This window comes from Tyto alba, unplaced genomic scaffold (assembly GCF_018691265.1).
Source record: "Tyto alba isolate M040663 unplaced genomic scaffold, T.alba_DEE_v4.0 Super-Scaffold_2, whole genome shotgun sequence".
NCBI lineage: Eukaryota > Metazoa > Chordata > Aves > Strigiformes > Tytonidae > Tyto > Tyto alba.
In genome coordinates, this window is record NW_024881282.1 from 44,007,524 (window position 1) to 44,269,654 (window position 262,131).

The window sequence follows — 262,131 nt, forward strand, 5'->3', positions numbered from 1 at the left end:
GAGCATTGACATATACTCCTTTTCTCATTAAGATTAAAGATTTACATTCTGAATTCATCTTTTGCACTTGACCAATATTAATAAAGCTGTGGGGTACCACTAACTGTAGGTCTCTAGTTCTCTTTTTAAACAGTCCTTTTCACTAAAAGAAGTGGCCCACACAAGCTACCCTCATTGTCCTGTTCCCTGTCCTATTGAATAACAAAAGCATTTATTTGTGGTCAGCTGAACCAGAAACCAGTCTGTGTTGACACTACTTTTCTTCTACTTACAAACTAGATCTATTCCCCAGTCTGATTTATTGCTCTGTTACACTAGGGCTTGTGACACTGCAAGAGACCGAGGCAGTAAGGGAAGGAAATGATGGTGTGAATAGAAGATGGGAATGCTCCTTTCACTAGCAGTCACCTTACACCAGTTTAAAGTGTACATGAACCACTCTTTCAGTCAAGACTAAGGAATGTCAAAATCAACTCTGTGAGGGTAAAGATCAGAGATCTACCACCACCTATTTGCTTTGCTCTATTGTCAAATACTACTTGTAAATATTGGGGAAAAAGTTATTAGAGAGGTGGCTTAATTACCACTTCTGAAAATTTTCATTAAGTTACATTATAGCAGGCCCAAATAAGGATATCATTATGTCATGTGTGTGAACTCTTTTTCATCCAAATGAGTTTAAACAGCATCTGTACAATGAAAAAAAAACAAAAAAAAAAACAAAAAAAAAAAAAAAAGAACACACACAAAAAAAAAAAAAAAAACAAAAAAAACCAACAGAACTACAGCTAAAAATCCCACACCTCAACTGAGAAGATGTAATGCCTCTCTAGCCAAAGCACTGAAATTATGGAGGTGACTTTATGACTGTGGAGCAACAGGGTTTTCATTCACAATATCATTAGCTTTTTTAATGAGGGATGGTGGAAGGGACAGAGAGAATAGATTGCAGAATCTCATTGCTACCTTAATTTAAATGAATATTTTCATTTTTGCATTGTCCATTACCCAAACACTGAAAGTAACAGATTCAGTTTATTGCCAATGTATTTTAATATGTCACAATCTTACCTAGAATTAATACAAAATGTCAATAGTCTTTTCATTAGGGATAATACCCGACTTTACAAAGAGAGAGAGAAAGCCAAGAGAGTGAATTTTTCTGAAGTTTCAGAGAAGTTTATCTTCTTTTCAGCTTACCTGCAATTTCTTTTTTCACATACAAAAAAGCACAATTCTAAACAACTTTTGTGTAGGTTTACTGAATATAAATGTGGAAGAATTGTTTTTTTAACACATGGCACAAAGGTCAGCTGTAGTCCATTACCTGTTTTCTACAGATGCTTGATTACTACTTGATTTCTTTAACCTTGAACCACATAAATCAGTAAATCTTTTCTAGGAGCTGAACCGTTTAGTAATGCAATGTTGAACATCTGTATTTAGAAAAACTGTAAATTTATTTTATAAAGAGGCAATTCAGCATAGCTAATAAATATGATTTCATGCTTTTTACTTCCCAGCTGGTTCTAGGTTCTAGAGTGTAATGGATTAATAACTTCTGAAATCTGTTGTAAGAGAATAAGCTACTAAATGCAAAAGAGAAAATATCTGAATAATAGTCCTATACTTTACAGAAGTATTAAGGTGTACATTTCTCATGGGGACCACAAATTTTTGAGGCTCTGAGTTGTGGTGTACATCATCCTGACTGTTTCTTAGCTGATGTAAATATAAGTGTCCAGAGTAACTACACTGAAGCATGTTTTCATAGCTGAACATTTATCTCTACAGCTGTGTTTTGAATATCAGCTCTCTCTATACCCTCATATCATTATTTACATACCAGATTTCATAAGGAAACCTGATAATAGATGTGAACTAAATAGCAAGTGAGAGACCACAACTGAAAGAGTTGTCCAGATTTTTATATTCAGTGGAGACGAACAACGTTATCCAAGGTGTGGAACATCTTGTTTTAGGGGAGGTACTTGAAATAATCTGATAAATCATGCTGTGAAATATTTTTTCATTGTTCAGATGATAAGAGACAACCATGACTAGTCCAGATCTACCCCAGAGCCTGAAATGTTGGCACCTACAGTTGAACAAGATGAATTTCTGTCTGTGTTGAGAATGCACTACCCTCAACTCAGTGTTGAAGGAGAGGTGTTACTCTTCAGTGGAGGCAGCTAAAGTAACAAGAACCACTTATCTTTGCTTCAATCCTCTTGCCTTAACCTTTGGTTCTTTACTTAGACTTCTTCCATAAAATGCATTTATTTTCATTTTACAAGTAAATACTCTTTGAACATAAGAAAAGTAATTCCAAACATCATTCTTCATTTATTCTGATACTATTTGGAGACTACTTTTGATGTATGGTGGTATTCCTAAGGGATCTTGCGATTTCTCCTCGTATTATTGTAGGTGTCAGTGTTTTGGGCTTGGCTGGGTTGATATACTTAGCCATGCCTCCCAATCTTCAGGAGAATTAACGTGAATTTGCTGTCTTTGTTTTCCCAGAGGTGAATCATCAATTAGATGCATACTAACCAGAATAAGAGAAGGACTGGAGGCATTAGCACTTCCTTTCTAAAACGAGAGCACCTGCTGAGTGCTCAGTGGTAAATGTGAAATGGAGGAAAATGTCAAAATATTTGCTAGATAGATGTTTTGGGTAAGCATCTATCCTGGGCTGCCCATTAGGCTTAACTGCAATTAGAGGGTGAGTGGCTATCACTATCCTTAATTCGCTAAGAAAACATGAATTCTAATTAGCTTCAGACAAAGGTAGAAATCTCCCCAGAGGGGTTCTAGGTCCATGTGGAAGCTCCCAGTGGGATACAGGCTGAACATCCTCCAGCCTTGTAGCAGGCTGGGGACAGAGCTTTATTAGAAACATCTCCTTTACCCCATTGCTGTGTCTTCAGTACCACATGGAGTCCATTTTTTATAAATCCTAGTTTCAGTTTGTAAAAACTCCAAAGGATATTTTATGCTAATAGCAACATCATGCACTCTGTCTTCTCAAGCTTTACTGAGGGCTTACACAGGTGAAATTCCCATAGACTTGAATAGGTGATTTGCCTTTGAAAACTGGACAAAGTAATTACACAAATAGCTAATTTAAATTTTCAGATTATCTATAAAGGCATTATCTCTTCATTATTCTAAGCTGTTTTAAGGGGTGGTTATGAACTACTGATTTTTTTTTTAAGCTATTCACCCTTTATTTTTTGGTTTGAATTACACAAAAGCACTATCTGAAGTTGTGTGATTGGATATCCAATGCTAAGAGCATCTCTGTTCCTTTTTGAGTGAGTCTCTACCCAGATTGCCTGTGCAAAATGCTTTAACAAACAGTTCTGCACCTAACACTCAAGGAATGGCATACCACTCAGATTACTGAAACACTCTCTGTTCCTCACAGTCCTTTTAACACAAGACTACCAATTTAACTTTCTAGAAACTTGAATTGCTCTCAATTTCCAAATGGATTTGTATATTTTAATTCTGTGAGCTGAAACATTCTACAAAGTCTTTTCTCTAGTTTTGAGTTTGAGTCTAGGTGTGTCTTTATCAAAAAACATTGGTCTGTCACTGCCTGTGATTTTACCTCTAGTGATTAGTGATTTAATGGTTCTTAAGACTTCATGATTCAGATAGTGTGGTGTTTAATCCTGATTTTGGAATGAAACTGTTTCCCCTTCTTCAGCAAGGCCCAGAACTCTTGTTTTAACTTTTTATCTTGAATAATCAGTGTATTGACTTCAATGCTGGTGGATCCACAGTGGATTCCATGTGTGTATCTGACTGCCTGGAAGTACAGAGATGGCACAAGACACTTGCACTCACAATCCTGGATCACTCCTGCCCTGGAAGAACAAACATAAAGCATGACAAAGAGGCCCCAATGTCATCAGGACACTGGAAGCAAAATAAAGAGTGAAGGAGAAGGTGTGACAGGCAGGGAGTTGGCAGGGGAACATGTCTTCTGTAAAGGTTACTCTTTGTGTCATGACCATTCAATATTTAATTTATCATCTCCAAAAGAAGTTTTTACACAATGCTTGCACTCTTCTAAAATGTCAGTGATTGCAAGTTTAGTGAAGACTTTAAATCTTCAGCTACTCTTCTTAGCAATCCTATTAAACTTGTCCTGTTCTTCAGTTTCCACGGTAAACTGCTGTCTTTTCTATTCCTCCCAGTTTTGCAGACATGGGAGGATCTGATGCTCACATGGAGAAACGACCTGCTGGATTTCTACATTCCTCCCATTTTAGTTAGGATCTTTGTTTTGGCTCTCTTCAAAATTCAGACAAGATGATTCTATTAATGTAATACATCTTCTAACCTAAGCCAATCACTCACATAATAATCAACATCTTTTTTCTTCATGTAGGACCTCAGCTGAAGTCTTTCTTATGCTCCAGAGGTTTTAGATCACTGAAACTTTAATCTGATAATAGAAATTGGGAGGTATTTATGAATCCTGTACCACTTTTACACCATTATTCAGATAGGAAGGAAGCAAACGAGGAAATGGAAGGGAAGGCAAAGCAAGTCAAGACAAGGGAGGAGAGATTGTTTCCAACATAAAAAGTATCTGATAACAAACTGAACTTGCTGTTAAAAAGTAAATAAAGACAGGAAGCTAAGAATCAATGATCTGCAGATTTTCAGGACTATTGTTGGTCTGTAGTTTTTTATCCTAGTTCATGTAAAATTTTTAGAAATCTTTAATCTGTGAAGATTATGCTTTGCTGCTGCCCATCTCAAAACTGACCAGCAACAAGTGTCAGTATTTTGTAGGAAAAGATTAATGTTGTACCAGCTGAGGGGGAGGTGAAATTAATTGTTTTCTTACTATTCCTTCTTTTCTTCTTACTTTGGACAGAGACTTTGATGCAGCTCAGTACTTGGAATGCTTAAGGTAGTCCAGGCAGAGATGGATGAATGAGGCAAGCAAAGGTGGATGATAAATATAATTTATTTCTTGACCACATATGTGGTACATACTTCTTAAGGAACAGTCTGGCAGGGTCCCAGGTATATACTATTCATCAGTATAGTACACTGTTGCATGAATGTACTTTTGTTTTCATGCTTCTGTTGGTAAATTTAGACTAGGCAAAACTGTAAGCAGTCTTCCAGCCTTCTGTATAATTTAACAATTGTGCTATGGCAAAAAAAAATGCTTTTGTAAAGCTGTTATTAACATACAACAAGCAATTTTTTAGCTTGGTGAATAATATCTCTTGTTTCAAAATGAATAAAGAAACACTCAGTTATGTTCTGCTGTTGTGTAGAAAGCACTGATGAAATTGGCTTGATCACAATTCAGAAAAAAGTGCATCATGTAACGCTGAGCCCAACCTTTTTCTGTTCCAAGCCATTTACATTCCTTATTTAGGATGCACACATAGCACAGCCTGCCTTTTTCACAGGATGCTCTTACTGTCAGGGATGGATATACAAGTCCCATGTTGGTTCTTTGAGGAACTGAAGAACTCAAGGTAAAATGAACAGTAAGCTGTAAAGTGACAGGTATTCTTTAAATGCTGTGGGAAAACACCAGGATTATGTGCATGAACAGCTCCAGAAATTAGTTTTTCATGGATGGAAAATACTTCCCCAGAGGCAACAGAAACTAAACAAAATAAAACAAAATATAGTAATTCTGGAATCAGAGGGCATAACCAAATTGTTTCCTTACATGTATTTTTTCTTCAAACTTTATTTCCATTTTGAAGGACTGCCAAAATAGTCCAACTTCTCCCTCTATAAAGTTATGTGTGATTCCCTCTGAAGTGGGTGTGGAAAGGGGAGTCAAATGAGGCATGTTATCAGGTAACATAAATAGTTTACAGTGTTTTGAAATCATGGTGCCTTTATCTGACTAAGGGAATTCTGCCAAGTATTGACATTAAAAGCAGGAGGAATTTAAATACAATTGACTTCTAGTCTGCCAGAGGATGGCTCTTTATGATTTCACCCCAAACCTGCAGACCCACTATTTTTCTTAAAAACATATTTTGGCTTCTCTCCATATAAAACTTTGCTGATCCACTGTACTTGGCACATTAATTTTCTTTGATGATTTTGGCAGCCATTAGACATTGCCTAGTCTAGCATGGGAAAAAAAGAAAGGAAACATGGATATGTTTGACATAGGGCAATTTTTTCTTTATATTGCATTACTGATAGCAAGTATCATTTCATTTACCATTGATAAAATGTAAGAAAAATTAATAGAAAATAGATTATGATCTTCCTTTTTTTTCTTTTTATTTTTTTCTTTTTTTAATCAAATCTGATCATTTATGTGCTACTGGATGCTAAGTAAGAGCTGTTGTTACAAGCTATAGTACTCACACTACTAGTAGTTCACTCAAGCTTAACAAAAGGTCTTTTACCAATATGGATGAAGCAAAAATTTCATAAGGCCTAAGTGACTTCATTATCTATCTTGGAAGTTCACTGTCCGTACTAACAACTGAAGAACTCATTTATCATTCAACACAACAAATCTAGAGTTATAATAGATAGAATCTTCTGCTTGGGTCCTATCAGCTATCTGCTGGTCTTCCACACATTTCCATTTCTTTCTGTCTTATCTATTTCTTCCTTTTTGTTGTTGCAGTTGGTGGATAAAACTATGACATAAGGTCCAAAGACTAGAGAGAGAAATAGATGCATCTTACTCATTCAAAACTTGGTTGCTAGTGTAGAGTACCCCAGAAGACTATGTTGTTCACAAGTCTCACATTTTTCATATGCCAAAATCACACACTGAAAATTTTAGATTAAAGGAAGGAGTAAATGGAAAGTGTCTCAAAGGGGACATGAAGTATATTTGTGGTGTCTCAAAATGCAGTAAACCAAATTATTAGCTCTTTAACATAATTTACCACCAGAAGTATAAAATCCTAGCATGGGAGCACTGGGTTTGAGAGCACAGCACATGCTTATTGCACTTATCAGTTTGTGAAGAAACAAGGAAATTGATGTAACACACAAAAAAGAAAAGGAGAAATTGAAGAGGCAATTGGAGTATATCTAAAGTCCAGCACTGAAATATCATCCTTATTTTCTGTGTTCAGATGTCTCTTAACTCTGAAACTACAAATCAGATTCTGATCACTGTTGCAGTCTGCAAATACAGATTTATTCTCAAGTACGTCTGAAGTTTCACTGGCGTTGGAACATGAACATGAGCCTGAAAGCCCTCAGGAAACATAAAGATATTTGGCTCTTAGTCTTCACATTTGTTGCACAGGAAGAGACCTCTCGTGGCAGGCATGGGAATCACCATGTAGATACAATCTTACACCTAGAAAAAAAATTATTTTACCCAAGCCATATATGTAAAGAAAGTAGTTCCAAGTAAGGAAAATAGTTCCCCCCCCAAAATCACAATGTTTTTAAAATATATCTTATTTTAATAACAGAATGCATTGTAATCAAAATAAACCATAATTAGGTGAAAATCTGGGGGGGTGGGGGGGTGGGGGGGAAATGAGCAAATTTGGTGAAAAATATCTATAGTTTCAGTTGCAAGATTCCATAACAAGATTTAACAATTTTGCTTTGCTAGCCAAATCCCAATTTCCTTGTCATTGGCAGTGGTTTGTGACTATAGTGTTGCAATCAGCAAATATTAAAAGAGGTTTTATGCCAGAGTTGGGCTGGTAATCCCTCCACAGCAGCTAGTCTGAATTTGTATAGTATGTGGCATCTGTCATGTATCCTGCTGATGATACAGGATGCATAAAGCAAGATAAGATCAAGCAAGTAAAAAGTATACTAACTTTAAAAAACCCAATCTGTTACTTGTGGTCTGATTTCAAACTGCCTTATTCAGACTGCTTCAATTTAACAAACAAAACACCTTTTAAACATTATCAGTGGGGGAAACAATCAAATATATCCTGAAACATGGTGAAAATTAAAATATGATACATCATGCACAATTGTTTTGAAACCCATCATTTTCATCTAGTAGAAGATAGAATATTGTATATATGTGTGTCTAAAATCAGTGTTGATGATACACATCTTATGTTATTCACTGAGAAAATAACTACCTTGGCCAATTTCTATTAAAACAAATTCCTCCATCTTTAAAACAATACTCTTGCCAGCAATTCTGAGTAACTAGGAATTATACAATTTAGCCAAGAAGAGTTTTTCTTAGAGAAACTGTGGCTTGTAATTCACTTCTCAGCAATGTCTTTTGTAAATTTAGATGGAAGCCAGAAAGTGTGAATGAGATGTCAGAATAGCCAGTAATGAAGGTTAGAGAAATTTTCATGAAGAGCCAGTTTTGTACATTTTTTGAAGCTTAATATTCTAGAGAAAAACACGGGCTAAATGGTGACTTTGATGTGAAGCCTTTCCCTCTTCCCTATTATATTGCTTCATCCTGGCTTAGCAAGTGAGTTTCTCAGTCTTTAAAGTATTCCCATTGAACTATTTTGCTCTCATTAAATGTTCATCAACAGCTGGTTTCTGGAAAACTCCATACCACACAACAGACATTCAAGAACTTGCTCTGAATCATAGTGTTAGGCCATGAACCTTAATGGATGTGCTACAACTCAGGTAGGTGTTTACTGGCATTCTCCCCCTCCTTCCTTGTCTTGCAAATTCTCTTTTTTGAGATGTCTTCAGGTAGAACAAAAACAATGGTTAAAAGCTCAGAATATTTCAGTCACGTTTCCAGCCAGCCCCACCAAATGCAAACAAGATTTGTTCTATGACTGTAGAAGCAGCACAGAGAAGACGTGCAGAAAAAGTGTACTATTCCATCCTGTTGATATTTCATAGGCTTCTGTTATTCAAATTATTCTCAGATAAAGACTGATGATAATGGCTGATTAATGCATAATAGTTAGTTTCCTGATTTTTGCATATTTTTCATGATTTTAGGGAGATGCAGAGGTATTTTGCAGCTCTCAAAGAAGTGTGGATAAGGATATTGTTTTCTCAGTCTTGTTTCTAGTCAGTCCAAATTTGATAGGAGTGCTCTTATTTGATAAGAACTATCTTCTAGAGCAGTCTCAGAAGGACATATAGGTTGTAGAAAATCCATATCATGAGTCCTGGTGTGCATTATCACCTCTGTGTTGGCAAGACTGGGAAAGTTCTGCAAACATCCAGCAGCAGAAATACAGGAAACCAAGGTTTTCCGGGGCAACAAAACATCTGAACTAGACTTCAAGTACCTGAAATTTGGATTTATGGGCCTAGAATGTGAAATTGTTGCTTTTATTCTTTTATGATTGTAGATGCTGCATTACTTACTCACTTTAGAAAATATTGCCCTGATTCTCTGATCAGGTCCTCCAGACATTACTGAAATATAAATAAAACCAAATTATTTTGGCTTATTATAATTCTCAAAGAGAGTAGCCAAAATGCAGTCATTTTTATTAGTGCTCTGCCACTTCTGTGTTTTTTTAGTGGTTTGGGTTTTTTCTCTCTCTTGTGTCTGACAAGCTTCATATAGGCAGCATATAGAAAAGTTATGTGACTGTGATAAGCACTAATATGCTCCGACTGTGGACTCAGAAGTGCCTCTCACCAGATTTCCATAGCAAAGAGCAAAGAACTAACCTTTTAAAAAAGAGATTATAAGTGGTGTCTTGCACTGTAAAAATAAACGTTAAACAAAGCTTTTGGGGATATTTTCCATTAAGTTATTGTGTATAATTATCAGCACCCTAAAGAGAGCCAAAATATAAAATCCTGGAAAGGTGCATATATTTCATTTTACCAAATGTACTTTGATGTTTCAGTAGGAAATACAATTAACATAACTCAACTTATGAATCATCTTTCAAGTTGTTTATACTTATTTCCTCTTACTCTTTTTTTTTTTTCCCTTTAATTATTTATTCAATATTCCCACAGAGAAATAGATGAGAGGGAAAGAATTATTTATATAATGGAGACCACATACTGTATAATGAAACATTTCATAAGTAGCACACTCACTCTTGTCCTTCATAATTGTTCACAAAGAATGTTTTTATCCTTCATACGGCAGGTTTATCCAAAGTAAACAATGTCCTCCTTGAGGAGTGTATGTTGACATGTTTGTGAAAAATGCACACAGTCTGCAAGAGAGACATTGCTCTGGATTACAGCTAAAAGCCAATAAAGATAGATATTTTTGCAAGAGATGGGGAAAATGGTTGCATTGAGGATATATTTCACAGTAAGCTTATTAAATGGAAATCCTTATATTTAGGAACAAATGCAACATGTTGCTATTAATCTTCATTTAGAAGGGGGTACTATAATAGCATTATGATAAGTGAACTGTTTGACTTCATTGTAGAACCAGTTGTGAATTTTTCAAAGAAACATTTTTTCATCTCCCTGCTTCTCATTGAGAACTAAATCACATATGTCTATACAGCACTGCACTGTGTCATATAGGTAAATCTATAATGTATCTTCATCTCATTTAAGTTATTAACCCTTTTTTCAATACTGACTCATTTGCTCATCATTTGTGTTCTGTCTGTTGGGAAACAAATTTTTATTTAAGAGGCAAATTTTGGTCAGGATAAAGATTACTCCATAATTATAAATTGTAAGATCTTTGAGAAAAATACTATTACTAACTGAAAAGCCATAAATTAAGAATGGATTTTTTAAAATCTTGATCTCTTTACATAAAAAAAAAAAAAAAAAAAAAAAAAAAAAAAACGTTCACAGAATTTTGTTTTGTAGGAAATGCATATAAAAATGAAAAAAATAAATTTTTGAAGTTTTATCAAAATATTCTACACTGTTATTTCAGGAACTTTTTTTTTCTGTTTGAATGATCTTCATGTTGAAACTTTTCATGCTATGCTGGAACATACAAGACAAATTCAAATAAAATGTTTTGACTGAATGAAAACATAACTTACCCACTCCTAACCATTTTGTTTGTGGAGTATATAGAAGTGCAGAGACTTTGTTTTTAGCCAGAGCAATCTCAAAACATCATTTGCCAGATGGCTTTTTCACTCTCCTGTCAGCTTTTGGTAAGGTCCAAAAAAAATATAATCAGGTATTCACATTCACAAAAAATGATGGAGTTTTTTCCATATGCATTTCTGTTATTATACATCTACTCATAACCATTTGATTTTTTTTTTTTTTTCAAAAATGGAAATTTGTTGTAAATTATACAAAGAAACTAGATGAGGTTATAATTGATTTTTATCTCATGACTTAAATACAACTTCAATAAAATTATTGTGTTTTCATATTCAGTTCGCAAATGGAGGTAATCACATTAAAGAAATAATATTAAGAAATTACTGAGTTTTGGTCAACCCTTGGAGAAATAATTCTCTGGTTTCAACTTTTTGCTTTCCATACTCTTTTTTGAAAGGGTTACCTTTTCACCACCTCCAAAATTATCTAGTTTTGGATAGATAGATGTATATGAGGGACTTTTTGATCAGAAACCTAGACATAAATAAGACATTTAAGCACCTCCAGAATACAATGGATTTCAAATATCTATATCTAGTTTTCTGCTATTACATGTAGGCAGTGAAAAAGCATTTACAATTCCTTGATCCTGGTGCAGTTCTCAGCTAACAACACTCCATATAAGGGCAACTGTCATTTGTGAAGCTGCTGCCCTCACTTATTCCTTAGATCCCCTGAAATGCACTCTCTGGACTTGCTGTCTACAAAACAGTCACGAGGTACTCCGAAATATGAGTGATCTGGAATATCAGGCATTCTGGGATGTAATTTGTATGCCACACTGTTTAAATTTATTTGTAGCCTAGGGTTCTAGTCAGACACCTCAATTCCTTAAGACTAGCATGCAAAAATTTTGTCACCAATTCTCTCTTCCTTAGAATTGATGTTTAGTCTATTATTTAAGTACTTTGCCCCTCTTTAAGAAAATCTAGAAGTCTGGAGAAGACAAGACTTCTATTAGATAGTATTTTGTTCATACACAGGGCATCTTGCCTACTATTTTTTCCTGGAATGGTGAATATTTAGAATGCTTATGGTGGGAGATCTCTTGAGACATGTAAAATATACACTTCATGAGATGAATTGGCATAGATCACTTGAAGAGAAACAAATGTTCTGAGAAGCAACTTTTGGGATGGGATCAGAAGCTAGACACAGACTGTTTAGAAGAAAACTTTTAACTAGGATGTGATTTATGATCACAGTACAGATTATTATAATTTACGATCAGTGGATCTAAAGTGCCAACTTGAGCAAAAACCAGTAAATATATGTTACTCTAAAATTAGAAAATATGATGCTAAATGCCCAAAGGGATAGTTTGAAAGAGATTTTTTTTTTTAACATGGACTCTTCACTGTATACAGCATCAGATTTGTTCCCTGGTGCAGCTCACAATAGAAAAGGATTGCACAGAAAGACCTTCACAACAGTTTCTTGTTCTTTGTTACATACACAACAAAGCTAAGGTTTCCAAAATGAATTAAAAGCGTGAGAAGCCCATCTGTTAGGCAGAAATCCTTATGGTGCCCTCCACATGGGAATTAATTTTACTTGATACAAATAACCATAAAGCTGTTGTAATTAACAAAATCTTTAGTCAGATAAAATAACAAATTAAGAAGTTCACTTATTAGTTTATTTTACTAGCTGCAGTTTAGAATATTTTTATGTGACATGGCATAAGTCTCTGTGACTTCAATAATGCTTCTGATCTTAACTCTTTGTATTGAAAACTAACATCACCAGGTTTATGTCAAAAAATAAAGACTTCAGTCACTCAGTTTAAGGTGAATTTGTTGAATTATTTTTTTGTAAATAGCTTCTTCAAACCGTCCTTTGGAAATATATGAAATAATGCTAACTATCCAATAAATGACCATTGAGTGTACCATGCTGGATGTACCACCTCATGGACATCAGTTTTCATATTTTGTTATTTCAAGACGTAAGGGCTTTTACAAGAACCAACTCTTAACAATGGTATGTATCCTTAATATCTTTGTGTAGTCACCTGAGAGAGAAAGACACAAAATTAAGTTTTAGTTCTTTTCTTTTTCTAATTGAAAGTCTACCAAACCTAAAAAATAAAAATAAAATAAAAAAAAATAAATAAAGTGAAGTACTGTGTTATGAAGTGTTGTCATAATGGTTTTCATTTACAGCCAAATGCCCTTTCAAGGTTTGTTTATTACTTTTAAAATCTCCCAAATTGATTGTTTGCTTGTGTGCATACACAGGAATTTCTGTATGTAGTTTGGAGGTGTTTTCTGCAGGGGAAGGTTAAATATTTCCAACATTTTCATGAACTACAATCAGATGTCTTCCAGATCACTACTGGTTCCCAGAGCACAGATTGAGGAATACTACATTAAAGGAGACATTTCCTTTTTCCATTGACTGTGGAGGGATTCTAAGGGGATTTGGCACCCCAGGCTAAGGTTAACCTTTGTGAACACCATCTGTAGTTTAATTTTAGACACAGATTTTGGGGGAGGGTGTTATGTGATCACAAATAGTTAATGTTCATGGGTAGCCAGTCCTCAAGCAAACAGAGCTTATACTAAGAAAGAAATGCAGCACAGTGGGCCAGTAAAAGCTGCTATACAATATTCATACCATTGTTAAGATCTTATTGAGGTCTTCATGAGACCATAGATAAAAGTGGCAGAGATAATTGAGAAAGGCAGGGAAATTACCGCAGTTTCTATATGGGCACAAGAAACACCGTTTGGTCTGCATGCTTGAATCTCTTATATTTAGCTTTTGAGGACTACCTAGGCAGCTCCAGACCTTTAGGAGAGTCTAAACCAGGGACTTTGGCTGTGATCTGGACAACATATTAGCGTATGAATTGCCATGCTTCTGATAAAGAAAGTGGCATCATATTCTCTGTGTCACAGTAGCTGTGTCTGGTATTTGCCACAGCTAGAGATATTGTAAGGCTGTAATTATGGCTTTTAGGAGTTTACAATCATTTTCCAGAAAACTTCCATCTACAGTGTCAGTTTTAGCTTTCAAACCAGAAGAATAAGGAATTAAACCAAACACATCCAAATAAATAGTAGCCACTACCCTAAAGCTTCACATTCTGTTCACAGGATGAGCTAAGGAAGATATGAAAGCAGAATAGCAGAGCTGGAACAGTATTCAGCTCAGTATGAGTGTCACAGGCAGCCAACAACTGTATTTAAATTCAATATTATTTGAAGAAGAAAGGAAGAATTTGAAATTAAGTCTGGGAAGAGGTAAAATTTATTATACATTAAATGGAAGATTATACTCCTTTTCACGAGTGGTTTTATTGTCTAACCAAAAGGGAGAACCACTTAAAAACACAGCATGATATGAATGAGTGGCCAGTAGTTGACATGTATACCCTATTTAATTTTTCTTTCAACATCTCCTCATTCCCCCCACTCCAGTTTTTTATGCTAAATTCTGAAGTACTGAGACAGTTACCCTGCTGCTTCAAATTTCCGCTTCATGACAGGAACTGCCAATATGAAGATTTCCGATAAAACAATGGGTTTGCTTGGTGTTTCCATCTCTATCAGAGTACTAGAGGGTAAACGCATTTTCATAAATATTTGTGCCAGAGAAGCTTACGTTTGCCTAGACAGTGAAGTCTGCCGTGTGCAAAGATCTATATATCATCTAGGTCACAAAGTATTTAAAAAATTAATACTTCCTGTGTATGCATAAACAAATTATACTAATCCTTCTTAATCAACTATATACATATGTGCATGTGTGAGCATATAGACCACATACAGTATAATATAATGAATAACATAAAGTATAGTACACAAATCAGATAATTTTTATATTAATGGGCTTGACATTTTCAAAGCTGTTTACAAGAAAAATGAAGGGAGAAAACTTTTATTAATTGTAGGAGAATTCATCCTAAAGATATATCAGAAAGATAGGTATGAAGTGTTGAAGTAGTGTAACTGTACCAGAGCTGATCAGGGTTCAAGTCCTAAGCTACAAAAATGGGAGAAGGAAAAGATATTTGGTTTACCAAATGGGCTCCAAGAATCTTAACCACAACACTGCACTGATGAAGGATAGAGAGACTGAGTCATCCTCTATAACTCACTAAGGAAATACCATGTTTGCTGTGATAATGGACATTAAAGCAGGTAAAAGAAGAAAAAAAATATGATCTCTTGAACTTTTCAACAAAATACCTGATTGCTGCTGGGCTGCTGTTTCTTCTCATGACTCCTGTTTTTAGAGGCTGTCCCACCTCTCCCCTGTCCAGCTAACATGTCAGAGGCAAGACAGATGGAGCAGGTTATCAGTGGCCAATACGGTCAAGCTAGCACTATAACATACTCTTTGTAGCTCCATCATCTGACACTACATTTTTGGATTTCTCTGAAATCTGCACATGTGCTACACCATAGTTTCAAGACACATCATCTAGGAAAAGTCAATAAATAACCAGAAACCAAATTGCTATTATTTAAAATATCCCAGCCTATCTACAGTTTCTAAGGAAAAAAAAAAAAAAAAAATCAGAGACAAATTGTAAAATCTTAGCTAATGGAAATGTTTCTCATATAAATACCAATGACACATCTGAAGGACTTCTGGGCCATTAAAAGAATGGAAAGTTTTATTGTGAGATGATGACAAGAATGAAAGTGCTATCATTCCGACTTGGGTTAGAGCTATTAGGGAGACCGAAACCCTGAAACCAACGGAAAAAGGCAAGTCAGGCTCTAATATTACTTCCATAATTGCTTTTATATGTACCAAAGCCACATGCTGTTCCATTGACATAACATCATACACAAAGGTGTTTCATTAGAGCGTAAGAGCTTCCATCTATGAGGCACCATTCTCCTAGACTTTAACACGTGTGTAATGTTTACTTGCATGAGTAGGCTTACCAGTCTTCTTGGTGAAATTCATACAGGCCAGGATGGGGTCCTGAGTGGGGATGTTTTCTCCCATGGTCCCCTTTTAAGTGTATTTTATCCCATTTCCACAGCCTTTTCTTCCTGTATTTATAGCAAGGGTCCAAAGATGCTATTGGTTTTGTTAGCTTCAGCTAGGAGAAAAGATTTTATTTGAATGATGGGAAAAAATCGGATTTCTACCCAACATTTCCTCAGGTAATGTCACTTTGGTTCATATGTACATATTTAAACTCTATCAATGAATAGATGAAGAAAAGTAATGATTAAGTATTTCTGAAACATAAAGCAGACATTTAAGGAAAGTCATTAAAAACAAAGACAATTAGTCAGACTAAAAAAACAAAACACTGAGATATGTATGTCTAGCCTAGATACACACAGTAGCTGCAGTCTGGAAGCATTTATCCTTGGATTACATTTTATCTATTAATAACATTTGAAAAATGATTCTTACCCCAAGTTATTTTCATGAGGCAAGTATAACGTAAAAACTTGTAGAGAGTCTCAAATGTAAAAAAGAGCTATGGATGGTACTTGAAGAACACTCCATATGTTTCAGTCTCTTGACAAAAGTTGTTCCTACATAATTTTATTTCTTAAAATTAATGTAAAAATCAATCTTATCCATTCTGAGCAATAGAGAAACTGTGGATTTATTTTATGTGCCTTGATGAGCTTTATATAGAGATGAAGCGCACTTGAAAAGAACAATTAGGTGCACAAGGAATAACTTAAAATTATATGTCCTGAAAAAGCATGGTATTCATAACCTAATCCAAAGCCCATTAAAAACAACTATATTTGTATCACTCATCTGACTGCATTTTGAATCAGAGCCCTAGCCACAAAATAGTATGAAATCATGCATAGTTGACTGCTAGTAGCTGATTTTGTTTTTCCTGAATCATATAAAATTGCATGATCAGATCATCAGTGAGAGTATAATAATGAGTGCTGAGGGAGAAAATCCCAGAAGAATATATAATGTGGCAAGTCACATTCATTAAAAGATCAAAACCAAAGGAGACTGCATAAATCATGAGGCAGCCTCAGTTGGAGCTCTGGCTGTTAATGCAGGTTTTATTGCAACTCTTTTCTGTAACTTTCAATAAAAAAAGCATCTGCTGAACTATCAGCAGTATTTGATACGTACACTGCCCCCAAGATATAGAGCACCTTCTGAAAGAAATGCGATCACCCCTGAGCAATTCGAAATGTTAAATCTTTTACTGCATTTTAAAAGAAAAATATGTTCTATGTAATTCAGTCATTTTCCCACTTCTTTCTTTTTTCATTTTTCTTTTTTTCTCCTTTTAATGTTAGAGTTTAAAATATTATTAGTTCTTAAATCAAAAACATACATACTGTTCATAAGACTGGACACATAAGAGGAAGCCTGCAGATGCAGAACAGTAGCAATATGAAATATATAGCTTTAGCATTAATATTGAGATTATAGCTTCTTAACTAGTATCTCTGTAAGCCTTTTCTCACTATAACAAGGGAAATTAAGTAGAGATGTGTGCCTTTCAACATCTTTGAAGGAGAAAGAATATTCTGTTAACCCAAGTATGTTTCCAATCTACTTTTCTGTCAAAGTAAGTCTGCTCTGCTTTTGTATCTGTAGTCTTCATAGAAAGATTCTTTCTTTCTCCTACATGAGCAACTTGAATAGAGCAAAATATCATTGCTATGCAAAATGTTTGGTGCTTCTTCATAAACAGACAAGGGGAACACTTATCATAAAGAGTGTTAACCTCCCAGCTCTACAGGAAACATAGAAATGCACTGTCAGTCCTCAAGCAGCCCTTTACCTTTTGCTATGTGGTTAGATACCAACTTTTCAACAGTGTGCCAGTTGTGGAACAGGAACATCAGCAGCATGAATTTGTTTGGCAAGTCCAGTGAAATGAAGGGTAAAAATTACTCTCACCTTCAGGCAATATAAGAGAGATAACATTACTAAATCCTGAGGGAGCAAGTAGTTGTGTGAATAGGCCTGTTTACACGAGTAATTCTCTCCAAATACACATGATTATCACAGTACTTTACATCTCTAGCTGTAACCCATAACCATCATCAAAACACTTCAAAATAAGTTCCTCTTCTGGCAACTTTGAGTTTTTTGTGTGTAGATTGTGTGTAGATTGGAAAACTAAAGACAATGCTAGGACACTAAAAAGTAAAGAGAGGGTTGAGGGCCAGCAAGGCTGTTTTGCTCATTTATCAAGAGGATCATAACAGCTAACAACAGCCAGCAGGAAAATAAATGTACAAAACAATTCGGTAGTGAGAGCTACCTCAGATGTAACTGTTTTTCTTCAATGAGCAGGATGGGTTTAATACAACTTTTACAAACCAGAAGGCTAGGGTTTACAGCTGTAGTAAATGACACTTTGAAATAATATGTACTGGTGAGACAAACATGAGGTTGTCCAGTAACTCTGCCTTCACTACTACAGCCCAAATTAAATTGTGTTATTGTTACAAGATGATTTAGTCTCCCTGAGCTGTTAAGTTTCACTGTTTTTCATTTAAAGAAGTTGCTAGGAGAAAGACACGAGTGAAAGATTGCTCAAGAGAAGTGAATGGTGTGAACCAAGTGTTTAGCAGCAAATAGTGCATACACTGTTTATGAGCTGGGTTCTGAACTCAGGTGGAAAATCATACACTGACATAAAGACTGAGAAAAAATGTTGCAAATCTTAAACGACTAGTTTTTGATTTGAAAAAGGACAACAGTCATCTTTTTGCAATAGGAGAGCTGGCTGAAAGAGATTTGGGTAGGGAAAACACTTGATTATATGATACCCATTTTGTTTAAGAAAGTTGACATTTATTTTTCTTGTTAATAAACAGAAAAAAAAATCAAAGGTAATTCACTGTGTAATTCTCCTTTCTACAGATGGAATAAAAACATCCATTTGTCTAGTCTTTTAACTTAAAAGAAGTTAAAATAATATAGTATGTATTATCTATAATGGTAGCAAACCTATCATGTTGCAAACAAATCTTCAAGACTTACTTGCTATAAAGTGATAATAAAAATACTAATACATCTCTAAACCAGTGTGAAATCAAATTTTATTCAGAATGAGAGACATTAAATAAGGCATAGAAGTAGTGCTCTTATAACTGTGACAATCTCAAAATAAAGAATTTTGTACCTGAATTGTCCAATATTTTCCAAATTTATCAGTTAATCCAATAACAGAAAATGCTTTGCCTCACATTTATGTTTCACAATTACATTGGAAGTAACTACACATAGAAAAAGTGACAGGATTTTTCTGACATCAAAATATTATCATAAAAACACTTTTAGTCATGATATAGAAACTCAGATAGTGATGTCACATCTATCCCTGTGTTTTTTTCTTTAATGATTAAAATCACACATTTAAAGTTTACCTACATTCCAGAAAATGTTTGGAAATGTCAGAAAATCCTATATACAGTCCCAGAATGTTTGGCAGGCAGAAACCTGATGGAACAAATTCTAGGGACATTTCAGACCACTTTGAAATAAGAGGAAGAGTGCTTTAGGCTTTGGTGACATCAAGATTTCATCTTCTATATCCCCATCCAATGAATACATAAAATGCTTTGTTTCATTTAAAATACAATTGTTATACAACCATAACTGACATTTCTCTCTTTTAAGCTATTTGGATGTCGTTGCGTAAGTTGACTTACTGAAATGAGGCTCAATAATTGAATAATTACAGTTGAAATTCAAGAAAAGAGTTAGCTCACATAATTACTTTGTAAAGCTCCTTTAGAATGCAATGATGACAAATAGCTAGAATTGCTGGTGTTAAAGTAAAAAAAGCATTCAAAATACAGTCTTGCCAGAATGTAAATAACTATGTTCAGTTTCTAAAAAAAGGCAATTTGTTTGTGACTCCAGTGAACTCATAAAAAGCTTTTGTAGAAAATGTAGTACCTTACATTTGCTCAGAGATTCAGTTGTACTTAAGTTCCAGTTTTATTGTTTAATCAAAAACTGTTTTATGAGGTGATTATTTTTTCAGCACAGGATAAAACCGTTACCAAGCATTAACATAAAGGATTAAGAAAAACAGCATTTGACTTAATATGTTCATTTTAGTCCAAATACCTGAGTAATGATGGTTATTAATTTATGACCAGCCCCCTACTACAATAAAAAAAGATACCACACATGATTAAACTATTAATTATTTTATTTCCTCCCAATTTACTTGCACACTCCTGCATCACTCAGATGCATAACAAATGCATTTGGTGCTTCCACTGGTTATAAATGGGAAGCCTTAGCTTTTTTAATTCATTTGTTTAAAATAAAACAAACCTGTTTAACTTGATTGAAAATATATAGTTCTGTTACTTCTCATGACATTTGAATTGCTGGAGACATTCTGCTTTCCTGTCCTAATGAGGTGCATTAGTCAAGAGCTAAAAGACCTTTGACCTTAGGATCAAGTGCCTACCCTGCATGGACAGAGCTCAATATACTGGATTATGGGCTGACAGGAGACAGCTGGAAGAAATAACTGAGAATTCACACTTAAAGTAATCCCTGAAAATTGAATGTAGGTATGTGGAAATAACAATTATGTTCTCTAGTGATGTTCTCTAGTGAAAAGCCTTATAAAAACTTAACTGGGGTTTTGGGACCCCATCAATGGCTGTACAATTGAATGAAGCAGTCAGGCATGTTTAACACTACGCTCAACAGGGACTGAAGTTTTGTGAAAGAGCTTAATCTCCAGTTGATTTTATTGCTGACTCCTTTCCTCTGCTAATGATGCCCTGTGTTGTATACTAGTATAATACCACAGGATTTACCCATTATCAAATAACAAAAAAAAAAAAAAAACAAAAAAAAAACAACAAATGGTTTATTTGTAAAGGTTTTTCAGAGGGAAGTGATGACAAATACTTATAAATACTTGAGAAACATGGATTGATGAGTATGTAGAAGTGGCAGAATAGGAACATTGCTCATGTTTTCCATACAGAAGAGAGATCAATTATTAAAAACAAAATGCTTGGTATATTTCAATTTAAAATTTAAAAAATCTAGCTACTCTTTTAGAACTGTTTCTCCCCTTTGTTCTCTCATTTGTACTTCATGACAAGAAATGTACCTTTTAAAAACATTTTAAATCATGTCAGAATAGATTACAGCAAGAACTTAGTTTCATATTAACTGACAGAGTAAAAATACAGCAAAATGAATATTTTCAACACAATCTAAGAAATATCAATGGCAAACAATTATTTTGAAGCGTTTTGAACTTCCTAAGAGTTTCATTAAAATGGGTATGCTTTCTTTATTAAAATGTACAGGTAACAAAAATATTGAAATTTAAAATCTGCTTAAATTTACTTGAGATTTGTCTTTTTTCCATGAAAATATTTGCTGAAGTCAAAAGGAGTTTGTCAGTTCTATCAACCCTGTTCTTGATTTTGTCTGTAGGAAACTAATTAACTGAAAATATTTCTAAGTTTTAAGTAAATAAATTTCTCTGGGGCAAGACATGATTAACAACTCTTATCTTTACATAAATTGAAATAAGGTGCTTCTGTCTGCATCTTAAAACTATAGTAGAACCTTCCCTATTCAATTTTTTTTCATTTCTTGGGCTTCGACAAACCACCACCATGACATGACACGTTTCTGTTTCCAGTGAACTGATCTGAGGCTTTTGTCCCTATTCTGTATTTGAAAATCCTTATACTGCTTCAGATTACATTCATTACTAAAAGTATCAGGAAGACCTGTAGCCGGGACTGACATAAGATGTGAACACTTCTTTGCTGTCACTCTACTAAACCAAAAAGACAGAGGTGATCAGGAGACAGCTGTCTTTCTCTTTTTCTTGCTGTGTTAAGGGACTATTGTGCACTGAGACAATTTTCCAGTAGTACCATAGGATCTGCTGATGCTGTAGCATTAAGCAACAAAAAATCCCACCTGAGAAACTACTACCTAAAGAACTGACCACAAAATGAATGTACCTCTATATTAATGATACTTTTAGACATAGGTTAATTCAAATTTGAATCAGACTCTTAGAAAAACAAAATTATGTTGCTGATATCCAGCAGCTACCAATGGTCCTGGGGATGTCCTTCAAGCATCATCAGGCTTTAATCTTATCTCCAATTTCTAGGAAAAGAGGTGGTACAAAATCAATTTGGCTGAGTCAGGGCAAGGAAAATTTACTTTCTTGTCAGCACATTTTGGTCTTTTGTGTTCAGTTGCTGAATGGATGATCTGAGCATGAGTTTATCTTGATAGTCTAAGTGTTCAGACATGATTAGCATGGACTAGTGCTGTTTCTCATGGAAAAGTACATCATTTTTCATATATTGTATGTACTTTGGAGTTGCCATTTTTAAAATGCAATGTGTTTTAAAAACACAATCAGGACTTTGTCTCAAATGATAAATTACAATCTAAAGCTAAGTGAACTTGTTTTGTGATAATCCTTTAAGATCAACAGCTGCCTGACTGTCTGGCTTATATTGGCTAAAGAAACCTAAATAAAAACATATATTGCCCATTATTCTACTTGCAGGGAAAGGAAGCAAATCTGTCATTCTTTCTGGAAAAAAAATATAAATTTGTGACAAGGACCATATTTATTTACAATTGCAGCAATCACAAAGATAGTAATAAAATAAATCCTGTAAACAGTACAATTATTCTGTTTATTGTAAACTTGGCATTGTATTTGGAAGGAACTCCTGGGAGACTTCCCTTCCCTTCTACAACTAGCAAGATGGATGTTTCTGCACATAAAATGAAAGCTTCTGTCTTTGTGTAGTATACGCATGTTTGGGTGTGGGTGGATGTACCTAAATTCTTGGTACAGAAACAAGTGAGTTAAAATGCAATAAACTAAAATTAAATAAAATGTTCCACAGAAGAAACTCCTTGAATAGCTATATGTATTCTGGAAACTAAGACCATTTCAGGTAATTTTTTTTTTATTAGAAACAAGCATCACAAACATGGTATATCTAGGTCATTGACTGTATCAATATTAAGGCTATCCATTTTTTTTTTGGTGCACCTGTACAAATACTAACATAAAAAAATAACCCAAGTCAGAGTGATAAAAAAAGGAATGTGTGATCTTAATTACGAATTATCTTTATTGTCCTATTTGTGACACACAAATGGACCAACTGTTCACAATAAAAAGAGTTGATAAATATTTCATACTGAAAAAAAAATTAAACTGATTTTGCATCCACCCTTCAAGCATTCTCTTCTGCAATATAATACATCTTTCCTAGGCTTTTGGAGCTACACATGAGCTACATGATGATAATCAGTGGAAAGGGAATATAGTTGTTGTACTGTTTAACAGAAAAATAACTGAGGATTATTATGGATTTCATTAGTTTAAAGCAGGCAACAGCAGCCCAGAGGAAGCCAACACAAATCAGTCTTGCTGTCACAAACTCAGTTCAACCCAGAAGCAGAAGGGTGTGAGCTTTTCTACAACACATTAGTATGTTCTAATCTTTACAAAGGGCCAAAACACTATGAACACAGTGAGACAAATTGTGTGGGGATTTCTGAGTTATTTTTCTGTTTGACTGGCCAAGTATCTTGGGCAATTAGAAATATATAATAAAAAACGGTGTTTCATCCCTGGCATCAACTCAATGACAAGGATCATTAGAGAAAATATTAAGATATCAAATGATTTATTTATTTTGTCTGATATCTTTGAAAATTATGCTTCCAAATATTTAGAAATACATACAAAATTATTAATTAATTAAACTTTGGAAATACCACTTCTCCTTTCATTTCTTCTTTTAGTAAAAAAAAATGTGTGTATCTTAAAGTCAGATATCACCTATGCTGATTGGCATGATTGCAAAAATACTGGCACTGGAAACTCATTTGCTAGCTTGTCCTAAACCTGTAACCTCTCAGTTATAGCAGCTTTCAGGAGTGCACTCTCAATCTATCACATCTCTAAGAAAATTGTTCCAGTTGATATTTGTCTTTTGTTAAAAACATTTTAATTTCCAGGTAGTGAAATAGAATATGTGGAGTAGTGATGGATGCAGTTATAAATGTGCTTGAAGCAATTACATTTTATGAGTGCCAGTTAAATAAACGGGTTATTTGAGATTGTGATACTATCATCAACAGTTACATCTCTTTGCTTGTGCATTACTAGTTGCAAGATGGAGCTCTCTGAGTGTAAAAGCTTTAGAACAAGAACTCTCCTCTTCCACATGGGGCCAAGGAGAAAAGTATCCTGACCACAGCTTCACCATTCCATGAAAATCCAAATAAGAAACAGGAGTAAAGTCATAATGAGAAAGAGATATTGAGAGCCTTCAGAAATATTGCAAAAATAAAGAGAGGACTCCAACTAACTTGTGCTTTACCTTAGCACTCTGTACGTGCTTTAAAATTAAGTGTTTCCTCTGTAAATATAAATGGACCCTTTTTTCTTCAGTTTTTCATGATTTCTCCCTCCTTGGTTTGCCTTTTAGGACTCTGATGTAAGTTCAGCTGTGGTTTTTTAAGAGGTGTTTACGCCATTTCTTGCACACAGCTCATCCATCACTCTCTGCTCAGATACAGCAAGAATTCAAAAAGCAGCCTGATTGGCACAGCCTTTTGCCTTTCATGAAGTGGCTTAGCTGGACCTGAAGCATCAGCACATCACCAACAGCATGTTCCTGGACTGAAAATGGTGATTTTTCCAATGTTCTAGAATATGCCAAAGAGCTGAAATACTAATGTTTAACTATGTTGTAGTGAAACTAGAGACTCATGATGGAATAACACCACTTTGTATTCATCACAGATCTTATAGGGGCTCTGTATCAGGTGTCATCCTTGGTACAAGAAATTTTCCTTCACTCCAACTTATTGCTTTTAATTGTTCCAAATTAAACAGTTTCTGGCAACATATAATCTTTTTTTCTTTCCTATACAAGACCGTCTCTCTGGTTAAATGTTAGATTCAGATATTTCATAATAAAAAAGTATTATCCCTTTCAGACATGGGTTGATCCCTTAACTCAAGTTAGAGCTGCTCCCACCTGCTTCTCAACAGAGTCAACCAAATCTGTCCAGAATTATGTTTATGATTTTTTAACTTTTATCAACTCCTGTTTTATATTACTTGGGAGCTTATGTCTGAAATGACAATTCACAAAAGCATCCCTTCACCTTTGTGCAGTTTGAAGCGTGTATATATAGGTGATAACAAATTCTCACTATCAGTTGGAGGAGATAGAGCAAAATTCTGTTCACTTAAGTTATTGGATATGAAAATGAACCTGGTAGCAGCCCAGACTGAACACTGTATCTCATACCTGCATGACTCATACCAAGAAAAAGGCAGAATTTTGCCTGTGTTTCCTCCTCTCCCTTTCTAACCTAAATTTACATCAGTACTGAGAAAAAAATAAAGAGTAGCTAAGCAGTCTGAAAAGTTCTAAGAATATAGAATTGAAAAATATTGGTTTTCAAGATTAATTTCAGATAATTGTCAATGATAGCATAATAAAAAAGAAAATAAAAGAAAAGAAAAAAAAAGAACAGTGAAAAGAAAAAGATAAATTAGTCTTAAGTTACTTTATTATCTAATAACTAGAGGGAAGTTTAATGGGTGTACCATGCACAAGTCAAGGAAGTGCAAACTTCAGATTGTTTTTCTAGGGATGGGATTTCCAGTTTAGTTCAGGACTGGGTGTGCTTTGTTTCACCTCTGCTCACAAGGGTGACGATTTCATAAGCACTGCATTTAAGTTTTAAACTTACACACTGGGTCTTAAGTGTTCTCTCCAAAAAGGAAAATCATGGATCAAAACTTTAAATAGAATATAAAATAAAAAAAAAAAAAAAAAATCAACACTCAGAGCAGGTAAGTGTAAATTAGAGATGAATAAGTGCTTCAAAATTATCTTCTCTTTACCAAATTATTTGAGTCTGTAATAGCTCAGGCTAAGAATCCTGGACTTCTAAATCTAACTGTAAGGGCTCCAGCTTAATTCTGAACAAAATCTTCTATCTAGCTAGGACTGATTATAAACAATTACAGTATTTATGTTATAGTCACATAAATAAGTTACAAAAAAAAAAAAAAAAAAAAAAAAGAATGTGGTTTTATGATGTGTCATTTACCCTGTTGTGATCTTACCTCAGAATAAATATGGGGCGGTGTTTTGAGAGGAAGAGCCTGTATACAAACAGACAAAGTTGGTATGCTTTACATTGCTGATATAAACCACACATTACAAAGTAAACTTAACAGGTACTTGTAATGAAAAAAAAGTAGAAAAAAAATATTTTTTTTGAGCAATCAATTACATTTAAAGAAATAAACTCATTTTACATCAAAGAAATATTTTGCATTGTGGGACCATGACACTTTTGATGCAATACCAAGAACTCAAAATCTGGATTTATTATGTCATCAAACTGTAGATCTATAGAAAAGAACTATGTGAGAAGCAGGACTACCACGTCTCCTCATGACCTGTTAGCTCTGAACTCCAGCACTTCAAATAATGATAGCTAGCTATTTCACTGCTGAGCAATTAATGTCTGGTCATACCTTGAAAAACTGATTCAATGGAGTATCATGGTGAGCAGTTTGTGCATCATCTAAGTTAAGCGGTGAAATGCAATCTATGTTCTGTAGATCTTAAGGAAAAGTTAGTGGGATTTGAAAAAAAGTTCCAACCATAAAGGAAAGAGGTAACATATATTTCATAATGTTCAAAGAGAGCCCACCCATAAAAGAAGAGGCTACTACAAAGCTGATTGAGCTATAAATCTGCAGCCAATAATACCATAACGAATTTCAGGGCTTGAGAGCAAATCATCCTAAGTAGAGGAGAAATGCAAGACCTTTTGCATTTGGCCTGTGGAAAATAATGTAAGCATATTAGGAAGGTACAAGTGACACAGAACAAGAAAAAATATATTAGGATTTGGGGGAGGTTTTTCTTTGATTTCATCTAAGTCAGGATTTAATCTTCTTTGTTCTCTATGTATCTTCTAATCATATCTTCATTAAGGAACACTGAAAACTTCAAGGATACTCTATTCCATATTCTTGTATTTAAGATTTTTTTATAATTGATTTTAGGTTGCAATAGAAGAATAAATCTGTGGACTACTTACTATCTGGCACTAGCCTATGTAAGTACTTAGAAAATTTCTTCTTTAAAGAAAAAAATAACCCCAGACCAGAACATGCATACATTTTTGTGAAGTTTATTTACAAATATGAAGTTTTAATGGCTTTTGTCTCTGCTTGTTTTATGTCAGTTTCTATATAAAGTTTCAGAATATTTCTAAACTTTGAGGAAGTTCTGAGCTAGATCCAAACCTTGGTTACTCTAGGATTTGAAATGTAACAGAAATATATGTGTTTTTCTTTAGTATAGAAATGGTTCAACGTAATGAATTAAGTATACATGCCTCTTGAATTTATTACCCAACAAAAACCTTCCTTTAACCTACCCAAGATTACCAGCTTTCAGCCAATTTACCCGCGGGGGGTTTTATTTATACTGTCAATAAATCAATGTTTTCTGCCAGCAGCTCTGCAATAAGCACTACTCTATTTTCTGTTACATATATCTGGGAAACAAATATGAAATTACGTGAAGATAATCACTAGAGAATGAAGTACTGGATGTCTTTCCCAGCACTGTTAGCTGGGCATTTCACTTGCCATGCTAATAGATCAGAGTCAGAGTAGCAGAATTATCTGGAGCTCAGCTAGATGGAACCGATGTGAATACTGAAAGTAGAAATCTCACCATCATGTCCCTTTATTCCAGGCAACTCATCATACAACTAGTCTAGGAGTGCACCAGCTTGGGCAATTTTGATTCACTGTCTGCCAAAGGTATTTTTCTTCATATAGATTTGATCCTATGCAATATTGTTTTATTTTGTTTTCCCTTTTGTGTTGCTTTTACATTTGGGTGTTTGCTCAATGAAAAGATATTTTACAAAGATGGAAAGAAGCAGAGGACTCTTGTTCCCTTATCTCCTTTCTATTTACCTTTTTTCATTAAACTTTTTTCTTCTATCCAGGCTTCTTCTTTATTTCTTCTTACCCCACATGATAGTTATTAACTAGATTTTTGCTTTAAAATGAAGTACTTATTTAAGAAAAAAAAAAAGTAGGAAAATAAATCTTTCGTCTGTGATTTACTGTCCAAGCCACTATCATCTCCCTTATATCTCTTCACATGGATTGCTCATTTCACCCAATCAAATTACAAAAGTTGGATTTATTCCCTCTGTTCCAGCTGAGTTGTACTTAGCACATAGACTTAAGAAAAAAATATTGTTTCCAAGTTATTACTGCTGCTTCTGATCATCTGAGCACAACTTGGGGCTTGCCTGACTATAACATAAATTAAGAGTCTGAAGATCTGTCTGCAGCTGACAGTAGTAACCTTAAATAACTTCCTTTACTGTTGTTGCAAAGGAGAGACAGCCTCCTTGATCAGCTTTGTGTTGACTAGAGAGTCACCTTACTTCAAAGGCAAACCACCAACTTTGAGATTCTGGTAAATCACTGGAGCAGTTGAAAGGAGGTGTATGAAAAATCATGCTTGCAGTTTCTCTAAAGCTGTGTTTCCTATAATTATTGTTACACATGTATGTTACTCAATATATGTATCTGAATCACAGTTTCATGGAGAAAAACCTTACTAGTTTGCTAGTAAGGTCTAGATTGGTTGGTCTAGATTCATGGTTTATGATACTCTCACAGCATATGTCACATTATATGACTGATACTCAACTACAACTAGAATGTTTTCTGTGTAGGCAGATTTATTTTCCTTAAAGCAGACAAAGATCCTTTTTCTCCCATTTTTCTCGATTAAACTGAGATGTCTGAGCACAAAAATCAGAAATAAAAAAGCATCTGAATACCTAAGAGTATATACAGTTTTGTCATAAGGCAACATTTCTTTCTGAGGACAAGGAACTGTTGTTCTTGACCCAATACTGAAGCCCTAGCCTCTTGTCTGCTGTGCATCTTCTAAACTTTGCTCTATTAGCATCTTTTTTAACCTTTAACTAGTTTCCCCTAACTGGGAAATTGAAGAAATAAAAACAAAGACAGACTGAATAATCAAATGTATAGTTCTAATGCATAATCCTAAGTATTTAATCTACACATGTAAGGTTACATTTCACCTGCCCTTAGTTTTTGTGAGACTCCCTATTTTTCTGCAAGACACTGGCAAAAGAAGAAGTGTATAATATTGTTCATGGGAATTCTGAGAGGTAAGGAATCATAAAATGAATCTAGCAAAATAATAGTGTCATGTTCATTATTGCAAGACTCAAAGCACAGGATCAAAGGCTCAGGAAAAAACAAAGTTTGACAAAAAGGAATCAGTTGGGAGTAAGGGTCACAGCCAAACAGGAACAAAAGAATAAAGAGAGAAGAAAACATCTGCAAGCCTTGCTTGTGGGGAGGGAGAAGGAAGTAGGAAGAGGGAGGAACCTTTCCACATACTTGCCCTCAGAGGTTTGCATACATTTGTGTACTCCACATTGTTTGAACCTGATTTATAAAATAGTTGCATTTCCAAGATAATGAACATCACAGATGACCTCTCCAGAGGGGTTTCCCTTCCCCTTCAGGGATAGTGAGATGACAACTTTCTTGCCACAGGAGAAAATAAAGACTTTTTAGGAGCTTTAACCACCTAACTCTCATAACTTTAGTGAGATATATGATATATGTACAGACCTGTTTGTGTCACTTTTTTAAAATATAGTCTCCTTATTTCCTTCCTTGTTTCTCATCTCAATCTTTGTGTGTGGTTCTGCAAAATAGAGGGGGCAGCACTACAAAAGAAAGATCGAGAGGAAGCAGATTCATGTGGAGTGAGAAGAAACAGACTTTCTTTGACTCCTGGTAGAGACTCAGAGTAATGAGTCCCAACCTGAGCAACAACCAAGCACTCAGACAGAGACAGCACAAAATTCTTCCTTACTGCCCGTAATCATCTGAGGATGGGCTGCAATAAGCCACTGCAAACCTAGGAAGGCTTTAATTTTTACCAGTAGTCATTCCTGAAATCACCTTATATTCCCCTGCCTAGAAAAATATACATACCTTCTGCCTAGTAACCCAGTGGGAGGGCTTTAATAAAACCATTAATTTCACAAAGTGTTCACAAAAACTAACTGCAGACAGGCAAGGCCAGCTTTCCTAGGCTTCCTCTACAGCCAAAGAGGTGAAAAATATAGGTTAGGATTTTTCGTTACTATCTGAGGACACTATCACTTTCCATTAATATAGAAGTTTCTTGAGCAGAAGTACTCTTTTATATCACTATAGAATATTGCTGCTTCCTTATCTTGTCATTCTTATTTCCTGCAGAAGAGATTAGCAGCAGTGGACTGGTACATCTCCATGGACTAGCCATCACAGGAGTTGGAAAGCATCACGTTATTCACCTTTTACTTTTTGCACTGGGGAATGCATCAGAAAAACATCCTTTACATGTCTTCTTACACGTAAGCAGTTAGGATATACAGAAAATGTTTAGCAGGTAGAAATAGGATAGAAAAAAGCATCCATAAAAAAGAGTAGTTCTTAGTACTCCGTCTTGCATAATTGCTCTGTTTTTACAGTGCATGTTTTGCTCCTTATAATATTTACTTAGCTATTTTTTTACTCAACTGCTCCTGAGGGAATACTATATTTCTATTTATGGTAATAGGATGTTTGAAGTAGTACAGTCTAGTCATTAAAGACCTGGTTCTGCAGTATTCTTATCTTCCTCATCCCTGTAAATTTTAGAGCAGTTTAATTTCTCACTGTATGGGTCCTTTGCAATGTAAATGCTCATAACTGCTGTCAATGATTTCCAACATACTGCAAACAAAGGTAAAACAGTAAAACTGGGAGATGAGCTTTCCAAGATGCAGCATTAAATTCACAATAAGAAAAATCTTTTCTCCAGAATCTGGCTCAGACTTGTAAAACCTCTTTTCCATCCAGTGCACCATAAATGGGTATTAGATGTGGTCATCAAATTGTCCACAGAAGAGTAAACTCCCGTATCAAATTGGTGGGCATTTTTGCAAACTAGGACTGGTGAACTGTTTTGAGAAACAATATAAAAATGTTTCACAATGGGAAGGACTGACAAGTGGAACAAATTTGTCATGGGCATTGGCAGATTTTTAATCACTTGAAATCTTCAGATTGATGACTGAACAACATGTCTCCACCAGAGCCAATTTGTTGGAACCCAGAACCAATTTGGTTGTTGTGGTGCATTAACATTGGCTAAGCGCCAAACTCCCACCCTGCTGCTCAGTCACTCCCCATCCCAGCAGAAGGAGAAAACAGGATTAGAAAGCTTGCAAGTCAAGATAAAGACAGGAAGATCACTTACCAGTTACTGTGATGGGCAAAATTGCCTCTACTTGGGGAAAATTAATTTATTTTTTTGCCAGTTAAAGTAGATTAAGGTAGTGAGAAACAAAGACAAACATTAAAACAACTTTTGCTCCACCCCCTGGCTCAGCTTTACTCCTTCACTCCCAACTCCTCTACCCATGCTGAGGTTGGCACAGGATGGAGAGGTGATGGTCAGCACCTAATAGTTCCTCTCTGCCACTCCTTCCCTGTTACATTTCTACCCTGCTCCAGCATGGACTCTCCCTGCAAGCTTTAATTCCTTCAGAAAATAACTGTTCCATCATGGGTCCTTTACAGACTATAGTGGATAGCTGCTCTGGTGCCTGGAGTACCTCCAAACCCACCAGCTTCTCCTTCTCTTCTTCCTCTGACGTTGGTGTTCCCTCCAGTATTTCTCACCCTTTTTGTTACCTACCCCTCTCTCCATTCAGCATTTTCACTTTTCCTTAAATATTTTCTGAGAGACACCACCAGCTTCACTGATGGGCTCAGCTGTATCTTGCAATGGGTTCATGTCTGAAAACACCATGATGTCTACACACAACATAGCTGTCAACAAGGGAAGGTGGTAAAATCCAATGGCTAGTACTAACGTTTGAAAATCAGCATTACAACATTAGCATTTTCTCTCTGTTAATAATATGCACCAGGTGTTCTCAACTAAGAGAGAGTTGGCAAGTGCCAGCTACTGATCAGCCACTGCTTCTACCCAGCACTTGCAATTGCTTATAACAGTTATCTGTAGCCTCTTCAAAATCTGAAAAATAAAGCCCACATTTTTATGGAAGAAGAAGTCAGAAATAAAGATTAGTTTCTGAAATTGGATACAAATCCCACTTTATGGTTTGTAAATGTTGCAGGTCCATGTGGTTTTGACTGATCAACACTTTACTGTAAACATCACCTATCTTGAAAAAGCCACTTAGTTTCAGTTTCAGCATTTTAGTATCTTTCACAAAACTTTCTGCAGAGAATTTGACATACTGTTTTAAATATATGTAGACAAATTCAAACATAAACATTTTATAACAGTTAAAATATTTGCCTATATATTTGGAATATATCAGAAACATATTGTATCATGCTGTCTTTGAATATTGAAATATAAAAATGCAGCCTGGATATCCTTAATCATGATAATACTGTTTTATAAATATGGTAATAAATATTAAAACCTACGTAATGCACATATGGAAAACATAGACTTCTTGAGACATGAAGGGTCATTTCTGTTTTGCAAATCATGAACCTTAAGACAGACATCACTTAAAAGAGACAAAAGAGAGAAGAATTTGGGAGCAGAGTCAAGGATTTATGATAGGAACTTTGGAAGATTTAGGCATCTAGCTGCCATTTTATATGCCTAAATCTAGGGGTTACAACTTCAACACCCCATCTAAGATGAAGTCTAACCCAAGAGGTACCTGTGTCTTTGACTTTAAAGTATTACAGGTATGGAGAACTCTGTTCTGGGCATGTCCTTAAAGGATATCTTCTCCCTAGTCTTCAGCAACACAAAGCATACCTCACAGCTAAAACTTTCAGGATTTGCAAAATTCTTTGCAAAAGGTGGATTTGAATTTTCGGAGCATGTGAAAACTTCACACAAGTGGTATTATCACCAGGGTCTGCTTTTTATGAGACCTGGCTCAGGTCATTCCTCTACTTGAAAAGCTATAATAACTTTTATCTAAACACTATCTTTGCAACAAGCCATCGGGTATTTTAGGGACAGCTGTCCTTCTATTACCTTCTGCTGAAATCAGAAGCTTAAAAAATCACCATGCAAAGGGAAAAAGAGAGCAAACATGAGTGAGAATTATTTTTCTCATCTAATAAGTAGCCTCTCATCTCAAAATGTTCCCATCCTTTTCCAGCAATATTTGCCAGATTCTTCCATTAAGTATTCATGAGAGCAAAAACTGGAATCCTATCTTGACATACTTTATGCAGCAGAATTCCCTTTGATGGCCTGAGCTGAATGATAGCTCTGTCATGTCTCCTAATGATGCTTTCAGTTTTAAAGAGAGGTTCTTCTGCTTTGGATGTTAGTTTAAGTTTTGTGCCAGGAGCTGGAAAGCCACTTCTCACCTCCTATGGTCCAGGCAAAGTAAAACTCATTGGGTGAATTCTTAGGAAAGAAGGAACAAAAATAGGTGAAGTATAGAGAGGATGGTTTCTAATTCTACCTTAAGAAACTTTATTTGTATTATTTATTTAGAAAGGAGGGAAGATAATAAAGCTTTACGTATCTGTAGAATAAAGCAGGAGAAATGCGATAGTTGGGATCTTTATTTAAAATAAAAAAAAAAAAATACACATTATGCCTATTAAAACTAACAGGAAATTTGATGTGTTCTGTGTTGTATGCAAAATCAATCTGTTCTATATAAATTACACATTAAAAAATAAATGTCACCTGGAAGCTTATAGATCATATAGTTCTTCCCTTTCCACTAATCTCTCCATATCAGTATATGAACATTTTTCATGGGTTGCTCAGTCAAAGAGAAAGCTGCATGTAAAGAATCTCCTCATGAGATACTTCTACAGTGATGAAGGAATCAAGTAGTTTCCTCGTGCCCCCTGATCTATGCAGAAGAGCAGCTGATAACAAACTAAGCAGATCCAGGCAGATGCCTTTTGCTTCTCAGTCCTCCATAATTCACAGGGAAAAATATATAACTTGTGGTTAATCTGCTTCTACAATGACTTTCTCACTACCAATATATTTGCAACCAGACTCTGGTGCTAGTAAAAGCTAGAGGCTGACAGCACTTCTGTACTAAACTCTGGATGGAAGAAGTCTTTGAGTATAAATCACATATGAAACAGCATCATCAAGAGCAAATAATATACACATTTATGTGGAAAAAATGTGTTGGCCAATACATGGAAATTATATTAAGGCTGTAAGCAGAAAAAGTTACTGGTCTAATGAAGAGAGGGATGTAGCTGAGAAGGAGTCTGTATAATGATAAAGAGGAATAGTTTATGACAATCATGTAGGTGAATAGATGGAAGATATCCACTGGGAAGTAAATATGGAAGTTTTGTTCAGAATGAAAATTAAAAGTGACAAAACTGAGAGGAAGTCATAAATCTGGTGACCTACAACTATTATTTTAACATAGTTTTCCATGTCGATCATTCTGCGTAAAATTATGGACAGTTTCTGCTTTGAGGTGTCACAAGCTGAACATTCAAGAAAATGAATGACAGTAGACCATTTTTGTACAAATCCAAAACATTGTACAAAAACAAGGAGGACAGTTTAAAACTCATTTTTGAGTCAGCCAAACCATTGCATGGGAGGACTCAAATACTCTATCGGGGCTTTATAAAGGAAGCATATATAGGTTGCCATACAACAACTTTACAAACATTAGTGAGGCAGAGACAACAGGTGACAGACAGTGTGCATGTTAACAAAAGAAAAGCAAAGATGTGTAAAACCCTGGAGATTTACAACAAACCTGATTTTGCTTTGACAAACTAGAGAAGTGTAACAGAACTATTTCATACAAAAACAAAGAGCACTAAACTCAAACTAGAAAGTAGCAACAACACTTTATATATGCATATTGGATCCCAAAGAGGAATGGAGGTGGAGAAATTAAAATAAATAAAATGTCTTCTGTAGCAAGCTATTGCAGTTTACAGAATTCTTGCCTCTGACAACTTTGCAAGGTCCCTCAGCTGAATATTGACACACAGAATAAATGGAAAATAGCAGTTTTTATCCTGGGCTATGGTTTCCAGCAGAATCAATGAAACTGAATGACAACAAAAATGTGATTACACCCACAGGACCAGATTTAACACAGAAAAATATCATCTCTACAGGCATCCCAATGAATTTTCAGGCAGAGCAAAATGGTGAGTATTGATTTCAGGATTAATTAGTGCCTTTAGAGAAATTTTGAGACACAGCAGAATACCTTTCACTAAGTATCACCAATATTGGATGCTTCCTGCCTGGTGCAAAAGTGGAGAAAGGGACAGATATGGTTTTGTTTCATTTCAGGCAGATAATAAACCATGTTTTCTTCTTTTTTTTAAAAAAAAAAAAAAAAAAACAAAAAAAAAAAACAACAACATAAATTTCTTCCCAGAGTAATAAAAACTCTCTGTGAACTTTGATAGTCCTCTTAAAGAGTGTAAACAGATACATACTTATAAAAAATGTGAGTCAAGATAAATAAGCTACACAGTGCTACTCAATCACGTGTTCTTTGCTGCGATCTTTTCATTTTTCTATAACTTGTATATTTTCATTGTAAGTATACTGCACCCAGGGCCCACGTTCCTGACTCTGTTCTTCCTTATACCTCTGGAAATCAGAGTGAACTAAGGAAATTAACATCAGAACTGGGTCAAACATCTCCATATTTGACTCAGAAACACCTAGCACACACTGAGAGATGTTCATGAATAATGAATAATGAATAATAGCTATAAGAAGCAGGCAAGTGGCTTTTCCTCTTTTCTCAGCCTAATAGCTGAAGACCTTGAGAACTTGACCTCCTGAAGAATAAGGCATAAATCTGCTAAGCAGCGATGAATATATGCAATATAGTGCCTTCTATGGACTTGGGAAATTCTTGTCATTGTTCTGACCTCAAGAGGGTCGGTATTGTTATCTCCTGGCAATGAAACATAGTTGAGAGTGTTGTCTTTTTTTTTTGAACATTAAAGAACTTCTATGATGAAACAGGATAGACTTGGACAGCATAGATTTCTCCTGAGCTAAAATATGTATCAAGCTCTTGGCTATTCACACAAGACTCATAAATGATGGAGGCTCCATGCTTTCTGAAAGCTTTGGGAAATTTAATGGCTCAAAGGACTCCACATATAGTCTATTAAAGCTTCTAAGTATTAGAAAAAAGAGCTCCTTCTCACAGTCATCAACCCTAATTATGATTTCTAAAGCAGTATCAACAAAAGGTTTGATAAAATATTACTGCTATACACAGTCTTATTACTGTAGACTCTGAGGTAAGTAGTAACTTCATCTCTTTTGTTTGGATAGATGCCATATCTATCCAAATTGAAAATGAATAATTGAGTCTAAGAGAACATTGAATATTTTGGTAATTTTACTTCTACAAATGTTCCATGGTTCCCTTTTTGGAGACAGAGATGAGATTATAATACTATTGTCTCTGCTGGAAAAACTAAGGTTGATACAGATGGGGAGATATGTCCTGGTAGTCACAGTAAAAATTTTCTTATCAGTGATATGCAGCTTATATATCTAGTGAGTCTTCCCTTCATTTTACCATACAGCCATCCCCTGGGTTGGCACATAGTCTTCTCTTCCCACACAAGAGTGTTGTCTTTGAGCCAGTGAATATCCTTATTTCCCTACCTTTATCATGATTATTGTACAGGAGAAGAAGATATGAGCCAATGTGCTTTTGTTACCATTAAAACACTGCTTCCACTTAAAAAGCATATGTGGCACAGGCCTGGGAGGGAGTTAAAATTTCTACCTTCAATTTAAGTATCCTATTAAAGGAAGAAAAGTTATCAGTAGAAATGGGAGTATCAGCTGGTCTAAACAACTTTGTAGCAAGCCATTGACTCTTCATATTCTTTTTCTCAAACTGTAAATAAAATAGACACACACTGAATTTCTTTTGTTATTCTGATAGTGTTATGATAGGTAGATGATATTCAATTTCATTTTGGGACCCTATCTTCCATATGGGTGTTGCTTAGACAAACAGCAATATAATAATGGTAAACTGAAGTATAAATAAGTTCTTTGATACATATGCTAAAAATCAAATAGAATTTTAATTTGGGTAGTGATCAGCAGCAACTTCTTCCAAGAACAAGATAGCAAGGTGGGTGGACATATTTCTATACAGCCTCTAGGGAGGGAAGTAACCCTATGCTATCCCAGTGTTTCTAGGTACATCTGCAATATCTCTCAGCACCCTATATTTCAGGAAGTCAGCCTGTTTGTGAAGTTATTGTAAGGTAGCAGCGGGCATAAGTAAAACACTGCTAATATAGTACTTGGCCAAAAGTAGCCTCCCCTGTAGGAGTTTGTTTATAAATTGCTTTGGTCCACTTGACAAGGTCAAATCCATTCTCTTAATGATGAATCTCATCTGTTCTGGTGCAGAAAGAAATGTTTTCTTTCACTTCTACGTGTGGTAAGAGCTCATTCATCTCTGTATGTTCTAAAGGGAAATCTCGCTACATCAGAGAGAGAAGGAGTATTCAGAGGGCAACTGATGGCCAGGAAGATATATTGAATTCACTTTCCTGGGACAGACATTCAAATGGTAACAAGTGATAGAAAACAGCTCTATATTTCAGCATGATGTGTGTTCTCTTTCTTATGATTAAACCCCCTGTGGGCCATCTGCATTTAATGGGTTAGAACTACTTTGTAGCTGCAGTTTTTTCCTTCCATGGCTCTTATTTATTTGAGAGGAGACCAAACTTCACTCTTAAAAGTGCAGCATGTAGGAAACACTGCCAAAAGAATGAGAACGAAAAGTCAAATTTATGGGTCAGTGTTGTTTTAAGCATTTAGCAGTATAAATAGGAAGTGTAGATAAATGTGGACATATAATGACTCTCTTTATCTCAGTTACATTATTTGCCTAAATTCCAAAAGAGAATTATCCCAATTAGTTTATATAGGGTTAATGCTCTGACTCCTGACTAGCAATTTAGCATATGTGTAGAACTGTTTTTAAACTAAAACTAACACTCCTCCTTAGAACAGGGCTTTATAGAAAGAAAAGGCATTGCTCAGTTCATCCTTGTCTCTCTGATCCTTTAAAAAAAAAAAAAAAAAAAAAAAAAACAGACACAAATATGGGAACTACTATAGTAAATTAGATGTGAAACACTGATTTAATAAAGTTCAGTGTTTTAAAAATAGCAGAATGAGCTACCTAACAAAAAAACATTCGAATAAACTAAGTAATATTTTTCCAGAACAATTTGATTTAGCATAGTAAATCCGTTATGTATTTATTAGGGATCATATTCTGCTCCCAAGTGAAGTCACTGGCAAGATTCCTACTAACTTCAGTTAAGATTTGATCTCAGGGACATTTCTGAGTAGAATTAAGGAAATTTCATCTGTCCCTCAACATTGAGTTTTCTGGCTCTATATATTCAATAAACTCCCAGCCAATTAATATATTTTCTTCTTTTCTCATTGTATATATTACTTAAGCATTCACTAAATAATACTCACTAACTCAGATCTCTATTCCAGACCTTTTTCTAAAAGACTCCCAAAATCATTCAGTATTTTATTTACTCTATATGTTCAAGTGACAGCTAACAGATTTTTCTGTATGTAAATATGCATTTCATTATAAAATTATATATCTATAAACATTATAAAATGTTTATAAAGACTAATGAGAAAATTATTCTTAGTACTCTTAGGAGCTGAGTTGTTCCTTTAATATCACTTTGAAAGAAAAATGCAATGAACATGTTCTGTATTGTCATTTTCACAGTTAAAGATCTCAGCTGGTTTCCATTTTTAATGATTAAAACAAAAACATTTGAGTAAATACACCTAAGTAAATACAGTCTTATACATATTCAGATACTTCTGTCTCTCTTTGAGGACAATGTTTAACAAAGCTTTCATTTTAACTGTACTCTTCCTCAGAAGGGCAAAAACATTGTGAAAGTGTTAACTAGGACTTTATTTCACCTACAAGCAGTTTTTTAATCATAATCAGACTGGATTTAACAAAAAAAAAAAAAGTTTTGTCTTTTAACAAAAAAAAGCTTCAGCCTTCTTAGTCGTCCCTCTCCATATCAATAAATTGCTCACTGACAAAGCAATTTTGAGTGCAAATCTAATCTTTTGCAACTACTGGATTATAGCAGAAGACTTGGCCCAGCTGTAATGATAATAGGACTATATTAAACTGTGATTGGTATGCACATATGGATATTCTCACAGGAATACAAACCTGGGAGGATCAAGGCTATTTCAATTATTTTTAATAGTTAAAGGATGCAGAGACCATGATTGCCTCAGCTTCTGAGAGATGAAGTGGCCAGCTGTTAGGTTATGGAGAGTTGCTGTAGATAGAATTAGAGCATGGAAAAGTGCTCAAGAAACAGCATCTTGGAGCCATGAAGTTCTACTGTATAAACCAGTCAGAAAGTATGATTTTTGTCCTGATCCTATAAGCTATAGTGTTCCAAATGAACTTTCCCATGCTATTATTGACTTTAATCAATATTATTGCCTACAGATTGGGGCATTTATTAGTCTAGAGTACTGCTTATTCCTATGGGAATAATCATTGTTATGAAGGTGGGCAGCATGAGCTAAAATGAAGCTTTGACCTGTTGAGTGTGAGGCCTCTCAACAGCCCTTATTCTTTGAGAAGGTAATGGATTTTGAAGACTCATTTGTTTGTGAGGGTGGTTTTTTCATATAGTGAAAAATCATTGACATCTCCTGTGTGGACTGAATTTAAACAAACATTCAGTTAGGAACTGTGTAATCTTTATATTGTTATTTAAATAGAGTAAAAACAACTGACAGAAACAGGTCAATATCTCAAATGCATCTTATGTGAGACTGTTGTGATATTTTCCTTCATTTGCATACCACCCCGCTGCATCAGGTTTAGTAAGCTTGTGGTGCAAAGAAGAATGGTCATGCTTCGGGAATTTGGTAGATTCACTGATCCAACTGTCACTGTGTTTCAACACTGTCTTCGTGCTGCCTTAAAATTCAAGGAAAGAAAACCTGAAAATCATGGTTAGAGAATGTAGAGATTGGATGCTTCTCTCCCAAATTACTCTTTAATTTCCCAATATGTTTTTACTGTCAGTGATAATCTACCTACCAGCTCTGCTCCTTCGAGACCCCTTAAACCCATACTCTTCTTGCAAATAGAGACAGGAAAGGTGGTTCTTATGTTCACAGGTCCTGGTGAGATTTAGGTGGGGGGAATTTAGTCAAGAGAGGGAAGGAAGGGATGCCTTGGGTTTATGTTTCCTCCTTACTCCAGCACTGCAACTTGACTCTTCTCCCAGAAAATGATTCTGCCACTCCCAGCCACCATACCCCCACACTCACTGCACACTCCCTCTCTCATACCCACAGCTCACATTCAGTGTCTGCCAAGCCTGCTGCTTATTTTACGCAGTTTAAATCTAAAATATGTTCTTTCAACTACCAGAACTTTGCATTCTGGATGTTTACTTAATAAGTTTGCGTACACCACCAATATTTCATGAGATAATTCACCAGTGTACAACTGTTTCGTGTTGCACTGGCAACACAAAGCAGCTGTAAACCTAGTTAAACTAGATATATACTTCAGCTTCTTGAGGCTACTCAGAAGTGATATAAAACAAATGGGTACAGAGCTTTGGGTACCTCACAATGCCTTACTACCATTCTGATGCCAGCCAAATGTAGGAAGATCACTGTAGAGGGATAAGAAGGATGTATTCTGGAAACAAGATGAGTGGGTCACTTGTTAATTGGGTATGAAACTGCTGAGGGAAAATATCAGTGCCTTGTCATAGAAAGAACTTCCCCTAGAAACATTTTGAATTTTAGCAGTATAAGTGTTTGAAATGAGTTCTAATTATGATTAGCCTGATTTAACTCTGATTAATAATTAATCTAATTAACTTAATCAGTAAAATATTAATTCATCTTGTCATTTTGAAAATGGTGCAATATTTTATTCTTTGCAAACAAAATCATTTACTTCTATCATGCTAAATTACCTCAGTATTAAATGCATATTATTGTTTGTATCTGTTAAACTATATTCTTCAGGTCCTTACCATGAAGTTCACAGTCAAAATAAAAAGCTTTTAACATACCGAACTGGACTTTTCAACACCTGACAGTGTAAAATATTATGACAGTAAAGAAGTGAAGTGAGAAATATAGTTCATTTCAGCTTATTCTCAGCAACAAAAGATGCCTTCATTGATATGTTCCCATGGTATGTAACACTGCTGCTTAGACTGTAGGTAGAAATCACTGGTGTCAAACTTTTCTGACTATCTTTATGCTAAGGAAACTGGGTCTTTAGCTTCTAAATGCAGTGTTGTCCATCACTCACATGAGTCTGTACAAATCTTAAAGAGGACTTTTAATTTTCATAGATAAATTTACATCTGTTCAAAAAATTGTTCAAATATAAGATTAATATTTTCAAATTGTTGATGAATCAATCATAGGAGAAAAAACAGCACAATGTTATGTCGTCACAAATTCTTCACAGCAATAATTACAACAATATTTCACTTTCTCTTTTAACAGGATAGGGACTTTTTGCCCAGAAGTTCTATAAATTTACTTCTCAGCATTGCATGATGATCACATATCTCAAACATTAGTTAAAGTACTTGGCAGGAAGGCTATGTAAATCACCTCCTTTTGTTTTTAGTGCATTTGCCACATGTTGAAGAAGCAGCGAAAAGATTAGTTGCTCATGCTAAAAAATCATTAAGTGGATAAAATCAAAGCACAAGAACAGAAGTCCTGTCAAATGTGGGAGTTTAGTCTAGTGGGAAACAAAATCATTTACCTTGATTAGAAACTTACTCAAATTATTTGTATATACTGAAATGTCTCGTTTCTAGAATTTTCTTATTAAAAAAGAACCCTACAAATAGCCCTGTTGGCTCTAGTTGCACTATTTGTGGAATAAGGAGCTACTCATCTTGGTTAAAAAATCTGAGTCTGGCCCTAAGCCAGCGTGGGCCCAATTCTGCCATCCTTACCAGAGCTGAATAGTACCTTAAGCTGGACCTGATTATGAACCGATTACTCATGTTGTGCTGAGCAGCTCTTTGCATGAATGGGGCCATTGTGAATAAACATTTACAAGTGATTCACAATTTGGCCTATGTGAGTAGTCTCCCTCACATCAATGCATCTACTCATGGAGTAAAGCACTACTAAATAAAAGTGGCAGAATGTGACCCTGTTGTAGTACTTGACATCTAACATGAAGATACTTTTTCATTAGCTAAATGAAACGCTGCAACCAACAGACTATCATTCATTCTTTGAGACAAGGCTGATGCAAGAGCATGACAAGCTTAATGCAGGCCTGCAACTTATCACACTTCAGGTTTAATGAAGGGTTGAATACCTGTTTGTCTAATGCATAAAGTTATGCTAGCAACATGTAACAAATAATTTTCATTGCTAAAATTGAGGACGGAGAATTAATTAGAATTCTATCTTTTCATTTAATTAAATCAGCAGGAAAATTACATATTCTTTTATTTTCCCCTTCGATTTTGGAGGCTTCAAACATCTAAAAATGTAATGTTTTGAAAAGGATGTTTATTCTCTTCAAGAGTTCTGTCCTGCTATAAATTCCTAGGAATTGTTTAATTTTACTTAACATAAAAAGCCTTGTAAAAATTAACTTTTTTCTGGATTTCACAATAAAATAATAGAAAATTATTCTATCAAAATAAATAAGTAGATTGAAAGAGAGGCAACAATAAAGATGGCTTGAAGTTTGCCAGCTAAACTTTTGTTTCTTTATCCACTAATGATGCTCTAATAAAAATTATCTGGAAATGACTTAGACATGTTCTAAATGTTATACCTTAAATAATGATTGTGGAAACTGGGAAAGAAGAAAAAAAAAAGAAAAAAAAAAAAAAAAAAAAAAAAAAAAAACACATTTTAGAACTAGAAACACTTTGACTTGCTAAAAAAAAAATTCTTGTATTTCCACCACTTTCATCCTTCTGCATGTGGCACAAGTGTCTAGATAAAACTAGTATCTTTACCTGTACAAATAAATTTTTTCTTTACTTTAAATCATAACGCTCATTTTACTGCTGTCTAAACAGGCCATAAAAAAAGCAAGAGGTAAATTCTAGCCAGAATACTCTTTCCCAGTTCCGCAGGCCAAAGTTGAAGTTAATTTTTAGAAGCAGAATAAAATTAGGAAACCACAAATTGGAGTATACGTATGTGTTAAACTTTGAGTTTATTACTAGTGACAAAGGACAACATTCCTTTCAATCAGCTGTGCAAAACTCTGCTGTAAAATTCCCATTTTCAATTGAACCTTGTGGTTTCAAAGTTAAGATTTTTTTATTACACTGAAAGATTACAGAATGGACCCATCTCCTATTTTTGTTTTCAAGTTTAGCCTCCTGAGTGGTAGAAGAGACAATTTTGGGGTTCCTGAGAGTTTGTTTTTATGAGTACTGGTAGTTCGGCAGTTGCTGTGATGAAACGTGCTACCCTGATCTTCCCTTCTCCCCCCATCCGCCCTCCTTTCCTAACTAATGCCCAGAGAGAAAAGCAAGAAGGAGCAGGGGGTGCCCAGAAAGTGGTATCCTGTTCTAATCACAGCCATGCAAGTCCTTCTTTATTTCAATTAATTTACTTTGCCTTTATGAACCTGAGAGACTGACTGTTGCTTTCAAAGAGGCTGACATTTCACTCATCTGAAGGAGCTTGGAATGTGACAGGGGAAAGGGAGGAGAAGTAAATCAAAGCAGATAGCAATTCTCCAGATGTAAAGTATTTTTCTTCTCCTCTATTTTTTTTTCCAACAGAAATGTCAGAAAGTCTGCTGACATTTTAATTCCTTTGTGATAGGCTGGGAGCTGAGAGCCAAATCCTGCTGCCACTGCAGTCGAAAACATTTTTCCTATCGACTTTAAAGGGAGCAAACCAGTCTTACACTCTGAAAAAAAAGAAAACAAATAAGCAAAGAATCAACAAACTGTAATTAAAACTAAATGAAATGTACTCTTACGACATCTTGAGATCAGTTACAGACTGAAACTGGCATTCCTTGTTGGACTTTTTTTCTTTTCAATTTGACCATAGCATAACAAAAAACAGTAAAACTGACTGGATTGGAAGTGAGACTTTGCTGTTGTTGTGGGTTTTTTTCTAAATCTGGATTCTGTTGCAAGTGTCGCCGTACCATTCCATGATCTCTTCTAGTCACCTGTTTCAAGATACCCTATCTGCAACCTTAAAAGTTTCATTTAAACACTAATTGACTTATATAATTTGTGCACATTTTTGAAAACTCTATTAAACAGTGTGTTCCTCTTTCAGTGACATGTTTGGCAAAAAATCTCATTATCTTTAATAGGAATACATTCAGGTCCACAAAATAAAGGAGTAACTTCTATTCTCATTACATTCTTTGTGCATTAATATAACTCCAACAAGCTCACACACATTTAGCAAAACAGCAAAGCTGGATCAGAGCAGCAGCCCAGTGCTGGGAGAGTTAGGTTTACAAATTCCACCTACAACATGAACGATCATATATTTCCTTCTCTGCATGGTATGCTTAGAGATTTACTTGGTTTTAGTATAATAAATTTATTTTCCTTTACAGAGTTGTTCCCTTATGGAGTATTCATTTGTAAAACATTAATTTTGTATACAGGACTGCTAAAAACCAATGGAGTAGACATATTTGCTTAATAATTTTATTCTTTTTTTGCAATTCTATAATCATATTTCATCAACTGGTACAACAAAACATATTTCTATATAAAAACCAAAACAAAGAGGGCTTGTTGAGCTTGATGCATGGTAAATCTATTTGGTTTATTCTTGTTTTATTGTTAAATATTATATTGCATTTGTTTAAGCAGACATTGTGTATATTGAGAGTTCTAGCATTTCACACAGGGCAGCTTATTGTTGTGTCCTTTAAATATGGGAAATAAAAATGTTTTCAGTTTGCTATTAAAAAAAAAAAAAAAAAAAAAAGGAAATGAAGAAAGGGTACAGCTATATTACATGGCCCAGGAAATATTGGCAGCGTGCTCTTTGGCTTTCATCCGTAGAACTGCAATGCTGGAGGACCTCCTTTCAAACTCCGGCTTGGTTTCAAAAGCATGTCCATTAGTTGCCCCAGAAAGTAAAGAGTCAGTGAAAAAATTATTGAGGGGCACATGGCTGAACTGATTCTGGTGGTTTGAAAAGCCTGTGTAGCCAGAATCTGTCCGGGGTGAATGGGAATAAGGTGTCATACAGGAGGACGTATCTCGTGGCAGCATGCAGGAAGTAACCACAGAACCACTAGCCGCATTCCCTGCCCACAGATTGTTCTGAATCTGGAACATATAAAATGAATAAGATTAAATTTAGATAGTTCATCCTTTGTTTTTCACAATGCTTCGTTTGCTTTACTTCACACATCCATTATTAGTTCTCCTCTAAAACAGGCAACAAGTACTTAAGTAGTTCTCTGCAAACATATTAGAAAATACTATGAAGATATAACATGGGTTAAAATATTGGATTGTTCACTTAAGAGCAAGAGCTGCTGAATCATATTCCTTGCTCTGCCATCCGTTTGCTCTGTGGCTCTATCCTGAGTGTTTGCCATTGAACCTCAGGATGCCGTCAGCCTGGCCAGTCAGTAAATATAGTGGAAGCACACAACTGACTTCATAATTCTGACTTAAAGAATTCTTTCTTAGTGTAATGGTAGGAAACAGAATAAAAGGGTGAGCAAAACAAAGCAGGATTTATCAAGTGACCAAACCCAGTAAGTATTTGCAAAATTAAATATTGAGAAGCCTTGAGTAATTACTTTAAAACAAATGAATCCATAAAATACAGACATTGTTGATAATACATCCAAGAGTTTTTCCTAAAGTTATTTCAAAGATGGTTTTAAGATAAAAATTCTTTTCATGATGTTTTTATATGAAATTATACTTTAGGGCATTTCTATTTCAGCTCTCAGACTTAATTGGCTACACTGTGCATCCCTGGAAAACGTTGCATGACAGACTAGGAGACAAACTTTGTGGTTACCAGTGATGTCTGCTGAAGATCTGGAGTAACCACGTATTCAAGCTTTGATGTGTAATGCCTTCTATACTTGGCAGTCACTTAAAGCTTTATTCTGAGTCTCAGACCTTCTCCTATCATCTATGTATAGATGCTATTTATGGATAGGTATTTTTCACTTATTTGTTACTAGATGAACAGACGGAAATATTTTCAAGGTCTAGCACAAGTCAGCTCCTGTCATTATCTCAGACTGTGCATTCTTTCATTCCTCCTCTATTGACTTTGCTTTAATCAAACTTCACACTCAACAGCTGTCCTTCCATCTTTTAAAACCCTCTGTATTTCTCTATCAGTACTATATGGGTATAACTTCTGACACACTCTAACTTCCTCGGTCATTTCTCATAGACACTTACCATTATACAATATACAGCTTTATATTTCTTCTCCACTTTTACTGATATCTCTTTCCCAAATGCCAATTTTTTTAAAATGTATAAATATCATGATTCAAGACATTTCTAGACCTCATTCACAGTATAGAACTTCTCAGCCAATAACTATATCCTTTTCTTTTTGTTTTACTTTGTTAAATTTGTCTTCATCCTAAAAATCTGTTGTCTGTTCAGTATATCATTGCTCTAATGTACTGGGATTGAGCCCACATGTCTTTGTTCTCTGCTATATGTTGAAGTAATTCAATTACTCTTTGGTTAACACCATAAAGTGAATTCCCACTTCAAACTTAATTTTGCCTTCATGTTCCAAATCCATAGACAAAGGAATTTTGGCTTTGAGATATGTAGGTTATCTCTCTAGCTGAGTAATTATTTTTCTGCCAAAGTATAGGTCAGGGGAAGTAATGAATTATGACAGACACACACATACACAGAGAATGAAAACATGTTTCTAATGCTGAGTTGTTTTTTTCCCATTGTCCTATTACTTTGCAACAACACATACCCACCAAACCACCAACAAGCTAGAGATAAATTATGATTCACTGAACTCATCTAGCTGAGATCTAGCACAGATACCACGGATGAGATAGACTCTTATTTTAAAAGTTAATATTTTGAACAGTTGTATTAGTAGGGGTCATCAGGAGCTGAAAAACTAATTTGTGCTTCTTGGCAATTCCAGCAGCAAAAAAGAACCAATAAATGCTTCATTTTGGTTTCCTGCAGAAGACTGGGGTAAAGTCATGGTAGCAACACTTCTCTCCAGATTCTTGGTCTGCCCAGCTCCTTATTCACACAGACATGCATATGCACAGGCATTCATACACTTCCACACCCATTCACATGAATGCAGCTTGCCTCTCCACACACACACATACACACAGCTAGTTGGGCACACCTCAGGCCTCTGCTCCTGCATATCTTAGGTGTTCTGCTGAGAGGTAACGGAGTGAATAAGGTGCCTGGGGAAGAATATTGAGGATTTTTCCTCCTTCTTGTGGGCCTCCTGAGATCTACGGAAGGAAAGAGACTCTAGTGAGAGTTTCAGAACTTTCCACTTCCCCTGATAACCTCTTTAGCAGTTTCTAGGAGACTCTCAAACATCTGCCCATGAGAGACCCTCTACAGCTTGACATGATCCTCTGCTGCTCTATTGATCCTTAATGAAACCACCTGAGCCTGTTTTGACTTACAGTCAGAAAAAATTTGGTTTTATCTTCAGAGAACAGGTGGTTTATCTGAGGATTAAAGGACATATCTTATCTAGACCTATGTGAACCACTGTCTTGATTACAAAAGTTTGTTGCTCTCAACCACACAGAGCATTCCCAAAGAGAGCAGTAGATCTCTTATGACTCAGGATTCAGGGATTTCTGAGTGTCCTATTGCCTGGAAGATTTTTCAGATCCTAGTACAGATTTTCAGAATATGACAAGAAGGAAACAAAGAACCCTGAAAGAGCTGTAAAGTGTGGTAGTTAAATACACGGCAACTGAGACATCATGCACTAAGACTCAAAAGGCTTACTGCCTTCTCAGACTTAATGAGTTTGGAGCTACATAACATGGGATTAGAGTACAGAGAAGAATAGTAAAGATAGCAGCCAAAAGCCTGTAAATTCTAGAGACTATCTCCACTTTGCATGAAAACCCAAGCTGCACACATTCAGTCTCAATCATGGACAGAGAAAGTCAAAAACTGATTTCCCATACAAAAATCATTGTCTTTTTTGTTGTTGTTGTTCAGGAACACTATAAACTTTTAATTGTGTTTTATCATATTTCATGGTTACATATATGTTTCTTGCAGCAGCAGTGGCAGACTAAGCAACTGTTGGAGTTTTCTTTCCCTTTCTTCATACTAAACAAGTCACCTATTCCTATTTCTACCCTGTTCCATTTCAGTTTGTTTTGCTGGTAAAACTCTTCACTGAATTGAAACAGGGAGCTGATACAGCTAAAAAAGGATCCAGGAAAAAAAAAAAAAATCAGACACATGCACACAGAACCGCATTATTTTTGATGGTATTTCCAGGCCAAATGGTTAGTCTCAGAACTTTCACAAGAGGATGAATTTGTCCAGGGAGAGTCTAGTTCATCTATACAGCATCTAATACAGGAGCTAATTCTGAAGGAGCTCATCATCTCCAAAGCTAACTCACACACGACAAAGTGTCATTTATCTGACTTACTAAGATTTCTTTCTAAGAAACACTATGTCAAATGCTGCATTTACCCAGGCTGCAGAGATATAATTATGGGGAAAATTTCCAAAAAAAACCTGTTTAAATAGGAACACACATGAATTTGCTTTTAATACAGTCATGATGGGAAGACTTCAAAAGGTTCAGAGGCTCATTTTGAAAGTGCCCAATAACCTATGTGGCCTGGAGGTATCACAAAATCACTTTTTCCTTCCATATTTCTAGTATTTTGGTTTTCAGTAAACTAAGTTTAGTACCACCAATTTTCCTGATATTTTTATCCTAGACAAATCTCTTTCAATTTAGCTTCAGTGAGATTGCACAGGTGTAAACGAGAACAGAATTCAGCTGCAAATCCTAAAACATACCAATGTCTTCTTAAAGGAATATGTGAACAAGCTTATTCATTCCTAAAACTTTCAAAGGGGTGCCCTAGGTTTCTTCCTTAGAGGAAGGAATCCAAATTAGTAAACTTAACTTCAGAAACACCACAAGATGCTAAGAAAATTTTACATCTTCTCTCTTGAGACAGTTAAGCTTTTCAGAAGAATGTTTCAGCCATATCAATTTTCTATTCATTTTAGTTGGTTGAATGACTTCACTTTTGATATCAGATTTTCATTTCTTAGCAAGGATTTACAACATAAATATCTTGTAGTGAAATTTAGGTGCAGAAGGTATGCCTGTATTAAAAATAAATGCAGTAAAGTTTTACAATAAGTCAAAATTATCAGACTTTCTTCTGGTATGTTGGAAGGAAAAGGGACATTATGTACATGAATTTAAAGAAAATATTTTTCCTCTTAAACTCTTGTGTGATCCATGAACTATATAAAAGGCAATTCAGAGACTGTGAATGAGGCTATACATACAGCACATCTCTGGTTTCTGTTAACATCACAAACAACTTGAGCTTTGCTCTTGTGGTTACCATGAAATTACCAGAGCCCTTCAACATATTTACCTACTGTATGTTTTACACACACATACACACACACACACACCCTTCCTGACAGAAAAAAAAAAAAAAAAAGAAAAAAAAAAAGTAAGGTTTCATAGCTGTAACAAGAACATAGCTGGAGAGTTATGGTTGCTAACATGGATATGATGTCATTTCCTAAGCATATGACCTTCTTGCTTGACACTGTGAAGGAAAAATAGCTGAGGTAATTGGTCATCCCACTTGGTGTCATTGCTTTTTTTTCTGTTCAAATTTCAGGCTTCTGGAGCTTCAGCCTTCTTACAGAGCACATGAAGAAATCACATACTCAAATCTCCGAATTTTCTGAGAGCTACTAGTTATCACTTACCCAGCTTTGTTTCTGCCATCACCAAATGTCTTGACTCATGTTATTTGAGTCATCTGCCTATTCAGACTGGAGTCTGTTTCCCACGTATACACATATATGCACACACAGGTTCTATTTGAGTGGACATGTGTTTTAGTGCTCCAAACAAACAAAATGTTAATCCTTTTAAGATCTCTAGATGTGAAGTAACAAATTATTATTGTTGTTATTATGTGATATAATATATGTTCTGTTCTGTTATGTTATGTTATATGCTATTGTAATTACTCTAGCAATTAGAAACTACACATTGACTCTGTTTTCAGGATATTCCTGGGCATTGGAATTAAGACAACAGTACCACTAACTGACCAGTTAAGAATTTACCTAATTACAGAAAACATGTGAGTGTTAAAGAGACTGACTTGCTAAATATTTGTCACTCCTCTCTTTGTGTGAAACAACAGTCCTTGGGCTGCCAGAAAACATGAAACCTATGCTTTCAGAAGGAGCTATTTTAGGCAGATTAAATGCTGAAGCTGTTAAAGTGCTCAGAACTGTTAGTCTACAATTCATGATCTGTAGGTTGTTCCTAGTCCATCAGCACAATTAATTCAGTCTGTTACTTGACACAGTATGTTGAGGGGGATGGGAAGAAAGGCCTCTTAAGAAGATCCAAAGTATGGGCAGAGATTCGCCTGTACATCCCAAGTTTGCAGGTTCATAGATTCTCAGAATAATTTAAACTCAAAGGGACATCTGGGATTATTATTCCAAACTCTTGCTCACAGCTAACTGTGAATTTAGATCAGGTTACTCAAGTCCTATACAGTCACATTTTGAGTAGCTCCAGGTACAGAGATTCAATAACTTCTCTGAACAACTTGTTCCAAGGCTTTACCACTCTCATTGTATTTTTTCCTTTATATCTAGACAAAATACTTCTCGGTGTAATTTGTGATGATTTTATAGAAGCTGTTGGACCTAATAAACTTGTGAAGATCATCTGTACTGTATTGGGTTTAGGTACATATGAGAGAGTTGCAGCACACCATTTTCAGATATACCCATAAAATTTAAGTTTGCCCTTGGTAGTGAGAGGCTTAATGCTGCAGCTCTAAAATATGTGATAGAACCATTCAGTCCATATTTAGGCCTTACATATGGTGAACAAAACGAAATCTATTCATTTGATTCCATGCTTAACAAATTTGTTAAGGTGCATAATAATGCAGGACTTGAAAAGACATCAAGCTTTCATTCTTGTACAGCATGCCTTGTAAATAAACTGTAAATTCTCCCTACTGCAATCCCAGGGACAGCTACAATAAGAGTTATTTATATTTCACGTCTATGATACTTTAAAAACAAAACTTCATACTTTGAAAATACTGTTAAAAATAAGTTTCTATCTCAGAAGAAATGGAGTTGCCTTATAATTAAGCCCCAGCCAAAGTTGCTCACACACTTACAGAAATACATTTCACAAAAAAAAAAAAAAAAAAAAAAAAAAAAAGAGCAACATATTGAATGTTGAGACTGTGAGGAGGACCACATACGGTGATGGTTTAGAACCAAGAAAAAATAAAAGCACAGTGAACAAACTATTTTGTGTGGAACAGACACCACCCAAAAAGATTAGAAGTGTTACTCTTGTTGGAGGATCAGCCACAGCAGTGCAACAGTCAGCACATATGCAGCAGGCAACATACCATCCAGGTGGTGGCCCAGCCTGAGCTCCATGCTGTCACAGCTAGACAGCACAAGTATATGACAAAACTTCTTTGAAGCTAGCTCAGATATGTCTGCCACATCTACTCCTACTTAATCAGTGTACCCATAGCCTTAATAAACTATTGTGATTAACTGTCATTTATATGTCTACTACAGTTAAAAGAATTTTTAAGTCATATAACATGTGGTGTCTAATATATGCCATATGAAAGATTTAATTGGAGCATGTAACTTTGATTATTGTTAATGAGAATTACCCATATGTACTAAGGCTAGAGTAGAAGTGTAATGATGATCCAAGGACTTAGTACATAACACATGTATACAGATATGACTCCTACACTCTTTGATTGCCAAAACAAATCATGTGACGCCATGCTGTTCAACATATTTAATTTGATTTATCAGTCTGGTGGATGGAACGTAAACTTCAGCCTCTTCCTTCTATTTTCAAGATTTCAACATTCTCCCTTCTTTCTACACCTTCTGTATCACTCCAGTTCCCATACCTTTGAAAAGTTTTTGTTTCCTTGGGATTCCCAACTGCACTAAAAAAAAAATAAATTCAGTCCTTGTCCAACTCTTGCCTGCATTTCAAGTAAATAAGAGACACAAACAATGCATTTCACATATGATAGTAAGAGGGAAAGTACAATGGTGTGACAGGATAAATCCTTTCAAAAGAATGTAGAACAACACTGACAACAAATGAATTACACTCAAAGAACAAGCAAGAAGAAAAGATGCAAAGTACGGAAAGAGCCTGGGTAGGGAAAAAAATTTGCCCCTTATATTTTCTTTTCAAGGATATAATTTAATGTTTATTTACATACTGATGCACTTACATTTATAAAGATAACTTCTTTATAAATTTAACTCATACAGGGAAAGCTGGAGGTCTGTGTGATAACAGTGTAGGTTTTTGATCAAATTTCACTTTCATGTGTGTAAATAAGAAGGGGATAAAAATTAAATTTTGTCTCAGGCTTTTTGGTCCCTTGCTATCTCTCATACTTAAACATGAAGTCTGACAAGGTCAAATGCCCTTTGTAACATTTGCCTTCTCATCAGGCACAGGACAGCAAAAATAGTCAAGGAAACACCAATAAGATAAGAGCAAGGCTAAGCAACCTTTTAATTTTTCCTCTAAAACACATAATATATTGATCCATCTAAGATAACTATAGATGTCTGAAGCTGGACCAGGCATCAGAGAAAAAAAAAATACATTTTTAAAGATCCTCTTATCTATTTTATACCTTATACTTTAGGAAAAGAAAACTTAATTGACCAGATTTTCACCAACTTTAAAGGGAACCCATCTGTGGCATGAAAGGCTCTTTGGTTAAGTTTCCTAAACACAAATGTCTAATATTTATCTGACCACTAGCTGTCTCCCCTGAAGGGTGCATCCTTCTTGTAAATCCTGTTCATCAGCACTGTAACAGTGTCTCAGATATCCCAAGACATCTTAAATAATGCTAGACACTGTATTTAGATGACCAAATCAAGTACTGATTGTTTACTAACATTTACTCAGATGAGTCGAAGTAAACATCTCCATGAAGTGAATCTGCATTCATTTCCCCATTGAAGTTAAAATGCTGCCTCTTAGTATTCATGCCATCTGCAGAGTATAGCTAGCTAATGAGGCTCAAATTGTCTGGGATAAACGTTTTCTGAGTGCACTTAAGATGACTTAGACCACAACATGTTGCCTCTGCAAGAGAAACTTGAAGCTTAAATAACAGAAACTAATGAAACTGAAAACTTTTACTAAAATGAATTAAAAGTATTGTATATAACTTTTTTCCTAGAAAAATCTGATTTTCTTCATAATGTTTTCAAAAGTTAAATATCTAATCTGAGTGAAAACTTAAAAATGCTGTGGTATTTTTAATGTTAAAGTCTAGAAAAAACATGTGAATAACAGATGATTGTACTGGAATATTGTACTAACTGTCCTCCTCTGCAATCCAGGTGTTGCCAGTATAATTAATGGAAGATGTGTGTGTGCAGAATTTGGACAGTTTGGGAGATACTGAGCTTGTTAGCCATATGAACAACTATCTGTACAATAAGGAACACCTAAATCCAGCATGCTGTAAAAATAATTAAGGTTAGACTGAATTAGCAAAGCAAATAATTATGATCTAGTAAAAAAAAAAAAAAAGAAAATAAAAAAAAATAAACTTATTAGTATTTTGAAAATAAAGATTTGTAATTTAATAGCAAAAGTAGACGGGATTATAGAAATGGAGGTTGGACCAGACCACCTCCAGAGGTCACTTCCAACCTCAACCATTCTCTGGTTCAGCGCCAAACTTCTATCTGAAATAAGTAGAAAAGATTATTTCCTCACAGGAAAACCTTTCGGGTTTATATAGCCACACAATGCATAGCAGCATCATGTTCTTAATTTGTACTTGATTAAGATAATTGGTGAAGAGACTAAGCAGAGGTCTCCACACCCTCTCTGTTGACTGCAAAAGAGACTGATGGAATGCAAGTGGGACGTCTGTTCTGTGAACATATCTGTGGTGGGACTCAGAACAGAAATCCTCAGACTGCAAATTCATATAATGCACACCAGAAATTCACATTTGTTCCTGTTTCTTCTGCCACACAGCAGTAAATATCTCAGCTTGATTTCATCATTTTTCAACATTCATCTTGTATTTTTTGCCAGCAACAGAGAGTCTGTTTTCCCCCATGTTAATAAAGGTTTCATAATAAACTCTAGTGATCTGTGTTCCACAATCCCCAAGAAAAACTATTTACTCAAATATATGGTAAAGCCTGTCTAATATTTACTGATGTCAGTGTCACAATAAGAGTGCTTGTACACATGGAAAAAAAAAAAAAGAGGAAAAAAAAGGAAAATAAAAAAAGGATATATGATTTCTTTTCTTGCATTAACTATACTGAAATATTGAAATAATTTGGAAAATCAATCTATAACACTAAAACCAAACATGCAGATAACAATTTTAAATATCTCTTTCTGCCTGAAATGTGGGATAGATTAATGAGTTTATAGCAAGTCATGTACTGTATATTTATGTCTCATGAGTGGGGTATTTATAAATGGAAATCTGGTTCAAAAGATTTTAATGTAGTGATGTTAGTAGTCATTGTGTTTTTAATATGGATTTTCATTGTCTCAAGCATTCTCACTGGAAATGTTAGGTAGATGATACAGACATGGTTCTACTGAAGGTGAAGATTTAAGTATGTGAAACTATGAAGAATTACCACCAGCTTAGGAAGAATGTGAATTTACATTGACTGTTCTGTGATAACTGCCTGGATACCTATACATATTCCAGCATACAGCAAAGTAGCCACCTTCTTCACTGAGGATTAAGAGACCTTGTTTTATCATGTAGCCAAACAATACATGCAAGTACTCAAATGAAAAAGCCAATGTGATGTACACTCACACCTTCATTTAGCTCCTTGTTCCTGTTCATGAAGTACAGTACAGTACAGTACAATGAAACTTTCTCATGCAGGTGACCAGACTCAATTACGTGTGTGTGCCTGTCTGTTTACCTGCACTGGGTTAGATTGTGGTTGTAGGTGAGTAGTACGCATTTATGTTTATGAATGAGTATAATTTTTATATTTCTACACATTTTAGAGATGCTTTGTTTAAGATTATGATACCAACATTTCCAATTCAATATCCTGATTTTAAAGAACTTATAAATTAATGATAGAATGTTTTGCCAGGCTGAAACTTAGTTGTGTCATCAGCCTAGGAAAGATGTTTCTTAACAAATTTGTAAAGAGAAATGCATTAAATTCACTCATCTTTTTAGCAACCTGAAAGTATAGAATTGATATTTCATTGTGTTTAAATTGTTATGGATGATATTCTCATATAATTCAAAGGTGTTTCTTTTAAAAAAACCACTAATTTTAGGACAACCATTTTAAGTGCTTACCAATGACTTGCATTATTCCATTATCTTATGCTAATGAAAAATCTATCAGTTGGGAAAATCTGTAGATGAAGTCCTACTGAAAATACAAGATGAGCTTGTAGACACAATATTTACTCTAGGGAATTAGTTCAGAGATATAAAGCCAAAAGCTTAAGTACTATTCCTCATATCACCTGTTGTGATGTTATAGATAAGTCAGAAAGGCCTTCAAAAGACACTTGAACACCTTGAGTAAGACCTGTGAGTGACTGTTCATCTATCTTTATGAATCTGTGTAGGAGTGCTTACAGTCTTTTGCACACCTCCACCTAGGTAGGTCTCAAACAAATATTGTGTCCTCCTAGTTAAACAGAGAATGTTTCATGCAGTGTTTTCTGATGTAATTTGGGCTAATGCACTATTACATTATAAAATAAAACCAGGAAGACTTATAAGTGCCACCAGACCTGAAATGGTTGTGCCCATGTTCTGAGCTGCTGGAACACAAACCAGCTCTGGCCCAAGCATCAAACGTAGCAACACGCAACCTCCTCACAGGTAAAGCAGTTCAAGCTGAGTAGATGACACATGCACCCAAGGCCTCTTGTTCAAAGTTAATCACATTCAGTCCATGTAGAGCATGATCAAAGCAAACTCACATAGAAATTAATATATTCTTAAGCCTGGCAGAGACCCTGCTACCTAATGAACTAGAAGAGCACTAGGACACCAGCACTGGAAGGACTCTACCACAGGGATCCATACAGACTTTTGCTTTGTATGGTGCTTTAAAAAAAAAAAATATATACATATATATATATTATGTGGTAAAACCAATGGGAAGCTAGAGACATGAAAAACAATGGCTTCTGAATAAAAGTATTCAATGTGTTAAAACAAACAAGCAGAAAAACAATAGCAGAGAGTGAGGCAAGACAGTAAACCAAAGGACTGGAGAACAGAGACAGAAGATTATGGTCTTATTATACCGTATACCTTATTATATACTAACAGAGCACTGAAAAAGAAAGAAAAAAAAGAAAAAATTAAACAAATACTACTGTTGGAGAGAGCTTTCTTGTCTTTCTGCCTCCCTCTCCCAGCCATATGCATTCAATTCTGATTGTATGTGGCCATAATATGGTTTCATGCTAGTAGAAGACTTGTTGTATTCAATGGTTTATTGAGGTCTATAACAAAATGGTACATGATTAATACATCAGAAGATAGTTGTCTAGAGATCATATAGTTTATGCCTCATCTTACCAGAGCATAGAAGACCAGAGTTAAGATAGTTGCGTCTGTATCCCAAAAGGGAAATCCTGACTTTACCACAGTCAAAATTATATAATTCCTGTCAATCTCAATGGGTCTAGACTTCATCTAGAATTTGTGTGGGGGCCTAAAAGTGATTCAAATCCCCATATAATTTTATGTGCAGAAAAGACTTAGCAGCACAACCATACTGCCCGCCATGGAAGTCTTCATGCATCTTCTGTGCATGTGTGTACCTAAGGAAGGAAGAGAAGGTAAATGTAGAACCAAAGTACTACTTGGTCTTTACCATACCTGAGGATAGCTGTCAGTCCTTGGAAGAACAGATATATCATAGGTGGCAGCAAAATGGCTCTTAGCTTGCTGGATTTGACCATAGCGTTCTCTTTTCCTCCATTTTGCTCTTCGATTCTGGAACCAAACCTATAGTATATGAGGGAACAGTCATCAAAGTAAACTCATTTATATGCTGTGCAAAGAGTTTCAGGAAAAAAAGCCAAGAGATTTTGGGCAGTAGTTTTGAAATTTTCTGTTTATCTAAGAAAGGGAAGTTCTCTGCCTGAGGATTAATTTCTTGCATTTTCGATCTTCTTAATTTCAGACCTGATTAAGTTATTTCTGGGTTTGGGTTTGTTTGGTTTTTTTTTCTAAGTACATATTATTACCTTTCTAGTGTCTCAAAAAAAAAAAAAAAAAAAAAGCAAAAGAAAGATCAATCTGTCAGGCAGTGCTAATCTTGACAAAGTTCTGTTCTGTAGAGGAAAATTACCAAGTAGCAGCAAGTCAAATTATAAAGAAACTTTCTCTTAATTTCACATGCTCACTGACTTGATATGACTACCTATCATCTGCCTCCTAGAGGTAGACATAATCTTTATCAAGTGCAGTAATGAAAATACAGGAAAAGCTGGCACCAGGACAGTAGTCTGCACTGCAGAAAAAGTTTATATAAGGAAGGCTAACAGGGCAGGAAGATAATAAAAAATCAGATCACTGTTTTAAAACTATTGTGACATTTTTTTCATGTTTGTGTTAGGTGATACCTATTTATGACAATATAAAACTAAAGAATGGCACTTTATGTTTAGACTGTGAAAAAATTTAGAACTGAAACAATATCTTCTTGTCAATTAAAAGCTATTTTCTTTATGTTTAAATAACCTTCAGACTGTTCTGTAATATTTTGAGTGTTGGGTGTTATCTCAAAACCTATTACATGTACATTTCTTATTGTGACTGATATCTGCCATTGTCCTGTAGTCTTCAAAAAAACTTTTTCTTTCAAACAGTTTAGTTTGGACTGGCTAAGACTTGCAGAGATTGCTAAGAAAAGTAACTGTTCCTTTATAAAAGTAATACTATCTGACTAAGTCTTTATTGTTTAGCTGTGAGCTTTTCTTTTTACAGAATTCACACTACTAACAGAATATTTTTTTTTTTTTTTTTTTTTTTTATGGAAACAATGCCATTGGTTAGTCTTCCTGCTAAATGGATCATGAATCCATTTTGATAGATACATACATTAGTAGATTTCTTTTTTTGGTGGTATAGACACTGCCTGTGAATTCCATTCTGAAGGATATTTTCTGATCCTTGATGGTGGTATATTCAAAATAACACTGCTTGGTTTATAATTTATTTTTTGCCTTAATCTTTGGAGAGCTCAACTGTCTTTTGATGCTGCTTCGGCAACCAGGGCATAATTTTACTCATTTAATTCCCAAGGACTTGTTGCAAATTTAGTATTGCAATCTTTTAAAACGTACTCAGAAATCACAGCAAGACCTGTGCATGCAACAGTCAAGTATATATTGTTAGGGACCATGTTGGTAAAATTGTAATACTTATGATGTCTGAGGCTCAGCAAAAAGAAAAGAAAAAAGGAAAAAAAAAATGTCCTGTCTCCACAGGAGGCATCAAGAGCAGGTTAAGGGAATTTAGTCATGAGGCTCTTTCATTGAAAAAAGGCCTTGACAATCTCCTTAAAATGGGTGCCAATTACTTCACTGACGTGCAGCAGGAAAGAGAACAACTTAGATAAATTAGGTTCAGGTTGGCTCTCTCTGCATGTATGCAGGACAAATATTAAATTGGATGTTGATGAAATGGCGGTGAAGGGAAATGGGTAAGGTATCCAGCTGATCACTCTGCTAAACTAAATCAAACAATTTGCTTGAATTTATAGTAACTAAATGAGAAAAAAAGCACACATTTTTTTCCTTTGACAATCCCCCAAAATGTTTCTGTTTACATCACTTTACTAGAAACTGACTCTTGGCAGAGATAAAGTAACCATTTGCCCCCACAAAGCAATGTAAAAATCTGCTGCTTGTTATCCTTGAATTGCCAGATGCTTGCCTCTAATGATGTAAGGCCTTTTAAATTGCTTAATCTTGTGATGGAATACTGTTGCTACTCTGGATAAAAATGATCACCATTTCCTTTCATATTTAGCATATGTGAAATGCAAAGATCAGTTATCTTTTAAGAAAGGGGAGAATATGTCTAAATAAAATAGAAATAGATATTCTGTGAAAATCTGGTGCAGACATGCATGTTTTTACATTTACTTTCTTATTTTTAATACTTTTACCATATGGGGCTTCTAAAACTTAGAAAAAAATGTGATAACAAGTCAGTTGACACATTTTAGCCCAAATCTCCACTCCATGTTCTGACTATTGATTTATTCCTGGAGTAGTTCTCATTATTCCAGAATTATGCAGTTGTAAGAGCAGTATTTTAAGATTATGCAAGCTTTTTTTTTTTAAGTCAAGACTAAATCCCAATGAATGGAAGTCATATTTGGAAAACTATATCAAATTCAGAGGGAGGGGGATTGCACAGAGTCTGAAGAGTTAAAAGCTCCTGAACTGAATTCCATCAGTGTCACTGATAACATATCGATGTAATTGACACACGATTTTGGACTCTAATTTCCAATAACAACAGTGAATATGCTGTCTGGTTGAATAGACACGAGGATAACATTTCTTTATAAAGTTTATTAGCTGAGTTCATTTCTGAAAGTGATCCTGGTTTAATTTCAGTTGTATACATGTGCACTGACGTCTATTTCTTTATACGCATGTATGAGTATGTGTTTAATTACAAGTTGTGAAGTTGTTATCATATTCAAGTCACTAAATTAAAAAATTAATCCCAGTCTGTAAGAATCAGCAGGACTGCTATTCCCTGAATTGAAATGATGAGTATAACCAGAATTGGGAAGATCTCTAAAAACAGAATAAACTCACAAAATGCAGCTCATACCCTTTTCTAAGAGATCTCTAAATGGGTGAAAGGCTGCATTTCCTGGATATCTAGCTTCTTTTCTCACCATTACACATCCAAAACTGTAAATTTTGTTGAGATTACTGTACGAGCACATACTGAATGAATCAAGTTTGTACGCAGTTAAGATACTCAAATACTGCACAAAGTGGTCAACAGTATGCTTCGTTCCAAAAATTAGAATATTATCCATCAGCTAGGCAAGTTTAAAAAACAGCAAATGTACTTCCCAGTTTTGTGATTTTTAAACTCATTTCACGCAACAGAGATTAAAGGATTACATCCTTGCTCTACATAGACACAGACACACATATTTATATATTTATACACATTTATGTATGTGAAGTTTCACTGCATACTCTTTGGATAGAAACAAGGAATTTGGTTGCTTTTTAGATTGTATTTTTCATGCCGTAACTCACAGAGAATCCTCTACATCCGAGTTCTCCATAGTCATCAGTCTAAAGTACATGCAACACATCTCTTTAATGGGATCTTTACATGTAGCACTTTATGTATTCACTGCCTGGAATTCTGACAGCAAAACGGGACTACTAGAGATCAAGACTGCTTTACTATTGATGTTGTTTTCTCAGCCTTTAAACAAGTTTCTAGAATAACAACACAAGCTGTTTTAAAAAATAACTTATTTTAGTACTGCAGCATAACAGCTCATATCCATAAAGAAATAAAGCAAAACAAGCTATTTACTTTGGCTTTACCGGCTTTTGTACAATCCCCAAGGGTATCATCTACCAGTTCCTACAATGCACGACTTGTCATGGAAATGCAGAAGGTTCGTTCCTACCTGGACTCTGGCCTCAGTGAGCTCTGTTCTCAGAGCTAGCTGTTCTCTTACATAGACATCGGGGTAGTGAGTTTTCTGGAATACTTTCTCCAGTTCCTCCAGCTGCAAACTGGTGAAAGTTGTTCTGTGTCTCCTCTTCTTACTGCTGGAGACATTGCTGTCACACTTATCACCGAGTTCATCCAGTTCCCCCTTCTCCTGCATCCCTTTCACGGGAGACATCCTGAGATTGTTGCAATTGTCCATGGGCCTGCTCAGCTCTGTGTGAAGAGGCTGTCCTTCCACTTTAGTAATCCCATAGTTCACTGTACACAAGGTGGGGGAGGGAAATAATGGGTTAAAGGGGGGGGCTTTCGATTCAAGGGTTCATATAAAACAGTTTCACAAGGAACCAGATTCTATGTGGCTGCGTATTTATATACAAGATCGTGGAGGAGGAATCTGTAATATTAACCACAGGCAGAGTAAAAGTACTAAACCACATTTAATTTTAACTGAGAATTGTATCTGAAAATATAATCTAAAATCTATCAGTGTAAGGAGGCTGTATGAGAGTACTTGATTATTTTCACTTTGCCACTACTGTAGTTAATAATCCGTGAAATCAGCTTCAACTAGACTTGCACAGATAAGGTATCTTAGACCAAACCAGATTTTTGTATAAGATAAGTGGCATTAAACTATTGACAAACGTGCCCTTTCAACTTGGAAGCAGATGTAAAAAACTCTATTTCTATGAAAATACAAAGTAACTGTGAAGAAAACTAAATAGCTGTAAACTGACAAATCAAGAAGCAAATGAAACCGAAAATTAAATTCACTTTACAAACTCAATAGATTCCATATACCTTTTCTTGGATTTGTAAAGTGGAATTGTTTCCAATTAAGTTTGTTATGGTTACAAAATACGGAGAGTTTCTGCAAAATGTTAACTTATTAAAAGAGAATGTTTCATATACTTTGAATAAGGATTGCAGGAACTATTTGTCTTTAGGTAAAATCTGAGTGGGAGAGATAAGAAATATTTCTCTATAGCTTCTTAATAAGAAATGAAAACATTTCCTATTTTTCCTATTTTTACATATCTCACACCACTGAAAACGTCATGCGATATATTACAAAATTCAAAAAGGCGTATTTTTTTCCCTCCCTCTCAGAAACAGGCAAAAAAAGTTTAAAACTCTATTGAAATTTAAATCTACAAAGATGGCATGTAACATAAGATAAGAACCTTCTTTGGGGATTTTCTCGAATTCTGAGTGATTTCTTTTCTTTCAATCCGAGTTGATTTTAACCAAACACAATTTTTAGATACTTACCATCAACACATCCATAGATAGGAAATGCCCCAAAGCCCCCAAGGCACGCATTAAACGAGCTAATTAAGAAAAACTTCAATATATAAATCAATTTTGTGTCGGTATTTTTTAAATTGCTCTTGCAGAAATCTGTCATTGTTTCTTACAAACTGTTTCATACAAAAAAAAAAGATGGTCTCAAAAAAAAAAAAAAAAAAAGAAAAATACTTCAGTGCCTACACGAAGTTAAAAATTGTAAGACTTTGTTAGTCTCAGTATTGCAGCTGATCTTAACCAAGTTTTCCGATTCTGCTAGGAAATTAGGGAATTTTTTATTATTTTTTTTTTCTATACATGATTTACATCACGTTGGAATAATGGGGAAAATTTAAAACGTTTCAAAAATAAAATATTCCACATTCTCCTTGCCGATCAGCTAGAAAATAAACAAACAAAAAAGTATCTATATAATATTTAACAGTGTTGCTTGAATTACCTAAATCGGTTTCGGTCCGCATGAAGAATCACTATTGCGCATTCTTCAGTCACACCAAAAAAAAAAAAAAAAAAACCAAACCAAAACAAAACACCCACACTATCCTCGCAGAGCGTTCTTTGAAAGACCCGAACATGACCAAGTGCCCTTCCGTCGGCACCCCGTGGCGGCACCTCGCCGGCCGGCAGCCTCCCGTGCGCCCTGTGCCGCGGCCGCCGGCCCCGCGGTTCGCCGGCTGCGGCCTCCGCGGCGCGCAGCGGGCGCGGGCGCGGGCGCGGGGGCAGAGGCAGAGGCGGGGGGACGGGACGCCGCACGCCGGCCCCGAGCCCCGCCGCCACGGGGGGCGGCCGGGGACCGGGACGGGGGACGGGGGGACGGAACGGCGGCCGAGCCCTCCCGCACCCGCCGGGCCACGCTCCGACCCGGCGGGCGGCCCTTCCCCGCGCGTTGTCGGTCCCGCGGGGCCGGGCGGGCTGTGCCTGTGTGCTCGGCGTCCCCCACGCCCCGCCGCTCCCGTGGCCGCGGCGGGGGCAAGGCGGGGGGAGCCCGGCCGGGGCCGGCAGAGAGAGCGGCAGCCGCAGGGGCAGCGCTGAAAAGCAAAGAGCGCTTCGAAGTAGGCGATCGCCTTCTCCTGATATTATTATTATCGTCGTTATTATTATCCTTTTTTTTTTTTTTCTTTTTTTTTTTTTCTTTTTTTTTTTTTTCTTTTTTTTTTTTTTTTCCCCCACTATCTGACAGCCCCTCACATGCCAGCACCCAAAGGCTGTGCAGCTGCCTTTTGGTGTCCCCAGGCAGGAGAAGCCCTGGCCTCCCCTGTACATCTCCAGGGAGGGCAAAGCGCAGGAGCGGGACTAACCCTGGCACTGCGACTCACCGTTGTTGTCCTGGCAGGGTGATGTCCTCTCCAGCCTCACATGATGCTCAGCCCTTTGCAGAGGGTTGAAGGCCTGCACACATTTGCTGCCTGACGTTTTGCTATAAAAGGACTCATTGTCCAAAGTTTCCATAACGTGCTCCAAAGTGCCTCCTGCTCCCATGTAAAAGTCACTGTTCTTGCTCGGCTGGCTCTTCAGGGCAAACTTCTCACTCAGAAAATCCATAATCATCTAAGGCTGCTTGAGAGCCTCTTCCCTAGACAGAGGCTGGACTGTGAGCAGGGGAGGGAGGGAGAGTGAGTGAGTGAGTGGATGGGAGGGAAGCAAGAAGGGAGGGAAGGTCGTTCAGAGCTCAGGGAGCTGTTTTGACTCTGAGCCTTTGATTTGTCTTGTCTTGAAAGGGGGAACCCGAGGTTGCTCTTATATCTCGAAGCTCCGCAGGGCTCCTTATGCAACCTCCCATTTCTAATGAATATGAAAATAGGCAAGCAGTGTAACTCCACCCCAGGTCCCCCAAGACCTAATCCCAACACAGGAGGGAGTTCCAGGCCCATTTTCAACAGACAGATCCGTTTCAGACATAAAGACACACATAGGCGTGTGAGGAGGGTGAGGGAAGACAGGGAGGGAGGACGCATTTAAAAGGACGATTCCCTTCTGCAGCCTATTCGCGTTTCTCTAAGGATCTTGGAAAGACTAACCCCTCGCTTCCCTCCCTATCCCCTCCAGCTCCCGGAGGGGTTTAGAGCAAGTCAATTTCAGGGACACATACCCTCAAGTGAAGGATCTTCTTTAATCAATTTGACTGATACATTGGGAGCTGCAGTCCTGGTCTCTAAAGCTGTGAAATTAAGAACTGGTACTCCTTCTTTATTAAACAGCTCAGAAGTTTAGTCCTAGAGTTAAAGAGAAAAAGAAATATTATGGGTGGTTGTTTGTGTAGAGGGAATGGAAAATAGAGGAACTTAAAACCAGAAATCTCTCACATCAGAAACCAGCCTAAAAGAGAATTTGGCTGCTATCAAACAGACTTCCAGTCCGCCTCTCTGTGTGTGTGTGCAAAGCAGTTGAAATGAGTCCTTTATTTGAAATCTCCTGAAATATTATCACTACTCGCTTGAGAAAAAAAAAAAAAAATACAGTTTCTAAATGAAAGTATTAAAACAGAGTCTTTGGTAATGAAAATAAAAAGAAATGAGCCATATATGCATGCATTCCTATGGATATTGAAAAAGTGGGTGGTTGTCACCCAAAGTGTGAGCTTTGATGTGTTGAATTCCTTGGTCCTTTTCCACATAGACAGGATTTAAAACACAGGTAAGAGAGAGAGAAGGAACTATTTAGAAAAGGCCCAAATTATGGAAAAGAGCTGCTCCCTGCTTCCCAGTGGAAGGAGTGCTTGTGGGAATAAAGGAAGACCAAGTCTACAATCACTTCAGTATTTCAGCATCGTGGGTCCGAGCTTGTCTGTTCTAGTAAGACTATTTTAGAAATCAGTTCAGTGGGCCCTTCCCCCATGTAGGGGGAGAATAAGTGGAGTTTTAATGAGCAGCTGAAGTAGGGGTGCGGTAAAGGCCAGCCGGGACTGCTGAGCATCTTAGAGAGCTTTCCTGTGAACCCAGCCAAAGGTGAGAAGGCCAGTTCAGGTCCAGCACCCTTTCCCGGCAAGCAGCTCCCCTCCTTCTTCAGCTGGTTTGACATTTTCCCTGAGGAAGGGGTGGCTAACTGGGGGCTGCTTCACCTCAGGCGTCACCCGACACAAACACTCCCCACCCCACAGAGCCGGGCTACCACCTCCGCATCTCCGTCCCGTTTTCCAGCCCGTTTACCTGCCCCCCCTCCCCATCCCATCCCCATCCCCCGGCTGCGGGAGGCGCGGAGTCCGGGCAGGCTGCCCCGGCGGCCCCCCCGCCACCCCCCCGGGGACGGTCGGCCCTGCCACGGGGGAGCGCGGAGGTGGCGCTCGGGGACTTGGGGTGTTTTCGGTGACGGGGGGTGCTGCTTTGTCCGCCTTTGGGGAGGGAGAGGTGGAAGGGATTCCTGAAAGCTCCTGGGGGAAAGGAAAGTGGAAGGGGAAGGGGAAGGGGAAGGGGAAGGGGAAGGGGAAGGGGAAGGGGAAGGGGAAGGGGAAGGGGAAGGGGAAGGGGCGGCGAGGACGAGCGGTGCCCGCGGTGCGCGGCCAGGTGCGGCGGGGTTCGGGCGGCTGCCGGGCCGGGATGAGGGGCAGGACCCGACCCCGGGAACCGCTTCGGGGGCAGTTCTCGTCCCTAGATTTTTCTTGAAGAAGCGACACGCTTCCTCCTTGCACCTTTTGGCTCAACGCCTGCTCCAGACTCGGGGAAACAGATCCTTTCCCTGCCCCTCGCCGCCCGCATGTCCGTGTGCTGGCGTTTCGGCAGCTTGTTTAGAACTGCGCCTTGAAAGCACTAAATGCCCTGGGGGAGGGAAAAAAAAAAAAAAAGAAAAAAAAAAAAAGAAAAGAAAGAAAAAGTCTCGGTGTCTTTTAAATGAAAGACACATGCAACGTTGTTGCAGACTGCAATCTACTTTTATCCCAATAAATGTCCCTCTTTAAAGGCGACTATTAAACTCCAGGGGAGCCGAGGACAAGGAGCATCCCATAAGCCTATTTGAAAAACAAACAAAAAAAACAAAAAAAAACCAAAAAAAAAACAAAACAAAAAAAAAAAACAGAGTTTTCGGCAGCAGCAGGGCTTTTTCTAGAGAGGCTGTCGGAAGCGCGGGTGCCCGCCCGCGGGGCCACGCGTGTCCCGCTGGCGGGGAAGAGCCGCCGCGGCGGCGGGGCTCACTCCCCCACGGGCGGCTTCGGGCGGCCGCGCACTCCGACAGGGCCGGTGCACCCCCCCATTCCCCCCCCCAGACCTGCCCCCCCCGCAGCTGCGGGCAGCTCGGCCGGGGACCAGGCTCGGCACAGGCGGCCGCGTCCTCTGTGCTTTTCCCTCCCCTGCTCCTCTGAGAAAAAAAAAAACCAACCACCCTGACTCCTCCCGCAGCATCTTCACCCCCGGTGGCGACTCCACTCCCTTCTCGCCTCGTCTTTGCAAAGCGCTCCCCGGCGCTGTGATTTATATACGCGCTTACAATATCTGAGCACTAAAGATAGAGAACGACACAAAATTATAACCAGATCCTAATAGCCGTCCCTTCTCCCCCGGAAAATAAATAGATAGATAGATAGATAGATAGATAGATAGATAGATAGATAGATAGATAGATAGATAGATAGATAGATAGATAGATAGACAGACAGACAGACAGACAGACAGACAGACAGATAGATAAATATCAGAGTGGTTCCACATCACTGTTAGCTCCGGGGACCGAATTCTGCTCTCATTTACCTCTGTGCAACCCAGCTGACTTCAAAGGCAAGGAGAGATGGAACCTAGGGGAGAATCGGCGCCACTTATGGCATTCGTTCTCCTTAAAAGCTGGAAAAGAGAAAGCTGACTTCAGCGGGCTAACACCATTTAAAAGGGGTTGGACAGATCCCGGGAGAGAAGGCGGCAAAGGGGGGGGAAGAAAAAAAAATCCTGTGCTGAGGTGAGACAGCTTTGAAAGGCATCTTTCTTCAGGGACTGATTCCCTCCGCCAGGCAGCCCGGTTATTAAGAGCTGCGTGCAGATGTGCCGCTGTGTTTCCAGAGATGGAGTATCTCCTAAACCTTCTGTGAAAGGGTGTTATGTGTGATGGAGAGACGTTTCGCGGCCAGAGGTGGTGTGAAGGAGCTCGCCCCGGCAGTGCATCGCAGCTCCTCGGGGGAAGCCTGTCCCCCGGGGGCAGCCGGGCGCGCACACCGCGGGGGGCTGACCCGCCTCGGCAACCGCGGGGCAACCCACGGGGAAACCTGCGGGGCAACCCGCGGGGCAACCTGCCGGGCAACCTGCGGGGCAGGCGGGTTGCCTTCCCCACCTCCGCCCGCGCATTCCTGCCCTTCCCGAGATCAGAAGTTACAGACCCAAGCTTTGGAATGAGGATCCCGCGTAAATTGCGAGCTGCTCGCCGCCGAAAAAAATGAGCGGTCTGAGGAGGAGGCGTTTGCCAGCCCGGTGCCGGCCCCGCAGGGTGCGGGACGAGCGGCCCCGGGCAGGGCGGCCGATCCTGGGGCCCGGCGGCTGCTGCCACTGCTGCTCTGGATGGCAGTTTCCAGCCGAAACGGTGCTACTGCGTGTTTGAGGGAGCTCCTCCGCACTTCTCACATTCTCGCGTTTGTTTAAATGAAGTGAGAACGGAACTAACACGGGCGAGGATCTCCCTTCCAAATGCCCAGGAATCCCCATCCCCCCCGTCCCTCCTCCCCATTTCTAATAGCGGTTTTTAACTATAGAGGTCAGGACACAGAAAAGCTATTTTTATTTTAAAATCTATTTCACACCGACACTTCTCTTCCCTCTAGAAAAGTTACAACACGAAATTTATTTAGGGACCGAATGGGAAGATACCGGCGCTACCTGGGAGTGGGCTAAACGAATTTTGGGGCTATTATTCACTTCCTTCCACATACACACACTCCAGTTACCCGGGAAAATAGAAGGGGAGGCTATGAAGATGAGAGCTGGGTGTTCCTGCGGGGGGAATAGCCCCCCTCAGCGAAGGAGGGCCGGGGGGTGGCTGTAGGGGAAGAAGGGGAGCGCTACATTTCCTTGCATGGGATCCAGCACCCCAACAGCCGCGGGGGAAGGAGGGTCCGTGAAACACCAAGAAAACTGTCTCTCTCGAAAAACAGGTGCTCCAGTGGCTCAGTATTTCCACGGTCCTTCTGTTTTCCTTGTTGAGGCTTTGCCTAGCTGCTCATTTCACGTTCAGACCCAGAGATTTTATTGCATTAGGTCGGTTCGGGAGTGGGGTTACAGAGAGACCCTCCGAGAGGCGAACGTCCCGGTCTCAGCCGCCCGGTCCTGGGAAACGACCGACCCGACCTGCGGAGGCGAACGAAGGTGTAAAAAGAGACCCCGCCACCCTCTCCACATCTCCCTCCCAGCGGAACGTGGCAAATTGCAAATTACAGATTCAAAATCTGGCTTGGCTAAGTTATAATTTTCCAGACATCCTGTTTGTGAGAAGAATCATGTGAAGTATTCTTACTGCCAGAAAAAAAAAAAAAAAAAAAAAAAAATGCAACGCATCTCAATGAACATGGAAGAAGTTGAGTTTTGAGGGATGTTAGTATTTGGATTTTTTTTTTTTTTAATTTATTTTTTTAAACTATGTTAACTATCAATATCTCAATGCCTAAAAGTGACGGCTGTGCTTCGTCTCTCCACAGCCAGGCTGCAAAAAGGTCCCGATCCAAGCCCCGTTTTACGAACTTTCTTCCTAAAGAGCAGGTTTTGTTCACCTAAGAAAAGAAACAAAAATCGGTTCTGGAGTAGATGGGCAGCCTTCAGCTTTTCCGCTCGGAGGGGAAGTGTTTCATTGACATTGTTTGGAGTGACTTTACCAAAAACCTGAGATCTGTATTTTCAGAGATAGGTGAAGGTGTAGGAAAAAATCGACTACTCTTCTACTCAGTGATTTAATGTTAACTCTGCGTGGGCAGAGGACAAGACTGTCAAGCCCCGCTCATCTTGCACAGGGAAAGTGATGTGTCTTTTCTCATTAGGCTGGGCCCGAGCCTGGAGCCTTTCCCAGCCAGACTCGAGGTTCAGACGCTCCCAGATTTTGTCCACAAACCAGCCAAAACATAACGACAGCAATCATTTCACGGTTCCTCCAGTTTGGCGCTTTGACAATACCTCAGCTGTTTGGGAGGTTTCCTGGATGACACCTGCACAGATAAAATTAAGATTTCATGTGCCTCAAAGGCATATTCAGGGGGAAGACAAGGAAGTGGGGAATGGGAAGTTTCCCCCATCCCTCTCCACCCATCAGGAGAGCAGGATTGCTGTCAGAGCTGGACGAACCTCGACAATTTTCCTCCTGCAACACGTAATGATTCTTCTTAAACCGTCTAACGTTTCTTTCAACACAGAATGGAATGAGATAATATTTAGTGTGTGGATTTAATCTTAGACCCATAGGAAATCTCGGCAGAGATGCTCTATAAAAACATTAATCTCTTATCTTGATCTAGTTCAAATTATAATGAATCCTACTTACATATGTGCTATAAAAACAAATCCTACAAGAATTTAATCTATGCTTTATCGGGGTGGTATTGTAGCCCTTTATCAAGTTTAGAAAGGATTTGAAAGTTGGGCCGTGGGACTGAAAGCCCCGTGCAGTTTGGCACTGTCAGGAAGAAGAGATCTGCTCCGAAAGATGCTTCTCGGATCCGACTTTTTTTTGCTCCGCACTTCAAATAGGAGTCGGATCCGGCTTTCCACTTGGGACTACAGGGCACGGCCTTTCCCTGCCTGCAGCCGGAGGTGGCGTGGCCCGCAGAGGAGGCGTCTGTCTCCCCCTCCCCCCGATTTTGCGGGGGGACAAACCTGCCCGCCGAATTAGCCAAGCCGGGCTTGTGCTCCAGCAGCTGGATCAACTCTGAAATCCAAATCTTCCCCCCGCCCGCTCCGCCGTGCTTCCCAATAAATTAGAGAGATACACGCAAGGCAAAATAGAAACACCATTATATATATATATATATATATATATATATATATATATATATATATTACGCTCCCTAGGAGAAAAATCCAAAGGTGAAAAAGCTCACTAGGAGGTTATGCAGTATGTTATGAGTGAACATTTGCTTCTGCCCCCCTTCCCGGGAATTTATTTCCAAGGAGGGGGCACTCCCCCAAAGGAGCTGATTTAGAGTTTTAAGTGTAGAAAGTCTAACTAACGAAAGCTGGTTTTGGTTTGGTTTGGTTTATTTTGTTTTTTAACCAACGATCCCTCCTTGCTCTCCCATCGCGAACCGGCTGAGGTGACCGCAGAGCCCTGAGCGTTCGCGCACCTCCTCAAACAAGCGAACCGAAAAGAAAAGCTCTCCTTTGCAAGTTACGTGGTCCTCCCTGATGGCAGTTTGATTAATATTGGGACAAATCCGAAAATATACGGGCTGCATTACCGGAGCTACCCCGAGGCTCTGAATGTATCGAGGGGCCTGGAGATCCTGTGTAGGGGGGCTGCCTTGTCATCTCAGATGAATTGATTTCTTCTAAGGCATGAAATATGGGTCTACTTTCTGGTTTCTAAGCACGAAGCTAAAGGAAGGTGTGAGACAGAAGGGACAGGGGGCTAAGAAATACATCCCTGTTCAAGTTGGAGGCACTAACAAACGGATGCATTGAGCTGCTTTGACAGCGACTGCTGGGTTTCAAGGCTAGCTCCTTTGCTCCTTTGAAAGAACCGTTGCTGGCTTTTTTTTTTTTTTTTTTTTTTTTTTCCAATGCAATGTATGCTAGATCCGATTAAAAATGCGTAATTCAGCGATGCTGAAAGCCACAGAGCAATTTTATTCTGGTCTTTGAGAACCTAGCTCTGTACAGTCTCAGCCTTATTTTGTCCTTCGCTGAGAGTTGCCTATATCTTTTCAAACGCTAGGTGCATTAAGGAGCATCTATCCCCGAGTCTTTAGACTCTCTGCCCTTCTTACCAGAAACGGCTAGATGAATACAAAAAAGGACTTAGTGGTTAACCGATATGCTGCTAATATTTCATCCACAGGCCTCCTCCTCCTCCTCCCCTTTTAAAACTTCAGCTCTTGGAAAAACAACATATTTTAAGCTTTCCACACAAATATTGATATTGGCAAATAAAGTCAGCCCCCAGCCTACGGTTAGAGACAGTCTTCTTTTTGTTTCCACCCCGAGGCAATCAAAATTAATCCACTGTATTACAAATTGCCTCGGAATATTTCACTTTTCCTGACAAAACCCGTACCTGGCATATGTCACCGCGAGAGAGCTTTTCCCTGGCCCGTTTGTGTGATGCCTGTTTCTAGAGGGTATCAGGCAGCGATGGGCGGTGGGGAGGGGACACGACCCCGCAGAAAAGTCCCTTATTTGTGTCCGCATTTCTGCTGGGGTCGGGGGGGTGGGGCGGGGTGCGTGGGGATGGGTGTTATGTTAGCGAGTGATCAGGTAAAGCGGAGGTGCTGCAAGCGTGAAGCAGGGCAGGAGGTACCCGCGAAGAGCAAGCAGGTCGCCCCTCTGGACCACTTGGGAGCGCGCCCCGCGCATCCCCGCGGGCCGGGGCGCATCCTGCCCGCCCCGCACCGCCCCGGCCCCGGCCTCAACCCTGCGCAAGCCCGGGCCGCTCATTATATGAGCGCAACGACCTCCTGAGACATTACCTGTACCTAAAAGCGAATGAAAGCAGCACCAACGTTCAGGGGCTGCATGAACCACGGCTCTTTGTTACCGGCCCTTTTTTTTTTTTTTTTTTTTTTTCCTTTCCCCCAGTCTAACTCGCACAGAAATCAGTGGGGCTGAACCCTCAATGAAGAACGAAGCCGTTGCTCGTAACGTGGGAAACGACTGTGTGGAAGGATTTCAGCCCCTGCGCTCCCCCTGCGCGGGCGCGCAGCGCGGCCGCCCCTCCGGGCTGACCCCGCCGGCGGCGGCACGAAGCGCCCTCGCCCGCCCCGCCGTAATTTTCACAGAAGCCGCAAATTCCAAAGTTGCAGACGAAAGAGAAAACCTCTCGAAGTTGCCACTTCAGGAGCCGGCGTGAGCGATGTAGTCTCCTCTTCTTCCCCGTCTCTCGCCCAGCCGTGCTCTCCTTCCCGCGGCACGCCTCCTTTTCTCGCATTATTGAAATTGTCGTTTAAAGGAAAATTGCTGCGGAACTGTATGAAATGGCGCTAATGGCAACATGTTGGGCAAGCCAGAGGCAAGTTTACGGCTGCCTTGTGTTCTTGCCATGAATAACCTCTCGCACCTCCTACACGTGGTGATGGTGGCAGAAAACATGCAGTTTTGAAAGGACACCTCTCATCTAATGACCGGAATGTAGCAGGAAAATAGAGGCTATTTATTTATTTATTTACTACGTTCTCCCTTTCAGAGTGTGGCTCACAAGAGCAGAAAATTAAGCGGACTTCAAATAGCGGCAGTTATCCTTTATTAGAATTTTAGCTAGATAGTGATCTCCCCTAAAAAGCTGTCTTGTACCTCAGGACATCTGTCGCGCACCTTAGCTGTGGCTCAGCTAATTGGTGGTGCTTATTTGCGTTTAGGCTTGAAGCAACGCCTCAGGAAAAAAAAAATGCTAACCTCTGGTTTCTTTGCCTAAGAGTAATTTAACAAATGAATGCCCTAGGGATAAAGAAACCCTACCTCTCCTATTAACAAACATTTTTTTTAATCAGTTCTTACTGTGTGAAATCGGCATTGGGTGTTATCAAAATAAAACGCTCTTACCTGCTTACCGTTAAAGAGATTTCAATTGCATTTCAGGCAGAAGTAATTTTGCATCTACCTGGGCACCTGGACTGCTTTAGTGTTTGATGAAAAAGAAAAAAACCAACCAACCAACCAAACAAACAAACAAAAAACAAAAACAAAAACAAAAAAATCAAATCAAACCAAAACCAAAACCAAAAAAAAAAAAAAAACAAAAAAAAAAAAACCCAACCAACCAACCAAAAAACAAAAAACCAAAAAAACCCCAAAACAAACCAAGCCCCAAAAGTAGCCATATAAATATCAAACAATAAACTAAGAAACTAAGAAAAGCTTGCTAACTCCAAACAGACCTACTTATCATTCAAGTGAAGACCAGGAGAGGAACAAATGTAGTTCTTGGCAGCTAGGTATGTACTAACCCGTTGTGTCAGCATCCATGTCACTCAAGTGATGGGGAAGCCCATCTGGGCTCATGAAGAACAATCCATTTCTCTAACTTCTGCAGAGTGTAGTTCAGAATGTCATTCATTTGAACCTCCAGTCACTGTAAGGATAGCCAGTCTGGGGCAGTTACACAATATTTCTACTAAAAATCTCTTTGAAAACCCAGTCCCTGTCCATTTTCCATCATGGAACTTCATGAATTCCAGTAGGGATTTTAGTGTGAACAAACCCTCAGCACAGCTTGGGACTCAGACAGTGCCTTGAGGATGGATCCAAGGACATGAGGTCAGCACTTTCCTGCCCACCACCTACCTTGAAAACCAGGGAAGCAGCTCTCCACAAGACCCAACAGCTGCTTTAGGCTGATCTATATTGTTACTTGCAGGCCATACCTACGTCTCTTTCCCTACTCTAGGCACATTTTCTGCCTGTGTGTGAGAAGAAAGAGATGTCGCATTCCTACTTAAACATAGCTACATCCAGGACCAGCTGGCATCCCACTTTCATATACATATACATATACATATATATATATATATATATATCACACAAGCTCTAGCAAGTGCTGCAGTAGTTCACTGTGGGCCAAGATTTCCATTTTCTAAGACATTACACAATGATGAAATCAGCAGTGACTGTGATTTGTCTGCTTTCCACAGACTACTAGTCAAAGCTCCTACACTTTTTGCAACTCCTATAACAATAAAATTAATTTGGTTTTCACTTATGACTGTAAAATAAACAGAACAACAAAGTTTGCTGGTGTGTCTCTTTTTTTTTTTTTTTTTTTTTTTAATTTTTTTTCCAGTTAGTACAGCTAAGTGCAAACAGCTTGGATCTCAGATGTGATATCAGGCTACTCAACCTTTTATAGTATGGTTGAGTTCCTTTCCTGCCTTTTTGGGCCATGCAGTAGTAGCTACTTCTCATATGTGTTTTTCTCATTAAAGAAAACCATATTAAGACAGTGCAGTGTCCCAGAATATTACCCTGGTTTCCATTAATGTTAAGAGGAGTAATTTCAGGGTGTATCAAGGAAAGATTGCACCTCCATGAATATACATCACCATTATCATGATGTTATGACACTAAAATCAAAAGGATCTGGTATATTCCTCATAGTGTGTACAAAAGTTGTACTGGGAGACCAAGCGGCAGTTTTCCACCCCTGTGTCTGAGGCCAGATTCGGATATCACCTGTGGCATGTTTTTGACAAATGCAAACACTATGTACAGTGGATATTCCTTTAATGAATGCATGTTTGAATAACAGCATTACTAATTAGTTATAATGATTTACTAAGTCATAATATGACACCAACTGACCCTGCACCAATGCAATATCTATGCTGTAGATACAATGACTCTCTGCTATTTACAGAGCTGTTAAAACAAGAAATCTATTTGTGCAACAATCTTTTGAGTCAGCATGGTTACTCTTTAAAAGCTCTTAACAGGTAAGTAGAAAAATCTTCCCATTATTCAGTGAGAAACATTTCCTCACAGTGTTCTGTCATTCAGGTGTGGGTTACCTGAGTACCATTAACACCTCATTTTCATTCCGAGTATGCACTTTGGGGAGCATTTTTTCTGTTGCAGCAGGTAAGGATGCTCCTAATGCCACCGTTCAAACGAGAGAGGGCTTAAAGAACTATTGTGCAGACCTTCTGGTGAGCTGCACCAGAAAAGACACTCCAGGGATCTGTTCAGGAGAGCTTGCAGAAAGTTTCTCAAGGTTTGGCAAATGACACCCAAAGGATCAATGCATAAATGCACCTTGGTTGTTTCATTCTTAATTTTGGATTAATGTTTTTCTACTGTACCGAGACTTGAGCTTTATATATCCAAGGAATATTTTTTAAAGAGCTTGTAAGTCCCTCCTCCTTCATGTTCTATATGAAGGATTTACATAAAGGATCTACAGGGAACAGCAAAAAGTGCCGAGGAGATGACGTTAGTAGCTGAAAAGAGGTCTGGAGCACCACAAAGGCAGTAGTGCATCCAGAAACATGCAGTTTCGGGGATTTGTGGTGCAGGTTTTGAAGGGCTGTCACTGTGACTCACAGCCACTCCGACATCAGAACAGAGAAACTGATGTTTAAGAACAAGTTCTTGTACTAAATGAGAATTGCTGTATTGGGGGTTAGAGGTGGAAGGGAGAAAGCAAAGAAATAAAAATTAAAAATAAATTTAAAAAAGAAAACTAAAAAGAAATAAGAGAGAAAGAAAAGAAAACCCAAGAAAAACACAGTGAAAGCATGGAACAACTTTCTGCTGTGCAGAATAGGACTTGAAAAATTTGTGTCATCATAAGTATGTCGTGATGTGCAGCATTCATATTACCTCTGACCTTACAGACTGTAAAATATCACATGAACAGCAGGCATTTGCCCAGATTTAGGTTTGCTTCACCTAATTCCTGAAATCAATAAAGGTCTTTCTGCTAGCTTGAACAGAAGTTGCACTTTGCACATTTATCCATCCTTGACCAGACACACTGTTCTTTCAACAGTGCGATTCTTAAAAAAATGTGCTGGATACAATAATAAGACATCATGCTATTACACATCGCAATGTTATGTAATGAAAACAGCAATGTATTTTGGCATACTTTATAACTTAATTTCTGTTGGGCATACTACTTAACCTATGCATGATAGTATCAATTTATGGAATAGCAGACTAAGCATATTATGAACGTGAAAAGGCATGTCTGTGAATATTATCACTCCAATTTGTAATTTAATAAATTGCATGTTAAAAAGCTACTATTTTCTCTTTGCAAAATAAAATGCCTTTTAAAATGTTGCCAAAACATTTTATCTAGGCTTGGAGGTATTTGTCGTTCAGAAATACCTGGAAAGTAAAAGAGATCAGGTATGACAACTTTTATACAGCAGGTCTTTTTTAGATATAGAGGTAGATAGATATAGGCTATATAAATATAGAAAAATTTATGAAATCTGAAACACAAATATCTCTTATTTGCAGATGTGGTGATGTGCAGTATATTATGGAGACTCTAGAAAAATAGAGGGAATAATCTACAAGAAATGTTAAACTGTGAACTGCTTGATTTTGCATTTTGATTTCCAGTTAACACCTCTAACAGTGGTACATCTATTTACTGTCCACACTGCCACATATAGTGACAGATATCTCGAACTAACAAATTTTTTCCTACAAAACTTACATCCTTGATGATACAATTGAAATCATAGAAGCTCCAGTCTTTGGGGGGTGACATTTAGAAGTCATTATATAGCAGATCTGGAAATTTAGTTTAACACTCACTACATACATTGGGAAACTAACCAGACAACTTAAGCATCTAAGGATATTTTATACCTGACAACCACAGCATTTCTATAGTCAGGCTGAGCAACCTCCACTGATCATCATTCTTCAGAAAGGTAAAGAAATCTTTTTTGAAGTAGGCTGCAATGACTTTTCAAAAGTAAAATTAGAATAAAAACAGCACACTGATTCAAATGAGCAATGTTATTTACTGGAGATTTTCCATGAGATCAGCCATTTTTAAATCTGAAAATGAATCTGAGTATTCACAAAAATTGAGATAACTGCTTTCAATCCAAAGTTATATGTGTACATTAGTATAAAAAGCACCTCAGAATAATGTCATATGTAATTTAAGTACATTTTAAAAACAGCCACAACATAAGTATTTATGTTCTTTACTGACTGAAGTTTCAAGCCCCATTACTCTCCCCACCTCTCTCTCAGTCTGTAGGGGGTTGAGGCTTTGCAATATTAGACAAAAACAGATGAGGAAATACCAAAGACAGACTTTTCTAGATCCAATTAGCAACTTCTACTTTCAAAGTGGAAAACATTAAAATAATGTTAGGCTTTGAAATCAAGGAACATTTTCTATTCTGTACGTTGATGGGCAAAACATGCACTAGAAGTAATGAGTTAGATACTCATAAATAGTTGAAACAGCATTTATTCTCTTTCTCTAGATCTCCTTGCACCACAAAACTTTTACACATGGGTCTGAAGAAGTCTGGCTACATGAACAAATAAAGTTGGGTTAACATTGTCATGTAGATGTAATGTTACATTACCCCAGAACAAACTGAAAACTTACTTAGTAAATTTATTTTTTCTTTAACCCTCTAGGAAAATGTTAGAAATCTTTGAAAATATAAACCAATAACAGGTTGCTTTATCATATTATGACCATAATTTAGGATGAATGCTCTAGAGGACTTCTTATATTACTAAGAAAAGATAAGTGCATCCCCACCATTTGTAGGTTGCTCCAAATTTTTGCTGCTTCAGTAAAATATTCTAAACAGACTTCACTAAGAGAGTCATTGGTGGCTGTTATAGCTCACAACACAGTTTGCAAGCATATATTTTATTTGTGAGAAAATGAGAATTCAGTGTTTTGATATGTGACATACATCACACAAGCATGAATCTTTATTACTTTTTCACATCTCAACCATTACTTATAAGCAAGCCTAAACTTGTTCACTGTACAACAATCCTTGTAGAGTTAATCAGTTCTGCATTCTACACCACATGAACATAAAAGCAATTGAAAACACAAACTATAATAACTTACTGACAGGTATAAAATACTTTGACAAAAAAAAAAAAAAAAAAGCAAACCGAAACCACTGTAACCATGTATAATAAAATATGTCAAATGTAGTTAACTGAAACTGTTTATATTGGTAATAAATGAGAATCCAAGAATTGATATTCACAGGCTTAAAAAGAAACAGTTCTCCATATGCTCTCCATATTTGATTAAATCAACTAGTAAAATTATCTCCAATATTCAGCTAATATTTTTAAGCTTTTGCCTTTTTTTGCCTGCTCCCCATCCTCCGCTGAGCTGCACTGGATGGTCTCGAAAAGATATCCGTTCTTTAAGAGATGGACTCAAACATGATTTTTCTGGAGCAGATATATTCTTTTCTAAACAGTAAACAGACATGTGAAATTAAAAAATCAACCAAACAAAACTACCTAAATTTCATTTAGGTAATAACATACATTAATATGTCTAATTTGATAGCACACAACTTTTATAACTATGTATTTTTCACTGTTTTATAAGTAACCCAAGTGTTTTCACAAGGCAATATTTTTTTAAAACCAAACTCCTTATCAAAATAGATAGTAAAATTACTACACAAAACTATAATATTTTTTCAAGTGCCACTATCTGTTGATTTTGAGCATATTTTAAACACATAAAGAGATATGCAATGCTTTTGATACAGAAACTAGTAATGTTATTCATCTTTCAAGCAGATGAACTAGTTCAGAAGATATATCTAATTAACAAGTTATTGTTTTAGTATCTTAGACCTAGTAAGAGAGATTTCTTTCTTTCGAAGACTAAGAATACTTAAACTTTCATACTGAATGGTGCCACAGCAAGTTTAAGTACACATATAGAAATACATAACTAATCACTTTCATCATTATGCATACAGACACTTGAGTAATTTAGACAACAGTTTCTACAAAATACTTAAGACAATTATTTAAATAAAATATGACTGAAGGTATGATATTCATTTTACACCAACTAACACTTTACATATGGAAATATCTTTCTTAGACATAAGAAAGGAAGAAAGCATTTGTGGAAGACAACTCACACTTTTCAAGAGAATGATATGATGTTCACAGTACAGCAGGTTTTATATATATGTATAAAAAAAGCAGTATGCTATCTTAGTTTATTAAATAAGAATTTTACAAACATAATTTTGCCACCTGTCAATGGAAAAGATTATTAACTACATATTTTTAGTATTTTTGATATTTTAACATTTTAGTACTTTTTAATAGCAATATTAAATTTCTCACAATAAATAGTCCCAAAAAATTAAAACAAAGCTTAACTCATATGACTGAATATAAGTCTATCTACTAATATATACAACATAGCTAGAAGTTTCAAACAGTTAAAACTTCTTTGTTTTCTCATGGATGCTTTTCTGTAGCCTGCTATATCTAAATGTCAGAAACCTTTCCCAGGCTACAGTTCGCTTTTTAATGAAGCTTTAAATTATTGCGAATATGTCTTACTGGATAATTATCTCTTTTTGCAGTCAAGAGCTTCCAAGTATTCTTAACATGAACTCTGATCTCTTATGGCTCTACAGATGTTGCCAGTTGTTTGTTTGTTTGTTTGTTTGTTTTTTCTTAAAATAGATAACTTACTCTAGGTCAACCTGATAAAGGTTTAAAATACTATTGTCTTGCCTTTACAAGATTCCCAGTTTCTTTGCCTTTGGATCCTTTTAACACATCAAATGGTAGCAGATATCTCTAGTGCAGAAAGGCTTTCGTTAAAGAGCAAAGTTATTTAATCAAGCAGTAAACTTTCCATTAATTCTTTTGACTGGGATCCATAATGTATTCACTGAAGGCTGAAACCCTCAAATTAGTAAATTAAGTGGTTAATCAGTGAAACTTCAAAATAAATCTAACATGGTAATAGTGTTTAAAAAATTGCATCCTTTCTTTAATTTAAAGAGATGTTTTCTGAAGTTGCAAATGTTGTTAAACAACAAAAAGAATTAAGACCGGAATATGTTATTTGTTAAAAAAGAAAAAGAAGGGAAACAGCTATTGCATGTTTAGACTGGAAAAGAAGTTTAGGGCTAATTTATGTTTGAGACTGACTTTCCTATGCGCCCATCTTCAAGGCTGTATCAATGATAAGGGTACACTAGACATACCAGTTATCTATTTTTATATTTTGACAAAGCAAGTATTTTTTCCTTACATTATTTTTAAAACAGAATAAATACAAATGTCAGAACAAAAACATCAATTAAAAAAATTGAAAATTAGCTTAAAATTGATAGAGTCAATGTATCAAAAGAGGAAGTCAGTCACATCCTAATTGCCTAATCTGGATTATTTCTGGACTAAAACCCTCACTTGTTTATGAACCTGTCTGTACCACTAAAGATTATTTTCATGATGGACTTCAGAAATATGTAAATGTAGGTTTTCTGGTTTTCCATTTATAAATATATGTAATTCATTGGAAGGGATCTATTGCTCTTCCATTATTATGAAATGTATATTATTATTCCATAAAAAAATTTCCACAGACTTTCTGTAATTTGCTACAAGAAACTTGTGAAAAGTCTTCATAAATTACTAATATATCCTTTTATTTTGGCAGAGTAACAGCCGTATCTGTCATAGCATGAATTGTGCTTGTCTAAACTGCAGAGTCAAAAGTTCACAATTTTTTTTTTTTATATTTTTAATTGTAACTGATGTATGCGTTGTTTAGAGGGTAGCATAGTCAAATATTTTGTGAGTAAAATGTAATAACTTATTAGTCTTGAGTGCATATAAACTGTCTGACAAAACAATGTTTTAGATGTCTCTAAGAATCATAGCTCAGGATTTGTAGACCCTCAGTAACAGAGCAGGATAAATTCCTCAGCCTGAAGGTATTTTCACAAAATCCCAGATACTCTAAAGATGTAGACTCTCAGCTTGAATGCAGGTTTAACAAGTCAAAGGCTATCCCAAAGTCTGACAGCCATGGCTTCCTTTTTCTTTATCTAGCCTGAAGTGCCGGTTAGATTTCCTAGGGTCTGCTTTAAACTTTACTATACAGTGGTGACCTAGACAAACTGAATTAAATCATAAACTACTCTGTATTTGTGCTTTCCATCTTTCACACAGTTCTCAGCACTTTCAGCCAAATAAAAGAAAACCACTGTAGGGAATGTTAAATTAATTTAGAATGAAATATCTACAAGACAAGTTTGTTGTAAATCACTGTAAATCACTGACTTCATATATCCCATTTTCCTATCTTTGAAATGGGCATAATTATGCTTGTTGTGCTGATAAAGCACTTTTGATATCTACTAAATAGTACTAAGAGATGAGAGATGCATATTATTATCAACACTGCTGTTCCAGTTACAGGTCTAACTGGAGTGATGAAAGACAGAACTGTCATGGAGATCCAACAGCCTGTTCCCTGAAGAATTCTCAAACAGATATGAGTCAGACAAACATATAAGCATAGTGAAGTTTGCTTACTTCTATTCATATTATACCTAATTCTCAGACATTATACTTATAGAGTGCTAGAGGCTTAAATGTTAATAATGATTGAAAAATTGTGTCAGCAAGCGAAGAAATACCTCATTTACTATGAAAGTATTAGTCAAATATGAAAAAAGGTTTTTATTGTAGTTCTTTTTCCTAGAGTTTAATGCAAGAACAAACAGAAAGGAAAATGAAAATATAGGAATGGAATGTGTTGCAAATATAGGCCTTATTTGATTTATCACATGTGTGTCCACAAACTACTATGCTTATTTTTAATTCCTGGCTTTTGCTATTTCAGTAAAAAATGTAGGTATGAACAATCCCTTGGTAAAGTAAGAGCAGCTTTGTACTTAAGTAAGCATCTAGGTAGAGTCTTGCAAGAAGTAAAAAATATTACATACAAATTAAAACTAAAACTCAGTTATTTTGTTGTCAATGCCTCTGTTTACAACAGGTTTTCTGATTCTACATTATTCAAAAAGGCTATTTTTTCCTTCAGAATTATTCACTTAATACAGCTCCATTAGCAAGTGGTTTGAATTTTGTCTAGATTGAGGGGATAAGGGAAGACAGGAGACTCTGGTAAGGGATGACTATGCCACTTTGAATTAAGAGACTGAACCTAGAAATGTTCCTTAAAAATACAGTCTTGTTTTTCTAAAAACAAAACAAAACAAAACATCAAAAAACCCCCAAACCAAACAAAACATATAAAAACAAATAGGTAACTGAATCCTCATTATATTTGTTTCATCTATATTTGTTGTCTTTACTTATATTTATTGTGCTTTACTTCTTCTCCTTGGACATAAATACATTTATACCTGCTCAGGGGAAGTTGTGCAATTTTATCACTTTATGAGATTTTTTTTTTTATTTTAAGGAAAGGGGAGAAAATAATAAGAAGTAGGGAATATACTTAGTTCAATGTACAGAAAAAAATAAAGCAAAGATTCACCAAAACCCAATGATTGATAGCAAATGAAAATATTTTGCATTTTTAAAAATGTTCTACTAAGCACACACCTGAAGTGCTGCAATGTCAGATATTCAGGTATTATTAAAACATTAAAAATCTCCATGAGATCCTTTAACTGTTCTTCAGGTTGTAGTTTATTTTAAAGTCTTACTTTACACCTCAATTTTTTTTTTTTTGAGAGATTGTATCTTTCTCTTACAGCATCACTACTGATGTGAACAGTTTTTATAAGAAGTTTGGATTTGCAATGCCTCCATTTTTCCCTAAACTGCAATGTGTCTTGTAAATGAACATTTGACATATTAGCATATATCAGTGAATAAAATTAGTATTATCAGAACTTTTTGACTGGTAAAATAAAAGGTGACATTAACAGTCATATTTTGCTATAAAGAGATCTGTAAGGCATATATTTCATTAATATGCATACATGCACACATAGATATGCACATGTATATTTGTGATTTATGAATAATTGTAAGCATTAACATAATAGTTTCTTTTCATGTTATGTTCCATGAGTATATTTGTAGCAGGCCTTACCCAAAGGCAACAACAGAAAGATTCACACTGTTTCAAGACATATTTACTAAATATAAATTAGAACTATCACATTGGCTTTACTCTGTAAGGTACTGATAATTTTGACAACAACAATAATAATAATCATCATCATCATAATTTTTTTAATGATCACTGGTACTAGAACTAAATAGAACCTGGCAAGTATATTAAGTATAATTTAAGATTATATACAGTTATTCTAATACCCACTCATATGGGAACAAAATCTTAGCCAAGAAAAGAAATTTAATTTCTCCTATCCCAAACTAGGCTTTGGAAGACAGGATGTACAGTTATTTACTGTACTTTCATTTAATTGTAATATTTGACTGCATGAAGCTCCAGTCCAGCATAGTCTGAGAGATTTTCAGGTGCCTGTATATATCAAATAACCATTTCTTTTGAGTATGTGCTGAAAGCTTGTCTTGGGTTAAATTCACATGCTTCTATTTCTAAGCAGTCACTTTTCTGTTGTTTAATCTGTTTTCTGCTATTGATTTGTTCTGGTCTTTTTTGGTTAAAGCCTGGGTCTTTTAACAAATGTCAAGGTTTACATATCCCCTGTTTTGATAAGTAATGCAATATGAAAATGCTTTGAATGAAATTCTTGGTGTCCAAGAAGAAAAGCTTTGTTAAACAGGTTATGATAGAAATTTTATGATGTATAGTAGACGTCATAGGGCATTTATCGATCCACCTAACATTGTGTGTCTGGAGATATAATTTATTTCAAAGTCCCTACCATATTGTATTACTTAAGAGCAAATACAGCATAAGAAAGCATGGAGAAAAAACTTCAACATTTTAATGAAAGTGACCAGAACAAATCCTTAGCAGCAAAGCATTTACATCAATTTAAACTCTGTAAAGAAGCTAGGTTCAGCAGGTCTGTGAAAAAGGTAAATGGTACGATCTCAGAAAAGTTACTTTTTAATAATGTTACTTATGGCTATATTGAAGTCAAATCAAAAATATTTTAGTTGTATTGTTTACATCAAAAGTATATTTATTGTATTGCAATTTTACATTAAATTTTTGTATTTCACACATATTTGAATAGCATTGCGAAGCCTCAGTATCATTTTATACAAAATCCTATCTTCTTTCCATACAGAGATTTGAATTCTCCTTGATTTCAAGTTAGTAGGACTAGAGACTAATCTTAAAATTTTAGAGAAAAAATGAACTTTAATGTCATTGTTTATCAAACATTGATGCTATCCTAACCAGATCATGCTGACAACTACATACTGGAATAATCTGAATTCTATAATGTGACTTAGTCACATAAAAGAATTGAGATAAGCATTTACAAGAATAAGTTATAAACATTTACTAATTGTCGTTCTACATACCTAAAATAAACAACATAATAAGTATAATGCTCCAAATATGTCCCTGTAAAATATAACATTTTCCTAACTAGAAACAGGACTTTTAGCACCATTGGTTATTAAAGCCCAATATTTATTTGTTTTTTTTCAGCTCCTTATCTATTTCCCCAATTTTGACCACTTATGATGAAATTTTACATACTTAGTGTCTGCCTTTGGCTGAAGTTTTCTGAAAGGTCAATCAGTTCTAAGAAAATATGTGAAATACTTATGTTGCCCTTTGCAGAGGGGACTTAAAGTCTGCCAAGTAACAGAGACGTGATTTTAGGATCTGTCCAAATTTGGATCAAGTATATACAAATTGAAGTTTCTACATGATTGGAGGAGTTGTTCTCGATTCTTGGGGCTATATTCCCTAAAATATCAGTCAGCATGGAAATGCACTTTACCATGATGTTACATGGAGCTAAGAAAGACTATTCCTAAAAATAATGTTGAAGATCATGCTAGGTCAGGGAACTTAGGAGACTTCTTGTTTCATGCTCTCTGTGGCAGATGGAGGCTGGCTACAGGAACTATGTAGAGGATAAGAACCAAAGCTCCTACAGGAAGGAGACTGATAGAAGAGGCAGAAGTCTGGAATTAAAACCTGAGAGAGAAATAAGACTGACCTGGAGTTAAGGTGAGAGAAACTAAGGCCAGCTTTGCAAACAATACCCTGACGTAGCTGGCACAAGACACTAGAATGACTTGAGAAATAGACTGACACAGACAGCAGAGCAAAAATGTGGGGAAGAGAAAGTTGTGAATTGGCAAAGGGGAACTGAGTAAGAATAAAAAAGATGTATTAAGATGTATCAAGATCTGCCTAAATAGTACACTAAACCAGGCCAAATTTGAAGGAGACTTAAACTAGGAGATGATGAATCTGAGGAATACTGGCAAGGAATAGCTGAATACAAAAGGGAATACATAGAGAGAGGAAAAGGGTAATCAGACAAGGATCTACGGAAAGAAACACAAGAATTGATGGCAACTGAGGAAAGGAAACCTAAGAGTGGATGGGAGAGGAAGCTTATGCTAGAATAAGAAGTTGGAGGAGCAGAAGCACAAGTTGTTCATAGTAAAAGAAAGAATTATGGAACACAAGTATGGAAAATTCAGCAATGTAGAAGAGACAAATTAGGAGGAAAAAGCAAAACAAAAACAAAACAAGAAAGAAAGATTGTCCTGGGGAAAAAAAATCTATAGACACATCTTTGTCATCCAATGCAACAATTCTGTAGTAGCCCAACATTAATTACCAAGTCTTTCTGTGTATTGACTTGAGAAATACTTTTGAAGGTACTTGACAATTATCCCACAGCTAAGGAAACCTAGAATTGCTATTATTTACTCATATCATATGATGGAAATCCTTGTGGTGGGTCTAATGGTTCCAAGGTTCCGAGTTGGTATTCAAATTGCATGTACGTCAATGTCTCAGAAAGGATTTTCTCTTTTTTTTTTTAACCTGGTTTCTCTTTAAAAAAACCCCACCCCCTAAACCCTACTAAAAGACTATCAGGCTGTAAAATTAAGTGCTTAAAATTTAGGAAATGCCTCTATGTATTTGTTATACACAGTTGAATTATTTTCATTATTCAAAACACAGATGATGAAATTACATGAGAAAATGTATCATTTTTCTCCATAGCCTGCTGAATGTAATGGAAGAAAGTTCTAAGTGCATTTTAAAATCTGCATTTAAGTAATTTTTTAAATATGTAACCTCAGTGAATTAAGCAGCATCTTATAAATTATCATTCTGTAGTCTGTTCAAAAAGATTAGGCATGAGCTGTTTGATAGCTAACTAATACATAGAAAAATACATATGCATAGCCATAAGAATTTCAGATGGTTAGGTAAGCAGTATCTTTCAGCTGTGTTTAATAAATAGAAACAAGTTTAGAACCTGCAGAATATGTCAAATGTGCATGCATGAGTATTCTCATTATGCAAAACCATACACAAGTACTTTCTGGTCCAGATTTTCTTCTTCTTAATTACACTCACCACTAGTCTAATTTTTAAAACACTTGGGTATGGAAATCAGTGTAATTACACTGATAAGTCAGGCCTCCATGTGTGTTTCCTTACATTTTTTAAAAAATAGAAGTTATTAAGATTGCATGCTTCAAGAACAGGGAAATACTCATATGTTATATCTGTGAATAGGAAAAAACCCACTAAAATATTGTTTTTTGTATTGTGTATTAGATGCATGTATCATACTGAAATCTGGCTTACTGTCTTTGGTTAAGTCAGGATTTCACCTCAGAAATTCACTTTTACCTTCACAATTTTATGTTCATTTTTGAGAGGAGTATTCTTCTCAAGAGGTAATATTAAGATCAATAGCTTTCTGCACACATAAATGGTGACACTTCTGCTGATTTACTTTACTACTAAACATAGGATTTATACCTATACTGGAAAGGAATTCATGGTACATACCTGATTTTTCCTAGTTTCATCATTATAAATTGATAGTTGAATTTTTAATAATGTTTCTTGAAGGACTACTGCATTTCTATTGTTACTTAATACAATATCACTCTAGTTAAGAAAAAAAAAATCAGTGATTTTAAGAAACTCTGAAAGAATGTTAGATGTACATTGTCACCACTTATCTGTATTTTGTGAATTAGTCATTTCACCATTTGACATATCCCTTGATTTTTGTCACCATACTGTAACTAGTTTATCATTTACATGGCTGTACCTGTGTACATCCAACTGTAACATTACTCTTTCATTGACATAATAGCTTCCAAAGAGTCTATCCAATTCACAAATGAGGAGGAGGACCCTTCCCTTTCCTAGCAGTTCAACATAATGATGCTATCATCCTTTCATCAGCAGATACATAAACATTATACAAGCATGGTATATATCATGACTATTATTTCTGCAGATAGGAAAACTGATGTATATTGATTCAAAAATACATTCCTATTATCAACTAACTGGCTAGTGACAGAACTGGAAGAAGCCAAAACTCTTGAATCTGCAGTCAAACACTTTCTCTCATGTGGATAAAATGTATCCTATTAGCACTATCTCCAGAAAAGTAGGTTTTAGTATCTAAGTCTGCACATGAACAAGATCCATTGTGTTGTGTATTTTCACTTATAGGACATCAAGTAAAGTTCAGCATACTGAAGAATGTTTAAAATATAGAGTGTTGTACTGATTTATTAATTTCTAATACAGTGACTTTTCTCACTGATTATGTGAAAGAAAGCATCAGTCAGATGAAAAATTTGGATGTAATGCAATATTAAGATTTTAAGCTTTATCTACCTGCACCATAAGTTTGCAGGATATGAGAAAGCTCTTCTTTGGAAGTCATTAAAGAATTTCAAATTCATACAGAGTTTTGCCACTGTTAAATTACCTATCTTTTTGCAAGACTTTTTGCCTAGGTACCATTCTATTCTAACATGTCTAAGGATTTCCAGACTGAGGTTATTTTGCATTCTTTCAGCCTATAACATAGGTTTAATTAGTTTCCAACCATTTTCCTCTGACCATGTAAATATATGCTATGTATTAATGTATGGTGGTTTGACAGCTCTTTTGCTGAGGCATATTTCGTATTCTGGTAAAATGTACAGATGTATCTGTGTAGAAAAAAAATATTATGTCGAAAGTATTTACAAAAAATATTCATGCTTTTCTACTAGGTATCAGAGCCTGGTAAATTTTATTTACTACAGAACTGTAGAACCTTTCTTCATCAATTACATGCCTTCATTTTCCAAGCACAAAAATATTAATCCTATGGACTCATATCACTATCTTTTACTGGACAAAATGCTTGTCCACTAACATTCATGTGGTCATATAAACAGATGTGGTTATACGAAGAGACGGTTTTATTTCTAAAATTGTGACAGCCATTGTGATTTCTAAGGTAAATTGTGTTCAGCATTTTGCTGATGATAATAAGTAATTTGTATTGTAAATATCCTCTATACACTCACAGCATCTCCACACATTTCTAAGGAGCAAGCATAAATTTTACCATTATCTTCTAGGAAATCTACTAATCAGGTAAGTGCTGAGAAATTGAAAGGACTAGTAAATAAGTACCTCCATATTTGATTCCATGCTTCTAAGATGTTTCTTACTGGGTTTCTGTAAGATGGCAAACTTCTAATTCAGACTGCATAAGGAAAAAAAAAAAAAAAAAAAAAATGGAAAGAAGAAATACGACCAGAAATCCAGAAATCCCTTTGTAAAATAAGACTAAAGGCATGAAGAAAGAGCTTAAAAATGAGATGTTTACTGCACACAGGGAGTTTACAAATCCTAAATGAAAGACAGCAGTTATGGAACTAGCATATATAGACAGTATTAATGCTAAGGAGAGAGGAGAAGGAAAGCAGGAATGTTGTAAAGAAGTGAAGCTGTACCATACACTGCTTAAAACAAAGTTGAAGACTTTCTAAGGACTCATTATCAAAGGAAGGCAAAATACTCAAGGTGGGGGTTCTGTCAAGAGGAAAAAGAGGAATTGAGAGAAAGATGTAAAAAGGAAAGTAAAATAAAAGTTACTGTATTTGTTTGCTTTTATTTTCTGTGAGTTTGAAGTCTTTCCAGTGTAAGAAAGGCATTATTAAACTTCATTAATTTAATTTCACTGACTAACGAAATGGTAAAGTTGGAATTTATCTGAGAAATTAAATTGATAAATGTTTTGTAGTGGGGATAGTTTTTATAGGCCATTTTTTGAACTAGGAGTGATTAAGGAATGACAAGACTCAGGTCCAATTTTTAATTTTTTTTTTCCTGAAAAGCAGTGTTTTACTGATATCAGAGGCTTCCTGAAAGACTAGAATTCAGAGAAGAGAAGAATTAAGAATTCTGGGAAGTATTTTAAATAACAGTTAGAGGCACGGTTTCCATTGTACTCCACTTTAAAATTCTGGTGCTTCTAGAAATCCCTGTCAAAAGATTGTAGTTCATAAGACAAGAAGTACAATGAAAATAAAGTTTAAGATTTGCAGAGAGAAGAAAACCACAAAATGGTGGTGACAGGTAGACAATGTAAATATGTAGGAGACTCATCTAAAGATCCAACATTGGCTGGGCAGAACCAGATTAGGATGGTAAAATGGAGTTTATGATTGTCATAGCCTACTCATAAACTGGACATTATTATAAAAGAAAATCATCCTGTCTAGCTAGGCATAAAAAAAATAATTACTTAACTTCTAATTCTTGCAAAATATGCCCATCTTGCAACTTAGTGCTGACTACACTACCAGCGTTCAGGAAAGTATTAAAAAAATATATATATAACCAGCAATTCATAGCAATATTTATGGAGTTAATAAAAATACCAATGAGTGTAGGACTAATATTTGAATCTAGTGTAACTTTGACTGTAAGCCACTAACCATCATGGCTCATGTATGTGTATTACAGAGAAATTATATACCAGGGAAAAAGAACATTTTTTTCTGTCTTTTTTTTACAAAAGCGTAGTAAGTTTATGTGAAACTGAAAGGCAGAAAATACAGTCAGAAAAAGGTCATTCTAACACACCTACTTTTCCAGTTTATTGGCTCTAGGTACCATAGAGATTGAGATCTCAGCAGTGGACAGATGGGAATGGACAAAAAAACGCAAACAACCACTCACCCCAAAAAATCACCTCAAGAAATAGAAAATAAAAATTAAGTTACCAGAGAGCATAAAGAAATAAGTACGATTTCTGGAAGGAATATAAAATAGTGTGTTTGAGAACATAAGATATGGGCCATAAATAGAAGCAAGGTCCTAAATCAGATAGATAATTAATTAGTCCAACTGAAAAATTGCTACTCTTTCTTTAGGTTATATATATATACCTATATATATTTTACTTTTTTTTTTTTTTTTTTTTTAATACAGGGTGAATTTAATGCACAGTCAATTTTCCCTTTGAACATATAACATGGAATGACATCAAATACTTTTAAGTACACAAATGCTTTCCTTAAACTGAGATATAATATGTTCTTAGCATTTATTGTATTCTTTAATTCATTTTGTTTTGTCAATGAACAGAATTGAGTTAATTTAGGATTAATCTACTCCATCCAGCTTCTTTTTTTTTTTTTTTTTTAAATAGTAAATATGGGTGATTAAAACCTTAAAATTCTTTAACCAGGAATTCTAAAAACCTACCTTTGGAAAACAAGGTCTACAAAAAGTAAATCAAAGTTGGGCAGTTCCCAAAAATATTTCTGAAAATCTTGACTTATCTTTTCTAAAAAAATCTCTGAATCAAAGGATAACAACTTTGAAGCATTGTATGTTTTCTCTCTATAAAAACAGGGTCATTCATGTACAGTCATGTCCCCGGAGAATATAAAATGCATTTTATTTCAGTGTCATATATATTTGAGGGGTTTTTGAGTAAATTTACTGAAAAATCTTTTATCCTGCATTTTTAGAACTCAATTCTCAGCCCAGAGGATCTCAACAATTTATTGATACAATTACTGAATTACAAATTATGCAAGAAACACATGATACTCCCAACTAATATCTGACATACACTAACATCTCTCAGTTGTATTGCACAGTTTGTGGAGACTTGCTACCAATAATTAAAAAGAATTCTGAGACACAACCATGATTATGGATGTTGCAAAGTGAACTTAGTAATATTTTATTAATTAAAGCTTTCAAACCACTGAGGTTGAACTCTCCTCAAAGAATGGTACAAGAACTTGATTCAACAATTTATTCAAATATCAGCACCTCTAAGTTCACAGCATCTTTTCTAAATTCTTCTGTAATTCAAGCACAGGTTAACTCAAAAGGAATACATCTATTGAATCACTAAAATAGTTTCTAGGCTTCTTCATTAAACATTTCAGAAAGCAAAACCCAAGAGATACAATACAACAGGAAAGTATTTTATAATGAATACATTATAAACAAAGTCAAATTTCTAATGTTTTCAGATTAAGAATACCACAGGGCTAATAAATTATTTTTGATCATTGAAAAGCAACAGCCTTTGGCAACCAGAACTAATATAATAAACATGTTTATATACTTCATATAAATTGTAAAAAGATAATAGTAATGTCTAGTTTTATATATAATATGCATTACAATTTAATGTATTGTAATTGTTTAATTTCTCAAATCCATGATGAAAAAGTTTATATAAATGCACATGCAGAAACATATACAGAAAGACATAAGACCTGGGTCTTTTTTTTCTTAGTTCCTGGACCACTGAAAGGATAATGAATATGTAATTGTGATGTAGATGTGTATTTTATGAAAAAAAAAATATATTACCAGACACAGTAAACTGTCTCTCTGTCTTCACACTTATGACTCAGACAGTTGATTGTTTCGTGGTCTCTTCTTTTTGAAGGTGTAATACAATTACACTATTTTTCTTTACTGTTCCCAAGCTCCTAAAATAGACAATTTCTACATGCCTATCTTCATCAAAATAGCTTATTATTATTTATTTTTCTGGATCAAGGTATAGCATAGGTTACAATCTAGATAGAAGTTATACATTAATATGAAGGCGGTGTATACTGTTTACCTCAATTATTCAAGATATGCATACATTATATTCAGAATATGTGAATATAATGACAATTTTTCCATTGACATCAGTAGTTTAGATTTGTCTCAACTAAATTCAGGATTTTAGCAATTAGGAATCTCATTTAATTTAAATGGTGGGGCTTCCTCACTAGCCAACGGAGAGAAACAAGAAAACTCAGGACACAATTCATTCTCTTTTAAGATGTCAGTCAGAGAAAAAAATCATATTGTTTCTCCATGGATGCAATTAACTTAGACTAGGATGATAAATTTTATTTAATCTAATTTTAGGAATGTAAATCAAGTGAATAAGCATGGACAAATTGTATTCACTGTTATTTTTTGCCTGGGGTGGACTAATATAATATAAATAAATCTTTATTCCAAAGCCTTTAAAAAGTATGTCAGAAAAATAGAGATATCAAGTTTTTTACATGTTTTCCTTTAATTTTAATTTGTTTTTCATTCAAATTGAAAAGTCAGCATATATGAAAACATAATCAAAAAGCAAATCTAGCAATTACATATAATTTATGAAATAATCTGATTTCTTTTTTGACATAAAACATTTCAAGAAACTTCACTACTTAAACAGTTTTAGGAATTTCAATAATTTTGCCAAAGTTATTTTATACTGCTTATGTTTTCTGTAATGTACATTTTTGGGGTTTGGAGTTTTATTTATTTGGAAAGGACATTGTACACAAATGACAAAATATAGTATGTCATATTATTAGAAATATATTAACATTTTATTCAGTTATATTACACAAAATAAAACATAAAACTTAAAATGCTATCATTTTATGACTTTCAAGTTTTATTTTTTTCATTTTTTCTATATATAGATTATTTTATTAATTAGAGTGGTAAAAATACAAGGCTTTAAAAGGATCCTCTGCCACAGAGCTATAGTAAGTTCAGTGGGATGCAAAGACTACAGCATAATTGGTAATCAACAAGACAGAAATCCATGGCTTGATTAGGATATGTGTTCTGGTATTCAGTTAACAAAACATGTATTTTTCAAACCTCTTTAAAAAAAAATATAAAGAGAACATTACAAAACCCACTCCATTTTATAATTTAGAGAAAATAAAATCTTTTGACAACTCCATCATCAGAAGACCTAGCATGCATCACACGGAACTTCCCATTAAAATCACAAGAGGAAAGTCTATTGATATTAATGATGCAGTTTTTAAACATAACTATAGAAAACATATGAAAATATTTTAGTTAAGAAAGAAACAGAAAGATAAGTAGCATGTGATATTGGGGATTCCAAGCATGCTCAGTTCCACCGAGCATTTTAAAGCGATCTTTAAAACTGATACTGAAAAAACCCACAACTTACTTGAAGATCTTGCTGAGTGTCTGTGTGGCTGCTTATTTTTCCCTCTGTTCTCAGTCAAAGCACTTCCACTGGCCATGGAAACAAGGTCTAAATCCGTGTCTTCTCTGCTTACAGGGCTTGCCTGGAAGCAGTGGGAGAGAATGTACACAATCATGAAACAAAATATAACATTTTCTGAATGCAGCTCACATTACCCCAAATAAACAAACAGGGTCTGTCAAACAACCTTCTTCAAAATGATACCACAATCCTTTATTGTTGCCTAGGCTGAACAAATGCACTATGTCAAAGCATTTTTGTAAATAAGAGCCGATCTTAAAATTGTGGTTTGCGATCTAAGTCAGTGCAACAACAAAAGAAAACATTTTAGTACAGTAATTTTGAAGAAAATCAATCTTGCAGATGGCTGATGAAACCTTAAACAGCTTAAGATCATTTACTGACCAGTCTATAATTTAAGTTATAGATGAATGTCAGAGATGTCATACTGGATTATTTTCTTCAATATTTATGTTTTATCCAGGACACATATCAGTTTAATCAGTCAAAGGCCTAGTAAGTAATTTAATCTTTTATTTTTTTGCTAATTAACCATAGCCATCAGAGAGCATTTTAATTATACTTTAGGTAAGAGTATTCTATTAATTACAAGCTTCTAACATCCAGTGGTGGTATATTTTGGCATGAGGCACGTTACCTGCACATAAATATGGCAAAACAGAAACAAAAATCATATTTCATTTTAGCAACGGGACCTTGTTTTGGAAACATGTAAGGCAAAGGTTAACAATACTGACTTGCAAGATACCACACACTGTAAATGGTGAATTGTTAGTTTTGAAGAATTGACTTCACATTCACTCAATGAGAACTCCCTTTCCTTGAAATTAAAAGCTATTCAAGACCGAAACCAGCCATCTAAAATACTGTTGACTAGATACTGAGGGCCAGTAACAATGATGGGGAAAAATCAGATACTGCAGAGGAGCTATCTACAAAATCCCCAGTGTAGAGTCAGTCAGCTGGAAGTAATGAACATAAGGACATGCTTTTCTAGTCTCCATACTTTCAAGCAGTGGAGTACAGAAGGCAGATTAAGTCCTTCCTCTACCTGGGCTGAAAAATCCCCAATCTTTTCAGAAGCTAGGTGTCTAACTGAGTAGAGTTTATTTTTTATAAAAAACAAACGAACAACCAAAAAGGAAAGGCTATGCCAGTGGTAATGTCACCAAAATTTTGGATAATATCATAGCAGCTAGACTCTTGATCAGGAATTGAGAGATTTGATCTCAAGTCCTTCTGTGGGGGGAAGAAGCCTGCAGCTCCCTTTTTCTCAGGAAAATGCCGTTACTATAAAGTTGTAGGTTATTCTGGAGGAGACGATCTCCAGACTTCCTGTTCAAACCAGCTCACTGTACCAAGAGCAGCATTGCACCAATGCAGACAGGCTTTGTAGTCCAGTCTAACTTAGCAAACTCAGATGAAGTGGAGACCTGTTTCATTTCTTTGTCTTTACCCAGTCACTGTTTAATGTAAAATTCATTAAAAAGTGAGTGTATTTTCAAACCAACAGCTCCAAAGATATAGAGATTTTATGCTCTTCCTTCGTGACTGCATACTCTTTGTGTCAGCACAGAAAGTTTATCCCTTGTTTTCTGATGCCCACCTTTTATATGTTTAATAACCATGATTTTAAAGTTTTGGTTTGCACAGGTAGCAGGCTATATTATTGCTGTTAACGGATATTTTATTTTCTCTTCCATAGCAGTGTCAAGAAACTTTGAAAAGAGTAAGTTTTATCCTGACAACTCTTTATATTTTTGGCCTTAATATTTACAGTTGCTTTAAGCTTATGGGAGCTCAAGCTCTAACAAAATGTTCAAAAATATTTTTTCAAAATCTTTAAATAGAACTTTTTTAGTTTTTTCCTTTGTAGAAATAATGCTGTCATTGTGATGCTCAGAGAGATTCAAACCAATGGAATTTTTATTTCCATCTAACCTGATTCAACACACAGCAGAAGATTTCTAAAGTCTCAATTTTCAAAAACCCAGGAGGCCACATTATTTTAAACAACTAACCTTTCCATGGAACTATTATCTAATCCCTATCATCATAGAAACTGAGGCTTCATCATCTTGTAGACAACAATATTCAGTTTATATGCTATATTTTAATAGGGCTGTCTGGTTCCCTGTTGTAAAATATTTGTTATTTTCTTTCAAATAAAGATAAGTGTTCTTACCCAATTACAGTCAGAGTAATATTTAAGGATGTATTAATTACTGGAGCAAACTTAATTTCAGGTTTGTAAAGAACCTGATTGAAAGTCCTCTGAAGCTAATTAAAACCTTCCCTTTTACATCTATAGCTTAGAGTCAAATTTTTGGAAGAAATTTAAGATACTGGTACACTTTTTCAGAGTCTAGTGTTGGACTTCCATCTGTAGTGATCACCATATTGAACTCTTCAGACTTTTTGCCTTTAGCTTTGTTACTACAAACCTTAATTTTTTTCCAATTATTTTGAAATTAATTTCAATCAGGAGGAGTCTTTGCTTGAATACAGCTTTGCATCTGAATATTTGTCTATTCCTATGTTAAATTATCAAAATATTCTGTAACCTTCTGAAGTAGAAAGGGCTTCTAAATTCCAGTTATATGTTAATGATTTGGAGATACTGATTAACAGTGAAGTGGTTAACCATGTAGGTAACCTAAACTACATACAAAGATGATTCAGGAAGTCTATCCTACTTGCCATTCAGCAAAATCATATTAATTTTAAGTGTCCAGTTTAAACTGTAAGTCAGCATGCTTTCCTAAGCACTTACATTGTAGTAGTAGTAGTAGTAGTAGTAGTAGTAGTAGTAGTAATAGTAGTAGTAGTAGTACAACTAGTAGTAAGCAAAATCATCAAAATTATCAAGATTAACATAATAAGGTCTTAGATTTACTGCAGGTTACTACATAGGGTTTATTCCCTAATGAGAAGGGGTAAGACTTTATTGGTAATATGCAACCATTGAAATACCATCTTATATTAATCTAGTACTTTCAGAATTCAGGTTTATGGAACAGACAAATTAGGGATCCTATTACACACTAGGAAACTCTATGATTGAGCATATGACATATGAATAAGCTACTGGAAATGCCCAGGAATGTTTTCCTTTTCTAGTTCTCTCTATTTATTGATTGATTGATTGATTGATTGATTGATTTAATGTCTATTTTCCTCTTTCTTTCAATTCACCATAACTTTCCCTACTTTTTGATAATGATTGCAGCTAAGTGGCTAAGTGTCAAATTCATATTTGTCTTGATTTCATAGATTTTAGCTGAGATACTGTGCAAAAACATTAGGAGTATGTTCACATTTCAACCTTTAAAAGTTAAGAGAACCCATATAAATTTTAAACCCATAATTCTCTAGCCATCTATATGTACAAACCACATCATTATTTCATTGCGTATATAGTACTGCTTTCCAAACTAGAGATACGTTTTATTCTTTTTTCTATTTCTTAGCCTTCTATTTATTTTTTCTTTGTATTTCATTCATGTGGAACAGCTATGTAATTATGTGGCATGGGCTGTGACAATCCCATATGCCAGTTAAGTGGGCATACCACATAATACTGTTGTGGGATTGCAGCAGTATTTTGTGGATAGAACTACTCACTGTAAATAAGATACAATCTACCTATGTATACATATGTTTACATATAACTACATAATGTGTAATTTAGATAACATTATTAGATTATGATTTGCTCAAATTAGAGCAATCACTGTTTTAGACTTTACCTAACAAATAACTATTAGTGCTGCTGCAACCAAAATCCATCACAATGGTTGCCTGGTTCATGATTTCAGCCAGTAAACTTTAACAGGAATCTAAGAATTGGACACACCCCACAATAGAGACAAATCTTTGACAAAATCTAACTTAAAGAACTCAGTAATAGTAACATCTAAGTCTTAAAAGTGTTTTTTCAGCAGTGAATTTTAGAAGAATTTATGGAAGTGTTTCCAAAACATGCATATACCATAGGTGGAGAAGCTAAAACAGCGGTTAGAAAAGGCTAAGATTTCTCAGAGCACAGAATGAGTTATATGACATATCATTTAACTGGAAAATACATTTTATGCAACATTTTGCAGTATGTGTATGGATATAAGACACTAATTCTGTTTAGTTTGTAAATTTTTCCTCCATTTTTTTAATCCCCATGTAATAATATGAAAAAGAACATTGCTAACTTGTCAGTAAAATGTAGTGTGTGTATGTGTGTATACACACACACATGCATATATATATATATACACAGAGCATAAATTGGCTTGTAGGCATCATAACACTAATCAGTATCAGAGCAACTTTTGTGTACCTCTGACACTGAGTCTTTTAATTTTGTGAATCTTCAGACTGTTACGTTGCTCATATTCCCCCTCCTGCCAAACTGCAGAACTACCCATTTCAGAAAATACCATTTTTCTTTAAAATGCACCAAAGAAAAGAATGAATCATGAAAAGAGTAGATGGTATTTTATGATGTAAAAACCACAGAAAATATGTTGTGGGAATAAGCCTGATTTTATACACTGTTTTTAATAATGTCACTGTATTAATATATTAAGTCCAATTTACTGTCTTTTAATAAATCACACTGTGGACATATTAGAATGATTTAGGTATGTGACTTACAGAATCTAAGAACATTTAAACTTGTCTGACAAGAATACATGTTTTCAGTCAATAGCATAATTGGTGCTGAACCATATTTAATTTTTTAAAAATATTTTTTAATAGGTTGTTTTAGAAGCTTTAGAAAAAACAGAGTAGCATTTTATGTTTTAAAGACAAAACCAGTATCAGATTATGAAACCAGAATCCTATGTACATACTTGGGTTCTTGTGCTCAAATATTTTCTTCTGATCTCCATCAGTGAGTGATTTGATTGCCAAATAGAGGCAACATTAAAGAATTATATTCAATCAAAAAAATCTCCTGGTTGTTTTTACATCAAGTATGTATTTGGAAACACCATCAAGGCATAGCTGAATTCTACAAAATCCCACAAGGAAACAAGTTCTTACCACAAGTTGTACTCGTCTACTGTCACGTATTGCAGGATCTAACTCAGGCAAAAAATGACAGCTGGGAAAAACACAGAACAGAAATTTCAGTAAATCCCACTGTACTGGGTTCACTAAAATACCTGCACAGAATCTCTTCCTGGAAACACTCCTGCTTAGTAGAAATTATACTATTTAAAATAATCCCATGGTTAAGAAGTATCAGAGTAATATTAATTGATTATTTTACAGTATCAGAGTAATTCATATTAAAAATTTTGCATTTAAGATTAAAATCAATAAATAATTATAAATTAATATTGTTTATTCCAATAACAGAATGTTATTTTAAAAGATAAATGTTAGGAAATGCATCCATGCATGAATTTTTGCATGTACTGACACAAATTATAGCCGAATCAGTTGTCACATTACTTTATGTAGCAATAAAATGTTTTCAGTTACGTAAATGTATCAGCTGTTCTAAACAACCTACAAGTGATATTCAGTGGAGATCAGTGGGAATTTTGTCACATTCAAAAATAGTATCATAATCTTAAAAAATGTCAGTACAAATGCTAGTGCATAGCACACACCTGAAGAGGTAACATAATATCATTTTTAAAAATTCTTTTATAAATTTCTATGTCTTCTTACTTTCAAACTTCATTATATATTCTCTTCCAGTGTTGTCATTCAAATTAAAAGTCATGGCAGTTATCTTAAACAAACACTTGGAGTGTTACACTATTATGAAACATGACTGATAGACATTTTGTAAGGAATATGTACTGCATATACTTCCTAGAGTCATTTGTACAATTTAGAAATATGGAATATTTTTCCATACAAAACATAACAATATGCAGTCCATTTCATTACAAATTAAATATATTTTTAGTGAAAATAAAGTTAAAATACTTACCCTAAATCCACTGCTTACCTATTGACACCCTGTTTGGTTTTATTAGAGGTGCTTGGCATTGTGTCTACTAATGACTTCACTTAGATATCAGTGGTTTATATTGAATTTACAACCAAAATATACTATGTCTTCATGTTAGTTTAGGGAATGAGATTAAACTTTTCTTTAATTATACTGGTATTTTACCTGTTTAATAACCATAATTAAATATAGAAGGAGCAAGTCTACAACATTTTACTAAAGTATACTAAGAAGACGTAAAAGTTGGGTTTATGTTTTGAAGACAAAATACAAATACATACTATCTAGTTAAAAAGTAGGTTTACTTCCTTAATCAAATCTAATAAAGTAGGTAATGTTACAGTCAATTTAATTACCATAATATATAACAATAAAGTTATAAAATATATGATGAATGAGCATTTTTTCCTACACTCTTTAGAATCCAGAGTAGAATACACTATATTGCTATTCTAAAGCTATGTAGATATTTATTGTAAGATTCTGTACTGTTTATCATTTAATTATCACTGTGGAAGAAGTATCCATACAATGACTACTAAACCAGTTCTAAAGGTTACCATGTTTGGGACACGGAAATACAGTGTACTGTCTGCTAGCTACAAAGTCATGTTTGTTTTAGAACTATTAAACTAGGTTTCACTTTACAAGATAAATTTAAAATTAAAAAAAAAAAATCTAATTTAAAGGCAATGACCTCACCACTTCATATTTTTGGAACTGGCTGCTTCATAATCCAAAAGCTGTGTATGAAGCTGTTGGTATGTGAAGTCTTTTTTTCTTTGTAATTTCTCATCTAAAGTAGCATCCAGCTGAGAAAATTCTTCTTTTTTACCTGGGGAGGAAAAAAGATACCTTTGTCTTTCATTATTAATTTAAAATGTATTTTTTTTTAAAGAATTCTCAGGTAAACTTTGAGCTTATTGCCATTTAAAAAAGAAAAAAGACATTCTTTTTTTTTTTTTTTTTTTCCAGTGTCCAACTAACTTGACTTTCTTCAGACATTTTTAAGAAATAGTTTTAAAATGATTTTGAATTTTGTGGTTGATTTTCTCTTTGGGATTAAACATTGGCCTTCTGAATAAATTTATTTAATATATGTAGAAATATATATAAATTACTTGTCATAGCATCTGCGAATGTTGCTTATTGTGCTATCTCTGTCATTAAAAATACACATTCATTTATATTTACTATTCTCTTTATCTATAAAATAAAAAAAAAAAAATCACCATTATATGCAAGAGTGGACACATGGCAATCTTATTCCTCTGATTTGTCTTTTAACCGATATGATTTATTAAGACATTTTAATGGTAATTTCTGATACTGGATTTCAAAGCAATTGCACACTTTATATTTTTCACAAATTACTACCTACTTTTGGATCACAAAAGTCACCCAAAGATAGAAAACAAAACAGCAACATTATGGAAAAAAGCTGTACAACTCTGGAGATCCTTCAGTTTTTCAGACCATTCTGCTGAATACCAGACACATTTTGAAGCATAAGGAAGAGTATGCCAGAATTGGAAGATCCTGCAGAGGAAGCATCATTGTTGCATGGGGACATTCATGGATTAGAATAACTTGATTTTCTACCCTTATACATCAACTTTATAGGCTATGTCATTTTGGCACCCTTGTCTCAGGGCTTTTATGAGACATCAAAAGTTTTTTTTTTTTTGTGCTAAGGTTTTTTGTTTTTCTCTTTAATGTCATTTCAGATAACACTGAGTTATCCTCCTTCTTGCTGATTATTCATTTTTTCCTTTCAAATATTTTTATTTCTCTTGCTGATAGGTGAACTCAGCAGCTACTAGAATTTGCTCAGTAAACTATAGGATCATACCTGCCCTTTTACACTTGAACCAGCAAAGAATATAGATCACTTTGTATCAAGTTCATTTGCCCACTATGAATGACATAACTATCAATAACTGTAAAGGGGGGTGGGAGGAGATGTCAGAACTGCCTTTGAGGTGGACGGTTTCCTCATACTCCTTATTTTAAGCCTTAATTTTCATTCATGTTTTGACAACATAAACTGAAGTTACAGGCTATTCACCAACTCACCTTTTAAGAGGCCTTTAAGAGGTTATTTTTTAAACTTAGCCTTCTGTAAATATTCTAATTTACTTTGCATAAGCTGCAAGATGTAGTTTCCCACTTGCATTTACCTGGTTTGCAGTGAGCTCATTGCTTTCATTTTTTAGCTCTAATGGAATATTGCTGAAGTATCACAGCTTTTTATTTCATAGTCTGAAATATAAATGTCTTTTGCTTGTGCTCTCCATTTATCTTGGTATAGAGAATTTCTGTTCAGACCAAATCCATTCCTTAGGCTGAATGTGTTCAATTGCCAAACCCGTAATTAGCATGTTAAAATTAGGTAAGGTACTGGTCCAGAATATGAAGTCATATATGTCTTGCTATTGACTCACAGACTAGAACTTAGTCAGAAGAATCTATCCTCAGTTGAGGTAAAAAACTCTCATTTACCTCCTTAGGAAGACAGAAGATGAAAAGCTTGGATGGACTTTCACTGTATCTACCCAAATGAGGTTGTGAGGGCCGACTCAAAAGGTCAAGCAGCGAACTGCTCAATCAATGCCAAATATTAGAGTCCTAATGACAGAGTTCACCACCTTCCCTGATTAAAGTGGGACCCTTTTCTTCTTTTCTAAGTTTGTGATATTCCCCTCCCCTGTTCCTGGTACAGGAGTAGAGTTTTCTGACCTTTACGTTTTGAAAATTTATAGGTTCCAAGTCTGTAACTACACTGGTACCTATATAGTGCTTCAGATGAAGAAGATGCTTATTTATAACAGGAGTAAGAAACATTCTGCATGACTTCATAAGAGCAGTCCTGGAGACTGAGCCTTCTACATATGTTCTCCAATGAGGAATAATTCTCCGAGAAATTATCTTTAGGTTTTTTCTTATCTGTATTTACTGAAAAGTAGGTCCGGTATTTCCACCTTTCTTTGTAGAATTATTTCTTCATATTAAAAGGATCAGTATTATTTATGAGTTTATTAAAATGTTTGTTACTGTTTCCTCCATTAAAGTGGAAATCAATGTAGGGATTTAAAACCAATATTAGAAGTTCATGTCTGCGTCTGTGTGTCAGTGATGGTCAAAAGAAGATGCACATACAATAAGCTATGATAAAACTTACCAAAAAAAAAAATTTTTAATTTGGCACGTTACTTTTCCAAAATGGTTGTTACTAATTTGCCTTAACTGCAGCCTGAATTTTTGACTGAATTATGTTTGAAACACAACTAGTTTTATTTAATAAAATTTTATTTTATTTTAAATTTATTTTTATTTATTTTTACATGTTAATTATTGAAACCTTATTGAAACAAGAAAGTGACCAAGATAAAAGTGCACATAATAGTTTTTTTTTTCATAAAATTGTATATGCTATTAAACAGAGTATTCTTGTTCCATATTAGTGTTAATAGAGGCTTTTTTTCTCAGATGGGCTGAAACTGTTCAATAAATTGTTTGATAATGCTGCAGAAAACTGTATCCTATTTTCTTATTTGAAACATACCCATATTCTTACTTTTTAACAGTAACATCCCTCTTTTTAATTCTTATGAAAAAAATGCTATGTTATGAATTAAAACACAGCATTATCACTTTTCTATTCCACTTATGAACATCATGTGTTGAGGATCTGGTGTATCAGTATCATTAACGTGCATTTGCTTGATAGCTTCCTTAAATCAGGGCTCTGGGTTTTTTAAAAACCTGGACCTGATTTTGTAGAAGTACTAACACTCACAAATTCCACAGAAGTTCCAAGGAGCTGTAAGCATCCTGCATCTTTGAAATGGATCAGACCTATAATCTTTAATTGTTAAACCCAGACTACTCTTAGAATATCAAAGAAAAAAGGAATACATCAAAGAAGGCAAGAAGGCACAACTCTGTCAAAAACCAAATTAATCTCAGAGGTATTTGAAGTATCATACACTCATTAGATTATCACTTCTAAGCATTCAATCTTTTTGACTGTTTTTTTTTTTGTTGTTTTTTTGTTTGTTTGTTTGTTTTGTTTGTTTGTTTGGTTGGTTTTTTTACATGACACATGTTAATAATTTAAGATTGGAATAGTCTTACATTTGGCATTAATACAGTAATGATTTTTAGGTGTTGCCAAATAATCATCCACACACATACTGTGCACTTAGGCCAGATCCAATGCAGCTTTCAGGGGCACCCACTGCCATTTTCTACAGTATTTGGGCATCTAAGTAGAGATAACTTATTCAGAAGAGCTTGGGCACCTGAAATGTACTTGGAACTGAACATTACAGGAAAACAAAAAATTCCTTCCTAGGTCCCTAAATCAACATGCCAATCCATAAGAAACTGAACTTTGGGATCCAGAAAAATGTCATCCTCCGTCTGTCAAATTTGTTTGCTGGGCATGCTCTGAGGCAGCACCATTCATGTTCAGTTTAGAATATGGATGCTACTTGTGTACTTTAGACTATCTCTGGATAATACAATAAGTGAGTTAAAGGAGAATCTCTAAGAATCTGTGCACTGCTTCACCCTAAATTCCAGATAAGGTCAGTTTTCTTCTCATAGGTTTTTCTTCAAGATTGATACATCTTGTGCACTCAGCTGTAGCAGTCAACTTTAAAATGAGGACTGAAATATACCTAAAGGAAATAGCTTGGCATGTGGAAACCAGATTCAAATCTCACCAGGCTAAGGAGTACCTGAAACCTATGTTTCCCAATCCCTAAGGAGTACCTCATATCCACGTTCCCCATGCTAGGGCAAGTGTTCTTAAGAGCAAGTCAGTATTCAAAAAGAAGGAATATGGTTACACACTGTCTACCTTCAGGGTGATCTTTCAAATTCTGCATTTTAGTTTTCAGATTCTATGCCCAGGAAACATCAGTCCTGATTGTTGTAAATCCCAGACAGTTATTCAACTCTTTGTCAATTTATATGCAACAGATGATGAGAAACCTGATTCAACACAGTGATTTATTTTTTTAAAAATCTATTTGTTGATGATGGGAAGATAAAAGGTCTAACTCTAATATGTCATATGTTTCTTGAAACAGAGAAATGTGTGGAGAAGTCTGCACTGTATCCAACTTTTTACAGTTAAATTTTGTGTTTAGAGGGTGATTTAATTTACTTCAAAACTTGCTTCATACAGAGAACAATACAAATAAAGTAAGAGACTAAGAAAACTAAGACCTACAATGTGAAAGAAGGGATTGGAATTTCTTCAGCATTCTAAGACTTTTCTCCCTTAATATAAAAAATCTGTTGACCAGAGTTAATTTTCTCAATATGTATTCTGAAAATGGTGCTCTTAATATAGGAATTAAGTAGCTGAGCTTCAGTATAAAATTAATGTCTATGCTATTATTATATTGAAATTTTTCTTATCTGTTAGTGTTCTGGTATACATTACTGGTCAGCAATATATATTATTAGGGTGTGTACGTGTGGGTCTGTATATGAGTGTATAAACTCTATAAAAATATTATACTGAATGAAAATTAAAATAATATATACCCTGAAAGATTTTTTTATAATTTCTGCTATGTCTTCTATAACTTTATGTTATCATACCCATTAATGAATAATACTGAAATCCCAACACTAAAATGCAAATTTTTATCCATTTTCTCCATATGTTAGTCAACAAACAAAATGATATTATTTCTGTCATCATCTGCATAATACATGCAGAACAGGAAGCATGAACATGACTAATAACATTGATATCAAGATAAGAAACTGAAGAATTTGTAAACAGACAGGAAAATAACAATAATAAAAAACCCACCCCCCCACACACACATCCACCCCCAAACCACCCAGAAAATTGTAGGATAATGTAAGAGAAATTAGAGGAATTTCTTCTCTTCCACAAAAAGTTTGACACACTTGTCAAAAGTCTACCTTGTCAGAAGTCACTAAATACACCAAGCATTACATAGCAATCATTATATGCCCAAAATACTGTTTTTGGAAAAAGAATGGTATTTAGAGCTGTCTTTAGCATGCTTACAGGTATTCAGTGAATATATTTATGTTATATATAAGGCTTCCAGACAGTTGGTAGTATCATGTGGCAGTAATTGATACAGAGTTCTTTTCACCTAAAATTGTAGTATCTCCAGATAATATTTATCTACAATTCAAATTTGGAATTTTCAGATAGTGTAACACATACATTTCTACCTTAAAAACACAGAAACTTGTTTGTGGTATGGCTATACTGCACAGATTAGTTAATGTTAGATGTTACTTTTTCACCTGAGTAACTTTTGACTAAGTCAACTTCCATCTCTAGAACCAGAATGAATGAAATTAAAATATTTATAACAATGTCTGAGTGAGTTCACAGCTGAATAAAAGATGAAATAGAATTTTTTTACAGGAGTACCATATCAGTTTATGACCAATACAATTTCTTGATTCTGAAAAATGCTTTCTTAATTACATCACAAGGAGTTTTGAACATGGGAGTGCTGATCAACCCACAAGAGCACATCCTTCAAAAATTATAAAAGCAAATAGTGAAAGGAAAAAAAATTACTTCAGGGTTTTTTTTCTAAAACTTGTTCTCTTCTCTTTTTAGAGGTATTTCTGATTTTTTTCAGACTAGAAATAAGGTCTACTATATTACTATTCCATCTGCAAACCTCCTTCTCTTATCTCTTCATCTGCTATTATAATCTTCTCCGTTATATCACAGGGCTGTTCTTGACCTCACCCTCACACCATTCTTCCTTCACTGAATCCAGGTATTTAGCACATTCTCACCATAGTCTTTATTTTAGCTCTCCTTTTTCTCCTTGTTTTAATTTATATTTTTTGCCGTCTTTTACACTATGTAATCACTCCGGGTGATCAACATGAGTAAAGCTTCACTCACTTAGTTCATTCTGTTTCAGTGGTTACCACATTTCAGCTTGTGCTTTCTGTGTTATCTCTTTGATGTCTTGTTATTAGCTTATATAAAAGCTGAACCCTTTAATTGAGATTCCTAAACCATTGAAACTGTACAAATTTGAGCTTCTGAATTCAAGGAAGACAGGATTTCATACTTGGGCCTTCCCACACATTATTTTCTATTTTGCTACTTGTTCCTGCCTCTGCAGAATACACCAGCACTATTATTTATCAGTAATAATTAGTATTTATCCCTAACTTATTGTTTATGCTCAATTTTTTCCCACATTGAGACAAATCCAAGTCTTAATCTTCAGTGGTGTACTTTTAAGACACTTCATTTAAAGTTATTTCTCTCCTTTCATATCACAATAGTGTTGATGAAGTTCTCCCAATATCTCCTATTATTTAATCTCTTTCATTGCAAACCTCTGATCACACAAACCCATTGCAAACTACTACTCCATACTTAATTGCTTATGTCTTTTATTCTTCTTGTAAACATGGTACATTTTGTTTTGAATTGCTTCATAAATTTCACTTTCCTGGCACTGACTTCAAGGCAGCAAACACTGTTCCTTCCAATTTATCCAACTTTCACAATTTTTATAGGCTGTCACCACTTTCTGTACTCCTCCATTTATGTTAAACACAATTTCTCTTTTATATTCTCTAACATCCTTCATAACAATAGCAATTTCATATCATATTTCCTAAGACATACAACACTTTTCTGAGTTGATCTATAAACCTAAAGAAGTATTTCACCTGAGGTGTGTACAGGAAGCTGCTACACAGGCAATTGCTGGTTTTAGTTTTTTTTTTTTGTGTTTTTTTTTTGTTGTTGTTGTTTTTTTTTTTTTTTTTTTTGCTAATTTATGACTGTTCTGATCTGATTCAGGTAGTGAATCATGGGACAAGAACCTAAAGATCTACTTGGGGAAAGATATAGGGATTGAATAGTGGAGGACTAATAACAATAATAATAGGTTTCTTGGGTCAGTTAAAAATAAGTCATAGAGATGGGAAGTAAAAATAAAGGAACGGAGGTGCACTGGTTTAATACAGATCCACACTCTCTAAAAAATTGTATGAGATTCAGTTGTCCCCCAAATAAGGAATTATTTCCTTAAAAAAATAAGCCAGAAAACAAAACAACATTCTACCATTTGAATAAACTGGTTAATTTAGTACCATTTAAACCATTACATTCAGAGTTATGTAGACTACTGTTCAAACACATTCATATCAAGGAAATATTCAGAAAAATTGTCTTATGTCTTCAGAATGCTACAGCAGTCATTTAACACTAATTAAACATATAGTTACAGTTATTTATTTTAACCTCAGTGAATGACAAAGCCCATGTGAATTTTTCACCAAAGAAAAAGCAGGAGAATAAACTGTACAGACATTTGGAAATCTTAAGATTCTAATTTCTCTAAAACCTTCCAAGTTTGGAAATGAAAATATCAAGATCTGTTGACTGAGTCTATGATTTTGCATTTATTAATTTTTTGTTTCAATCCTATAGTCACTGACTCAGTTGAAATGTATCAGCTGCTCTGGGTATTTTCGTTTGTACTAAGGCAAGTATTGAAGGCATTCGAGCATGAAACTCTTCAGCCCCAGTATGTTGGACTCTTATATTGTGTTAATAGTATAATAAACAGCATTACTATTAGCATAGCAAGAAATTTTTGTATTGGATTAATGGTGTGGTAAAACTGATTGTATTTTACTCAGGAATAAATGTAAAACCAGTGACAACAGATAAGATAAAGAGTATTTATAAAGAAAATTTGAGTATCTCAGCATCTACCTACACATAGACATAGACACACATGGCTTCCTCAGGTTTCCAAAACTTAAATAGATAGAAGTAGCATTACAACTAAAAAGAACAGACTAACATTTCTCAGTCCAGCCAACCAAAGGCAAACTTATTTTATATATAGGTTGGGAAATAACATGAAATAGCTTCTTGTTTGAAAAACTAAGTTGTTTCTTTCTTAAAAACCCAAAAAATTGCCAAAACCAAACCCCAGCTCTATAAAAATGGAGAAACTACAGGGATGGTATTCATGCATGCATGCACACAAAGAGACAAGTTCTTGATGTATACTACTCTTCCCTGCTACCAGCACTCTTCAAGATCCATTCAGGCTTTTACAAGTTTGAAAAGTACATAAAAAATCTTACAGCACTATGCTGTACTTTCACGTTATTCTTCTGTGTAGTCTTCTATGAACATGGTGTCCTGTAGTGTATATACTACCTGCTTCAGCCACTCAGCATGGGCAAATTTCATCAACAGTGCTGCTGAGAAGTAAGTTTGGAGTATAGCCAGGAGTTACCCTTGAGATCTTTGGATAGTCAAGGCCCTTGAAGAACCAAATAAATCAAGGAGGAATAAAAAAAAAATTTTGAAATGGAATGGTCAGTATTTCCATGTTTCATTATCCATTAGTAAATGCAAGGAATAAATAAGACGGAAGTAGATTGAGACTATTTTGTTTATCTTTACTGCCTATACTCTCACATAATTTCTGTCTCATCCTCCAAATCTGCCTAGTACAGGCCCTATCTCTAGTTTTTCTCATAATCTTTGGGAATTAATAAACCCCCTAATGATGGATGTTCTTTACTGAATAGAGGAATGGATTTTATATTGCTCAGGAGAAAATTAAGAGATGCATAACATCAAAATTTTTTTTACAGAATCTTTTGATAAATTTTATTTCTATACATCCCCAGTTCTTAAGATTAACTGACAGAAACAATCAAGAACTTGAACAGAAGTGTTTAGTTGCTCAGTAATGAAACAGTATTCCCCAGCAAGAAAAGATTATCACTTCACATGGAGTCTAAGCCAGAGGAATACTTTTCTCTAAATTCAATAAACCAAGTAAAATGATTTAAGACATCAGATCTTCCAAAGGAATTCTCAAAAAAGCAAATACAAAGGAGTATTTGGTAGGAGCTCAGGAGGTCTAACTGCCATGTTGTCCCTTAACAAGACAGCAAAAAATACAAAATACAATAAATTTTATTGAGTGTGACAACCATTAAGGTACATTTTGTTTGTACTAAAGGACTTAAAAGTACAAGGAAGTGACAAAAAAAATCCCAAACCAACAAAAGATTTGTTAAAAATAAAAATTTGAGGTTTCTATGTGACAAGACAATACACATGCCAAGTATTAAAAAAAAAAAAAAGTCATTACTCAGAAGCAGCATGGAGTTAGTAACGCTGACATACCACATTAATAATTGTCTCATGGTTTTTATGAGCAAGTAATTAAAATATGTAATTTTGTATCACAGCTTGGGAATGTACATTGAAAAAAGTCTTTGTTATGTTAATTCTCAAGAATAAACATAATAAACTTTCTTTCTAGAGAGTTGTCTGAATAATATGTGAACTTGTTTTTAAGAACTTGTGTTCATCAACACATGTGATGTACACAAGTACCGTATGTGACTGGTACTTACCAATGCAGAGTAATACTGAAAGTGAAATAATGAAATTATTGTATTAATGTCAATATGTAGATCAGTTATGAATACCTATTAATTATTTATCTAGTCTACCTATTATGCATACATATAATTTTCAGTTTAAAAGTTTTTTATTTTATGTCAGTGAAACTATTTCTTGCTTACTTTCTGATATTGACTTGAAATACCTGTTGGTATTTGATGAAGGTACTGTGACAAGAATTCACAGCTTTGTCAGTGCAGCAATGCATAACAGCAGAACTACTCTACATTGTCAAATATACACATAAAGTCTACACAGACTAAGTGCAAGGCTGCTGTTTAATTTACTTTATAGTAAAACCCAGAGGTTTCACTGAAGATCAGGCCTGTCATTATGCCAAGCATTGTATAAACAAGGCTTGATTTAATGTTCATTGAACTAAATGGAAAAAAGTCTCAGATAGACATGGTTCTTTTTCTTAAGACTCTACATCTAAAGTGAGTTAATCCCCAAGTGTGGACAATTCTTATGTATTTATATCCAGATTAAAAATAACCATAAATATTAAACTTATGACTATAAATAAATATAGACGTAAAAGTACTAATTCTTCTTATTAAGTTATACTTAATTGGTTGATACATCATGGAAGAAAATAAACAATATGAAATTCCAGTGTCTTGTGGCTCTAAAAAAAAAAAAAAGGGGGGGGGGGGAAATTCCATTTGTAAAGAAGGACAGGACAGGTAAAAAAAGCAACACAAAACCAAAACTTGCCCACAGGTTGCCTCAGGTTAATTTGTAATTCACATGGCTCAAAGATCTTAGTATTTTTATAGATTTCTTGATTAATTGGACTGAAATTTTTTTTCAGCTTGGAAACATGAAAAATGCAAGAATATATAATTTTAGAGAAACCAGCACATATTAAAGAGTTTTCAGCCCCAGGGGAATTGAACTGACCTAATTATATTGATTTTGGATCAGTTATAGTTACAATGGCACAGGTTTTTCTATCCATGCAGAGAAGGTTCAAATGATTTACTTCACTGAATGAAGAAATCAGAGTTGAAAAATGAATAAATTAGCCTTACTACTCCCGTTCTTTTACAGAATTTTGCTTAGACCTTTATTTAAATTCTTTTTTTAATGAAAAAATGAACAAAACAAAATCCCCAGTTCTATTACTGAACATAATTTAATCTTCTTTAAGCTTGATTGTAAATATTTTATTCTTAGAATAGGTGTTTTTAGTTTCTTTTTTACTAAACTTTCAAACTAAACTCACTATGAAACTCTCCAACTCACTGACATATTTATTTCAATATACATACATATAAAATTAGCTTGAAAATGAGAGAATAAGGTAAATACCACGATGATTCTGAATAGATGAATTTGTCTCACGTGCATTCAGTTTATATTTGCAATAGCTTTCAAGACAGCCATAACTAATTAACTTAAAAGTATGATTTGTTTTGTCTGTTGCCTAACAACAGGTATAACAGTTGTCCATTCCTAACTTTGCTCGTTTTCAGCCAATTATCTAAGCTCCCGCAAATAGCACAGGAATTTACAGAGCATTAATGTTTGATCCAAAAAGGAGTGAAACCCCAGAAATTCAAATTAGGTAAGTAAACTCCCTCTTGAGATTAAGGAACTTCAGTAGCTAACATACTATTTACTCCAGAAGAAGGCAACACACAATTATAAGTTTTACAACCTTATAGACTATATAGACTATATGTATTAAATATATATAATATATACATGATTAAACATGATTTTTTAAAATATTAATTAAATATTATTTAACTGGCCAAACCAAGATTTTACTTCCGCTGTAACAGTCACTGTCATGAAGAATGACTAGCATTACATTGTCATGTTTGAATGTAACAAGAAAATACCCACTTTTTGCCTTATATTGGAGAACTTGTTTTATAAAAAAGATTCTAATATAGTCTCCTTTTCATACAAGATATAACAACTTTGACACAAAGTAATCTGAGTGAAAAGGCAAACAATTCTTTAAAACAGTTGAAGAAATAGAGAAATATGAAATGGTAATATTTACAGAAATGTTTTTAATTTAACTATAAAACTGAGCACAAAGCATTATTTTGTTCAACAAGGTTTTTCTACCTTTCTGAAAAGCTAAACACTGATTAGAAGCAGTATGTTAGAGGTACTGATACAGAGGCTATAAAAAAGGTATATGTATCTTCAATGAGAATACAAAAAAGTGTACGTAAGTAAATACAGAAACTTGTCTCTAACTTGTACCAAGGTTCTTGAAACTCTCAAATCTTAGAAATTCTCCATATTCTGGTTCAGTGAATGCATCAGGGAATACTAAAACTGAAGAAATGTCTGAATAGCATCATCATCCTCAAGGCAGCCCGGTCTCTGAACAGACTCTTCTTCAGGACTCTAGCTAGAAGAGGAGGAAAACAGGAGAAAAGAATGCAATGATGTAGCAAAATATTCACTAAAACCAAGATATCTAATTTTCAATTATATTTAAAAATCTTAATTCTACTCACCTTCTCCTGGATTCCAAACAGATTCTTCAGGTTTCACCTGACTAGCTGTGAGTAACTACATCTCACAGTGCTCTGGGTGCTGATCAGTACTGTCTCCTTGTGCAACTGTATTAATTATGCAATGAAAAAAGCAGATTTGCTCCTATTATTTCTAAAATTAACATACATATTGTTGATGGGAAGTCATAGAAATACATAATACTCTCATAGAGGAAATAAAACAAATTTTAAAGTACAGAATTAGTATGATGCATGGATAACATGCATGCTCAGTAATGTCGTGAAATAATAGTAATTATTTGTACAAAGATATAAAAACAAAAATCCTGAGCAGCCATAACTGTGGAAGAAGTAACCTTTAAAATTTATTCCAAGTAATCTTTTATAAATATTTCCATTTGGAATAAATGAGAGATGTTTGAAAGAGAATTTTGAATACAGTGCACACAACTCACATGGTACAATGACAGCCTATGCAGTGTTTTAGCATATGTAGACCAGACTACAAGTAGAGTCTGACAAAACCTAAGAAGGCAGACCTGGCTAAAAGTCAGGAGTCACGCTTATTAAATTGAACTCTCAGGGGTATCATGCAATCAGAGGTCACAATCGAGGCAACAGAAGCAATGTCACGATATCAGAGAAAGGGCCAATTCAGACCTGCTCCCTGACAGGCAGTGAGGTCACGGCTTGCGGCAAATAACTGTATTAAAAGGGAATATTCTCTGCACACTTTTAGAACTGTCATCTGAACAAACAAAGCCAGGTCATTGGTAGGTTAAATCAGAACTTTCTGCCTTAGTAGCACATAGCTTCCTTTCTTTTTACATTCACTACTAATTTCTCAATTACAAAACATACATCAGCTACTAAAGCAAATTCTCAGGAAATTTAACTTTGAAATACACAGTAGTGTTTAAATTCCCCTTCTTTAAAAGTTAAATTCTATCTTTGACAAAAAGTATGCCTGGTCTCTTCATAAACTGAAAATGACAAGTTTTCTTAGAAAACAATAAGCATGCAAGAGCTTTAGGGAAATGACTTTCCACATTTAGTTTCCTAGTAAACCTGATGCTCAATCTGCATTTAGAAACCATTAAAAATATTAAAGTTCAATAATCTGCTTGTTTAATGGTGACTGTGAAAGTGAAATAAAGTTGTTCTTTGGTCTGGTTACTTGGATTTCTTTATCGTGTTACCTGGAATGGGTTATCTACAAAATTCTACAAATGCAGCAATTTATGAAATTATAACCACGATGGATTAGTTAATGTGACAATAAACCTGCTTAAGAAGAACTATTCTACACTGTCATGTAAATAAAACTTTATTTAAAAATATTATTTCTGCAGCCTTTCTTAATAATATGAGAAAAAAAATTTATATAAGTAACTGGAAAATTCTGTATTCCTACCTTTTTTATACACATAAACCAGAGAAAATATCTGCAGTGCATACATCAAAACAGCACAAACCTATGTATTTCAAACAACTGCTAAAATGTTTCTGTGTTGCATGTGGTAAGAACTGAACTGCAAAGTTATGAAGTTGGACGATGTAGATTACAGAAATAATACAGCATAGAAGTTACACAGGTAACACTGCATGATTGTACATTTTTATTAAAATACTTGAGTTACTTGCAATCCCTTGTAAAATCATCTAAGTCTACCATGCATGCTGTTTTATAGATTATATGAAACTTGCAAAATCATAGAACTTTGGTATAAGAGTTAGTATTGAATAGTAGAAAATTTTGAATAACTAGATTTCCATTTTAGAGGCTTGTTTTAATGTTTTGCTCAAAAAATGTTGCACATTACCAAAACATATTATGCATCTGAACCACAATATTATTACTTATTAAAACAAAAGACACTTAAAAGTGTATTCAGTACTAAACACACGAAAATGGCCTTTTTGGAACATTGTAGATCTCTGACCTCATTATAATATTAATTCTCCATAACACCATAATTCCCATTACAGAATAGGAAAAAAATAATTATTTTCTAAGAAACTTTAATCAAATGCATTTTCAAATCAATGAAAATCTCTGGGGTGAAGGCCTTCCTTTAATTCACCTCTAAAGGTTCTTAAAGTTTGCAGAGTCATTGATATTAAAATGTATAGCTACAGGAAACATTTCTTTAATTGTGATTTAAAGTGTATCATGTTATCCAACTGAAACAATATTTCTATCTATAAATATTTCTAAGAGTACATTATATTCCTTGTTCATAACTCCATACCAAATGGAAATTCTTTTTTAAGATGAACTTTTGTCCAATATATTAATGATACTTTTATGGACACTGAACATACATTTTCTGTGGCCTATGTTAAAATACTATTTGCATTCTAAAATGATTTTAATGCTTGAAATAGTTACTTTGGAAAATGTTTGGAATATATCTGAAAATGCACTTTTAATGATTTCTTCATCAGCAATTGTTCTTTTGAAGTGTAAAAAGAGTATTGGGTACTCTTCAATAAAAGCAAATCAAATAAGTAAACCACTCCAATATTGACTACAGTCCCCAGGCATCTAAACAGATGGCAACAAATTCAACAATTACTTTTAAGTAGATGTACTAAATCCAAGTGCTGTAACACTTTATTTTAGAGGAATTTAGCCAAACCTATTATCTCTTACCCCCTCCAACCAAATCCATTTGGATTTAACTTGTTGCTAAAATTATCTGTCTTTTGCACTCTAAGACCTGGGTCACAACCTTACTTAGGGACAGGAAATAGTTATCAGGTCAATGAATGGTCAAATGAAAAAGGATTTTAAATGCTCCAGTACTCAGGGGTCTATTCATCCAAAATGATTGCCTTATGCAGTATTAAAAGCTATGAACATGGAGTCAGCTTGTTTACATACACATTGGCTGAGATGCAGATATCTACACTACCTAGCTTTTGGACATAAAATATCAAGGAAAGGAAAAAAAAAGAGAACTAGAATCTCAGAAGATGCAAATAAAACTATCTGAACTACTGTGCCACTTTATTCAACAATGAGAAAAACCCTGTTTCAACCTCTGATGACATTTTGGGTGAAATCTCACTCCCACTGAAGTCATCATTTGGTAGCTATTGGCAAAAAGCAGTAAGATATTTTTTTCATCTTGTGTGCTGTTCCTTTTAGGCTAAAGACTGGTAAACTATTATGCTATGAAAGCACAGGTGATAACCTACACATTGAATAAAATCCAAGTTTTGGAATTTTGTTGGAACAAACTCTAATTCTGAGACCACATTTAAGTCTGATGTACTAATAAAGTCCTGATACCACCACAATTTACAACAGTCTCCAAAACAGTGGAGACGTGAACAAAGAGATAAGACATAGGTGAAATATGTGGTCAGAAACTAACATGTGACTACAGGAACCCTAAAGACTGGAACCAGAGCAAGAATTTAAAATATTAAGTTATATACTTATGGCCTCCTCTTTGGGAACTTCAGGCAAATAGAAAATGTCTTTATTTTTTTAACTTTTTTAATTGAATGTGAAAAGCAAGAATATTACTAAAAATGTTGTATGTCTAGATCATTTATAAATATTCAGACACTGAAGTGCACTGCATAAATGCACATAAATTATGTTATACATATTTATTTTTAAACATTTGCTATAATATCAGGATTTCTTCATTCCACGAATACTGAAAAAATCCTACAGTATCATTGATGGACAGGAGGCTAGAAAATTAGGCACAGATTTTATTTTTTAGTTTTATTTTATAATAAGAAACTGGGCCACTAGAACTATGTAACCGAAGCTTGAGTGCGTGCACTGTAAGGCCCCTGCAGTCTTTTACAACTTTTCAGCGTACCGCTGTTGTGAACTGGGTTTGCACTCTGCCAGCAGAGCAGCTCTGACCCATGGAGAGCACTCCTTCAGATCAACACTGCCTCAGGCTTTACTGCTTTCTCCAAGAAGTCTTACATTTCAGGCATCAAGTTGAATTTCTTCTGGAGATGATTAACCCAAACCCATGACAGATTTTTTCCAAGATATCCAACTCCTTATGTTTATTTTATCCTGGCTCTTTTTGGATGTACTGGACACAAGTAACCTACTCATTTTACATGTTAAAGGGCTGGTGGAGAGCCATTAATTCCTTAAAATGAGAAAATATTTCAATGCGAGAGTTCTGTTGTGTGAGCTCAAACTAAATAATAAGAAACAAAGCCATAGAATTCTGATTTTAAAAGATAGATCCCCTTCCACACTGCAGGTTTCTGTAATGCATTTTCATCACATTTCAGGATAGATCTTACATTCTCTGGAAATGCATTATTCTGTCATTTTTGTCAGTGCTGTATGATTTTGAAACTACATCCCTAATGTGGCACACAAATTTAAAGCCTGGGAGATATGTAATAATTGCATTTTACTGTAAACATGGCAATTCAGCTAGTAGAATTTCAGCAAGGCCAGATATCAAATGTGGTTATTAATCCTTTTCAGACCACAGCTCAATAAAATATGACTTAATTTAGAAATGGATGGTTACAAACAGTGGGCTTTCTGGAAGTTGATGTAATTTATATTTTTCTATTGAAAATACCTAAATTCTAAAAGCAGCTAACAAAAATTATTAGCTATAGTTCAATGTCTTTTTAAATGATTTTAAATAACAAACAGCAAAATATTTAAAGTACAGGAAAGAGTGAATATTAGCATTCCACTCTCAGTACCTTCTCAACTCTCATACAGATATTTAAAAGCATCAGTAATTTAAATCAATATAAAATCTATTTTAAATACCACATATATTTTTTCTTCAATGTATTCATATATTGTAATACAGAAAATCTAAGAAACTATGTTGATCATTATGTAACAATAATTTAATGAGCTCACATAATTAACTCAAATGTAACCTTAAATTACCACTTCCCAAAGTCTCAGGTTCACATTTTTAATTAGCACTAGTAATAATAATCTATAAGAATGTTTTGAAACATTTTTCACTTGAGACTAAATGGAGTTACATAATTGTGAACTATCAGAAAGCTGGAAAACAGATGACTTTTAACAGATCCTTGATATTTATCTTCCAATCATATGACATAATCACAAGATCATTTTACCTTTTATTCTTGTTTCAATATGAAAAAGAAATGTTATTTCTACTGACAATTTTAAAAGAAATGAATAAATATTTCCAAAATTAAAAGCCACCTGAGAAAGCATAATCTGTTTATTATCAAATTTGTATTGGTGAAATCTGTCTTAACATTATACCCATTACATTTTCTTTAGTCACCAATAAGCATAAAATGCCAACTAAAGCTACAGGTTCCTAAACCACAGTAAACATATCTTGACAACACAGTGCAATGCATTTTTAATATAGTTAAACTTCCTGGCATTGGACATTGTGCACATTCCTGTGAGAAGCCAAGTTGTATTGCTTCCATTCCTTTAAAGTGGATGGTATAGACGTGCCACTAACAGATATGGATATGACTAAAAATAAATGTACTCCATGTTCCAATAAATCACCTAATCTACATTATTAGAACATAGTCTATGAAACTCTGGGAAACTAAGTGAATCATATCCAAATACTTGGATAGTTTGACTGGACTCTCAGCTGACCTACTGCATTCTTCCAACTTGCTCTGCGGATCGGAACCCAGCTTCCCATTCCACTGAACAGAAATTATTTGGATAATCCACCAAAATTGTTGAGGTAGAGGATTAAAGAGGATCCCAAAAGTTATATACTCTTCCCAAAGCTTGTAGGAAAACAAAGTTTTAGGCCTCTGGGCTTCTTTAGTTTTGAGCTGTTGTACTGGAACAAAACACTCACGCACTTGGTTGGAAAAGTAGGTATCCTTCCTCTGTGTAAATGAAATTGCAGACCCTATAATTATAGACACACAGCTGGCAGAGATGCTCTGTTACACATTCAGCCAGGACTAATTGGAACTTTCCAAGAAAAGAGGAGGAGTCAAGGACAGATTCTTCCTTCAATTCCTGATCTACTTTATCCAAAATAGTCAAGACTACTCTATGTTAAATCAATAACTGAAATAGTCTCCAGACAAGAGATACAGTCATAAAGCTTTCTAAAAATGTTTTGCTGCAAAATAGGAAATTATGAAAATTAACTGTGTTCCTTATAATGTTTCTAAAATTTTGAAATCTTTGAAATGTCATCATCTACAAAACACACAAAAATCCGCAAGAATGTTCATTAAAACAGTATAAGCAGGCATATTTTTTTTGTCAACTAACTAGCACTAACTGAAACTCAGCAACTATGCTGGAAGCACAATGCTATCACACCAAAAAATGCTGTGTAATATACATAATCCCAGGAAACATCCAAAGAATCATCAGAAGTGAAAGTAGATAATGTCAGGCTTTCATCTATCTTCAGGTTTTTGATCAGGCTATAGTTTCTTAAGAGGAACAGTAAACACATGTTTACATTCGCATATTATGTGGCTTATTTTACAACCTATGAAAGTTAATGTCACAATATATAATTACAATTAAAAAATATTATTTATTTAAATAATAGTTTTAATGAACCTGTATTATACAATGACCATATGCATTAAATTAATTTTAAAGAAACTGGAACAGCATCTAGACAGAAAGCATTAGGATTACGAAATGTACATTGATATTACAAATTACACCAGAGAATAATTGTTCATAATTTACTTTCCTTTCAAAATACACAAATAAAAAAGCACGTGCTATGCTTATTGTATTCATATACCCACGTATACTCACAATACATGCAAATGTATTTGTGTGTGTACACACATGTATTGTATGTATATGTATTGACACATACACACATATACACTAACACACATTTAATTACATTCCTATGGTTTGTGCCTTCACATGTTGCTTGTATTTTTAAATGGTAAACTCTCGTCTGTCCAAACAATGTTTCCTCATGCTGTTGATGAGGCATGTAATACAAAGGGATTTGTCTCTAACTTCTGTGTGCTATTGTGATACACATGTGAAATAGTGGTCCCCTGTGGAGATATTTATAACATCAGTGAGTAAAGCATGATGATTCTTCTAAAATTTAATAAAAATTTATGATATCACTCAAGTTTTGAAAATGTATTTTCCTACAATGTGTATGTCAAATTAGAGATATGCGAATTGTCCCATGGGATTAAAGTTATGCACAAGTTTTCAAAACTGTATATCAACCTTTTGCATATCAGCTCATCACAACTTCTGTAATAGAAAGGTAGTTGAATACTGCATCAACTCTATATTGTCACTATGTTTAGATATTCCTTTACAGATGCTGTATGATACAACACTGTCAGTATGATGCAGTAGCTTACATGAGAAGGCAAATTATGACAGAATATAACCTTTATCTCAGAAACACATAAGCATCAGATATTAAGCTCATTCCTTTCACTCTTTTTTTTTATACCTCTTTTTTATTCCTTTTTGTCTTTGTATTTTTAAATAAAAACTAAAGACACAATGAAGACAAAAGACATTTATCATACATTTCAACTAGATTACCTCTTATATATTCACTACCATGATGTGTTCCAGTTTGAAAATCTAAAGCTGTTCTAATTGTTTCACTTCCGAGGGCATCCCCTTTCAAAAGTAGTGATTCTGTTATTTAACAGATAACATATGTGTACTTGCTGTTGATGCTACATTTTTTTCACCCATTTCCCAGTTTAAAGAAATAAAGCAGGAATATTTAGAATGTGCTTTTTTTTTTTTTTTTTTTCCTAGATTTAATGGTTTATGAAGGGGATGGATTAGAGTACAAATTTTGTACCAGAGCATTGACCACCAATCTGTGAAGGTAAAAGGGCTTGAGTGGAGGTAGCTTATTTCCACCATGCAATGGACTGGTCTGTGTTCTCTCTTAACTTAAAATAGTGTCCACAAGATTTATGGATACAGAGTGAAAACATTCTACCTTCTTGTTTCAGAAAGAATTCCCATCACAGAGCAGACCCAAAGAAATCTATTCCAGGCAAGAAGAAGAAATGGTCAAAAGGTGAAAGAGGGAAATGGGAAATCAGCTTTTCTGTGAGTGAAAAGATGACTGATAACACAACTCTGAAATTATCATGCAGGTGCTTTGCTTTGTAGTAGATAACATGTAGTAGGTAACATGTCTGACAAGTTCAGACACATGAATAAATGCTCTGTGCTGCACTCTGGGTTCTAATTCACAACCTAGTGTTTTCTGGCCATATCACCTGAAGTAGCCATGCCTCAGGTAGAAGGACAATTTTATATTCTGGTCAAGCAGAAGAGTATTGATTGCCTTCTTGAAGGCTCACCAGATTGCATGTAAGTACCCAATAAAACATTGCTGCAAAAAAATATGATTATTAGCTGGCTGAAGAAGTACAATCGTCCTCGAAATGAAAGATAAACAGGAGTTTCATTACAGTGCTTGCCTTTTGATATCTAATTTTCTATGGTGCCTTCTCTCCATGTATTCAAAAAGTAATTTCAGTAATATTTAGAATGCATACATTGGCTTTCCAAAATGAAAAGAAGGTCTCCAGGCAGAAACAGATAAACTGGTGGCAGCAAAGCTAGGCTAAACCTACAGTGACTTTAGGATACTGAGACTGGGATCAAGCTTCTCTCTTTGACATGGTTTTGAACATTCACACTACTGCTTGTAGGCTTTGGGAATCCAGGGTTTTGTAGGCAGTCTGCATGTCCTATTTTTTCAGCATATGATGCATTCTGGCAATAAGCATATGCCACAGGAACAGATATGAGACACTGGGAATGCTAGATCAGACACAGCATATAGACTCTCTATACTCTAGGTAAATTTATGCTTGGATCCAAGGCAAATAGCAGTACAAACATTTTTCCTCTTCAGAATTCACCAAGAATGGTTTCCAACCAAATCTGAGCATAGGTTTATGAATGTGAGGCAAATCTGGATTTTCATATAGCTAGTTAATTCACTGAAGTGTAATTCAGGTATACTCAGATTGATTGCACACCTGCCTCAGGTTCTAATTTCTATTCTCATTCAGTGAATGTTAATATAGTATTATTATTTTTAATTTTACTTTGTGGGATTAGGAATAAATCAGATAGCATATGGTTGTGTCTTTGAAAAAAAGACAGAGGTGGCAACTTTCTGAGAACACTATTGAGTTGCAAAAGGAATCAAAACAGTCTAAAAAGAATGTTTCTAGAGATGCTCAGCTGTTTATAGCAAGGGTATTTTAAATAGACTTGACCTTATTCTAGTTGTACTGAAACCAAGGGGAGTTTTAACATTAATTTCAACAGTAAAAGAGCTACATCAGTATTTAAATGTTTTTGGAAAGCCAATTTTCTGTTTACATGCTGAATATTCTTTTATTGTTTTCTGTCAAATGGTGGGTTTTTAGGGAATATTTACGAAAGTAGCTTCCTAAGAACATGTTAATGATTGTCAGGAATTAATAGCTAGTTTGAAAAAAGGTGACAATGAAATGAAGAATTTTAAGTGGTATTTCATTTATAAAATTTTATTCTAGTGCTTTGTATTTTATGCATCTGTGACATGCTTTGATGTTTTTTATGATGATTATTTTTATAATGAAGATTTAATAATAGTAACAAAAATAAATAAATTTAGGCACCAGTTCATTATGAATTAATCTCTAGAAGCACCCCCCATCCTCCCCAGTGAATTGAAATTGAAATGTTTCACTGCTGTAATTTGAGATACACAGGAACAGATAAGGACCTTAAACTCCTGCCTTCTCCTATTTGTGCTTATTGGTTTACATTTCAAGTAGACTTGCTTAAAAGACATTACAAGATATATATGCTTATATGCATAGAGAGAAAGTGAAATACTTGTTCATACCTTCAAAGTAACCAGCATTTATAGGCTGTGTCTTCCTTGGTGGTTTCACATGGAGATGTTTATTTTCATGGTTTTCGAACAACGCCAGGCGCACAGCTGGGTCTAGATGACAACAACAAGTTAAAATCAAAGGTCAGACCTGGCTCATTCATTCCTTCAAGCAGTTTTTCACCTTTTAGCCACTTAATAAATGAAAATACCTTTAAAAGTAGGTTTTATATTCACAAAGGATTACACTTTCTAAAATAAAGCAACACAAATACATGCGCAACTGAGAATCAAAGTCACTATTTCACAGGTCTTTAACACTGTTGATCTTTTAGGTAGCTCATCTCCAAATTAAAAATAAATTCTAAAGCATATATTTGTAGAAAATATTTTAAAAGTCTGTTTTTAAAGCTTGAAATTAAATTAGAAATATTAATGGAACATATGTCAAGCACTGTTTCTAAAAGCTTTGATTCAGAATTATTCAGCAGGCTAAACCAAGTCCTTTACACACAAAAAATGTTAACAGGAGGCCATTTATTTTTTAAGGCTAAACATACAGATAATAAGATAGCCTTTTTCCATGTCCCATCCTTAATGAAATAAAAAATACTTGAAAAGCCTATAGACTCATCTATATGCCACACTATGAAATCTTGATTAGTTTCATAACTGTTATTTTGAAAATTTTGCAAAGAAGCAAAGATGAGCACAGCATTGTATATAATCTAGATAATACAAGTTCATACATTGGAAAAATTATAAAGTTTAATTAACAAAAGCTAAACTAATGCAAAACCACAGAAGTCAGGAAAGGTGATTTTCATGTATTTCTTATGTGAAGGAAGAATTGCTTGCTTGACACAGGAGAAAAACAGGAGTTTAAGAGAAACAGTGGATTAGAAAGAATGAGAGAATTCTACGCACAGTGCAGAATAAACCAGCCAGTTATTAAAAAAAAAAAAAAAAAGGACTGAGAAGAATGTAGAAACAAAAGCAATAACGATGAGCAGAATAATATAGGGTTTTGTAGGTATGACACTGAACATGATAACATGAGTAACAGAAAGCCACAGGAAAAAATCAAAGAAGTATGTTTCAGATGGTTAAAAGAAGACGACAGTAGCCAAAGCAGAGAAATACATGCTCAGGAATATCTGAGAAACAATGAGGCAGAAGAGGTTTGTCTACAAAGGTGACTACAAAATGTCAGAAAAGGGTAGAAATTATTAAAAATAAGAAGGGAGAACAGCAATAGAACTTAGTAATAAAGTAGATATGGCAAGGAAAGGATCTAAATTTTCACAAAGAATCAAAGTGTATCAAAAATGAGTATATGAGACACTGCCAGAAGAGATAGAGCAGGAAAACAGAAGAGATGGAAAGACTCAGAAGCATTCAGACAGAATAAATTTACATGACTATTTATGTCTGATGCTTCATTTTGAGCTTGTTACATGACCTTGTAGGTATTTATTAGAGAGTTTATAAGACCACCTACAATACTGCAGCAAAGTAGGTTTTTTTCGGGGGGGGGGGGGGGCGGGGAGGGGCACTGTTCTTTATTTATGGAAATAAAGGATCAGAATGCCCTGTTAAATAAGTGGGCAATTTCTTATGAAGTTTAACAGTAATTTATAAAGTTGGTTTTGACTAGACCTCTATATTTGCAGTAGACACTCCTGTTACAAACTAATGAAATATAAAGGGATCCTAAGAGCTCCACTTTTTTCCAGAGAATGCTCTCTAGATACAAGCAAGACGACACAGACATACTGTATGATTGCCTTATAAGCCCGGAGAAGATCTCTAATTGGGTATGGATACTTTAAGAGATAATGCATAGACAAAACACATCAAAATATTATTAAATTCTTGATCAGCCCACACTGCAGCAGCATTTGGTTGACAAAGTGTTCTTAATGATGCTAACCTCTCACAAAGCAGCAAACTTAACGAATGAAGGAATCTTGGAAAATATGGATGGAAGCAATTTAGGCCGTGCCTTCTTCCCAAGACAGAATCAGCCATACCTTAATCTTTGTTATCTCAAATTGTCTAGAAAAACTTCTCTCATCTTGTTGTATGATGTCTACAGGTTCCAGATTAGCCCAGAGAAAGTCATTTTAACCCACTTTTACTAACTAAAGTAAACGAAATGACCCAAGAAGCACAATAATTATTAGCTCCATTAGTTTTAAAGGTAGAACATTACAATGATCTGATAATGGCATTACTTTATTCACAGACTGGATTACCAAGTTTGTAGATATTTTCACTTGGTATAGATGGATAAAATAGGCCTATTTTGACATTCCTTCCAACTCAAAAATAAATTTGTAGCTACATAGTGTTCTTCATGGTAGCAAATGTTTGGGGCAGTAGATCACAGTAAGATTTGTGATAAAAAACATCTTGAAATAGTAGCACATTATATTTTATAAGTTCTCTCTGAAATTTTAAGTGATAGAAGTTATAAAAAATATTTTAAGTAAAGTATGAATTATTAGCATTTTCTATAGTTGCAAGACACATAGCCATATGAGTACTATACATGGATTAAAATGTACAGAATAAAACTTTTAATCACAGTTTTTCCAACATCCAGCATACAGTGTTGATAAAAAGACTTCTAAAACATTCTAGCTTTATGTGAGTTACAAAACCAGTGTCTTTCTTCAATAGAAGACCAAAGACAAAGTGATGAAATTGATTAGAAACTCTTCAGACAAAATGTGATTGAGGATTTCCAAACTATTTTTGATAACTTAAAATAATTCCTGATATAACATACTTCTTTCCTACCTGGGTCTCTTGAAATTGTTCCAAAATATTTTTAAAATGTCATCTTTCCTTAATCCAGCCTCCCACCCAAGGTTATGAAAACTCCAACCAGTCCAAAGTTAAATTCTACCAAGGACTTCTGGGCAAAGAAACATGAAGTTTTTAGTGCCAACCTAGATTTTTCAAACATTTATTTGTGTACGAGGATATCGGCTGTAAAGAAAGTCCATGAAATGGGAAGAGAGGGAAATGGTAGAAATTGTTCTTCTAAGAGATTTCTATCAGATTTATCTTTGAGTCTTTGCAAAATACCTTAAATAATCTACAGGGATTTAACACAGTGCCAGACTACTTGAATTTGTACCTACCTGGATCACCTCAGCCATAGCCTAGAGCTCTTTCGTTATTAAAAATGAGTCCTTTTCTTTATCTAGTCTCAAATGTAGGCAATATTACATAGATTACTTTATAATACTAGTGCTTTTCAGTCTCTGAGTGAGCTAGGGAAATGAACTGCATGTATGCTTTGATGACAAGCAATCAAATGTTTTAGATTTCACACAGAGAACTGTGAGAGTCCAATAGTTCAAAAATCATACAAATACCTTCCTGGATTCTGGCACACTCATTAAAATGTGGCTTATTAGATGATGATCTGTGCTGGCAATCTAGGAACCAGGGAGGTAATTTAATGCACATTGCTTGGCTGACTCCAAATATAGAAGATAAGTTGGACAAACACAAGAAAAGTTATAGAAACAATATGGAAGGAATAGTTGCTGCTTGATCTGGCACCGCATTTGCTAAACAACTTCTTGATAATACATGAAACTAAAAAAATTAAATGTTTGTCACTCATTTTTGTTGCACAATATCTATAATTAGAAAAACATAAACATATTTGTGTCAACTTTAAAGAGTTGATAAATCAAAGTAGCACAGTGACAGATGCTTATCTATAAGATAATTCAATTTGTAAAGTTGTTTGGAAGAAAGACCACATTTTGTTCCATAACTGAACAGCAATTAGAACTCCAACTCATCCATTGCTAGAGTTCCCAGATGATACTGTTAACATGGAATATGCAACAATAACAAAAATAGCTTTCTTTGTACTACTAAGAAAATATAGATCAATGGTCATTTATCTAATATGTAACAAGCAATATTAGTACACACATATTTTTATTCCAACTGTTGTTAATTCAACAAATCAATGTTGTATAGTCAGATCTTCTGTTCTGGGGTTGTGGGTTTTGAGGGAGGAGGTGGATTTTTTTTTTTTTTTTTTTTTTGTTTTGTTTTGTTTTGTTTTTTTAATTAGCATTGCTGTCTTAAATTCTACACTAGAACTAAAAAATAATTTCTAACCTCTATGAAATATCTTTATCATTGTGCTTGGATTCTAGGAGTCAAGGCCCACTCCAACTGCTTTTTACTTTTTTTTTTTTCCTACCTATGTGGCAGCAAGAATTACCATCTCATGGTATCAGTCACTGACAAGAGAGCTTTCATTTGGAGAGGAAATGGTTAAACAAGAAGTAATACAGCAGTGTAGGAGAGACAATCTGAAAGCAAGACAAGGCTTCCAGCCATCTTAAAAGAAAAAGTTAACTTTCAGAGGCTAATATAAAATCCACAGTATCAAGGAAATTCAAAGTTAAGCAAAAAATTATGTACTGCTGTGCTAACACATGTTTAGGAAGCTAGGATTGTTATGAGCCACAGACGCTTAATTTTTAAGCACAGTGAGGTGTATTAACATCTGCTGTATTTAGGTTTTTAATTAGAATTTCTACAAAATTTTATGCACCCATGAAAAACAGGAATATTTCTGACATTATGCCAGTTTTACTTGGCTGCAAAATTTCTAGTTTCTTGCCCACACTTTTTGTATTATCTTACTGTAGAGTAAAAATAGTTGAAGCAGACACAACCTACATTTGGTATCGTTAAAATACAGGCCACAACTTTAACTACATAAACAAGCATACATAACTGTAGTGGATTAGGGCATAACAGGCCTTAAGGCCATTACTTGGTGGGACTGGTCTACTGCAATATAAGCATTGCCCAAATCACTCATTATTATAAGGTTATGCTACTTTAAGCTCTTCCTTGTAATACAAACCACAGGATTCAGTGCACTTGCTAGTATTTTCCATATTTTTTTCACTACTGAGAAGGTACATGGCCAGACATATGAGGTAAGATACTTCTCAGTTACTTCTACATATCTGTAGTTTAACTGAACATCAGCCAGCCACTCTAGGTTTTGTGTCTAGGCAGTGGAGAACTGTAAGTGCTTTTACAGTGAGATTCAAGTAGCCTGTTTATGAATTATGTATGAGGAGGCACTGAATAGCATTTAAGGTAGCTATTTCTTTCCATAAAAGAATGTAGATGACTAGCTCTGATGTATACTTCTATAATTAACCAAATGAAACGCACTGCTGTTGCATTAGAAGACAAATGCTTCAGATGGAAAATGAAAAGGAATAAATTCCCACACCTGGGGACGTTAAGAATTGAAGCTGTTCATGACTGTCCAGTCCAAGTTCCAATCCAGCAGATGTCTTGACTATATTAAAGAACAATTGTAAAACTCTTTGAATGGAAGCTGATTTAACACTTCGCATTTGTGAATCTCAGGCCTAAGGCAAAGGAGTTTGGAAGCAGACAGCATACTCTGATAGGCCATTTGTTCCTACAAAATCCATCAACTTACCATTACCTGCAACTAATAAGATCATTGCCACGGAATTATCAATAGCACAGAAAAGATGATTGGGATGATACTGAAATCTTAGTATAAAAGCTATCAGTTTACTTGTTAATAGCTTATAATTTATTTGTATCTAGAACCTTTTAACGTTGCTGTTGTTTTCCTTTTTGTCAGAACTTAGTTTTGCTTTTAAATCAGATGTGTAGTAATAAATGGATCTAACACGGGAAATTGCTCTTTCACATCTTGTAATTTCCACTTTTAAGTGGATACTAGCTACTTATTTTCTAGTGGGTAGGAATATTTATCACAATAGCAAAATTATTTAACTGCAGTTAGCATACCTTCAACTACTTTAAATCAGAAAGCTAAAAAGCAAACAGTTGCAATTATAACACCGAGGACCTGGAAATTCAAAAGGACGAGCAGGAAGAATACTACTAAAAATAAATCCTACAACATTTCATATGCAGCTTCAATAAGTACAAGATGGATGAAGATCATTTCTGAGAAGGTGAAGGTGATAGGAAACTAATTTCTATGGAAACATTAAAAGACAACGTTGACATCTACTTACTCAGATGAATTTCAATCTGCTTTTAAATATCAGAAGGAATACAGTCTCTTATGGAATTCCCGCTTCAGTAGTGTTAAACTCACAGCAATGGCCTAAGATTGCGAACTCTCTCTCTCTCATGATAACTGGAATTGCTGTAAGTATTCTAGCATGAGGAGTACCACACAGAGATCCAAGAAAGATACTGGCAGCCTAATGGATCTGGTTTCAGTTTCCTGATCTGGAGCTGGCTAGCCTCAGGATAAGGTATATCTACTCTAATTTAAATGCTGTAAAGTCCCTCTGTTCAACCAGAACTTCAGCAAGACCCTGACTTGCTCTCACCGCTTCAGAGGAGTAGCAAATGTATATCATAATTATATATGTGGAGATTCTTCTCACATGGAGAATATTCCATCAAGATAATTTTTTAATGCATCAGCTGAGTTTAAGCATAAGTTTAAGATAAAAATTCTTGTTTTAATTGATAACATCTATTTGGTCCTCATTGATCAAGGAAGAACTGACTTTGTCAGTGTGCTGTATGAGGAAGAACAGTTAGCTTGATAATATTTGTACTGAAAAGGGATTGATAGTGCAGTATTTTCAGTCATAATTATTTGTTCTAGAAATTATTCTTTCTGTTTATCTGAAAAAAAAAAGGCTGTGATTTTAATGGGTGTCAGAGAATTCTACACAGGAAAAATAGATATACAGGTTACTTTTGTGCTTGATTCAATGGTCAGAAAGACAAAAATTCCTATATGAGGTAGTGTCAAGAAGAGAAAATTCGAACCTATAAAAACATTGTGCAAAAGTTTTGTTAATTTTTTAAAAGCTAGTAATATACTTTGAGAATATTCCAAGTGATACAGTAATAAGCTCAACATATATATACCATATTGAATAATCTGAACAAAGATAATATAAACATATCCAAAAAATCAATTAGAACTACAACAAAAATAGGATAGAAAATTTTATATGGTCAATTAGACATTTATGACTGGATTAATTACTACTAACATAAACCAGAGAGCATATGGAGAAAAGATTATATAACCGAATAAGCTCTGTTCATCACAAAATGATACAAAGGCCACCAAATGGAACATATGTAAAAAACTCAGCTGCACACCAGATAATTACTATTTTCTTTTTTTCTTTAGGTGACATGGTAGGGTTGCATCATGGGAAGCTATCTGGAGTTAAATATAACTTTAACCTCTTACCCATTTTTTCTCCCTTCCATAAAAATAAAGCATGGTTTGCTGATTACATGTAACTTTCTCCCACTTCCCTGCCCTCCCCCCCTTCTTTGTTTTAACTACAGATCTTTTTTGTCATATTTAGTTTTAGGTATGATATTTCAAGTAGAAAAAAATCATACAAACACTTTTCCTAACTTTATCTGTAAGCTGAATTTTTTCCATTCCAATAACAAAATTTCTTTCAATATTTTCAACAGTTCATACAGAAGAGATTTTCAATGTTATACAAAAAAGGAAAATTAACTTTACATTGTGATACAATAAAAATATAATAAGTAAAAAAAAGTACACTTTCCAAAGTTCATTTAGAGTTAGTTCATATTGTCAACTAGGCTCTTATATACTTCAATGTTTCTTATAATAGTAGTATTTTATTAATATTTTTATTAACTTATTCAATTAACATTTGTATTAGCATATCATACTAACAGTTAATGATTCCAAGAAAGGTTCATTGACATAAGTATCTGAGAAGCAGAAGACAATTACAGAGAAGCTGGATAAGCATTACCTATTTCTACAGTGAATATTTAATACAAAAAATATGATTTAATTTCTTATGTATCAAACTGTCACTTTCATAAGTATTTCTTGCATATGTCAATAATTTTAACTTGAGATTCCCCCAAGAGGAAAATACAAGAAGCACAAAATACAGAAATATAAATTCCACATCTAGAAAAAAAGATACATGAACAAAAAGAAACAAAATTTCTGTTTATCATATCTGTCAAATATTCAACTTCAAAACCCAGCAGAATGATTTTTAAAATATGAATACTTTATCACTGGAACAAATTGATTTAAACTGAGTTGTTTTTACTGAATCACATTCCACCTTTATTCAAATTAATGTTTAATGTTGTGCAAGCAAAGTTTTTAAGAGAGACACTATTTTGAGATTCTAAGAATAGAAAAATTACATCAATATAACCATTTTTAAACTGTTGACTTACCTAAATTTTTATTATTATATTTTTGGGGCTTCATTTTATGGGCCCTCTTCAGCATTAGCTGTGCAGTAGAAATATCCTTAAAACCCCTAGAGGAAGAGAATAACTTACTAAACATTTCACATGTATTATGTTACAGCAGCTGCATATTATTGTATAATGCACTTTTTAAAAAGAATGCAAGTGTATAGTACTTCTTATACATGGTATGAAACTTTCCGATTACACAGATAGCTGCAATGCTTAACTTAACATTACATTATTGCAATTCATTAAGCTAGTCTCCGAGACAGTTGTAAAGGTAATTACAATAATTTTTACTTTGGTAGAAAACAGAAATTCTTGAAAGGTAGAACTTAAAAAAAAAAAGGAGGTAACAACAGCTAACCATACTGTACCTATTCCTGGAAGTCTCTTTGTAAGCAAAACAGCTTAACATACCATTCTTCTGAAATTTTCTCTTCTTTTTCAGACATGACTGAAAACTTCTTTTTTTCCTTCCAGCCAGAGAGCTGTGACATTGTTGCCTTCCCTGACCTGAAAACAAAGTATAAGAGTGGTACTTAAAAGCAGGTAAATAAGGAAGGGTCTTGGGTGAGTATTTTGCAGCCTTTGTCATTACGGAAGTTGTTTGTGCCTTGTAAAGGCACTTTTGAAGCTTGGAAATAATACAGAAAAATCTATTTTAATACTCCAGGAAGGCTTTATCTTGGAGAGTAATAAAAGTCTGCCATCAATTTGAAATGTTTACATTTCAATTACTTGAAGCATATTTCAGTCCTTTCTCTCCAAAAGAATGCAGCTGTGTAAGAAATCCCTTTTAATCTTTATCTAGTCTTACAAATCTTTATTTCAACATCTATGTCATGATATATGTGAAAAAATATGTTTTATGATTTATAATCAAACCTAGATAAATGAAAATACACATATATATTCTTATATTCTTAATTCTGGTAGTCAATGAAAAATAACAACTGAATTTAATATATTTGTTTTTAACAAGTAAATACTTTTTAATTCCAGCAATTTAATATAAACCAAAAGTAGCAAAAGCATCAGAAAACAGCCTCAAGTTCTCCTGCTTTTGATTTTTGTCAAAATCAAATTAACTGAATATCATGAAAAAATATATTCTTTAACTTACCTGCTATGAAAGTGGATATTTTCTGCTGAGTATGAATGTGGTCTGTTAACACAATGACAAATTTCTTGTTCTGACAATGTCAAACTATCTGAATGTTCACTGGAATATGAAGGCCTAGAATACTTTTAAGTAAGAGAAAGAAAAAATATGCAGCTGATGATTCCTGTGAGTTTGAGTTTAAAATGTACAGGTAAACCTGCACCTGGGTTTGCACAATCTATTACTATAACAGAAAGGATTCTTAATGGTCATATGTCCATTACAGACCTTATCTTCAACTAACTAAAGAGAGCAAAAAGGTGACTTTATTTAATGTCCCCAAATATAATGAATTATACATTTATAAGTCTCATTTCTTTTAACTGTATGAAACAAAACATTAATAATACTATGCTCGTAACAAGAAGAGAAAACCCTGACAAAACAAAAAGCTAAAACTTCAAAGTTTATTAAATAACTAGCAGACATTTCAGTTCAATGACCTTTAGCTGTTCTGAAAACATTCAGCTGTTGTCATATAATGCGGATCTTAGTATTTTTAAAGTAGTGTGTCAACTAGCAATTTTTAATCTATTGCCAAATGTACAGATGAAGCACATCATCTTTTTTTCTGCTACTGTGAAGTAAAGTGTTGAAATAAATCCAAAATAAAGAAATAACTAAGCAAATTAAAGAAAATCTGAAAGAAAAATTGCATCTGGACATGAGGAGGAAGTCTGAGACTTCTAAAAGTAATTGTGTTTTTCAAGTCAATAGATTCTCGTATTAATCACCCAGAATAGCATATCCTTAAGGAAGGAATAAAGACTGAAGAGTAAGAAGTTTCTGTGACTTGTTACCTTTGGCCAGTGCAGCTGGTTTGAGCACAGGAGTGTTTTTGAAGGGAAACGGGTGGAATCTAGAGTTAGCCATTCCTTCTCTAATGCAGCCTGCATGAATGAGTAAAGTCAAATAGTGAACTGATAAAATCAGTTTAGTTTTGATAACTTTTGCAAAGTCTCTTTTAAATTGTCTTACATACTGTTTCAAGTGTTTTTAAGTCATACATCAGAACTGCCACCTGCAGAGCAATTGCACTTAAAACATCTTTGGAGATGCTGTGTTGTAGTGTTTTATTTTAAACAAATCAGATTAACAGTATTTGTGGGTTGCGGAGGGGTTTTGGGGTTGTTTTATTTTTTAAATAAATGCATCCTCTCCTCAAATTCTTGTAATTTTATCCCAACACTGTTAGTAGACCTAAGTTATTAAAAAAGACAGATAACCTCTGAAAAATTACAGACCTAGGGTTTTTAAAGGCCTAAAGAACATGAACAGCTTTGTCTGCTGTTTTTGACTAATTGAGTATTTTATAACCAGATGTAGGTGCCTGATGCTGTTAAACTTGCTTTTGTTGAGCTGAACTGAATTGGTGAATAGTTTTAATTGAAATCTGGGGTTAAAAAAGTGAATGCTACATGTACTTATTCATTCAATTAATCAATTTTGGTTTTGATGTAATGGAATAATTTGCAAACTAAAATGAGAGGCTGGAATGAAGAAGTGTGACAGAATTAGATCCTAACTGGTGTCTCTAGCACTTCAAGGCAGAATTCAGTTTTCTTTCATAAAAACAAAATTTAGATTTTGCTTCAAACTCAACCTGTATATGACTTATTTTTCTTATACGTCCTTGAGTGTTTGGACCACATGTTCTTTCAATATATTCTGATAAGTGAGAGAAGTAAATTATTCCAAACAGTAAGTAAACACCTCTGAAGAATTTGGCTTTGCTTACATAGGGCTCAGTTATTCAGGCTGTTCTTACTTCAGCAGCAAAAAAAGCAGGGGTACATTCTTTTGAAAATGTCTAATTTATAAAATCAGATTACCTTTCCTCTATTCACAGAATATTTCAGATTGCACTGATTTCTTACCCTGAGAAATTATACTAACTTTGGATAGCTTATCGTGTACTTTGTCTGAACAGGGCTTTGCACAGCCTTGGTTGTTGAAGAAGGTCTTCCAAGCCCTTTGAAATTCTGAGAGAAAAGGATCATATTCCAGCTATTTTGAATAGGTTACTTCAGGTACTGGTTGCATAATTTGGTGACTCTGAAACCACCCTTTTTATTTATAAGGTAACTGTGAACCAGTATTATTCTTCTTACATTCTGACCTAGCCTTTTAAAATAAATCTTCAATAAATTTTGATTTTATTTTCTTGGGATTTAGAAGAGATACATTCGTGCATCTTTGATTCCTTATTTCTGGAATTCCCTATGCTTTGATTACAGTATGTTTTGGTTTTCATGCTTCTATTTAATAAATCTGGATAAATTCTATGCCCTCATTATTAATAGATAATGTCTCTTTATCACTCTTCCCCTTCCTACCATTTCAATTCATGATAAATATGCGACATTATCCTTTTTATCACACCTCCTCTCACAGGTGGCTGTATATGTTAAAAATATATATGTAAATAAACTGTGGAGGCACGCAACAAGTAAAACGTATCACATTCTTTAGGTGTCATATTTAGCTACAACCCACTAATCTATTTTTCCTGAGTAATTTCTCTTATGTTGATAACTGCTGAGTAGTTGATTCAATTTTCATTTAGAAAAAAAAAAAAGTCACAGTTAAAATCTATTCCAGAAGCAGATGGTAGTAAATCAAATTCCAAAGGTCATCATTTAAAGATGTGAAATTGATATAATTCAGACACAGAAGACTGACAAGTTTGTATTCAAGTTTTGCAATTGCATGATATCTATGGGCAGAATGGTCAAAACTAATAACTACAAAAAAGGCAGAAAATCTGACAAAAAACTGTCAGTGAAATTAGATATTCTTTTTCCTTGTCCTCCTTGAACTTACTCTTTAATTGCGCTATGTAAATCATATTTCGGGCTTTTCAGATTAGAGTTTTTCACTTATTTTCTAAATGTGGGCATGAAACCCAGTCACAGGTAAACTCAATGTCCACAAAGATGTGTCTTCAACATTGTTGGTATATAAAGGTATATGAAAATGGCAGATTTCTGAAGTATTTTTTTCCTCCTTTATTTGAAAATGAATCAATACAGCTGGGAGAGTGGTAGATTTCCACTTAGTGTACAATTTAAATGTCAATCAACTTAATTTGTGTGTACAATGATGTGTCCACTAATTACCTGGATACTTAAATGTCTTATATCAGAAGTGACTATGATCCAAGCTTTACCGTCAGATTTCAGGGCATGCTTCCATCCTAGCTATCTGAAGTTTTACCTCTCTGATTAAATTGTGTGTGAAAGAAATCAATAAAATCATGAAACACGAAAACTAACACTCGAAAGCTGTAGTCAATTTTTTGGAACAAGAATCACTTAAGCAGTACACTGACTGAATCTTTTTGCTTTATAGCTGTACCATAATCCAATTAAATTTCTTTGCTCTTAATATTTAGTTTGAAGCTTTCCTCATAAGTATTGTCTTAGCCCAGTGTTTGCCATTTATTAATCTAATGTTCTCCAAAGTGTTTTTATTTCTTTCATAGCCTATAAATGCTTTTCAGTGTAAGTGTTGAAAAGAAATATCAATGAAAATATAAAAGCATGATTCAAAGGTATAAATATGCAAGAAAAAAAAATATAGCAAATTTATCATTAAGCACACTGGGCACTCCTATGAATATGTAGCATATTGTAAAAATATAGCACACTGTTGTTTGCTTTGGCCAAATATAAATAAACACACAATTGATTTTCAAATACATGCTCTTCCACTATGTTTATCCCTAGACATTTTGACAACACTAAATTCAAGAAACTTCTGTACATATATTTCCCATAAACACAGTCCTAAATTATAACTAATGCAAAGTTTATGACAGACTTACCAACAACTAAGGCTAAAAACTAGATCCATTTCTACTGACGTTGTCCACTAGGGGAAAAAAAAACCTATCTGAGATGAATTACAAAGCAAATAAAATGTTAATTCAACATAATTAACATAATTAAATTATGTTAATTAAACATAAATATTGTATGCCTGTAACTGTTTATTTCTAAAGCCAAATTAAGGAATTGATTTCATAAATACTGACATATATAGTGTAGGTTTACACATATGTGCAAATCACATTCAGTTGATTTAACACACGTTAGTTCATGTGAAGACAGCTTTTATGCTTCTGTATCCTCCATACTTTACTTCCACTGTTTGTTTCTAATCAAAGACTGTATTGATTACTTTAAGGAAGTTTCAATTTTCACAAGCACACAAAACATACATAGAACTTTCAAATTTTTTGTTAAAATTCTGCAGAAATAAGTTCACTTTAACTTACTGCTTGAAACACATTTTTAATACTTGGTAAATTTTTTAAAGGTTTTGGGTTTTTTTATTTGGTTGGTTTTGTTGGTTTGTTTTGTTTTTTGTTTTTTATTTGCTAGACTTTATTCAGTTTTTGTTTAGCTCCTGCTCAGGACAAACATGATACTTCCAAGTCTAGAAAGAATACAGACCACCAAATTCACTACTAAGCCAAATACAATTCTGATATCCTTCTTCAACAAGAAGGTGGTATGAATATATCTGGGATTGGGATTTTCTTTCTGAATTTTAATAATAAAACTATCATAGCATTAGCTATTTCCATTTATCCATTAGGATCAAGAACTTTTTATCCTGATTCACATTGTATTTTTTATGCTTTGAGAGTCTAATCCTACAGGGTTTTTTCTTCACTTTGATTTTGTAGCTCATCAATGAACTCTGGAAGCTTAGGGATTTTTTTAATGGCGTATTATATATAACCTTTTTCATTTAATTATTCCTTCATTTTTCAAATATTTGTTCTATCCCTTCCTTTTCAAAATGTAATGACTATTTACCATGAAACATTCAATTTCTGTGGTCTCAGAATCCAGTCCTACAACCACCAAAGTCAGAGAGAATGGTTCTACTAACTTTAATGGGGACTGAATGAGCTACTGAAAAGCAGAGTTTTGGTGCAAATGTTTTTTATACACTCTAATTCTAGGCATATTTTATATGCTTTGCATTACATTCTGGAGCTACATAATCTTTTATAATGATGATACATGTAATCTGGGTTGTTCTGAGTCATATTTAGACCATGAACAAAAAATAGCTTGCAGAACACATTGTCAAACCTACAGTCTGCATTGAAGCATTTCTACAAGTCAATGTCCAAACTGTGGATAATGCTGTCACATATTGCCTTTCATCTCTCTTAGATCAAGGAGGATTGCAAGAGTATAATAAAAACCAAACCAATCCCCAAAACTGTATTATGGTTAGAAGAAGAGGATGTAAGAAGGAATTAACAATACAGGCTGAAAAAAAAAAGGCCAGCATTTGATATGTAATAACTCTTCTGTGTCAGACCAAATAGCTATCTACATGAGTACTCTGCTTCTAGAAGAGTTCAGTAGCAGATGCTTATGAAAAGAATGAAAGAAGCGGGAGATGTTGAGGACAATCCTTCCCTTGATATATTCTTTCAGACCTTGGAAATTGGTGGTTTAAGGACTTTCTGCTAACATCTAGGGAAAGATTCCTCAACTTAAAGCAGTCATCTAACTTCTTATGACAAATGTAACCATCTAGTCAGTGTGTTTTCAAGGTCGTCTCTACATCAATCCAAAGAGAATGCAAATCATTTACGCTGATCAGAGCACATAACTGCTGAAGTGGTGTAGATAAGCTCCAAAAGGCCAACATGTTGGCTGCCATGGGAGCTGAAGCTACTACAGGTTTCCAAACATGGTGGACCTCAGAATCACAAGATGAATCACCATCTGATATAACCATGACAACATATTTGAAAATTAGGGAGAAGTAACGCTTTATACCTCCTTCCTTTCTTCTTTCATTTCCTCATTGACTCATTCACTGTTTGCAGGACAGCAAAGATTTAGTCAGAAAAACTGGTTTACTTGTATTTATGTAGTGCTTTTATTTATATGGTATCTTAAGATAAAAATAGGAAAATTACCCAGCAGATTATAAACAAGCAGAAGAAAATTATATCCAAAACTCACTCTGAACTCAGAGTTATGAGTGGCTCCTGAGCATTACAACAGAATAGGAGGAATGGGAGGGAAAACCTGGCATCTCATTAAAACAAACAAACAAACAAATATATGAACATTACAATTTCACAGAAATAGTGTGTGGAATTATTTGCTTTAAAAAAAAAATATTCACCTTCCAGTTCACCTGCCTGATTTTGTCTAACCTGTTTTTCTGGACTTCTGCTCCCCTCAGGGAGGCAGGCCATAGTGTCATTTTCAGTCAGAATAGACCTTTTTCAACCAGATTTTACAAAGTATCTACTGTCTATACATTCAAATTTGGTTTTAATAAGAATAATATGTAATAAGAGTAAATAAATAAGTAAATCAGAATGAATATTTCCATTACTTTTCTCTACAGAATACAAGTTTATTTAAAGTTGTTTAGCGTGGTGATATGCTTGATTTCTACTTTCCTAGTTTTAGTGAGTATATTTGAATAGTGCAGTTCACTACAATAAAATAAAACAAAAAGTTAAAACAAAAAGACAAGTGAAAGACAGTACTTTAATCCAAGGCAGAACGTTCAACAGCATTCTATGACTAGTTCAAATAAGCTGATAAGATTTCTTTTGGGGCAATACATGCCACATGAAGAACTACCTTTCCTAGTGTCAGACATCTTATAGGTTAAATAATTGCTCAGATCATGAGGGGGAGTGGTTAGGCAGAAGGATCCTATGCTGAAGGCTAACCCTGTGGATACTCACAACAGAAAATGGTATATCACAGCCAGCCATACTGTACTGCCTTTCATCTGGCAGAAAGCTGTAACTTTCCCTCTAGGTTCCTGGCAAACATATTTCATTCTGTGGGGTACTTAATTCAAATATCATGCTACTGCAGGACAACATCTTTCATTTCTTTTTAAACTAAACTTAATTTCTGACAAAGGCTATGTATTCTTTGCTAGAAATGTCTTCTCTAAAAGTATGTTTTGACAAACTTCTTAAGAAATCACAGATTTTCAGCCATTATAGCTGATACAGGACCAGATCACTTTTCTATGCTCATTTATATATTGTTGATAGACTGTGATTGAAAGCTTCCTCTGAAATTAAAGATCTGAATATTATAGTCTGTTTAGCCTTTCTTTCATCCAGTCTTTTTAGGAATCAGATTACTCTACGGGCCAGCTTTTGAGAAGCTCAAGTTCATGTGTAAAGCTTAGCTCAATGTTAGGAAGTTGAATACAAATTCAGATCCAGACTTTCTAAAAAACTTCCAAAGCCAAGATAGTATCAAATATGAACATCCTTAACTGAATCATCTATTAGTTGCATTATTATTCCATTTCCAATACCACAAAAATTCGGTCTTTCTGCCATTTTAAAACTATATGTAAATGTGCTGATTTGAACGATTTTATAAAAAAAATGTATACATACTTGTTTTAAATTAGACAGTTTAGTGGATATAATTTTTACAGAAAACAGATCTCTGAACTGCAAGTAGTAGGAAAAATAGTCTTTTTCTCTGCATTTGTCTTTCATGCTTTTTCACATATTTTATGTGGTGAAGATAAATAGGTTAGCAGCCTAATAAAGGTTATTTTAACCTTTGGTAATGGTTCTTTTTTAACCACATCTTTAGATAAGAGAAATATGAAAGAAAGCTGGGCATGGCTTCATTCTTACAGCTGCTAAAACCAAACAATATTTCAAGCCAAAAAATGTAGTATCATATGGAATCTAGAGAAACATCAGAAGATTAATTGACCCCAAGAGATTTTATAGACCTACAAAATCTGGTTAATTATTAGAGTACATTCCTGTAGAAAAATTAGAGGAGCATAGTTGTACAGAGGTTCATTTATAAGAAGGATATATTGACAATTACTGGAAAAATCACATCTTGTTAAGAAAAACATTCAAGAAAATTTTATTGGGGAATGTCTTCTCTAAATGTCATTTTTCCAAACTGTTTAATAAGCTCAGAAAACTAACTGTTCTCTCATATTCTCATACATACGTATATTTATATTTAATATATGTACCTATGTTATTTCTTTAAATACATATGACTAAAATTATGGAAATAATGTATGTTGGAATATACAAAAGTAAATAAATAATGAACATTTCAGGGACCCTAAAAGTTTTCATTCACAAAAAAGGTTGAATGTATACATACATTAACTCTCCAAAAGTCTCAATCTTATTGTAGTTCATGTTAGTCACTCATGACCAACGTGACCCAAACTTTCATAGAAATGCATTTTTGTCTTAAGCCTGATAGTGTTCAAAGGCAGCTCTGGGTCCTACATATTTTTTTGAATGACAGGAATAAAAAAAAACAGATGGGTAAACAGTAACTTTGGCTTCAGAGGTTAGATGTGGTTGAGCTAAGCATCAGAAATGTATGCTTCAAAAATCTTTTGAGATGTACACTCCCACCCACCTCAATAGACATCAGGCTCCCGGCATCTTCAGGCCACCCATCAAAATGGCTCTAAAGACCCCAGATGCAGTCTTTCCCCAATAAAATTACAAGAATCTTCAGGTCTTCCCCTCTCTGATTCTGACACACTACACAAACTTTAGCTAGTATGTCCCTATAAGCTTTCTTCCAAGTTCTTCTACCTCTGTGAAAAAAAATGAACAAAACTTTCAAGGGGCAATTAAAAAAATAATTAATTAAAAAAAACAACAAACAAAACAATCAAGGGACCCCTCATGCCCACCCCTTAAGTACTGTACATTCAACGAATACACAATTTCAAAAAAAGATAACCAGAATATTCTATCAAGTTTGGGGAACAAATACTAAAAATATAACAGAAAAGAAACTTCTACTTCAGCTTGGAGTTTTGTCAAAGGAAAGGAAGTCAGAAAGAAGCACGGGGTAATAAAAAATAGACTAGTCATAAGTTTATAGTCTTCTAAACCTTAGTATGTTTTAAAGTCCACATCACATGAGAAATTTTATTCAATTTCAAGACAACTTTTTTGTTTAAAAATCCTTATTTCAGAAATAAGAACAAAAAAGTATTTAGCAGATAAAGAACAAAGAAGGACTAAGTTGTAAGCATGTATTTTTTGAAACTGATGATAATGAAATTCTAATTACAATAAAAAGGCTTAATTCTAAAGAAGATATGACTTAATCATCTCTTGGCTTCTCTTATACTGTCCTCATTTGTCCCGAGCACTAACTCTTCTATTTTAAATAAATTAAGCACAAATTAATCCACAAGTAGAAATTTGTTGATTCATAGCTGTAGTGTCAACACCTTAAATCTTTTGGGACATGCACTGTTACTCTCTGGGGAAATTCAAGAGCTTCAGGAGATGATCCTTTGGGATGTCTTCCTGTTGTAAACTCAGGTTTGCAAAATGATCAACAGCTACCTCTATTTCCATATCAAGTATTTTTCATACAGACAAATTGACTAGGCTGAGTATCAGGAGATGGTTTTAACAGTATTTAGCATTTAGGATTCCTTAGCCCACTCCATTCAAGGACAAGCTAGACCTAAAGTTAAATAGCTTTTAGTTAAATTAAGATTGTGTTACAGGGTAAGTTGTTTGGGTTTTTTTCCCTCCTCTGTTTCCAGTATTAGAAACCCAAGAGCTGCATGGTGAAGAAAGTCCATTAGGACCCTAGATCCTTTTCTGTGGTGCTGCTTCCTAGACAGTCAGCCCCTAACAAACAGTGCTGCATGAGGTGACTGTAGCCCATATGTCACACTTTGCACTTGCTCTTGTTGAACATCATGAGGCTCTGATCAGCCTGTGCAGGCTGCTCTGAAGAACACCCTGGTCCTCCAGCTTACTATCCCCAATTTAGTATCATCTGCACACTTGCTGAAATTGCACTCTGTCTCATCATACAGGTTGTTAATTAAAATATTAACTATTTTGGACCCTCTACCATCCATGATGAACTCCATTAATTACAGTCCACAAGTTGGATTTTGACCACAGAACACAACTATTTGAACTTGGCAGTCCAGTCAATTTGCCACTCACCTTACGGTCTGCTTGTCCAGTCCGTACCTCAAAAAATTTTGAGAATAAGACTGTGTGGGACTTTTGGTGGCCTTGCTAAAATAAAAGCATGCAATATGCACTGCCCTCCCCTTATTCATTGTGCCAGTCACCTTGTGATAGAAAGCAATGAAGTTGATCAGCCCTTAGTAAACCCATGCTGGCTGCTCCCAATCACCTTACTTCATGGGTTTAGAAATGGCTTCTGAGAGGATTTGCTCCACAGTCTTCCAGGGAACTGAGATAAGTTTGATTTGCCTCTAGTTCCCTTGATCTTCCTTCTTGCCTTTCTTGAAGATGGGTGTGATGTCTTCCCTCTTCCAGTCACCAGTAACCTCCTCCAGTTGTCTCAACCTTTCAGAGATGACAAAGTGACCTCAAAATGACATCAGGCAGCTTGTTCAACCCTTTCGGGTGCATCCCACCTGTTCCCTGGAACTTGTATATGTTCAAGTGAGTTAAGTTGTGCTGTGGTAGGAAAACATCTGCTATGTTCTAGACTAAAAGGACTTCAAGTTCCAGACAATGAGACATGTATGGATTTAAGTGTGGATGAGAAAGGAAGCTGACATCTCACTATCCTCTTTGGTTCCTCCAAAAGTACTGCTATTTAACTCAATTACAGTATTGGCTGTTTCAATGGCCTCTTCTCACAGAGCACAGACAAGACAGTTAGGAGAGCTCCTGAAATTTGTAAGTAGGCATTACTGAAAAATCTTTTTCAATGGAAATCAATGTATGTGGACATGCTAAATATTAGACATTTAACTACATCCTTTAAACACAATCTATACCTACATTAAAATGCCAGTTTTAACATTACACAAAAATTAACAAATTTAGGGAAGTTATATTCAATGATTTGGGATCCTTAGCTCAGCTTTCAAAAGACTCCAGATGCAAATGTACTCACTGAGAAGAATTAATGGCTCTGTTATTACTTCTATTTACAATGGTGCATTTGGCTTAGAATGATTTTCCTTTGAGGATACAGTAATGAGTCTAAAACTCCACAGAACTAAGACTTTTTTCACTTTTATACATTTTTCCATTGCTTTGCCTGTTTATTCAATTCTGATGCTTGACTTTGTCTTTAGAGAAATAAGACTAGGAAGTATAATTAATGACATCACTATACTTTGATATGTCATATAAGCTAAATATAATTTAGAAAAATACTACACCATTTGGCTAAATACTGGTTCCAAATGATACCTGTAGTGTCACGCATCATTAGTGGGCTTCCTTTGGAAAGTATTTATTTGAATCTGGCTATTTAACCAATAATTAGATAGAGACAAGCCATGAAGATAGTTTCTTTTAAAAAATTAAAAGCACTTCAGGTGGCATTAAGAACTGATATGTCATGGTGGAAGGCCAGAAAACAATCAAAGCACATTTTGAACAAGCTGTGAAGCTGGAGTGTTAGCAACAGCCACAACTCCCAATAGCTGTGTTTATGTTTATTTTATCAGATACTGATTGCAAAAGCCTACTTCCAAGGCCAGGATATCTATCAGTTAACTAGAAAACAAGATTTCAGCATTTTAGATAAGCGTCATTGCTGAAAGAGGTATAGAAAAGAGGCTTTATGTATCTGAGGATGCCACAGACTGAGAACGGCATGCAATTCATTAAGAGCAGCTGAAGAAGTAGGATCATATCAAAAGATTGTTAATACACACTCATTGGAAAGATTGATCTTCCAATACGTTACTTAACAGAGAGTTTTTTCCCCTCCTTTTAGAAGAGGATGGATCTAATGAAATTTTCACCGAATGTTTTTTTAGAACACTGTAACTATATAAGAAATTTGATGAAAAAATTATCATTTTCTTTGCAATATACAATACTGAAAGGCTGGATGCTGATCTGACATTTATAAGCAATTACAAGAGCTAGACATGTGTAAGTGTCAAGATACAACAAATGTTATGGGAACCTTCTAATCCATAGGCTACACTTATTTCCTGGCACCAGCCAGAAAACAGCAATCACTGTCACAAGCCCACAATCACAAACTCACAGCCTGAGATAAACCACATCATGAAGGATTATCTAAAAAGAAAACAAAACACATTATTTGTGTCTAGTTTGGGTATGTGATAAGAGTACTAAAGATGGGAGATGTAAAGAAATTGTTGCTCTAATTGCTGTTTACTGTTCAAGAGTTAGCACATATGAAGTAGTTTTTATTTTTCTCCACTCCCACCCCCCCACCCCCCCCAAAAAAAAAAAAAAAAAGAAAAAAGAAAACTGCTACATAGCTGCCACGGAAGGCAAGCAAAAAAATAGGAATAGCTATGTGTTTGAGTGTGGACATGTAGAAAATGTGATAGAAACTCCTGGTCAGCAATTTCAAAAGCTGCCAAAAAGACTGGAATTTCTAAATTCTACATAATGAAGCTCAGAAACAGAACAACACTGTCTCAAGGTAACAAATTTATTCCCTTTGATGAAGAAAGCAGTGATGGATTTCTTTTTAGCTTGATTGCAACTTTCAAAGTTACTTTCTCTTTTAAAAAGTATTACTAGATAGACCTGATTTAAACTAAATTAAAAAAAAATTAAGTTTTGTAAAATACAGTACCTACTTTCTGTGCCATGTAACCATCAATATTGGTACTTATCTTGATGACAATAAGACATATGTCTATATGCTGACTCAGTGTAGGAAAACAATCATTTATTCAATGTCCACTGTTCTGAATAAAGAATTGTCTTAAAACTGATCATAATCAATTGGTTCAGCTTTCTGACACACAGGCAAGTTTAGCCATTTTCCAATTGGCTCACATCATATTCTCATCAAGAAAACAACAATGCTGATGTTTACATGGTACAGAAAGTAAGAGTTGTGTCGAGCAAATGTGTTGTCAGATTTTGTCCACCAGAAGTAAGGTGAGCTCTGCCTTGTAGATCATTTGCTACATGGATGGACTGCTGATGAAAGGTTGCCTTAAGATCAGCCTTCTGGAGCATATAGGCTGGAATTCTCTAAAGTCCACATGAAAGACATGAAAATATCACTAAATACCAGGCTTATACTTTCTAAGACATGTGTTGGCCAGATCTTTCATCTCATCTGGGATAGCCTGCTTGATATTGCACAATACAACAGACACAAAACACTACTGCCATCAATTGCCTCTGAAAGTCTTCAGCAATGTATGGGAGCTGATATGAATAAAAGAAGATATCAGTAATTGTTCAGGTGATACGATTACTATTCATGATACTGTGAGTAAGATAAAGGCCCTTCCTCCAGCTCAATCATATGCAATCCATTTTTCACATGATGTGGTGCCAAGATTGTACTAAAAATATACCACTGCTCAATGTGCATAAACGAAGTAAACAAAGATCTTTGGCAAAGACTAGTTTTCTCCAAGCTGTTTCACAGCCTCACCTTCCACAGGGCACTGGGTACACTGAGTTTATAATGAAGATATTAAACAGTAATTTAATGAAGACTGATGCTTAATTATTTACTGCATTGTGATATTTGCAAATGGTTTAAATAGGTGCTTTCACACTAGTTATTTTGTAGAATGCCAGATAATACTGAACAAAATCATTATGACTGAAATCTATATAGTACTGGTATTAAAAAACAAAACAATGACTGTATCACAGAATAGGGGACTATTCCAAAAACTTTTGGACAAGATTTAGTACATTTGTATTGGTTTGCAACAAGGAAAATTTTTTCTGCCCTTCTCTCTCATTTCACTCACCCTATCCAACAGTGAAATCTGTAGTACAAAATGGTGTCCAGATACTTTTCTCTTCCTTCACACCCTAGCATATGGGATCTCTTAGCCCAGCAATATGTACTCCTTCTACACACTTGTTTGAGGCCCAAGAGATAGCCACTTATATCATGTGTCATTATTTGGCTCTGCTTCAGCACTTTGCTATAAAACACTTAGGCCAGAAAGGAGGGAATAGGAAGTATATTGTTCCAAGCTTCTGCTGCTTGTTTCTGCAGAAGTAGAAAGTCCATGTGATTTGGTATCATCCAACTGCAGAGAATGAAACAGCTAACGACACATGGAACCAGGCAACTTAGTACTGAGGATGGCTAGTCTGGGCTAAGCAGAGCAGAGTGTAGTCCCATTATAGTTAAGCCACACTGTTCTCACAATAAAACTCTTCAGTACAGGAAAAATACATGGTTGAAAAAGAAGGAAAAAAAAAAGATGGAAAAAATATGAGAAATATTGCACAGTAATGGTATAACCCTAGTTACAGCCATAAGTCTTGAACACTGAAATGCTCACTCACTGAACAAAGTATATCCTTCATGGCTGTATACATTTTAAATTTATCACATACAGTGCTCTGTAGAAAACAGATGTTCTTGTTTTTTTCATCACAGGATGCTAAGGGCTTGAGTAACTTAGCTGATATAAGTCCCCAGTTCAGTCTTTGCTCCTGCTGTGCAAATTAAAATGTCAGCTCATGGTTCTCCTGTCATGATCTGAACATAAACACTTTCTCTGAGAATTGGTCCCTAAACTCATGTTTTCTTTTTTTCTTAATAAACTCAATAACAAATTGGAAAAAAAAAAAAAAAAAAAAAAAAAAAAGGAAGAAATCTGTGGCAACACCAGAGGGTGATACAATGCAAGCCTCTTTGAAATGTGTTGGCCTTTTTTCCCCACTTCTTCCTTTTCTCCCTGGCCTCAGGAGCACCTGTCCAAATGGGATTGCCAATTGCCTTGCTGACAGACAGATGGAACAAAACTGCCCATGTAGTTTTTAGTTTAGCAATTTAAAAAAAAAAAAAAATCAAAAAAAGTCACAGGATTATTTGGGCCAAACAGAGTGAAACAAGAATGGCTCAATTGAATTACAGTATATAGGAGTCTGGACTACTGGCTAAATAATTCAAAACAGGATATTTTCCTTCTTTAATATATGAAGAGATACTTCCTTCCTGTGTGAAGAAATAAATCCTTCAACTTTCTGCTTTTTATTATTTTAGAAAGAAGCCAGGGATCAGAGAACATCAACTAATGAGACTGTTCTTTTTTTGTATATATATTTCAAATTAAAATGAAAAAAATCCTAAAATTTAAGCCAGATCTCTATGTTTACGCACACATACTTCCTGTCTAGCAAATGATTTCTGGGACTCCTGCCTCAAACATTTTGCATGCTCATACAATAAGACAGTAATTCGGAAAATGTATCTTAAAATAGCTGCTGAAAGGGAGAAGGAAAAGATAAAATTACTCCAAGTCATCAAGTCATTGGTAATAATTTCATATAAAGCCCAATTATTTTTTAAGGGGAAGTGGGTGACAAAATAAGGCTGATACTCAGATGACCACAGACTGATCAGCTGTAAACTGCACTGCTCCAAACTAACACATTTGGTTTCATTACTCTCTAGAAGATCTAATCCTGTTAGTAGCCGGGCTTTCATTTCAATCTCCTTTACAAAAGTACAGTGGAATATTGACAAAGGGCTCTTGCAAAGATGCAGCAGCTGAATAAGCACATTCAAAGACAAGGGTTCATGAAAAAAACCTCATTCATATCCTCTTAGGTCTCAAATGGCCACACTGCTCTCAAGTTTTTTTGCTTTACCTGAATCCATTAAGGAAAAAACAAAAGGCCAACAAATGTGAACAATTAGTGAAAGCAGTGCTTTGGACAAATATATAGGTAAGTCATCAACAGCTGCCTTACTATGCATAGTAAGTCTAGAACTTCCCACACAGACTGTGTCTTTTGAGGCTATAAAAGATAAAATTGGTTTAAAGATTCTTTTCCTTGCTTACTGAATGACAATATTGATTCTGTAGACATTTTAAAATTTTTACTTAATTATTGATAAATTCAGTTTTGAATGTGATGTTATTCCTCAAATTCCTTTGTATCCTGCTTTTATTTCTCAGAATGGAAACTTCTGAGACAATTTCAGACCTTTGAAACTGAAAGGACATTATTAACTCCATAGAAATTGTAAAAATTACTTGTAATAATTTATGGATTTTGTGTATCACAGACCTTCTAAGGGTGTTTTTTTTCTGATCTAACTATACTTCTCTTCATAATTTACTCCTGTATTCAGACTCGTGATCTTTTTAGCACTTTATCTATAAGACAAAAGAAAAGCTAATAAGCCAGCTTCACCTCTGGTTTTGGGGATGTGTTCTTTCTACTGGAATTCTGCAACATCACATCTTGGCTGTATTTTCTGTATTTTCAGCTATATTGTTCATCATGAAAATGAACAAAACGGACACTCATATTGTTGAAATAATCTGTTACTAAAATACTAAAAAGCTAAACATTTAACAACAAAAGTAGCTGTTTCCTTATTTTCATTTGATTGTCCTTTAACTGTAGAAATATATGGGGTTCTATGGGGGGTGTGACATTAATAGCACAGTAACTACCAGAGCATCTCAAAGAGCAGGAAGCAATTAATCCATGACAAATACATTTAAATGAGCTATATATGCCAAATGTTTCTTTATTTCTGAACATCCAACGTGTTAATTCTAGCCCTGGTAGTCCTTTCAATTTAATTTATTTCCAATCCCTACACAATTGCTTAAGAAGAATAATTTTTATTTTTTACATTAAGTTTTTATGCTAATGACTGTGCTTACCTCAGAAAATGTGTAATCATCCACATTGATTTCTTCATAATCATCCTCCGCTTCATCACATTTTAAAGCTGCAATAGCACTGGTCAGTTTCTTTCGCAAAAGAAAACCTTTCCAAAATGCCTAAACAAAAAATTTAAAGCATGTTATACAAAGCCATAGATCAAACCCAAATCCAGATTCTCTATGTTATCCCATTAGGAAGATAAAACATCTTGGGCCTTGGTTTAATAGCTCAATGATCTGTTTTTTGAACTTTATGTGACATTTAAAACTACAAGACAAATTAAATGCCAGCATATGTCTAAAGCTTAGAGTACTCAAGAGGCTCTCCGCAAGTAAGCAGAAAGGAATCCTGCAACTCCCTCAACTACAAACCTGGGTCAACTAATTAATTATTTGACAATTCCTTCAGGGACTATTATAAACTGAAAGGAAAGGCTATATAAGAAAAACCTGAGTGTCAACTTTCAAATTACTGAGAATAAAAATACACTTGTACTAAATGTCTTATAGTTTACAAGTAGCAATTCTTGGAGACATCTCATGCAATTGACCTGGGTCAGTTACTCTTTCTTAACTGTCTAAGATTTTTATGTAAAAATATATTAGCAGGCATAATCATATGTAAGAAAAGGAGCACATTAGGAATTAAGTGCTATAAAAAGAGGAAGGGTGTTAAGAACACATGCCAAGTTATAGAATCAGTTGCAGGAAAGCCTTTCAGAGATCAAAATTACATGGATAGAATTAAGAAAACTAAATCCAGGACATCAATTTTCCCCCTAATCAGTGTTTGACATCATTAGAGTTCAAGATGCCCACAGCATTGAAAACACCATGCAAAAAAAAATTCCACTGTCCTGGAAGATGTAGCGCTGTCCACATTTAATGGCTTTGCAATGAAGGCACTAAAATACGAAGGGTAAATCTCATATTCTGGCTTAATGTTCAGTTCGTTAATTTTTGGGAAATGACTGTCTAACTGTATAAATGAAAGCATTATTGTTTTTACACACACACTTCCTGATTATTATAAAAATGATTAAATATATTAGAGCTGCTTTCTTTCAATTTCATTGTTGCTATTTTCCTACAAATCTTCATAACCATCCAGACAAAATATCCTGATATTACTGCGTGATCAAATGACAAATATATTTCATTCAACAAAACCAATTAGTTTTTACAAATGCAAAGGAGAAAAGCAATCCTAATGGTATATGCAGAAGGGTAAACCGTAAGGCAGCTGTTAACACAGACCTATGAAAGCACTAGGTCAGAGCTCAGTCATGATCAAAAAGAAAAATTATACATTAGTAGTTTTTAAGAAACAAGATGAAAACTGTCTTACTGTACAAACTCGTGATACATCTGTCTGTGGAATTCACTTCTAGTCACTTCTTTAAAAAAGGTTATAATAGAATGAGTTAAAGGTTCAGACAGGGAAAAAATATAAAAAGTAGAGACTAATGTGAAAAGAGACCAAATGGACTAAACTTTTTACCAAAGATTGAATATAAGGATGGATATAAGAGAGATCTAAAACTCCATAAAATGTACAGAAGATAAATAGTGAAGGACTCTATATTTGTACTAACTTTTGAAATTATCAGGTTTAAAACAAATTAAAAGAAACACATTTTAATCACCATATAAATTTGTGAAACTCATCACTTTAATATATAGTAAAGGTCAAATATATAAGTAAGTTCAAAAATGGATTAAATAAGTTTATAGACATCAATTGTTAATATACTAGCTACACACTATATTCCAGAAACAAATTTCAGCTCAACTTCCCAGCTGACTGCTGTACTATGATTCTGTACTTGCCCTGTTTCTTAGTATGCACATTTACTAAACATTTTGCTACTGCCCATTTGTTGCACAGATACTAATGAATTACTTGGATTTTCAGTCTGAAAATGGAATTTAGGCTCCTAAATCACTTTGTAGTCATTTTTATAGGAGACTTACAATATTGAATAATTTTAAGTTAACTTGAAATTTAAAATCAGTACAGGGCTCATTTGCTTTAAAATGTAGAAAACCCCATGAACCCAGGCAACTTGGCAGGTAAATACTATATCTGACTACCAAACTAAATATAGCTAAGATATGGACTTCAATTCTTGCACATAATAATCTATTCTGTTTAACTGTTAGCTCAGTATCTACCACAGGACAGCCTACGCCATGGTATGTCAGTGTGGATAAGGCAATCCTGGTTTTGGGAGATGGGGACAGAAGGAAAAAGATGGATAAGTAGGGTAGAAGAGATAGGAAGAGTAGTTAGTTATATAGGTATCAGACATGATGTATTACTCACGCAGCAACTGCCAGTTTAATAGCATAGACATACCTCAGTAAGTACATGGGCACAAAATATCTTAATTATAATATTAGAATTAAGTCAAGCAAAATTAATTCAGGGAAATACCTGGTGAAAAAAGGGAAAATATTTTTATGCTTTTATAAAATTGTTTGTAAAGAAGGTTCTCTTAGAAACACCTAGCTTGGGCTGTTTAAAGAAAACAAAAAATGTTTAATTATGAAACTATTAATAAAATCATAAAGAAAACCAGAAGATGACAAGTACACAAAACCAGTAAGATTTTTTTCCTATTAAATTTGCAAAATTAGTAAAGAATACCATAAAACAACCTGGATTAGCGTGGCAGCTTCTTGCTTCTGTCTCAAAGCTTCTACAAACTGATAATTCTCTGGTTTGGTGCAGCCAGTTTTCCTCCTGGCACGGTACTGCCGCCAAAGGGACTGGATCACTGATGCTGCCATATGCAGCCTTGTAGAGAAATAAATACCTTTATGAATGACATAGCCTCACCAGTACAACTGGATTATAGCTGCCAAACTACAACCATAAAACATAGCACTACACATTGAGATAAATGGAAGGTTCTGCCATTAAACTGTTAAGAGATTGCAATCCAGATGTGACATATATGTTCAGAAACACTGGAGGATATTCACATCACATAACTTTGGAAATTCAATTATCTAAAATCACTAATCTCTGCTGGGCTCTGTTCCCTGTGTATTCACTGGAGAGGAAGAGTCTCCTCAAAAGAAGGATTAGGAGCAGAAGTGGTTTAACAATGACTGAATAAACTATTGGAGGGGTCCACTTACCTCCACTGTCAGTATTAAAAAAATCCAAACCACCACTAAATAGAGATAAATGCTGAAAACTGCATGAGACAAAGATGTCCAATGCAGCAAACAGGAAAAACTGGGAAGGTGCAATTTCATCTTTTGCCTTCTTTTACCATTCGGTTTAACACTACTGACCACTGGTTATACGTGTACATTTTCTATTTTGCTCACTGTTTAACAAGCACTGATTACAGACTATTTAGGTTTGTTCAGTGATTGAGCTTTCCAAATGTATGTTCTATTAACTATGCTGATGGAGAAAAAGTTTAATGGCAGCTCTGCACTATGACCTTACTATCTTGGAATCCTTTTCTCCACAAAACCCTCATTTCAGTTGGGCAGTGGGTTTAAAAAAAGACATCTAAATTTCCCCCAATCTTTACATATTTTCTTTCCTTGTGCAGTGCATCTATTTAAAAAGAGGAGTACTTTTCAGGAAAAAAAAAAAAGCACACTTCAGAGGTTAAGCCAGATTTTTTTCTAAAATGTGTTTATTAAGTTTACCATCCCAAAACATGGCTTACTTATAAGCTTTGAATCTATAAAAAGCAGTAGTTGAGTTATAAAAAATCCAAACCAAAACAAAAAACAAAAAGCAAAAGCCACCTGTAATGATTTGCATTCTGCATTGAAGAGAACTTACACAACAGACTTGCAGAACGCATTTAAAACATTAACTAAAAACTCTAAATGAACTATTTAAAAATTTTTTTCTGAAGCATTCGTCTTCAGTAATAGACTACTGTACTCTTACTTTCAACTTCCTGAGAGGCAATGATGAATTCTATGTTATTCATGAATAAGAAGTTTTATCAAAAATTATTAATGTATTAAATACCTACTAAGCACTATTGCCCATTTATCATAAGTCTAAAAAGCATGAAGATGCACAGCTTCCATGCTTGCTCTTCATAGTGTTCTCAAGATATGCATTTCTGAAACTGAATTCTTAGGAAATTGTAACTGAATTTTTGTAATTTAGGACAAAAATTTCAGCTTGTTTTCCCTGACTGTACTTCCAGAACCATACAAACCAGCAGCAAATGCATTCCAAAGAGGTAATAAACCAGTTTGTTTCATGCGGGAGAATATTTGGGGGCACTGAACAAGTTGAACTGGCCCCTCACCCCTGCCTCTACTTTTAAGAAGCAGGTTGAGGCATCCTGGAGGAGTACCAAGGGCAGGGCAGGCTGTTAGCTTTTCAGTCATCATAACAGCAGGAAACTGGCCTAAGGTCAAGGGAGTAGAATGGTAGATTTAAGCAACTTTTCCCTCTTGCCTTCTAAAGGATACTGACTATAAATTCTACGCAAATGAATCTTGAATGACTGATGAATAGTACAGCAAAAAAGCCTTACATTTGTTTGTAGCTTAAACTACCCCAAAATTCCTGCAACCTACCCAGTATTTTCATCCCTATCATTCTATGTGTCATTGAATTTTTGTCATAAATATGTTGTTAAAAAAGAAGTAAAAGATAGGATACCACGAGAAAGTTTGTGAATTCTCTTACTATAAAGCATTTTAAAATTATTTTAAGTATGTACGTATCTATATTCTAAAATACCACCTGTCAGAATACCACAGAGGATTGCTGTTAATATGGTAGTCTAGTGTGCATCACTTTACAATAACTCTTTATTGTCCAATAAGCTTAAAAATATTGTTTTCTTACTACATCTTCCGTGTCGCTGTTTTAAACAAGAAACCCTCACTTATATTGCCTATCCATATAATCTATTTGAAAGCAATCTGACATCTACCTTACCTTTCTGTATCATTCCCAAAATGCTGAGGATCTCTTCCCATATTACTTGCTGCTATCACAGACTGCTGCAATGTGAGTTGGGCTGACATGTTATTGTTGCCTTTGCTCTCTCCGTTGTAATTAATACAAGATTCAGTGCTCTTCTGCTTCACTCTCTGATCTTCTTTATTTTCCTTTTGGTGCACAGGTATGGAGGAGTTAATGAATGTGGCCTGAATATGGCCAGTAGTAATCCATCTTTCAGAAGGATCCAACAAGACCTGTTTATTTTCTGTTGCATCCATGATAAAGAGATTATTTTCCTGTAGGCAGCCAGTGGATGTTTCCTTTAAATGATTTTTCAGTGCTTCTGGTCCATCTCTGCCAGTAATATTTAGTTCACCATACTCGTGTGCATATCGGTGTTTAATGCTAAGTTTCATCAACTGATTAAAATACCAGCATTGTCCCTGTGCAGAATCAATAGAAGAGGCAATTCTGAAAAAAGACAAAATGTTTTTACGTGTGTTTCAGACTGTAAAAATGGTCTTTAAAAAAATATATTCTATCTATTATTTCCCAGGCTACCTTCTACTTTCAAGTATCTTTATATGTTTCCATATTCTTACAGTGAATAGTAATTACTCTGACTGAAAACCTGTTTCAGTATTCATAAATCTTAATTGCATTTTTCTTTTTTTTTTTTTTTTTTGGCAGTATTTAAAATATACTCATATATATTAGATTGCTTATTTCACTGTTTTTGTTTTGTTTTTTTGTTTTTTTTTTTTTTTTTTTTGTTGGGGGGGGTGTGTGTATGTGTTGTTTGGTTTTTGTTTTGTTTTGTTTTGTTTTTTTAAGGTTTCAGTCTGTTTGAAATAAGCACCAGGGCATGCATTTCACCATTAGTTTTCTGTGTGGTTAAGAGGCACACGAAGCCAAAAATTTTAGAGGATTTAAGGCAATTTTGTTATAAATCCTGTAATAGCCTTAATAATACAATTTTATCTGGAAATTATGAAAGCTAATATAAAAATAACAGTAATTTTTAAATTTAGATTAGAACTACAGCAACAAACCACAATGCCTAGAGAGAACTTTGATAAACAGAAACTTTTAAGTATAGATATTTGTATCAATATAAAGGAAGGTGCTAGACTGAATCACCATTAATCTACAAAGTCTGGCTCTCATTAGTTTTTTGTGTAACACACAAAATGATGAGGATGAGTAAGAGCAAATATGAACTAATTGTTACAGATTAAGAAGGCTGGCTGTATGTGGACAGTGTTTGCCCATGGTATTAGGTACAAGGTACTTTTGGAATAATGAAAACATTTTTCTTTGATAGCATAGATAGATGCAGAGACCTGTACTCTGGAGCTATTTTCAGAGGAGCACAAAGTCAATTCTAGGTCAGCAATCCAAGAGAAAAAGTAGAAATAAGATCAGTTCTCTCGGGAGTCTGGAAAAATCAGGTTCTAAGATTATAGTTTGAGTAACAGAATTTTCCTTCCTTTTCAACGTTCTCGAAAGGTAAAGCTTTTATAACGTTTTATTGTGAAAAGACTCTACCTATATAACTATTTCCTTCCTTAGCGAAGTTCAGCTAAGAACTTTTTAGATTTTTAAGAACATATAGAATCAGATCTTACACAAGTAAATAAGATTCCAACTCTTCCTCTGCTAGTGCAACTTCAGTGCTACTGGACAAAATATGAATGGCTAAATTGGAAGCCAAATCTACACAGCCTAATTACACAACTCACTGTGCATTAGCTGTACATTTGATTGCCTATTAACATTACTCCCATTCATATTAATTTCAAGAATATGACAATTCTTAAAAATATTTAAACAATTGCATATATTTGCTTAAGGATCTAACCAGTTATAGCTGCCTCCTACTACACAGTAAGAATAGTAGTTTCTTCAACATGAAATACTTAAAGCATTAGTTAAATACTTCAGTTAAATACTTTAGTTACAGTATTCAAGATGATAAATTTGGTGCAAGATCATTACCAAAGTTCTACAAAACATACTACGGTGAGAAGATAAAACACCAAAATTCATTCCCACATTTTTTTCTTCTGGTTTGTTTTAGTTTTGTTTGGGTTTTTTGTTTGTTTGGTGATTAAAATACTGCAGATTCTATCTGTATCCCGAGTATACCTGCTTATTCTCAAAAAACAGAAACAAAGAAAAACAAAACACCATAACAGTGACCAGACTAGGAACCTGTGCATCCCCTCCTTTGACAGCTGCAGGGGCAGTTCTAGCAGCTGTTTCACTCTTCCAGTGGCTGCGAGTGTGGCAAGCAGAAATGGGAGTGTAGGTTGAGGCAATTGAAAATTCAGGGAGGGAGTAACTGTGTGGTCACCAAGGATCACGTATTACTTTTTTTTTTTCACAGAAGCTGCTTTGGGGCAGCTTTTCCAAGCAGTGGTTGCAAAATACAGTCTTTCTGTGGGCATGTACCCTATCTCCCAGCTGACACATTCCCTGGCAATCCACAACTATTCCCTGATTTCATAGGATTTTTAGGCATCCCCCTGTGTATCAGTGGCTTCTCTTTTAGGTAGTCAGATATGGCTAATTTTCCAGAAACAATAAAGTAGTGACATCTCAGAGGATTATGAGCAATGAAGTGGTGTGGTAACTGTATTTGGGGTTCTCCTGCAAATGTGAAGCTCCAAAGCACAGACAAATACTAAAATGGGGCCTGAGTGCTAGGTGGCAGTCAGCTGGGTGGTTCCCTTAGGTGAATAGGGATTGCAGACAGTTCTGGAGAAAACAAGAACCAGTGAATAGGTTGGGGTAGAGCTATCCTATCAATGCACTGCAGCTTTCTCAGTGTCTCAGAAGGACTGCATTCTTGATACCAGAGACATGCTCCTGAAGACAGCTTATTGAAACCACAGGAAGGAAGCTGCTATAATGGAACATATGAAGGACTGATTTACTTTAATGGACAAACAAAATCCCAAGCAAACACATATGAGGAAAGAGAGAAGACAAAGTAAGAAATATGACAGTATTAAGACTTCTGATACCACAATCTTTCCTTTCAGTTAATGTAAATTGACTGTTTGCCTTTCAGACCTTTTTTTTGGCATTACAGGTCAAGGGGTCTGGTCACACTAACTCTTCTGGAATTGCTTCTTGGTTAACACACAACCAAGGTTTGAAGCATAAATTGGCATCTAGACAAAAGAAGAAATGGATTATCCTGATGGAAGTACCAGTATCCACACTTCCTGGCAGCTTAACACGTAGTGAAATGTAGATGAATACGGCAGTCTTGCTACAGCTAAATTCTTATGGCTTCCAGCTTTGACCAGCACATTCCCTCATGTTTAGTGGCTACCCACATCTTTATTTTGATCTTAACAAGTGAAAGTAATTTATGCCATATGTAAATTTTAGCATAGCCACAAAGGATCCACTGCTTTTGCGGTGGGTGCAAGAGATAATAAGCCAGAAGAAGAAGGATGTAGCAACACAAAAATGTGCTGGAATAGTGTCACTGATACTACCTAAAGACCAAGATATTACTTTAACAAACAAATGCTAAGAGTAGAAAGCTACCAGTAGCTTTCTTACCAAAAAGATACCTCTCAACTTAGGCTAGGATTTTCCAGGGACTTTGAAGAAAGATAAAAGCATTAGAATCAGATTTTAATCTATTTGGAAATTTAAGTCAGGCATTTATTAATGACTGCTACAACTTCAGTCTTAACATCAATCCACCAAGAGAATCCATCACTGTCGTCTTGGTAAATTTAGACCAAATCCCACTCAGTTTCATATGAAATGTTTGGGGAGGGAAGAGTAAGAGGTGGGGAGAAGCAAACCCCCACTGACATCACCGAGGAAATGTAAGGACCCATTCACAAGGCTGACTTCACAGATTTGGAAAAGGACAAGTTATTCATCCTTAAAGGTCTTTCAGTGGAGTTTAAATCAGCCAAAATGTTGCCACTTAGAAAGTTTAAGGTGGCAGCAAAAGTTTTCTTACAGAGCTGACACATTTTGTATAGCATTTCCTACTGAAATTGCATCAGCAATGACAGTCAGGTTATTCAAAGAGCATCATTTTGTCAGAATGGGACAGTAAAAATGGAAAAGTCAGCAGAACGAACCTCTCAGAGGCAAAAGGGTCAGTGGACAAACAAGCTGGTTCTAATCAGCAGTGGCAGTTTTCTCCCAGCCATTGCAGTTGAATCATAAACATTCTAGCCCTTGGTATGCTGGTTTGTGTGCTCCTTAAAATTCTCCTTAGTGTCAATGCTTTTCCCTTTGTAGCTCTGCTGTGATTTTCAAAAGTCTGATACAGGGAATATTCAAATAGTACTCTCCAACTTTAACTGAGCTTTTGTTTGTAATAGTGTGGTAAAATCTAACTTGTCTTCAGGGAAACTTCTGTAAGCATCATTACTGATATTCAACTGCAGGTTACAAGGGCCCCTTATAAACACATGGAAGAGGTCACTGTTTATATATTCTCTCCTGCAATACCATTTATGAAATTCTTGTCATTTTCACTGTACTACACATACAGTATTTATAAAGTTCAAGTGCCACTAGCCAGACATCTGCATTTCTGATGACTGAAAGCAAATTACTGCAGCCAAGGTGTCAGTAATCGTATAAAAAACTAGTATGACTACAAGATATCTAATGATTATGTGACAGAAATAATTTATAAGAACAGAGAAATTTAATTTAAAAATATGTTTCATTTTTAAACATGGCAAGAACAGTGAAACTGCAGGCAGAAACAGCACAGACAATTTAACTGGGCAGCAGTGGTGTATGAAACATGGATTAGGGAAGCAAGCAGTGATTACTTTTGGCAGCGTACATACTTGAGGTTGCACCTACAGGGGTTCATAACTTAGCAAGATGTGAAACAGACAGAAGTTTGCTCTATTGTCCTGTTCTTTACCAATGTCACATTAATTCAGTCAAAGTATTGCAGTATGTACATATAAAAGCTCTGCTGTTAAGGCTTATATACAAACAAGTTTTTTAGAGTTTGTTTTATGAACTGCAGTCTTCAAATCATCCATAAATTGTACTTTTAGTCAAAATAAAACATAGAAGGTTTAACATGCAAGAAATTCATTTTAAGACTAAATTTGATACAAGATGCTTCACTCACGTCAGTTACCAATTTAAAAGATTGCCAATGAATTCTCAAAACCTTAGGAAAACCCACAACCTTCCCTGACCCTGCCCAAACCACACATTTAGGAAATAAGAAACATTTACATCATTTCTTCTTCTCACTATTGTTGTTCTCAAACCCACAATCACGGAAAAAATTCTCAACTGAATGAACCTCAGGAGGTCTCTAGTCCAACCTCCTACTTCAAAGCTGGGTTAGCTCTGAGATTAGACCAGATTGCTCAGCGTTTTATCCTGTCAGGTCTTGAAAACCTCCAAGAACAGAGACTGCACAACCTCTCTCGGCAACCTGTTGCAATTCATCACTGTCTTAACAGTGAAAAGGTTTTTCCCGTACATCCAGTTGTACTGAGTCTGACTGGGATGGAATTAATTCTCATTATACCTGCATGGTGCTGTGTTTTAGATTTGTGACTATCACTTTATTGACAAAACACTAATGTTTTGCTGAACAGTGCTTGGACAGACTCAAGACCTTCTCTGTCCCAGTCAGCAAGTAGGCTGGGAGGCTGGAAAGGGACACAGCAGACACAGCTGACCTGAACTGACCAAAACTACGTTCCACACCATATAACATCATGGTCAGAAATAAAATTTGAGGGGTGGAAGAGTCTTTGTAAGGTACCCATTGCTCAGAGAATGTTTTTCATTCGGGTGCTTGTGGGAGGTAGTGAGTGATTGAATTGCATCACCTGGTTGATTTTTTTTTTTTTTTCCTTTGCCTTCGACCCCCCCCCACCTCTTTCTTTCACTTATTAAAGTCTCTTTATCTCTATCCATGGTTTTTTCTTGGCTCTGATCTGATTCTCTCATCTAGCCTGATGGTGGTGGAAATAGTGAGCAAGTAGCTGGTGGGTACTTAGTTACTGGCTGGAACTAACCTACCACACCAGTTTGAACCTCTCTTGTTTCAGCTTAGGTCCTTGTTGCTCATCTTCCTGTCATGCACCACTGCAAACAGCCTGTCTCTTGAACATGTGCTGGAACCTCATGACCATCTTAGGGGCTATGCTCCAAACTTGTTCCAGTTTATCAATATATTTTATGTATTGGCACGGTATTCTAGATGTGAGATAATAAGGACTGAAGAGAGGGAAATAATAACTCCTCTTAACCTACTGGCTATGTTCCTGTAGATACAGCCCAGGAAGTTCTTAACTTTCTTTGCTACTAGGGCACACTGTTGGCTCACATTCAGTTTCTTATCTACACAGATCCAAAGGTCCTTTTCAGTAGAGACATTTCTCAGCCAGCCAGTCCCAGCCTGTATTGTTGCAAGGGACCACTCCTTCCAAAGTAAAGAATTTTGCACTTGATGAATTCATAAGGCTCCTGTTGGCCTGTCTCCCCAGCTTGGCTGGGACCTTCTAAATGGTAGCCCTGCCCTCAGGCATGTGAACAGTTTCTGCCAAATTGCTGTCATCTGCAAGCATGGTAAGTATGCACTCCATCTCCTGCTCCAGGTCTCTGGTAAAGATATTAGGACAAGTCAGCCTCCAGAAAGTAGCATGAGTCATTAACTATTAATAGTTAACGGATGGTCTGAGACTGACTACCCAACAAATTTCTTACCTGACTAGCCGTCCATTCTTGCAGACCATGGTTAAATAAACCATTAAATTTTATGAATATCATCTTTCCCTCCCATTTTTTACCATCTTGCAGAAATGTATCTGCAACTTAGGTCCTTAGATTCTACTACAGCTCTCTCACAAGTCATATCCTAATTACATACAGGCTGACATTTTTTTCTGCAGAGGATACTGATGAAACAGGTCCTAAGTCTCAGACATAAGAAAGCTTTCTCTACCATAAAGAAGGAGTAGCTTTTTTGCCTCTCCTTTTTTCTTTTTAAGAAAAAGTAAGAAAGAACACGATTACAAAATAGTAAATAATTTAGCAAGTATCAGTTTCCCACCTGCAAGCCAGAAGCCAAAAATCACAGAAGTGGAGAACACATATCTTGAAGGTTTAATGGAGAAATACAGGGGTTTGAGGAGCTGCCTAGACACTACATCTATCATAGAAAACTGCACTGTATAATTTCTCCCCAACTACTTTCAATCAATCTAATTCTTAATAGGAACCTCTTTTCAAATAAATCTGTTTTGTGAGCTATGAAGATTTTATTGCAGTTTAGTAACAGCCAATAATACAACAATGTAATAACCTGTTAGGTTTGTAGTAACAAACCACCATGGATATACAGGTTTACATGTAAATGCAGAACAGCTAGATTCTGGAAAAAATATAAGTCCTTTTCCCGAGCCAACGAAGTACGCACGAAGTTCAGACTAAAACACTGTCAAATGTCACATAATTGGATATTAAAAGGAGAAATTTGAGCCATTTAGATATTGCAAAGTGATGAAAAGATAGAAAGTATAACTGATAAATTACTATTTGCAATGTCTAAGCTGAAGTTACTGCAGAACTAACCATGGTAATGATAAAGGCAGTAGGTATGACAAAATCAAAGACCTGTAAACAGAGCCATCTGATCCACTACTTCCTAAGAAAAGAGGTCAAATCTTTTGCAGTCATTTAAAATGTAATACAGACATGGAAAACAAATACAGGAAAAAAACAGAGCATATTGCACCAATAGCCAAACTAGGTTAGACTGAGCTAAAGCTGGAAATCATGTTAGTGTGATTATACCATTTTCAGGATTTAAGCTACTACTCCTGCATACCACTGTACTATGTTGTGTGTATGAATTCACTCAACTACTACTAACTGAAGGTTTTGAACCACATGTTTTCTCAAACTTAAAACAAAAAAAGTCAAGGCCCATAGATCTTAATATGTCTGAAATACCCTTTGCATTGAAATCAATGATTCTAATCTCTTGCTTAACATAATACATTTACAGGCAAAAAGCTAATTAAAATTCATCAAATCCAAGAACTACACTTACAATACATGAAAACATATTTCTGAATGCAATTTATATTCACATAAGTACTTACTCCAGTTCATCAGCCTTTTTCTTCAGTAGAACATTTTCTTCAATTTGAACTTGACAAAGTTCAAGAAAAGTTCTTGATTCTGATCCTTTGATTCTTTCAGTTGTGGGTAAAGTATGATAGTTTAAGATTTCACCATCAAGAAACTGTAAGCTAGGAAGGGCCTTATACAAAGAAGACCTTAGAAAAGAAAAAGTCATAATCAGTTTTACCAAAAAATCCTAATGCTAAAACTCCCATTTCATTGATACAATCATATAACAAGACAGAACATGATGACAGTTCTCTAAGTATTTGAATATATTTGTTTTACATCCCATGTTAATATATCAACTAAAACTTTATTCTTAATTAACCACAAAACTTATCATTATTTCTTAATACTTTGTTGCTATAATGACCATTGCTGAAATACTGACCCCAGAGAGGTCAATGGCAACTTTCTCCATTCACTAGAACTGGCATTTTACCTACTTAAACAGTAATAGGAAAATTTGACACACTTGTGCATAGGCACCTGTAATGCATTCGATCAGTAGGCAACACAGCAAATCAACATTTGGATTAAGATACAGCACTGATTTTGTTGACACATTGCAAGGTTTAGATTTTAAAACTGCACAGAATACTAAACATTGTCAGTCTTACTCCCTTTACCATTTTCATATATCACATAAAGCAATATGATATTCAGTATGACTGTCAGGAAAAAAATCCACTTGCAATATTGAATTTGGGTTAGTGAAAGAGATGACAGTAGAGATGACATTTTCTTGCTATGAAAGGACAGTTGGGGCCACTGACATTAGAAAAAAATGTATGAGAAACTTATCTACCAACTTAAAAAGCCAGTATCATCAATGCTCCCTCTTTTAGGTTATTGTGAAATTAATACTGCAACCTTGTGAAATATAGTACTGCAACCTTGTTTCACATATTTCTTATATGAGACCAAATTAGTTGAAAGTTTCAAAACTGTAAAATTATTAAAACAATACATCAACACTCAATATTTTCATTAAATTAGTTTTAATTAACACTTAAGAACTCTTGAAACAATACACATTGTAGGCTGTAAATCCCCTTACTATTAAAAAAAGATATTACTGCTTTCAAAATTTTAGAACTCGCTATTCCCTGTGAAGGTAAAAGACTATTACTGAGCTCAGACAATATATACTAAGTTTAAAATCAGAGAAAGTTTCTATGAATGTGTTAGAATATTACAAAATGTAGCTCAACAGAAGAGAATATTAGTTTTTTAAAAATATAAACCCTTCCTTCTCTACTGCCCATTAATGTAAGAATAACACTGTCTGAAACACATTTGGAATAAAACAATGAGTTTAGATAGACAGTCCCTGAACACAGAAAGAAATTACCAAAGCTGATGTTGAATAGTGATACATCAAAAAAGTGCCATATTAAAGTTGATTGATGCTGGAAGTATTGTGTCTTAGAGCTATGGGATCTCAACACTAGTTTTTCCAGCTGGGTTTCTCCTGGTGAAAGGCTGAGTCAATATTTCATTTAGTGAAAACTTCCTGGTGAATATTCTGTCACTTAAGAAGCTCTATTAATCATTACAGCATTGAAATGCATTCCCCTAGGAGTGCTCAGACTGATCCCAGGGTTTAATTTTTAAAAAGCAATTTCTTACTACTTCACTTTTGTTGGTGTTATCGCTGGCTGGACATGAAAGTACAAAACCGATTGGGAAATTTTACAACTAATTCCTTTGTTGGTATCAAGGGGTTATGTAAAGTTCACTTGAACATATTGCCTGAAGTTATGGTCAATGCTGTATTCAGCAAATCCATATTTTATAGTATCCCATACTTTAAATCCTTTAGACAAATGAATCTCTTGTCTAATCATAAAAGCTCTATTGGGTCAAGCAATCTAAAGTGTCAGTTCTTATAGTTAAATTGGAATTCAGAAAGCTTCTCCCCTCCAGGTTACAATTGAAATAACAGTTCTTTAAAACAGTGGGACTTAAAACAATGCAAATGGGAATTTAAAATACTGTCACAGTCACTGAATTTTATTCACAAAATTACCTGCAGGAACCATGGGAGTGCAAAAAAGTCTGTTCACTAAAAAACAAATAAACCAACCAAGAATGTATTTGTACAGCTATCTTTTAAACTATTCAAACATTTCCAACTAAATGTTTCAAATAGGTTTTTTTCCACTGGAGTACTAATCAGAAATTTGTACAAAAATCTTCTAATGGAAGATACACATGTACGGGTGGTTTTGGTTTTGTTTTTTCTCTCAGAACAACACATACTTCAAAACACACATACCCCAAACTTTTCTGTTGCTATACTGGGCAATCTAATATAACAAATATGAACACAACTTATCTGAATACATTCTTGTGTAACATTGCAGTGTAAAGCCTCACCTTTAACTTACCTGAAATTATACAAAGATCATTTTTGCTCATTTTTCAAAATTGTTAAGCTTAAAAAAAAAAAATCATATTTTTCTATTAAAAAACTTTAGTCATCTGTTTAATTACTTCCAAAATGAAAGTCCAACTGTTATGTCTCATTTAATTTCCTCAGACATTTTATTATGTCAACAATTTCCTAAGTAAATACTTGATTTCCTTAGCTGAAAGAATTGGTAATGACTTAAATTCTTACTGATTAAATGCTTCTTTACATTTAATGGAATTATAGTAAGAGTTCATTACAAGACACTCTACCATTTCAACACATGTATTCTGGGACCACACCTAAAAATCTAAAATTGCATTTCCAACTTGTCATTCTGCTGTTGAAGGCAAGTAGACTAGAAATTATTAATTCTAAGGATGATGAAAGAACACTTCACATTAAATTAACAGCACTACTGTACATTTGCTGAGAAATTCTCTCAGTCTTTAAGTCTTGATGGCATTGGTCCATGTACAGGGTTTCAGACCACAGAATTCTCAAGAAACCAGAAGACTTCTACTAAAATACAAAAAAACATACAAAAAAACCTCTCCATATACAATTTTATTCATATGGCTTACAAATACAATCCTATCACAACCACTCATTTCAGGGTTTCTGGTGACTGCATCTAATTTCATAAGTGAAATTTCCTTTCTACCATATCCGGTTGTCATATGTACACATATAATAGTCTCCAAGACCAGCTGTTTATTCAGTATATACATCACTGGAAGGCAAATAATAGCATTATATTTACATCGGTCTCTCATATTCATAACAGATATTAATTTTTGGTGTAAAGATAAAGAATTGTCAGAACAAGAAAAAGGTTCAGCTACTAAGGAAAAATCAACCATTCATTCTGATTTTTTCTTCTAATTTTTTCCTTAAAAGGTGCTAAGCTAAGGATTCCTTGACACATTGATTACAGACACCACCCTTTCTCTAGCCATGTGCAGCGTGAACCTGTCACAGCAGCAAGACTGTTAAGCAGTGAATGGGTGAAGTGCTGGAAGGGAGTCAGAAAAGAAAAAGAAAAAAGACAGTAAATCAGAAAGAGAAACACTCTAAGAAACTATGTGGTAGTCAGAAACTGATTGTTCTAAGAAGGGCAAATAAGCAGTGTAAGAACGTTAATATTCAGAGAAAAAATAAAGGTTTTAAACTGTGCAGATGAAAGACAAAGATAAAAGGGTGATGTATGTGAAAAAATTTTAATGAAATGTAAAACAGGGTAATAAAGGTCAGACGAAACCTCAGTCAGAAAGTTAAAGTTACCAAAGGTGGTAAAATTGTCACTAAAGAAGAACAACCAAAATTCATGCTGAAGAAGAAGATACTGTGATCAATGGACAAGAAAGTGGTTTACAAATAAACAGCACAAAGAAGGCTTATACCATAATTTCTGCATTTTCCTAGAGAAACTGTCATAAAGAAAAATACTCATTTTGGTAACAGTTTAGCACTACAGAGACACCACCATTGAGTTTTAGCATAAACTGCTTCTTAAGGTTCCAAGTGCGAGGTCAAACATCAAGATTTTTGTTTAAATAAAACTACATACTAGAATTCTTACAAAACAATGATCACAGAATTGAATTTTATTTCTTATTTTAATATAAATCTCTTCCAATTTGTGGTAATGTTCATACTTACCTAATTTCTACTATTTAACTAACATATGTGCACCAAGTTTTTTGGCTGATTTTGATCGATGAGCAAGATGTATATACACCTAGGTTTTGTCTTATTTTGATTTTTTGATTTAGCAAATTAATTTATTTTCTTACCTCCAATTCCTTTCTTGGAGAAGAGGATTTCCATTGAGTGTCAACTCCCTTAGCTTATGACAACCACTTAACCATGTAATGATGCCTTTAAGGTCTGTAATGCAGTAGGAAAGAAAATTAAATATAAATTTAAATGCAGAACCATATTATTTCTCCTAAAATCTTACACAAAAGTAAAATGCACCAACATTATGAAGTACTACAAGCAATTCTGCTACCTATACAGTATACTTATAATCAATATCTATAACATCCATGCTTGGAAAAATTATGTTTTCTGTATAAATGCATCTTATAAATAAATGGGAACAATCAAATTCAAATATGTTTATAATTTAATTATTAAGTTCTTGTTTGAATGGGGTTTTATGTTTTCTATACAACTCACCTGACAAGCAGTTATTTTTGATATCCAACTTTTCCAAAGATACAAATGAATTTAAAGGTACAAACTCAGTTAATCTAAGAACAAAACAGAAGAGGGTTTTTTTTCAATTAAATAAAACAGCAGTTCATAAACAGAAAGGCATCAGAATCTTTTACAGTTATGACAATTTACTTATTTACACATGAAAATACTCATTTAGCTATCCAAGGTGCTAGAACTAATTACCAAAATTTTAACTTGAAAGCATCTCTTAGTCTTCCCAGTAGCTCAGTTTTTAATATTTAATCATTAATGTTTTGTTTTATCTGGTGAAAATTTCATTCTGTTTCTTACATTTAGTGCTGAGGATCTGAAGTCTTGAAAAAGTTACACAACTCCATTGGCATTTCTTTAAGCACCATAACTAGAATGAAACTAACAGAAGATCCTGATTCTGGAGAACAAATAAAATCTGCTTTTCCTTTTTCTTCTTCCTTCATTTCTCACTGCTCAAAATTCTTGTCAGTTTGTTTCTGCTCTCCATTAAGCACATTACTTCCTAGATCCTAAAATTAACATAATTATTGTCACGGTTGTATTTCTTAACATGTCAAGGCTGCACTGTCCTGTAATGTATCTTTAGTGCTTCCTCTATCTTACTACTTCTATAAGACAGTGACAAATAGGTGCCTATTATACAGTTACAGAATTGTTCTTGCACATCAGACCTCTTCTTTTGCAATAAAGCAGCAAAGCAGTAGTAAAGCCGTGACAAAATTCTTATTTGTAACATTGAAGAGTAAATGTAAGGAAACAGAGCTGATATCATCTGCATGAAGGATTTTGGACTGTAAGATGTGTGTTATCACTACTATTAAAACATTAGCATCCAGTCAAGGTGAAAGTTGAACAGTTTGGTTAGCTGCCAGGTTATTTCCAGATATTACCTTTCAGATTAAAAGTTTATTTTGTTTTATTTTAAATATGAAAGAGGGAGGAAAAATTAAAATCCAGATAAAAAAAAAAAAAAAAAAAAAACAGTCTTCAACTAAAACTAGAATGTTTGCGTATAAACACATACTAAATCAACTATATATTAAAAAAAAAAAAAAAAAAAAACACGTTTAAGTAGCTTGTTTCATCCCTGTAAGGACAAGGCTTAAACATAATGAGAGAATGGTAACACCAATGTCAATGTGTGTGGTCACTTTGTGACTGCTAATTTTCATGGAAAGCAGTTTCTGAGACCTATGGTTATAGTGCCTTTGAAAGCTATAAATCAGAATTCTTATGGTCAGAAACATGACCATTCAAAAAACTGAGACCCACTCACTCTACAAACTTACAACTGGTTGGAGCCAAAAATGCTTATTTGTTGCTGAAATGTGTGGCTATGTTGTGTTGCCAGCACAGGCATTATAAATGAAAGACAGAGTTAGATTTAATTCTGGTAGACAAATTCTGGTAGACAAATTCTGGACCAAATATTGGTTGTAGACTCTTTAACCTTACTGAAAATTCAACCACATGAAAAACACAAAAAAATAATTTCCATGTTCAGTTGACAAGTATTTCTGTATGACAACATAACACTTCAAGAGTAAATTCAGAGAAACAGATATAAAGCCAAATGAGTATGTGTCACTATACTTCCATTTCTTTCTGTAACCATATTGTAAAGTTGTCCTGGTCCTAGTCCTGTTTAGTTTTATTACCTCCCTGCCGGTCTTCCATGGAATCAAATAAGTATGAAGAAATATTAACTCTAAAAAGCATTTTGCCGTATGTATAGATCTGTACATAGTACTACAAATATCAGCATTTTAGGTTCTCATGACCAGTCAATAGTATATAACTATATTCAATATTTGTAACAAGTATCATCATAAATCTTAGTGGTTAACAGTATGGCTGCAAGGACTGAAAATCCATGATTCAGATTACAGATTCACATATTCAGAAATATACAGGAAAATAAATGTCATACTTCGCAGAAGGGATGAAAGATAATGCGGTATTTTTTTATTTATAGTGAGCGAGTTCTCTGGATCTTTATCAGTATCTGCTGTGGTGAATTAGAAATTGTCTATCGGACTATCCCTGCCTGCCATTGGCATTATGAGAGTTAAAATGCTTCCCTGTCATTCTATAGCTTTCCCTTTACTGACATTCTTTGTTAATTTTTTTCCTAAGAAAATTCAAACCAGAAAGACAAAGGACATTACTGAAAACTTAATACTACTTGACCTTGTCACATTAGCCCTGGGCATAAGAGAGATATAAATTACAAAGAAGACACAAAAGTAAAAGATATTCACAAAAAAGCAACCTATAGCTTCCTCTTTCTGCTCCCATTTAAGGCCATAGCAGGACAGGACACGGATAGCCACAGAAACTCTATGTCAAAATACAAGATTTAAGAGACTAGAATAGTTGAAAATATGCATCAGAGAAAATAAAAATTGCTTTTCTGAACACAAATAGCAGTTACTGGTCAGGATGGTCCAAATTCTGCTGTGCATCTGCTTTACCCCAGAAAAATTATCATTGTTGGTAACAAGAGGTTAGCAGAAAGGAGGGCAAAATAATGAAAAATAAAATTGTATTAATTTAGATTTTTAAGTAAAACCCATATTTCTTTTTCATTCTTTGAAAATAGAAGTATTTGTATTTGCAATATTCACCATATTTATAAGTAGTAGTCAAATATAATGTAGGAAATCTGTCAGCCACTTGTTTCCTGAATGATCTAGTAAGCAGTACTTCAACAATATTGCCTACAATACCACATACTTAGAGATAAATTTACCAGCAGCAAAGAATTATTGAAAGTGATCAAAAAAATCTAGACTGATAAGGATGGGATGGGGGAAACCATCATACATAAATATAGCTTTTTCATGACCGACATTTCAACGTCCAATGACTATTAGATTCATGATGATGACTCTGGAAAAGCACTCAAGTTCTTAAAACATGATGGCTTTCAATGACACTAAGTTCAACTCTTATAGCTGAGAAATTAGTTTAAATGTACAGACCCCATATATATTTAAGTAAGGAGAACAGTATGTATTAAGAAAGAATCAACCTGACTTCTTAGCATTTCTGTTATAAGCTTTTTAGGAATAGTATGCACCTAGTTGCAGAAACATGGGAGTAACATGTTCACAAAGAATTTGATTCTGGCCAAACCAGTTTCCCAAAAGAAAGGAATTTTTGCAGATGACTGAATTTTTTTTAAATATTAAATTTTTATATATCACACTTAGGTTATCTTAATGAAAACAAGAGATAGCAAAGAAAGAACTTTGCCATATTAATGCCACATTAATAGAAATTTTAAGAGGGATAGATTTGTCTGTTTTGAAGTTGGGGGACAAAAAACCAAAGTAATGGCTACCTGAAAGCAGATTGATTTACTGTTTCACTGTAAAACTCCTAAATGAAAAAGACATTGACAAGTAAGCTACGTAATTAAGTGGGATTACACGTAAATATAAATACCACATGAGCTCTTAACACATATTAAATATGTATTAACTTTAGTCCCAGGGGCATGTTTTTTCTCTCCTACACCTGAATCTCTATCCACAACAGAAGAAAAAGAAAATGTGCCTTTTTAAAACTAACTTAACAGTTGTGTTCTCCAGCTGCTATAAAACAGAGCACAGATCTTCACAGTCCCAGTTCTGCAGTAACCAAGTCAAGAGGATATTCATCACTGGTTTTGGTCAACTGCACATTGACCAAGTATGTGCTTTCTATTGGAAAGCCACAATAAAGCACTTAATAAAAGCAGTAGTGGTGAAACAGCCGCCATTTTTATATTTGAAGAAGTTAACCACTACCTGTTATAATTCCCTGTTGCTAGCTTGTAGGTTTAAACCAATTAATTTAGGGAGTTTTATCTTTGGCAATTTCTGGTTTATGATACAGACAAAGTAACTCCTGTAAAAAAATCCTGTAAATTAGTGTAAGAATTTTCTTTCACAGCACTTCACTTTTAGAAAAAATACAAATTCACAGCATTACCATTATATGGGCTTCCTGCAATCAGTAAAAAGGAAATGGCACTCAGTGCACACTTGAAAAAAATTCACAAAATTGCACTAGCTGTAGGATAAAAGTAAAGAAACAGCTTTTCTTTCAACAGCTTACTCCATTACATTCACTGCTTCTCTAGAACATTGAGTTACTTATGCTATAGCACACACATATGGAGCTGCTTATAAGTGTACATAAAGTGAGTGTAACAGAGCAGGCTACTGAAATGCCAGGAATTTTGAGGCTTTTAATATGCATTTAAGGCTATCTTGTCCTGTTTGTCACAAAGATTTGAGATAAACTACAGATACATTAAGGAAAGAAAGAGAATTGTTTGGGGAGGAGCTGTGTGCTTATTTTCAGCACATCCAGTTTGCTGATACAAAATATGTGCTTTCTCCCAGTCCAGCAGACGAAACTCAGTGCACCAAACACTGCATCTCAGTTTGGCCACTGGAAAACCAGAATAAGCCCTACAATGGACATTTAAAACTATCAGATCATGGGATAGGTGAGTGACATAAAGTACATCTACGTGGCCAGACCAGCACAATCTAGATCCAGAGGCTGCATTCAAGCTATGCCTGAGACCATGCTCCTGTCTGTTCTCTCCCTGGCAGGCACATGAGATTTTCAAGCAGTTTTGCAACTTTTTTATTACACACAGCATAGATACACCTTAATATTAACAAAAAAAGAAACCAGAGGAAGAGGAGGAAACTACAAGAAGACAGAGCCACATTACCGTGTGTTTCACAAAAAGACGAACTGCACAAGGGAACAAAAAAAAAAAAAAGCAAAGAATATTAATTAAATCAATCCATGTGATTCAGAGCCTAACACTCAACAAATAATGCTCTTGTTAATCACAGGCAGGAAGCATTTTCTCCAAACTCCAGAAAAATTAATAGAAGAACAAAAAAACCCTAAAAGCCCAGCAACTTGAAAAGTAGATTCCATAAATATAGATACGTCTTACATTTAAATCCAAGAGTTTACATGCATACTACTTCATTAGACATAATATTAATCTGAAAAGTTATATAAAAATATAGGTTGTATATACTCAAAAAATATTAATTCTGCATGAAGGATATTCCTTATAATAACGAGACTCAAGTCTTACAGATCTTTTCTCTGACAGCCTCCCAGTTACAGTTGACTAAACATCACATAGTGTGGGATTCATCTGTTCAAATGTAGACACCTACGTGTAAGCTGGTCATTTTGACTCTGTCAATGAAGATGAGCAGGCACTTGTAGGGTATGATTAGTCTCAAGCAAACAACTAAAAAATGGCAGATGAATCACACTCTAAAAGCATCTCTTCACTAACAGGAGAGTAAAGTGATTAGTTCAGAGTGCATATGCTGTATATTGTGTGTAACAGACCTGAGATCAATCTTGTTCAGAGTGAAATGGTCACAGTATAGAAAAATAATTAATTTATACTGATTTAAAATTAATTTTACTACTAACACTTTGTAAATTATAGCAATCATTTCTTATTTTTTAGCAGAATTTAAATTGAAAAGGTGAAGTGGTGGGCAAATAAAAATTTCTGCTGCTTGTCTTGATTCTTCTTTTTTATAAAAAGTAAAGCAAATATATGTTTTGGAGGGCATTAACATATGTATGTAAAATAAAAAGCAACATTCTCATTTGTCCTTTTTAGCTCTAGTAGTTGCACTTAACATAGCCTTGAAAGTCTGTTTTGAATAAGCTAGCTGTGAAATATGAAGTTTGACAGACACACTCTAGAAACAATTGCTAAAGAAAGGAAAAAAAAAGAAACACCATGGTTTTAATAATGCCACAATGCTCAAAAATTATCTTCATATAACATCTTACAGAAAAAAATTATTTTTCAGAGTTAATGCTGTTTTAAATTTTCTTAGCTAAAGGTAGCCAATTCATTATTTGTCAACCACACATTTTCAAAGACTATCTGGAAAAGATAATGATATTGTAACCATAATTATAATGATACTTTTCAGATAAGTGTTATGTTAGTAAATTCCTCTGTATCAGTTTTGTAAGTGAAAGAATGTTTCTTGCTTACCTATTTTGAGACAGTGAAAGAATCTGCAGTAGAGGCAACCAATACAAAGAAAGCATTCTTATAGAAGAAATGCTATTGTCATCCAAATATAGTTCTCTTAGAAGAACATGATTTTCCAGTCTTGGAAACTAAATAGAAAAGAGATGGTTATTTAAAATTAATATAAATTAGAGAAACAACAGTGGAATGTTTACCACATGTTTTTCATAAATCATTACTAAATACAAGCAAAAAACACATTCTGGAAATATATATAATTTCCTTATTATGTATGTACCAGTTGTCACACAAAATTTCTACATATCAGGTGGTAAGTATTTTTTAATGTCTTTTACCTAGTCTAAACAGTCAATATAAACTAAAAAAAATTAAAAAATAAAAACTAATCAAGAGCCCCAAAGCCACAGTCTTACTATTTTATTCATGCAGTTATTTGCTGCTTATTGACAATGGTTTTTCTCTCTTGGATTCAAAAGAGATTCATTGTCAATAAATATGACTAAGTGTACAGTTACCAAACTACTTTCTTATTTTAAGTGCTGCAGCACAAACTTCAACTTTTGGAGGATCAGCATACATCAAATCAGCCTGAACTATTACTTATAAATAATGCTAATAATATTTTGTTACATTTTAAACAAAGAATCAGCATCATATAATACAAACTGAAGGCTAGATGTTATAAACAAAGAAGGAAAATAGAACTACTGAGGGGCCAATTTTTAAAGTACTTCAGAGCAATAAAATACTGAATTGTTAGCCATTTGTAGCTTTGAAAAATCTCCCCCTAATAAGGGAAAAAAAAAATCCTACCGAAGAGCATGAAATATCCCACGACAAACAAAAAGCACATCATCAGCATTCTGAAAACTATGACTGTTAACAAAGACGCATGCACAACAGTCACTAAATTCAAAGTTTTTACCTCCTGGAGGTTATTGCCTTGCAACTTCAGAATTTGAAGTAGGCCACAATTCTCAGTGCCTTCAATTTGTGTGAGATGATTAAAAGAGCAGTCTAGGTAAATGAGAGTAGGTGCCTCACAAAGACCTTTTGTGCTGATTAACTGATTATGGTCCAAAATTAATTGCTGAAGACTTTTCAATGACTCCAGACCACCTGAAAATTAAAGATTTCAGCTGAATTAAGCTATAGTGAAATAAAAAACTGTTGGTGTTCAAGTACTTCGAAAACTCTGAACTTTCAATATATTTATATTATCTATAGTAACAATTAATATTAGTCTTGTATAAGGTTTTAACATAATTACTGTATTTTGACCCTATGAAATGTACAATGTGTGAAGTTCACAAATTTCTGATGCTGTTTAACCAAGCAATAATAACAGTTCATAACCCCTTTAGCATTTCCGTTGAAACAGAACAGTCTTTTGGTTATAAACTATACTTACTATGCTTTAAGTACTTAATAACTGCTACTCAGAACCTATGGGCTCTGTGAAATGCTAAAAGCCCTCTTAAAACAACCCATCCAGTATTTATGTTTAAAAGTCAATTTTCATTATTTCATTTTTAAAAGTTGGAGGTTTTTTTAAGTTATCAGCAAGGTAAGAACAAATTGTGTTAAAACTTAAGCCAGCACCACCTCTATTATTTAAGTGCATCTTGATTAAGGAATTATGTCATAAAATATATTTAATGAAGACATTTATAAAGAAAATTTAGTGCCTTTAAGTATAAAGCTATACTTCTATAGCCATTACACTCTCAAAGAACTTACTCCTGCCAGCTAGTATAAAGAGCAAGAATTTAGATCTCTACCCCAAAAAGATGCAAAAGAAGAGGTTCCTGTCAGCATCTGTTTCTTTCACAGAATTTTTCCCAAATCATCCTCCTACAAAGGCAAAAAATCACACTGTCTTTCTGTGGTCTTACACATGCTAGATGCTCTGCAATGGCACTGATGCATCTGACTTGCTACAGGCCCAAGCAGTTTTTCTGTATCTCTGTAGTAAAAATTCTTTGAAGGGATACCCTTTACAAAACATATTTAAAATAAGGAATTTCTGAATTTACTTTTCTTTCATGTATTCTTCACAGGATTATGTGAGGTAATACTTTGTCTCATTTTTATCTCACCCAAAACTTCCCATGTTCCCCAAAGAAAGCTGTGCGAGCTTTACAGAGGTGAACGTCTTTGTGATCATCCTCTAAGAATAAACTGAATTATGAGACCAGAGACCTGTTTGCATTATAGATTATCGATAATACAGATGAGGAATTAAAAAAGAAAAATGAAAGATAAGGAGAAAACAGAAGTAAAAAAAAATAAATTACGAAACTAGCAATACATTTAAAAAACAAACAAACAAACAAACAAAAACCACAAACAAACCAAAAAAAAAACCCAAACAACTAAATACCAGCCTTTGAATCACAGTAATTTAAAAATTAAAGCAGCTAGTGGAAATAACACAATCGCCTGATATTAAAGAGATACCACCCTAAATCTAAAACAGATGTCCCACACTGTAACTTCAAAACTCTGCTTTAGGAAATAAATAGACAAACCTTTAATTACTTTGAAAGAATTTCAAACATGCCCATGACATACTATCCTGACTGCAAGATCCTGGTCTGTATTTTCTTTCATGCTTAGATAAAAATAAAAAAGGAACCAGCACCATCTAGTGGTCTCAAAACAATTTCGTTTCAGATAGTGTTAAAACTAACAGCTCCCAAGACTTCCTTACAAGAATAGTCGTTAAATCTCCACTTTTATCAGCATAGCAGTACTGGAAACTTCAAAAGCACTGAACTAGTCCGGAGTGGGATAGAGAGGAGAGATTGATTGCACACACAGTAAGAAAAGGCGAAGATTTAATACAGGGTCTGGAAATTTCCTATTCTGCATGCTGCACAAAGCACTTTTTTTACATCTCCTCCTCATCTGTCTTGTTTAACTAGACCAAATATCATTCAGAACAGACGTGCCAAGGCTACATACAATGGGATTACAATCTATTCTGGAACTATCAAATACAGTTCAACAGAAACATACACAAGACAAAACGCAATATAAACAGATGGTATTTTAATGTTTCTTATGCACACATGCAAAGTTAAAAATAAGCACGGAAGTCTTCTGCACATTTCCAGAGATATTGTCTGTTTTACATATGATGCAACCAACAACAGCCATAGCAGTATATAGAAAAATGCATTCTGTTGAAAAACATACGGTTTCAGCAAGATTTGTAGAGAACCTTTATGCAAGTAGCTCTTGCAGCTAGAGTCAGTTAGCTAGGGACTCTGTCTTAGTTATAAATGCAGTACTGAAGTAACTTCTACGTGTGACAAAAATGAATGATAAGAGAGGAATGAAAGCTGACAATGAATATAAAGATGAAAAAAAAAAAAACAAAAACAAAAAAAACACACACAAAAAAAAAAAAAAAAAAACAAACAAAAACAAAACCAAAAAACTCAAACTGAAGTGTATCTGATAAAAAAACCCTCTACATGCTTTCTTAAAAAGAGCAGGTCCAAAGAAGCACTTAAGACTATCCATGGTTGTGCACTGCTATTCGCAGCATTGCCAGGATTTTAGTCAACATACTATGGCAGTATAGACACCCTACAAAGGCGTATTCTATGACTCGAGTCAAAATGCCACTTTTTGTGTAAGAAAATTTTTAAGTAAAGCATTCATCTTCCAAATACAAAGGTATGCACTGAACTTCAGTGTATTACTGACACAATTACTTAATTTGTGTTTATGCATTCTTAAGTGGAAAAGCATAATTGAGGCATATTTCTCATACTTTTATTTTTAAGGGTTTTCTAGCAACTAATTTTTCCCCTACGGATGCTATATTTCAATGACAGAAGAAAAAAAGAAGGAAATCATAGCATGCTTGAAGTTTCCTGCAACAAGTTATTAAAACATAAGTATTGGAAACATAAATAAGCCATACTACTTAGGAAAAAGCCCACAGACTTTGCTGAAGCTGAATGAATAGATAACATTGCAAGTAGTGCAGCTTCCAAAATTGCTAAGGGACATCCTGAAAGGTTTACAGATGGGAGGGATGCATTAACTTCTTAAAACCCATAAATCCATTTTTGTGTATTCTAAGAGACTACTTACAACCAATAGGTTATTGTAGGAAATAAATCCTGTATTATGTTTCTGTTTTAACCGGACATCCTCAAATCAGTTCTGGAGAGAGACAGATTCCAAGCTGATCTTTGTGAACGTTTATTTACCCACTCAAATTCACTAGAGACTCAGTAAACATAGCAGCACAGTGCACGAAACAGAAAGTACAAGAGGATTTTACTGCACTCGGCCTGTACAAAGATACTACATTCCACACAGGTGCCACATTTCTAGTTGTCATACACTACTATTATGTCATTATTACAGTAACCTTGCAGACATTTTTATCAAATGAGGTAAACCTTAGTAAGAATCTTATCCAGCACCCTTGGCCACAAGGATATAGACAAAGTGTCTTTAACCAGTTTATTTTATTGTTTCTCATTAGGGTACTGATAAGCTTTTACAGTAAACATTGATATTCCAGCACCTTTATTCTCAGGTATTATAAACTCTGTTCACAAATACTGACATTCCAAATTTGCACATATTAGCAAAAAATATGAAAAATATTTAAACCTTCTATACCCAACATTAAACCCTCTAAATCTAGAGATTTTTTTTTAAAGCTTTCCCATTTCCTGTTTGCTATTCCCTTGTTATTTATCACAGAATTGCATTATCCATGTTCGTACTGTTTCAGTCTCCCCTTTTTTTTTTTTTTAAACAGTGGAAACCATTTCCTTATATAAATGTCTTGAGTGAATGTGTTTCATCTATCAGCTTAATAATTGTTTTATATTATTTTCCTTCTGCTCAGCAGAAAAATAAAGTATGTCCACATACTTTAAAGTCCAAATCAAGACAAATAAAATCAAAATCTCCTTTTCTCCTTTCCATTCCCAGATCTGCAGTCTTTCCAAGTAACATCTTTAGATTTAGCACAGACTAAGAATGCAACTAGAAAGTCACGTTTTCAGGTTTCAAGTTTCAATTTATTCAAAATTAATTACTTTGTCATATGCAATTTTTTTTCTTGACCATAAGATTTTATTTCAATGGACACATCTCCGAAGATTCATCTCTGTTAAGACTATAATACTGAAGTCCTATAGTCACCCATATTTTGGTGGCCTTTACAAATTTCAAAGTATGTCATGCACCAAAACCCAAGTCCCTAGAGTATACGAAGGCTGTTAAATCTAGTTCTGTTCTATCTGCTGTGCTGCCTTCTTGAAGGAAATTTGCTACTTTCAGGCCTTGAGAGCTCCCTTTCAAGTAATGATCTGGAAATTTACTACAACCTTTTCTCAACCTTTAATGTTGCTTCTGAGGGACCACTAGTGGTCTTCCTTCCGTAACATCATTCCAAAAACAAAAAAAAAGGCTTCTCCACTTACAAATAGTAAAGCCTTTGGTTATTTTCCCTGCACTACACTTTCCTGACCTTTTGTCAGTAAAAAAGGCTCTGGATCCTAATTACATCTATACAAAATCTACATGACATAAGGCTCACAATACAATTTTTTTGGCTTGCCAGAAGCTGAGACATGATATCTATCCCTTAAGCACTTTACAGTTTGAGTGGCAGTAGAAGCAGAGAGTCAAATACTTGATCACTACATGAAAAATTCCTGGTTGGCCAACAGAAAACATCTATCTCCTGGCAGATAGATTTCATGTATTGATGCATCTGTTGAGTGGTCTGGGTGCATATAAATCCTAACTGGCTGACTGCATGCTAAAGGTACATCTGTTGCCCACCAATTTTCGGACCTAACAAATATAACAAACTGCCTTTGTAAATATAATAGGGGTTGGCACACCTGCTGTGCCTTAAATGATGTGCACGATTTTAACTTAGACTCATTCTTTTTTTCAGCTTTGGGGCAATGAGAAATGATGAAGAACCAGAGTCAGAGGGAAATCTAGAACAACAGTTTGGAGACAGAATGGGCAGCATTTTAGTAGAAAGAGAGGACGTGGTCTGGTGTTAGCATGGTTCACAGACTCAGACAGATAATATGATTTCTATATAACTGCTTACCATGTCAGTCAGGAACACAGTGGAATTCTCTGCAGTTGCAAATCTAGGCTTTATATTAATTGTTTCTGTAGAGAAACTGAACTCAGGCTACTCACATATTCCAACTGAGTTAGCGCAGGTAGTATCAGGGGCTCTTGTAGAAAGATTTTTGGTTCTCTTTGGCTGACAACAGTTACATGACCAGGTAGATGGAATATACAGCAGTAGCTAAGCCATACTACAAATAAATGTTAAGTTGAATATGCTTTAAAATGCAGGTCTGTTTTGTATTCTCATTCCCCTTGGACTTAGCAGCTGACTAGCCCTGAATCCAAGGGAAATATAATTCTGCATATAAACAGCACAAATATTGTTATACAAATTGGAATAATTTTTAATTCATTTTCTTACCAATTCGAGTGATTCTGTTGTAGGAAAGTTCAAGATTTTGGAGATTTATGCAGCCATCTAAGCCACAAACTGATGAAAGATGGTTCTTATTCAGAATCAGAATACAGAGATTTTCTAGATTTTCACAGTCAATTATCTCAATGTTGTTTTCCTGCAATAAAGGAAAATGAGAATATCAAATAGTATCTGAAGTGAAATAGCAGGAATAGAACAAATATATATCTCGAATTTCATTCTGACTGAAAATTCCCAGGAGTTGAAACAAAAAGTGTAAGGAGAAGTCAAGCACAGAGTGGTCTTTTCCATATACTCTTTCCTAGATTCCCAAATCCTGAGAGATTGAACTAAAAACTGCATAGAAACCATCACATCTACTAGACACTAATGAAGACACCTATGACTTTGCTGGAATCCTATTTACTAATAGTGAAAACCTGCATTTAGAGGTATTTTGGTCACAAACATCAACACTGTTCTCAGCTAGTGTTCTTCCCCCAGGAAGTCTTGCTCTTTTAACATTCCTATCCCCAGACCATTTTAATAATGCTTCCTCATATTTTTATTTCACTATTTGCTGTCCTTTCTGTTTTCTTCTGTTTTTCACCTGTAGATGCTCAAACAAACAAAACTTAAATTCCCTGCCTCTGTAACAAACCAATTAAGCCAAAAAGTCTAATTACTATTCCAGAATTAACATGTTGCCTAGATTTTGATGCTACCTTCAGCTGCAGGCAGAGATGTATACAGGTTTCCTTTGCAAGCCTTAACACCGATTCTTGCCCTTGACCAAGCCCCTTCAGTTGCACCAGCAAGTTAAAGCAGAGAACTGATATGGTTTAAATGTTAGCTTTTGTATCAAGAGAATAAGGGGCAATATCAAATAGGAATGAATGTCCAATGGAAACAGAGGCAGCTGCTTTAGCTGTGTGAAAAATACCCATGAAACAATCTTTGACTGTTTTGACTGCCCCAAAGGAGGCTGTTTCTTCATTAGGGTTGAATGGAAGACATCTCCTACATTAGCCAGCACAGCGAAAGTTATTATTAGCAATATATATGTAATTATCATATTATTAATAAAGCATACTTTAAAGTATATTTAAGAATATTCTCCTTAACTAAATTACCCTGACATATCCCAGCGAGGCAGCCCTGTATACTACTTAAAGCATAACATTTTAAAATAATTAGAAAAAAAAATAAACCACAAAGCAAACGATAAAACCAAAACTGTTCTGTAGGAGATCTAAAAATATTCACATATAAATACCAATCTTAATAAGACTGGAAGCTTAGATATATATTAAGACCTTATACTAGTTCTTTGCTCTTGTATTTTGAGGTACCCTAAATTAGAAAATCCCAGAAATTACATTCTGAATAGATAAGAAAACTAAGAAAAGGACACAGGTATTTCAACTTGCCCTACTGCAAAGCTCTAATTACTGGACAGACAACACTCATGTAGCTATAATTATTATCAGTTCTCTTCTGTGAATTCATTAAAAAATCCCGAAACCAATAAAAGCACCATAATTTGGAAAGAACCACAGTTACTGGGCAAGCAGAAACTTTCAAGATTTCTATGAATAATAAGGGCATATTAACTTTCTCATGAATTGGTGGTGTTAAAACACATGAAATAAAAAATGTGAACAGAGTTGTTTCATGTAAATTGTCAAGTTCTGGAACTAAAAGGCATCACATAACAAAACATTTTCTTTAGTCATTAAATTTACAAGAGCATGTAAGGCTGTGTAGTAGCAAGTACCTAGACATTAAGCCTCTAGTGCAACTCACTACACTGTTCCTTAAGCATATATGTGAGTAATTTTAACTAATATTCAAGGTATGTATTGCAAAGGAGTCTTCCTTCTACCTACTTCTGCTTAAGCTGAGCACCTGCTCTGGTGAACAGCATCTGCCCACTCATAAATCAGAGAGACTGAAGTAAAGGTCTATCACTGTGCCATACAAACACCAATCCTAGACTAATACTATCATGCACTTTCTTGGTATAGCCTGATTCATTTGCAGGATGTTCCTTTAGTACAATGCAAATTGTTGTATGCAATGCAAATCTGCTGATACAACTTTGTTCACATTTAGGAACATTTTGTTAACATTCCTATTCTCTTACGGCACTAAAAGTTATATATTCAGTTGGATACAACTGCATAACCAGCTAATCAGCAAAACTGGCATTTCTCCCTGGGTTATAATAAAGAATCAAATACACTTGGTACCTCCACATTGATATACTTCAGGTCTTTGCAGCTACTTAGTCCTTCCAGCGCAACTAGTCCACAGCGCCTCAGAGTCAAAACTTGAAGATTTGAACACTCGGATAGAGTTGAGAGGCTACAAGCTGGCAAATCTTCGAATGTAAGTGTTGTGACCTACATCCATTTATTGATAAATAAAATTAATTGTCTGTATATTGAACATTAATTGAACAATGTCACATTATGGTTATTCTCTTTAAAGTGAAAGAGTTCAAAACTACATTCTACTAACACTTTAGAAAATCAACTAATGTTAATCCTTTCATATAGACAAGGATGGCAATGATGGGTTTGGTCTGTTAAATGGAAGAAGTTATTATGAAAACAATCTGTTTGATTTTAACATCTACCTTAAATAAAAGCAGTGCTTTGCTAATGACAATTAATTTGAATGGATGGAAGATTAACACTAAGCAAAGCAATTAATAGTGTGAATTGTTTCCCATCACACTATCATAAATATCGAATGAGTGCACAAGAACAGACAAAAATAGTTTAGACTAAAAGTGTATATAGTCTTGTATGTCATCTCAGAGTGGATAACAAAGACAAGAGCACAGAGAAAGCATACAGTGATAAATTAGTACGTGGTAAGAAAAGCAAGTGCTGGGAACTAAGAGATGTTCTTTATGGAAAAACACCATCTAGAAGCTGATCAGCAATGTCTTGCTTCTGGAAGAGACTAGTTTTCTCGAAACTCTGAAGTGGCTAGATGAGCAGGAGCTGTAATGCAGATCTTCATACAAAGACAAAATCATGTTAATTTAACAGAAAGGAGGAGCTAGGAGGTCCTGCCTTTTACTGGCTTAAGATACTATCAATCATCTGAAGACTAATACCACACCAGTCCACTCCACAATGCTCAAAGGAATTAAAAAGTCATTCTCATTGCCCTTATCCTGCAATTGTGCAGAGGGACTCTCACTGAGATCTATATACTGCTCACTGATAATCTCTTCCTCTTCCAAAGCAGCATTCTGCTGACACACCAAATTAAAAGATTGATGGTATGGCTTCCCATTTAATTCTAAATCTTTTGTATAGTTACCTGCTGCAGAGTACTCCAAGGGCCACTATGAATTATCTTCTGTGTACTTAATGGAGGCATCTTGCTAACTGAACTTTTCCTTGGTCGTTTTTTTATAGTTGCTTGCTTTCTGCGGTTTTCTTCATATATTTTAGACCACGATTTACATGTGTCCATCCAGTTTATTCTCTTTTTTTCAATATCATCAGGAAGAACTAGTCTACTGGAACACTCAGCTACACCTTGAATTCTGTCCAAGGTCTCTCTGACTTCCTCATTAGCATCATCTGTTAAAAACACAGTTTTCTTCATTGTTTCAGAGTGAGAAAATTGATCTTTGACTTCTCTATTACTAGCATTTGGCTGGGCATTTGGCAAACTGCTGCATATATCGTTTGCCTTATTTTTTACCATGTCATTGGCTCCAAAATTAACAGATTGATCCTCTGAAGTATGACTATTTGGAGATTTAAGATCTCTAGTTTGTGAGTACTTTTCTTCTACATGTGTTGCTGAATTCACGTATATGTTCTCATTATTTACTTGAGAAGAGTGTTCCTTTTTCTCAGATTCTAGCATATTTGGTGTTGGTGTAAAATTTCTTTCTGCTGGAATCATCCAATTATTTGTTTCTGCCATCATTCCAGTCTGGTTTTCTTTTTGTTCCTCTACTTGCTTATTTAGTTTCTTCTTCTGTTGTCTTATTACTTTTGTATTTTCCATCTGAATATCCTTTTTCATGTTTTCTTTGTTGTTTTCTCCACTTTCAGTCATCACAGCTTTTGCTTTTACTTCTAGTTTTCTCTGTTCTTCTCTTCTTATTTGCAGCTGTTTTTCCCTTTCAAGTCTCAGGCTTTCTTTCTTTTTCTCATATTCCTCATACCTTCTCATCTCTTCCAAATGTTCCTGTTTTTCAAGTTCTTGTCTCTTCTTTTTCCCCTCTTCTTTCTTTCGCCTATTTTCTTCCATTCGCCTCTTCATTTTCTCCTCTTTTTCTTTCATTTCTCTCTCTATTTCTTCTAGTATTTTCTGCTTCTTTTTTATTTCATCTTTCCACTCTTTTAAGATGGGAGCATATTTTTTATGGACTAAAAATGATCTAAATCTAGCTTGGATTTTCACAGCTGCTGTATGCCGTTGTTCTGCCAGGTGTTGTCTTTCTTTTGCTTTCTGCTCTTCGAAGGCCTTTTTCTCCTCTTCCATTTGCAATTGTAACTCCATGATCAGTTCCTAGGCCAAAACAATTAGGATAGACTTCAACCACTTTTAAAATAGGACAGGTGTTAGCACATATTTATCATTAATAAACAGAATCTGGTGTATTAACTGTTCCAGAATAACATTCGTTCTCAGATATATGATAGTAACCTCACAGTCTTTTGACAAAAGCAAATTGTACAACCTTACCTCATGTTGCATCGTTTTGTCTCTCCAAGCTTTCTTTTCTTTCTGTAACTCATCTTCTATTGCAGTTTGGTGTTTCTGAAAAACAAATTAACTTAAATTAATATTGTACAAAACCTGGAATATCACAAAACACCCTCTCTCCAATCTCCTCCATCTTCTTGACTTTCCAACGGTCCACTTTGGTGAATGACTGAGATAAAATGAGAAACTCAGCTGTGTGAGTATCAAAATAAACAACTGGACACTTGCATCCGTAATGCAGAGTTGGTCATGTACTGAAAGATGCATACCTTCAGAGAGTCAGCACCTTGGTACTGACCCAAACAACTGCCACCTTCCTCTCCAAATTCTGTACTACTACTGAATATGAGTATTATGCTTATGAAACAACCATTAAAAGTATAGGCAGATAACAGAAACATAACAGAAATAAATACTCTGAAAGTAGCATGAACAGTCCCCCTTTAATTGCACTGGTATGTTACTGATAATTTTTAAATCTTTCAAACAGGAATTTTGTTCAGTAAAGTTAAAGAAATTTTATTTCACTGAAATATTTCCTCAATGGAAAATGAAATTTCAAGACTGTTTTCTCACTATTTGCAAATGCATACATTTCTCTCCTTGCCCAATATATTCTCAAATCAGAATAAAAATTCCAATGATCTGGAGTTACATCTGATTTAAAATTAGCAGGCAGTAAGTACCTAAAAAACAAAGGTGGCTCCAGAACCACGTAACTCCTGGTGGAACCAAGATAAATTGTTATCAGCCAAATCAAATATACAGTATGATATGAATGAACCTGTATGAACAAACTGGCACTTCCAACTTTATGCTTAAAAGTCTTGAAGGTGCCCAAGCACTGTTTTTCATGCATGTTCAGAAGCACACTGTTCAGACAGTAGACTAGATATCTAGAACCCTTCGTAATGGGGGAAGTTAATCTCCATCTCTCACCTCCAAAGAGTGTGCTAGTGGCAGCACTACCAAAGTGAAGTACAGATGGGAACATGACCCACCTTCCCTAGAGAAAGAGAGCCATTCTAGATTCAAAAATTATTTGTGACATCAAAGAGGGGAGGGAAATATAATTCTTCCTGTGGCCTGTTGAAAAGGGAGCTATATCAGACACTGAACGGGCCTTCGGAGATCAAAGGTAATTTGCACTTACTAAACCCTTCCTTAATTTTGGTGACTTGATTACCTTGCTGGAACCAAGATGACCACCTCTTCAGAAAGCAACAAATTAGTTAACTGAAAATGAAGTCTCAATGCATCTCAAAACACAAATATTTGGACTAAATTATAAAATATTGTGGCCCCACAAGTATAATGTCTGGATGTTACAGTTCTTCACATTTTTATGCTCTTTGTGGAGAACTATCAAATTTTATCCTTCAGTATGCACCATGCACTATAGAAAAACACAACTTGATACTCTGAGAAGGATACAAGTCAACATGTGGAGCCATGTTCTGTTGTGGCAGAACTCGGTAAATGAAGCCTGACTCCGTTTCCCAGATACAGACAAGGAAAGGGAGTATTGTAACTTTTACCTAGATAAAGCACAGCACCAGCATTTCTGAACTGAATAATTTTGGTTCAGACTACTTTACCTATGATTTTTCATTTAAATGTGAAATTGGGGTGGGAGATCCAAAGTAAGTATTTTCTATTTAGGCACAGTGACCGTTTTTAATTTGTGAATAATTTAGCACAACTCTCATTTCCAGTACTTTGGCTGGTGTCATAATATAAAAACTTAGTAAGGGAAAAGCCTAAAGAATAATTTAACATTTAGCATGGAAAACTCATTCACTGTTGATCAAAGCAGTAAATGCATAAAACCCAATGGATCATACTTAAATATGTCTTGCATCTCACTTTGGAATCACAAGTAGACAGAGCTTAGGACAGTCATACAGTTCAGGAAAGTACTCTTTTTTTTTCACATTAGATTTTGATTTTGGATATTCTAAACGGGAACAGATTGTCTTAAATATTATTAATTACCTTATGGAGAAGCTCTAACTTTATTCTTTCAGCCTCAAATTCCTCCAGACGCTGCATCCTTCTTTCATGATCCTCTTCATTCTGTTTTTCCCGTGCTTCCCTCTCAGCTTTCCACTTTTTCCTCTTCTCATCTTCAAGCTCCTTTTGTCTTTTCTCCCACTGCTCAAATTCTTGTCTACACTTTTCTTCTACTTCACGATGAGTAAGGCTCATTTCAAGTTCAGCTACAAATTTGTAATCAACCAATCAAACCTTTTATTTAATTTCCTAATAAGCATTGGGGATAATAAACAGTTTTCAAGTATTGACAAGAAAAGGATTCTGTGCTGATACAGCCAGTATCAAAAGTATCAAAAAGTACCAAAATCTACTGCATACTGTAACATGTAATTCTTCAAAGAATGCTATGATACTCATGAAAACTGAAAATCAGGAAATAGTTATACGACACTAAAAACCAACTCAATCAAACAACTAATGCATTTGCATACCTGTAAAAAAATGGTCATCAGTGATCACTTCATCACTGGTGGACTGCGTACTACAACTAGGTGTTGAAGCAATCTGCAAGTCTTCATTTTCAATTTCGAATAGAACCTAATAATAGTTTAATATTGTCATTAAGAAGCAATAAGCTAAATTTAAAAACAGAACATTACAAAAATCTTCCAGAAGAAGGATAAGGTTTTCATCATGTGACAAGTACAATAATACAGAACTTACTACTGACTGGAATCGTTAAGACCTTGAATAATGCAAACGTATGCATCAAAATGTTGTTTTCTAGGGCAATAAATATTGGAGTATTTTCCAAAATACATTATATTTTTATGTGTTTTTTAAATATATTTTACACTTTGACTTGTAAAAAATAATTTTTTGCATTCAGGATTTAATTTCTATGGAATTAAACCCTATATTTATGCAGTAATACTGTTATGCACATAGGGGAAGAACTAATTACAGAGAACATTGTTAAGAAGTCTATTTGAAAATAATGCTATGGGGATGAAGATTGCTGTATTTCTTTCACTGTTCTTTATTGGCAAGAACTAATCTATTCCTGCTCGTTTATCATCTGTTCATCACATGCTTGGGGTATATATTAATATTTGTAATGCAGCTGAAGTAACATAAAGTAATTGTGCTGTTCTAAACAACGGTATTCTGAGAACAGAAAATCATGTTTGCAAAAGTGTTCACTAATAAAAGCCAGCTGACAAACCAAAAGTGATTAAATTAAATGCAGGTTTATGTCTTTCTAAGAACTTCACAAGCTATTCAGGCAAATCCTATGAAGATATAAAAGAACCCATGCTCATAATTCTTGATCTGTCTTTGAAAGTTACAGACATTATTATGCTTACATTTTCTGTAACATAATGGAATATATTAGGATCAAGATTAATAGTAGCACATCTTCCTGATCATCATAAAAAGAATTAGTGTTTAAAAGTGGTATCACACCACTGAGATAATATTTTGCAAATAATTAACATTAAAGGATTAGTAAGTTTAGTTTCATTTTATTGATTTTTGTGCTCAGCGTCTCAACTACTGATACAGAGAATTTATTTCAAATTTTAAAACTTATAGACATGGTGTTTTACAGCTGATGTCCTGGTTCTGAAGAACAGCGTATACAAACTCATCTTAATACCTTATAGATAGTCTGACAGAAACAAAACTGAACACATCTGTATGTCTCCTTTGGAGGTCAAAAAAGCAAGTGTATGTTATCTAGATTACTTAATATAATTTTGTTCACTATAAATATTGTTTAAATAGAGAATACCCTTTTTTTAAATTGTTCTGGATCTTCATTATATTCAGAAGCCAATTCTGCCAAGTAATCTGAAGCACGGCAAGAAACTACTCCATAAATGTTACCTAAAGAAGAAATAAATATATAATTCAGTACACAGAGAGAAAATCCCCTACCAGTATTCAGTTCTGATCTATATTGCATAGCTACTAAATTTCTTTAAACCAAAATAAAGCATTTTTTCCCTTTAAAACGCTTAACACCTCCCCCCCCAATTTTACTCAAATATATATATATGAGTCATTTATCTAAATTTAAAGCAGAAAATATGTGTAACTGGAACAGACACAATGATATTGTAAGAATCCAGTAATAACAAATATGAAAGAGAATTCCACAGCATTAAGCACATTAAAAATTCTTCTGTGTAGAAAATTACAGTAGAACTTGTATCAGATAGGTCAAAAACTGACAAAAAGAACTGCAAAAATAATGAGTGTCCATTACAAAAAAAAAAGGATAAAAATAAACCTTCCTCAAATATCAAAATGTATAGACAATATTGAACTTCTGTTCACAAAGACTGTTACACTAAATGAGTAAGAAACCCAAGATGATGTGAAAAACTAGAATGGAACAGACGATGTCAGCTCTCTGTCACATAACCTATGAGCTTGGCTTTAGTCACACAGCTGACACAGCAATATTGTTCTCAATTATAAGGTCATTTCATTTAATGCTAGCTTGGATATCTCTAAAGATAGACTTTAAACACATCCTATGGGGTTCAATTGAAACAGAACTCTTAAATTCAGCTCCAAGTGAGTTATTTTTAGACTCCCATGAAGAATATGGCCCAAGTCTTCTTTCAGACAATGATCTTGCAACTTGCCGTGGTCTATGGTTTAGCATCAGATGAATTTTTAGAAAAATTCAATTCATGCTCAGATGTTAATCCTTGAAGACAGCATTGCATGGTTTTGTTCCTAGAGATTTTCAGCATGCACTCAGAAGCTGATGCAATAGGTTTCACTCCTTACTCAACTCGAAAGTTTGTGTTATTTTACTGACAATTGTCAGTCTAACTTCCACTGGCAATATGAGGTGGATAAATATTTTAACTGCGATCCCTGCTTACTTGTAGTTTCTTCATCTTCTGAGTCTTGCAGTATAAGTTTTTCAGCATCTTGATTTCTGCTCTTTATAAAGTTTAAATAGGAGAGAACTGATTCTGGCAAGTCATCTGAAATCTAGAAAAACATGACGTTTAGCATAAATTCTACATTTTCATCTCACAGCCATGACCAGACGTATGCAAGAATAAAGGCTCATTTTGGCTTCACCTATAAAGAACTGATGGAGATTTAGTAGCAATTACTACCAAAACTGTTCCCAATTCCTACACTCTTCCCATTGTCTTATCACCCACTGAAAAATTAAGAATTTTCATTTTTAATTACATTTTAATTAAATTTTGATGGAACCACATTTTAGTAACTTATATTCCACTATCTTCAGAAGCATGTTTCAATTAACATTATAATTGTGTTGGACCAAATACATATGATGCACAGGATCTTTTTCTTAAAAATGTTCAGACTCTTTAAAAAATTAATTAATTTAAAACTGACTAATATTTAAAGTATGCATGTAAATCAGATGCTTCAACTTTCTTTACTACACAGATACTTTCTATTCAAAAGACTCTTTTACTACAAGGATTTGGGAAAATGGACTGCCTCCTCTCAAATGTGTAAATCATGGTAAATATTGCTGGCATTCAGCATGTGAGTGCATAAATCATATGATCATAGAATCATAGACTCGTTTAGGTTGAAAAAGACCTTTAAAATCGACAAATCCAACTGTTAATCTAACACTGTCAAGTCCACCACTAAACCATGTCCCCAGACACCACTTCTACACATCTTTTAAAAACCTCCATGGATGGTGACTCAACCACTTCACAGGGCAGCCTGTTCCAATGCTTGACAACCCTTTCAGTTAAGTTTTTCCTCATATCCAATCTAAACCTTCCCTGGTACAACTTGAGGCTGTTTCCTCTTGTTCTATTACTTGTTACCTGGGAGAAGAGACCGACACCCACCTCACCACCACCTCCTTCCAGATAGTTGTAGAGAGCAATAAGGTCTCCCCTCAGCCTCCTTTTCTCAAGGCTAAACAACCCCAGTTCCCTCAGCTGCTCCTCATAAGACTTGCTCTCCAGACCCTTCACCAGCTTTGTTGCCCTCCTTTGGACATGCTCCAGCACCACAATCTCTTTCCTGTAGTGAGGGGCACAAAACTGAACATGGTATTGGAGGTGTGGCCTCACCAGTGCCAGGTACAGGGGGATAACTACTTCCTGATGGCCACACTATTTCTGGTGCAAGCTAAGATGCTTATTATCCCTGTTATGCAATTATCACTGATGTCTTTGCCTATCTTTATGTCATATCAAACATAAGATTTACAGTCCCATATGACCAATATCATCTATCCTAATATCCTGTAGACCAACACTTTTGCTGAGTCCAAAAGATTAAAATAACAGAAAAGGACCCAAATAACTGATTGGATTTCATAGGAAGATCTTTCCCAAAAATCATGTCATGCAAAAAAGAGGACTTGAAGCACCAATTTATATGAAATTAGTATCAGGAAGTCTTCAAACATAAGACAGTCTCTTGTAAGATTTAAATACAGATTTTTTACTGAAGAATCACTGGTTTATTCATCCAGATTTAATCTACCTCATTAGCTTTAATAAAATCTTCCAGCTTCAGAGGATTCTAAAGCAAATCATCATTCTGATTTTGTCATTTAAGTAGAATGCAGATATTAATCTCTTTTATTGTTTTGTCACCACTGGAGTTATGTTTTCCATGAAGCAATACTACTGAGACTACTTTTCAGAAGAAATCCTCGGGTTAGGTATGTCAGGAAAAAGTTCATTCATCAGAGAGGCTTTCCAATGCCTGTACTACTTTCAAGAAGAAATAGAAGCACTTTTAGCCCATTGAATACTTACTGTCTCACTGTCACTCATAGCTTCATCTGATACCTCTGTGACAGGATCATCTGCTTCAAAGGAAGAAACACTGATTCTGCTTAATTCAATTTCTATTTCTTTTTCAATTTCTTCAGTATCTTCTGACATTTTACTTTCCACAGTGTCTTATCTGCTTTCAAAGCTACACAAGAAAATACTTTCAGCACTTTATGAACCAAAATAAAGAGGGTGCTCATTTAGCGTAAGTTTATTTAGATGTATTTATTGAACAGTTGAGTTAAAACAGGAAAAGGAACAGTAGAAGTTTGTTCTGAATACCTCACTCCAGACCAACAAGCAAAAAATAAGGAAAATGCTAGTGATATGAGAATCCCACATCAGTATATCTCTCTAAATATTGCAAGTATTATCAAATTTTAATATTAATATCCTCTGCCTGCTCTCTACTCCTCATGGACAGCATCAGTGCTATGAGCTAAGCCTCACAAGGGCTTTTTTTCCAGCCCTAATAGCTGCAAAGAAAAACAAAAACAAAAAAAGCTTCTAGTAATAAATACACATGAACAATTACAAATTAAGACTACGAGTCCAGAAAGCACTTGATGAAGTTGTAACAATACAGACAAAGCAGTGGGAAATGGCCTAAACCACAGAAGTACAAGAGGAAGCAGCCCAGGTGCGCTCCATCAGAGGGAGCGAGCAGCTGCTCGTCCCTCGCCGGCTGCTGGGGCAGGAGAAGGGACACGCCGAGCGCATCTCAGCCTCGAGGCAGTTCCTCGCTGAGAGAAACTACACCTCCCAGAAGGCCACGCGGCGGGAAGGCTGCCCGCCCGCTGCCGTTTCCCGGAAACACCTCGGAGACGCCCCTTTGCATGCTGGGATCTGTAGTCCACCCCTTAGGACACCCATACCTCTCCGGCCACCGCGATCTACTCCGTGTAGCTACTCACTTTTCGTTCAGCCGAGCTCCTATGGGAGCTTACGCCTTCCTGTCCGCCTCCGGAGACTGACCTCCCCTCCGCCCCGAAATTCCGCAGCCTTCAACCGCCCCCGCTCAGGCCCGCCGCCAGAACGACGGGAGCCCCACCACCGCGTTGTTCCAGCGGGAGCGTCACCACGGCAACGGGAAACAGCGTCTCGGAAGGCAGGCGGGAGGGTCCAAACTTGGCGAGTAGTTGGCGTTTCGCGCCGGTGGGGCGGGTACCGGCGCCCCCCAGAAGGCCCCTGCCTCCTGGTCGTCAGCGTGAGACGAAACACCTCGCAGCCCTTCTTTCTGTGGGTTTTTAAGCGTTTGCGGTTTTTTTTGGTTGGTTGGTTGGTTTTTTTTTTTAAGTAATGGACTGGAACTCAGCGTTCAGAATGCATTGGAATGCACAATTAATAGAGAAAACAGAAAACAGTAAAAGCAGACCAAAATCAAAGTGTAGTAAAGGTGGATTAAAGTCCCGTGGTTTTGCTTCCCTGTTTGCCAGGAGAACTCCAGAGGCCTGAAGAATGAAAACCCGCCAATCGTCCCTTCTGCGTTCTCAAGTTGGGGCTCTGTGGTGGCTTGGAAAGGCGGGGGCTCTGCTGGTGTTTGGCGGGACCAGTTAGTCTGGACAGGCCTGAGGGGTCAGGGGGTCCGACTGCTCGGCACACCCTGCCGCCTATGCTGCAGGCACGGAACAAAAAATAATGGTTAAATGAAGGGAGAAAGGCGCGTACAAATTACTTGAGAGCTGGAGAAAATGTGCAGTCAGAGAATTAAAAACTCCACACAATTCAGTCTAGCTAAAATGACACAGGGCACGGAGCATGCAGACAATGCAGACGATGCAGATTCCAGTCTGTAATGGTATTTATAGGGAATGCATCTTTCTCTAAAGTTTGATTAGGAATACCAAGGTGCAAAGTCAGGTATAGCAGGAAAATTAGAGCTGAAAGGTAAAGACTGGTTTTACTTAGAAAATGAGCACTTTTGTGAGCAATAAGAGGGAGCTGTCAAGGGTAGTAGGGGTTTTTCCCATCTACCGTCTTTCAAATAAATGGGGTACCTTTCTGAAAGACTTATGGATGTTAACCGCAGAATACTGGATTCAAGAGCAACTGTTTACTGTTTTCTCACTGGTGTTACAGATGAGTAAGACATTTAAATTGCCAAACAATGGAAATTCATCCATCTGAAATCCATCCTGCGGTGTATTATACTTTAAAGAATCATATAACCAGTGAACTTCTCAATGTGGTCAAGGCTTCAAGCAGCGCAAGTTGTGCACTTGATATTTGTTTTGTAGTGTGAGTTACACTGTGATCATGGTGACTGAAGACAACAGGCACTGTGTCATGCATTTAGCAAACAACCTTGACAATAAAAAAGACGTTTCTGTAGGCCTGTTGCCTGTAACCAGGAAATCAGGGCTGATCAACAGAAGAAAATGTCTTTGTTGTAAGGATGTAGTTAAGCTGGACTTCAGGAAGAAGCATCGTTTTGAGACTGTGCTTTTAAAAGTAGGATGGAAATATTCAGATGTGGTAAGGATTTTCTTGTAAAGTATCAATGTAATGTGAAATATACATTATTTTATAAAGATAATATATTTTTCAGATAAGTATGATAAACTGACTTATTATTATTAAAATGGATCGAAATAAAACATTGAAGCTGCATAGTTATTACAACTGAACTATTTCAGATGCCAGTTTTCAAGTGAAATATGTAATTGTTCAGGGATTTTTACTAGAACAATGCATCGCACCAATGTTTTAATACATTCTGGTTTTGAAAATTCTGATGAAGTTTAATTATTCTCAAAAGTAGTGGGAAAAGTCGTAGTCTTCTTCAGGGAAAGTGCAAAACCAGTCATCTACTACAGTCCTTAAGTTTACATGGTTCTTTATTGACCTAAATCCACTGCGGAGCTAGTTTGAGAAGCTTATAACTTTCTTCATTCTGTGATTCAGGAACAGAAGTTTTATAATCCAGACAATGAGGTTCTTGACCGGGCAAGACAGGCAAAACTTGTGTTTGCTGAATCTTTTCTTCTAATCAACAAATTTGATACATATGTAGCATATGTTTTGTATGGAAAATAAGTTGTTAACGTGTCCTGGTTGGGGCTGGACTAGAGTTCCCGTTGGTCTGGCAGCAGGAGGAGCTGCAGCCCCCTGAGACCCCAGGGGCTCCCCAGGTCCCAGTGCCCTCACCTGTGTGCGGGGGCGGGGGGAGCACAGCTGGAGGGCTGGGCCCCGATTGGCCGATAGTCCGTGTCATGTGACACTGTGCTCACTATATAAAGGCAGGAGTGAGTCAGGAGGGGCTTCCACTTCTGGGAGTGTTGACGTGGTGCTTTTGTGTTTGGGATTGCTGGCCAGGAGCAGGTGGGTGGTGAGCAGCTGTATTGTACATTACCTGCTGATACTGCTGTCAGCGTATTGTTCTGTTACTGTTATTAAACTGTTTTTATCTCAACCCGCAAGTCTGCCTTTGCCCCTCCGATTCCCTCCCCGTTCCCAGCTGGGGGGAGGGTGGGTGAGCGACTTGTGTGGTATTTAGCTGCTGAGTAGGCTCAAATGACAACATATTTTTTGACCACAGAAGCTTCATCTTTGTAATTTTTTTTACTGTTTTACAACTAACAGAAGATGTAACTTCTTCTTGTAATCAATCTGTAGTAATTCTGACAGAAGACAAGAACAATTCTTCTCAAACAAATCCCTTTTTATTAGAAAATACTTTCTGAAGATTATGACTGTGCTGGTAATGTTCACATGTCTGTGCATGTTTGTGTGCCTGCCTGCTTTATACATAAGAAGTATAGGACAACTGGAGTTAGCTGCTGTTGCAGAAACCACTTTCTAACAGTGCTGCTCTTGGACTCTTCTCAGCTTGTACCACAAAGCCAGGCAGACCAAAGTGCTGGAGTGTGTTTACAGAAGAGGCAAGACAGGTGAAAGGGAACATGAGGTGGGGGAGAAATATGAGTTTCACTCTCTGTGTGAAAATCTCGATAGGCCCAGAAGATATGGTGTCCAATAATGTTAATAAGAGTGACTTATTAAAAAAAAATTCTTGCATCCGTTTACAGTCCTAGGGGATCTTTCCTACTGAAATATGCAAAGCTACGCTCAAGATGTGAATGCCCGTGTGACTTCACTGTGGTCCTGGCAACATTTGCAAGCGTTTACAAGGGTAATGCGGTTTTTACTCAGGTTCTAGTTCATACTTTACCTGTATTTCAGGTGTAGTTGCTACGGGCAGGGTCTCTGCTTGCCCTTTCATTGACCAAGCACCCCCTTTCTATTGATGACAGATGAAGTGTGTTTCTTGATATAATTTGAAAGGAATTCAACTTTCTACATCCTGTTACAATCTGTAACAAAAAACAGAGGAAACAAGTAAGTGGGGGTGACTGGGAGATTCACTTCAAAAGTGTAAAGCGTACTCCAGAGTTTAGTACAAGGCAGTTGCTAGCACCATTTGACAGCTCTTGTGGCTTTGCTAAAACTTTGTGCTGAATTGCACTGAAATCTTCAGGCTGTATCTGCTATTTTCAGCAAAAATTGAATCAGGTTGTATAGACAAAGGCGGGCTTATATCTTTACTATGGTTCTCCCTCTTCAGTTGGTATCCTTAATAACTAGTAAGCTAAGTGTATTGAAGAATATAAGGACAAGTATGTGCTAGGCTAGGTAAATCTTGCCATCTCTGCAACATAAATCTTCTTACATACATGCTGCCTCCAAATGTCTTTAGTAGTTAAGAAAAAAAAGCTAAAAAAATAAATGCATATGTACGTTATAAAATCAGAGGCAATTGAGACCATACGCCATCTTGATACTTCTACTGTTGCTACTGTATTTTTGTTCAATGTACCAGGTGACAGTTTAAATTCATAAAACATTATCTGAAGAAAACAAATCACATTGTAATTATAGGCTTAGTTATATCTGTTTCATATTGAACTGAATATATGATTATATTTTCAGCTGTGATTCAAAACCAAAACCAGAAGAATGAAAATAAGAGATAAAATTCTAATACAGAAGTACTACTTACATGTCTTCAATGGAATTTTCTTGGTAAAAATTCTGTTTTCTTTTTCTTATTGGCAGCTATGAATGATTTTTTTTTTTTAGAAATGTTTTGAATTAAAAAAATAATAATCTTTTTTTTTCCCAGGCCCTGGGTCTTATGCTCTTGATATTTGGTTTGTGGCTTCTATTTGACAGAAACAATTTATTCAGTGTGCTATGTAAGTATAAATAGATTTTTTCTTTTCTTTCAAATGATTTCAGGATAAAACAGAAACAGTGATAGTTTTGGGGTTTTTTTTTTCACAAGGTGGCAGTATTGGATTGAAATGCATAGGTTATTTTTTCTGTTGTGTATATTTTCCATAATTAGACAGTATGATTATCAAAGTAGGGGATAATATATATCCATATAGCTGCAATTTATAAATTATTATAATTTATACAATTTATTTGTTTCTCGTGGTGTATGACTTATAGATGAATCACTGAAATATAGATCAGCTCTATTGATCTTTTCTTTATATAATTTAACAGACTGCAATTGGCCTGTAGTTGACAGGATTATAGATCCTTTAGGTGGAATGAACACAAATTGGAGCTTGGGCCTCTCCATATAGATATTTCTTTTTCCCAGTGTCTATCAAATTGATTCACAGAGAAGTAAGTTTTGAGATACGCAATAGCAGCTGCACTTTAAAAGAGCCGTCTGCCTTGGTTATGCCATCCAATACTGTAATTCTGGGATGAAGCATTGGAGATTGCTACTTTCCATATCTATGCAAAAATGGTTAAAGTGGAAAGTGGCCAGTCATGAAGACAGAGGATAGCATTGAGTCTGAGTCTGAATTTAATGAAAACTATATCTACGTCCAAGTAGGATTTGTCCATGTGCTACTAGTTTTTGGCAAACAGAAAAAAATCTGTAAATTGTAACTTTTTTCTGATTTCACTGTCAATGGTTCACATTGTTCAATTGAGTATGTTCTGTTTACATCTTATATGTTGTTACAAATATCTGAATTTATGAAAAGATGTCTGTTTCCTCTGTGACTGTAGATAACATAAGTAATAATAATACCCTTTGCCATTCCACTATTTCTATCCTTTCAAGTAATGGCATCGCAAAGGTTTAATTGTTTTTCTGGAATAAGTTTTGTAAGTGGAAGTTTCAAAAAGAGAAGTGACTATGAATGCACTGTTACAGTTTCTTCAGGCAAGAACCAGCTAGTGGCATGTATTTCTTATATATTACTTGGAATTGGATCTGTTAATACTTTTACATCAGCCGTTGGATTCATTGGAAGTGTTATGGAAAACAAATGTCTGCTAGTTACAGTAAGTGTAAATCAGACTCCAACTTTCTTGTAAAACAAAAGGGAGTTTTGTGTGCATGAAAACTGTGATCCTGCCTTGATGTTGTGATTTCTACACACAGTGCTTAACAAATCTGCTGATAGATATTTTTAGATAAAGTCCTGGCTCAAATGAGATCTGAACAAAACTGAAGATCATATCATCCATATCACTGCATTAATGTTTTCAGTGACAAAACACTTGCAGTTTGATGCAGCAAAGAAGATTCTAACCACTGTATTTATTAACTTCCAGGTTTTAAAATTATTTTTTTTTATTGAAAATATGCAGAGTAACTATCTCTCAGTATACGTTCACATGCATAGTATGTGCTGAAGAAATAAAGAAAAGCCTGCTCCAAAATATTGCAGGTTAAAGGCACAGTTTAACTACAGTACGGCTACAATATTGAAACAGAGTATGATTAAAAAGCTGTTACTTATGTAGACCTTGGATACTCCATATTTATATACCATTCCTGATTTTTAAGGGAAGAACACTTTGATTTCTGAAAAATTACACTGTAACTATACATTCTTATAATCACCTTCATTAAATGTTTTCCTTTGTCTTTCATTGTCACCCTTTTTGAGCGGTCTGTTTTATACTGTGTGAAAGCTGAAGCAGAGGACTGTTCTGCTGATTCATTTGTTAAGCACCGCAAATGTTAGTTGGCACAGCAGTGAGAGGAGCCCAGGTGCTATAACCAGGAATCTTGCTCTGTCTTCCTTCCTGCTACTGCCCTAGGCATGTAGTGTTTGCCTCACGATTTATTAGATGATGAAAGAGAAAGAAGTGTCTCATTTCCAACTTCAGTGGAAGTATCTAGTATCACAATATCTAAATACTGTGCATGGAAATTTGGTCTCACTGAAAATGAACAAAATCAACAATTTTTTTCTTTTGCTTGTGCATCTTATAGCTCAAAGGAGTCCTTGACTAGGTGTAAGACTTGGGTATCATGATAATTCAAACAAGAAATTATGAAATCAGAGCTTTCTTCAGTGGAGCACAGCTGTTTAACAACAGCTTTTGTTCTTCACTCCCAAGAAGGTTATGGCTTTGTCTTTAAGCACAAAACAGGGAGTTGTGCTTTGGCTGAAGCCTGCCTCTTAGTCTATGATGTCACTTTCTGAGGGTTTCCAGGAAAAGATATTTCTTACTTTTGTTGGATTGACTCTAAATAATAGTCATGAAGGGTTATACATGAGCTTCTGGAATTTTTTTAGTGCATTGCTCACTTGTTCAATATCATGGTTATACCTAATTTGGTGGGTTTTTTCAGTACAGGAGTTTTCAAATCCTGGTGTTTATTGCTCAGATGACAATATTGGTGCTGGTATTTATGAAGAAAGAAGAGGTATGTAAATAAATTATGTGAAACTACTGATAATTTCAAAACCGTTTTTTGCAATTAATTAAAATTATTCTAATGGTCAGTTCTTGCTGTATGCTATATCACCATTTGTTTGAACTTGAGTATTCTACATGTTGACCAGGCATAGAAGAAGATGTGGAGAACTTAATTTGAGGATTTCAGCATGATTCAATAGTTGTAAAGGGGAGTATATGGAAATATATTTTCAGTTCCTTCTTTGCAACAAAACATACTCTTCCTGTTTGGGAATGTAGAATCAGCAGTTTAAGGGACAGCTTTATTCCTTTTTGAGGCATGACCCAGAAAGTCCCTCTTTCTTGGACATCAGCAGAGGTAGGAGAAAGCATTAAATGCTAACCTGTGTCTGCTAGCTGATAACAGTAGTCTGCTTTGCAGTTGATAGTAGGAGTTATTGCTATCATGGTATGCAAAGTACACTAATGAATTATTAATGCTGTTGTTTGAGCCTGTATTTTAGGTTCAAGTAGAGAACGAATATAAAGACTATATCTTTGATTTTAACAGGAAGCAACAATAAATACTGACATAGCTGTTGTCACTAGTAACTGTACTGCTCTGAAGCTTTATTCAGTCATTTGTTTTTCTACATATAGCAACTCCAATAGCTTGAGCACTCCTCACAGTATTTTATGGAAGGTAATCTTACTGACTCCATACTGGTCTGGCTGCTTCCCTATTCCATAATTCCAAAGTCTATGGTTTGAGAAGACCTCACATGACACTGATCTCATAAGGTTCATAAAGTTCTCCAAATCCTTCTGCTATTCAGGCAGGGTGCAACACAAATAAATTAGTTTTGCTGCATCAAATTGGATCTGTATCATGAAGATTTCTTCATTAAATGCTAATTTATAGTGATGGAGTCCTCCCTCTTTCATATGATGGTTTTACTTATTGAAAGGTTTGAACTGTCAGGAATGATGCATTCTGAAGTCAGATATTTGTGCTCGGGAAATTGGTTGAAAGATTGCAGATGAATTTATTTTATATCAACTGTAATTGCACTTGATCTCAACCTTAATTAAGTGTTGCTGAAGTAAAATAAATGATGGTAACACCATTCAGTGTGAAAGCTTTTGAATTTTGTTTTTAGGCTGGCCGTAGCAAGGGGAATGAGTTGGAGAAGCCTCATTTTTTTTCTCATTTTGTAATGAAACCTTTCAGTGGCCTAAGAGTTCTCTTCTGCATATATTCCCTGCTACACTCTCTAGTCACACTCTTGTGATCAGCTCGTCGACTTCAATTACTGTTGAAGGTGTATTTTAACAGTCTCTGCAAAGATGTTTAATCTAGGGCCAACATGACCTGCTAAATCCCCTAGCCCAAAGCAATACATGGCCAGATTGTGTGGTGATCACACAAGCTTGTATTGCATTAGGTGTAGAATCAATTTGGGTTTGTGCTTATTGTTAAACAGTCCTGTGCTTATTAAAAATAAGTATGAGAGGTAAGACTTAGTGTTTGAGGACAGATCAGGTTCATCTAAACTGTGTTCCCTGGCTCTTCTGGCTCCATTTGACCTAATCACCTTGCGTCTGCCTGTGCTATGTATGTGATTTGGGTCACTTCATTTATCTTCCCCTTTTGCTTTCAACTTTCCCATTAGTGCAATGGCTATGACATGTCTTAGATCATACTTGTCACATTGATTAGAATACTGCTGCTTGGAAGTAATCCTTGAAGGAACCCGAATATCAATAAAAGATCAAGGATTGTACTATCCATCCGCACTCGTACCAATATGCATATATCAAATACTGTAAATATTTATGAACAGGTCCACAATCAATGGAACAACAGAATTGATGAAGTTATTTCTGAATATGGGAATGAGAGTCTGGCTGAGCAGGAACCCGTGTGGAATGTTCTGAATGCTGTGCAGCACAACGTAAGGAAAAAAACCCACAAAATACCACCACCATAAATATACCGCATCAACCAAAAATGTGTATACCAATCAGAACTTACTTTAAAAAAAAAAACTCCTTTAGTAAAGGATTGTTTTTGCAAGATCAACTGCTAATATGTGATGTGGGTGGGCAGATTCCTTGCTCCTATATGGATTATTCTGGATGAGATTACGCTTTTGAAGGACTTGTCAGTGTATGTAGGGGCAGACAGGTCTGGTCACTGAAGTTCACTGGCATTGAAAAAAACCAATGGGTTTACTAATACCTTCGGTGTTGATAGATATCAACACTTGTTCTGCTTAGGTCTCAAGACTGACCTGAATCATGGACAAGCAGGGATGCTATGAGGTCAAAGCAGACTTACTACGGTGAGAGCATTTGACTAGGTATTGCACTGAGACTCTCAGAAATAATGCTTAAAGCTTCAAATGAGCTTGCAAATCAATACTTTAAGCACACTTATTTAATTATTAATCATAATAAATTTTCTGGCTTGGCAGCATGTAATTTGTTTCCTTTTTCAGAAAAGTCCTTTAAAACATTTGTATGGGATCAATGATTTTGGAAGTTGCTAGCAATATTTTTGACCAGTGGCCTCCTGTCTACCCTTCAGATTAATTCTGCAACATGAGCTTTTAATTACAAACACTACATCTTAACAGTTTAATACAATTTAATACACTTCTATAGACCAGATGTGAGTCCCTTAATATGACTTCTTACAGAGCTGACAGTTCTTCATGAACATTGAAGATAATTTATGATTCCAGATAACTCATAAAGCATATATGTCTAGACTCAAGATTACAGATGCATTTGCAATGTATATTTAAAATCTGTTCTTTGAAAATCCAGTCTTCTTTCATTGCATTCATGATTTCTCTAGTGATTAATGGTGACCCCATTATGTCAATGGTGCAGCTAGACTATGTGCTGGTATACTTGAGCTCAGTTTTATTGAACTGCTGTGGGAGCAAAGATTTCAGCAAGGCTATCTACCCACCGACTACCCTGGTGGGCATGTTTAAATTGTGGCAGATCTTAAAGTTCTGTGGATGTTTTGCTGCTGGTATCTAAGCCAGATAAAATATCAAATCTGTCAAGGAGAACTATAATCAGACTTTTGTATGAAACACTGCTATCCCAAAGTCTTGTGTTACAGCCTTCCAGCTCTTAAAAATATCATTGGCATCTGCCATAAGAAAAATAAAAAGCCTAAGATCATGAATAGTATTAGAGAAGAACTGTATTTGTATATATTCTTGGTAATATTTAATGTACTGCTGAAAGCTGGTGATTTCTTTAACTGAACTCACAGAGTTGTTGAAATTCAATGTCTTTACATGGAAAAGACAGTTTTTACTAAGTTACCTAATTTTGCAAAATTTAGAAGCAGTACATCTTGGATTGACTCCTCAAAACACAAAAATGAGATGCTTTTATTTAGTATCTCTGAGCTAAAATATGGCAGACTTTTCATCCCACAGAACAATTCAAACATTTCTGAAGTTTCATTCTGATACAGAATGAAAAACTGCTGGAATTTCATACATGACAAGAATTCCATTCTCCAAGATGTTTGATGGTTTGGTTTGATTTTGTATTACTGGTATTGAAATAGATTATTGGGAAGAGCTATCTGATAATCCATTCAGAAAGGGCACAGTATTTACTTTGTGCTTCAAGTTTGAGCTATGTGTCCACAAGAAACCAATTGCTGCTCAAATACAAGTTGGAATAGGGAAACTTTCTAAAGATATCTTGCTAAGAGCAGAGAGTTTTTGAAAATATGATGTTAGAAGTGACAAAGGAATAGCTAATATTTTTTCAGAATGTAGTCCTTGTTTAAACTTTTAGATCAGAGTAAAACAGTGTCTCTTGTTTTATTTTTATTTATTAAAATATGTTTTATAAAATCTGTTCCCATTTACTGCATTCATTATGAAGCAACATTAATTATGTTGTTTCTAATGACATATAGTTTTCTTCTTTTTGTTGTACTTCACAGTGAGCACATCCTTAATATAGCTTACTGTTTACACACAATTTCTACACTGAAATTACTTTGGAAGATTAAGGGTGATAATCAAAATGTTTTATTCTAATCTGGGTTTGTATTTTTTTTTTTTTTTTTTTTCTATTTATATGTGTTCTAGAGTATTTTAGAGTCTAAAAGTAAGTTCCTTTCAAAAATATGTTTTAAGGTCATATTGCTGTTAAGTCTGTACTATCTAGTGCATATCATGGGAAATGATATTTACACAAGGGTGAATCATCCCCTGCAGAAACCTCTCTCTACTGAATACAGAGGGAAACTATCTAGCTGATTTAATCAACTAATGGATAGCTAGAACTTGTTGGAGTAAAAATTCCTCTGTGTGACAGTGTTTATAGGTGTTGGAGTTACCAAGTTACAAGGTTTCTATTCTAGATGGAATGCTGTGGAAGATACAATGTCACACAGTGGGAAAGGAATAAAAACAAGGAAAATAGTACTCAGGTCCCATGTTCATGCACAACATCCAGTCTGAATAAATGGTTTTGTGATGTCCCAAGGGATTCAGCGTACAGTATGGTAAGAAATAAAAAACTTGTCTTGGAGAATGTGTCTTTAGTTACTAAATGGGCTTTAGAAATAAAATGTACTAAATGTTTTTTCCACCAAGACTTGTCTTGTAAATGCTAAAGTATTGATGATGATCATTGGTTGTCTTTGGTCACTCTGAAGACTTGGTTTTTGCTCATTAGGTGTCAGTCATGTAGGCAGTTCTAAAATAAGGATACTTCAGGAAAACAGGAGTTTTGCCTGATCAATATCACAGGGACATTTAGTAGCAGCTTAAGAAGTAATAAGCATCTTGGCATTCAGAAATCCATGCTGTACAAACCAATGATGGCAATGGAAAGTGACAGTGTATAAAAAGTGTGCAGTATATTTTCCACTTGTAATTACTATTCATTACTTGAGAATGTCAGCATGTGCTCGTATTATCTGTTTCCAGAGTATCTGCAATAGTTTACAGGATAAGAGGAATAAGCAAGGCATTGAAATATGAGAAGTGTTTCCCAAGACCAGTTCATGTTAGGATTTACTTTCCTTAATATCAAGGGACCAGTTTGCATAGGACCATCAGATGTCATCACTCGAGCTGGAGCAAAGTGATATATATTATTCTCTTCTTTGGAAGCAGAATATTCTCTTCTATAAACCTTCCAGTGTTAATAGGACTGTCCAATGAGAACAAAAATTCAATGGGCAAAGGTTGTTTGTTGACAATGCAGGACAGTATATAACAGAAAAGCTGGTGTCAAATGACCTCTGGTATTGCCTTCCTTCTCGCTTATCAGTTTGTAATTGTTCCCTGTTTCTATAAACCCTTGTCATTATTAAAAGATCACTTCAAATTACAGAAAGCATTTATTTCTATTTGTAGCTATTTTAAGCTATGTAATTATTTATTTTTAAAAACAATATAATAAGCATAGACTGTAATCTGGAAAATATACACATACATTTCAGGATGCATAATGCATAAGAATCAGTGAAATCTTGAAAATATTCTTTCAAGCATTTACTTGTAAGGTAATCTTTCAGTTATACTCATATAAAAGCAAATTCCCTTTTGATTAAGTCACAAGCTCTGGAACATTTCCATGCCAAAATATCAGATTTACTTAAGAACAATCTGTTAGTTCAGATAATTTAAAAAATGTTATAGCTAACTCCACAGTACAAATTACTGAAGTATTTGCTTTCTGGCAAGTAAATATCAGAACCTATCATGACATGCAGAAAGTTGTATTCTATATATTTTAGAAGTATGTTCATATGAAGATGCAATATGATTTCAAAAGTTGAAATTTTTCTTGAAATATGTTCATCTATACTTGCTTAGGGATGTGAAGAATATTTAAATACATGGTTTGAAAACAATGTTTTGATCTTAACTGCAATTGCTATCAGCCTGCTAATTACACAGGTAAGAGTACTTTTAATCAAAAAAATACAAGATTTTGATACTCTGTTGGGGGTAAAAATCAATTCAGTGCCATTTGGCTTTGGCACACTCTGAAATTTTGTAAAGCTTTCCATCAATTTTAATTAGAAGTAAGATCAAGCACTGTTTACTAACAAACTCCCATATATTCGAGTACCATCATAAATGCTGGTGTCCGAAGATTGTTGAATGAAATGTTTGACCTGACTTGTGAAAGCAAGCAGCATTGGAAGTACAGAAAGCAGTTAAATTTGTGGAGCAGAAGACCTCTTTTCGTCCTCTATTTGTACACAACCTAGTACATGAATATCCTAAATCAAACAATGCTAAATCAAACAATACAAAATAATGAAACCCCTCCCCCCCACATATCTATGAGAAAATTTTATTGTGTAAAAAGGACTAAAGCTTTCAATATAAAATCATATGAATAATGGCAGCAAGAATTGATTGTTCACTCCATGGATACCCTGAAAGTTGAGTGCCATCAATCAGGCAGAAGGATTTTTGATAATTTCTAAAATTGTGAGGTTGAAAATGAGATTTCATTTTCACTCCGAGAATTAGAAGTATGACCTATTTTACCTCTTCCATATGTAGTACCTTCCCTTAGAGGTGTGTAGTAAAAACATTCCCCCTATGGAGTGAGCCAGTTCAGTAATGTAAATGTTTCTTATTCATACTCACCTAATACTCACCTGCAAAGTACAGGAGTGTCTCATGATCTTCAATGTGCTATCACTGACACCTTGTCAGATGGTAAAGAACTGTTATCCCCATTTAAGAGGTTAAGACCAAGAATCCTAGGATGATTTAGATTGGAAAAGACCTTGAAGATCATTGACTCCAACTGTATTTGGATCCAGAGGGCAGTGAAACAATTAACTATGTGACACTTGAAATAGATTTCAAGATACTTGTGTGCATGTGGACTCAAGTGTCTTCCTGGAGGTCACACAGCAAGCCTGTGCCAGAGCAGAGAGTTCAGCTTGTGCATTCAGGCACATATTCTGATTCTCCTTTATATCCTTCTGCATTGTCATTCATAGCAGCCAATTTAGCAGTCATATTGACTTAGTCATGAGTGAGTATCAACACTTCCTTTGTTGTTTTTAATTCACTCTTTTTCCTTTCTCAGATATTTTTGATCACACTTACTGGTCAGCTATTTAGAAACATCAGAAAGAATAATATTTGGCCAATTGAATCATGAACTCTTCAGAACATTGCTGCAGGAATTGGTGCAGGAATTAACTGATCCGTACCTGTGACAGTGAACGAAATTACTTCCACTAAAATTTGGATCAGCTCCCACATACTGTGATCACTAGGATATTAACATCTGGGCTTTGATATGTTTGTTTATTGTTCATAGCTATGGATATGGTAGTATGCTAAAAAATTCTGTTTATTAAAAGTCTGAAGTACTATGCCATTTACTAGCTGGTTAATAAAACTTCCTGATAAGCAGAATACTAGTTTTCTGAGTCTCCAGAACAAGTTGATCAGAGTGTTGTAAATAGTGCTGTATAGTGTACTACACTTTGAAATAGAAGGAGCCCTTCACCAGGTTCAGTCGAGAAAAAACATCTGCTAAACTTTGCTGATACTTCTTTAGGCCTTTACATTTGCTTCTAGTCCTCCTCTGTTTTGTCCTTGTCTGTTGTGCAATTTAATCTCCAAAAATTTTACTGAGTCATATAAATATTGGACTCTTAGCAGCTCTTTTCCAAGAAGTGTTGTAGTAGACATCTCACATTCTTGCTGAATGGCTCTTACCATTCATTTAATCAAATGGCTTCAGTGGTTTGGGTGGAGTAAGCTTGAAACCCTAAAATACTCTTTATTCTCTAAGCAGTAAGGTGACCTGGAATATCTTGAGGAAAACTGAGGAAGGCATACTATTACAAGTGTAGGTAGTAGCATTGTTGATTATTTTTTGTCTAAAACTTCACATTTCAGTAATCAATTTTCTGATGCTTATAAATTTGGTAACTTCTTTTTACTTAGTCTAAAAAATTTCCATTTCAAGTGCCTGCCACAGGCTGAATTTCCTATTTAGAGAACTTCAAATAACAGGAATGTGTCAATTCGGACGTGAATGGCGTGCTTGGAACAGAATCTGAATTCCAAACTTGTATTTTTTGTTCTGCCACCAGCAAAAACCTGAGGAATGCAGCAATGAAGTCTTTCATCCCACTCAAAGGTTTATCTGCATTAAGAATGGCAGATACCTGTTACTTTGATGTCTGTGACGGTTTAAGAGCTTTTAATCTTGTTATTGATGTAATTCAATCTGAGAATACAATTTGAGGATATTAAATAATAATAAATAAATAAATATTTTTTCAGTAATTTTCATTTTGCTATTTACAGAGTATCTCAGAAAATTAAGATCAAGTATCTGAATATTCATAAATAATCATTCTAAAATATACAGATAACCTAACTTTACTGTAACAAACATCACGTTTAAAAATCCCAACAAACTGGTAAAATAACAGAAGCTACTTTTTCATTAGAAAGTAGAACCATTTCATAAATAGTTCTGTGATGCAAAACAGGATATAACAACTGTTTTTCACTTACATTTTCCCATGCATCTAATATTCATCATGGAAATGAAATAAAGAATCGTAGAACCATACAATCATATAGGTTCAAATGGACATCTGGGGACTACATAGTCCAGTCCCCTGCTCAGAGCAGATCCACTGAGATCAGATTGTTCAGGGTTGTGTCCAGGTGAGTGCTGAGTATCTCCAGCCATGGAGATTGTACAAACTCTCTGGGCAAGCTGCTCCAGTGTTTGACCACCCTCACAGTGAGAATCTTTTTCTTTACATCTGACTGGAACTTCCCATGTCACAGCTTGTGCCCTTTGCCTCTTGAACTACCTCTGTGCACCTCTGAGAAGAGTTGGCTCCATCTTTTCCACTCCTTCTCAATATGTAGTTGAAGCCAGCATTAAGATCTCGCCTTAGGCTTCTCTCTTCCAAGCTGACCAAACCCCCTTCTCTCAGCCCCTCCTCCCATGTCATCATCTCTGGACCACTAACTACTTTGGGGTTCCTCTACTGGAACTGCTCCAGTATGCCAATGTCTTTCTAATACTGGGTACCTACAGGACTGGGCGTAGTACTCTCTCACAAGAAAAGAAGGATCATTTCCCCTAATGAAGGATCATTACTCTTTCAACTCCTACTAAGCCAATCATCTCATCATAGAAGGTAATCAAGCATGGTCAGACATGATTTGCCCTTGGCAAAGCAAGATGTCTGTTCCCAGTGACTGGAGTTCTTCATGTGCTTGCAAAGAGTTTCCGGGAGGATTTGTCCCATAATATTCCAAGAGTGTAAGGTGAGGCTGATGACCCTGTAGTTCCCCATACCCTCCGTATTGTCTTCTGAAGATGGATGTGACATTTTTTTCACTGCAGTTATCAGTAATCTCTCCAAAACACCATAACTTTTGAAGATGATAGAAGCTGGTTGCTCAGTGATATCGGCCAGGTCCGTATGGATCCGTGGACTTGTGGCTGTCCAATTTGTTGAAGCACTCTAGTTTCCTGTAGAATGTGTTTTTCTCCCCTCCTTCAAGACCCTCTTACTAGGCTCAAGGACCTGAGATGCTTGAGGACAAACATCACCTGTAAATACAGAGTACCTCAGCCTTTCCATGTCCTTTCTCATGAGATTCCCCCCTCCTATTGAGCAATGGGTCCACATTTTTCTTAGACTTACTTTTGCTGCCCATCTACTTACAGAAGCCTTTCTTGTCACCGTTTACATCTGTCAATAGTGTCATCTCCATCTGAGCACTGGCTTTCCTGCATCCATCCATGCATGTTTGAGCAGTGTCTCTCTATTCCTCCTGGGTAGCCCATTTCCATCTTCTGTATACTTCCTTTTTCTGTTTGAGACCAGTACCCTATTATCCCAGTTTTGTGTTTAAGACCAGTTGACTGTTATTCATGCTAGCCTTCTGCCACGCTTGCTCAACTTCCTGCACATTAGCATGGATAGTTCTTGCACTCCAAGTATGTCATCGTAGCAAATCAGCCAGCATTTTGGGTCTCCTTTGCTCTTCATGGTAGTCTTACATATGATCCTGTCAAGCAGATACATGAGCAGTCACTTGCTCATTTATTTTAGGATTTTAAAGTCCACAGTCTCATGGTCATTGCAGATGAGACCCTTGATCTTTGCATTTCCAACCAGTTCCTCCTTGTTTGGGAGTAAGAGAACCAGCTGATCATCTCTAGCTGGATTGTTGATCATCACATTGACCCAGTACTGTCAACACACTCCAGAAATTGGAGTTGCTTATACCAAGCCATATTGTCATTCTAGCAGATGTCAGGTGGTTTCCCTGAGTGCAGGGGCCAGCAATGATGAGGCTTCCTCCTCCAATTTCTTAAAGAAGACTCTGTGGACTTCACCTTCTTGATCAAACAGTCTCTGGTAGATACCTACTATGATATCACCTGCACTGGTTTGTTCTCTGGTCCTTACCCATAAACTCTCAACTGGCTTGTCAGCCTTTCAAAGGCAAAGCTCTGTGCATTCTTCTTGAGGTATCAAGCCAAGTTAGCTGGGGAGTGCCTCTCCCTCCAAGAGCTACATTTTCAGAAATACAGAATACTTCCGTCACTGTGAAGTAACTTCTGCAGATATACAAATACTTCTATTCAGTCCATGTGGGGTGGTTCTTCACTAGTCTAGTGCACTAAATTGCATCCAAACATAACAAACACCTATTCATGTTTCACTGGTTTGTTATTCTTAAAATAATTACTTATGCATTCCCCCTCTTCTAAAAGGGTATTAAGGACAGGATTATCTGGGTAAATGCAGTCATATAAAAACTGGACAAATATTCTAGCACATGTGGAGAGTAAAGTACTCCCATAGAATAATTCATCTTACTTTTCCTAGTTAGGTATTATAGAATGACATCCTTTAGAAGTACTTTTATTTTTTCAGGTTTGAGTGGGAGCCTAGTTGCACTAGCTTATAGTTGCTACAACTTAAAATGGATAATACTAGATTAATTGGATCCCACTTTAATAGTATATGGTCAAGAATTCAAAAGGCCCCAGATAAAGTCACATGTGAAATCTGAATTTGTTCCTAATGTATCTGTATTATGAAATGGTTGTCAGTTATGTCCTTACATACTGGCTTTCCACAACAGGCTAAAATACAAATTCTGTAAAAATGTACTGTAGTCTGTACCCAAATATTATTTAAGAATGAATAGCAGTAGCTCCTACTGTCCTCAGAGACAATTTGTCATGCCCAAGTTAGAGAATAATGTTCTTCAGTATGTAAGAAAATGCTACACAATACCTACCAATGCTTGTCATCAACATTCACAATAAAATGTACATACTGGCTGTGAAAATCTCCAGCAAGCACACATCTGTGGATTAGATAATAGACACATTTGTGTGTGTGCAAGATTATGTATAAAATTGTCAATACTGCCATACATGCTGCTGGAGCTTAACAAGAATAACTATAAAAATATCACTATTAATATACTTAGTAAAAAGTGAATAAAAAAGAATAGGGGAGAAAATTTGTAGGATAGAAAGTAAGTTTTTTCTTTTTTTTTTTTAATATTTTGAGATAAGAAAATGAAAAACAAATAGTTACCCGTGTTTGCAATTCTCATAGGTAGTCACTAGAGGACACAGGGTGCTTAAGAATAATACAGGGCATAGAAAAATAAACATAAGATTAACAGAATGCCATAACATGCACACCTTGTACACAGTCCACACTTTAAAACATACTGAATAAGTCTGAAGGTGATAGCCATGTGGCATTGCACTGTAAGAGAAATGATGTTCAAAGACAGCCTGCTTCAAAGAAATGACATGGGAAACAACTCACGATAGCTGTGTCAAAGCTCCATAAGGTAATGAATGGATCCAGTTCAGCTAATTTAGAAATTATATCACCAAAATTAAGAGATGTCCCTAAAGGGATTATTGGTATGAGAGTGCAGGGGGAAATCATAACTGCATAAATTCCCAATACAAAAGAGTACAGAGAGGAAAGGGACTGTGGTTACATAGTTGCTTTCAAGTGGCCTAAAAGCACTGTGCTGCTAAAGAGGTGGTCCCACTGTCCTTGTTCTTAGCCTTGCTCCCAACCCTGGCTGGGCACCGGCACTGGTACCCATCCAGCTTTCTGGGGAACTGGTCCAAGGCCCTGACTGGGCTAAAAAATAATCTTACAATGAAAAGTTATGTGTTTAGTGGTTTTTTTTTTGGTTGGTTTTGATTAATTTGTTTTGATTTGTTTGTTTGTTTTGATTTTGGTATTTGGGTTTTGTTTTTGTTCTTGGTTTTGGTTTTGGTTTTTTTTTTTTTGCTGTTTGTTGGGTTCTTTCGGCCAATACTTGACCAGTGTAAAACATTTTAGGGGTTGGAATTTTTTTCTGCCTCTCTGTACATAGAGTGTCCTAACCTCTATGTTAAAATAAGGCTCCCTCTTGCTTTCTTAGTATCTACCCCACTATATTATGTGCCTGGATGCACAATGGTTAAGCTTCAGTAAAAGGACAATGAGTGCTCTCACTCACCATGTCTCATGACTTGAAATTTCAAGGTGGGTTCAACCCTTTGAGGAGAATAAGACTGAAAACTTATGTTTTCTATCTCTGTAACGCATTTCCCAACTATAACACAAGACAATATAAAGGGATGGCATCACTGTCAGTATTACATCAAACAAATAGTCATGCTGTTCACTGTGACTAACGTTTGGGGAATTCTGCAGGGGGCTTAAGGAGAGTTCTGGTGGCTGTGAATAAATCCTACACTGCTCATTTTAGAGTTGAATTTTTATAGAGCTACAGGTACAATACCATGTACCGATGAAGATACCATTTTGAAAGTGCATAGTGACTGAAGCTCCCAGAAAATCTTTGGGCAAGGTAGGGAGGCACAAGTGAACTATATGCCTACCTACATGGCTAGGCAGTCCTAGAAAAACAGTGGTGTGAACACCACCTAGTTATTTTGTTTTCGTATTTTGAAAGAAATAGAAATTATAGTTATTTAGTTTGCTCTCGTATCACCATACTGCTCAGCTCCTGAGGGAACAGTATCTGTAGTTCCCATAGAACATTAGTTATTTGTGCTTGGTACTTATTCAAAGCTAGATTAATATTAGTTCTGTGAATGTCATGTGTATATTATGAATGGAAAGCTCCTGTAACACTATAGATAAAGCTACTCCAGTACAGAAGTCCTGGGGAACAGGTTCAGATATTTTAAATGTTAGTTTGGGCTAGAATACGTGGAATAATTTTGGGTATGACCTCCAATAATTACAGGTTCCAAACTCAAAAGAACAAGACAAATCAAAGAGACAATTTATCTAGTATGAAAAGCTCTTTGTAATGAAAACTAACAACCACTTTTTAATAGAAGGATACTAGCAGTTAAGACACTATCATCCATCAACAAGCGAAACAAGGAACACCTAGCATGAAAATGTAAAAGAAAAAAGTAATGTGTGAGCAGGTTTTCTTACAGTGAGTCAGAGTTGCTAGCTCTTTGAATAATCACTAGCCAAACTCCTGTTCTCTAGTATTATAAAAATATTTAGAATTCCAAAAAGAATACAGTAAATAATATAATTTTTGCTTTAAAAAATATAGACATTAGCGTATGATCCCAGTGATCTAATGATATTTCAAAATGAAAGGTGACCTTTGTTTCTTTAAAGAACATTCCTAAGCCTCAATTATACTGAATACAATGCAGGCACTCTTGCACAATGCTTTGATCATAGAACTTACGGAATTTATCCCTTATGACAATAAGGTGATTAGAATGATCTGTATATTTCATATTTTGTGAAACAAAGCTTCCCGGCTAGATTCCCATCATGTATTTTCCCTTGAAAATAATACATGTTTATATTTGAATTTTCCTCAGTCTTTTTCATTTTTAAATAAGTCAGATCTGTTTAATGTTGACTTAAAGAGTTTCCAAAGACAAAGGATCTATGTTTAATTCCAGATCAACTGGATAAGGCATTTCAATACCCTGAAAAGATGATTTTTTTTCCCCTGAAAATTGCTGGAATTGGGGATCCTTAAATGAACTTTTAAAATCCTTCTGTCTGAAAATAAAAATCAGTGTTCTCATTCATTGGCAATTTCAAAATCTTGAACTACTGGAAAATAACGATAAAATTAACTTACAATAAGTGTTGTCTTTTATGTAAACATATTTTATACTTTGGCTTTATTTTAATTAAGGTTTTTAAGTCATAGAGTGTGCTAACTCTTAGGGTTTGTTAAATGTGAGATAATAGTTGATGTATTTTTCAAAGCTCTAGATTATTGTGTGAGAACAGTGGCTTGCATTAAAAGTTCATATGTCGTCCTCCTGGCTGAAAAGAAAAGCTTACAATAAAACATATAGGCTTTAAAAAAAAAAAAGCTGTGGGGGAGGGGATCCACAGATTGAATTTATTTAAATAGCTTCTAAAAATTAATCAAGTCTTGTATTTTGTGGGCACTTGGCTTGTCTGGTTTTGGCAATACTGCATGTCTTGGGGTTTTAGTCTAGCTGCAGGTAGTTTAAATTCATATTACTGTTTGGGTTCCCAACTGCATCTGAATGTTTTACAAACACAACCCAACTCATTATTGAAACACTCAACAGGGCATCTATTGTCTATGACCTGTAAGTTTAAATCCAGTGAATGAAAATGAAAGCTGTGAGAGAGATCAATGGTAATGTATGCCCCTTTGTCTGTAAACACTATATTGGGTTTATCATTCATAATTTCACCCAGTCAATTCCACTCCAGTGTGCCCAGAGATCATGAAGTCCAGGTGGAACTTAAAGGGCCTCTCGGGGTAGGCAAAGGGCGTCACAGCTCTGGAGAAACAGACTGCTAATGTTAGACATTTATGATGTCCATGGGAAGTGCAAGGAACATGAGACAATTCCCACCTCTCCCGTTTTTGTTGAATGTAAGATAAAGAATATAATGATGTCCCAAATGGCTGGGTGGTGCAACCCCTGTCCTTTCCACTCTATGAAACAAATGCAGTTTACTGTTTCTTGAGACTTAGTCCTACCTAGATCTCTGCCTGTAGTTCCACACTTTCCTAGTGCTGGGGAAGCCACAGGTTTACTATCTGGCTACCATCTGTCCTATGCTAATATAGGTTGCAGATGTCAACATAAAGTATTGAAGTCTAGTACAGCACATGATTCTTAGATACTAGATTATTTGTAAACACCATGAATTGACAGTGAGTGTGTGATCTTGAACAACATCAGTTTAGTTTGATTGTGGATAGCAACATCCATATTTTGAATGGCTATGGTGAAACTGATTGTGGTTCTTCAAAGTCTGCAGCACAGCTTGGCAGAGCACTGTTTCATTTAATAGCTATAGTTTCAGGAAACAAAATACTGCTGCAGAATGTAAATTAAGTGTTCCCTCATGGCTCTTCAATCTGAATCAGGATTCAGTGCTGAATTATTCGATGAGCATGACTGTTACAACCTTTACCTCTGTATTCCTGGGCTGGTACCTGTTCTTGTATCACATCCATCATGCACTTATTTATAACTCCATCCATCAGTAATTATCAGAGTGATGTTTCAGATGCTTTGGTGGATTAGATACACTTCTAATGGTTCAGTGAATCCATTTTGCTTCCTTTGCTAATTCAGAGACAGATATGTATCATTCATTGAGCAGTTCAAAGAAACGGAATAAAAACATTTGGTAACATCCCTACATTCACCACAGAAATTAAAGGCAACAAGTGCAATTTAAGTGTCCCTATCCTCAATCTCACATGTATTTTGCTACTCCTAAGCAAGCCTAAGTTGGAGCTTTTCTTGTGCTTAGGCATCCTGGCTATTTCTTTTCTGTATAACATCTTATGTTAGTAATCAAGGGTATATTTATGAAGCAGCCTTCCTCTAAGAGGCTTTCTCCTATCCTCAGTCAGATGTTTTCATTACTATAGTAGGAACCTTAAGGTTTTCAAACCTTTCAAGCCTTTCTCTGGCAAATCTGGTTGAGAGTGGCAACAGATGCAAAGGATATGGGAAAGGAATGACAGGTGGATGCTCAGGCAAGGATGTGTCTGCATATCCCTGCATGCACACTTGTACCCATGTGCACTCACACAGGCACACTATTATAGCATGACTATGCAATCAGGTCTCATTTTCCTAAGAAATTACACTGAAGAGTTAGGCTGTTAGCATACTTCCTAAATGTGCTGCTCTATAGCTGTGCATGACATGATCTCGACACCCATTACTTTGGGATATGACTATGCAAATAGCTTGAAATACTAATAATATTTTCCTTTATTAGAAGATAAAGTAATCTTTTTCATTACTTCTGACAGATAGCTGTGTGTGCTAATAATTTTCAAATTCTCAACGTATCCCCAGCAAGTTCAGTCATCTGAAGGAATTCACACTGGCTAAAGGTCTGATCCATATGTTAGAAAGTAGTTGCATTTCAGAGAAACTAAACAAAAAGTAACAGAGCTAGTCCAATATTTTAAAAGTAAATGGCAGTGTCACTGGTATGCTCTTTCTAAAGTGCTGTGTCATGTCACTGCTGAAGATCATAGATTTCTTAGTGATTCTTGCTTCTGTGCACTAGCTCAAAACCTCCACGTGGTGATTTTTTTTTCCTACACAGACTTATTTGTTTTGCAGAAATAATGAATACAAATGAAAAATCTAAGAGCAAACATGTTTAAAATGTTGGCATAGCTCTGCAAACATGAAAGGGAAAAAGTCCATGGGGATATTTCTCCATATTTCTTTATAGCCTTTTCAATTTCCTCCCTCTGAAAGACAAATCTATTTTAAGTGCATCATGCACATATATATCTTTCAAAAAATGCTGTAATTGGCATCTTTACATTACAAACATTTCAGTGTGTCCCATATAGCTGTAAAAGCCAAAGAGGAATTCTTCAGGAAGATGAAGGCCATGTTCTTCTCTACCTCACACCAGTTCACATGAGTCTAACTCCACCATGTTTAGTGGTGTTCCTCAAGATGAATAACAGTGTGAACAAGAACAGAGCCTGAATCACAATGCTTTCTCCAGCTTTTTTGGAAAAGAGAGTCTAAAGAATTAAAGGTATGTATTCTCTTTGCTGCCTTCATAACAATAGATGAATATTTTTTCATGTGTCAAAATGGGACAAGAACTCCTTTAGACTATATTTTTTATAAATTATACCATGTAATATACTGAATGGGTTATGCATAGATGTGATAGACTATTGTGATGATTACTAGAAATGTAAATAGAAAGGAGAAGTTAAGCTAAAAAAGTTATTCAAGACCACCCTTTGCTGGATCTTGATTTAGAAATAAAGCATTTAAATCAGCTTTGAAGTGCTGTACTTAGGACAATAGACAGAGACTCAGAAATTCTTGATTCATTTTTCTTCTCTGTCACAGACATATTGGGTCATTGTAGGCAAATCTCCTATTGTTCCAAATCCCCCTCTGGATTAAATGGAATAAGAACATTTCCTTCTTGTCTTTATTTGTCTGATTTATTGTTTTAAATTTTATGCCTTTTTGATATAGGGCTTGCTTTTTAACTCCATGTATTTGTTTAGTGGTCTTTCTTGGGAATTACTGGGCTCTACTGTAATAAATAATAGTTCCACTGTTAATAGTAAGGTTATCTGAGTCAGGTTCTCCAATGGTAAAAGTCAAAATTCACATGCTAGGTTCACAATAAACTCATTTATAAAATTCAAGTGAAGCTGCTTAAAATCTCAGCCATCAGCAGGCTATGTCTGCTCCTATTATCAACAATCAGTGCTTCTGCTCTCTATCAGTGAGAAAGGTGTTCAGCTCTTTTGTTGAAGCTGGTTAAATCCAGACAAGTGCCAGACAGCTTCATCCACTCATTTGCACAAAGCTTATACCATCAATAGTAAATCCAGTCTAAAAAGACACAAGTTTGGATAGCGTTTCTGTTTATATTACCAAGGTATTTTTACAAAATGAATTTTAGTACTGTATTGTTAGGGGAAATGCCTGTAGACATTTTCATTAGTATCTGGCAGAGAAAAGCAAGGAGTTTATGAAAGTACAGAAAATAAAATTATTCTAAAGCATGTACTGTCAGTTGATAGTACAGTGGAGTAAATTTTGAGATTATTTTATGTTTCCTGGTTGGAATCTCTAGTCTTTCTAGCTATTTCCTTTTGCTTTGTTATGCCTTTAAAGAACTTTTGCAATAAAGTGATTATTGATTTTAATATCCCCATGCTGACGGAGGATTCTGGTGGATGAGATCATTTGAATGTTAAACTAATTTACTCATGGTGGGTAAAATCCAGATTGGTTTCTTGTAGATTTTAGCCTTTAAACGTTGATCAGGAAGAAGCCCAACACAACAAGACACATTTTTAAAGTCTGTGATTGAAAAAAAGAGTTACTCTACAATATATCAAATGGTACATAATCATTTGGTCTTCTTATGAATTCTGACATCCAGTAACAACAAGAGAGAGGACATTCAAGGCTAAATCTGAATACTTGGCTTTTCATAGTTTAAGTCAGACTTCTAACCTTGTTTCATAGAAATTATGAATATTCTTGACAGGTTCACCTCAAAGGCTGGAGAAATGGGTTAGCTAAGCTGTCCAATATACAAATTTTTAAGATCATCATAGCTAATTAGTTTTACAGCATTTTTCTAGACAACTCATGAGCCACAAGAACTCCTCTGGAAGTGTGAACACTGGCAAACTGGGAAATACTTTATTTTATATACCAACTAACCCTGTTATGATGACTCCATTAATAGTGGCCAGATTTGGTTCAAATCAGAAAAGCTTTGACCTCATCTTTCAAGTTCGCTGGACTTTTTTTCCTAGTTCTTAAACAGATATTTTTCTCCATTGCCAGAGAAATACATGATCTCAGAAGGACCCTCACACCAACAGTTACTTTTTCAGTTTTCCTCCTGTTCTCCTCATGTTTCATGAAGGACATGGAACCTGCAGCTCAACTCTGGAACTTTAGAGGCAGAAATCACCATTGCTTCTTTTTTGCTTCCTACATATCTGATCCAAAGTGAAGGTGAAGCAAGCACTCAAGATGTAACTAAGAGACATAGGAACTGTAATCCTGTTGAAATTTTGCTATTAGAACCTGTTTATTTCTATAATCTCAGGTCTAAGACTTGTATAGCTAAATAGAGTGCTATAAGCTTACATACTTTTTTGCCTCCTTTTCTTGAGTGTGCCAAGTAGCATGTCAGGACAAATCTTTCCCAAATCAAATGTGTGTTAGTATTCTATTTCCTAGCTCTGTAGTTTCAAGTTCTTTAATGTAATTCATGGCATGACTTTTTTTTTAATTTTTTTTTTTTTTTTTTAATTCTAGTACATAAGAAATTGAGACATTAATTTTTAATTTTTATACCTAAAAACTTTATTTTTGTCTTTTGACATTTAAATGCACTTAAGCATGATGTTTCATAGAATGAATAAATGTATTTAATCTGCAAACTTTTACTTCATGCAAAGTTGAAGAAAATGTCTGTGAAATCTGTATCAAACAGGGCTTCTAAATGTGAGAAGTCATCAGTCAGCAACTAAACAGGATAGTTTATCGACCTGAGGTGGAAGGTCAGCCCAGCTAAGCACTCGTCATCTACAAAGACCAATGCAGACAAATTGTAAATACACATAATACAAAAGTTTCCCTGCACTCCTCGATGACTATGAACTGTTGTTCGGAGTGTAAATGATTTCTGTAAGATCATATGCAGAGACTCAGGCGATGGGTACACATTATGCAAGAGTCTGTGCAGCTGGAAGAGCACAGCAAGCAACGTGGCAGCAAGAGCAAGCAGGTTTGAACAGGGAGTGAAGAAGCAAAAGAGATTCAGGCCATCCCTACTAAGAGGTTGTTCCCTAACCTACACCTTAACGGCAGTGAAAGGAATTATCACCTAAATCTAATGATTTTGAATTTATAGTTAATCAGTGATTGTAGGCCAGTACTGTACATGAGAGGGTACATATGTAAAAGCAGAGAAATTTCCCTATGACACAAAAATGGGGTACTGGACTGTTTGATGGCATTAATGAAAGAAGTTTTTATGTGGTTTCTAATGGGTTTTTACCTGTTCACATAACATCTCATAATAGTTTAACATATCTTGTAATTGTCTTCAATAATTATAAACTAGCCTTAAGGGCAGCTGACTAACAGCAGCTCACAACAATTTTCTTGCCTCAGCAGCTACAGAAACAAATTCAAACACCAGGATGAGAAGGTCAACTCCACTAAAATAGATGAGAGCACATTCATCCCAGGCTTCATACCTAACAGAGAAGCATCTATGTGTTTCTGCTCTATCTTCAAGTCATTTTCCTAAAGACACAGTCTTCCACTCTCAGTAATGTAGAGGTATAGAATTCCCATGTTTTCTATTCTCACGGCAGACTTGCCACAGTGCTGTTGGATTCTTTGCCATTAAAGTCACCATGAGTAATTTTAAGATTTGCTAGAAATTACTTTGAAATTAATTTGCACTATACCTGTCCTGTACATTAACACAAGATGGGGTCTCAGCTACATTTTATTGAACCTGAGCATATGACTTGCCCATCCTATGGTGCAGTGAGGCCCTTGAATCCTGACATTTTTAAATGACTGATGGAAAGATCAGTGAACAGTAAACAAGGTTTTTCTCCCAGAAAATGCTTATCCATTAAACTAGCATGTTTCGGTTACTTCTGGATATCTACTGAAAATTTTAAAATGCTCAAGATCCCTGAAATATGGCATAATATGCTGCGTTTCTCCCACTGAGTCCAAGAAGTTCTAATAAGCCCCCAGGAGTTTGTAAAACACACTTGAAATCAGGTATGTGTGGACATCACTCTCTAGATTCCTCTGCCACAGTGCTGTACTCCATTCACCATCAGGGGTCAACAACAAACTTCCTCAGCTGAAGATGAAAAATTATGCTTAGTTAAAAAAGTAAAAAGTAAAAATAAATAGATGAGGGGGGGAAATCATAGCCCTTATTTAGTTGGAGGAGAGTTCTGCTTTTGGTTTCAGTAAAGCTATGTATTTTAAATGGAATTGAAACTAGTCAAAATCCAGAAATTACGTGGTTTTATGGAGGAAATCATGAAAAGTAAAACTAAAACCAAAATAATGAAAACATCTACCATCAACTTGTCCTCTCTAAACTACTTCTCTAAATTCCTCCACAAATTTATTTCCAAATGATTTAGGAGTTCAAAACAAATATCATTGATTTCTGATTGTCAGAGAGAGCATAGCTTTAGTGGCCAATTTTTTTTATATTCTTCAAAGAATGAATGACAGCACATATCATGTATTTGTGAGTTTTCTATCCTTTTATAAATGGTGTTGTGCGAGCCTCTTCATATCTTTACTTGTAGTAGCTTGAGGAGGCTTAATTATCATTCAAATCATTTCAGTTATAATGAACTAGGACAGGGAAATGCAATTTATTTGTAAAAAATACAAAACCCAAAGCAGTTAAATATGCCCACAGACTGATGTGTCATGAGACATTGTTTCACAATAGTTCAACATATAATTTAATATTTGACAATGATAACACTTGTAAGTACATGAAAAGTCTTGGCTTTTGAACATATCAAGCAATAACCAGGCTTACAGGAGCAGCTGAGTGCCCTCGGGTTAACAAATGACATGATAATCCAAACTTTAAATACATAAAATAATCTATATTTAACTGAAATTAGTATCATAAAAAAGAAGCAAGCATAGACACTATAGAAAACCAAAGCCATGGGTCTGAAAAATTATTACATTCTTCTTGCTTTCTTTTGTTGAACTGTATCTTGTGAGGTGCATCCATCTCCACAACCAAAGCTCAGATCATTTCTTCTCTTTAAGCCTGATCAGAATTCACCAGCTAGGTCTTCCCCACTGAGAGGTTCAACCCAGCCAGTGTCCTCAGAGCTCACTGACCATGGGGGGCTCCAGACAAGCAAATCTGTGGGTTCAACTGCAATCTCACCTGGCACGTGGAGGACTTGTAGATGCTTGCAAACTGGATATAGTGGAGACAGGACCAAGGAGTGGAGCTCTGCAGAATCAGGGAGAGAAACGTAGTGAGGCCATGGGTTTCTTTTGTGCCAAATAAGCAACTTTCTCCTTTCTCCACTTTGCATCTGCTCTTACTATGACAGAGTGTCATCTGAAAGAGAAGGGAAGGAGTAATCCCAGACTGAACTCAGAGGTAGGGACATGCAGGTCAAGAGCGACAGAGTTCAAATAGGGGAAGGGAAAACTAAAAAGGATAATTAATCTAATTTTCAGCTGAAGAAATCTAGACACTTGCAACTGCTAACTTTTATTTCCTCACTATGAGAGAGAGGAGAAGAGCAGCAGAAGTTTCCTACGTGACTGAGTACACAGAGGTGGTGTGCACTTCTGGAATAGGATGAAGCAGTAGGTAGAAGTAAATAAGCAGGTTTAATGGCCCCTTTAAGAATTAGATCACTCTTGGGAGAGTGTCCCAATCACTGGATTAGACAGTCGAGCTTTCACTTGTTGCCTGTATGAGCTCCACTGAATCTGGCATTGTTTTCTTTCAGAGAATTGCTATTCCAAAGGCAGAGGTGAAGTTTGCCCTCTCCCACACTCTCTTGGAAACTTAATGAGTGATGGGCAGGGCCCCAGATGCAGCTGGAGGATTGGTAGGTTATAAGACAGCCCTCAGGCAAGTGAGTGTAAGTGCCCTAACCACTGAATTATCACCATCTACAGCTGGGGTTTAGAAGGAAGAAACAATATCTGTTCCATCTTTGTAAGAAGGACAGAGGTAACTACCTTTAGGAAAGGATTCAGGAACTCTGTCTCACAAGAGGAAGAAAGTGCATACAGGTAGTGTTAAATAAGGTGAACATTTAGCCACTCAGCCTCCTGACTTTGGCCATTTCACTTTCCCAGGTGGTGTTTTCAAGACCTAACTGTGAGAGGCTCTGAAATGTATCCTGGCATTGGGCAGAGAACTGCCCCCACGTCTGGATCTGGGCTGACTCATTCTTCACTCATGTCAGATAAACTTGATCATAACACACATTATAAAAACTAGCCTCAGACATGGTGTCTCTACCATGGAAGGACCAGTATTGTAAGACACCAAAATAGATTCCCTATAGACACTGCAGTGATAATGAATGCTTCAGAATGTTTTTCACATGCAGACTGCAGTTTTAATTTTGCTTCAAGTCATCACATGTGCTTGACAACAAAATCTTTTTCATACTTACCACAGAGATAAGGAAAAAATCAGAAAACCCAAGTAGAGTTCTTATATGCTTGAAGTTAAGCAAATAGGTAAATGTTTTCTAAGTAAGAAAATATGTAATTTGCCCATGATGATAACAGGAAGTTCTGGCAGAGTATATCCATTCTGGGGTGAAAACCTGAGCCCTAGAAACCAGTAGCAAAGCTTTTTTTGACTCTGCATACTTCAACTTTCACAACACATCTTTTAATACCCAACACTTTGCCTTAATCACATCATCCCTCCCTGCATGTGTGAGAATGAAGCATGTTTTTATGTCCAAGAGATTGGTTTATAATTTTTATTTTAAATATGTATAAAGGATTTAACATGTACATAGTTATTAAAGTAAAAAACTGGCTAGCATTAGAAGTTTTAAATTTTTTCTGTATTCACAATTGTGTCATATTAAATCCTACCATTAAGGGTAACTTCTTGGATTTGTTCTTTCTCCAGACAGTAAATGTTCACAAGACATTGGTTCTCTTTACTGGATTGATGCCATTGTCATGCTATAAATTTCCTGTGAGGATGATCTAGAGCTTATAATGACTTCTACTCCTAAGGAAAATTGTACAGTAGAATTAGTGAGGAGGTTATTTGTCCTGGGCTGCAGAGCCTGACACTAGAGTAAGCAATAAAATGACAACCATGCAGTCCTTATTGATTAGCTATCATATGTATGCATGCAGTTTATTTTTCTGACAAATAATGCTAAGCCGGAGCTATTCAGATCTCTTCATGCAGTGTTTTTTTAAAGAGTTCTCTCTGTTCTTCAGAAATAAATGCAATAATTTAATCATTCAGTTCCTCCTGATACTGACTGGGTTTCTGTATTTCGCCCTCATGTATCACTTTTGAGTTACAGGAACAAATTCTATCTTTGACCCAGATTTCTATCTGTCAAGTGTGTCTGAAGAAGAGATATTATTCACTAAGAAACTATACTATAGACTTGTATAGTTTCTGATGCAGGAGCTGCTCCTGTAAAGATAAAAAGGCAGTAATGTTCAATAGTTTGAGGCTGTATCTCCTACTAAACTGTTTTCCCTGTCTGTGCTCAGGTTTTAAAGGTATTTTCTGTTTTAGGAAAGCTGTACCCACTTGGGATCAGGAAAAAAAATTCAACCTCATGTTGGCCCTGCAAGGCAACATGTAATTCTGGGTCTTGGAGGTAATGACAGCAGTATACCTGTGTCTCCCTTGTTCTGCTGATGCAGCTGGTCAGGAAGTGGGTGGGTGGCAAGGGAGGTTAATTTTACTGTCTTCAACCATGTGAGAATCATATGTAGGGCCTGAAAATACCATTTGTCTGACTTGACACTCACAAGATTAAAACAAAAACAAACAAACAAACAAAAAGGAATAAGAAATAAGAAAAAAGAAAAAGTTTTAACTTCTTTTTGATTTATGATTTCTGAATATCCAGACTACACACAGGTTTCATGTTTGAGCTCTTTTCATGTGTGGTAGGATTACAGCAGTATAGTGTTATAAAGCAAAATTTGTGTTCTCACCTAATCATATAATTTCAGAGCAATTATAGCAAATATCATTAAGTTTGCAATAAGACAATGGGAACTGGCAATTGGAGAAAATGGAGCAACAGGCTGCCAGCTAAGCTAAAATGTCAAGAAAAGGGGTCAAATCATCACCACTACAGTACATTACTAGCTCAGAAAAAGAGAAAAGTGAAAAACTATGCTTGTTACTCTTGAAGGAAATTCTGCAAGGTCAGAAGGACAATCTCTGCTTTCATAACAGTTTGCTCTTGCAAGCTAGCTCCTAGATGCTCACCGCTGTCCTCTGTCATGAACTCTTTCCCCCGTGGCCGCAGCAATAGAAAACAGGCCAGACATCATCACCTCCATGCTGGGGTTACTGAAGCCTCGGCAGATTTCTCGTGGTCTGCTGCACCTGCCTGGCCTCGCAGCAGACGTGGCAGGGAGTGGGACGGAGAATCTGGAACCAGCACGCTTCCCACTCCCCTTCAGGGGCTCTCCCATACGCTTCAGCTAAAGCAGTGGGTAGAGAATCACAGCTGCATCTCTAGCACAGAGCAGGGAAGATGAAGATGTATGCCTTATCCTCTGCTACTCTAATTACTGGAGTAATTATTTTCAGCAGCACAACAGGTTATGCTTTAAATCAGTAAATTCAATTTGGGGTGGAATTTACATGTTCTTTTTGTGATGTATTCTTTCCCATATTTACAGGAAAAAAAAAGTATGAGAAAGCATTATTCATTATGCTAATTTGAGTACTCTTCTTTAAAAATTACTTGAAAAAAACATAGTGGCAATATTTCCTTTTCTTAATGAAAGCATTCTTAAATAATCACTATCAGAATGGTCAGGGGGTTATTTTAAATTCATCCGTTATATCTTAATTTCTTTCATAAAAACCTTTTTTACTGAATGAGACTGAGATTTCTTTGAGTGTCTTCAAAATAAAATAAAATATTTATTTACAGAATTACTTCTTTGAATACACAAATGCAGAAAAACCTTACGTAAATGCAGATATTCTCCTGAAAGGTTCGTAAGTATATCCAACAATATATTTTAGTGTCTTGCCATCTCTAGAAGAATTTTGAGTCTGACTGTGCTGTGAGTTTGTCTTATGAAAACACAGGATGACATAGTCCTTAGTCCAAAGATGCGTAATATGAAGGCAGGTTGAATATTTAGCTCTAGCCCTTAATGAGAGAGAATATGTAATTATTGGCTCTGAAATATTAATGTTTAGATTAAATTGTAATTCATCTTATTGTCTCTGTTTCCTTCAAGAGGAAGTATATTGGACAAGTATATATGTTTGCTGATGCTTATTTACCCCTTTTAGTTCTTGACTGATTTGTAGTGGCTGGTGCATGAGGTTGAAGCAAATTTCTCTTACATCCTGCCTTTACCTGCAAATGGATAGTGATGTCTTCTGTGTGAGACAGTGGGTAATCTTCATGCGGTCATAACATAACTCATTAGGGCTAAAAAATTAAATTAGGGATTTCATTCCATGAAAAAAAAAAGGTCGTTATATGCACAGGATGACATGGCCCAAAAAGTCAATTCCAGAACTATATCCTATGTATTTGCAAATGAATGCTACAAAGATGAAAAGTGCAGCATGTATGAGAAATAAAAAGAAATGTGGAAAAGCAGCAACATTCAAAGCTAAAAGTACTGTTCATAAAAAAGTTTCATGCTAGGTTTCTGCAGTAAGCCACAAATATGGCTTTGCCCAAGGTGTTTCTGAAATCCTTCTATAAGAAGAAAATAGGAAATATTTATCTAAAACTGAAGATTATCTCAAATTCACCCTTAACTTGAAAGAAATTCTGTCTCAGGAGGGGTTTATACTTACAATTTGCATCGGAATTAGAGATTAATTGAATTTGTGTTATGAATCTAAAACCATGGTTCTACAAACACTTCAGGTTTTGGAGAATCCAATTAGACTGTTCTAAAACAATATTACACCTCTACTACAATTATACTCTTAATTTCATATAATGATGGCTGTAATCATGAATGGAAAAATACAGTCTATTGTCTTGAAGAGAAGCTTAAAATTAAAAGACAAAATGTCAGGCTTAATAGTTATCTTCCTGATTTTGTGTCATAATAACACGAATCACAAAAGAATTGTGTTACTATCTCACTGAGGAAGAAAGAATAAAATCTTAAACCTGTAGCTTCTTAAAGATTCAGCAAACATAAGCTTTCCAACACGTAAGTGGTGGTATGGCCATGACCTTTTTTCTTGTATCTGTAATGCAGGCAGATGAGTTTGGTACTGCTTTGGACTGGGGGAGTACCTCCACATACTTTTCCAGATTGTTTCATCCTTCCCACAGCTCCAGAGAGTTCTTGTCATTTTTAATCCTTCCCAGTCACTACTAATTTGTGCCAATGTGGATGGAAACCTCCTCAAGCCTGAATTTTTCTCATGTTGTCCCAGGAATATTTTGGCATAGATCATGATCTCCTCTCTTCATGTGTTTTCCTTAGAGCACTTAATGAGCCATCATCTTTTGTCCCATGATATGTTCTTCCATTGAAATCTCTTAGCCTAGTATTAATAAGACAAGAAGTGCCTCTGGAGAACTAGAGTAATGGAGTGGAGCAGTGGGGTAGGCAAATAAAATGTAACAGTATTTTCTCAGATACTACTCACCGGTTGTCTTCATCAAATACACGAATCACTAAATTGACTAAACAGGGTGTCCCCATGTTTGTGTCAAAACACTGAGATCTCATTGTGTTCTGTGTATCTGCAGTGTTTTTTTTTTCTATAGAAATATTTAATTATCAGTGTAATTAATGGAATTTCAGTCAATTTTAGCTAGTGACCCTCAGTAGATAATTATATTTTTGTTAATCCTGGGCACAGTGTGGGACTTCAGCCCTTAATACTTTCACTGAGAAGGTCCTTGAAAATTTTATATAGTTTGCACCTATAGAGCCACTATAATTCAGACTATGAACCATTAAAATTCTCAAATCTTGTCACTTTTTACAAAGCAATCTCCTTGCCAGTCCTCTGTGGGTTTTTTGTTTTGTTTTGTTTTTTTTTTTTTTTTTTTTTTTTTTTTTTTCCTGAGTTAGTCTTATTTCTCTAATAGGATTATAATTTACAACACATTATCTGAATTTTTGACTACTATGACCCTTGAAAATGTCTGGTTTCATCAACATTGTCAAATCTACTTAGTACCAATTACTGAGTAGGATGAGAGGTCTTGACTAGCTACATTGTGTCATCACTAATATAAATATTCAAGCATGATGTAAGTGTGTCTGTGGATTACAGGAATACAATGTTTTTGAACTGGATTCTTAAGGATACTGAGTATCTTTAATCATTGCTGTGCTTAGATTTGAGAGTGCAGAGGAGTCTTGTAGAATTAGCTGGCTATATTTCAGGGTCAGATATTTCGGTTTCTAAGTTACCAATTTATTAGGTTTATTGATCTAATACAGTGATTTAAATTTACACAGTGACTGTCAGCTTGATCTTTACAAGGATCTTCACAGAATTTGTTAAAAATTCATCTCCTTATTCACATGGATAGATCATTCTTAAAGGTAAGACTCTTCACATGAGTAAAAAATAAAGCTGCAACTGTATACACCTTACCTACAAAAGCATTATGAAAGAAATATTAACTGTGTAGGCACTAGTCAGTTACCCCAGCTGCAACATCTGATTTCATGTTATGATTCATTGTATTGTCAAAAGAGTCTTTCTCCAATATTTATGTTTACTGGAAGTTTATATATTTAAAATATTTTAAATGAGGACAAATTTCAGTACCTCTTCTGTTCGTTGGTAGCAGAAAACAAAAGAAGATTTTTAAAGAATTCTAAAGAAGAATTTTAAAAGGTTGTAAAATATTTTTAGGAGGTCTTTTTTTTTTATAATGATATAAGGATTTTTACAGTGTGTTACATTGCAGAAAATTTTTCCTGGTTAAATTAGAGGATTAAAAGAGTTATTCTTTGTATACCTTTTCTACAGGAACTTGGCCTATACATCTTTAAGGCAATAAATATACATACACCTGTATCTACACATATTTGTACACATAAAGAGCTTTTATTTCCTGGACTGGCTGTGTTATGCCTATTCTGTCACTCATGAATAAGCTATAGCAAATTTCTAAGAGCAAACAAACACTAATAAGATACTTTCTGTGTCAGCATATCCACTGCTATTCAAGGAATCCATAGATGTTCTTCTGATCCATATTAAAACTAGATACATCATTTGCTTCTAATGCTGTATTTGGAAAATTGATGCAGAAACTTCTGTCTAACCTATATCCAAAATATATTCCTGGCTGCTGTTTTTATGCCAACGTGCTTTGAATAACCAGAAAGACCACTAGGCTCTCACTATACTGGAAAATATTAAACAGGTAAGTACAATGGATGCAGAAATATTTTTTTTTCTTTTTTTTTTTTTTTTCTTTTTTTTTTTTTTTTTTTTCTGAACTACTTCTCATTTGACTAAAAACAACAACAAAAAAAGTATTCCTGAAAAGACAACTCAACTAAGGGATGCCAGGTGTTGTATGGAGACATACTTTTCTATATATATATTTTTTTTTCCACCTAGCACAGAGTTAGGATTTTTCAATTAAACCAACTAAAATAGTATTTAGGACCTGAAATGCCAGTGGAATTAGTTTTGTCTTTGAAGTCTGACAATTCAGAACAATTACATACGTCTTTAAAAATAAACACTGTACAACTAGATTGAATTGGTGTTTTAATTATGTTTACTGACCAGAGGTACTTAAACTGATTTACTAAAACAGGTTAGAAAATCAAAGCTATCTACGGTGAAACAAAGTCACTTTGGTCAAACACTGGAACATGCTGTCCAAGGAGTTGTCAGATCTCCAGCCTTGGAGATTTTCAGCTGGACTGGATCCTGAGCAGCCCACACTAACATTGATGTTAGCCTTGCTTTGGGAGGCACTGTGATTCTCCTATGGTTCCTTCCAGAGGAAGCTGTCCTTTGACTCTGTGAAACCTGTGGAACAGTTTGAAAGAGCATCATTAATGTGCAGAGATGTCTCAAACAATTTCTGGTGTTTTTAAAGAACATAACCGCTTTGACATATTTTTAAAGATCCATTCAACTGAGTGCATAAATCTGTATGATCAAGTAAACAAACAACCAGACATTTCTTGTATGCATAATTTTTCATGAAATCTGAGATCTTTAGAGTTTTACATGGGAAAACGTTAATTGTATATCTTATATCTTACTCTTGCTTTTCTTTCATGGATATCATTAATGCAACGAAAGATGTTTGATATGCAGACTAAGCTTGAAAATATAAAGTCAATTTATTTTTCTAAATTAAAAGAATGATCAGGGAATTTTCTAATGCTTAACCCTTTTAAACATACATATTTTATTTGAAGCTTATTGAAAATTATTCCTAAGAATCAACTTCTGTTAAACTCAAATACCCATGTGGCTGGAAACAGAATGGATGAACTCCCAACCTCCACCACTAGAAGAAACTCTTAGTAACAACCCAGCCACTTATTCTGAGAACTCTCTGTATATTTTTAACTGCCTGAATAAAGGTTGACATTTCAAATGAGATCCATTTAATAAATAAAAACATAACTACCCCTTTTGGAGACTCATGATTCAATTCCTTGCACAAAATAAATTCTTTCTTGCAGAGAAATTCTTTCAGTTTTTTCTGCTCACAATTGTACCAAAAGAAGCACATCTGTAGTTTAATATTTCACTGTACATAGTCTTAGAAGAAAAAAAAATGTGCAAGGTGCAACCAGTAATCCAATAAATAGTCAATTTATCATTAAATAAATATACTTCAGGAACTCAGCTTGCCAGTCATCTACAAAATAGCAGTAATGTGATTCCCTGCCCAGTCCCAGCCATGCTAGAGATACAATTTCAGGGGAAAACAGCTGTGAAAGCTGATTGACCAGCAGAGTCGAGTGCCTGTGCATTTCACTCTTACAGCATTTTATGACAACATTTCCCATGTGCCCTAGAGACCAAATAGAGAAGGTTAGTAATCATCTGTACCTCTTTTGGAGACCTCACCTTGATGAGGGAATTCACACCTCCAGTGTGTCCCCCACTTCTGCTCTTCTTTGGTGACTTTCTGGGAAAAAAAAAAACAAGTCTTGGTCCTCCTGACAGCCAGGTATACTGTGAATCTCCCAGTATCAAACTCTCCAAGACTGGACAAAATGGAGCTACCATATCTCTGAAAAATTATTTTTAGCTATTTCTATCTTCTGAACTAATGTCAAGGTAATAAAGTTAACCTCTACACTTCTTACTGATGTAGACTGATATTGTGATTTATGGAATACCCAAGCACTGTGGAAAACACATATTTCTTCGATACTGAGCTAACCTCTGCCAGTTGTGTCAAATAGACACTGACCAGAAAGAACTGATATTAGAATAAATAGCTATCAGTATTCTATAAAATCAAGAACTCAGTTGTGACTGTTTGTTGAAGACCTGTGTCAAAGGTGGTGTTTGAATTAAGAACAGTGTGACAGTTGCTCAAATGTTTCTCAATTTTCAAAAATTCTGTTATCTCACTAAAAACATAGGTTAGTTAGTAATGAAATTACAATGGACTTTTTTCTTACAGGTGACAAATTTTCAAGCAATAAGTATAATTTTACAGTTTGTTTATACCTCTTAGCCTTGCAATGTGATTCTAAGGCTCTGTCTTGATCAGTGCAGACTGTTTTCCCTTTCTGTCTCCTTACTGTTCTCTCAAAGATACAGGTGAGAATGAAAGGCTTTTTATGTAGTATTTCTTATTTATCGAAGAAATTTTGAGACTCTTCAAGAACAACAGAAGCCTCATACACAACTTAAATATATTTTTCAGCAATAATCAGAACTGCTTTCTATTTATCCCATTTGCATAGCTCTGTTCATGCTCTTGGAAATCAGTAGTGGTAAATGCAGTAGACTAGTTCAACGTGAGTAATATGCTTTGCCTTCCTCTCTGTAATGAACTAGTATTTTAAAATTGTCCTTGTGAACAAAACAAACAAACAATAAATGCCCAGCTTTGCTCTTATAATTACACCTTCCCTAGGAGCTTTTGCTCCCTCATCTCTGTCCATCAGATTCTTCTGTGCCCACTGAATTATTTAGCGTAGATTTGATCTAAGGGAGCCAGCCAGGGGTAGAAGGTGACTGTGCTTTGTCAGAGACACAGTTCATGCCAGCACTTTCCCAGTGCTTGCCTGGGAGCAATGGGTGTACCCCTGTCACAACCACTGAAGGCAGTGGTTGGTAGTTGGTTCAGTAGTTGGTTCTATGCCAGCATTTGGGGTTACCATGCTGCCCTGGACACAGTATAAAACAAAGGGCTAGATCTAGACTGCAACAGTCCATATCTTTCCAAGAAAATTTATCACTCTAAGCATTTAAAATCTTTAAGTTGACTTGCTAATTCTCTAGTTGTCTAATTCTAGAAAACTACATGGCGAACAAAAATATCATGTTGTAGGGGTGAGGGCAACTATCTCCTAGCTGATAATCTCTGTGATACACATTTAAGCACACAGCTGCTGGTATTCAGCTTTCTTCTGTGGGAAACCTGAACAGCTGGTTGCAGTTTGTGGGAAAATTATTAATCTGATCAGTTATGCTTATTCATTTGAAAAATGACTGCCAGGGGAGATGACCACCTTTGCATGATATCAGAGTGATTAGAGCACTGGCCCAACAAAATATGGCTTCTGTTGTAAAGGAATAGGTGCATTTTGGGGTTCAGTTTTGCACTGTTTTCTGGATGCAACACACAGAAGGATATAAGGCATAATTTATTCTACTTACTATTTATTATTTGTGTGCCAGGCAATCCAAATATTCTGAGGTCACTCTTGAGAGGAAGCTACCTGAATAAATCTCTAGTTCACACCACCAAGTCTTGGCATAGTTCTGTTGTTTAAGTCAACTAATTGTCTGAGTTACTACAGTTAGACGTAGCTTACTAGTATTGAGTTTTTGGAAAACGGTCATGGAAATGAATTTCATGAAACCACTTAATTGCACCTTTGTACTAAAGCAGTAGAAGCTGCTGCTGTATAACTAGTTCTTTTTGTCTTATTGAAGAACCATTTTGTAGCCAAGCTCTGTTCTCTTGAAGAATAAATAATGTTATCCATCGCTAAATCATTTAGTAAGCTTTTAGCAATATTATTTCTCTCCTTTTCCAGACAATCCCAAGTATATTGATTAAAGGACAGTGTTGCTTTAGAATCACAATGAGAATTCTGGCAGTGTGTCAGATCAGAAAATGATAATGCTAGAAGTGTTTCTGAGAGGGTATTATGAAGATGCAATGGCATAAGGTCAGCTACAGCTCTCAAGGTGAAAGAAAACATTAAACATCAAAAAATAAATAAAGACCGGAACAAGGAAATTTCAAAACCATATTTTTTGCCAAATTTCTTCTACATTCTTCACTTTGGAGGAGTGATTACTTCTACTTAGAAAAGGAAGAAATGTTGTCTTGTTTTTATTTTCTGGAGATATACAAAGCACTTTGCAAAGGAATATACTTAAATATTTTAAAAAGTAAAAATGTGATTTTTCCTAGTCAGAAAGATCACAATTCAGAAGCAGAAGACAGATATAGTACAAACTTAAAAAATTTAAAACAGATTTAAAAACTGATTAAAAACTAGGGGGAGTGTGTTTATTGTTGTTTGTTTGTTTGTTTTGTTGAGTATTCATTTGGGTTTGGAATAGAAATGTATTTATATTCACAGAATGAGAAGTATGGCACTGAGCTCTCTGTCTGACTGCTCCTGTATTTTAAAACACATCTGGGAAAATGTAGAAATGAATCAGAATGATGTCACGAGATAAAATAGTAGGTCTGGCACTGGGAAGTCCAGATGGCCAGTGATCACAAGGCAGTAGTAGAACAGCAGGTGATCAGAAGAATTGTAAGATACACCGAGAGGAAAGCAGAAAATTTCATCTACTACACTGCCTACATTTCAGCACAGCAGTTGCAAAAATGGCAGGGAAAATACTCAAGGCACCTCCAAAGCCTAGTGTCTATGTCTGGGATAAGTGTTTTAGATTTCTCCTGCAAAAATAGAGCAGAGTGGAGTGCAGAACTGAAAGCACATGTGCTGAAGACAATTTCAGACAAAATGAGTTTACTGCTTAATCAAACTGGGGTTAGTCAACAGGAGGCTCAGAAGTGCCAATTTTAATCATAAATATTAATTTCAAATACAGTTTGCAGATCTTGTATGGTGAGAAGTGATTCTCACTAGGTGAACTTTACAGGTTATCTTTAAACTTAAATAAATCAGGTTCGCATGTAGTACACATTTGTAATCATATATAACACCTTTCTGAAGACTTGAGTTTGATTTCTGGCAACAGTTATAGATAAATTACATCTTTAAAAACTATATGCTTTGTAATAGATTATATATTTATCAATGAAAATTATGAAAAAAAAACAAAACAAAAGAGGCGCTTTTTTTCTTCTATTGTCACTCCAAGAGAATGGAATTTCAACTTCCTCAAGAAAAAAAATTCTATACAGTCATATGTAATGTGTGAGTGCTTGTGGGGGCACATTCCCTTCTTTTGAATCCATTTGTAGATATCAAATATGAAAGAGAAACATAAGCCGTAAAGCTGTTCTGTTCATAGGAATCCAAGTTTTCTGAAAATAAACAACTTGCACAGAGGAAAGTTCCCCCAAACTCTGCTCTCACTCCTAAGTAGACACCAAAAAATCCGATCTTCATACACAAATGCATAAGAAACTGGCTCCATGATTTCTAATTCAGATAAAATACCAACCCGTAGTACAAGGCCACCAGACAATACTTATGAAAAATTCCAACAGGGCTGCTGTTTCTGTTCTCCCCTTTCTCCACCACTGCTGAGATAAGTGCATACGGTATCAAAATCAGAAGGTTGACGCAAAAAGTATGGGTAGCATCCTTACTACTTAGGAGTGGTGGAGTAATGGTATCAAAAGCAGTGGCTGGACAAAGACAGCATAAAAAGTACTCTGTGGAACACTTACAATAAGAAATTGAACTTCCTTAAGCAATAAAGACACCACCCATGTTAGTGTCACCAGCCACCTTGGTGAGTGTGCATTCAATCCCATTGTCCAGAATATTTATGAAGATGTTGAGCATCATGGGGGCCAGTGTTGATCCCTGATGGGACCCTGTGTGTGACGGGCTGCCAACCTGAGTAAAAGACATTGTTTGCCACCCTCTGAGTACAGCCTGCAAGCCAATTTCCTACCCATCTCACCAACCACCCACCCAGTCTGATCTTGCCAGTTTGTCTATGAGGAGGCTGTGGGAAACAGTGTCAAGTGCTTTGCTGAAGTCCAGGTGTTTGAAACTGCTTTAACTCTCTCTTCTCAGCCTGTGAACTCTGCTGCATCTCCAGGAAACCTTAGAGAATTTTAGAGGTCAGTGAAATTTTAACAGAACAAATAAAGGAAAATATTAACTTTTTTTTTTTTTTTGCATTTTGGCAGTTTCTATCATTACTCCCATGTGGGAATAATTTTCAGAGCTAGGAACAAAATAAAGATTTTTGAAACCTAATCTTGTGTATCTAGAGAAGATGTGGAAACACTGAACTAAAATCAGGATTCTGGGTATCATGTTCTTGTCTCATTTTTTATTTTTTTTTATTAACCCATATTTTACTGTAAATCTGGTCCTTAAATCCCTCCAAACATTTGGCAAGGGTTATTCCTAAATAGCAACCATTATGATTATAGTCTTCAAATCTACTAGCTTGCACTTTGCCTATATAAATACAAATCACAATTATGTTATATTGTTTGGCCAGGATCCCCTACAGTTTAAAATTCCTAAGCTATGAGAAATAAATTCAGAATGCATGTCAGGGAATGTTCAGGCTCTTTCCTTGTAAATTATTTCATCTGTAGGTTTTCCAATAAAATAGGCTAAACAATAGATGATTTAACGATATCATTCTGCCTAGCAGTAGACTCTTCAAATACCTTTGGTTATTGTTCATTCATTTTAAATGTTATTTTTCAGTGAAACAACTATCCAAAGGTACACGATGGCACTTACTCAAGGTAAGTCAAAAGTCAAGATTCAGTAAAAATGTGGGGGTTGACCAAAATGTTGTCTATATGAAACTAACTGTTCAGAATTTATTTAAGGATATGAAGATATAGAAATAAGAAGTGCATGAAGAAAAAAAAAAGGAAACTGTCTGTCATGTAAATGCAAGTATATTTGTCACCATCCTGTTATATTTCTCTGTATGGAGTAGGTATTCATATGTTTATATAACCTGTATGCTCATTCATATAACTATATACATGTATGCACATGTTGTTGTCCATTGTAATATTGTACCACTGAAATTAATTCAGCTTCCTAATGCTAAACTATGTAGAACTTTTTTAACTATTGGACTTATTACAATCATATGCTTTTTTGCTCCTCTGATGACCTTTCCAATTATTTGATACTATGAAGCAGGGAAAATGTTAACAGAAGTGGTGTTTGTGTATTTAAATCAAAGCACTCCTTCAGAATCCTTCTTTGCTCCTCTGAAATCTCTGATCTGCAAACAATCAAGAGATTAATCTTGATATGAGATACACAAAGATTCACAGAATTAAACTACATAATGTTACTGTGATTGAGTCTATGTGGAGGGAAAAAACTATAATAATTCAATTTTAAACTGGCATCTCACTTTCACTCTAACCAGCCATCTCATCTGACTGTAACTGGCTGGATGTGCAGCATCCAAATTTCTCTTACAAGTGATTTCCACTAATGATGGCACAAAGAAAGCAAGCCTAATGAGGAAGTTATCTAATTTAGAAAGCAATGCAAGACTTTTCACATCACAAATGTTTAGCTTATATATAAAATAACGTTTTGGGTTTTTTTCTAATTACTTACTTTATGCACTTTGAGCATTAAGCCAGGTTCTTTCCATTTCTTGAATCGCTGCATTTAATGAAGAATTATTGTTAATACATAAAAATATGCATGTTTAATTATGTTTTAGGCATTTTTTCCTGGTGGAAATTACGTTTTGAGTGACACACTTAAGCTTCCAAGGAAGAGGAAGAAGAGAATTAGCTGTTTCAGAATGGGATCCAAACAGAAGGACACATTGGGGAAGGGCCAGTCTGCACAGAACACTGAGGAATAGAGGTTTGCAAATAAAGAGTAAGGGCTGCAGATGAATATTTTATTTTCAAAAGGACCAGATTACATACTAACTATGGCAGACACTTCCTTCCAGTCTTTTAAATGGTTGTGGGGGTTACTCGAAGAAAAAAAAAAAAAAAAAAAAGGATTAAAAAAGAGAGAAAGTTAGGGAGAGAAAGAGAAATAATTGAGATGGAAGAGTTACTTGTCTTTTACACCTCTGTTAGAAAGTGTCCCTCACCTGGGTTCAAAATTATCCCTAGTAAGAGAGGTTCAAAGCCATAAAACTTCATTATATGGCAGCAAGGCCAAATATTCACTGAACACTTATTATTATGCATGGTTAGATCCCTTTTCACCATCCTTCTCCTGTATCAGCACTGAAATTCATGAGGCAAGTGAAAGAGGGGCTTGTTGCCATAAACAGATGGTCAGGGTTTGAACAGTGCTGTAGGATTTTCTGGGTCCCAAAAAAGAAAGTTTCTGTACTTTAAATCAAACATGACACAGGCTCTCCATGTTCAGATAGATGCCCAGATAAGAACCTGCAAACCCATCTGACATCTGCTTTTAATCCACAGAGGTAAAATGGAGGCAAAATATGCAAAGAACACCCCTTCACATACTTGCTTTGCTTCTGTTCCCTGAAATAACCTACAGCTTCGTTCTTACATGACTCTTCTGGGAGGCAGGTGATGTGGGTTTGAAACCCTGAGGCAAAGGAGAGAACTCAATATAGAGTTCCTGGTTGAATGCTTGAATCTCGGTGGCTACTATCTCCCCCCCCTCAGCTGCAATTGGAAAGAAAGCAGCCACAACATTTTTGTGAAGTCCTGTCAGCCTGTGTCAGACCCTGGAGGAGCCTGGCAGAGAAATGCCTCATTTCTGGATCTTCATCAGGCTTAGGTAGGAGATAAGCATCTCCTGGGGCTGGGGAAGCCCTGGGCATGCACTGAAACGAAATTTTAAGAGTTGAGAAAACTTTAAAATCAAACAGGGAGGAACCAACTGATCTTAACAGCCCTCAGGTTGAGACACCATTGAGTGGGAGTATGAGGGGATTTTTTTGTTTTAGGCATCTTAGATCTGCCTAAGTCTGCTTAGGTCCTCTACTACATCTAACGGAAAAATCCTATTGCGGACTGAATTGGGCTGTTGAATACGTACACAGTGTGATGGTCAGAAGGCATAGGTTTCTATGATTTGTATGTAATTATATTCTTGCAAAAGAAAAGCATTTCTTCAGAAAATATTTCTATTTTAAAATAAAATAATTAAAGTATAGAAAATAAGTCATTACTGTTAGAAATATGACTCAGATGAATGCAAAATCCTAAAACTGCTCCAACCCAGTGCTTTGGAGAGTTTTACTTAAAGAGCCTTATCCATAAGACATCTGAGTGATTTTTGCTGCGGTTGATGTTTGAACACAGCCTACAATTAATTGCTGTAATACATACTAACATATACTCGTAACAACTGCAAAGGTGTAGGGTTTAGGTATTTCTGTCAAGCATATATATTTTCAGAAATAATAAGGCAAAAAGACAATATGTTATTCTGTTTTATAACTTAATGAGTAAATTTTTATGGCAAATATACTGTTATGAGCAGAAAAGGATTTGAACTTCTGCAGATTTTGGCAATTTGCTTTTTTTCTGTTTAGATAAATAAAAATAAAATTAATTTACATGAAATGAAAATTCAAAATTCTTTTGAATCTAAAAAATGTTTTGATCCAGTATCCAAAATATAACTTAAAAAATGAGTGAAAAAATCAAATATGAGAAAAACAATAGAAACATTGAAACATGCAACATGGAAAAAATTTCCATCTTGTGGAAATACCCTGAATTTACATTGCAAATGATATCTCATCAAAATATATCGTGTATCATTTTCTGATATAACAGTATTCCACTTCGAGATTTTTAACTTGCTGTATGCACAAGTGCTTCTAGAAATTTACTGGAATTAAGATAAATGAAAAATTAAATTAATGATTTTGAGTTTCTGGTATATGCCAGGATCATGCCATTCTGTTAGTCTGCAGAAGTATGGCATATATATAGTGGGCTAATGCAAATTTTTTATCTGGATATATTGACTTGAAGCCTATGAGCACTATTTCTCAGCTTTGTTCTTTGTTTTATCATTATTTCAATTCCTGGGGATAAAAGGACTCAGAAAAATGAATAACTCTTACATTTTCCTCTTAAAATGTTATACATTCTACTTAATTCTTTATTTTCCTTACGGAATAGATGATAATTCCTCTGTTAATGTCTTGGCCATTCTTTTTTCTTACATTATGATAGACAAAGATGAAAAAACCCTCAAGCTAGTGTTTTTAATGCTAAGTGCACCTGCTTAGGTTTGTTTGTTTGTTTGTTTGTTTGTTTATTGTGGTATAAATAATTATTGGAGATACATTTTAGAAACTGGCATTTAATTGGCACTTCCACCCACAGGTTTTTTTTGATACCTCTCCCATTTTCCACCAGAAATATCAATCTGCATTATCACTGCAATGCACTGGGAAACTTCAGCTGTCCGAGTCAATATTTCCACCCTTCTCATTTAAATCCGAGCTTTCACTGTTGCTGGGTGGCTCTAACACACCAGAGCCATCACATGCCTCTCTGTTGCTATGGGCAACGGTGCGGAGGGCAAGAGCTGGTCCCTCTACATCACATACCATGGTTTTAGATGGCCTTGCCTTGAATTGTTTAAGCTGATGTTAAGATCATGTGACCTTCCAAGAACTATACTAGTGCCAGTCAAAAAAAAAAAATATTTTCTTTGTTACTGTAACAGACTTGAGTAGTAACTGCATCCAAGCACATGACTGACTTTTTCTGCTAAAAGGAAGAGGTAACCAGCTAATCAAAATTTATTATACTACTTTGACTCTATTCATGCTGTGAAGGTATCTCAGATTTGGTTTTATCAGCAAATCATATATTTGGAGTATTCACTTCAAAATTACAGCCAGCTGAATACCAGTTATTAGGTGATGGTGTTATAGGTTGGGGAGCACTGGGCTACATCTCTAAGCTATCTTATCTGGAGAATCGCTTCAGGTCACAAGTGGAAATTAATTTATTGATGCTATTTTCCTGTTAACTGGCTACAGATCCACATCACCATAGTTTGCACGACTGTCAGAGTTTGCTCAGGGGAAGCTTAGGACTGGAATAGCAAGGGCATTGCAGGTCAAGCATGCTGTGCATTGGCAGAAATACAAGACCCAGTTCTAAAATGAAATCCTGTCACTACCATGAAAATTACAGTGAGTATCATTGGAAAAAATCCTTTTTTTTCAGATTTACATTCTTACTTTCCACATCAAGGCGTAAATACTTATGTAAAATCATCAACTTGATATACCAATAAATGTATTTGTACTGTTTGAGCTGGTTAAAGTTTTTCTAAATAAAATCATGTTTCATCTATTAATACTAGCTCACTTGAAATGCTTTAGTCAAAGTATTTTCAGGTTCACCAACTTCCAGTAAATCTAGCAAAAACTCAGTTGACTTCTGGCATGGGGTTCCCAGGAGACATGGCTCACCTTATCTGGGACAAAAAGAATTGGGTCTACCCCAGTCTGGGGGTGGAAGGAGCTGATGGTGGCTGGGTTTCAAGTAGGAGACTAAACATAGATTCCAGAATGCTGGAAGCCTACAGAACAATGCAGAAACCAGAAGTTGGGGTTTTTTTCTGTTTTTTTGGTTGTTGTTTTTTGGTTTTTTTTTTTGTTTTGTTTTGTTTTGTTTTGTTTTTTTTTTTGTGTGTGTGTGTGGGGTGAATACTGAATATTTTTTAAGTTCTAATCTAATTTCAAGAAATGTAAGGTTCTTCTGAATGCGAAATCCTGCTTTTCAAGAAATGGCACTTACCAGATCAGCTGAACAATCCATCACAATTTATCACACCTAGTAATCATCATAAAACAGCCTCTTGTACTCTAGATTATTAAACCCTGCCTTTTCAAAATGCCTGGGTTGAAATGTCAGTATGGAGTTGAGCCTGTATGTGGCTACAGGTGAGAATAGGTATGCCCATGGAATGAAGACTAGAGGACTCATTGTCCACACTGAAATGTTAGTCATCTCATTTCACATATCTTAAAAACATGTCTCCTCTATCCTTTCTCTAGTCAAACTCCACAGGATATGCATACTTTTCCAGGAGGAAGAAATGTAGAAAGAGGACTTTTCTTTCTTTTACTTCAAGACAAATGTGGGAAAATGTTAAATAGTTGTGGAGTCTCTGAATTAAGCCATAACTCCAGATTTGGAAAACAAACAGACAAAAAGCACCAATTAAAATCATTGCTCTCTTCAAAACACAGAAAGTCTGTGGGTTAAATTTGCATCTTTGTAATCATTCCTGCTGCATGCTGGGGCACATGAAAGCCATTTATCTGTTTTATTTACTATTCACTCAGCAAGCTACCTATAAAAGACAACACAATGTAGAAAGAAGATCCACTGTCCATAATCAACCACCCACAATGAACTTTGCATTATCAGAAGTCCAGCTTTTCTTAAAAAATTCTTTCATGTTTGATTTTATAGAAGTTTTTCCATTTCCTAATCAAGATGCTCTGTTGATAAAGAAGTGAGTTTAATATTTTCTAAAATCTTTGGAATACAACTTTTATAACCCAGTTAAAGAAATTACTTAGGATCCAGATGAGGCAGGAGAGATGGCAGGTTCCAAGTCATATTTATTTCACTAGGATATTCACTTCTCATTCTACATCATTTTACTTATATTGTTAATATCAATCATGGGGAAATGAGCAATAAAATTCATGAGAGAGTAAAACATATGGTGAAAGACCTAAAATAATATAGGAGCTGAGACTTATCCTCTGACACTGCTGAATGTCCTTCACAGAAACAAATTCCTAGGATTTTTGCTTAGGGAATTTACTTATATTTCCCTTGTAGGGTTCCCTGTAGATCAGATCTTGTCATGATAGTGTGTAAGTAGTCATAGACAAATCCACTTAGCAGAGCAAATATTAGGAGCTGGAGCTCCTAAAGGAACCTGGGTTTTGGTTCCTCAAGATTGCAAAAAGCTGGAAGATACAGTTAGCATTTTAAGGTAGAACTCTTTCAAGCACAGTAGAAAAGATTTATCATCAGTATGCCTCTCAAAACAAATAATATATGTAGCCTGAGAAACTGGGCAACTCACTTAATCTGAATCAGAAAGAACAGACTTTTAAGCCCAGTCCGCCATAGGCAAGACAAGTATGATAATTGTAAAACTGATGCTTACTAAATGGAGAGGAAGGAAAATACTCTCTTACACATTATAACACATAATCCCACTCCCAACCGTCCCTCATTCCCCCCAAAAATTCCCCAGAAAAGTAGGTCTTATTCCATTCTGGAATCCTGAAATGTGTTGCAGATCTGGAAATATTATTGCTGTAGACAAAGTGTTGAAACATCCTTGAATTTGTTAGGTAGCTAAGCAATGCAACTTCTTGAACAGGGAATGGGAAGTGGGAGCTGATGGATGAATTAGAGCTACAAGGAAAAGGTGGTGACTCACCTAACTGATGAGCTGGCTGTCCCATTCCACACAGCTGGAGCTCTGCCCTGCTCCCAGCTAGAGCCAGAGATATAATGGGTTATAATCATGCAGCGTGGAGATAACAAGCATGTGGAAGTGATGAAGATTTTCAAATTAATGTGTTATCTCCTTAATAAAAGTCCATGGGAAAAGCCAATTAAGAATTTTCTACTCTGATTACATAAAATCCTAATTCTGAGATCTGTGTTGGACACTTGCTCTATTCCAGAGTAGTGAGTTCACTGTAGCTGTAAGATTTTTTATATTCAAAGTTGAATTAATAAAAATATATACCATCTTAAAGTATAAGGATAAAGTAAAAGTATAAAAGTACTTTTTTTTTTTTTTTTCCAAAACCAGGTTCAAGAAAATAAACTATTAACAGTGTCAGACTGATAGCACTGAGTGAAACTGAATATGGACAAAACATTAATCATAATTACATTAAAACTAATACTTTACCCTATTAATCCTACAAATATTTTTTTTTTTAAAGATGTTCTTGTAAGATTATAGAAAATTGTGTACAAGGGAAAAAAAGGCTGAGAAAATTCTGGTCCTTGAAAAAGATGAAAATGTGTATGTATGGCATACTCTACTACTTAAGATGGTCACTTCATGGAGCAAAAGTTGTATCAGAAAATAGCAATTGATTACTCAGGTTATAGTCACCTATTGGAATTAATTTAATCTTTTTTTTTGTTCAGCTGTTCATTCCAAGAAAAATTGTCTCCAACATCTGCAATAAAATAAAAAGCTAATTTACAAAGGTACAGATTTACAAATTGTGTTCTCACTTATACTATTTTAATCAAAATAGTATAATTGTGAAATATCTAGATGTTTTGCTTTTAACTCTAGCAAAAGTAAGATTTGACCCTAATTTTCTGGTTATTCCTTTTATTTGTTGCTGTTGTATTAATTTTGATTTGTATCTGCTATGTTCTGTTTCATTTTACGGTGAATCTAAGATTCTATATAAACAGGAGTAAGGTAAATCCTTGAGACTTCTAATTTCAACCTGTGGTCATTATATAAACAGACCAGAAGCCAGAAATGTTTCATCCTGCCCCACAGCCTAAGAAAATCTCTTATGATTGTTGATAGAGACAAATTTAATTATGGCACAGTTTCACAGAAGCCTGAGCATCTGAGCACAGAGTGGACATGAAGTGTTGTCAAGGTCCATTTGACAATGTTTCAGCTGCCAAGGGCAAGACTAGAGATCAAAGGAAAGAGTCAAAACTCCTAATCTCTGCATGAAAGGCTCATGCAGTCCAAACTTGCTGGGAGACCCTGATTAGATTATTATTCATTATTAATTTTGCTATTTCTATTTATAGAAGAAAAATGAGGTTTGCCTATGAATGTTTTAACAGGAAAGACAAAGAGATTCTCAAGAAAATCCTATAGCCATGGGATGAAAGAACATTTTTTCCTTGAATTCTAACTCATTTGAACACTGAGAGTTTAAATTTTAGAGTAAGTCCCTTGAGAACATAAAACTCCATAAGATTTTTCTTGTTTGCTCTAACTCCTGATGGCTCCAATGAAAAAATTCAGCGTTGACTCAAGTGGATGCACTTGATAGTTGAGTTTTGGGATAGAAAAATAGGTGTTTCCTTCAATTGTTGCTTTCAGCATAAACTAGCAACCTATAGGTATCAGTCTGCTGAGATATTTTTGTGTAAGCCCATGCACTTTATTAGAAGACACACATTTCTTTAGAGACAGAGAAGACAAAAGAACTGCATGCCTCAGGAGAAGGGGGAGAAAAAGAGTCATCTCTCCTCCTCTCCCCACTCCTCCCCTCCCCGTAGAAAAAAAGGAGGGATATATATATATACTTACCCCCTACATTCTTCCCTTGAGGGTAAAAGGAGCCTTCAGAATGAGTACATATACGTAATCTATTCTTCCTTTCCTCTGAATCCTAGTATCTTCATCTTTGCTTGGCTGACATAAACACAGTTTTTTGGGCCCCTCAGTCTGCTTTTAAAAAGAATTGAATTTCCCAAAATTCCAAATAAGTTCTGAAAACTAAACCACACTTATATTTTGGAATGTAATTACTCAGACACAGTTTTTGGTATGGAAGTGTAAAATAAAATAAGCTTCAGCACTGGTGTTCTCATTTGTTGTACAAAACCTTTGGTATTCAAAGACCAAGGTCAGTAGTTTGGCTAGGGCTGGGCAAAGTCAGCTATATTGTCAGAAAATTGTTTCACAGAGAGACTGTGTATGTGAAGGTGATATTTTCACCAGGTTCTGGGAAAAAAAAAAAAAATCAATGAGACTGGACTCTCCATATTGTACAATGTCCAAATGACCTTTCATTATTGCTACCAAGTTCTCTGAAGGAATTCTTTGTTTGATATTAACTAATCCTGTTACTGAGAGAAGAAAGAGTAACATTTTATTGTATGCCAGCTATACTAACAATATATATCTGATACTTCCTGTGTCTTTTAATAATTACAACACTGATGCATTTGTTTTCTCCCAAGCATATGAGTAAAATTACATGGTCATTAAATTATTTTATTCTCCATATCCAAATCTTTTCAATAATCCTGTATTATCACTTTCTGAGTGTTTATATGACCTTAAAATCTGAAATAGCAGAACTAATTTTTGAAGTTACATTTGAAAAATAATCATGACATTTCAATACAGCACACTTACTCATCTCATAAAATAGACACTGGTTCTGCTTCCCATGAAGCCAGTGGGAATTTTGTCATTTGAGTTCAGTGGGTGTGGGACAGGACCAAAAAATATTCTCTTTCCCTGGGAATAATTCAGAATGTAGATTTCCTAACTTATTTTCTTATATAACCTTTGGGATTTTACTTTTTTTTTTTTTTCCCCCCCCCCACGTGACCAACATTTACTGTTATTGGCACAAAGCCATCTTAACCTTTACTTTACTGGTTCTCTCAGCTATGAAAGGAGGAAATGGGATGGAAAATTGCTGAGGAAACCCACTGGAGATGAGAAGAGGGATTCCCTGTAGTCACTCAGTCCAAATTTCCCATGCTTCCAAGTGAAGTATATCCATTCCTGTTCCTATTCTTGCCGTTCCAAGTTTCCTTTACCTCTCCTTACCATGGCATAAGCACCCTCATCCTGGCCCCTCATTTCTGAAGTGGTGAAATTCTATTTTGCCCACACTGTTTAGAAACCTTGAGACAACTCAGTATCATAAATTGCTATGTGATTGTTCAGTTAGAGGATCTGTTACTGCTGCCAAAGCAGTAGTAACTTGATTTTTGATCACCTTCCCTTTAAATATTAAAACAACATTTATGCCTTCCTTGGTTTTTTTTTGGTTTGTTTTTTTGTTTTTTTTTTTTTGTTTTTTTAGTCATAATTTACAAAGTTTCTAGCAAAATAATGTTGACATTGAAATATGTCTGGAGCTTTCAAGACAGAACTGAAAACCTGACTCTTAGTCTGCAGTTGAAACCTGGTAATCAGGTGACAAATATCCTTTGACAGATGCATATGCACACACCAGACCAGATTATAAATTAGTCTCCAAAAGGGATTTTTTGTGGTTATGTCTGAGCTGCTCAGGCTGTACAAGGAGACCTGACAGAAATAGTTTATATTAGCTTAGTATTAAGAATAAATCTTGTGATACAATTGGATTTCATTTTCACTAACTGAAAATCTCTTCTTAAAAGAAGCAGTTTAAAATATCCTAGAACGTGCGAATTTTATTTACCAAAAATAAAAAAAAGACTGCCTGCATATGATTATTATGCGTTCTATTTTACTGTTTAAGGTATGTCTTCATTATGTTTTTTCATATGGCAACTGATCACCAGTTGCAGAAGCAGGCTATCTCCCGTGGATAGTATGAAGACTCTCCTTTATGCAGGATACAACTTGGGGCTGAGCAATTGCGTCCTGCTGTTGTGTCCCCCTCTCTGGGCTGTGTCACTGGATGATGAATGCATCAGCAGAACTTTGATAGAAGAATGGTGTTCAGCTGTGAAGATTAGCAAGAATATAAAAATGTTTCCACATTTGCTTTAAATACAAATAGTTACATTGCCACAGATGAAACAGTAAGATACTGACTGAAAAGTTTTAGTTCTGTATCTTCCAAATGAAGCTCTGCAGAGTATGAACTTTATGTTACTTATTCTCCTGAGATTACTGAAATATCACATATGTTCAACCTTCCTGTATGACTGTACAAGATAAATACTTCAAAAGGGCACAGAGGAACAAATGAGAGAGCTTAAATTGTGGTCTCTCAGAGGAATGTTGAACATCATGTGAATGTCCACACTGCAAATGAATAATTATTAAAATGACCTTAGGAGAATACTTAAAAAAATTTGCTAAAGAATTCTATTTTTTCTGTGGAAATACTGTCAGAGAATGATTAACGCATTGTGTTACAGGGGAAATGAAGAAAAAATGAGCTAAAATATGAGAGAGGCATATGACAGAAATACTCAGCTTAAAATATTCAGAAGGGAACAAACATTTTATGTTCATTTTATGGCCCCAAATGATAGAAAGAGGTAATAAGCACCTTTGAATTGTAGATGTCCCGTAAAGAGAGAGAGTTACTGTAAACATATTTGATAGAATAATTCACAGCATATGCGGTAAATATATGTTCAATTCATCATATTATTTAAAGATGCACACACTTTGAGCATTAAATTACACTATTAATACTTAAAACAGGAGTCTTCTAAATGACATTTATGTACTTAGTGAATCAAAAACATAGACAGAACCACCAAATTTGAGGAAGCCATCTCTAAACCAAAAAGCTCTATAATTTCTACTGCAAAGTGCTAGATGGGCCTGGTTTTACATGACTGCAACATCATCTGAGGTATTTCAATCTAGCCTTGAATGAAACAGCATAGACGACCACTCTAATTGTGGCTTGTCTCAGACTGAAACCAGCTGGCTGAGACGCTGCTGGCAGTGCACCCATGCTGCAGCTGAGCACAGTGTGGATGGGATATCCATTCTCTTTCTCAGGAGATTTTCAGTATGTCATAAGATTTTATTTCCTCGGTTAGCTACCCATTCCGTAGTGACTGAAAAACTTGGAATGACAAAAGAGAATAACTAGAGGTATCTTGCCATTTATTTTTATTGTACAGCTGATGACTGAAAGAGCTGGAAAATAGGATGGCAATTCAGTACTGAGAAAATTGCTCTTGTTACTGCTTAGTTGAGGAACACCACCCTTTATGTCCCAGCTGTGCAGTACATCAAGTTGAGGATGAGTACCCCGGAGCATCCATACTGAAGATGCCTCATGGGCTACTGATAAGAATTATCTGCCAGGTGGAAAATGTAGTTTGACTCACTTTTAGATTGTGCGGTGTCTACAAGCCAGGTCTCTCACTTCCCAGGAAAGTGGTCTAACTTGACTGCTGAGCTACAAGGTAGGTATAGTTACCACATGCCTTCCATCGTGCTTCTCTCCTGGCAATTATCCCAAGCGGCTAAAGGTTCCTACCACCAACAGTGGTTTCTTCAGGGTAAACGGGGAGCATCCATCTTAGCAAGACTTCTGACTCCAGTGAACCTCATGGAGTTTATGTGAGGTTATACCACATTTATGTGAGGTTATACCACATTTATGTGAAGTTATACCACATTTATGTGAGGTTATACCTCATTTAGTGTATATGAGTTGCTTAGGCTACTAGCTCGATAGTAGGCCAGTCACCAAATTCTGAGGGAAATAGTGCTTCACTGAAGCAATGTAACTGGGACACCACTATAGGTATACTCTTAAATTTATAATTTTATATCTGCATAATGCATTAGAATACAGTGATGCATGGAATGGACGTGAGAGATATATTGTGAGAGCAAAGATCTGCAAACACTAAAGCAAAAAATCCCAATATTGTTATAATAGTTCCCCAAATGAAATAAGCTGTGTGACTGAAAACTTGTTTAAACCATGACTGCTCATGGTTCTATTCTAAGATTTTTGTAAAAGACAACCCCTCCCCCCCAAAAAGTTATAACAACTGACTTTTCTTTCCTGCCACAGCTTGTGTCATAAACACAGCTTGAGACAATGCAAGCCATTTGTATCATGTTTCTGAGAAGAGGAAGAAGGAAAGACTGTGATAGAATGGGCATTGTGGATGCATTGTCAGTGCAATAGAAAACTTTTTTATCCTTGAAAGCTGGGTATTCTTCTTAGAAAATTCAACAAAATGAAGATTATTTTTTAAGTTTGCAATGAGAAGTTTAAGTTATCTCCTGCATTTAATTGTTTCAGCATTTGGGTAGATTTTTTTTTTTTAAGAGGATGAGTGATGAGAGAAATTAATCTGTAAGATTTTTTTTTAAGGTGCTCAGAGTATTTAGGAATGAAAAAAGCTCAACTTCTTGACATCTTGACCTCAAGGAATCAAACAATGGAATAAAATTTCTTCCATAATGCTGAGCTACTTTTAAAGTAGTATATTTTTCTAAGCACAAGTACAGCTGCAACTTGTCAAGAGCTGTAGACATGTTAGGATGGTGGAAATTATATTCATTTAGAAATGCATAACATTAGAAGTATTTAATTATTTTGTCAGGCAAAGTTTCCTGAACATGTAGCTTCATGCACCAATAATGTATTGTAATTAATCCCAATTACCTTTTGTACCTTTAATCCACATGTTAGGCCACAGATCTGTGTAAATATTTTGGAGAAGTCACTTAGTAGACATTTGCTATAGAAAGTGAGTGACACACAAATATTACACTGTATTTAGGGCATTTCCTGAAAGGAAAGAGTAACAAAGTCAGAGAAAATGCAGCTACAGTGACAAATGCTGGCATGGAACATCAGTTTTCACTGTAGAGTTAGTAATTAAATAATTCAACAAGTCCAGGATTATGAGGAAGAATTCAGACAGGTTAAGTTAAAGCAAATTCTGAAATCACCAAAGCACCCTGTTGTAACCTGCCTCCAGCATGCCATACTGCGTGTTTCTGTTCCCCACTATTCTGGAAAGTGAACTTTGTGGAGCACTGCACCATGCCAAGACAGCATTGCCCTGGCCTGGACTTTTTATTTTCCATACCTGAGTGGGTTAGAAAAACCTAATTCCTGTTATCTTGGTTCATACTCTTTCACCAAAAGACAAAAGAGTAAGAAAAAAAAAAAACCTTGAAAAACTGCTGCTGAGGAAAAAAATAGCAACATGAAATACAATAGATATTTATGTTGAAGCAAAACAGATACCTCTGTTGTACAACTTAGCCAACTGTGCCTGCATATGCAATTTTCTTGTAGATATGAAAACAGTTTGCTCTCAAAACTGCTTTACGATATAAATACTGCCCCCCAGCAATATTGAAAATGACTACAAACCAGCAATGGGAAATTAAAACAAAAAAAAACAAAACACCAAACCAACAGGTACCAGCATACCTTTTCCAAACTAACAAAAACTCAGTAAAATGCCTGTATTGATTCACTGGTGTTCTCTGTAATGACATGTTTACTGAGTAGGCTCTTGTGTGTCAAGCATTCCTTACAAATCTTGGTCCATCTACAAGAAAAGTTTCCTGGTGGTTCTAGGAACTTCTGCAAGGAATATCTGGTTGAGGTTTCATGAATCTCTGTTCAAAGTCTCTCTTGAAAAAATAATTAGATTTTTCTGTATTCTTTAACACAAACCAAACTGAAGTGCATGTGAGTTAATTTCAACTTGCTGAGTAGAGAAAAAGCCAGGTGATCTTTAAACATATAGAAGGAAAACAGAACAGCCTGGAAGTTTTTAGAATTATATGTACCTACTTGCATACATACATGCATGAACGAAGCCCTGGAATCATTAGAAGACCTATTAACAGAGCTAACCAAGAGCAAATTCTGGCCTGTTCCTTGCCAGGCCGCTCCATTTCATAGCTTGTAAACGACATCCATTTTGGTACAAAGTTTAAGAAAATCAGAATTGCAGATAGTCCAAAACATTTTATGTATCTTTAAATTGCTTCTTTCTATAAGTTGCCAAAGGGCTGCCATAGACTGAGGGGTAATGCACAATCCGTGATGAGTCATGGAGACATAAGAGAGGAATAAACATTTCATGGATAATTTATGACAATGTTTATTCTGTTCTCATTCAAAATACTCATACACACTTTTATTTTATGTAAAATGAAATTAAAATGGCATCTACATATGAATATTGACAATAGCTAGCACATATATATGTATATGATTGCAAGGTAATTAAAATCTTATGGGTAAAACTGTTTGAAATTGTGATTTCATGTGTCTTAGGCTGAGGCACTCTTAAATTAGAAACAACTGTTGTCTTGGTACATAAACACCTCTATCTCAGAAGAATTGCAGCAAGTGTGTGATACATAGACCACAAGCAAACCATTTGTATGAATTTATATACTGGTATGAATGTATATACCAGTATGAATTTATATGCCAGTAAAGTCTGCAAGAACTGGTGTAGGGTGAGGAGTAGAGAAGTCATTTTTGTAACAGACAAAGGAGAAGTTACAAATCTAAAGGATTGTGCTGAGACAGCCAAAACGATCAGGGAAAGATCCTAATCATGTTCCTGTTCAGCCTCTGCACAGTGATCATGTTTATTTCATTCCTTGAAAATGAGCATTTTTGTACAAGTTTTTAAAGATTAAATTGCAGCTTTTTTTTCCCTGAAGATGCCAATTTCATATCTTCAGCTGCTTTTTTGTGGTTTGTTTTGTGTTTTTTTTTTTTTTTTTTCCCCCTCAATATTTTCAATATAATTGTTTTAAGTATTTTGTATTTTATGTTTATATGCAGTTCAGTGAATGTCATTCTTGTCCTTTTTTTTTGGCATGGCAGTCATACAAAAAAGCTTATGCAAATCCTAATATTTCTTAATTCTTTTTTGGTGATAGAAGGTGCCCTAAAGTCATCTTGTACAGGAAGTTGAAGTTGGGATGTTGGAAGAAAAATTAAGTAAACTGGCATTGAAATATAACTGATATATGTAATTTTCCCTTACTTATATGTCAGTGTAGTATAGAGTGATGGTGCCCAGGCCAAATGTTTGAGGAAGTCCCCGGTTAATACACTGATCCTTGTGGGCTACTACCAGTGTTGTAGTAGAGATGTAGCACAGCAATTCTAAGGTGACCCTGTGGTCTTTGAGGAATCAGGATGAGTTAAAGACACCTGTTAATGTACACCACTTGTGTTGGTCGTTTTTCAGGTGGCCTGTGCAGTGACCATTACTCATTGAGCAGTGACTGAAAATAGTGTATTGTAATAGCTCTCACTGATGAATAGCTAAATGAATAGACACCAAGGGCGGGAGTCATCTCACCCAATGTACACAATACATCTGCTCTAGCCATCCATACCCACCTTGTAATTAATGGAGAGAAACTGGGACATCTTAAGAACAGTTTACCTTGTCCTGAGGTCAAGGGACTTGAACTGCAAAGTTGACTGTTTCTCTCATTTGGTTACAATGGAACAAATAAGCTGTCAACCTCTATGCTACAGCTAACTAAATTCAGCTGTGAAGCAACCCATCAGTGATGGTTGCCTTTTGGGTCTGTGGCTGTCACAAAGCTCCAACGTTACCTGTTTTCAGGCATAAAAGCTTTGTTTTAAGCTCATATATTGTTTTAGCAGATGGATGCACAAAGGGAGCTGCTTAGTTGGAGACTGATTTTAATCCAATAAAAGGGTTTTGCATTGTTTTGTTTTATAAAAAAAGAGGATGGCTTTAAAATGCCTTAGCCTCAGTTTTCATTATAAAGTGCGTGATGTATTCCAAAATGAAATCATATGTGTATTAGCCATTCATCATGGATGAAAGGCTGGCCTTCCGTGGAGGAGAGAGGTATCAGTACCAACTGATATAAATCATTAGGCATGGACAATTTTCTTTTTAGTTAGTTCAAGTTAAGAGCAAAGCTACATGCACTTGTCATCATATGTAGGTTGTCAAGGGACATATTGTCTTCTGAATACTTAATGATTAATCAGAGAAATAAGCTAGAAAATAAAGGTAGCTGTTCCAGAATTAGTGCTTTTACAACAATCAAATATGAGGTACATCTCTACAAAAAACCCTACAGGGTCAGACTATTTATTATAAAATAAGCAAGTATAGTTTTTAAAAGGACCTATCCAGCTATCTGCAACACAGTCATCTCTATAGTTATTATGGTCTTAAATGTGGAAAAAAGACACGTGTAAAAGATAGGAAGTAGATAAATTATGCATGCCTAATCTTCTCTTTGCCAAAAGGATTATTACTTCACACAGGGCTTTCCAGGTAATGCTTATTCTTCCCATGACTTCTCAAGATGTAAAGCTCCTAAAAGACAGTAATACAGATGGATTTAAATTTTCAAAGGGATCTGATTTTCACAGGATAATTGCTCATCACTTTTTAATAATCAGAATCCTTCATAATAAACTACTAAACATACTAGGATTGCAGAAGCCTGGTCACTTAGAAAATGAGGCTGTCACAAGAATCATTCAAGAAAACTCAGCAACATACTACTTCAATCTGAAAGATATTTCATGATTGAGGAGGAGGTTAAAGAGTCTTCAAAGATTCAGTTGTACTTGAATATATTTTCAGAGATCACTATGTGCACCACCTGCGTGGTTTGCTGAATACAGCAGCCTTTCTTTGTCTTGGGCAGGTCACAGGCTCAAGTAAAGTGAAAGATAACATGATAAAATTATGTCTCCATTCAATAACCAATTAATTAATCAGTGTGTGAAAATCACTGGCACCAGGTAAGTTAGCATGCAGCAATGACAGCATGCAGAGAAGCAGAATGGAGTTAGCAGAGACTGAATATCGGATCTTAAAGAAACGGTGAATGATCAGGGAGGCATGTGACTCATGTTATGGTCAGAATGAGAGCAATAATTAGAAGGACTGTAATTAAAACATCAAGGTCTTCAGGTGACAGAAGCACTCACTTCCTACATTTTTCAGTTCAGAAGAAGCAAGCTTAATGCTAACCCTATGTCTGCAGTACTTAGCAGGAATAGATGTATTGCTGCAGTTCCCAAGCCTTTCATGGCTGCATTTGAATTCAGTACCAGAAAAAGACAATCTCAAAATCTCAGACACAAAGACACTCCTAAAATAATGATAATAAAAGCAAACAAGTAAAGAAAAAGGAGCAGAATAAACACACACAAAATATAACTAGGTAGAAAAGTGTTCTGCAAAAAAAAGGTATTTCTATACCATGCACTAAGTCAGGGTGCAAAGCAGACTAGGATAGCTGACAGACTTTCTGAGAATCTGCAGGTTGGTTTGTTGTGCCAGCCTGATGCTGCTACCAAACCTGGATTTTCAGTATGGGTATTTACACTGTGTTCCTCATCTTTTCAAAATACTTTGGACATTCCTAAACTGTGATTGCTAGTCATTTGAAATATTAGGTAACAGAAGTTTAAGAAAAGCCATATGGACCAAAAGGCTATCTATTTCAGTACCTTCCCTCCAATAGTAGCCATAAGTGGGTACCTAGTGAAAGGTGACAGCAACCAGGAAACATACACTTCCCCAGAATAGCGTGGCAGCCATCCTCCAAGCTCCATGGTCCCAGCCATCCTCCTAGCTTCTGGTCTTCATCTCCATCATCAAAGGCTTTGGGCTTGACCTGCCTCTCCCTGCTCCTCTCGGTTCTCAGCCAGTTGCTGGGCCTGCTCAGCTTCCTCTGAAATAATGAACCACAGCAGCTTGCAACCTGTCATATTAAAGTAAACCACCATACATTTCAGTCTTCTGTAATATGTTGGATTGCCTTTTGTGACAATTCAAAAGCAGCTGCCCAAGCAGCTTAATGGACTCTGCCCCACTGACCCCTGCAATGAACCCATACCCATGGTTTAGGGTGAACTGGCAACACGCTGTGGGTTGCACATGTCCTAGTGTGGAACTTCTTGGCTTTAGGAGAAGCAAGTACGCTGCTAGCCAAGGGCAGTATTGACATGTAGATATGTGATTACTAAAAAAAAAAAAAAAACAAACCACAACAACACATAATAGCACTGATCTGCTACATCGTTTTTGATTAATTATTCAGTAGTTGATAAAGTGTGGTAGCTCAGCAATTGCAATTTGCTGTGACAGACATCAGAATGAATATTTTATCAGCTATAAGGTGGCAAAAGGCTGAAATATTACTGCCAGTTACAGCTATTAACTTTGCTTCACAATAAGATATTGTTGTTACTGGCTTTAGTATACATTGCAGTAAAAGGGACATTATTTACTCTATGCAACGGTGCCATATAATTTAAAAAGGATTTTGATTAGTAGCAGGAATAAAGAGTCCATTAATTTTTTATAAAAAAATTTAATATCAAATAAAACTTCATATTCCATTGCTTTGAAAGAAAATGTAAAATATTTAAAACAACCCATCAGACTTCCTTTTACTTACAGTTTGGATAAGATGTATAACTTCCTTTTCTCCTTTTCTTGTCTTTAAAGTATGATGTGTTTTATAGACGTAAATGACTTCTGCACTATAACAGTAAACAGGTTCTATATAAGCATATAGCACAAAAATATACAGCAGAAGTATAAATGCGAATGTTGACCATTTTTCAATGAATTGTCCACTAAAACATGGTTTCCTTTATTAGTCATTAAAATATACACATGGAAAAGTAATATATGGGTATTTACATATTTTACCAATGAAATAAAAGATATTTAGTAACACAATGAAATCTACAAAAAATAAGGACAGAGTAATAGCATATGTAAAACAAAACAGGAACTCGAATTTAATTGTATGCCTAAATGTGAGCCTCTTCTTAAGATCTTTTAAGATTAGTGAACCACTGAAAACACTAAGGTCTATATTGAATTGGAAATGAGTAGTTGATGTGTGAAATTGTATATAATAATGTTATTTTCTGTTGAGACCATTATCTGAGATGTATAAATTATTATATTTTGAACAGTATATAAAATCAGTCTCTGCCTTGGCTTACAAAGCCAAGAGTGAGAAGAAATTACAGGCAAGTTTATTCTTGTATCATTATTTTATTCTCCTAGTGTTTTAGCTCACTTTTATAGTTCCTATATTTCCTTTCCTTTTATTCCTTTTACATCTATTTTTATGTCTTTTCTCATAAAATACTAGCAAACATTTCTTGTTCTAGCTGTACTTTAATAGAAAACCAGAAAGTTTCTGTCTTTGAATTTCTATAGATTTTGAGTGTAAGAATGGTTTTGTGACACTTGAGTACAACTGAAAAAGGAAGGAAGTACTACTTTAAAATATCAAGTACAGTATAAATTTTGAAAGAATATTTTTATGACATGTATTGTTATACTGTGATAATATAGGCATCAAATTTGCTGTGATTTATTTACCTTATAATTTGTGTCCAGTTTTTTCTGGTAGTAGGAGCAAAGTCTTGGGAAAAAGTAGTCCCAAAGACTGTGATTATTTATGAATTATATGTAATATCACAAATATCTGTGTCTTCTCTATGCCCATATTCAAAAGCAAAAATAAACAAGATGAAGAGTATCATTTCTTCCTCTCTCCTGTCAGTGTATCTTATGATATTCAATATGTTATTGGGTAAACTAAATCTCCAGATTAAAGAATACTAAGGAAATGCAAGGCTTCAAAGTAATCTTTCAAAATTACTTTATCTCAACAGTTTGAGTCTTAATCAGTTTTGGGGCTTGCATTAAAAAAAAAAAGGCAATGCCCCCTCCCCCCCCAAACCAACTAACAGAAAGAAAGAAGGCCAGTCAAAATACTGCAGCCCGTTTCCAGCCTTTGAAAATAATTTTTAAAATAACTATAAATTTTCTTTTTTCTTGTGATGAGAAAGAAGCTATATTTCATATTACCTGAGAAATCATGCTTTGAATGTGTTAAATAGAAAATGGAAGGTGAAAAATTCAATTTCAGGAAGTTTCTAAATTAACAGCCAAGTAGGAGATGGCCTGACTAGCAAATAGAAGACTATTGATCATATCAATGAAAAGAAAGAACAGAAAAAGTAAAGACACTTCAAAATGCAGCCAGAAAGCTTATGTTCACTTTTAAATTAATTACGAGGGGGGGATTACATTTTTCTGTTACCTATGGAAGGACAAAAAAACAACCTCCGAGATGTAGATAAATTAGAGTACCTAAATATTGTGCAGTACCCTATAGCTATTAAGTTATGGATCGCAGTGTAAGACAGAGAAGCTCAAACTTCCTTTACATGACCTGGTTGAGGGAAGAGAAGCAGCTCAGCTGCAGCAACCTGGGACACCGGGCTACTGGCCATGGTCACGGGCTCACCTGGCAAACAGCAGCTGCCCCAGACGTACGTGTGTACCTCTGCCAGAAGTTCTCACATCCATCACACGGAGGAAGTGCTTGCTCCCTAATTATCTTTTCAAGAAGCCAGCTGGTCAAATTGAACAGCTGACAGACAATCTTCAGTAGAACAAATAAATCAATAAACTACGTGGCAGAAGCAAAAATCAATGAAGAATCAGTTTGATAAATACAGCTGAACCTTCAAGTATTGCTTATGAAGCTAAACAAGACACAAATAAATACCTCACACCCCACCCTTTATACAGGGATAGAAACCTAAAATTTAACATTTATCTTAGATAGAAAATTGCCTAGACTACCAAATTTTATCCTTACTTAAAATACATTAATTAAAAAGATGCTAGATGGACAGATTTTAAGGCAAAATGAATCTTAATAAATATTAGATGCAATATGCTTTGTCTACACCTTGAATCAAAGTGAATTATGTCCAGAAAAAAAAAATTATAACAATACTTTTCTGTATATTAGATATTAAGGAGTGTTTAATATTTGTTACTAATGATTTATGAGCTATTATATTAACATTCAACCTTTTCTAGGGAGAATGAACACAGAAATGATGTCTTTAATTTTTCTATTAGCTTGGTATCCTTTGAAAATTTTGTCAAAGTTCTTTCAGACAGCACAATTACCATGAATCATAATTATAATGAACATAAGTTGCTGGCTTCCACCAGTGAAAATATTATGGGAGTCCACTAAAAGATTGATAGAAGAGTTGTGAATATAAAATGAATTTAGCTATTTTTAGCAAAATTACTTAGATTTATTTTTGCTGGGTAGTACCTTTTAATAGATTTTTTCCACCCTCTGAAAAGTTAAATTAAAGTGAAACCTCTCTCTTCTCTGTACTTTGGTTTGATTTATTAACATTTATTTCCTGAGATGAAACTTTAATTTGAAACATCTTATTGCTGAATCCAATCCTGTACAACTCTTGACTTTGGTGGGATTACACACAGAAAGGCTGAAGAACTGAGATGTATTTGTTTTTTTTTTTTGACTTGCCTGTTATTAGAACTACCAGTTTTATTGACGATATAGGACAGTGAACAATCACTTTGATGCTTACTGCATTTATCTTCCTTTGGAAGTAATTGGAAGGCCAAAACCTCAACACAATTATATTCACTCATAGTCCTTCTACTAATGCCCCACAGAGATGCAACATTTTTTTTTTTTTAACATAACATTTAATTAAATAAAGCAGTAACAGGGAAAGTGGTACCTCTCAGGCTGTTATCAGTCAGAAACAGATAGAAAAATTGTGACTGTGATGCAGAATATATTAAACTGTGGATTTATTTTTTTAAGCATGTTTTCCCCCAAGTTTATCTAGTTGATTTGATTGTTTCATCTAGTATTTATGTCTTATCCTTCAGACTAAGAGCTTTTAGGGATACAGACCTTCTCATCAATTATATTCATACAGTATGTAGCACAATAAGACCCAGACTTGTTTTTAACTGATAACAAAATAAAAATATAGGGTAAATACAAATAATAATAATTTAGCAGTAGTGATTACAGGCTGTACTAACATGCATGAATGTATACAAGTGAAACTTGAGTGAGCTCTAAATTAGCCCCATGTTCATTCTTTGATATGTCTGCTGATGTGCCCTGTGTTTATTTTTGAGTATATCTCCCCGATCTTTTGCAAACCAGCACGAAGGAGCATTGCCTGACTCCGAGCGAGTCGGGTGCAAGCCTGCACTGACATGGAAGCCACGTGGCTGGGGATCTGGCTCCCAACCTGCCTGTTTGGACAGAGATCACTGTCATCTGCCTCCAAAAGAGGTGAGAAAAACGCTCAACCTGCTTTGAGGCAAAGTATTCACTGCTCCTTCTTGGTTTTGAGAGGGCTTACATGTACAGGATGAGATCAGGCGTGCTGTCAGGAGGGAGGTGGTATCTTTCCTATGGGAACTGCAGAGGGGAAAAGGCAACAGCGAGACCTGCTTAGTCTTACATAGAGATTAAAAAGACTGCAGCAGGCAGCAAGGAACAGACAGATCTCAGCCTTGCCAGAAAGTCCTTCCTAGGGATCAGAGCAGAAGTTGTGTTCCTCAGAAAGTTGCTGAGGGACTGAGAGCAAGGATTAACCTTCAAGAACACAGCTAGCAGCAGGGAGGGGTGTACAAACCTTGTAGCTTTTGTTTTCTTCCCTAATTTCAATTTTCTCTATTTCAAAGATGCACGTCTGTTTTCAGAATGGATTTTCCATTCTCACTTTAGGCAAAAAACTTTAATTTAAAAAGTTTTTAGGTCCTTGTGGAGAAATCTAAGCACCTCTAAATCAAGCTTTATTAGCCTGCTTGAAAATATATAAAAGAATGTGAATCTGTTACTACGTGAAATATATAAATAACAGGAGGTCAGTTGTTGTGGGACAAATATCCTACAGAGAAGGCCAGAACCTTCAAAAACACATAGACCTAGTCAAATCTTCACCCTGTTTTGCACCTTTAATATCATCAAGACCGTGGTTTGCACTTGCTTAGCTGAAGAAATACAAGCTTGCTCATGTGTACTCTGGCAGTGTGAAATGATCTAAGTATGAACAGAGAAACCATTGTTTTCCCCTTGACTTAGAACATAGGTAATTAGTAATACTAAAAATATTTTAAAAGGACAAGAACCTGCATGAGACTGTTTGTAAAATAATCCATCTTCTCTTTGCGTGAACGTACATTTTAAAAGACAGTGGCTTTTCCTCATGTCTGTGTTAAAAGTCCTATTAATTTCTACTGTTTGATGTCACATTCTGATGATTAATATTAATTTTATATGGCTAGGGGGAAAAAAACCCTTATGTCTGTGTAGTCAAGATAAACGTCTGCTGCCATTTTATAAAACATCCTACAGTTTGTGCTCATGCTGTTTTGTGGAAGAACACACTGCTTTACCACAGTCCTTTCATTACCACTTGTCTCTGAAATTCCATTCCCTTCTTGCACAAGCCACCTCTGCCACATCTTCGAGGGGAAGATGTGAACTGAAACGCACTTTAATAAAAGGACAGTAGGGATACTGAGCAAATGCATGGATTGTGTCATTTGCTCTTTGGAGCAATAGCTATGAAAAAAGAAGGGGCAATAGAGCTTGGCCTTCCACAGATGCTGATATGGATATTGGCCTGGAATTTGTAAGATTCACTGCTTTTGACCCAGGACCTCATCAGGTGAAAACAGAGCCAGACAGAGAGGGAGCAGCTGGAAAAACACAGAGATAAGTGGTAAGGATGGGTAAACAGATTATGCACATGATATAAATATAGTCATTGTCTCCTCTTTCCTTATAGTTCAACTTTAGCAGTACAAGTTTCAGTCTATGCCTTTTCTTTCTCAGATATAAAAGGTGAGAAATCAAGGTGTTCTCAGAATTTCAGAATGAACTTGATATAGTTATCTGATACAGGCACCAGACATGGTTTTCCTGCAGATTGGAAGGAGAAAAACTAAGTGGACTGAAAAAGTACTTCCCCAGGCTGTCTGTGTGATACTGTGAATAGTATTTGCAAATTACTGTTAAAAAAAGAGGGGCATTCTATAAATCAGGAAACTCTGAACTGAGAATTGAAGGTTATGTAGCTAATGAACTCCTACAGGATTTCTGTGAACTAAAATCTAATTTTGGAGGGTGAGGAGGTGATATTCTTGTATAAAAAGTGCAGCACAAATCTCTTTCTTTTTGCTCTTAATGAGAAGCCAAGGCCACCTGTCTGTGCAACCTGGAAAACCTCTATGGCAGTGTAGAACCAAAATAAACCTGGATCCTGCAGTTCTGGTATGACTGCTAAATGGAAAAAAAATTAAAAAACAGATCAACACAGAAGCTTCCAGAGTCACTATACCTCTTGTACATCTCTTTTTGCTCTAGCTTCCTCTACATAAAGGTTTGTTTCTGACAGTCGTAGCTCAGTGCCTCTGTACACATGCATTCTACTCCATGCTTCAGTCACATGATCAACAGAAAATTAAATATAGCATTATTATTATCTGCATTATTTCAGCTACTATAAATTTGGTTTGGAATATAGTGAATATAACAGTAAGAAACTGTTTGGTTTTGTTTTGGTTTGGTTTGGTTTGTTTTTTTCCCCTGAAGTCTTTAAATTTAAATAATCAAAACTTGCAAATGATAGGAAGGGACTCAGTGAAAAATGGGTATTTTGCTGAAGCCTATGCGGTAAGACTGTGTGAGCCAAGAGCAGAAACAGATCTATTTAAACCTAGTGCTTTCTTACAGGAAATCAGACTTCCTCTCAGTATCTTGTGAACCATTTAAATTAGTTTGTTTTTATCCAAGTCTAAGGTCTTACACCCTTCTATTTATCAAGTATATGAGCACCATGAGATCTGCTGTTTTACTTCTCACTCTTCCTCATATTTTTTTTTTTTCCCCCCATTGCCAATCAACACCTAGTGCTGGAAAATTGATTTGCAATAATAGGCAAAGTGACAATTTTTCTGAGGTCTTTTAAAAATTAGGTATGTGTAATATTACTTACAGGTTACTTACAAAAACTGCTTTGAGCAGTAGAGTAACGAAGCTCTGATCTTATGTACATGTATTTTCTTCTAGCGTTTGCACTTACAAAGCAGCCAAAAATAAAAGAAATCTGCTGTATATCAGGCAATTTTCAAATATATTGCTGTGTTGCTAGTTATTCCATAGACTCCATCAGTTTTAAAACTTACATTATTTGTATTCAACAGAATCTCACAGCAGTTTCTATGAGATGGCATGTAGTAAAAATTACATTATAACTGCATTATTTATGGTTTCTTTTACATTACTGTGACTCAGAAATGGCTTAATATTTCTTTACTTCACATCTTCCAGAAATGGCCACTATAGCAAGTGAATCATGGAAAATATTAGTAAATATGCCTGAATGAACAGAAGGTAAGCTTGATAAAATACTAGTAGCAGCACTGCAAAAAAAATCTCAAAATTATGCTAAATACAATCTGAGAAAAGACCTCCTGGATGACGACATTTATAGGTCTGTTTCCCACCAGGACTTCCCAAATCTCCAAACAGGAATGTTTCCTGTAGCTACAGCTGAGTTTAGTTAGAGTCATGTTCTAATAAAGGATTCAGCTACTCCCATGTGAGACAAGATTTTCTGGCCCAGACTTCAGGTCTCTGAAGTGTTGAGCTCCATAGTCAAACAAATTTATTCCCTCCTCATGTGCAGCCTTTCTCCTGAGCTAAACACAAATGGTTTTTGCACTCCTGTGGTCCACTAGCCAGATGGACCTGATCAGTAGCATCATGAAGGAGGGCAAGGAGGTGTTTGGAGCTATGTTGGTGGCTTCCCAGCTGCACATGGTTCCCTCACCAAGTGAAATAGCATATAGCAGAGTAGATAGTGTCTCATAATTTAGTAAGGAGGAAAGTCAAGGGGTATGGACTATGATGAAGAAATCTGCATTAAAAAATGCTGATTTATCACATCCTGATGTTTGCTTGGGATTTACATGCTGACAAAATGTGGAGAGAGATGTTGCTGGCTTTTTTTATTTGAAATGGAAATTACCTTGTAAGAAGAGATGTGCTAACCAGGGTTTTAGTAATATCAATGGAGGGTGGATTATTTTTCTCTTAGTCTAATGTGTCTGCAGATTGTAATTAGCAGGAAAATATTTTCAAACAAGGCCTGAAATCTGTGGATTCAAAATTTTCTTTGAAAAGGAAAATACACAAGTAACAAAATAGAAACTGAAGAAAAGTAAATAAAAGTGTCATTGTCTTGTACTGATCAAACCAATACTCTTCCCTGACTCAAAACGTGGCTTCCTCTAGGTTTATTCTAATGTTCAGGTCAGCGCAAGTTTTGACAGTCACATAAGGAAGCTGAATGAGATGGGAATAGTGAATGAAGAGGAAGATGACTTTAACTATTAAACAGAGATAAAACCAGCATAATTATTGAACCTTGGAGAGGAAAAAATATTAAATAATGATAGCTGAAAATGCAGATGATTTCAACTATAAAATAGTTTTAAGAGTTCAAAAAACAGCCTGTAGTCATACAGGCATACTAAAAGAGGCCTCTAACTTGTTAGATTCTGAAATCTCTATCTAGTTGATCAGATAAAACATTGTTTTATTGAGGGATTTCTCAGTTCCTGTGAGCGTGCCATTTTTTTTCAACCACTTCTGTTGTTCCACAAGCTCTGGTCTAAATTAAAAAGTTATTTTAAGAGAGTGCAGCAATACCTTCCTCTTAAACAGGAAGCTGTAGCAAGCCACTGCACTGAAAGAGAAATCTGTATGGTAGGGGATGAACCTAAGTTCATGAGCAACAGATCACACGAGCATGAAGTTAAGTTAGTGTAATTGTTTCTTGACAAAATTGCTGTCTCAGACTTAGGTTTTTCAACATGTAATCAAACTGATATTGAAGTGGTAATACTGTCTATAAACATAGGTTTGGGTTGTGTTCATTCTTCTCTTATCAGTTTTTACCTTTCAGAGCACACTTCCAAAATGAGTTGATCTCAAATGAGTATTTTCCTCTGTCTTTGTTACTGTAGTTATTAGGATATATGGTATAAGTTTCAGTTGCAGAAATTAAAAAAAGATTCTTTGGAATGTGTCAGGATGTTCTCTGAAATCAATCTTGACTGACGCATTTCTGCACCCCTTCAAGTAACTATTTAAGTAGTTTGGCTTTGTATTTTTTGGCATGCTCGGTATCTGTTCATATTTCTTTGTTTTAGCAATAAGATACTACTGGGACATTAAATGTTCTAGAAATTACACGGCAAAGCTATCTGTAATACTTGGAATACAAAAACTATAAAATCAGTTTGAGTCTGACAATGTACAGTAAAGTATTCCCTTATTTACATTTTCAGCAGAGGTATGTAGAATAGATTATGCTTTGGACAATGAAACTTTTGTCTCTTGATTCTCATACCTACACAGAATTGCTCTGTGATTGTTGGCAACTCACACTTGCTTTGTGGGAACAATGAAATAGTAAGTTCTGAAAATTGTTGTGACTCAGAAAAATCCAAAACCCACTCTGTAGAAATGCTTAACAACA

The 262,131-nt window shown here is 35.4% G+C and overlaps 3 protein-coding genes across 4 annotated transcripts; 1 reads left to right on the plus strand and 2 right to left on the minus strand.

The window, feature by feature from the left end:
- Nucleotides 1–44,047: 44,047 nt before the first annotated feature.
- Nucleotides 44,048–64,210, minus strand: ALX1 (ALX homeobox 1). 2 transcript variants are annotated; one of them, XM_032999905.1, is made up of 5 exons: nucleotides 63,846–64,210; nucleotides 61,175–61,479; nucleotides 57,367–57,495; nucleotides 45,177–45,493; nucleotides 44,048–44,094 (listed from the first exon to the last, which is right to left on the minus strand). In XM_032999905.1, exons 1-5 carry the CDS (start codon nucleotides 64,075–64,077, stop codon nucleotides 44,088–44,090), a joined length of 990 nt encoding a protein of 329 aa, XP_032855796.1. In that variant the 5' UTR covers nucleotides 64,078–64,210; the 3' UTR covers nucleotides 44,048–44,087. The 2 variants fall into 2 exon arrangements, with proteins under 2 accessions (XP_032855796.1, XP_032855797.1); XM_032999906.1 differs by lacking the exon at nucleotides 44,048–44,094 and having other exon boundaries at nucleotides 45,128–45,493.
- A 14,207-nt stretch (nucleotides 64,211–78,417) lies between these two features.
- Nucleotides 78,418–190,490, minus strand: LRRIQ1 (leucine rich repeats and IQ motif containing 1). Its single transcript, XM_032999856.2, has 26 exons — nucleotides 190,356–190,490; nucleotides 188,463–188,574; nucleotides 187,355–187,449; nucleotides 186,051–186,156; nucleotides 185,560–185,783; nucleotides 183,544–183,618; nucleotides 182,158–183,366; nucleotides 181,071–181,223; nucleotides 178,825–178,975; nucleotides 173,251–173,444; nucleotides 172,326–172,453; nucleotides 166,238–166,311; nucleotides 165,850–165,943; nucleotides 161,613–161,789; nucleotides 153,469–153,945; nucleotides 151,191–151,329; nucleotides 148,527–148,646; nucleotides 132,677–132,766; nucleotides 131,838–131,959; nucleotides 131,132–131,227; nucleotides 130,694–130,779; nucleotides 122,414–122,515; nucleotides 100,266–100,398; nucleotides 98,639–98,699; nucleotides 93,536–93,656; nucleotides 78,418–78,557 (listed from the first exon to the last, which is right to left on the minus strand). The coding sequence occupies exons 1-26, from the start codon at nucleotides 190,482–190,484 to the stop codon at nucleotides 78,418–78,420; spliced, it is 4,608 nt and encodes a 1,535-aa protein (XP_032855747.2). The 5' UTR covers nucleotides 190,485–190,490.
- A 4,166-nt stretch (nucleotides 190,491–194,656) lies between these two features.
- TSPAN19 (tetraspanin 19) lies at nucleotides 194,657–205,347 on the plus strand. Its single transcript, XM_032999741.2, has 9 exons — nucleotides 194,657–194,711; nucleotides 195,303–195,395; nucleotides 195,496–195,568; nucleotides 196,555–196,685; nucleotides 197,989–198,063; nucleotides 199,880–199,990; nucleotides 202,444–202,587; nucleotides 203,909–203,992; nucleotides 205,149–205,347. Exons 2-9 carry the CDS (start codon nucleotides 195,330–195,332, stop codon nucleotides 205,221–205,223), a joined length of 759 nt encoding a protein of 252 aa, XP_032855632.1. The 5' UTR covers nucleotides 194,657–194,711; nucleotides 195,303–195,329; the 3' UTR covers nucleotides 205,224–205,347.
- The last annotated feature ends 56,784 nt before the right edge of the window (nucleotides 205,348–262,131 follow it).

Coding starts and splice junctions, on each gene's coding strand:
- ALX1 (XM_032999905.1), bottom strand. CDS start 64,077: ATGATTATGGATTTTCTGAGTGAGAAGTTTGCCCTGAAGAGCCAGCCG. Junction 61,480..63,845: donor ACCCTGCCAGGACAACAACG/GTGAGTCGCAGT, acceptor CCTTGTGTACAG/TGAACTATGGGATTACTAAA. Junction 57,496..61,174: donor TCACTGAGGCCAGAGTCCAG/GTAGGAACGAAC, acceptor CATATACTATAG/GTTTGGTTCCAGAATCGAAG.
- TSPAN19 (XM_032999741.2), top strand. CDS start 195,330: ATGAAAATAAGAGATAAAATTCTAATACAGAAGTACTACTTACATGTC. Junction 199,991..202,443: donor TGAATGCTGTGCAGCACAAC/GTAAGGAAAAAA, acceptor TTTCTATTCTAG/ATGGAATGCTGTGGAAGATA. Junction 203,993..205,148: donor TCAGCCTGCTAATTACACAG/GTAAGAGTACTT, acceptor TTCCTTTCTCAG/ATATTTTTGATCACACTTAC.
- LRRIQ1 (XM_032999856.2), bottom strand. CDS start 190,484: ATGTCAGAAGATACTGAAGAAATTGAAAAAGAAATAGAAATTGAATTA. Junction 183,619..185,559: donor AGTTAGAGCTTCTCCATAAG/GTAATTAATAAT, acceptor TTTGTTTTTCAG/AAACACCAAACTGCAATAGA. Junction 78,558..93,535: donor ACACTCAGCAAGATCTTCAA/GTAAGTTGTGGG, acceptor TTTACTGTTTAG/AAAAGAATATATCTGCTCCA.